A 287,020-nucleotide genomic window follows, 5' to 3' on the forward strand; every position below is an offset into this window, starting at 1 on the left:
CAGCTCCAGGCTAGCACTCTACCATTTGAGCCACTTCCCGCTTTTTGTGCGTAGGTGATGCTGAGGAATCAAACCCAGGGCCTCATGCATGCAAGGCAAGCACTCTACCACTGAGCTACTTCCCAGCCCCTCTTTTTTATTTTTTTTATTGTGAAAATACTGTACAAAGTGGTTACAATTACATGAGCCAGATAATGAGTACATTTCTTATCAAGCATTGTAGCTTCCTCCTTTGTTTCCCCTTCCCATCCCTTCCCATCCTCCCCCTCGGCCCCCCCACCAACGTTGTAAAGTTCCTTTTTTCCGACATAACGACTTGTACATCTCATTGTTGCAATGGGTCAACCTGTAACCTATTTAAACCATTTGTTTTTTCCCTTCCCCTCCACATTTTCTATAAAACCTTTTCTATAAAACCTCAAAGTGCTTGTTAGACCCTTGAAAATGGACGTTGGAGTCTCTCTGAACCCCTTTATCTGCTCTTCCCAAGAAGTTCTGAAATTAACTCTTTCTCTGTCCTGAGCCACTAATCAATTGCTTGCATTTAGGGGAAAGGTAGCCTTCTTCTGTTGGGACTCCTGGGGCCTGGTTTTTTTTTTTTTTTTGGGGGGGGGGGTCCGGTCGTGGGGCCTGAACTCGGCCTGGGCGCTGTCCTTCAGCTCTTCAGCTCAAGGCTAGTGCTCTACCACTTGAGCCACAGCGCCACTTCCGGCTTTTTTCTTTTTGCTTATGTGGTGCTGAGGAATCGAACCCAGGGCCTCATGCATGCAAGGCAAGCTCTCTACCACTGAGCCACCTTCCAGCCCAGCCTGTTTTTTTCCCCCCTAAAACTTGTCTGATAGCTTTATACCAAAATATTACCTCCATTGCCTTCAACTTTCTCTCTAGACACACATACCCAGTAGAAGACATTTCTCTACTTCATTAGTCTCCCCCTCTCCTTCCCCACCCCGTGCTTCGGCGAACCTTAAAGAAGTCACTGCTTTTCAGTAGAGAAAACTGTTCTCAGCAAGAGCTAGAGTGTACCCATGGTGGTGCAATTCATACACAATGAAAGGAATGGAAAAATGAAGGGGGCGTGGAACAGGGTAGAGCTATAGAGGCAAAGTGGTTGATACCCTGAATCCATGTGTGGAACCCTCAGGACTAAAGTATGCTAATAATACGTTCACTGCTTTGTAAAGTGGATGTGCTCGCAGACAAGCATGTCACCACTCATGTTCTAACCTAAAAAAAAAATCCCCGCCAACTCCCCAGTTCTAGAAGACTCACCAAAATCTTGCATTTCTTTTCGCATTTTGAGAGAAAGTCTGAATCAATAATTCCTGTTAATTCCACCAACACGTACTGCTCCTGGTGGAAGAAAGGAGGATTAACCTTCCCTCTGTGCTGCCAGCACCGAAGACCCGCTGCGTTACCCGCCCAGCCCCAGCCCCACTCGGGGAAACCGCGTCCAGCTTCAGCCGCAGGAAGCCAGCGGTGCGACCCACGCCTCCTCCCCCGACACCTCCATCCTCACCGCGGCGGGCCCCGGAGACTGAGCGCGCACGGCCCCGCGCGCGGGCCGCAGCCGTGCAGGCCCATCCTCCACTCCCTCCGCCCCCCGCACCGCACCACCCCGCCGCGACCCCTGCGCGGGCTCCACGCGATGCTACCTCCTCCTCTACGTCGTCGTCGTCGTCCTCTTCCTCCTCCTCCTCTTCGTCCTCCTCCTCCGCCTCCTCTTCTCCGATCTCCCAGCACAGATCCTCGTCCGCCGCCGCCGCCGCCGCCATGGCTCCGCGCGTCCTCCGAGCCGCCGCCACTGGCCACGCCCATAAGGAGACGCCATCCGGAGTAAGGGCAGCGGCGCCCGTGCCAGAATTCAAGATGGCGACCTCCTGCGGGTACAGCACGCTGAGGCCCAGAGCATCCCCGCGCACCTGGACATGTCTACTTGTCCCTTGAAGAGCTGTTTATGAAAACAGGAGCAGGGGACCCTGAAACCTCGGGACCGCGGGGCGCCCATCCTAGCTGGGAGGAGAGGACTAGAGAGGCAGAGGGAAGAGAGCAAGAAACCATAATGCATGCCAGGAACTGGAAAGCCAGAGCTTGAGCTAATCCCCTGTATACAATTCTTGGAAAGAAAGTCTTAATGAGGTGTGGGGGTTAATCCTCAATCCCCTGGAGCCAAGTTAAAATGGACTACTGCATAAAATGTACCACTCTAGGAGCTTTAAAAATATAAAAAGTGGATCTGACGCTGGTGGCTCACACCTATAATCCCTGAGGTTGAGACTGAAGGTTGCAGTGCAAAGCCACCTCTGGCAAGAAAGTCTTTGAGATTCTTATCTCCACCTAATCAGCAAAAATCCAGAAGTGAAGCTGCAGCTCAAGTGGCAGCCTTGGACAAAAACAAAACAAAACAATAACTAAAGTCACATAAATAATGGTAAATAGTGGGCTTAAACAGAATAAATGCATCAAGTTCTGTAAAACAAATTGTTGTGGAAATATAAAGAGAACCAAGCAAGAGATTTTCTTGAAGAACTTCACAGATTTTTCTGACATACAATAAATGATCTTCATGATAATGGATTAGAAAAAAAAAGCAGGCAGTCGGAGAATTTTGGTCTATACAACCTGCAGAAGACAGAATAAACTGCCTGATAACAAAACGTGAGCAGGGCCTTAGAAAAGAATGAGAAAGTAAAAAGGACCAAAAAAAACAAGGTCTTAAGGGTGAGAGAGTAAATCTTTGGCATCACAAGCTTACAGGAGCAGAAAGGCCAAGCTCTGCAACAAAGAAGATGTCACAAGAGTGCAGACATTCACTAAAGTACCATTTTCCCTGTGGTATATCTGAAAGACCCTAGCCCCCTAGGATACTTTCGTCAACGGGAGGGCACCCCAGAAAACTCAGACTCCAGGCCGAGAGATGCAATAAGCAAGAGGAGTTTATTTGACGTTTGCGCAAACGGACTCTCTGTCCCGAGCAGACAGGGAGCCCCAAGCAGCGGTTACAAGCCCTTTTTAAAGGCAAAAACCACAAGATTCATGCATAACACAAAGCATCCCATGATTGGTCCATTTAAAGGTCATCATATACGCCAACAATCACTTTGCCACGCGGGAAATTTTGTAACACTCTTTGTAAAATGACTGGCCCATGGTTGGTTTAAGGGGGGGTTTACATGGTTACAGGCCCATGATTGGTTGACACTTGGCTCAGCTTGTCGTCTTGCCAGGTGGTCGTTATCTCAAGGTCCTGTCTGGGGAATTTCTAAATGGGAACTGAGGAACACGTACTGTCTGTTCTTTATCTACGACCACTGACCTTGACCTTGTCCTGGGGCCGGCATCTGGTCCCTGAAACTTCTTAACTCATTTTTGGGAAGGAAGGGTCAGTGCCAGCGTAAGCAAGTTTACAGAAGCAGAATCAGCAGTTAGCAAGTTAGTAATGGTAATGGTCAATTTTTAATCTTTCAATATCTATGCCACATGATCTTTCTCTGCCACATTTTCTTTTCTAATAAAATTCCCTATCACCTTTACTGTGTTTGTTTTGCCTGAATTCTTCTCTTACCAGAAACAGAGACCAAGTTTATTTAGTTACCCTAAACTTTCTGGCAAATTATGTTGTGTGTTAGCATGGAACTTAAGAGATTAAGTATGTCTTTTTCTGACTTGGACTCATTGTACCTTATAAGAAACAGAATCCACCTCACCCCAGTTAGAATGGCTATAATCAAGAACTCTAATAACAACACATGCTGGAGGGGATGTGGCCAGAAGAGAACCCTACTGCATGGTTGGTGGGAGTGTAAACTTGTTCAACCACTTTGGAAAGCAGTCTGGAGGTTCCTCAAAAGACTCCACATAGAGCTCTCCTATGACCCAGAAATCCCACTTTTGGGCATTTACCCAAACGAACACAAACAAGGCCATACTAAGGCTACCAGCACAACAATATTTATCGCAGCATTATTTACTATAGCTAAGATATGGAACAACCCAGATGCCCCTCAGCAGATGAATGGATCAAGAAAATGTGGCATATATATACAATGGAATTCTATGCCTCCATCAGAAAGAATGACATTGCCCCATTTGTTAGGAATTGGAAAAACTTGGAAAAAATTATATTAAGTGAAGTAAGCCAGGCCCAAAGAATCATAGGTCCCATGGTTTCCCTTATTTGCAATAACTAGTACATGTGTCGGACAAGTAGAAAAGGTCAAAAGCTATGTACATGTCACCATATAAGATGATGTTAAGTGAAATGAACCCCAAGATAGGGACACAAATATTTTTTCTTGCTGTTGTTTCTAATGTATTTATAGGGGCTGGGAAGGTGGCTCAGTGGTAGAGCGCTTGCCTTGCATGCCAGAGGCCTTGGGTTCGATTCCTCAGCACCACATAAGCAGAAAAAAAAAGCCAGAAGTGGCGCTGTGGCTCAAGTTGTAGAGTGCTAGCCTTGAGCTGAAGAGCTGAGGGACAGCGCCCAGGCCCAGAGTTCAGGCCCCATGACCGGACCCAAAAAAAAAAAAGTATTTATAATGTACCATGTGATTTTTTTTTGTTTCTTTTTATGTTCCTCTCCCACAGTATAACCCCTGTTTTCACTGTATTTGATTCCCATGCCCTGCATCTTGTATATAAACTTCTCTAATTCAGTGTGGAGAAGGAAAAAACAAAATGTTTAAGTAGGGATACAGGTTGACCCATTGTAACAATGAGATGTTCAAGACACTATGTTGAAAACAAACTTTATAACTTTGGTTGGGAGGGGAGGTAATTGTTGAGGTGGGAGGGAAGGGATGGGGTAAAACAAAAGAGGAGGCAACAATGCTCCATAGGAAATGTACTCATTACCTTGTTCATGTATGTAACTGTAACCCCTTTGTACAGTATTTTTACAGTTTAAAAAAAAATACAAAAAAGAATACCAACCCAGGACAAAAAAAAAAAAAAAAAAAAAGAGAGAGAAAGAAACAGAAAGAGCCTCCATCTAGAAAGCCATCTTCAAAGACTTCAATCCTCCCCATTTTAACTTAAGGCCAAATTCTGTAATAAGGAAGACAATACAAGAGGGCCGAGATAGTCTGAAGTGCTATCTTCCAAAGGCTTGTCTACGCCACATAATTTATTTTTATTTTTATTTTTATTTTTTTGCCAATCCTGGGGCTTGAACACTTGCCTGCTCTTGCATAAGTCTCTACCCAGTACCTATGTTACCTAAGTAACTGGCAGTCACCTCCCTCTTCTCTGAGGTTACATCCTGGACTCCCATCAGGCCTCACACAGGACTGTGGGAGGGTGCCAGGCTCTGAGGTCACATCCACTTCCAGTGTGGCCACACCTTCCTTCCCCCACCTGGCCACACCTTCTCTCTGACCCTTCCCTAGATAAGCCCTAGCCTGACTGTTGCCCCAGCCCTTCTGCCAAGGGGGTCTCCATCGTGCATGAACAGCAGCAGTTGGGAATAAAGTTCTCTCTGCTGCCTAACTACTCTGTGGTGTTCTCTTCTCGACAACCCAAACAAAACCTAACAAAGAGTCTCATGGACTTTCCTGCCTGCATTGGCTTTGAATCACGATCCTCAGATCTCAGTCTCCTGAATAGCTAGGATTACAAGCATGAGCCACCAGAGCCCCACTGACACATTACTATTTTCATTGCCATACTTTCTCATAAGCTTTCCTAGTATGTCTACTATATTCAGGTCTTTTTTTTTTTTTTGCCAGTCCTAGAGCTTAAACTCAGGACTTGGGCACTGTCCTTGAGCTTCTTGTACTCAAGGCTAGCACTCTACCACTTGAGCCATAGCAACACTTCTGGCTTTATCTGTGTATGTGGTTCTGAGAAATCAAACCCAGTGCTTCATACATGCTAGGCAAGCATTCTACCACTAAGCCACATTCCCAGCCCTATGTTCAAGTCTTGACTGACTTCTTCCCTTGCTAGACACAAGGACCTAGATCAACTTAGTTGCTCTAAATTTCTGGTAACATTTATACTTGAGACAGGATAATCTAGTGTTTAAGATGACTTTTGAAGTCTGATACCTGTCATGTCCTGCTGATTTTTTTTTTTTTTTTTTGGTCAGTCATGGGAGCTGAACCATCTGGGCCTGGGCGCTCTACCACTTGAGCCACAGCACCACTTCTGGCTTTTTTTCTGCTTATGTGGTGCTGAGGAATCGAACCCAGGGCTTCATGCATGCAAGGCAAGCACTCTACCACTGAGCCAACTTCCCAGCCCATCCTGCTGAATTTTTTAACATAAGGGTCTTAGGCAAAGTGGCTTTTTTTTTTTTTTTTTTTGCCAGTCCTGGGACTTGAACTCAGCCTGGCACTGTCCCTGAGCCTCTTTGTGCTCAAGGCTAACGCTCTACCACTTGAGCCACAGCACCACTTCCAGCCTTTTCTGCTTAAGTGGTACTCAGGAATCAAACCCAGGGCTTAATGCATGCTAGGCAAGCACTCACTGTCACATTCCCAGCCCAACGTGGCTATTTTAAGGGTCAAATGAGATACTACATGTAAAATAAAATTAGCTCAATATTTAGCACATAATAAACATCCCATGTACCTTTAACCTATCACTGATATTTGAGTATTAGTAATTTTTTGTTTATTTTTGTATTTGGACTTGAACTTCAGGCCTTGGGCTCTTGCTTAGCTTTTTTTTCTTTTGGTTCTGGGGCTTGAACTTGTGGCCTGAGTGCTGTCCCTGAGCTCTTTCATTCAAGGCTAGTACGCAACCACTTTGAGCACAGTGCCAATTCTGGTTTTCTGGTGGTCTCACAGACTTTCCTGCCTGGGCTGGCTTTGAACCATGATCCTCAGACCTCAGCCTCCTGAATAACTAGGATTACAGGAATGAGTCTCAGGTGCCTGGCTTGCTTAGCTTTTCTGTTAACTACCTGAGCACACCGTTAGCATGTTGGTGGTTAATTGGAGAGAAGCGTCTCTCTTTGTCTACCCTGGCAGGCTTTGCCTGCTGAATAGCTAGGATTGTAGATGTGAGCCATCAGCACCTGGCAGCTGAAAAATAAATTTTTTTTTTTAAAACTCAGACGAGGTAAGAATGGCAAAAAAAAGGCAAAAAACATGAGGAAAGACTCATCATCCCTGGTCATAAAGGAATGCAAATCAAAACAATTCTGAGATTTATCTCACCCCAGTTAGATTAGCCAACATTATGAATTTGAACAACAAATGTTGCTGGGGGGTGGGGGGACTGGTGGCTCATGCCTGTAATCTTAGCTACTCAGGAGACTGAGATCTGAGGATTGAGGTTCAAAGCCAGCCTGGGCAGGAAAGACCGTGAGACGCCTATCTCCAATAAACCACTAGAAAACCAGAAGTGGTGCTGTGGCTCAAGTGGTAGAGCACTCGCCTTGAGCTGAAGAGCACAGGGACAGCGCCCAAGCACAGAGTTCAAGCCCCACAACCAACAAAACAAAAACAAAAACAAATGTTGGTGGGATGTGGAGAAAAAGGAATCCTATTGCACTATTGGTGGGAATGTAAAATAGTACAATCACAGATATCTGGAGGTTCTTCAAGAAACTAAACATAGATCTTCCCTACAACCCAGCCATACTACTCTTGGACTTCTACCCAGAAAATCACAAGCTAAGCTAGGCGCTGGTGGCTCATGCCTGTAATCCTAGCTACTGAGGAGGCTGAGATCTGAGGATCACGGTTCAAAGCCAACCCAGGCAGAAAACTCGGTGATTCTCTTATCTCTAATAAACCACTAGAAAACTGGAAGTGATACTGTGGCTCAAGAGGTAGACACTCATCTTGAGCTGAAGAGCTCAAGGACAGCACCCAAGCCCAGAGTTCAAGTCCCACGACCAACTAAAAAAAAAAATCACAAGCTAGGATACCATAAAGACATTCATGTTCATTGTTGCACTATTCAACAATAGCCAAGTTATGGAAACAGTCCAGATGCCCTACAATAGTTGAATGGATAAAAAGAAAATGTGGAACCTATACACAATGGAATTTTACACAGCCATTAGGAAGAAGAATATTGTGTTATTTGCAAGGAAATAGATGGACTTACAACAAATTATGTTAAGTGAGATAAGTCAAATTCAAAGAGACTAACGACACATGTACCCTCTCTTATCAGGAAGCTAGACCTGAAATATACCAGGACATAAGAAATTAACGGGCTGGAGGTGGGAAGGTGGCTCAGTGGTAGAGCGCTTGCCTTGCATGCATGAGGCCCTGGGTTCGATTCCTCAGCACCACATAAAGAAAAAAACCGGAAGCGGCGCTGTGGCTCAAGTGGTAGAGTGCTGGCCTTGCGCTGAAGAGCTGAGGGACAGCGCCCAGGCCCAGAGTTCAGGCCCCACTACCGGACCAAAAAAAAAAAAAAAAAAGAAATTAACGGACTGGGGCTGGGAAGGTGGCTCAGTGGTAGAGAACTTGCCTTGCATGCCTGAGGCCCTGGGTTCGATTCCTCAGCACCACATAAAGAAAAAAGCCAGAAGTGGCGCTTTGGCTCAAGTGGTAGAGTGCTCGCCTTGAGCTGAAGAGCTGAGGGATAGCACCCAGGCCCAGAGTTCAAGCCCCACGACCAAAAAAAAGAAAAAGAAAAAGAAAAAAAAGAAATGTGCTTATTATGAAACAGTAACTCTCTGTATATCACCTTTATAATAACAAAATTTTTTAAATTTTAAAAATTTTTATCCAACCTCAGATAAGATAGATGAGGAAATAAAAATTAACAAATATGAAAAAGGTCAGATTCAAACTGGGAGAAAGTTAGGGAAGGAGTGACTCTGTCCAACAAAAACGTACACTACTGTTTTGTTTTATTTTGCAGGTCCTGAGGCTTGAACTGTGGACCTGGGTACTGTCCATAAGCTCCTTTTGTTCAGGGCTAACCCTCTACCTTGAGCCACGGCACCACTTCTGAATTTTTCTGTGATTTAATTGGAGATAAGAGTCTCACAGACTTTCCTGCCTGGGCTGGCTTCAAACGATGATCCTCAGATCTTTGCTTCCTGAGTAGCTAAGATTACAGGTGTAAGCCACCAGTGCCCAGCTGTATATCACTTTTATAATAACAATAAAGTGATTTTTTGAAAAAGGTCAGTGGTTGAGTGCTTGCCTAGCATGCATAAAGTCCTGGGTTTGATTCCTCAGTTCTACATAAACAAAAAAAGCTGAAACTGGTGTTGCGGCTCAAGTGATAGAGTGCTAGCCTTGAACAAAAAAGAAGCTCAGAGGAGCTGGGAAGTTGGCTGAGTGGTAGAGTGCTTGCCTTGCATGCTTGAGGCACTGGGTCGGATTCCTCAGCACCACATATGCAGAAAAACGCCAGAAATGGAGCTATGGTTCAAGTGGTAGAGCGCTAGCCTTGAGCTGAAGAACTGAGAAAGAAAAAAGAGGAAGCTCAGAGACAGTGCCCAGGCACTGAGTTCAAGCCCCAGCACTGGCAAAAAAAAATATATATTATAATAATAATAAAATAAATAGGTCAGATTCAGACATTAAAACTAGGAAGGGCTGGGAAAGTGGCTCAGCGGTAAAGCGCTCGCCTTGCATGCTTGAGGCCCTGGGTTCGATTCCTCAGCACCACATAAGCAAAAAGAAAAAAGCCGGAAGTGGTGCTGTGGCTCAAGTGGTAGAATGCTAGCCTTGAGCTGAAGAGCTGAGGGACAGCGCCCAGGCCCAGAGTTCAGGTCCCACGACCGGACCCCCCCCCAAAAAAAAAAAAACACATTTTTGGGCTGGGAAGGTGGCTCAGTGGTACAGCGCTTGCCTTGCATGCCTGAGGCCCTGGGTTCGATTGCTCAGCACCACATAAGCAAAAAGAAAAAAGCCGGAAGTGGCGCTGTGGCTCAAGTGGTAGAGTGCTAGCCTTGAGCTGAAGAGCTGAGGGTCAGCGCCCAGGCCCAGAGTTCAGGCCCCACGACCGGACCCCCCCCCCCAAAAAAAAAAACAACAACAACAAAACTAGGAAGTAAAAACTGAAAAACCAAAACTGCCTCTCAGAAACTACATTTAGATGCTAATTTACAATAATAGGAAACAAAAAGGAACCATCTCAATCTACCTTTTCCTTTTAAAAATAAACAGCCAGGGACTGGTGGCTCACACCTATAATCTCTACCTACTCAGGATGCTGAGATCTGAGGATCTCAGTTCAAAGCCAGTCTGGGGCAGGAAAGTCCATGAGACTCTTTTTTTTTTGGTCCTGGGGCTTGAACTCTGGGCCTGTGCGCTGTCCCTCAGCTTTTCAGCTCAAGGCTAGCGCTCTACCACTTGAGCTACAGCGTCACTTCCACGTGAGACTCTTATCTCCAATTAACTACCAGAAAACTGGAAGTAGTACTGTGGCTCAAGTGGTAGAGCACTTGCCTTGAGCTGAAGAGTGCAGGGACAGAAGAGTACAGTGCCCTGGCCCAGGTTCAACCCCTTGATTGACTAAAATAAATAAATAATAAACAGCCAGAGCTGAGAATTTGGCTTAGAGGTTGAGTGCTTGCCTAGCATGCGTAATGCCCTGGGTTCCATTCCTCAGTACCATATAAACAGAAAAAGTCGGAAGTGGTGCTGAGGCTCAAGTGGTAGCCTTCAGCAAAAGAAGCTCAGGGACAGTGCCCAGGCCCTGAGTTCAAGCTCCAGAACTAGCAAAAAGTAGTAGTAGTAGTAGTAGTAGTAGTAATAATAATAATAATAATAATAAGGCATAAAATACAACAAGAGAGACTTAGAGGACACACACACACACACACACACACACACACACACACACACACAAGCCTGACTACTCCAGCAGTGTCCTAGTTAGCTAAACTAAAACTACAAAATAATATATCAACATTGCATTCCTTCTATGTATTCAGTGCTTATAACCCAGACCAAGCCACACTGGAGACAACATGCTGATAGTGTCTTCCTCTTCTCTCTGGAAGCTAAATATTGGTCAATTCTCACTCTCTGCCTTCAGAGTGAAGCCCTCTGATCTAATAGCTAGTGGGGAGGAAAACCCTGGTTGTGGTACGGGTGGTAATTAGTTCTAATTGTATATAATTGCTGAGAAATATTAAGTGGGTTTTAGTCTCCATATTAAAAAGTCTGCCACTAGGAGGAGACAAAAGAATTAAAAATAGTTTAATCTGTTCTTTTTTTCCATAATAGAAGTCTAAATTAAGAAAGAAAGAAGTGACATTGTCCAAAAAATATGTTCTCTTTACCTGACTTATGTAACTGTAACCTCTCTGTACATCATCTTTATAATAACAATAAGAAATAATTTTAAAGAAAAAAAAGAAGAGGTGACATTGTCCAAAAAGAAATGTATTCTTTTTTTTTTTTTTTTTTGGTCATGGGGCCTGAACTCTGGGCCTGGGCGCTGTCCCACTTGAGCCACAGCGCCACTTCCGGCTTTTTTCTTTTTGCTTATGTGGTGCTGAGGAATTGAACCCAGGGCCTTGAGCATGCAAGACGAGTGCTCTATCACTGAGCCACCTTCCCAGCCCAAAAGAAATGTATTCTTAGCTGGGCTCCGGTGGCTCACACCTGTAATCCTAGCTACTCAGGAGGCTGAGATCTGAGGATCGAGTTCAAAGCGAATCCTGGCAGGAAAAGCCGAGGGACTCTTTATCTCCAATAAGCCACCAGAAAACCAGAAATGGTGTTGTGGCTCAAGTGGTAGAGCACTAGTCTTGAGCTGAAGAGCTCAAGGATGCTCTAGAGCCCAGGTCCAGAGTTCAAGTTCTTTGCCTGACTTATATAACTGTAACCCCTCTGCACATCACCTTTATAATTACAATTTTTAAAAATATTTTAAGAAAGAAATTCTGCTGGGTGCCTTGCTTGCTGTCCGGTCAATTGCTACATTCTTCTCCATTTTTGACATTGTCAATATCATTTTACTGTAATTAATTAACTTATTTTTTAACATATTTATTTTTATTTATTTATTTTTTGGGGGTCTGGTCGTGGGCCACACGCCACTTCTGACTTTTTTCTTTTTGCTTATGTGTTCCTGAGGAATCGAACCCAGGGCCTTGAGCATGCAAGGCAAGCGTTCTACCACTGAGCCACCTTCCCAGCCCAACATCTTTATTTTTGAGGCAGGTTGGCCTTCCTCCTTCTTTTTTTTTTTTTTTTTTTTGCCGGTCATGGGGCCTGAACTCTGGGTCTGGGCACTATCCCTCAGCAATTCAGTTCAAGGCTAGCACTCTACCACTGGAGCCACAGTGCCACTTCCGGCTTTTTCTGTTAATGTGGTGCTGAGGAATTGAACCCAGGTTCTCATGCTTGCAAGGCAAGCACTCTACCATTGAGCTACCTTCCCAGCCCTGGCCTTCCTCCTTCTGCCTCAGCCTCCTACATGCCAGGATTACAAATACTACCACACCAAGCTTATTGTATCATCTTGATGGTGTAACCGTTAGTCTATTTTTTAAGTATACTTGATGCTGGTTAGCTCATGCCTGTAGTCCTAGCCACTCATGAGGCTGAGATTGAGGATCATGGTTTCAACCCAGCCCAAGTAGAAAAGTCTGAGAGACTCTTAATTCCAATTAACACCAAAAAAGCTAAAACTGACAATGTGGCTTAAGTGATAGAGTACCAGGTTTGAGCAGAAAATGACAAGCCAAAATGCAAGGCCAATTCAAGTGCAAGGGCAAGCTCAAGCCCTTGAACAAAAACAAATAAAAAATAAGCAAATAAATGAATAAAGTACAATATACTTAAGTTGCTTGTAGAATTAATGGTTTACTGTCAATATATTTCAAGAAAGGAAATAAAAGTTTTAAGAACAAAACTGCAAGACTCAGGTAGCTCAGGAGTAAATGCATGTCATACAACAAGGCCCTGTGTTCCATCCCTAGCACGAAGGGGAAAAAACTTAAATAAACTAAACATTTCTGTTCTAGTATGATACAAATATTTTCATTTCTTTTTTTGTTTGTTTGTTTGTTTGTTTTTGTCGGTTGTAGGGCTTGAAGTCTGGGCCTGGGCACTGTCCCTGAGCTCTTCAGCTCAAGGCGAGCTCTCTACCACTTGAGCTACAGCGCCACTTCCGATTTTCTAGTGGTTTGTTGTAGATAGGAGTCTCACAGTCTTTCCTGCCGGGGCTGGCTTTGAACCTCAATCCTCAGATCTCAGCCTCCTGAGTAGCTAGGATTACAAGCGTGAGCCACCGGCGCCCGGCTACAAATATTTTCATTTCTTATGATAGTTTGCCTTGTATCAGAACCTTCTATATCTTACCCAACTCACACCCTTCCTTTTCACCCACCAATGAACCCTTTTGTTCCAACCCAGTAGATCTCTTGAAACTCTACATTCTGCCTAATTTAATTTTTGCCACTGTCATTTACTTCCCAGGCTGACCTTTTCTCTTCACCCATTACTTCTCTTACCCCAAGCAACGTGTCCTGGCGAGACGCCTCTAATCTAACATTCATGCCCTGAGCCCAGGCTTGCAATCCTACTTTCCATTCTGCTTTGTATTTGTTAGTTCATGTATATACGTTTATTCTTGGCTTGTTTTTAAGTGTCTTAAGTGAATTTTTTTTTACTTATCTGTATAGTGCCATATGTTTATGAAAGTTATTGAATTCATGAATGGATGGATGTGCTCATTACATGATATGAAACTGGTTTAGCTCAGAATTCTTGAGAGAAGTGCTTAATTAGAGTTTAAGAGTCATTCTGAGTCCAAAAAGCTTTGGGGTTTATACTGCAGTGGCTTTAGTTGAGTACCCTCTCCTGTACTATGCTCTCCTTCCTCCTATGGTGGCATTTACCCATTCACTGTTTGCCTTTTTCGGCTCTGTAGAAGTTAACTACATGATAGTAAATGTCATTGAAGTATTAAGGAATTTATGTGTATTATGCTTAGCTTCTGTCTGCACTTAGCATAGAAATTCCTTTGGCACAGAGATGAAATGTTTGAATATTTTTACTCTTTTGATGCTGAGGGCTGAATTCAGTGCCTTATTAATCTAAACACATGCTCTTTCACTTTAAGCTTCAAATTCTTTTTAATCTACCTACACAGAAGTAACACAATTATGCCTTTACAGTGAGTACTTAATAAATGCTTCTTAAGTTGGTCAGTAAATTGCAAAGAAAAACTGTCTTTCCCTTAAAAGGAAGAACCTTTTTTCCTTAAGTCAGTATATCTCCACATAGTATTAGACTATCTGTCAAAGAAAAGCAACTGAGATGCTTGTTAAAAAGTCTGTGAAACTCTTATTTCCAATTAATTACCAAAAATTCAGAAGTGGTGATGTGACTCAAGTGGTGAAGCACCAGCCTTTAGTAAAAAAGCTTGAGGACAGTGCCTAGGTCCTTAGTTCAAGCCCCAGCACACACATTCTCTCTCTGTGTCTCTTTCTGTGTCTGTCTGTCTGTCTGTCTGTCTGTCTGTCTGTCTCTCTGTCTCTCTCTATTCTCCCGTCCCCCCCCCACGAGATAAAAACACAGATCCCAGCCAGGCGCGGGTGCCTCAAGTTTGAAATCCTAGTTACTCAGGAGGCTGAGATACTGGGGGTCATAGTTCAAGATCATCCCAGGCAGAAAAATCTGCTACAATTTCTCTCCAAAATAATCAGCAGGGCTGGGAAGGTGGCTCAGTGGTAGAGTGCTTGCCTTGCATGCATGAGGCCCTGGGTTTGATTCCTCAGCACCACATAAGCAAAAAGAAAAAAGCCGGAAGTGGCGCTGTGGCTCAAGTGGTAGAGTGCTAGCCTTGAGCTGAAGAGCTGAGGGACAGCGCCCAGGCCCAGAGTTCAGGCCCCATGACCGATCCCAAAAAAAACAAAACAAAACAAAATAATCAGCAATAAGCAAAGTTGGGGGTGTGACCAAAGCGAGAGAGCACCAGACAAACAAGCAAAGCTGTGTGAGGTTATCGGTTCAAGTCCAGGTACAGCAGGGAAAAAAAAAAAAAAGCCAAGCATCAGTGGCTCACACCTATCTTCCAGCTACTTAGGAGGCTGAGATCTGAGGATTGAGGTTCAAAGCCAGTCTGGGCAGGAAAGTCCGTGAGACTCTCATCTCCAATAAACCACCAGAAAACCGGAAGCAATGCTGTGGCTCAAGTGGTAGACTGCTAGCCTTGAGCTGAATTGCTCAGGGACAGCGCCCAGGCCCAAAGTTCAAGTCCCATGACCAACAAACAACAACAACAAAAAGAAACAGACTGTCACTCAGTGGTAATGTTTGTAGGTCCCTCAGTATGTGTAGATCCTGGATTTGATTCTCAACACCATAAAAAAAATCATAAAAGTATAGTTTCTATAAAGGGGTGGGCACAGAAATGGAGGGACAAAGGGTGAACAAATGCAGCAGCGGTACTCACTAGATACTATGTTAAAAATGAACTATCCATCGCAACCAAGCTAGAAAGACAACCAACTAATTGGGAAAAAATATTTACCAGCAATATATCAGACAAGGGGTTAACATCCTGTATATACAGGGAACTCAAGAAACTAATCCCTCCCAAACCTAACAAACCAATTACTAAATGGGCAAGGGAACTTGTAGAGCACATGGGCAGCAAAGATGGCGCTGAGAAGTGGTGCTATGGCTCAAGTGGTAGAGCACCCACCTTGAGCTGAAGAGCTGAGGGACAGCGCCCAAGCCCAGAGTTCAAGCCCCATGACCGACCAAAAAAAAAAATTGCTAAGATGGCGCTGAGAGGGGGTTGAGTGGGCAGAGCCCAATTGACCTTCTGATCAGTGCCTAATCAGCCCGTGAAGGCTTAGGTACATGATAGGGTGTGACCTTGACAGTGATTGGTTCCTCTTCCTCCCTTGCCATGCCACCCGCCCTTTTTGACTTTAAAAAGGGCTGCTCTCTGTTAATAAACGAGTTTTTCTACCTGCTGGATTTGGCTCCCCGCTGTGTCTGATTGTCTCCCGGGCTGAGGGAGGCTGGGGAATGGGTGAGCACCGCACTTAGCTTTCCTCGGACCCTTGTCCATCTTTCGTGGGATGACGAAGACCCAACAGGAACTAAAGAGGGACTTCTCAGATGAAGAAATAAAAATGGCAAAGAAACACATGAGGAAATGTTCATCATCCCTGGTGGTGAAGGAAATGCAAATAAAGACAACCCTGAGATACTACCTTACCCCAGTCAGAATGGCCCACATCCACAAATCAGCCAACGACAAATGCTGGAGGGGATGTGGAGAAAGAGGAACCCTATTACACTGCTGGTGGGAATGTACACTTATACAACCACTTTGGAAAGCAGTCTGGAGGGTCCTTAGAAAGCTAAAGATTGACCTCCCTTACGACCCAGTCATACCACTTCTAGGCATCTACCCTGAACAATAGGAACCAATATACAAGGACACATGCACCTCCATGTTTATTGCAGCACTGTTCACAATAGCTAGGCTATGGTAACAACCTAGATGCCCCACCACAGATGAATGGATCCAAAAATTGTGGTATCTATACACAATGGAATACTATGCAGCCATTAGAAATGACAAAATAATGGCATTTGCAGGGAAATGGATGGAGCTAGAAGGAATCATGTTGAGCGAGGTAAGCCAAGAGCAAAGAGATAAATGGTACATGGTCTCCCTGATAAGTGGATGCTAAATCCAAAATGTTAGGTGATACGACAAAACTAACAGGACTTAAGAAACAAAGAACTCCCACTCATCTGGTCAAACCACTACTAAATATCCCCATGCTGCTGATCACATATATGGTATATAACATGTGAACACCGTTATATGTTATAGACTGTGATAGACAATTTGCTCCAGGAAAGTTAGAATGAACTTGTGACTTTAAATGAGCATCATTATTCCACAATACTGTGAAATTTGGGAAATTATGTAATCACTTAATCACAATTAAAAAAAAAAAAAGAACCTCGGGGAAGGTATGGAGGGAAGGGATGGTAGGGGGAAAACAATGGAGGGGGTAATAATGTTCAATAGGAAGTGTACTCATTACCGTACTCATGTAACTGTAACCCTCTGTATAGTATCTTTACAATTAAAAAAAAAATGAACTATCCAACTTGTGGGTGAAGATTCCAGGGGAAAACTAGGAAAGAGTGAGGGAAGGGGTGACATTGTTTAAAAAGAAATGTACTTTTTTTCCTTTTTTTTTTTTTGGTCACTCATGTGGCTTGAACTCTGGGCCTGGGCTCTGTCCTTCAGCTCTTCAGCTCAAGGTTAGTACTCTACCACTTGAGCCACAGCACCACTTCTGGTTTTCTGGTGGTTTATTGGAGATAAGAGTCTCATAGAGTTTTCTGGCAGAGCTGGCTTTGAATAGTGATCCTCAGATCTCAGCCTCCTGAGTAGCTAGGACTATAGGCATGAGCCACAGCGCCAGGCAAGAAATGTTCTCTTTACCTGACTAATGTAACTGTAACTCCTCTGTCCATAACTTTAATAATAACAATTAAAAAAAATTTTAGAAGTGGCGCTGTAGCTCAAGTGGTAGAGCGCTCGCCTTGAGCTGAAGAGCTAAGGGACAACGCCCAGGCCCAGAGTTCAAGCCCCACGACCGACAAAAAAAAAAAAAAAAAAAAAATAAAAAAATAAATAAATAAATAAAATTTTAGCCAAGCATCCATGGCTCATGCCTGTAATCCTAGCTACTCAGGAGGCTGAGATATGAGGATTGCGGTTTGAAGTCAGCCAAGGCAAGAAAGTCTATGAGACTGTTATCTCCAATAAAACTATTCATGGGGCTGGGAAGGTGGCTCAGTGGTACAGCGCTTGCCTTGCATGCCTCAGGCCCTGGGTTCGATTCCTCAGCACCACATAAGCAAAAAGAAAAAAGCCAGAAGTGGCGCTGTGACTCAAGTGGTAGAGCGCTAGCCTTGAGCTGAAGAGCTGAGGGACAGCCCCCAGGTCCAGAGTTCAGGCCCCATGACTGGACCAAAATAAATAAATAAATAAATAAATAAATAAATAAATAAATAAATAAATAAAACTATTCAGAAAATGTTGGAAGTAGAGCTGTGGCTCAAGTGGTAAAGCACTAGCCTTGAGCAAAAATAGGTTCAAGGACAGTTCCCATGGCCTGAGTTCAAGCCCCAGAATTAGCAAAAAATAAATAAACATTTTAAAAAGCCAGGTGTGATGGCTCATGCCTGTAATCCTAGCTACTCAGGAGGCTGAGATCTAAGGATCATTGTTCAAAGCCCACCTGGGCAGGAAAGGCCATGAGACTCTTATCTCCAATAAACCACTCAGAAAACCAGAAGTGGCACTGTGGCTCAATTAGTAGAGGGCTAGCCTTGAACTGAAGAGCTGAGGAACAGTGCTCAGGCCGAGTTCAAGCCCCACGATCTGTACTTTCTTCAAGTGTCTCAGACGTTTCTGATGTTTTCTGTAGTATGGGAACTTGTGCTGCCCTAGGTATAAGTAGAACTCGTGAATAAGGCTCATAAAGTTGCTGCTCAGAAGTTAAGGCTTGGAACTGGAAGCCAGGTGCTGGTGGCGAAATCCCAGCTACTCAAGAGGATCTAAGTTTGAAGCCAAACCCAGCAGGAAAGTGTGAGACTCTTATTTCCAATTAAACAGCAAAAAGTTGGACAGGATGTGAGCACATCTGTGGAAGGGTGTGGAGGGCACAGAATCTGAGAAAAAAGGTTGAAAAAGTGCAGCAGTGGAGCTCAGTGGACATTGATGAAAGTGAACTATGCAACTTGTGGGTAGAGATGGGAAGAAGGAAATGGAAGAGAATGAGGGAACAGATGACACTGTTCAAAAGGAAATGGACTTACTACCTGGCATGTAAATGTAACCCCCCTGTAGATCACCTCTAAAAAAACAATTCAAAAAAAAATAAAATACATCCTCCCCCCCCCCAAAAAAAAAAGTTGGACATGAAACAGTGGCTCAAGTGGTAGAATGCTATCCTTGAGAGAAAAAGCCAATGGACAGTGCTCATTCCCCAAGTTCAAGTACTGGTGCGCACACACACACACACACACACACACACACACACACACACACACACACACACACACACACACACACACACACACACACACACACACACACACACACACACACACACACACACACACACACACACACACACACACACACACACACCCCAAACAAAAAACCTGGACATTGGATCTAGACTTCCTGGAATCATCAAACTTCACCTCTTACCAAATGTATATTCTAGGTGTATTTTAGCCTCCTCCCTGTGCCTCGTGTACAAAATGGGAAGAACAGTTTAATTACCTTATCAGATTGTAAAAACTTCAAATGACCCCAAACATCAAAGTGGTTGGCACAGAGATGAAGAATGGAAATGCTATGTATATTTTTGCCATTATCAAAATTTTGGATGTTGGGCCAGAAGCATGGCTCAAGTGGTAAAGCATTTGCCAAACATGAGGCCAAGAGTTTAAATCCCTAAGTATCACCAGAAAAAGAATGGTTAAGTGTGCACTTTCTAACAAAATTATATATTTCGGTTTAACTCCTGGATCTTTGTAGAAAAGCCACCTATATAGAGTTTATCCTTTCTTGCTTTTTTTTTTTTTCTGTTTTAGAGAAGTAGAGGACTGGGACTGTGGCTTAGTGGTAAAGTGTTTGCCTAGCATGCATGAAGCCCTGCGTTCGATTCCTCAGTACACATACACAGAACAAGCCAGAAGTGCTGTGGCTCCAGTGATAGAGCCCTAGCATTAAGCAAAAGAAGCTTGGGAGCCGGGCATTGATGGCACACGCCAATAATCCTAGCTACACAGGAGGCTGAAATCTGAGGATCTCAGTTCAAAGTCAGCCAGGTCAGGAAAGTCTGTGAGACTCTTATCTCCAATAAACCACCAGAAAACCGGAAGTGGTGCTGTGGCTCAAGTGGTAAAGCGCTAGTCTTTTTTTTTTTTTGGGGGGGGGGGTCTGGTCGTGGGGCCTGAACTCTGGTCCTGGGCGCTGTCCCTCAGCTCTTCAGCTGAAGGCTAGCGCTCTACCTCTTGAGCCACAGTGCCACTTCCAGCTTTTTTCTTTTTGCTTATGTGGTACTGAGGAATCGAACCCAGGGCCTCAGGCATGCAAGGCAAGTGCTCTACCACCTTCCCAGCCCCTAGTCTTTTTTTTTTTAATTTTTATTTATTTTTTATTGTGAAAATACTGTATACAGAGGGGTTACAATTACATGGGCAAGTTAATGAGTACATTTCTTCTCAAGCATTGTAGCCTTCTCCTTTGTTTCCCCTTCCTATCCCTTCTCATCCTCCTCCCGCCCCCCCACCCAATCCTCCCCGCTCCCCCCACCAAAGTTGTAAAGGTCATTTTCAATGTAATGACTTATACGATAGAGTGCTAGTCTTGAGTTGAAGAGCTGAGGGACAGCGCCCAGGCCCAGAGTTCAAGCCTCATGAAAAAGAAAAAAAGAAAGGAAGAAAGAAAGAAAGAAAGAAAGAAAGAAAGGAAGGAAGGAAGGAAGGAAGGAAGGAAGAAAGGAAGGAAGGAAGGAAGGAAGGAAGGAAGGAAGGAAGGAAGGAAGGAAGGAAGGAGGGAGCTTGGGTACAGTGCCCAGGCCCTGAGTTCAAGTCAGGACTGGAAAAAAAAAAAGAGAGAGGCAGACACAGCACACCAGGGCATTACTTTATTGCAGAGAGATGCACAAAGAAAGCTAAGATCTTTACTACATGCTGATGAGCAAGAGGACCAGTATTCAGTTATTCCTACTGCTTCCCTATAATTAAAAATTATATAAAAAGGGTAGGGACTCAAATGAGTCTAACATGTTTCCTTACTCACTCAGAAAGTGGGTTGCTACAAAGGATTACAAACCACAAAACCTATCATAGCAAGAATTCTTCAGCCAAGTCATCTTCTGTCCCAAGTCACTATGGATATAATATACACTCTGGGACTCTTTTTCCTTCCTGCTCCTGTCTCCAAGAGGTTTGCTCGCCTCTGATAAATGGAAAACCATTCCCAAGTCCAAGCCAGGGAGTTTATAACTCTCAAACCTCCATCCTTGGTGTAAGGGCAAGCTTGGACGGCTCCCAGGAGGGGTCCTGGAGAGCAGATATGCCTAGAAAGTCTAAGACAAGCCAGGTGATAATGGCTCATGCTAGTAACCCTATCTGCTCAGGAGGCTAGATCTGAGGATGACTTGTGAATCAAGGCTGGGTAAAGATATGATGATCTGACTTTTCAAATTACACTTCTTTTTTATTGTGGGTCCTGAGACTTGAACTCAGGGCCTGAGTGCTGTCTATGAGTACTCGAGGCTACTACTCTACCACTTGAACCACAGCCCCACCCTGGCTTTTTTGTGACTAATTAAAGATAAGAGTCTCCAGGAGTTGGTGGCTCACGCCTGTAACCCCAGCTACTCAGGAGGCTGAGATCTTAGGATCACAGTTCAAAGCCAGCCAGAGCAGGAAACTCTGTGAGACTCTTATCTCCAACAAAGCACTCAGAAAACTGAAAGTGGCGCTGTGGCTCAAGTGGTAGAGTGCTTGCTTTGATCAGAAGAGCTCAGGGACAGTGCCCAGGCCCAGAGTTCAAGCCCCATGACCAACAACAACAACAAAAAAAGATAAGAGTCTCACAGACTTTTCCACCTTGGCTGGCTTCAAACGTAGATCATCAGCTCTCAACTTCCTAAGTATCTAGTAAAGGAATGAACAACCTGTGCCTGGCAAACCTTAATATATTTTTTAATTTTTAATTGTTTTTATAAAGGTGATGAACAAAGGGGCTACAGTTACAAGAGCTTTAACCACTGAGCCACCTTCCCAGCCCTACAGTTACATAAGTCAGGTAAAGAGTACATTTCTTTTTGGACAATGTCACCCAGGTTTTGCTTTCCATCCCTCACGCACAAGTTGTACAGTTAATTTTCAACATAGTGTCCATTGCTACATTGCTACATTTTCACCCTTGGTTCCATTTCTGTGCCTTCCCCTTACGCTCCCAAAGGTATATAAATGAAGAAACAGAACGAAAAGACAAGAAAACCATGACTGGACCCAAAAATAAAAAATAAAAAATAATAATAATAAGCCGGGCGCTGGTGGCTCACGCCTGTAATCCTAGCTACTCAGGAGGCTGAGATCTGAGGATCGCGGTTCAAAGCCAGCGCGGGCAGGAGAGACCGTGAGACTCCTATCTCCAATAAACCACCAGAAAACCGGAAGTGGCGCTGTAGCTCAAGTGGTAGAGCGCTCGCCTTGAGCTGAAGAGCTGAGGGACAATGCCCAGGCCCAGAGTTCAAGCCCCACGACCGACAAAAATAAATAAATAAATAAAATAAAATAATAATAATAAAAAAAGAAATAGCATTAGAGTTAGGAAGACTATGAAGAAAAGGCAATTGTGGATAATTACTTAAGCATATTGAAAGTCTGAGGACCTTGTGATCTTAATGAGATTATGATTTGAAAATTGTGCATCAAAAAAACAAATGTATTTGTTCAATTATTTTAGCAACAGCATTTTACAATGTTTCTTTCTTTTTCTTTTTTTTTTTTTGCCCATCATGGGGCCTAAACTCTGGGCCTGGGCGCTGTCCCTCAGCTCTTCAACTCAATGCTAGCGCTCTACCACTTGAGACACAGCGCCTCTTCTGGCTTTTTCTGCCCACATGGTGCTGAGGAATCAAACCCAGGGCCTCATGCATGCAAGGCAAGCACTCTACCATTGAGCTACCTTCCCACTCCTTTAGCAACAGCATTATATGACTCTAATACCCTGATTTTCAAGAAATAAATCCATTTAATATTTTTACTTTTAAAATAGGACTGTGTTTAGCTTCCACATATGAGAGAAACGTGCTGTTTATCTCTCTGAGCTTGGCTTACCTCACTTCATTCACATGATTTGTTCTAGGTCCATCCATTTCCTTGCAAATCATATTTCATTCTTTCTAATGGCTGTGTAATATTCCTCTGCGTATAGGTACCACATTTTTTGATCCAATCACTTACTGTAGGATATCTGACTGTTCCAATATCTTAGCTATTGTGAATATTGCAGCACTGAACATAGATGTGCAAAGTCTTGGTGGTATCCTGGTTTGTGATATTCTGGGTAGATGCCCAGGAGTGGTACGGCTGGGTCATAGGGAAGATCTATGTTTAGATTTTTTTTTTAATTTAATTTTATTTTACTGTACAGAGGAGTTACAATTACATGGGCAGGATAATGCGTACCAAGCATTGCAGCCTCCTCCTGTGTTTACCCTTCACATCCCTTCCCAGCCTCCCCCCTCCCCCCCAATCCCAATCCTTCTCCTTTCCCCCCCTTCCCCTCCCCCTATGTTTAGATTTTTGAGGAAACTCCAGACTGCTCTCCAGAGTGCTTGTACCAATTTATATTCCACCAACAATGCAGTAGGGTTCCTTTTCCCCACATCCCAGGAAACATTTCTTGTTCAAATTCACAATGTTGGCCAATCTAACTGGGGTGAGATGGAATCTCAGAATTGTTTGGATTTGCATTACCTTTATGGCCAGGGATGACACCCATTTCCTGGTGTGTTTCTTTGCCATTTTTACTTCTTTTTCTGAGAAGTCTCTTGTTAGTTCCCTTTCCCACTTAGTGATTCATTTATTAGGTTTGGGAGGGGTTAGTTTCTTGAGCTCCTTGTATATTTTGGATATTAGGTCTTTGTCTGGTAAAGATCTTCTCTCAGACTGTTGGCAAGCCTTACTCCTTAAGCCAAAAAAATAATGTATATACTATATCCAGTAACTGTTGAATAATCTAGTATTGGTGTTTTCAGCAACACCTGCTCAGACAGATAATAATCATTGCTGATAGCATCATTTTCAAATTGTAGCATGTTCTGGCTTGAACAATAGTAGATAAAAATCTAGCTGTGAGATTGGCAGAAAATGATGAAATTTGGAAGAAAGAAAAGAGACCGAGTGGATCATATCCTGGTACAGGAGCTCCATAAGAACGAGGCACAGTGGGTGAACTATGATGAGGATGAGCTGTGTGTGAAGATGCAGCTGGCTGATGGGATCTTTGAGAACTTGATCAAAGATACTATTGATATCTGACTAGATCAGTGAAAACAGGTGAGAATGCTACTTGTGTGACATCTTGCAAATAAACCAAACACTGAGTGCTAGAAAAAAAAAAAAAAAGAACCCTAGCTGTGAGAAAAATTACTATAATCTCTTACCCTGATAGATAATTACTAAAGAATACACTGGGGCTCCAGGGATGGAAGAAGAAAATAACTCCATAGTTTGTTCATTTAAGGGTTGCTGAGTTCAAGTTTATCTTCCTTCATAGCCTGAGGCATTTTCTGTCAGCAAGAGAAGTCAACTAAAGTGCATTCACTTAAAAGAAAAAGGACCAAAGGATGATTTATTTTTAAGACATCTATAATTGACTACTTCTGAACTCTCAAAGAATTCAGTTTCATCTCCTGCAGTCTCATTACCATTAGCCTTATTAGCTACTTCTGGTTTTGTTGAAGCTGGAATGAAATTGGAGGCAGCCATTAGATATTGAAGTCAGTAGACATTTCTCTGTCTCTTCTAGTGATGCTCACAATTCTTAACATCTAATCTGAAAATCAATGATTTTCCCCATGAAGTAAGGATACTGGGCCTAAGTAACATTGCCTTATTCTCACAGCCATCCCGTTGCTTTGCTGGGTAGAGGGGCCTTTTCATGCAGCTCTGAAAAGCCTAGAGGTGAGATAGGCCATTCTTTGAAGTGCAGATGTTATGCTGTTTAACCCCAGGAATGCTTTGCTATAGAGAATGCTTGTCCTTGATTATTTTCCTAAATGGATTGCTTTGCTCAACCCTTGAGTATTTTCCTTGGCTTAATACCTTTAAAGCTTGGTCTCCACCCCAAACATATGGTTTTTGTCTTTAAAAGCTTTATGTTCTGGGCTTCAGGTCTTTGAGACAGAAGTCTACCTGCAGTCCTTGGCTTTCTAATAAAAACTCCCAATTCAACCTCTCAAGATGTGGTTTTTGTTTCTTGAGATCAAGTTCCTGTATAACACCCATACCTGTCACCTTCAATCCATGCTATCCAAGTCTCCATATGATTCCTGAGTCCCCTGTCATGGAAAACCATAAGCTTAGTGAGATCATAGTAAGGGCATGTTGAACAACTAACAGAGGTGCCCTTAGGTTAAAATTGCCACAGCTCTGAGCTCTGAGTAGCAAATGAGGCAAGATGATGGAAAATAGCATTCACTTGGCATTTATTAAGAACATCTTATTTCCAGAGCTATACTTTGTGAACATAACACCCTGTGTAAGAAGTTAGTTTTCATCACCATACAGATCAGCATAATAAAACTAGAGAGCAAAAGTGCTTGTTGCAAAGCCAAGCCTGCTGCTATGAGCAAGAGTTTTATAGCAGCAATTTAATAGCAGCAATTAAACTTATTCCTGTTTCTAAGCATAAACCTTTGGAACACACCTCTTTCTCATATTTAAGAGGATGAATTCGTGAATACACCTAAACCTCCACTATCACCTCATCATTTAGTGCTTTTCAGTGGGAAAGTGGCTTCCTTCCAGATGAACAAAACATGACTTACTGTTTTAGCAATGTCTACTATTGTGAGGTTACTGCCATCTTTCTCATGCCAAAGCTTTCTCATGCCAAAGAAAAATATCTATAATGTGATATTATACAAAATACACCTCATTTTTATTGTGCTGATAGTCAAGAAATTATGGATTTTTAAAAGAAAATTTTTAGCTAACCTTACTTCTTGCCAGCTGTAGAAATGCAGTGTGAGAAGCCGGGCGCCGGTGGCTCAGGCCTATAACCCTAGCTACTGAGGAGGCTGAGATCTGAGGATCACGGTTCAAAGCCAGCCTGGGCAGGAACCTCCGTGAGACTCTTATCTCCAATAAATCACTAGAAAACCAGAAGTGGCTCTGTGGCTCAAGTGGTAGAGCGCTCACCTTCAGCTGAAGAGCACAGGGACAGCACCCAAGCCCAGAGTTCAAGTCCCATGACCGACAAAAAAAAAAAAAAAGCAGTGTTAGTTGATAGTTATTAAGCATGGCTGTATTTATGAATGGAAATAAATTAAAAATGGATAGGGTAGGCCAGGCACTGGTGGCTCACACCTGAATTCTTCTGTTAGGCACAAGGACAAAGTTGAGCTAATTGTGCTAACTTTTTGGTTAACACCAAAATCCCATTGCTTTCAAATAGTAGGCCTGAAACATGAATTAAAATTAAAGCTGTTTTGAGGCAAGATAGATGAGAAGTCAGGGAAATTATATGATTTTAACAAATATAAAAAGGGCCAGATTAGAAGTTTAATTCAGAAAGTAAACTAAAGAAAGCGATTAAGCTTTCTACCCACTGTAACTCCTTTTAGATACAAGTCATAAGAATCAGAAGACAGAGACAGGGCACTGGTGGCTCATACCTGTAATCCTAGCTACTCAGGAGGCTGAAATATGGAGATTGAAGTTTAAGCCAGCCTGGGCAGGAAAATCTGTGAGACTCTTATTTCCAGTTGACCACTAGAAAACCAGAAGTGGAGCTGGGGCTCAAAGTACAAAAAAGCTTAGGGACAGTGCCTAACCCCTGCGTTCAAGCTCCATGGCTACCAGAGACAGAATAGTAAAAAAGCTGCCAACTCGTCTGGGTGTCTTGTCTATGTGGGTGAGCCCTGGGGCTTGAACTCAGAGCCTAGGTGCTATCCTTAAGCCTTTTTGCTCAAGGCCTCTGTTCTACCCCTTGAGCCACAGATCCACTTCTGGTGTAAGCCACTGCTACCAGTCTGTGATGCTCTTTATTTAGAGAGCTATCCTATATCCTATGAAATACTTTCGGGTATGGACCTCCAGGATCTGCTATGTTGTGGGTTAACTGAGAAGCTGAGGGAAGCCTTCATCCATCTTCCAGTGACAGTCTGGTGTTCTTTAGCAATGCTTGATATGGCCTCTGTACATACAGCCTATCTCCTTATGAGAGATAGGTAATGTTGGGAAAATGGAGAATGGAAAATGGAATAGGCCAGACTAGATCGCCAACAGGCGAGGACTGTTCATTGAGGAACAGTGAGGGGAACAGAATTTCCTGCGGGTTTGGAGGTTGTGCCAGAGAGTTGGGCAGGAGCTGGTTTTTATATGAGGTCCAAGCAAGGAGGCAGGGGTTAATGAAAAAGCCACTAGGCCAAGGGAGGTGGGGGCCTTTCAGTTGGGCCCACAATGAAATGTTTACACTATGGTTAGGCAGATTGCCCTGCCAGCACATGGAACAAGTTTGTATACCAGGGATTCTGCCTGGTATCTGTATGGACCTGGGAGAATAGAGTGGAGTCAATCCTTCATATTCCATCTTTAGGTTTTTTTTTTTTTTTGGTCCAGTTGTGGAGTCTGAACTCTGGACCTGGGCGCTGTCCCTTGGCTCTTCAGCTCAAGGCTAGCGCTCTACCACTTGAGCCATAGCGCCACTTCCGGCTTTTTTCTTTTTGCTTTATGTGGTGCTGAGGAATCGAACCCAGGGCCTCATGCATGCAAGGCAAGTGCTCTACCACTGAGCCACCTTCCCAGCCCCTATATTCCATCTTTAGATACATAAAATGATGGGGCCAAGAGGGGAGAGGCAAGTCTTTCATATAGGATCTTTGGATACACCAAAAGATTTGGGCTGAAACTAATTAGGAAAAAATATTTACCAGCAATATATCAAACAAGGGGCTAAGATTCATTATATACAGGGAACTCAAGAAATTAACCCCTCACAAATCTAACAAACCAATCACAAAATGGGCAAGGGAGCTAAAGAGAGACTTCGCAGAAGAAGAGATAAAAATGGCAAAGAAACACATGAGGAAATGTTCATCATCCTTGGCTGTAAAGGAAATGCAAATAAAGACAACCCTGAGATACCATCTTACCCCAGTCAGAATGGCCCACATCCTAAATTCAGCCAATGACAAATGCTGGAGGGGATGCGGAGAAAGAGGAACCCTACTGCATTGTTGGTGGGAACAACCCAGATGTCCCACAAAATGGGCAAAGGAGCTAAAGAGAGACTTCTCAGAAGAGATAAAAATGGCAAAGAAACACATGAGGAAATGTCCACTGATAAGTGGGTCCTATATACAATGGAATATTTTGCAGCCATTAGGACAAAATAATGGCATTTGCAGGGAAATGGATGGAACTAGAGCAAAGCATTTTGAGTGAGGTATGCCAAGAGCAAAGAGACAAATGGCACATGGTCTCCTTGATATGTGAATGCTAAAGCCAAAATGCAAGGAAATGTGACAAAGTAAACAGGACTCGAGAAACAAAGGACTGCCACCCATTTTGTTGTATCATTGCTAAATGATTCCATATTATTGACCACATATATGATATATATATATATATATATATATATATATATGCATGCAATGGAGGGAAGCTAGGAGGAGGACATAGAATCAGTGGGAAATGGGAAAACATACAACAGAGGGGCCCATCAGCTACACTGGACATTGATGAAAATGAACTAAGCAGCCCAAAGACAGTGATGGGAGGGGAGGAATGAGAGGGAAAGAGGGAACAGCTTACACTAAGCAAAAGGAAAGAAATGTAAATATCACCTGATGTGAAAGAAATAATTGTATTGTCAAAGCTCATAGAATTCACATACTTTATAGACCATGATAATGACAATTTGCCTTGTAAAGGTTAAAATGTGTTTGTGACTTTAAGTATCACTATCCCACAATACTGTGAAATATGTGAAATTTATGTAATCACCTAATTAAAAAAAAGAAGAAGAAAAGAAAAGTGAGAGAAGGGGTGGGTTAGGAGCGATGGGTGACAATGTTATCAGACACTTTGTATTCATATACTGCTTTGTAGAATGGGAACTTCTTTGTACAACCACTTAAAGATAAAAAAAATTTTTTTTTAAAGAATTGGGCTGAGAAGGGAGTAACATGGGATTATGAGAGCAAAGCAGTCCCATTATTTGGAACCCTGGAGTATAAAAAGTTGAGGGATGTTGTGGTCTTTTCTGGCTACTTCCTGATGGCATGGGGCATCGAAGAGTCACTGGAGCTGGAGTCTTCAGCGTCCAGGTCTGTGCTGGGTAGGGAAGTATAAGCAAGGACTCTGGTTGTCTGCAGTGATAGGATGGCCTTCACTTGCTCCCAGGTCCTAAGTGAGGACTGTTATCCTGTAAAGAGAAGCTTGAAAAAGCTGACATCAGGCAAAAGGCTGACAAGGTGGCAGGACTGGTTGGTATGAATGACAGAAAAACACATCCTGGCACAAGCCAGAAGAGTTCCATTTGGAGTATGAGCCCATAACCAGTCAGAAGCTAGGACTGGAATGGAGTGGTTAAGGGCCTGGTGAGAGTCCTTGATCATTTCCTGTAATTAACAGGTAGCAACGGCAAGAATGTAAATTCCTGTCCAGTTAGAAGGTAGACAGGTATGGCCATTAGATGTACAAGTTTCTCAACTTATTTCTTTTCTTTTCTTTTGTCAGTTGTGGAGCTTAAACTCTGGACTTGGGCACTGTCCCTGCGCTCTTCAGCTCAAGGCAAGCACTCTACCAAGTGAGCCACAGCTCCACTTCCAGTTTTCTAGTGGTTTATTGGAGATAACAGTCTCACAGACTTTCCTGCCTGTGCTGGCTTTTTTTTTTTCTTTTTTGCTGGTCGTGGGGCCAGAACTCTGTGCCTGGGCGCTGTCCCTCAGCTCTTCAGCTCAAGGCTAGCACTCTACCAATTGAGCCACAGCGCCACCTCCGGCTTTTTTCTTTTTGCTTATGTGGTGCTGAGGAATCGAACCCAGGGCCTCATGCATGCAAGGCAAGCACTCTACCGCTGAGCCACCTTCCCAGCCCCTGGGCTTTGAACAGCAATCCTCAGATCTCAGCCTCCTGAGTAGCTAGCATTACAGGCATGAGCCACTGGTGCCTGGGTAACATTTCTTTTGACTTCTGGCTCTGGTTAATTTTGAAAGGGCAGGCACAAAGTGGCTGATGTGACATCGTCTCCTCTCACTCCGCGCCACCTTAGCCTGGGAATCTGGGTGCTCATTGTTGGGTTAACTTGTCCCAGTGGTATTGATGGGATTTGAACTCAAGACCTGGATACTGTCTCTGAACACTTCTGCTCAAGGGTAGCACTCTACCACTTTGAGTCACAGTGCCATTTCCAGCAGTTGACTAGTAATTTTTTTTGGGGGGGCGGGGGTCAGTTTGGGGGCTTGAACTCAGGGCCTGGGCGCTGTCCTGAGCTCTTCTGCTCAAGGCAAGCACTCTACCACTTGAGCCACAGCGCCACTTCCAGTTTTCTGAGTGGTTTATTGGAGATAAGAGTCTCATATACCCCCTCCCCTCCCCTCCCCTTCCCTCCCATCCCCCCCCCAAAAAAGAGCCTCATATACTTTCCTGCCCGGGCTGGCTTTGAACCGAGATCCTCAGATCTCAGCCTCCTGAGTAGCTAGGATTACAGGCATGAGCCACTGGCACCGGGCTGGCTGGTTAATTTTTGAGCCATGCTTCCAGCTTGCCTCTTTGCTGGTTAGTTGGGAGGTGGAGTTAAAAGGTATTAATTTGAAGAACCTTCACATAAACACTTTAAGTGAACTTTAAGTGAACTGTACCATCTGCTACAAACACAAACCTTTTGGGCTAAGACAATCTTTACTTTTTACCTTTTTTATTCAGAGGAAACTAATTTTTTTAATTTGTATTTTGGATTCTCTCTCTCTGTCATGGGGCTTGAAATTTGGGCCTGGGCACTGTCCCTTCGCTCTTCAGATTTTGAAGTGAGTGGACTCAGGAAATTGAAAAGGATTGGATTATTGTCTGAGTCCCAAAGACAAAAAGGACTGGTTTTATTATGGGATTTTTGTGTGGGAAAGGGAGAGAGCAGTAAGAGAGAGGGAAGGTGTTAGCCATAGAAGGGAGCTGAGACGTGTAAGTTTGAAGGGGCTGGTTTAAGCAGGGCCATTAGCTTGTTTTCTACACAGGTAGGCAGGCAGGCAGAGGGGCAGAAGTCAACAGAAGGAGATTGCTTGGAGCAGAACGTTTTAGCAGATTCTGGACCAATTACAGATGGCAAGAGTGTATTTAGAAGAGCAAAGAATAAAAGGATCTTTGGTCCCAGAGGTCATCAAAAAAAGAGAAAGGGAGGGAGGAGAGATTGAGCTGCTACAAGATAAGCAGTTACTCTTCTAGAGATGGATGGGAGGCTTACAGCAGAGAAAGTCTTGATGAGCAAGGCAGGAGAGTGAGGGAGCCTCTGGAGTACAGGTCAGGGGACTTAGGTTTGGGGTACCGCGGACCCCTTTGTTGGATTATTGTTCAAACCAGTAAAGGTGAAGGTTCTGAATTTAGGCCAAAGGTGGCCGTGGCTGAGGCCAGATTTTGGTAGACAAACTAGTCTGGTTTTTTAAAAATGTTTTTAAACTGTGAAAATACCGTACAGAGGGGTTACAGTTACTGAGCAAGGTAATGAGTACATTTCTTATCAAGCTTTGTTGCCTCCTCCTTTTTTTCCCTTAGTCAGGTTTTTTTTTCTTCTCTGTAAATCAGTCAGCCCAGAGTGTTAAGATTAGCCCGCAGGCATGGCAATGGGGGTGTCTCTGGGAGACACTTTGGAAAATTTGGTAGGACCAAGGGGCCTTCCCGCTACTCCAGGCGACCCTGATGCTTTGGGAAGGTGGACGGATGGATCCCAATAATTAGGAGAGGGCGTCCCCAAAGGTCCTAATTAAAGGGTGTCAGGGGGCCAGAAAGGGAGAAAGAGGGAGACAGACAGTGACAAAGAGAGACTGACTGCTGGAGTCTCTGGGAAGGGAGGAACTCCTGGAGTCCCGGGGCGCCTCCTCCATGGACTGGCTGGTTGCCTTATCCTGAAGGCTTTTAGGTGGTGGGTGGAGTCGATCAAACAGCTGGGCGTCCTGCCTGGAGATGGAGAGTCAAGGGACAGGTGTGGGGAGAGAAAAGGCCTTTTCCGGGCTGACCAAGAGGGCCAATAATAAACACCTCAAGTCACGGGGTGGCTGTCCACGAGCCACGTGCCGCTTACCGAGACAAAGGCCAAGAGGTCGTTTAGGGGCTGTTTAGCCCAAAGTAAGCTCGGAGGGCTCTGCGCTCCTGATGGAGAAAGGCCTCCAAGAGTAGGTAAAGGCCAGGAGACAGTGGAGGGGACCCAGTTACTCCTGGCGGTTTTCCTCTCCCCTCATGCTGGGAAACAGGGAGGGGTACAACCTCCAAACCCGCGGGGAGGTCTGTGCCTCTGGCTGTTCCCCAACCAACAGTCCTCGCCTGTTGGCGAAGCAGTCGGGCCTATTCCTTTTTCGCTCCCCTCCATTTTCCCAACAGGTCAAACAAGAAGTGGTAGTAGCCTAAGGTGTGCAGTGTTTACATTCTGAGCTTAGACTCTGAAAAAGGATGAAAGACTTTCTAGATGCATTTCAAAAATGGAGGTAAGAGAAACTAGAGCGATAAGGATAATATCCAAGCTTTTATTTCGTCCTCCCAAAATTTATGAAATACTATATTCCAAGAATTGTGTTAGATTTAGCAACAGTGGACCAGAGCAAAAAGTCCCAGAACAGCCCATCCAAGATGAGTCCAAGTCAGAAAAACTTCCTGGCCAGTGCACCAAATATGTTACTACAGTTTAGAACAGCCAGACATTTTCTCTCCTCCCAGAACTGAAGATTGAACTCAGGACCTTGTACTTGCCAGTCAAGTGTTCTTCCACTGAGCTAAATCCCCAACCCCACAATTTTTAGTCCCGTGTTTAGCAAAATAATTCAGGTAAGACAAGTAAACGTGATTTGAAAAACGTTATTTTATTAGAAGATAAATACAACAGAGTGCATGTGACATACACATGCCATGTGGAAAATGAGTTTATCTCACAACTTCTACATGCCTCCTCTCATCTTCCTTGTTCCATAGCTTGGTCTTGGGTTAGGGTTAAATAGTGGGAGCTGGGTGGCTAACTGGAGGGTCTCCTTCCTGTTTGCACCTGTCCTTATCCCCTTGCTCTTTTGTAGGCTCTTCCCTAGGCCACATTCCCAGACTGTTTGTAATCACTTTCCTATTCTTTTGCCTTTCTCCCCTTAAACCCTTGTCCCTTTTGTACTCCCACCTCCCCATAAATGTATGAGGCTGTGTAAGAACCCTTAAAGTTAAAATATCTTTTGCAGAACTAAAATTTCTAACTAGGTATCTTCACTCTACTGACTGAATTTCATCACCCAATGTTGTTGGGGACAGAGTCCATCAGTTCAGATTTAAATTGAAGTCCAAGTTGCCATTGGGTTAAATTCTATGGGAAAGCAAAAACCCCTTGAGCTTATTATCTGCAATGAAACTTAGGCAAGTTTTAAAAACACTTATCAAAAGAACTTTGATAGCCTCAGAGTTTTCCTTTAATAGCCCAAACCCCAAATACTTCCATTTTGTTTATAAATGCCAGTTATATTGGTTCTCTATTGTGTACTCAAGAGCAGATGCATGCATTTTGTTAATGTTGCAACCTAGGTTTACTTTTCTGTAAATTCATTCCCAAAAATCTTAACTTGTGGCTTGAACTCGGAGCCTAGGCACTATGCCTTGGCTTTCTCAGCTCAATAGCATGCTACCACTTGAGCCACAAGCTCCACTTAGAGCTTCTTCCTGGTTAACTGAAAAATCTTCTGTACTTCCTGTTAGGGCTAACTCTGGACCTCAATCCTTGGATCTGCTTCCTGAGTGGTTAAGATTACAGGTGTGAGCCATCATTAAACAGTTCCTATTTGCTTCCCTCTATATTCCTCCCTGATGCTTTATTTCCTTGAGTCTTGTAATTTTTACTCAACCATTCTGGACCATAATCCTTCTACTTGGCAGGCCAAGGTAGGATCACCAGCTATAGATCAGAATGTACTGCATTGAGGGCTGGGAAGGTGGCTCAGTGGTAGAGCGCTTGCCTTGCATGCCTGAGGCCCTGGGTTCCATTCCTCAGCACCACATAAGCAAAAAGAAAAAAGCCGGAAGTGGCGCTGTGGCTCAAGTGGTAGAGCGCTAGCCTTGAACTGAAGAGCTGAGGGACAGCACCCAGGCCCAGAATTCAGGCCCCATGACCGGACCAAACAAACAAACAAACAAAAAAAAAACAACCAGAATGTACTGCAGTGAAACTATTTCAAAAAACAAATAGCAACAAAACACTGGTGTTGGGAGTACAGGAGAAAAAGTGCTCAGACTGGACTAGAATGTCTAGGCTCAAGAAATCTTCTTGCCTCAACCTCGGGTAACTGGGTACATGGGTATACTCTTGAAAGTCTGTCAGACTTTTTTAAATGAAATTTTGCCAAATATATATTTTAGCTTACTTGGAGGGATGAAAACTTGCCAACTCAAGAAAATAACCAAGCCTGGGGTATAGCAAAATGGAAAATACACAAGGTCCTAGGCTTCAATTTCTAGCACCTCACATTCCACAAATCATGGTATGTATGGTACAGGCGTGGTGAAAGATACTTACAAGTTTGTTCTAGTTTAATAGAAACCATCATAAATGCAATTCTCCTCCCTTTATAAAGAGCCAGGTTGAGAGGCTAGAATCTTCCTCCAAACTTTTGATTTCTCTATGGTATTTGGTTAGACATACAAGACAGAACTTTCTCAATGTGTCTAGACAATTAATTAAGCAAACTTTTATTGAAGCTTACATTGTGGTACAGAAATACATTTCAACTGATTAAAGTCCAACACCAATGAAGAGAGAAATTATGGCACCAAAATTTTCCCTCCTCTACCATGCTAGGATAGATTTCTATTCAATCTACAGTTCTCATTTTCTAGGCTTTGTTCCACATAAACTTGTGCAAGTTTTCAACATTAGAACTCTTAATTATGTTAGGAAAAGAAAAACCTGACCTCAAGCCAAAAACGTCATCAAAATCTACTGGGATACTGTTCAAGAACAAAATCCTCCCAACAGAGCAAGTCTAAACATTAGGTGCTGTGCTCAGTAAGAATCAAACTGATAAAGCTAATTGAAAGCTTCAATTAAATGTTCAATCAACAGCATGCTTAAAATAAAAGTCAAAACAGTGTTCCAACCACTTGATCTCAAACCAAGTAGGTATTGTTTAGAAACACTAACAAAAGGTGTTTCATTTATAAATACAGAAGGAACAAAACATCACTGCATCAAACCAGAAATTATCAAGAAAATATTGTGAGGACAATAAGTATGAAATTTAGTTAAATTTTGCTCTTCTCTCAGTTGCTTGATTACCATAGTTTTTGCAAATATAGCTAAAAGATGCCAACTCTTGAAAGCCTACATTTCTGGTCATTTTCTGTTGAGTATTTGTGAAATTTGGTTATGTTTTTAATCCATTCAAAAATCCTGCCACGCAGTTGTCTGAGTTAACTTGACAGTTCTCATTCTGGACATTATTCGTCCTGTGACTGCCATGGTAAAAAGACCATACAGGAACAGGAAGAATCAACCTCTCATGTGCATCACAAAACCACAGAACTTTAAGCCACAAGATGAAAAAGCCACTGATTCTGCTCTGAACAAGTGGATAGTACAGATTATTAATGAAACTTAGTGGCAATAGCTGCTCAAAGTATAAGGTAAAATGATCCAAACTGAACAGATAACCTTTATGCTATGTACCCGCTTACATACTCAGTGATAAGTTCTTTTATACCACTACTTAGGACAAGTTAGTATATTCCATTAGAAGCTAATCCAATTTACTCAAGAGTAGAACATAGTTGGATTATTTACATCGTATTCTGAAAATCTGTAGTTCTCTATGGGTTCTTGCTGGAAATGATTCAAAAGATTTTGGATACATTCAACTTTGCTACTTTTTAAAAGAGACCATGCCAATAAAGGAGGCAAAATTCTGACACCCTTGAAAGAAAATTAAACTCAGGGATCATCTCCCTGCTTCCTCACCTAGGGTATGAGATTCGTATATAAACCCACAGTGTAACAGTGTATTGCTTTATTTGAGGGGCAGAGGGAGAAGACACCATGGTGAGGGAAGACACCAATTACAAGACTACAAATGCAAGAACAATGATTAAAATAGTAATACACACAAAAAGAGTTAACTAGAATCATTCTACGAGGATCCAACTTGTGGAAGAAAAATTTTAACTGCTGTTGCAAAAAACATCTGTATGAAGTAGAAACTGGTTTCAGTAACATTAGTAGAGAATACGTTCTAGAAAGTGGAGGTAACTGGATGTAAAATTCTGGCAGCAATTTAAAGAACAGTCCCAGATGGTTAGGCTGAGGCCAACACCTAATGAGGACGAAAGCCTTGTCTGTGGGGAATTTTGGATGATACCTGCAGAAATATTACACTGTGCATAAACCAAATTGAATTGTTTTCACAAGTGTTGTAAAGTTTCTTATAGTAAAAGTTATGTTCTACATGCACTTCAATTTCACAGCAAGAGTGGCATAGAATACCTAAACACAGAAGAGAGCATTCATGCAAGATATCTAACTCCTTGATATAATAATGCATACACTTCAAAATGATTACACTATCATTACATCTAGGGCTTTCTGCAACTACAAGGTGGTGGGTATGGAACGCATGACCCCCAGTATCAACATCTAGAAAGCAGCCACCACCATCTATGTGTTGTCTTTTTTTGCGTTTTTTCTTCATTTTTCTTAATCAACTCTGCTGTTGTTGCTGCTTCTTAGCAAAACTGGTAAAAACGAAATTATAATCATTGAACATAGCACTCTGGCAATCAAGACGTTTGAAGCCTTCAATCTTCTGAGGCGAAGAAAGCACTGTGCGACATTTAGAACTCTAAAAAAATGGGGGAAAAAATTAGTGCTTCCAATTTACAGAGTATTTTCAAACAAAACAGTTACAGAATAGCCTTCTTTTTAATGTGATTGAAGGACTATCATGTGTATAATCTTTCCATATATTTTGTGTTAGATAGGCTTCACTATCCTCACTTAGATTTACTTACTGTCAGTAAGAATCAAATGACCTGGGTTAAGAATATAGCTTAGCCGGGCGCTGGTGGCTCACGCCTGTAATCCTAGCTACTCAGGAGGCTGAGATCTGAGGATGGCAGTTCAAATCCAGTCCAGGCAGGAGAGACCGTGAGACTCCTATCTCCAATAAACCACCAGAAAAGTGGAAGTGGCGCTGTAGCTCAAGTGGTAGAGCCCTCGCCTTGAGCTGAAGAGCTGAGGGACAGCGCCCAGGCCCAGAGTTCAAGGCCCATGATCGACAAAAAAAAAAAAAAAAAGAATATAGCTTAAATGCAGGACACCTGCCTGCCTAATTACATATGAGCTTTTGAGGGATTAAATTACCTGATTAACAAACAAGGTGGTCACAAATTTTCCTGGCTTGAAGACTTCCACAACTTTCCTGATCAGGTCGTCATAGGAGGTCTGACTTAAGTTCGTTTCAAAGCTAACATAAGAAAATTCTGGTTCTGGAGTGATGTGAATAGTCCAATAAGTTCCCTTAAAGAAACAATGTTATGTTATCAATGGAAATTAAACACACACACACACACACACACACACTCTCTCTCTCTCTCTCTCTCTCTCTCTCTCTGAAACGAGGCTATAATTACTTTACTTACATCTGATTTCATTCCATTCATTGAATACCCACAAGGATTGAACAGTGTGGCATCAATGACAGAACCTGGTATCAGGTCACGAATTCCACTCTCCTGGGAAAAGAGAATAAACATGGAATTAAACATAAACTTAAAAAAAAAAACTAACTGGGGGCTGGGAAGGTGGCTCAGTGGTAGAGCGCTTGCCTTGCATGCTCAAGGCCCTGGGTTCGATTCCTCAGCACCACATAAGCAAAAAGAAAAAAGCCGGAAGTGGCGCTGTGGCTCAAGTGGTAGAGCGCTAGCCTTGAGCTGAAGAGCTGAGGGACAGCGCTCAGGCCCAGAGTTCAGGCCCCACAACCGGACCCCAAAAAAAAAAAAAAAAAAACTAACTGAAACAAAAATATAGTTCTAAGCTGGGTACTATATAATTCTAGCCATTCAGGAAGCTGAAAATCTGAAGATTTAGGTTTGAAGCCAGCCAGGCAAAAATATCTCATAGGTTTAATCTCCAATTTTTCTAAAACAATAGAACATTTTCTTGAACGGGCTTACACGAGTGACATCCTTTGCAGTAACACCATCTTTCATGTAGAACTGGTCCATAACTGCTGGGTCAAGCTCACTCATCAAAATTTCCAGGGTTTGATCTGGCTGACTGATTACCCGACTCTCTGGGAAATCCAAAGTATACAAGTACCTATATAAAAGTTAAGAGGTTTATATAAGTAATAATTGACAACTTAAAATAGATCTTAAATGGACAACAAAAATATCCACCAAATTTTAGCAAACATACCAACAGTCAGAATTCATCCGTCCCATACAATATGCTGCTCCATCTGTTGAGTGAACATAATGTAAAATAAATACAAAAAATTCATAATGAGATGGCTTGCTATCACCTACCCAATAAGCTTGAGTGTATTATACTATATGCTTGCTACTTATGATATCAATGAAGGAAAACTGAATTCTAAGATGGGTATGATCACCACCTTAGACTAAAAAGTTTTTTTCCTCTGAAGGCTGTCACTGAGACAGATTTTGTTTCCACTAATAGGCTGGCCTAAACAGTTGATAAATGAAGGTCTATTCTCTTCCATCTCCCACAGGAATTGGAAGTTCAACTTTAGGCTATTCACTTAAATAAGTCATTGTATGTCAACTTCCTTCCCATACTGTTGGAAGAATAGAGTAGGGGCTAGGAATGTGGCTTAGTGGTAGAGTGCTTGCCTAGCACACATGAAGCCCTGGATTTAATATAGCACCAAAGAGAAAAAGCCGGAAGTGGTATTGTGGCTCAAGTGGTAGAGTGCTAGCCTTGGGCAAAAGCAGCTCAGGGACATTGCCCAGGCCCTGAGTTGATTAAGCCCCAGGACTGTCAAAATAATAATAAAAATGCCAGGACCAGCGTTTAATAGCAGAGATTAATTATGAAGCCACTGGGCATACTTCTGGGAAGAAATGTATCCTTCTTTATACTGACTTTATACTGTTAAGAACCACTGACTTAGATATAAATGCCTTGGCACTTTTAAAAACAAAACAAAGCAAAAAAATGGCAGGCATTCAATTCTGACTTTGTCTTTTCCTGTTTTTAGGAACAAAGGTCTTGCTATGTTGCATGTGCCAGCCTTGAACTCTCAGGCTCAAGAAATCTTGTCTCAGCCTTCATGATATTCTCCTTCAGTCTATTTTCTACAGTACTAATATGAGATGCACCATTATTTTTACAAGGGCCATGGGCAGACACATGATTTGTAACAAACTATTTGCTCATTTTAAGTAAATCATCTAATATTTTCATTAAATCTTGCATATTTTGAATTCTATGAAATATTATAAAGATCAATTATTATATGGTAAACTCCAGGCAAATATAATCTGATAAATACAGAAGAGAGAATATTATGCTACATTTACATACAGATGATCTCATTATCTTAAAATCTTGTGAAGGTGGACCTTTAAAGAGGGAGAAAGTTATGTTTAAATTCTTTCTAAACTTACTTGGGAAAATTGCATTAAGAAACTCTATTTCTTCCTGGAAATTCCGGTGTGGGTATCCTTGGTGAGACGGCTTCATGAAATTCTTACGAGAATAAAAGAAGCTCTTTAAAAGGGGGAAGGAGGGAGAAAGAGAATTATAAGAATTGTTTCTAAATTAATCAGTAATTTTCCAAATATTAAGTCAGCAAAATTAAAACTCTACTAATACTTTTCCTGAAGCTCTTATTTGGCACTCACTTACACATGTCTAGTTTTAAAGTCATTGACTCAATTTAAAAAGTAAAAATAAAAACTGCATTGATAGTGCTGGGGTTGTAACTCAGTGGTGGAATACATCCCAGCATGCCCAGTAACCTGAGTTCAATCACCAGCAATGGAAACAATAAAATAGCAAACTGTATTAGTTCCTAATGTCTATTTAGGGCTTGAATAAGGTCTGGGTACTATCCTTAAGACTTTTGTTTTTTTGCTCAAGGCTAGTACTCTACCAACTTGAGGTACAGTTCTACTTCTTTTGGTGGTTAATTGGAGGTAAGAGTCTTATGGACTTCTTGCCTGGGCTGGCTTTGGTCTGAGAGCTTCAGTTACCAGTCTCCTAAGTAGCTAGGATTACAGCCGTAAGCCAACAGCTCCAGCTTACTTACTGTACTTAGGAGGTAGAGAAAAGTGGTACTCATGATTTAACACAGGACTTTCTGGAGGCACATCTAAGTTAAGTAATTTACCATTGAGTCATAGCTCCATCCTCCATTTCTTCACTATTTGTTTATTAATTCTTTTTTTTTTTTTTGGGGGGGGGTCCGGTCATAGAGCCTCAACACTGGGCCTGGGTGCTGTCCCTCAGCTCTTCAGCTCAAGGCTAGCGCTCTACCACTTGAGCCACAGAAGCACTTCCGGCTTTTTTCTTTTTGCTTATGTGGTGCTGAGGAATCGAACCTAGGGCTTCATGCATGCAAGGCAAGTGCTCTACCACTGAGCCACCTTCCCAGCCAGTTTATTTATTTTAGTTGGTGGTGGGGCTTGAATTCTGGGCCTTGGGCTGTCCCTGAGTTCTTTTTTTCTTTTCTTTTTTTTGTCTGGTCGTGGGGACTGAACTCTGGGCTTGGGCGCTATCCCTCAGCTCTTCAGCTCAAGGCTAGCGCTCTACCACTTGAGCCACAGCACCACTTCCGGCTTTTTCTTTTTGCTTATGTGGTGCTGAGGAATCAAACTCAGGGCCTCAGGCATGCAAGGCAAGCGCTCTACCACTGAGCCACCTTCCCAGCCCTGTCCCTGAGTTCTTCAGCTCAAGGCAAATGCTCTACAGCTTGAGCCACAGCACCACCTCTGGTTTTCTCCTGGGTTTGTATCGGAAATAAGAGTCTGTCTCATGGACTTTCTTGCTGGAACTGGCTTTGAACTGTATTTCTTCACTATAGTGACCATTTTCTTCATTCTCTACTCCCTCCATGTTTTCTGCTGTTCTTCACTAACAGACTGAATCTTTGTTCTTTCTCCTGTGGTGACCATATTGGGGGGAGGGGAGTGTGTGCACTTGCGTGTGCGTGTGCCAATACCAGGGCTTAAACTAAGAACCTTGAACTCTCATTCAGCTTTCTTGCTTAGGGCTGCTGTTCTACTGCTTGATCCACCCTTTATGCATTATAACCAAAGTACTAAGTCTATAAACTTATAGTACTACCAGTTTTGTCCCTTCAAGTAAGACTTAAATTAATGTCTTTGATTACTTACTTGAATTGAGTCGAACCCACTGTAATCCCTAGCAAGCTTCAACAGGGGAACCAGTGCTTTCAGCAAGAGGGTGGTACCACATGTCTTCAAAATGAAACGTCTCTTGGAGACAAACATGCTACTCTCACTGTAATTGAAAAATCACCAGATTATTGCAATATTTATGTAGTACTGAAGAAACTACTAACCTATGATTGGATTATTACTTATAATTTCTGGTTTGATCATTTATTAGGATCTTGCTATGCAATTAAAACCTATTAATCGATCATTTACAATTTTTTGGAGAAAGGCCTCAATGTATGGCTTAAGGTGGTTTGGATTTGTAATCATCCTGCTTCAGCTTCCTTTGTACTAGAATAACAGACACATGCCATCATGAGTTTTGGCTACCACTTTTTTTTTTTTTTTGTCGGTCATAGGGCTTGAACTCTGGGCTTGGGCGCTGTCCCTCAGCTCTTCAGCTCAAGGCGAGTGCTCTACCACTTGAACTACAATGCCACTTCCAGTTTTCTGGTGGTTTATTGGAGATAGGAGTCTCACAGTCTTTCCTGCCCAGGCTGGCTTTGAACCCGAGATCTTCAGATCTCAGCCTCCTGAGTAGCTAGCATTACAAGCATGAGCCACCAGCGCCCCGCTGTCTACCAATTAAATGTCATTTTCTTAGGCACAGGTGTAGAAAGTGGTAGAGCATTTGCCCAGTGAGGCCCCTGTTTTGTTTCTTTTTGTTGGCCATGGAGCCTGAACTCTGGGCATGGGCACTCTTCAGCTCAAGGCTAGCACTCTACCATGTGAGCCACAGCGCCATTTCTGGCTTTTTCTGCTTATGTAGTGCTGAGGAATCAAACTCAGGGCCTCATGTATCCAAGAACAACTCTACCACTGAGCTACTTTCCCAGCCTGGCTCTGGGGTTTTAAAACCTTAGAATCACCAGGGGCTGGGAAGGTGGCCCAGTGGTAGAGTGCTTGCCTTGCATGCATGAGGCCCTGGGTTCGATTCCTCAGCACCACATAAGCAAAAAGCCAGAAGTGGCGCTGTGGCTCAAGTGGTAGAGCGCTAGCCTTGAGCTGAAAAGCTGAGGGACAGCACCCAGGCCCAGAGTTCAGGCCCCACAACCGGACCCAAAAAAAAAAAACACCTTAGAATCACCAAAAAACAAAGCCAGCCCAGAAAGGAAAGTCTGTTAACCACCAGAAAACTGGAAGTGGTGCTGTGGTTCAAGTGGTAGAGTGTTTGCCTTGTGCTTAAGAGCTCAGAGTTCAAGCCCCAGGATTGGGGGGGGGGGGGGGGGGATTAAAAGTTCTAAGACTTGAATTAGGTATAAAGTATGTTAGGTCCTTCTACATAGCCTCTTTCCTCTTGTATTGTTCAAAATTCTAGGGATAGTAGCATTGGAGAATACAAGGAAAATCTTTTTTGGATCAGATAGTAGCATAAAAGTAGGCACCTACTTTTTCCCACCTACTCTCACACAATGTCATTAGGTCTTTCAGTAGTTAAGAAATGCTAGTTTTGGCCAGGTGTGGGTGGCTCATGCCTGTAATCCTAGCTACTCAGGAGGCTGAGATCTGAGGATCTCGGTTCAAAGGCCAGCCCAGGCAGGAAGCCCGTGGGACTCTTATCTCCAGTTAACCATCAGAAAACTGGAAGTGGTGCTGTGGCTCAAATAATAGAGCGTTCTCACTCACCTTGAGCTGAAGAGTTAAGGGACAGTGCCCAGGCAGCATTCAAGCCCCATGACTGACAACAACAACAAGAGTCTTATGGACTTCTTTCCTGCTGGATCCAAATGTGATCCTCAGATCTCAACCATTCCTGGGGCTAGTTTTTATTCACCACTCCAGAGCATGGCACATAGTAAGTAAACATTCTGACATTTGCCAAACACAAGCTTAATAAAAAGTAGAGACTTTAAGTTGTTTAATCCAAAGCAAGACCTGTCACAATAGACTAAACAAAGCATTCATTGAATAAACTAACTTTACACCTATAAAAACCTCCAAGCTATTAACATTTTATTTTATGTAACAATACTAAGATTGTGAGGAATGATTTGGTATTTTACACAGTTATGATTTAGGACAGAACTGGACAGCTAACATTTGCTTTATAGGACTTACCTGAGTACATAAGCTTCCTGCTTGTCAGTTTTTGTCACACTTATGATTGAACATTGCACATCCTTCAAAAGTACATCCCATTCAGATCTATTAACAAAAAAGTAAGATTAATAATAGCCCTTGTCTATATTCACAAAAATGACATTTTTCTAGGTTTTTTCTGATCACATTCTTCACATTGTTCCAGCTTCTCCTAGGAATGTTTACATTTAGTTTGTTTCAAAAGCCTGCATTAGCATAACAGAAAATGGATATATTGTTATGACAAAGGAAACTATATTTTGCATTTATAAATTACTAAAAAATAATAAAAACGTGAACAAGCCACTTATAGAGACAATTCAAAGGTCCACAAGTCAAGGAAAATCATTTCAAAGGTCCACAAGTCAAGGAAAATTATTAAGTCCCATTACTGATTAAAGAAATTACGGCCTAGGGATGTAATTCATTGGTAGAATGCTCAACTAGCATTTTGTCAAGAAATGGGTGATTCCTAGCACCACAAAACAAAAATTACACCACATACATTTGCCAAACCCAGATTCTTAAGCTCATTTTTTTTTTTTATAAAACCCATTGAAATGAACACCCGTAAGATTCTTGCTGGTTAATTAGAGGTATGGCTCATGGACCTTTCTGCCTTGGCTGTCTTTGAATTTCAAGGTCTCAGCCTCCCGAGTAGCTAGGTTCACAAGGCTGACTCACCAGTAACCATCTGGTGCCATGCTTTTGTTTTCCTAAATTAAAAACAAAAGAATAATTCTCTTAGGAGAAAAAAACTAAAAAGAAAATGAAAGCATATGCATCAATCTATAGCCCCAGCTACTTGGGAGATTGATGCAAATGGATTTTGACAGTCCTCTGAAGCCATCCTGGAGGTAAGGGGAGGAGTTGCAATTAAGAGACACAAAGTATAATAATCTTCCTTACCTCTCACCTGAAGTTTCCCCCTTAGCAGGGACCATGGGGCACACCACCATGCCCAGTGTATTGACTAATTAGGTCTTGGGTTTTTCTTTCCTCCCCTCCCAACTTCTGCTTCTAACACTAAGCTCCATGTATACGAAGATCCCAATTCCACAAATATTTTTAGCTTAGTTTTGTGCTAGTATTGTGGCTTGAATTCAGGGCCTGGGTACTGTCAGTTAGCTTTTTTTTATTCAAGGCTAAGGTCCTTCCACTTGAGCCACAGCTCTAGTGGAGAGCCACAGCTCTCTTGCTTTTTGGGGTGGGTTAATTGGAGCTAAGAGGCCTCAGATCCTAGCCTGAGTAGCTAGGATTACAGGCATGAGCCACCAATGCCCAGCAAATTATCCTTTAATGCAAAAAGTAACACATAAGGAAAACACAAGGATTGAATTCAAGGCCAGCATAGCTGGAGTACCTAAAACCTGCCTCAGAAAATCCCTATACCCTCCTCCTGAGAAATAAAGGAGAACAGTGTTCTCTTTACAGCTTATTTGACTGGAATCTACAATGCTTTGTTAATGTCATTCCACCTGACTTCTCATTGTAGCACACATTCTCTACCCACTGAGACGCTAACAAATCCTTCCCCATCACTCACTCCTTTTTTTAGCAGTAAGAAGGCTGAGATCTGAGGATCACGGTTCAAAGACAGCCGGGGCAGGAAAATCCATAAAACTATAATTACCTCCAACTAACCCCTCAAAAAACAAATGGAAATGTGGCTCAAAGGGGTAAAGCACTAGTTTTTTTGTTTCGGTTTTTATTTTGGGTCTGGTCGTGGGCCTGAACTCTGAACCTGGGCGCTGCCCCTCAGCTCTTCAGCTCAAGGCTAGCGCTCTACCACTTGAGACACAGGGCCATTTCCGGCTTTTTTTTTTGCTTATGGGTGCTTAGGAATCGAACCCAGGGCCTCAAGCATGCAAGGCAAGCGCTTTACCACTGAGCCACCATCCCAGCCCCTAAAGCACTAGTTTTGAGCAAAAGACCTGTTATTGGTGGTCAGCACCACCAATTATAAAAAAAGGCCGCAAGTGGCACTGTGGCTCAAGTGGTAGAGCACTAGCCTTGAGCAAAAGAAGTCCAGGAACAATGCCCAGGCCCAGAGTTCAAGCCTCAGGACTACCAAAAAAAAAAAAAAAAAAGAGAAAAAAGCGGGCTGAGAAGGTGGTTCAGTGGTAGAGCGCTTGCCTTGCATGCCAGAGGCCCTGGGTTCAATTCCTCAGCACCACATTAGCAAAAAGAAAAAAGCCGGAAGTGGTGCTGTGGCTCAAGTGGTAGAGTGCTAGCCTTGAGCTGAAGAGCTGAGGGACAGCGCCCAGGCCCAGAGTTCAGGCCCCACGACCGGACCAGAAAAAGAAAAAAGCAAAGTGTACTGTGCACCATGGCAAGAGCATGGCTGGAGGCCAGCCCAGGCAACTTGATAACATCTCAAAATAATAAAAGATAAAGTACACAGAAGGATATGCACAGGTACATGTAAATCCTATTTTACCTAAGTGGCAGAGTACTTACATTAAAAAAAAGTTGGTTATTTTTAGTAACTATAGATGATACAGATGCCTTTCCTATTAATTCTAATTTGGCCCTCATATGCATTACAAAATTCATTTCCTTTAGACCCCATATTTTTCCCCCAGGAATTAAAACAATATTTTTGTGGATAGAAAAGGTTGTGAAGTTGGTGAATATCAAAGCCTTCACACTCCAACCTGGGCCTGGGAAGAAGTGCTCCTTCGAAAGGGTAACACCATACATAGGCAGAAGCTTGCAAGGTCTTTAGGCCAGGATGAGGGAGGGGAGTCTGGCCTGCAAGATAATTGCAAAGCCCAGTGTCAGTAGCCTGTAATCCTAGCGACTCAGGAGGCTGAGATCCAAGGATCACTGTTCAAAGTCAGCCTGGGCAGGAAAGTTTGTGAGACTCTTACTGCCAATAAACCACTAGAAGTGCTGGCCTTGAGCTGAAGAGTTTAGAGACAGTGCTCAAGCCAAGAGTTCAAGCCCCATGACCAACCGGAAAAAAAAAAAAAAGGGAAAAAAAGGAAAAAAAAAAGATAATTGCAAAGAGCTTAGGATCATTCCTAAGAATATAATAGAAAGAATCTGGCTGTCTTCAGTTAAAGGCTTGTACTTGTCTCCAAATTTACTGTTCTGGCAAAATTAACTTTCTCTGTCATGGTCCAATCTTATTATCCCCTCAGCAGGGAAAAAAAAAGGTACCAAATTACTCTCGGACACTCAGGTCATTCCCATTTAAGTCTCTTGAGCCACAGTGCAGGTACTTCCAGCCTTGTGTGTATGTGTTACCGAAGACTGAACCCAGGGCTTCATGCGTGCAAGGAGAGCACTCTAGGATTTAAGTACTTGGCCTCAAGTTTTCCAGCTAGACACTCTACCTTGAAGCCACACCCCTAACTGTAGTTTCAGTGGTTTATTTGGAAATGGAGTCACAAAACCTTTTACATAGGCTGGCTTCAAATCACTATCCTTAGAATCTCAGTCTCCTGAGTAATGAAGATATGGGCCTGAGCCAATATCTTGCTGGTGGGCTCCTTACATGTAATCCTAGCTACTCAGGAGGCTGAGACCTGATGATTGCCCATTCAAAGCCAGCCCAGGCAGAAAAGTCCAAGAGACTTTTATCTTCAAATACCTTTCAAAAACTAGAAGTGAGCTATGGCTCAAAGTGGTAGAGTGCTTAAGCAAAAGAGCTGAGGGACAGTGCCCAGACCCTAAGTTCAAGGCCCAGGACTCCTCCCATTAAAGACATGGGCCACCAGTGTTTGTCTGATTTGCTTGTTCAGCTGGCACTCTACCACATGAACCATACCTCCAGGCTGTCTACTGGTTGTGTGTGTGGTGTGTGTGTGTGTGAGAGGGAGAGGGAGAGAGGGAGGGGGAGGGGGGGAAGAGAGAGAGAGAGAGAGAGAGAGAGAGAGAGAGAGAGAGAGAATGTGTGTGTATTTTAGGGCTTCAATTCAGGAGCGTCCCTGAGATATTTTGCTTAGGGCTAGTACTCTGACATTTGAGCCACAGCACTTCTGGCTTTTTGGTGTTTAATTCGAGGTTATGAGTATCAGGGCATTTCTGCTCAGGCTGGTTTGAAACTGTGATCTCAGATCTTCGTCCCTTTGGTAACTATGATTTCACATTTGAGCCACTGGCACCTGGCTTTCTGTCCAGGTAGGTGCGCCTGAACTGCAATCTGCCTATTTTAGGCTTCCTGTAGTTTGTTTGATGACAGATGTCCCACTGTGTCTTAGGTTCCAGCTTTGAGCTCATGGACTTTTCTTGTCCAGGCTAGCCTGGAACTGTAATCCTCCCAATTTCAGCCTTATCATGTAAGAAGACAGGTGCTCACCACTGCACAGTTGTGGGTTGAGAAGGAGTCTCATAAGCTTTAATGCCTGGGCTAGGCTCAAATTGATTTGATCCTCCCAAGTAGCTAAGATTACAGAAGTTAACTATCAGCAGCTGGCCGCCCAAGACAAGAATGACAGCAGTGTTGACATTCTAATCCAGGTAATTTTTTTGTACTGGGGTGACTGTTCTGCTCTTTGTATAGGTGTGGCATCATCCTTGGCCTCTATCCACTGCTACGTGTTGCTAGCAACAGCAGCATCTCAATTGTGACAATCAAAAATGCTTCTAAGCATTGCCAAATGATCTCAAAGTGACAAAATAATTCCACCATAATTTTGTAGACTGATATGACATTCTAATCAGATATTTGTGACCAGAGAACAGGGTAGTAAAACCTTTCCTCCAAAACAGGAGTCAGAAAACTTCTTGTAAAAGATTAAAACTTTCAGTTTTTCAAGACAGTTAACAATGGATACTATGTGTATAAGTTCCAATAAAATTTGTAAGTAGCTTTATTTCACCCCTCAGAAAAATGTGCTATTTGCGCTGAAATTTAACTGCTTCAGAATTTTCTACATCTTATACCCATGTACAGCAAAGTTATCTACTTACCCAGTTTTCTTTAATCTTTTTGGCCTTTTGAATTTTCTTGAATCTTACCTAACACCTCAGTACAACACTTCAATAATAAAATTATTTTTAAAAATGCATTACACAACATAATTTTTAAAAGCTTAAATCATACAGTATATTATATATATATATATTATATTATATTATGTACTGCTTTAGGCAAGAGCAATCAGTGCCCAATCCCAATGCCAAAAAAGAGAATAAGCATTTTTTGTCGGTTGTGGGGCCTGAACTCTGTCCCTCAGCTCTTCTTCATCTCAAGGATAGAGCTCTACCACTTGAGCCACAGCATGGCTTCCAGCTTTTTCTGCTAATGTGATGCTGAGGAATTGAGCCCTCTACCACTGAGCAGACCTGAGAATTAGCACTATTAAAGAACAAAGTAACAAACAACAATATGTAGCAGTTGATAAAAATGTAGATTCCCCATTGATCCTACTACTGCTAGATTCAGGTGAATCACACTTTTTGAGAGTGGTGCCTGGAAATGTGAATTTAAAAACTTTTCAGATGCCGGGCACTGGTGGCTCACGCCTGTAATCCTAGCTACTCAGGAGGCTGAGATCTGAGGATCACGGTTCAAAGCCAGCCCGGGCAGGAGAGACTGTGAGACTCCTATCTCCAATAAACCACCAGAAAACCGGAAGTGGCGCTGTAGCTCAAGTGGTAGAGCGCTCGCCTTGAGCTGAAGAGCTGAGGGACAGCGCCCAGGCCGAGTTCAAGTCCCACAACCAACAAAAAATAAATAAATAAAAAATAAAAACTTTTCAGATGACATTATACATCACTTCCCAAAGTGTGGTTCCATAGTTCAACTTGACCAGTCAATGTTAAAAGGAGGAAGTACCCAATTCTGATCTTGGCTCACAGCCTGAGAGGTCTGCTTCTGACTCATTACTGTACTCAGGTCACCACCAAATCTTAGCCAAGGTGGCAGCTATTTCTTTTCTTTTATTTTCTTTTTGGGTCTAGTCGTGTGCCTGAACTCTGGGCCTGGGCACTGACCCTCAGCTCTTCAGCTCAAGGCTAGTGCTCTACCACTTGAGCCACAGCCCCACTTCTGGCTTTTTTCTTTTTGCTTATGTGGTGCTGAGGAATCGAACCCAGGGCCTCAAGCATGCAAGGCAAGCGCTCTACCACTGAGCCACCTTCCCAGCCCCGGTGGCAGCTATTTCTAAAACATGTTACTCCTGAGCAAAAGCCTCGACTGTCCAGAAATTAGGTTGGTCTAAGTCTTCCAGTATAGTCACTACTATTGTCTCTAATTATAATTACTTCCAATCTTAATGTGTGTTTCTCAAGGGTAGATTGGTTTGGTTCAAATGTAGTGAGGAATGCAATGAAGCTTACTTCTTCAACTGGAAGCATTCTACTCCAAAACATTTATTCTAAAAGGGTTTTTGGCAATGACTGTAAATTCCTACACTTAAATGACTGTAACTGCAATATTTTGCAATGATGTAGCCAAATAAGGCAAGAGTTGAATGTTAATACTGAGGTGTGATCTTTGTAACTGCTATAATCTTTCACTAAAAATTGTATTTTTATTCAGAAAATTTGTAAAGCATAATAAGAACAACAATATCTAATAGGAATACTGAAAAGAACTCCAAAGATAAGGAAGCAAAGGATCTCTTCATTTAAATGTTCTATCATTTTGAGATGACGTCATATTCTTTACCTCATATATGGTGTATGCACATACACATCAAAGGGAAGGTAGGCGCAGAGCACAGAATCAGTGGAAAGCAGGTGAAAAGAGGCTCATCAGCTGCACTGGACATTGATGAAAGTGAACTAAGTAACTCCAGGGTGCTGATGGGAGGGAGGAATGAGAGAAAAGAGGGAGCAGCTGATACTAAGCAAAAGGAAAGAAATGTACAAATCACTGACTTGTAAAATAGTTTGTTAAAGGTCATAGATTTCATAAGCAATGTAGATTAAGATAATGAAGACTATCATTGTGAAGATTAAAAAGTGTTTGCAACTCTTAAAAATAAATTTATCCCACCAATGCAAGCTACATTACAGTAATTTTCTTTTTTTTTTTTTTTTTTTTTTTTTTTTTGTCAGTCGTGGGGCTTGAACTCTGGGCCTGGACGCTGTCCCTCAGCTCTTCAGCTCAAGGCGAGCGCTCTACCACTTGAGCTACAGCGCCACTTCCGGTTTTCTGGTGGTTTATTGGAGATAGGAGTCTCACGGTCTTTCCTGCCCGGGCTGGCTTTGAACCGCGATCCTCAGATCTCAGCCTCCTGAGTAGCTAGGATTACAGGCGTGAGCCACCAGCGCCCGGCTTACAGTAATTTTCTTATTTTCACAAAACTCAAGTCACTCTATTATTCCTAAAACATTTATCCTTTTTCATCTCCACTGGATTTTCCCAGATAAGCCCATTTCATTACTAAGAACAGCTCAAGGTCTGTTAAGAATTTTATGACCAAAAGCATTTTATGGTCAGATTAAGCCATCTATTTTCATCAAAATTTCTTATTTTCTCTACTGGCTAGTGTTTTTTGTTTTTTTGGTTTTTTTTGATCGGTCGTGGGGCTTGAACTCTGGGCTTGGGCGCTGTCCCTCAGCTCTTCAGCTCAAGAGCTAGCACTCTACCACTTGAGCTACAACACCACTTCCGGCTTTTTCTGCTTAAGTGTGGTGCTGAGGAATGGAACCCAGGGCCTCAAGCACTCTACCTTCCCAGCCTTGGCTACAGATCTTTATTCAACATACTTCCATGTGTGTTGCCCAGGATGAATCCAGAGCAAGCACCCTTCTGAGCTACATTCCCATCCCATCATCATACTTTCATTCCTTTATTAATCTTGAAATGCTTAGCATGCTGCTCTTCTCCAGCATACTGTTAAATATTCTAATCCAAGCCACTCCAGTCAAGACTTTCCCTTACAAGTTGGGCACTGATTGATGGCTCATACCTCTGAATCCATGAGACTCCTATCTCCAACTACTAGCTAGCTGCAAGTGGCGCTGTGGCTCATATAGTAGAGTGTCAGTCTTGATCAGAAAAGGCTAAAGGACAGTGTCCAGGCCCTGAGTTCAGCCTCAGTACCCTGGGGCGGGGGCGGGAGAGGAACCAAAGGAAAAAAGTCAATTATATTTTAACCTCTAATTACTTCAGTGTAGTATCATTACTACTTCCATTTCGGAGATGGAGTAAATTGAATCATAAAGTTGCTATTCAACAACGCCTTTTGAATTCTCAAGTTTTCTGTTTTGGTTTTTGGGTCTGGTTGTGGGGCCTGGGAGCTGTCCCTCAGCTCTTCAGCTCAAGGCTAGCGATCTACGACTTGGGCCACAGCGCCACTTCCAGCTTTTTTTTTCTTTTTGCTTATGTAGTGCTGAGGAATCGAACCCAGGGCCTCATGCATGCAAGTCAAGCACTGTACCACTGAGCCACCTTCCCAGCCCCTGAATTCTCAAGTTTTGCAGCACCAGAGGCCGCGACAGCCATTTCATTATGCATCACTGTCCTTTAAGAGTTATATGGTTTAATTCTTAGTACTGCCAAAAAATATCCCCCAAACCAATGTAGTGCCTCACAGGCCAGATTCCTGCAACTTATTCTCTCCTGCTAAACCACTAATTTTATATCTAGCACTTGTTTCTCAGTTGTTGTTTTTTTAACTGAGAAACTGCTGGGTACTAGCGACTCATGCTTGTAATCCTAGCTCTGCAGGAGGCTAGCCCAGTCAGGAAAGACCTTAAGACTCTTATCTCTAATAAACCACCAAAAAGTTGGAAATGGAGCTGTGGCTTAAGGAGCAGAGCAACAGTCTTGAGCAAAAAAGCTCAAGGAGTTCAGCACAAAACAAACTCAGTACCTAACCTAACCAGTGTATCTCTGCTTGACTGGTCACTGAAAAATGTTCCTATGGAGATTACCAATGGACTTCTTAAACTCATACTGTATGGCAACTTCAGCTATTAGTTGACTAACTTGCTTTTAAAGCAGCTCTATCTATGCTACATGGCACCAAAACATGGAAGTCTACAAGAGATTGATCTTAATAGATTTACTTCTGCCATCAAGAGCCACCCCAAAAGCAGTAAATACTTTAGATTATGTGCAAAGGAAAAGTGGTTCTTAAACATTTTAAGTAAAGCACCTGTCTTTTAAGCTTTTCTCCCATTTTTCTTCAGTGAACAGATAAATGTCTATGCCTAAACTCCAACATTTTTTTTGCCTGGGAAGCTGAAAACAAAATTCTCTTCCCTTTATTAAGGTGTTAAAAACGATTCAAGGTTTCAAATATTTGAAAAGTGACAGCAACATGAATTTTTGTTGGCTTTTTAAAACCAGGGTTTCATAAGATACATGGGTAACAATACCCATGGCAATGGTTTTTCCAAAAACATATCAACGATATACATCGGTTTTCCCAGTTATGAAAAAAAAAAAAAAAGGAGGAAACATTAACTCTCCCTACAGTTAGAGGAGAAAGCTAACCGTTCCTGGTAGGAACTGGTTTAAGAAAACTGGGCTTGACACCTAGGGAGGGCTTACGTGAGATATTTCAGTTGTCACAGGAAGCTTGAAAAGTGAGGCCTGGGTAATTTTTTTCTACAGTGGAAGCGTTCAAGACACTAATGGGACCTGAGTTTCCTAGTATGCCTTGAAGTCTCTCCAGCACGTGGCCGCCTGGATTCTGTTCTCCAGTTGCTTTTTGTCAGGGGACGGCTGCGAGCGCGAGCCCAACATTCCTCAAACGCCCATTGGCCCACACCCTGCGGCCAGGCTCTCGGTGGGGCCCACGAGCTCATTGGTCGCCGCTTCTCAATGAAGCGGGCGGCGGCGGTTCCTCCGCCACACCACCATGGTCGCCGCACCAAGTGCGCGAAAACCCGAGCAGGGCCTAAGAAGGCGGCCACAGGGTGCGATCACCGGCAGGCACGGGGCCTAGGCATCCCAGGGACCGCCTGTATTTTCATCTTGTGCCTTCCTTTCTACAGCAAGACCACGGAAAGCTCTCCCGCGTGACCGTCGGCGGGGCGAGTGGGGCCCCAGATTCCTTTGCTCAAGCTTAAGGCATTAAGTCCTGGGGCAGATAGGCCTCCACCCGGTCAGGCAAGGCAGGAAAGGCAAACATCCCTCTCCACCACCCCCCTGTGCGCTCTCCCGGATCCCATCGACTGGGTAACAGGTTACACAATCCAAGGTCAGGAGACAGAGGTGCAGCCTTCCGCGGTTCGCGAGGGCCCCGGCGGCCGACCCCGGGTTCTCGCCGTCCCCCTACCGCTCGGAGAACGCTTTGGTGCAGAGCACATTAGGGCGGCGGTGGGGCCCAGTCACTGCGACACGGGCTGCTCCCGCCCAATCCCGCCGCCCGAGCGCCACACGCGGCCGCCGAGCCCGCGGCGGGAGGCCTGCTCGCCAGCCCCTCCGCCGGGGCCCGGAGGGCCCCCCGCCGGCCAGCGCCCCCAAGCCGGCCAGCTCCGGGCTCGCCTCGCTTCCTCCCTCCTCCCCTTCGGCGGGCACGCCCGAATTAGTGCCTGTCCAAGCCACACCTGCCCCCAGGAAACCCGCGCGGTCCCCGAACCCTGCGCCTCACTTCAAGGCCCTGACCACCAACTACCCAGGGAAGAAAGTCGGGTGGCACCGGCCCCGCGAAGCCGGGCCGCCCGCCGCCCGCCGCCGCGCCGGCCGGGACGTTACCTGAGCACGCGGTCGCGCCGGCCTCCTCCCCTCCCCCAGGGCAGTGCCGAACCGGCAACGGCCGGAGCGGGTCCCCGCCCCGCACGGACACCGCCGCCCGCCCGCCCGCGAGACACGCCGCCTCTCACCGCCCGGGAACGCGGCCCCACCTGGAGGATGAGGGAAGCAGGAGCCAGCAGAGACGGGTGGCTGGCAAGCGGCGACGACCCGCAGGCCCACGTCGGTGTGCCCGAGTCCCCGGCACCTACCTTGGGATAGTGCGAAGATCCCCAGATCCTTGGTTAGCGTCGGGCTGCTGCCTGGAGAACCAAACCTCCAGCAGCTTCTCGGTCCCTTCGAAAAAATGTGCAGCTTCCATCACTGTGAGACTAGCGAACAACCAACAACCACAGAAAATCAACTAAATTAAATCTTCTCCCGCCGCCGCTGCGGATTGTTCCAGCTGTTAGTAAAGTTCAGGTTCCTTTTTTTTTTTTGCTATAATTTTATATTAACTTTTTTTAAAAAAAGGATTAATAAAATTTCCCCGGCTTCTGTGTGTGTGTGTGTGTGTGTGTGAGCGAAAGTTGAACGTGAGTCCGTTGGAAATAGAGGCAGATACTGTTCAGTCTCTTGTAGTCCGCTGCTTCCCCGTTAGAGAGAGTAGAGCGAGCGCTAGCTAATGTCGCCGGCCATACTGTGTAAGCGAGTGTGCTGCGTGAGCTCGGACCTTATATATCGCTTCGTTCCTCGTAAGCCAGGAAGTGACGTAATCGTCCCGCCCCCACGCATCATAGGCTCAAGAACCCGTCCATCTCTGGTCGGCGAGCGGCGGCTGGCTGGCGGTAGGCCCGCTGTGGGAGTGCTGGGAACTCCCCACTGCTCTGCAGATAGAGAGCTATCGCTGTCCCCCGAGCGGGAGACGGCGCTGTGCTGCCGGGCTGGGGACTGGGAACCCGGGGCTGAATGCTTGGTGGGTGGGGAGAGCGGGAACTGAGTAGGGGAAGGCTGCACGGGCGCTGCTTGAAAGAACTGGCTAGCAGCAGAGCACATGGGTGCGTCCTTAGGTGTTGGCCGAGCTCAGCGGGGGCTGGGGCCAGTGCTGGGGTGGCGTGATGGTTTGGGTTCGGTGCAGTTGTACCCCAGGACTGCTGAGACACTTGGGCCATTATCTGAAGTGTGTTTCACCCCGGAATAAAGAAACAAAACTCCACTTTTGTCCGTGAGGTTCGGGTAGCCTGGGGTCGAACTGGAAGGCGCTTTAATTCTTCTCAGGGCTTATCTGACTTGCGAGTGAATGCAGTTCTCCACCGTTTTACACAATAGCCAGAAGCGTTGTCTCCCTTATTTCAAAAGAGAAAAGCAACGTGGCGCCCAGCCTCGGAGCTCTCCTGCCCGATCTACCTCCCACCGTGTGGCTGGCCCGGCGTCCGAGCTGGCTGAGCCCTGCGGCCACCCAGCAACCGAACTAAACTGGGCTCCCTTAGGTCAACTGGTGGGTAGGCAATCATCTGCAAAACTAGATTAGTTAAATACAACCCCAGACTACTCGATCATATTTTTCGTGGAAATATCTTAAACTGATGGAACTAGTTGAATGGAGTTCTTACCAACACCACTCACGCCCCCCCCCCAGCCCCAACTTCCACCTCTCATCCCTGTCTCCCCCACCAGATTCATAGCATTATCATCTCTCCAACATAAGGATTTACAGACCCAGTGCCTAGCTATGCAAGAGGCTGAGATCTGAGGATTACAGTTCGAAGCTAGCCCAGGCAGAAAGGTTTCTTAGATTCACAGCTACATACAGACACAGACACAGACAGACAGACAGACACACACACACACACTCACACACATAAACACACAAGTGGAGTGGAGTTGTGGCTCAAATTGTAGAGTGTTAACCTTGAGCAGAAAAGCTGAGAGCCCCCAAACCCTTTATTCAAGCCCCAGTACCAAAATTACTAAAAATAGTCATGTAAAGAATCATCACGCAGGGCTGGGAAGGTGGCTCAGTGGTAGAGTGTTTGCCTTGCATGCATGAGGCCCTAAGTTCGATTCCTCAGCACCACATAAGCAAAAAGAAAAAAAAAAGCCGGAAGTGACTCTGTGGCTCAAGTGGTAGAGCTCTAGCCTCGAGCTGAAGAGCTGAGGGACAGCGCCCAGGCCCAGAGTTCAGGCCCCACGACCAGACCCCCCCCCCAAAAAAAAAAAAGAATCTCACGCAGCCGGGCGCTGGTGGCTCACGCCTGTAATCCTAGCTACTCAGTAGGCTGACATCAGAGGATCATGGTTCAAAGCCAGCCTGGGCAGGAAAGTCCATGAATCTCTTCAATTAAGCATCAGAAACAGGAAGTGGTGCTGTGGCTCAAGTGGTAGTGCTCTCCCCTTGAGCTGAAGAGCTCAGGGACAGTGCCCAGTCCCACAACGGACCAAAAAAAAAAAAAAAAAAAAAAAGAACTATCATGCTAACATTCCACTAATCAATGTAAAATATAAAATAGTAGTCCTCTCTTAGTTGATTTAATGGGAGATGAAAAAAAGAAGTAACGAAGGACTAGGGAAATACTGGAGAAAAAAATTAACATGAAAATAAAAAACTGCGGGAGGGTTAAGGGGTGACATTGTCCAAAAAGAAATGTATGCTTTACCTGACTTATGTAACTATAACCCCTCTGTACACCACCTTTATAATAACAAAACATTTAAAAAATGAAAATAAGAAAAACTGCCATTGTCACCAGATAAAATAATCTATCTTTGTTATTCTTAGAGAAAAGCTTTCCTTAAAATGAAATAAGATAATATCAGTATGAAAAAAATACATCTAAGACCTGATTGGAGTTTTGTACTGCAGATACCCTGCAGGGTAGTTCTTGCCTTACAAGAACATGGATTCACATATTTCTAGACAACCTGTTAAAAGAAACTGTACTGTGAGGTAGGTCCATAGACTAATTTTGCCATGTTTTTTTTAAAGCATCCAACTCAAATGGAGGATTGGTACAAAAGATAATGAACTCTTATTTTATTATAATAATTAAAGGAGGGTGTTATTGTTACACTTGGAATAAAGATAAAAGGCATATTTCTGTTTTACAAGCTATTCAATTATTTGATGACTGCTTATTGAAATGAAAATCTGCCTCCTAAACCACCTCAAACACTAATTGTGGTATAAACATAATTTGGCTTATAATTGCTTATAATTAGTTGCTTTTCAATTAGTATTATGCTTTTTTTCCAATGCAATTTAAGTTGCTATAAAAAAGCCAAGAATCTTGGCAAGAGAAATCCTTGTTAATTTGATATAGTATAACTTAAAGTCTGTGAACTGGATTGATTCCTTGTAAAATATGTCATTTTTTTTCCTTGTGCATTATGAAGTTCAACATCTTCTGTATTTAGTCTTTGTTTAAATATTTCACTGAATTCAATATATCCAAATAGTGCTTATCATCACTTCTCAACTGAGTTTCTTTCTCATCAGTGTGTAAGTGGCCATGTATTACTATTTACCAGACTGAAAAAATGGGGGGTGGGGAGAAGAGATGGAGGAAAACAATGAAAGAGATGTCATTGATCAAGATGCATTGTATTCACACAATTAGTTAAAGATCATTTAATTAACTAAATAAACTACAACCAAAAAAACACAAATTCTTTATGAACATAGTATTTTACACATATAAAACTTTTATCCCTTGGCCCAGTGTATGTTTCTCTCTCTCTCTCTCTCTCTCTCTCTCTCTCTCTCTCTCTCTCTCTCTCTCTCTCTCTCTCTTTTGGGGGGGGAGTCAGGTCCTGGGGCCTGAACTCTGGGCCTGGGCACTGTCCCTCAGCTCTTCAGCTCAAGGCTAGCACTCTACCACTTGAGTCACAGAACCACATCCGGCTTTTTTCTGTTTGCTTATGTGGTGCTGAGGAATCGAACCCAGGGCCTCATGCATGCAAGGCAAGCGTTCTACCACTGAGCCACCTTCCCAGCGCTTGCACGCACTCTCTCTCTCTCTCTCTCTCTCTCTCTCTCTCTCTCTCTCTCTCTCTCTCTCTCTCTCTCTCTCTCTCTCTCTCTCTCTCTCTCTCTTTATTTAAGACAGTCACCATATAAAGTTGAGTCTGATATTTTTTTTTCTTTTTCTTTTTGGTTGGTCATGAGGCTTGAACTCTGGGCTTGGGTGCTATCCCTCAGCTCTTCATCTCAAGGCGAGTGCTCTACCGCTTGAGCCACAGCGCCACTTCCAGTTTTCTGGTGGTTAGTAAGAGATAAGTCTCATGGACTTTCCTGCCTGGGCTGGCTTTGAACCACGATCCTCAGATCTCAAGCCTCCTGAGTAGCTAGGGTTACAGGTGTTACCTCAATCTCCAAGTCATAAAATAACAGACGTGTGCTACTATGTTCAACTCACTTATTCTCTTTAGGAGTCATTCACATTGGATTCTTACCCAATTTGGGGCTAGGTGTTCACTGAAAATTGAGCTGGGCACCTGTAATCCTAGCTATTCAGGAGGCTGAGATCTGAGGATCACTGTTCAAAGCCAGCCTGGGCAGGAAAGTCCATGAGACTTTTATCTCTAATAAACCATTCAGAAAACCAGAAATGGCTCTGTGGCTCAAGTGGTAGAGCACTCACTGTGAGCTGAAGAGCGCAGGGACAGGACCTAAGCCCAGAGTTCAAGCCCCATGCCCAACAAAAAAAGAAAGAAAGGGCTGGGAAGGTGGCTCAGTGGTAGAGCACTTGTCTTGCATGCTCCAGGCCCTGGGTTCAATTCCTCAGCACCCCATAAGCAAAAAGCCGGAAGTGGCGCTGTGGCTCAAGTGGCAGAGTGCTAGCCTTGAGCTGAAGAGCTGAAGGACAGCACCCAGGCCCAGAGTTCAGACCCCACGACCGGACCCAAAAAAAAAAAAAAAAAGAAAGAAAGAAACCAAGTCCTCACTCAAGTTAGTGCTACCTAGTCTCATATCTAACCCCCAAAATTTTAATTATTAATTTAGTTTATTGTTATTATAGAGGTGATATACTAGCGGATTACAATCACACGAGCCAGGTAACAAGTACATTTCCTTTTGTACAGTGTCTCCCGTTCCCTCACTTTCTTCCAGTCTCCACTCACAAGTTGTATAGTTTACTTTCATTGGTGTGCAGTGAGTTCCACTGCTGACTTTTCACCCTTTTTCCCTCCAGTTCTGTACCCTCCCCCCAACTCTTCCAAAGATGTGCACTTGAAAACCATATACATAAAGAAGACATTAAAAACTAGGGGCTGGGAAGGTGGCTCAGTGGTAGAGGGTTTGCCTTGCATGCATGAGGCTCTAGGTTTGATTCTACAACACCACAAAAGCAGAAAAAACTGGAAGTGGCTCTGTGGCTCAAGTGGTATAGCGCTAGCCTTGAGCTGAAAAGCTGAGGGACAGCACCCAGGCCCAGAGTTCAGATCCCACAACTGACCAAAAGACTAAAACAAAAACAAAAAAACTAAAAACTTAAAAAAAAAAAAAAGAGGTCTCTTGTTCCTGTATCTTAGTTCATTTCAGTAAGTGTATTATTTTATATAAATATGAAGACACACTTAGACACTGAAACCTTTGTGTTTCTCTCCTAAGGGTATCTTTTTTTGGCCTCACTGTGTGTGAGTATCTAGAATCCTGTATAATTTGTCATATTCTAGTGCATTTTAGTTCTGCCTATCAGAGAGAACATGGGTCTTTTGTCTCTGAGCTTGGCTTACCTCACTTAACATTTCCCTGCAAATGACATTTTTTTTTTTTTTTTTTTGGGTCCGGTCGTGGGGCCTGAACTCTGGGCCTGGGCGCTGTCCCTCAGCTCTTCAACTCAAGGCTAGCGCTCTACCACTTGAGCCACAGCGCCACTTCCAGCTTTTTTCTTTTTGCTTATGTGGTGCTGAGGAATCGAACCCAGGGCCTCAGGCATGCAAGGCAAGTGCTCTACCACTGAGCCACCTTACCAGCCCCGACATTATTTTTTCTAATGGCTGTGTATAGATAACACCTTTTTTTTTTTAGATCCACTCATCTATAGTGGGGCATCTGGGCTGTTTCCATATCTTGGTTATTGTGAATAGTGCAGCAATCAACATGGATGTGCAAGTGTCTTTATCATTCATCTATTGTGGGGCATCTGGGCTGTTTCCATATCTTGGTTATTGTGAATAGTGCAGCAATCAACATGGATGTGCAAGTGTCTTTATCATATCCTGACTCATGATGTTCAGGGTAGAAGCCTAGGAATGGTATGGCTGGATTATAAGGGAGATCTATGTTTAGTTTAAGTTTTTGTTTGCTTGGATTTTTTTTTTTTTTTTTGTCGATCATGAGGCTTGAACTCTGGGCCAGGATGCTGTCCCTCAGCTCTTCAGCTCAAGGTGAGTGCTCTACCACTTGAGCCACAGCACCACTTCTGGTTTTCTGAGTGGTTTATTGGAGATAAGAGTCTCACAGAGTTTCTGGCTTGGGCTGGCTTTGAACTAGGATCCTCAGATCTCAGCCTCCTGAGTAGCTAGGATTACAGACAAGAGTCACCAGTGCCAGGCTTTAGTTTAGTTTTGTTTTGTTTTTTCTAAATTGTTTTCTTGCCAGTTCTGGGGCAGGGCTTGCACACTGTCCCTGGGCTCTGTCTCTGAGCTTATTTCTGCTTGAGAATAGCACTCTGCCACTTGAGCCACAGCACCACTTCTGGCTTTTTTTTTGCTTATGTGGTACTGAGGAATCGAACCCCAGCTTCATGAATGCGAAGCAAGCACTCTACCACTAAGCCACATTCCCAGCCCCTATGTTTAGTTTTTTGGGAAACCTCTAGACTGTTGTCCAGAGTAGTTGTACTAGTTTACCTTCCCACCAACTGTGCAGTGAGGTTTCTTTTTCCACACATTCCCACCAATATTTGTTGTTGTTCGAATTCATAATGTTGGCCAATCTAACTGTGGTAAGATGGAATTTCATAGTTGTCTTGAATTGCATTTCCTTTATGGCCAGAAATGATGATCATTTCCTCATGTGTTTCTTTGCCATTTTTACTCTTCTTTAAGAAGAGGTTTCTCCTTAGCTCCCTTGCCCATTTAGTGATTGGTTTGTATAGGGTTGGGAGGGGTTAGTTTCTTGAGCTCCTTGCATATACTGGATATTAGGCCTTTGTGTGATATATTGCTGGTAAAGATCTCCCAGTCTGTTGTTGGCTGCCTTTCTAGTTTAGTAACCAGGTCCTTAGCTATGCAGAAATCTTTTCTTTTGATATAGTCCCACTTGTCAAGTCTCTTACCTGTTATGCCCCTGGGATTCTTTTCAAGAACTTTCTACCTATAGTCATAAGTTTTAATGTCTAACTCCAGTTGTTGTTGTTGTTTTCCCCATCTGGGGCTTGAACTCTGGGTCTGCACTGTCCCTCAGCTCTTCAGCATTCTACCACTTGAGCCACAGCACCACTTCTGGTTTTTCTGAATGGTTTATTAGAGACAGTTTCACAGACTCTCCTGCATGAGCTGGCATTGAACCGACATCCTCTGATCTCAGCCTCCTGAATAGCTAGGATTATAGGCATGAGCACCAGTGCTGGGCAAAAAAGGCTCTTTTTTTTTTTTTTTTTTTTTTGTTGTTGTTGGTCATGGGGGTTGAACTCTGGGCCTGGGCGCCTTCCCTCAGCTCTTCAGCTCAATAAGGCCCAGGTCTTGCTAATCCTGTGTGTAAGGTCCGCCCTGGAAAGGCGGGCAGAATCCTCCCTCCTCTTGGCTAAGTACCTGTGTCACCTAGGTAACTGGCACACCTGGAGGCAGTCTCCTCCCACCTCCTCTGAAGTCACTTCCTGGGCCGCCCGTGGTCACGCCTCCCAAGGGACTGAGGGAGGGTCACATCTGCATCCAATTCGACCACACCTTCCTTCATCTAGCCACACCCTCTCCTCGCCCCTTCCCTATTTAAACCCAGACTGGCCCTCAGCCTGACCTTTTTAGCCATGTGGTCTCCACCTTGCACGGCGAGGGCAGCAGTTCGGTAAACAATAAAATTCTCTTCCTGCCTGAATATCCTGTGGTGTTCTCCTATTGGCTACCTAATTAAACCTAACATATTTGATTTACCTTACTCTGTGGTTGAATGGATCATCTCAACTGTCACTTTATTCAATTTTTGAATAACTTGTAATACAGTTGTCTATACCTTCATCCCCCACCCCTCCCCGACTTAATTTGGGGCTTGAACCCAGGGCCTTGTATATACTGGGCAAACATTCTACCATTAAATTACATCCTAGTCCTTACACCTTCCATCTTGAAACATTTCTCCAGGCTCTTACACCTTTCCTCTTTGGTTTTTCCTTCCACATCTGGATTTCCTTTCCATGCTGAAGTACTCTTCGCTAGTTTGCTCTCTTTTCTCAGTACACTTTCATTTGGATGACCTGTCTCATCCCATCCATCCCATTATGATTCATCTCATGTGGTGAAGGAAGTGAGGATAAAATGTTTGAGTTATATAAAATAAATAATAATGTTAAGATATAACTAACCATGCTTTTTATGGATAAGACTAAGACTTCCTTGTTAGCTAACCAGCTGTTTCAGCCTCTGTAACTCTGCTTCTGCTGTTTTCTGAACAATGTGCCCTCACCACCGCCCTTTGTTCTACTCTCCAGTCTCCCGCCAATTCTGATAAAACCCCTAGGCCGGAAAGTTTAAGCTTAAGGCGTGACCTTTTGGAGCAGCGATTGGCTAAAGTGAACAAACAGCCTTACTGCCCATGTTTGTATCCTCCCCCTCTCCGTGCCCGAGCCAAAAAGGCTTAAAAGCCAAAGTGGATCCGCGTTCAGTGCTGTTTGCTGGGTTCCCGACCAGGTGTATTCCTGGTGCATCAGTGTTTTCTCACCCAATAAAATCCTTTATATTTTTGATCGTGGACTGCCTAGTCTTATTGCCCGTCAATTTCTGGAACCCCATCACACATCCAAACATTAATTTTCTGGCTTAGACATTTCCTTTGCATTCCAGGTCTTAAGGACATGACTACTTCAATACTGAATGAACATGTAGAAGCTAATATGATGAAAAGCGAATATGTCCCTCCTACATCAAGATCTGCCTCCTTCTCACAAAACAAAAAGAAATAGACTTGTCCTCAACTTAAGTTCCCTGCTTCTTCTCTTGCCTCTTTCTTATCTACCCTTCACATAGCAGTTGCACAAATCCAAAACATCTTGATCTTGAGCTCTCTTGGATTCTCTCACATGTAATCTATCATTAGACTTGCCCAAACTTCTATACTATACTATTTCTCTATCATCCTCTTTTCTCTATATACATTTCTATTCCCCTCCCCTGCTTTGAACACTAAAATTAGGTCTCGTGACACAGTAAAAATTTCCAGTTGTTTCCCATCACACTTATAGTTAAAAACCTAGTCATAAACAGGTGGCTCATGTTTGTAATCCTAGCTATTTAGGAGACTGACATCTGAGGATTGTGGTTTGAAGCAGACTGGGCAAGAAAGTCCATGAGAGAGCTGGGAAGGTGGCTCAGTGGTAGAGCACTTGCCTTGCATGCATGAGGCCCTGGGTTCGATTCCTCAGCACCACATAAGCAAATAGAAAAAAGCCGGAAGAGGCGCTGTGGCTCAAGTGGTAGAGTGCTAGCCTTGAGCTGAAGAGCTCAGGGACAGCGCCCAGACCCAGAGTTCAGGCCCACGACCGGACCAAAAAAAAAAAAAAAGAAAGTCCATGAGACTCTGATCTCCAATTAACCACCAAAAAGCTAGACTTGAGCAAAAAGGGTCAAGGAATCAAGGACAACAATACCTAGGCCCTGAGTTCAAGCCCCCAGAATCAGCACACACACAATAATAATAATATAGATCAATAAACCTATTAGACCCTTATGTGATCCCATCCTGATTTACCCTCCTCAGTCATTTCTAGCATTCACTTTGTGCTTCAGACCTTATCCCTTTAGGTCATTTTCTTTGATATGATATGCTCTTTCTCTTCCTCTTTTGATGACTCATCGTTAATTTTTTGTTATTTTAAAATTTTTTAGACACAATCTCACTGTGTAGCCCAAACTGGCTTAGACCCCATGAGCTTTCTTCCTCTATCTCCAAAATTCTGGTATTACAAGTCATCATGGTGCTATGTTCTCTTTTTTTTTTTTTGCCAGTATTGGGGCCTGAACTCTGGTCCTGGGCACTGTCCCTGAGCTTTTCAGTTCAAGGCTAGTGCTGTACCACTAGAGCCATTATGCCACTTCTGGCTTTTCTTGTTTACGTGGTGCTGAGGAATCAAACCCAGAGTCTCATGCATGCAAGGTAAACACTACCACTGAGCCACTTTCCCAGCCCTGCCATATTCATTCTTTTAATTTAGGTGTAGTTTAAATGTTTAGCTAAATGTTCTTTTAATTTTTAGTTTATATGTTGCTTCTTTTTTTTTTTTTTTTTTTTGGGTCCGGTCGTGGGGCCTGTACTCTGGGCCTGGGCTCTGTCCCTCAGTTCTTCAGCTCAAGGCTAGCGCTCTACCACTTGAGCCACAGCACCACTTCCAGCTTTTTTCTTTTTGCTTATGTGGTGCTGAGGAATCGAACCCAGGGCTTCAGGCATGCAAGGCAAGCACTCTACCACTGAGCCACCTTCCCAGACACATGTTGCTTCTTTTTGATACATCACTTCTTCTTCTTTTTTTTTTTTTTTTGGGTCCGGTCATGGGGCCTGAACTCTGGGCCTGGGCGCTGTCCCTCAGCTCTTCAGCTCAAGGCTAGCGCTCTACCACTTGAACCACAGCGCTACTTCCGGCTTTTTTTTCTTTTTTTTTGCTTATGTGGTGCTGAGGAACAGAACCCAGGGTCTCATGCATGCAAGGCAAGCGCTCTACCACTGAGCCACCTTCCCAGCCCTACATCACTTCTTATAGTGGGGCACAAAGTGATCCCTACATGTATCATATGATAATCTAGAGATAGGCAGGTAGTAGAGAGTGAGTGGGAAGATCTGATTCAAGAAATCATTCAGTTGCCCATGTAATTGTAACCCCTCTGTATGGTATTTTCACAATAAAAAAAATAAAAATAAAGAAATCATTCAGAACCAGGCACTGGTGGCTCATGCTGGGTAGCTAGGTAACCCTAGCTACTCAGGAGGTTGAGATCTGATTTGAAGCCAGCCTGAGCAGGAAAGTCTATGAGACTCTTATCTTCAATTAATCACTAAAAAGCTTTACAGACTTGAACAAAATTAGAGTTCTGGATCAGTGCTCAGGCCCTGAGTTTTTTGTGTTTTTTTTTTGGGGGGGGGTCCAGTCGTGAGGCCTGAACTATGGGGCCTGGGTGCTGTCCCTCAGCTCTTCAGCTCAAGGCTAGCACTCTACCACTTGAGTCACAGCGCCACTTCCGGCTTTTTTCTTTTTGCTTATATGGTTCTGAGGAATCAAACCCAGGGCCTCAGGCATGCAAGGCAAGCGCTCTACCACTGAGCCACCTTCCCAGCCCTCAGGCCCTGAGTTTAAGCCCCAGGGCTGACACAAAGGGAAAAAAAATCATTCAGCAATCCAGGTTTTTAATTTTTTTCTTTATTGGTTGAGAGGCTTGAACTTAGAGCCTGGGGTACTGTTCCTGAGATTTTCACTGTAGGCTAGCACTCTACTACTTTGAGCCACAGCTCAACTTCCAGTTTTCTTGTGAGATTCATTGACAATGAGAGTCTGACAGGGGCTGGGAAGGTGGCTCAGTGGTAGAGCGCTTGCCTTGCATGCCTGAGGCCCTGGGTTCGATTCCTCAGCACCACATAAGCAAAGAGAAAAAAGCCGGAAGTGGGGCTGTGGCTCAAGTGGTAGAGCGCTAGCCTTGAGCTGAAGAGCTGAGGGACAGCACCCAGGTCCAGAGTTCAGGCCCCGCAACCGGACCCAAAAAAAAAAAAAAAGAGTCTGACAGACTTTCCGGGCCATGGTAACTTTCAACCACAATTCTCAGATTTCAGCCTTCTAAATAACTAGGCTTATAAGCTTCCACCACGGGCTCCCAGCTCCAGGCTTTTTTTTTTTTTTGTCTAATCTGTTCTTACTATGAGATATGTTGAAGAACAAAAAAGTAACAATTCTTTTTTTTTAATTTAATTTAATTTTATTTGTGAACATACTGTACAGAGAGGTTACAATTACATGGGCAGGATAATGCGTACATTTCTTACAAAAAGTAACAATTCTGAAATAAGAGAGTGATTTATTCTGAGCCAACAGAAAAGTTTATACCCCAGGAACTCAAACTCAAGGTAACAAAAATTCAAGTTTATAGAAACTTCCAAAGGACAAGATTCCACCTGTAAAGAGATCACATAAACCTTTTGTAGTCCCCAAAAGTAAATTGGCAGTATTCTCAGGTAGGCAAACAACATGGAGGTGGGGAAAATAATTCAGAAAATTCAAGTACCTTTTCCTTCACAGCCTTATGATTTAATACAGGCCAAAAGGTTCTTGTGAGGCTCCAAACATACACTTCAAGACTTTAATCCAGGGCTGGGAAGTTGGCTCAGTGGTAGAGCGTTTGCCTTGCATGCATGAGGCCCTGAGTTCGATTCCTCAGCATCACATAAGCAGGAAAAAAAAGCCGGAAGAGGCGTTGTGGCTTACAAGCACTAGCCTTGAGCCTAGCTGAGGGACAGCGCCCAGGCCCAGAGTTCAGGCCCCACGACCAGAACCCCAACCCCCCCCCCCAAAAAAAGACTTTAATCCAAGCGGGCACGGTGGCTCAGTCCTGTAATCCTAGCTACTCAAAAGGCTAAGATCTAAGGATTGCTGTTCAAAGTCAGCTGGAGCAGTAAACCACTCAGAAGACCGGAAGTGGTGCTGTGGCTCAAGTGCTAGAGCGCTTGCCTTGCATGCCTGAGGCCATGGGTCTGATGCCTCAGCACCACATAAGCAAAAAGAAAAAAGCCGGAAGTGGCGCTGTGGCTCAAGTGGTAGAGCACTAGCCTTGAGCTAAAGAACTGAGGGACAGCTCCCAGGCCCAGAGTTCAGGCCCATGACCGGACCAAAAAAAAAAAAAAAAAAAGAAGATCACAATCCAGGCTAATCTAGTCCAAAAATGCTTCACTATATTTGAAATATAATTAAAGCAAAAAGGGTTGGAAGGCATGACACAAGTGGTAGAGTACCTGCTGCTTAGCAAGCATGAGGCCCTGTGTTCAAACCCTAGTTCCCTTTAATAAAAATTCTATTGTTCCATTTTTCTAGTAATGAGAATTGGAACTCCATTCTCACGTGTATCTGTACATATATAAGCATACATTTGAGGACAATGTTAAAGGGTTCAGTATTGCAAAATGCATCTCAGCCAGCGTTCAACAATTCCATATTTTAACCTAATTTATGAGTATCTGGTGTTCTATGAGAACCAAGACAATGGATACTTAACCTGAGGAAAAGATACTTCATTAGGCCAAAATCTATTGTATTCAGATTGAAAGGGAAAATTTGACAAGTTAATCTACTTTGTCTTTTATTTGATTATGCTATTCAACAACCTACCCACATTTCGAAATAAGATTTTTCCTTTACCACAACAATAGTGTATACATAAGTGGGTTTTTTTGAGTTTGTATTAGGTTGCTTTTTGTTTGAACCACACTGTAATAGGCGTGAAGTGTTTCTCTGGGGGTTAATTGGTGTGATTTGCAACACTGAATGTTACACTGTAAGTCACACTACACTAGGAAAACGACAGCTATTTCATTCTTTCTTTTCTTTTTCTTTTTGTCCATCTTGGGGCTTGAACTCTGGGCCTGGGCGCTGTACCTCAGTTCTTTAGCTCAAGGCTAGCACTCTGCCACTTAAGCCACAGCACCACTTCCGGTTTTCTAAGTGGTTTATTGGAGATAAGAGTCTCATGGACTGTTCTGTCCAGGCTGGCTTTGAACTGGGATCCTCAGATCTCAGCCTCCTGAATAGTTAAGATTATAGATGCGCGCCACCGGCACCGACAACTGTTTCTTTTAATTATTTTTGTATTTTAATTATTATTTTTTCCCTTTTCTTTCCTTCTTTCATTTCCTTTTTTCTTTTTCTTTTGTCTGTCACGGGGCTTGAGCTCTAGGCCTGGGTACTGTCCCTCAGCTCTTTGGCTCCACGTGAGCACTCTACCACTTGAGCCACAGCACCACTTCTGGTTCTGGTGGTTGATTGAAGATAAGAGTATCATGGGGGCTGGGAAGGTGGCTCAGTGGTAGAGTGCTTGCCTTGCATGCCAGAGGCCCTGGGTTCGATTCCTCAGCACCACATAAACAAAAAGAAAAAAGCCAGAAGTGGCGCTGTGGCTCAGGTGGTAGAGCACTAGCCTTGAGCTGAAGAGCTGAGGGACAGCGCCAAGGCCGGACCCCCCCCCCCAAAAAAAAAAAGTTTCATGGACTTCCCTGCCTGAGCTGGCTTTGAACCGTGATCCTCAGATCTCGGCCTTGCGAGTAACTAGGATTACAAGTGTGAGCCACCAGCACCTGGCTCTCACTCATTTCCTTTCTAAGAGGAGTTTTACTATGTAGCTTAGGCTGGCTTGGAACTCTTGATCTTCCTGCCACAGCCTCTTGAGTGCTGATATTATAACAGGTGTATGCTAACACATCTAGCTCTACCACTTTGTGTGTGTGTGTGTGTTTGTGTGTGTGTGTGTGTGTGTGTTGATACTGGACTTGACTGAATTCAAGGCCTTGTACTTTAGCTTTTCTACTCATAGCTGGAGCTTTACTTCTTCAGTCATACCCACCAATCTGGCACTTTGTTGGTTGATTGGAGACAGTCCCTCAGCCTTTTCTGACCAGGCTGGTTTTGAATTACTTTTCTCTAGATATTGGCCCCCTGGGTAGCTGGAATTATAGGCATGAGTTACTGGTACCCAACTAGAATATTTAATTTGTGAGCTACTTGGAGAAATTGGCTCTATTCTGTTCACCTCCCCAAAGCTTCATATCTAACATACGGAAGTAGAATCAGATTTACAGTTCCCATGGTTGGGAGGTTTTGACTCTGTAGAAAATAAGTAGTCAGAGGCTGGGAATGTGGCTTAGTGGTAGAGTACTTGCCTAGCATGCATGAAGCCCTGGGTCGATTCCTCTCTACTACATATACAGAAAAAGCCGGAAGTGGCATTGTGGCTCAAGAGGTAGAGTACTAGCCTTGAGCAAAAGAAGCTCAGGGACAGTACCCCAGGCCCTGAGTTCAATCCCCCGGACTGGCAAAAAAAAAAAAAAAAAAAAGAAAGAAAGAAAGAAAGAAAGAAAAGAAATTAAAAGTAACATAGCTAAAACTTTTTTTTAATTTGGAGAAAAAGAAGTTAGAGATAAGTTGGGGGGGGGGGGAAGGGTGTGAAAATAGGCCAAGTCAGAGATGAAAATAGGAGACAAATGATAAGAAAATGAGTCAAAATGTCAAGTAAAAAGAGTTCTAGAACAAAAAGAGAGAGGAGGTAATTTTCTTTTTTCTTTTTCTTTTCCTTTTTTCTTTTTGGTTGGTCGTGGGTCTTGAACGTGGGCTTTGGCTCTGTCCCTCAGCTCTTCAGCTTAAGGCTAGTGCTCTCTACCACTTGAGCCACAGCATCACTTCTAGTTTTCTGGTGGTTCATTGGAGATAAGAGTCTCACGGACTTTTCTGCCAGGGCTGGTTTTGAACTGGATCCTCAGATCTCAGCCTCCTCAGTTGCTAGGATTACAGGTGTGAACCACACCAGTGCCTGTTTTTGTTTTTTGGGTTTTTTTTTTTGGCGGGGGGTCAGGTCATGGAGAACTCTGGGCCTGGGCGCTGTCCCTCAGCTCTTCAGCTCAAGGCTAGCTCTCTACCACTTGAGCCATACACAGCACGACTTCCGGCTTTTTTCTTTTTGCTTATGTGGTGCTGAGGAATTGAACCCAGGGTCTCAGGCATGCAAGGCAAGTGGTCTACCACTGAGCCACCTTCCCAGCCCTGTTTTTTTGTTGTTGTTGTTGTTGTTTTGTCTTTTGGGGAGTTGGAACTCAGGGCCCAGACACTTTCCTGAGCTCTTTTGCTCAAAGCTAGCGCTCTACTGCTTTTCAGCCACAGCATCACTTCAAAGGAGGAAATTTGCAAAGAAATAATATTAAGTTTCAGAACAAAGGAGCATAAATTTATGTAGTGAAATGGCTCAATAATTTCCATACATAGTGAATGAGGAAAAAAAAAACACATAAAACTAAAAAACCCAAAATTAAAACCTAAAATACCCAAACAACTAAAAAGCCCATACCAAGACATGACATTTCAGAACACTAGGTAAATATAACGAGCGAAGAAAAAAGAATGAACGTATTTCACTTTTCAATAACAATGATGGAAAGTTGAAGACAATAGTGTAAAATGTTGTTGTTATTTTAAATTAGTTTTTGTACTGTTGAGATAAAATCTAGGGCCTGGCACACAGTAGGAAATGCTCTACCATTATGTGATTCTCTCAGACTTTATAACAAGTCTCAGGTTGCATCAAGGTTTCTGGATAGATACTATGATAAACTCAGTATATAATATTTCTTAAATTTTTTTTTTGGGTGCGGTCGTGGGCCTGAACTCTGGGCCTGGGCGCTGTCCCTCAGCTCTTCAGCTCAAGGCTAGCGCTCTATCGCTTGAGCCACAGTGCCACTTCTGGCTTTTTTCTTTTTGCTTATGTGGTGCTAAGGAATAGAACCCAGGGCCTCATGCATGTAAGGCAAGCGCTCTACCACTGAGCCACCTTCCTAGCCCTATTTCTAAAATTTTTTTTTTTTTTTTTTTTTTGGGCCCGGTCGTGGGGCCTGAACTCTGGGCCTGGGCGCTGTCCCTCAGCTCTTCAGCTCAAGGCTAGCGCTCTACCACTTGAGCCACAGCGCCACTTCCGGCTTTTTTCTTTTTGCTTATGTGGTGCTGAGGAATCGAACCCAGGGCCTCGAGCATGCAAGGCAAGCGCTCTACCACTGAGCCACCTTCCCAGCCCTCTAAATTTTTTTTTTTTTTTTTTTTTTTTTTTGGGTCCGGTCGTGAGGCCTGAACTCTGGGCCTGGGCGCTGTCCCTCAGCTCTTCAGCTCAAGGCTAGCGCTCTACCACTTGAGCCACAGAGCCACTTCCGGCTTTTTTCTTTTTGCTTATGTGGTGCTGAGAATCGAACCCAGGGCCTCAGCCATGCGAGGCAAGTGCTCAACCACTGAACCACCTTCCCAGCCCTAAAATTTTTATCTATACATTTTATATTATCTTTAGATAATTGTACAAAGGGATATCAATTCAACAGATCAGTTTATAAGTACAATGCAGCTTGACCAATGTCACCGTTTCCATCATTCTGTCCCATCTCTCCCCTCAAGTTACATGGTTCTAGTTTCACATATGTATATTGAATATAATGAAATACATAATGTTTTATGGGAAGTTTGCAAGAGCAAATTGTTATTGCAACAATAAAAACATGTAATCACTACAAACTTTAAAAATTAGAAAAAATGAACTCCAAGAAAAGGAAACAAATTTTTTTCTTTGTGGCTGGTTTTCTTTTATCTTTGTCTTGTTCGTTTATATGTCTTTAAAGTGTAAGAGAACGCACAAAACTTGAGGGAAAAGGGTGAAAAAGCACAGCAGTGGAACTCACTGGACATTGATGAAAGTGAACTATACAACTCATGGGTGGAGACGAACGGGAGGGACTGGGACAGAATGAGGGAACAGATGACACTGTACAAAAGGAAATGTACTCATTACCTGACTTATGTAACCGTAACCCCTCTGTATATCACCTTTATAATAACAATAAAAAATTAAAAAATTAGAAATATAAATAAAACGTTATGTGTGGGGGGGGGATACTGGGGCTTGAACTCAGGGCTTGGGTACTATCCCTTATCTTTTTCAGCTCAAGACTGGTGGTGCACTACCACTTGTACCACACCTCCAATTCTGGCTTTTTTTTTTTAAATTTAATTTTATTTTATTTGTGAACAGAGGAGTTACAATTACATGGGCAGGATAATGCGTACATTTCTTACCAAGCATTGCAGCCTCCTCCTGTGTTTACCCTTCACATCCCTTCCCAGCCTCCCCCCTCCCCCCAATCCCAATCCTTCTCCTTCCCCCCCTTCCCCCCACCCCCCCGACGTTGTAAAGCTTGTTTTGGACATGACAACTTGTACTTCTCATTGTTGCAAAGGTCCACCTGTATCCTTAAACAACTGGTTTTTCCCCATCTCCTCCACAAGTTATACTGACATCAAATATAGTGAAAGCAGGGGTTATACTGTGGGGGAGGGACATACAAAGCAACAAAGAGATAATCTTATAAATGCGTTAGAAACACATGCATGAAAGAAAAAAACCTTAAAATACACATCTAAGGGTTCATTTTCCTGACATCACATTATCTGACCTTTTGTGGTATATATACACAATGGAATTCTATGCCTCCATCAGAAAGAATGACATTGCCCCATTTGTTAGGAAATGGAAAGACTTGGAAAAAATTATATTAAGTGAAGTAAGCCAGGCCCAAAGAAACATAGGTCCCATGGTTTCCCTTATTTGTAATATCTAGTATATGTATGAGTCAAGCGGAAAAGGTCAGATAATGTGATGTCAATTCTGGCTTTTTATTAGCTAATTTGATAAGTCTCATGGGACTTTCCTGCCTGGGCTGGCTTCAAACCTACATCCTCAGATTTCAGCCTGTTGAGTAGCTATGTGAGCTAACAGCACCCTGTTTTAATATGCCTTTCATACCCTAAAATGCAACAGTGTTAACATGTAAATATTTTGAGTTCTTTGTGTACTTTCTCTGCCTTCTCTTTCTACAAGATAATCTTGCTATTCAAGGTCATTTCAAAGTTTTGTTATCTTTCCTAGCCCTAACTGGAATGCAAGGTTTTTTTTTTTTTTTTTGTTTTGTTTTGTTTTTGGGTCCGGTCGTGAGGCCTGAACTCAGGGCCTGGGCCCTGTCCCTCAGCTCTTCAGCTCAAGGCTAGCGTTCTACCACTTGAGCCACAGCGCCACTTCTGGCTTTTTTTTTTTCTTTTTGCTTATGTGGTGCTGAGGAATCGAACCCAGAGCCTCAGGCATGCAAGGCAAGCGCTCTACCACTGAGCCACCTTCCCAGCCCCGAATGCAAGGTTTTATAAGTCTTAGTTCCTATAAAACCAAAGGGGGAATGAGGGATTTGTACAGCTAACCTATCAAAATCCTAGTAGCAAAGTGTGCATGATATCTGCAGCACATGTGATCTTTATTTCATTTGCTCAAAAATAAAAAATTGAACTAAAAACTAAGGTAAAAAGAAAGCCAATACATTAGAATTGAGGAAATACAACAAAGTTACATCAAAAAGGGAGAGCAAAAAATAAAATTAAAATGGAAAGCATTTTTAGATTAAAAAAAAAAAGAATTTTATATGTGAACAAGTTTGTGCTGAGAAGCCAAGGATTGTTCCCAAAAGAAACTGGCAGAAAGCCGGGCTCAAGTGGCTCACGCCTGTAATCCTAGCTGCTCAGGAGGCTGAGATCTGAGGATCTAGGTTCAAAGCCAGCCTGGGCAGAAAAGTCCGTGAGACTCATCTCCAATAAACTACTGGAAAACTGAAGTGGCGCTGTGGCTCAAGAGGTAGAGCGCTTGCCTTGAGCGCTGAAGAGCGCAGGGACAGCGCCCAGGCCCAGAGTTCAAGGCCCATGACTGACAAAAAACAAAAAGAAAAACAAACTGGCAGATAATGACAAAACAGAACGCTAAAACCAAGTTGCAGAAGGCTAAAACCAAGTCACAGAAGGATTGTGTTATGGTGTATGTAGACATACAATTGGTGGCGTATAGTGTGGGGCATAAAAGATATAACAAAGTTATAAATAAGAGGACATTTGCTGGATAAAAGGTTTTCCATACTGCAAAATAAAGTTTTTTGTTTTGTTTTGTTTTTTGGGGGGGTCCGGTTGTGGGGCCTGAACTCTGGGCCTGGGCGCTGTCCCTCAGCTCTTCAGCTCAAGGCTAGCACTCTACCACTTGAGCCACAGCGCCACTTTCGGCTTTTTTCTTTTTGCTTATGTGGTGCTGAGGAATTGAACCCAGGGCCTCAGGCATGCAAGGCAAGTGCTCTACCTCTGAGCCACCTTCCCAGCCCAAAAATGTGTGTGTTTTTTTTTTTTGGGGGGGGGGTCCGGTTGTGGGGCCTGAACTCTGGGCCTGGGCACTGTCCCTCAGCTCCTCAGCTCAAGGCTAGCGCTCTACCACTTGAGCCACAGAACCACTTCCGGCTTTTTTTTCCTGCTTATGTGGTGCTGAGGAATCGAACCCAGGGCCTCATGCATGCAAGGCAAGCGCTTACCACTGAGCCACCTTCCCAGCCCCCAAATAAAGTTTTATCTTAAAGGATGATTCCAAAATAGGAATAAAGGCTGGGAAGGTGGCTCAGTGATAGAGTGTTTGCATGCATGAAGCCCTGGGTTCAATTCCTTAGTACCACATAAACAGAAAAAGCTGGAAGTGGTTTGTTGCTCAAGTAGTAACCTACTAGTCTTGAACAAAAGAAGCTCCAGGACAGTGCCCAGGCCCTGAGTTCAAGCCTGAGGACTGGCAAAAAGAGAAAAAATTAAGGATAAAACCAAGAGGGTAAAAACATATCACGGAACATTTGTAGGCTTTATAGTAAGATATAGTTTGAAAAATATACTGCCTTCAAAAATTTATGAAAGAGGGCAGGGAATGTGGCTTAGTGGTAGAGGGCACACTGATCATGCATGAAGCCCTGGGTTCGATTCCTCAGTACCACATAAACAGAAAAAGCCAGGAGTGACACTGTGGCTAAAGTGGTAGAGTGCTAGCTTTGAGCAAAAACAAACAAACAAACAGCTCAGGGACAGTGCCCAGGCCCTGAGTTCAAGCCCCAGGACTGCCCTCCCCCCCAAAAAAAGGGTCTTGTACTTCTACCTACCTTGTTTCAGAGTGGGCTCTTCCTCTTCCTCATATCTGAGTCCTCATAGCTGAGATTACAGGTGTACAGTAGCATGCCTGATTTAAAAGTATCTTCTTTTTAAATTTTAAATTTTAAATTTCTTTTTAAATTTTAAATTTTAAATTTTTTCGGGGGGTCGGTTGCGGGGCCTGAACTCTGGGCCTGGGAGCTGTCCCTCAGCTCTTCAGCTGAAGGCTAGCACTCTACCACTTGAGTGTCAGCCCCACTTCTGGCTTTTTCTGCTTATTCGGTGCTGAGGAATCGAACCCAGGGCCTCATACATGCAAGTCAAGCACTCTACCACTAAACCACCTTCCCAGCCCTCAATTTTCAATTTTATTCTTACATATTAGCTGTACTTCTATTTATGATGGTAATACTGGTTACAATTATTAAGTACTTATGAAAGAAAGGTATATCCAAAGTGAAAATCATAATTATGTATGATAGGAAATAAATTATTTGTTTGAGTAATTAAAAATTAGAATATTTTATGAGTTTTTCTCTGACTTATCTATTCTGAATAGTAAAGTCATAATATTGCTTACTTAGCTTCAACCCAGATGGAGACGTGAAAACATTTCATTCGTATTGATATTTCCACAATCTGTTTCATATTTATTACTTCCATGAATATAAACTTTACATGAATATAAACCTTTATAGATTTTATAATTTTGTATAAGTTTATATGAATATCTGACTTTTTAAGAATATAAACTTGCCCTGAAAAAAATAAAATTAATGGAGGAAATCAATTCATCTAGTTATTACTTTCATTAATTAGCCTGTAAATTTGTTTGTTTGGTTTTCTTCTTGAACCCAGGGCCCCAAGTTTATGAGGGCCCTAAGCTCTGCACTATTGAGCTGTACTCACTCAAATGATAATCATAGCTGGATATGAGTGCTTCATACCTGTAATTCTAGCTAGGATAACAGACAGAAGGCTGAGATCTGAGGATTGTGGTTTGAAGCCATCCCAGGCAGGAAACTCTGGAAGACCATCTCCAATTAACTACCAAAAAGTTGGAAGTGGAGTTGTGGCTCAAATAATACAACATCAATCTTGAGTGAAAAAGCTATGGGACATCTGGGTGCTGGTGGCTCACACCTGTAATCCTACCTACTCAGGAAGCTGAGATCTAAGGCTTATGGTTTGAAGCCAGCCCTGGATGGAAAGTCTGTGAGACTCTTATCTGAAGTGGTGCTGTGGCTCAAGTGGTAGAGCACTAGCCTTCAGCAAAAGAAGCTCAGGGACAGTGCCCAGGCTCTGAGTTGAAACCCCAGCAGCACCACCACCCCCCACAAGCTATGGGGCAATGCCTAGACCCTGAGTTCAAGCCCTGGTACCAGCACAAAAACAAAAGAGGAAAAGGAAGGAAGGAAAAGCAAAGAAGGAAAGAAAGAAAAGAGAATTCAGTTAAACTGAGTTATGTAGATCCTTCAGATCATCAAACGATCTGATGAAGTAAAGCTTAGAAAAAACTAAGGATCAATTCCCAGGCCCAGTACTGGAACACACACACACACACACACACACACACACACACACACACACACACACACACACGATAATCATATTGAAGGAGCACTATAGAAAGGAGGGATTTCTTTCTCTAGCTCTGAATTTTTGTCTTTGAGTGAACCTTGCTGACCTATATTAAAATTAATTATAACTCATGTAAATTCAGGTCTCCAATGTGAAGTTATGTATTGCTTAACTTGAAAAGGCTGTAACCTGAAGTGTGAGATGGGGAGTTGTCACTATTTCCCAGAAGCATTGTCTTTAGCAACTAAGGTGTGGTATCACCAGAGCCAAAAGGACACTATTCCGGTCTGACATGTTTCTGCTGTACATCTCCTATTATACATTTAAACTGTCTTTTTTTAAAAAGCAAGAAAGTAAAACAAAAACCACCATCCCAAGCCAAAAGTCATTTGTAGTCTTTGAAAATATCTGGACATCCAAGTATCCATCTCTGGATTTTCCTTTACCCTTGCTAAGACTCACCACCTCTGAACAGGCTTCTAGTCTGTGCTACCACAGCCAAGGTGAAAAATGCTCTTAAGTGTCAAGTTACAGCTGGAAGGTGGGTCTATCACTATCAATGATGCCTGATATTGAACCTGGTGCCTGTTCATATAATTCCTGATAAAACGGAAGAGCTGCCGAAAGACTCTGGAGGTTGAGATCTTAGAACTGCAGTTCAAAGCCAGCCTAGGCAGAAAAGTCTGTAAGACTCATCTCCCATTAACCAGAAAAAAGCTAGAAATGGAGCTTTGGCTCAAGTCAGATAGGGGAACAGACTAATTTAGATTTCAGACACGTAACAAGGAAACTCCTAGAGACATCTTTATCTGCTCTGAGTTGAATATTTAATTCTGGACTTTAAGACAGAGTCTCCCATGCTGATAAATTCTTACCAGTTCATTGTCTTTCTTGCTTTAACACTCTTAGAATCCATTCCCACAGGTTTACAGGTTCCTATTAATACAAACTTGCAAAACAAAAAATTTGCAGTTAGGTTAGTATGAAAAACCCTCCCTATCTTTTCAGAACACTGTGTAGTTTGTCCCCCAGGGTAAAAGGAGTTAGTATTGAATGGTGGAGGAGGGTGCACAGCAAAATAGTTATCTCCTTGAAAAATAGCTGTCTTGATAAAAGTTTTACAGTCTTTACAAAATAAAAATCTGTTCTTGAACAGTGAAGGAGTTTTTTTTTCCCCCCAGTCAGGGAGGATGGGGAAAGTGTGGGGATTCAAGATTTCCTGTTTTCTCTGAGTTGAAGTGAATAGCCCCAACCAGCATCTGCCTGGACATTGTCCCTGAGATCCTTACCTCAAGGCTAGCACTCTACTACTTTGAGCCACAGTTCCACTTCTGGTTTTGAAGATAATAATCAAAGATAAGAGTTTCATAGACTTTCCTGCTTAGGCTGGCTTTGAATCACGATCCTCAGATCTCAGCCTCTTGAGCAGCTAGGATTACAGGCATGACCCACTAATGCCTGGCCATATTACTCTTCATAAAAATACTTGATGAAGTTGTATGATCTATTATTGAACTATGGATACTGGGTCTAAGTAACACCAACTTGTCCTCACCTACATCTCGGCATCTTAATAAAGGATGAGGACTTCTCATTCAGTTCTAGAAACTCTAGAGGTGAACTAGGACATTCTTTGCAGATGTGTCATATTGTTTAGCTCCAGGAAAGTTTTGCTCCAATCCAAGAATTGCTGTTTGAAGCCAGCCTGGGCAGAAAGTTCCTGTGAGAGTCTTATGTCCAATTAATCACTAAGTAAAACCAGCAACCAAAACCAGAAATGGCACTGTGGCTGAAAGTGGCATACTGCTAGCCTTGAGCAAAAAGAGCTCAGGGACAGTGGCCAGGCCCTGAGTTCAAGCCTCAAGACCGGCATAATCCAGAGAACATGTTCCCTTGGTTGTCCTTGATTGCCTCTGATTGTTACCCTAGATTGTTTGTTTTGCTTATGTTAAGTTTAGTGACCTAGCCCAATCATGTGGTTTTTGCCTTTATAATCATTGTGCCACCTACATTCAGGGCTGTGAAGTTTTGGGATAAGTCTACTTGTCATCACTGGCTTTGTAATAAAGACTCCTGTTTCAACCTCTCAAAATAGGCCTTCTTTGTATCTTGCTGATCAAATTCCCCTATAACATTTGGGATCTATGAAGCCACTGGCTGTGGGGTTACTGGAGGATGGGAACTCCAGAGGGGAGGCAACTCTTAAGACATTCCAGGGCCCTGTGGTAGCCAGACCATGGATACCTGGCATGCCACTAAATCTTTTTGGAGTCACTCAGGAGACCTTGGGAGGAAAGCCAGTCTCTGTATCTTTCTTTCTCTTTTTCTTTTGGTCGTGGGGCTTGAACTCTGCACACTGTCCCTGAGCTTTTCGGCTCAAGGCAAGGACTCTACCACTTGAGCCACAGCGCCACTTCTGGTCTTCTGGTGGTTAATAAGAGCTTCATGGAGGGCTGGGAAGGTGGCTCAGTGGTAGAGTGCTTTCCTTGCATGCACAAGGCCCTGTGTTCGATTCCTTAGCACCACATAAACAGAAAAGGCTTCCTGAGTAGCTAGGATTACAGATGTGATCCACCAGCACTCAGCAAGTTTCTGTTTCTTTTTTTCTCTATTTTTGTTTTCTGGAGATCAGTATATCTGGACTGGGATCATATGCAACTTATACTCTCTCCTCCCTTCTCTTCCCCACAGGCTCTCAAGGCTAGAGAGGTCAGCAGAGGGATTTGGTTTGGCTTTGGTGAGTTAATTCATCTGGTCTTCTTGAATTTGGTTTTTGGGATTGTTCCTTGTCAGATGTCCTGACAAGGACATCTGGTCTCAGGAAGACCTTTGTTGTTATGTGGTCTGTCAAGCTGTGTCATTCTATGTAGTTCCTCTCTTTTTATGGCAGAAGTAGCTTTTGTTTGTCTCTCTCTGTTCTTTTGTCTTTTCTACTGCTGCCTTCTTACACAGTGCCTGAAAGTACTGCCACTTGTTTCTGTCTGTAGAAATATGGTTCTTCCTATAGTAAACCCACTGCCCCCCAATGTAGAGTAAGACCACATGGTGGGTTAAGGGTTCAGCTTTATGCATCCCCCACTCTTCCACTAAGCTTATCCCTCCTCCACCCATCTAGAAAATACTCAAAGGTGAATTCCTATGGTAATGTGCTGTGCTACAAAAGTTGTCTAAACATATTCTGTTCTAGGTTATCAGTAAGAGTAAGAGATTGTTTGTTTGTTGGTGAAACTATTTGTTATTAAGTTTTTGTTTTTCTAATGCTGATCAGGTGGTTCTATAGTGCTATGGGCAAAAATTTCTCTGGTTGCAGGGCGCCGGTGGCTCACGCCTGTAATCTTAGCTACTCAAGAGGCTGAGATTTGAGAATCCCGGTTCAAAGCCAGCCTGGGCAGCAAAGTCTGTGAGACTCTTATCGCCAATAAACCACTAGAAAACAGGAAGTGACACTGTAGCTCAAGCGGTAGAGCGCTCACCTTGAGCTGAAGAGCACAGGGACAGCACCCAGGCCCAGAGTTCAAGCCCTACGACTGACAAAAAAAAAAAAAAAAATTTTTTTTTTCTCTGATCACTGGAATTCCAAGAAACTTACTCATCGTGCTGTGAGAAAAAGTAGTCTTTTCTATCAAGCTAAAGTGCTTTGTTTTTGGCATTTTTAAATTTTTTAAATTTTATTTATTTTTGTAGGTGATGGGGCTTGAACTCTGGGCCTGGGCGTTGTCCCTCAGCGCTTCAGCTCAATGGAGTGCTCTACCACTTGTGCTACAGCGCCACTTCTGGCCTTTTCTGTTTATGTGGTGCTGAGGAATTGAACCCAGGGCCTCATGAATGAGAGGCAAGCACTCTACCACTGAGCCACCTTCCCAGCCCTTGGTATTTTTTGAAATTGGTATTTTTTGTATTTCTTGAAAATTATTTGCTTTTTTTTTGTATTTTATTATTGTAAAAATACTGCACAGAGGGATTACAGTTATGAACAAGGTAATGAGTACATTTCCTATTGAGCATTGTTGCCTCCTCCTTTGATTTTCCCCTACCATCCCTTCTCTCCCCACCTCCATAATTACCCCCCCCTTCGTCCCCAATTATTTGCTTTTTGACTTCAATTGTAACTTTTTCTTTGTATTTCTTGAATTATTTGCTTTTTATCTTCAATTGTAACTAGTTTCTGTGCTCTTTGTGACCAGCAGTCCTGTTAGGGAGGAGGGGCAACTTGTATTGAGATATAAACCTAGCTAACTGCTTTACCCCAGCATCCTGGCACTGGGTAGAGTAAATGTATTGCATCCTTTTGCATGAAATTACCTTGAGGAAACTTCCCTGTGTGTATTTTGTGCCTACTTATTAATATCTGACACCAGGAAGTCACTGTGCAGTTAAAAAAATTAGCAGTTTTAAACTCAATCTGCAAAGATGGTCATTACATTTGGATGTTAACAAATGCTTCAATATTACGTTGCATTAAAAATGAACTACATGCTGGGTGCCCGTGGCTCATGCCTGTAACCCTAGTACCTCAGGAGGCTGAGAGAGAGAGAAAAAAGTCTGTGAGACTCTTTTTGTTGTTGTTGTTTGTTTGTTTTTGGGTCCGGTCGTGGGGTCTGAACTCTGGGCCTGGGCACTGTCCCTCAGCTCTTTAGCTCAAGGCTAGCGCTCTACCACTTGAGTCACAGCGCCACTTCCGGCTTTTTTTCTTTTTGCTTATGTGGTGCTGAGGAATCGAACCCAGGGCCTCAGACATGCAAGGCAAGCGCTCTACCACTGAGCCACCTTCCCAGCCCATAACTGATTTGTGAGTTTGTTTGTTTTTTTTCTGTTTTGGTCAGTTGTGGGACTTGAACTTGGGGCCTGGGCGCTGTCCCTCAGCTCTTCAGCTCAAGGCTAGTACTTTACCACTTGAGTCACAGCGCCATTTCTGCCTTTTTCTGCTTATGTGGTGCTGAGGAATCGAACCCAGGGCCTCATGAATGAGAGGCAAGCACTCTACCACTGAGCCACCTTCCCAGCCTGTCTGTGAGACTCTTATCTCCAATAAGCCACCAGAAAACTGGAAGTGGCACTGTGGCTCAAGTGGTAGAGTGCTCACCATGAGCTGAAGAGCTCAGGGACAGCACCCAGGTCCAGAGTTTAAGACCCACAACTGAAAAAAAAAAAGTTAAAATAAGCCTTATAAAATCTTTTAACTCAAATAATGTAGTTGGATTTTTGTTTGTTTGTTTGCTTTTTTGTTGGTCATGGGGCTTAAACTCTCTGGGCCTGGGCACTGTCCCTGAGCTCTTCAGCTCAAGGCTAGCATTCTACCACTTGAGCCACAGTGCCACTTCTAGTTTTCTGGTGGTTGATTGGAGATCAAAGTCTCATGGATGTTTCTTTTTTTTTTTTTTTTTTTTTTTTGGGTCCGGTTGTGGGGCCTGAACTCTGGGCCTGGGCGCTGTCCCTCAGCTCTTCAGCTCAAGGCTAGCGCTCTACCACTTGAGCCACAGCACCACTTCCGGCTTTTTCTTTTTGCTTACGTGGTGCTGAGGAATCGAACCCAGGACCTTGAGCATGCAAGGCAAGCGCTCTACCACTGAGCCACCTTCCCAGCCCCTCTCACGGATGTTTCTGCCCCGGCCAGGTTTGAACCTTGATCCTCAGATCTCAGCCTCCTGAATGTAAGGTCCGCTCCTGGATGGCGAGCAGACTCCACCCTCCTCGCAGCAAAGTCTCCATCCAGTACCTGCGTTACCTAGGTAACTGGCACACTGATATAAAACTTGTATCTCATTTTTTATGTCCATCTATGAAAGTGATTGTGTTCTAAATGACATAAAACTAGGTAGTAACTAAACCAAAGTTCACGTAAGTGTTTACGTCAAGGTCTTTCAAATAAACATCCTTTACTTTTTTTTTCTTTTTTTTTTTTTTGTCGGTCGTGGGGCTTGAACTCTGGGCCTGGGTGCTGTTCCTCAGCTCTTCAGCTCAAGGTGAGCGCTCTACCACTTGAGCTACAGCGCCACTTCCGGTTTTCTGGTGGTTTATTGGAGATAGGAGTCTCATGATCTCTCCTTCCCCGGGCTGGCTTTGAACGGAGATCCTCAGATCTCAGCCTCCTGAGTAGCTAGGATTACAGGCGTGAGCCACCAGCGCCCGGCTTAATTTTTTTTTCTATCTAATATTTCTTTTTTTTTTTTTTTTTTTGTCGGTCATGGGGCTTGAACTCTGGGCCTGGGCACTGTCCTTGCACTCTTCAGCTCAAGGTGAGCGCTCTGCTGTTTGAGCCATAGCACCACTTTCAGTTTTCAAGTGGTTTATTGGAAATAAGAGTCTCACGGACTTTCCTACCTAGACTGGCTTTGAACCGCGATCCTCAGATCTCAGCCTCCTGAGAAGCTAGGATTACAGGCATGAGCCACCAGCGCCAGGCTTCTGTCTAATATTTCTATTTTCCAAGGATGTAAGCTGCTTTGGAAACAGTTAAAAGGACACCCAACAGGCCTTTGTTTCTGCATTTTTTCATTGTAAACACAAAGGCTTAGTGAGAATTGTTTCAATCTTAATTAGTATCCTAAAGTGCTTAACTCAGTTGTTTAATCAGTTTCTGCTTCAAAACTCTCATTATGACTCCTGTTAAGTTTTGCCTTTACAGGTTTGATCTTCAGTAACTTTGATTCTTAAGTTCCAGGTAAACCCTGTTTAAAAATTATTTCTATTCTCATGTAACTGTAACCCCTCTGTACAGTATCTTTACAATAAAAAATATATACTAAAAAAAAGATTTCTATTGATCTCCTTGTTGCTTCAATTAGAAATAAAAGGGTTTATTGGCACCAACTCTCACTCAATCTGTTAGTCATCACCATCACCAATGTGGGATTAAGCCAACTGGGACATGTCATCCCAGCAATGAGCAAAAATGCCATCGGGGACATTATCCCAGTAAGGAGAAGACAGGCACCAGGACAAAGTCTGTCCTGGTGATGAGTGATCCTGGAAATAAGGGATCATCCAGAGGCAGCTGGAAAAAAAACAACAACTGCTCAGGGGCTGGGAATGTGGCTTAGTAGGAGATTGCTTGCCTAGCATGCATGAAGCCCTGGGTTCAATTCCTAGTTCTACATACACAGAAAAAAGCCAGAAGTGGTGCTGTGGCTCAAGTGGTAAGATTGCTAGTCTTTTTTTTTTTTTTTGGGGGGGTGGGATCCAGTCGTGGGGCCTGAACTCTGGGCCTGGCCTGGGTACTGTCCCTCAGCTCTTCAGGTCAAGGCAAGCGCTCTACCACTTGAGCCACATTGCCACTTCCGGCTTTTTTCTTTTTGCTTATGTGGTGTTGAGAAATCAAACCCAGGGCCTCAGGCATGCAAGGCAGGTGCTTTACCACTGAGCCACCTTCCCAGCCCAAGAGTGCTTGTCTTAAGCAAAAAAGAAGCTCAGGGACAGCACCCAGGCCCTGAGTTCAAGCCCAGGACTGGTAAAACAACAACAGCAACAACAACAACAACAAATGAAAAAATAATCTGCTCAGTTAAGAGGAGATGGTGTCAGATCCTGAATGGAGTCACTTTGTGCTTGCACTTTCAAACCTAGAGCCAGAGCTGGGCACCAATGGCTCACACCTATAATCCTGGCTACTCAGGAGCTGAGATCTAAGAATCGTGGTTCAAAGTTAGCCCAGGCAGTAAAGTCCCTGTGAGAATCTTATCTCCAATTAATCACTCAAAAACTGGAAGTAGATCTCATTTCCTCCGGAGGGCCACTGAAGACTCTGGTGTCGCCATGGGTCGCCGCCCCGCACGGTGTTGCCGGTATTTGTAAGAACAAGCCGTACCCAAAGTCTCGCTTTTGTCGAGGTGTCCCTGATGCCAAGATCCGCATCTTTGACCTGGGGCAGAAGAAGGCAAAAGTGGATGAGTTCCCACTTTGTGGGCACATGGTGTCAGATGCATATGAGCAGCTCTCCTCTGAAGCCCTGGAGGGTGCCCGTATTTGTGCCAACAAGTATATGCTAAAAAGTTGTGGCAAAGATGGCTTTCATATTCGAGTACGACTGCATCCTTTCCACGTCATTCGCATCAACAAGATGTTGTCCTGCGCTGGGGCTGACAGGGTCCAGACAGGTATGCGGGGTGCCTTTGGGAAACCCCAGGGCACTGTGGCCAGGGTTCACATTGGCCGGGTAATCATGTCCATCGGCACCAAGCTGCGGAATAAAGAACATGTAATTGAGGCCTTACGCAGGGCCAAGTTCAAGTTCCCTGGTTGTCAGAAGATCCACATCTCCAAGAAGTAGGGCTTTACCAAGTTCAACGCGGATGAGTTTGAAGACATGGTAGCTGAGAAGCGCCTCATCCCTGATGGCTGTGGAGTCAAATACATCCCGAATCGTGGTCCTCTGGATAAGTGGAGAGCCCTGCACTCCTGAAGGCCTCCACCCACTGAGCTATATCACCCCCACTTTAATCATGTTCCCCAATAAAACTTGCATTATGTCTAAAAAAAAAAAAACCCAAAAACTGGAAGTAGAGGCTGGGAAAGTGGTCAGCGGTAGAGCGTTTGCCTTGCGTACATGAGGCCCTGGGTTCGATTCCTCAGCACCACATAAGCAGGCGGGGGGGGGGGGGGGGGAAGCCGGAAGTGGCGCTGTGGCTCAATTGGTAGAGCGCTAGCCCTGAGCTGAAGAGCTGAGGGACAGCGCCCAGGCTCACAACTGGACCCCCCCCCCCAAAACAAAACAAAACAAAACAAAAACAAAACACCTGGAAGTAGCACTGTGGCTCAAAGTGGCAGAGAGCTATCCTTGAGCAAAAGAGCTTAGAGACAGCGCCCAGGCCCTGAGTTTAGGTCCTATGACTGACAAAACAACAACAACAATACTCCAAACCCCCAAACCAAAAAACACCACCACCACCAAAAACGAGAGCCAAGAAGTCACCAGAAAATAGTTCCTAAGCATGCCTATCTAAAGCCCATACCTGTCTACTTTGTAACTGGGCAGGAACTTATACCCTTACTTATCAGTCACCTGTTATAGTGGGTAGTAAAATGCTAGGGTTCTCTAATGGAGGATAGTTCAAAATTAACAGAAATCCCAGTCCCCAGTATCTGCTCAAGGCACTAATTGGAAGTAATTTTTGTTCTGGCACCAGCCACATGAATTCATCTGATCAGAGAAAGAGGGTAAGGTTGGCATGTTAGTAAATTCAGCTACTCTTCTGGTTACCTGACCATTTTTACCTAATAGAACTCATACACTCATACAAAGTGGTCTTAATAAATATACAGTTTCTAAATACAGTATGCTTTCTTGGTATTACATGCCCATACAGACATTTTATGTTTTTTTTTTTTTTTTTTGTCGGTCGTGGGGCTTGAACTCTGGGCCTGGGCGCTGTCCCTCAGCTCTTCAGCTCAAGGCAAGCGCTCTACCACTTGAGCTACAGTGCCACTTCCGGTTTTCTGATGGTTTATTGGAGATAAGAGTCTCACAGTCTTTCCTCCCCAGGCTGGCTTTGAACCGTGATCCTCAGATCTCAGCCTCCTGAGTAGCTAGGATTACAGGCGTGAGCCACCAGCGCCCGACTCATACAGACATTTTAAAATAGAGGTTTATTAGGTAGTAATAACGTCCCAATAAAACATAGACCTGGGCTGGGATGGTGGCTCAGTGGTAGAGCACTTGCCTTACATGCATGAGGCCCTGGGTTCGATTCCTCAGCACCACATAAACAGAAAAAGTTGGAAGTGGTGTTGTGGCTCAATGGTAGAGCGCTAGCCTTGAGCTGAAAAGCTGAGAGACAGCATCCAGGCCCAGAGTTCAAGCCCCACAACCACCAAAAAAAAAAAAAAACCCAAACAAACAAAAACCATTTAATAATTCTATAATCTGCAAAATTTAATTTGTACCCTTTTCTGCCTCAAATCTTGGTGTTTTCTTTGCAGTGCTAGGGAAAAATTAATTTTAAAATTGTTTTCATCATTAATAATTTTTCACCTGAAGTTTAATATGAAATAAAGGTTTTTAGGGTTAGTCTGCAGTTCAGTGGTAGAATGCGTGATCAACTTGTACTAGACCATGGGTTGAATCTACAACAATTTAGCAAAGATGTTTATTTCTTCCTTCTTTCCTTCCTTCCTTTTCTGCCTTCCTTCCTTTCTTCTTTCATAAGGGACTAAAAAATTCTTATTTTTTGTCAAATGGGCAATCTTTTTTTTTCTTCTTATTCAACAATCTTTAAATTTAGGTTTTAACAAAAGTACAATGCTTATGTACCTCTAATCATATGAAATAATATTTATCAAATTAACTCTAGGAAATAAGAGGTTGTTCTTTGTTAAAAAAAAAAATCAGCCAGGCGCTGGTGGCTCACACCTGTAATCCTAGCTACTCAGGAGGCTGAGATCTGAGGATAGCGGTTCAAAGCCAGCCCGGGCAGGAGAGACCGTGAAACTCCTATCTCCAATAAACCACCAGAAAACCGGAAGTGGCGCTGTAGCTCAAGTGGCAGAGCGCTCGCCTTGAGCTGAAGAGCTGAGGGACAGCGCTCAGGCCCAGAGTTCAAGCCCACGACCGACAAAAAAAAAAAAAAAAAAAAAAATCAGGCCAGGTGCTGGTGGCTCATACCTGTAATCCTGACTACTTAGAAGCCTTATATCTGAGGGCAGTGGTTTGAAGCCAGTCTGGGCATGAGACTGCTATCTCCAACTAACCACCGAAAACTGGAAGTGGTGCTGTGGCTCAAGGTGGTAGCCTTGAGTGAAGAAATCTCCAGGACAGTGTCCAGGCCCTGAATTCAAGCTCCATGACTGGCAAAAAAAGAAAAAACAGAGAAAAAAATTCAGGTTTAAGCTGGGAGCTGGTGGCTCACTCCTGTAATCCTAACTACTCAGGAAGCTGGGATCTGATTCAAAGCCAGCCCAGCCAGGAATGTCTATGAGACTCTTATCTCCAATTAACCACCAGAAAACTGGAAGTAAAGCACTAGCCTTGAACAAAAAGATCACAGGATGTGCCCAGGCCCTGAGTTCAAACCCCCATGATAAACAATTAAAAAAAAAATTAGGTTTACATGTAAGCCTATGAAAATTTGCTGAAGCAGATTTTAAAACTGCAGAATCTAAACTCAATTAGGATTTTTTTGTTTGTGTGCCAGTACAAGAGCTAGGCCTTACAATATTCCTTAGCTTTTTATTTATTTAAGGCTGGCCGTTCCTTCTTCTGAGGTTCAAGGGACTATCATGATTTTTGAGGTTTCATAGAAAGAGGGTATGATGTGCACAGATGACAGAGCAGATGATATTGGTCAGGCCAGTGGCCTGCTTGATCATTATTTCAGTTCTAGTTCTGTAAGGGGTTTTGGAAGCATTGTGTGATGTAATATGGCCCCCAGGAGGTGACAATTCTTGCCCCAGAGTGCAGCATCACCATCCTGCTAATTGACCTCATTTGGGAGGTGGTCTGTTTTTTCCTGCTTCCTGTTGCTTGGGGATAGTTTGGTTCTTTGGTTATAAAGATGCTTATCCAACTCTCCTATCATTTAAGGAATTTAAGATACCCTGCTTCAGCTTCCCCACAGGTGAAAGTACAGGTATGTGGTACAACAGTCAATGAAAAGCAAAATAAATCCTTCATGTGCTCATTAGAGTAGCACTTTTAATTTCCTTCAAAACTTTTCCAAGGCTGGCAAGTGTGGTGGCTCAGTAGTAAAGCATGTCCTTTGGGTTCAATCCTCAGCAAAAACAAAGTAAAACAAAGCAAAATTAAACATTTCCTTTGTATTCACAACTTGACTAAGCAGTGAAAGTGGGCTAGTTTTTCACCTAGCTCACCTTCCAACATGCCTTACACACTAAGTTGAATTATTTGTAGCTTTTAATTTAAAATGAGAGTTCTGTGATCCTGCCTTTCCCTCAGAAACCTAGAGGCCATTATTGGGTTACCAGCTAGCTTAATTTTTTTTTTTTAATTGTCAAGGTGATGTACAGAGGAGTTTCAGTTATGTAAATAAGGTAAGGAGTACATTTCTTGTCCACCTTGTTACTCCTTTTCTCAATTTTCTACTTTCCTTCCTCCCACCCCTAAGTTGTACAGAATGTTTCCAATATATTGTCTTGTGTATATCATTGTTGCATTGGTTCCCCCCTTTCAACACTGTGCCCCAGGAAATACAGAACTCTTTGTGAAAGGAGAGGGAGGAGCTTTGAGCACAAAAGCTCAGGGACAGCTCTCAAGTACTGAGTTCAAGCCCCAAGAGACAGGGTCTGGGTACAAAAAAATTAGTATTGCCGGGCGCCGGTGGCTCATGCCTATAATCCTAGCTACTGAGGAGGCTGAGATCTGAGGATCGTGGTTCAAAGCCAGCCTGGGCAGGAAAGTCCGTGAGACTCTTATCTCGAATAAACCACTCAGAAAACTGGAAGTGATGTTGTGGCTCAAATGGTAGTGTCAGCCTTGAGCTGAAAAGCTGAGGGACAGCACCCAGGCCCAGAGTTCAAGCCCCACGACTCACCAAAAAAAAAAAAAAAAAAATTAGCATTTTGAAAACTTATATGTACAGATTTAGACATTGGGACTGGTAGCTCATGCTTATAATCCTAGCTATTCAAGTGGCTGAGATCTGAGAATTTTAGTTCAAAGCCAGGCTAACCAGTAACCAGACAGATTCTTTTTTTTTTTTGTCGGTGAAAAGGCCAAGCAAGAATGCAAGGCCCAAAGTTCAAGTTAATCAAATCAATTTTTACAAAATTTATGTACAAAGTGTTACTTATAAAACAATAATAATAAAGTCTAGGAGAGAAATTTATTTTTTATTTTTTATTTTTTTTTGCCAGTCATGGTGCCTGAACTCTGGGCCTGGGCACTGTCCCTCAGCTCTTCAGCTCAAGGCTAGTGCTCTACCACTTGAGCCACAGCACCACTTCCAGCTTTTTCTGCTTATGTGGTGCTGAGGAATCGAACCCAGGGCCTCATGAATGCAAGGCAAGCACTCTAACACGGAGCCACCTTCCCAGCCCCTAGGAGAGAAATATTAAATTGAACTATTCCTAAGAATATTTACTCAGAACATTGCAACTTTCCTCCAGTTTTACCAACAGTATCTTCCAGCTTGATTTTTAGTTGAACTGGCTCTTGAAATGAGGTTACAGGAAGCATTTTTTTCTTAGTATATAAAATTTTATACATTTCATTTCTCTATACGTATTTGCATAATTAAAACTAGTACAATATTCCAATTCTCTTGCTTCCCTTGGCCTCCTGCATACTAGACAAGTACTTATCACTGAGCTATTTTGGTCCTAAGCACTCCCTTTTTTTTTTTTTTTGGGTCCGATCATGGGGCCTGAACTCTGGGCCTGGGCACTGTCCCTCAGCTCTTCAGCTCAAGGCTAGTGCTCTACCACTTGAGCCACAGCGCCACTTCCAGCTTTTTTCTTTTTGCTTATGTGGTGCTGAGGAATCGAACCCAGGGGCTCATGCATGCAAGGCAAGCGCTCTACCACTGAGCCACCTTCCCAGCCCCAACACTCCCTTTTTTTTATTATTGGTTGTGGGGCTTGAACATAGGGTCTGGGCACTATCCCTGAGCTCTTTGTACATGGCTAGTACTCTGCCACTTTGAGCACAGCTCCATTTCTGGTTTTGGGGTAGTTGAGATAAGGATCTCACAGGGACTTTCTGCCCAGGCTGACTTTGAACTGTGATCCTCAGATTTCAGCCTCCTGAGTAGCTAGGATTATAGGTGTGAGCCCAACTGCCTAAACAGTTCTATAAAAAATAGAATGCTTGAAAAAGGATAAAACAGATTGTTAATATATCTGAATCACTGAGTATTTGAAAAATGGTGTAATGTCTTCAGGATTCTGAGGAATATTCATTTGTTAACATGGAATTGTATAGAATTTGGTCCCTTCCTGTCCCCCTAAAAGAGCTCATGTTAACAAATGAATATTTGTTAACATGAATATTCAGAGGAACATATGAACATGATATTATTTAACAACACACATATGTATATATATATGCGCATATATATATATATATATATATATATATATTTTTTTTTTTTTTTTTTTGGCTAGTCCTGGAGCTTGAACTCTGGGCCTGAGCACTATTCCTAACCTTCTTTTGCTCAAGTCTACAACTCTACCACTTGAGCCACAGCACCAGTTCTAGCATTTTCTGTTTATATGGTGCTGAGGAATTGAACCCTGGGCTTCATGAATGCTAGGCAAGCACTCCACCACTAAGCCACATTTCCAGCCCTCAATAGGGCAATTATAAAGAATACTTGCATGAATGACTGCCACCCCACCCAGTCTAGGGATGTCAAGAGACTTCCTGAAGATGACCTCAAGTCAAGCCTTAAAACAGCAGGAAAACAACTTGCTAAAGCTCTTGAATAAATTTTGCTGACCTACATTAGACTGGAGTAAGAGAAATTTTATCTCCGTATTCAAATTTGATTGTTTATAATTCATAATCTGGTCATGACTAAGAGCATAAGAATGAACAAATAGCCATAATTTGGCCTACTGTTTCCATCACATGCTGAGTGAACCTGACTTGCAAGATCATAGCTCAGTTGTGGTGACTAATCCATTATATGCTGGGCACATTCTCCTTGCCTTTTTTTCTTTTGGTGCCAGGACTGAGGCTTGAACTCAGGGCCTTTTGGTCAAAGCTGGCACTATTTGAACCATAGTCTTACTTCAGGCTTTTTGGTGAGATAAGAGTCTCTTGGACTTTTCTGCCCAGGCTGACTTTGAACCATGAACCTCAGATCTCAGCCTCCTGAGTTAAGGTTACAAGTGTGAGCCACTGGTACCTGGATGCTTCTTGCCTTTTAAATGTGAAAAAAAACCTGGTGAAACATCATATTTTTTTTCATTCTTTCATTGAAGGGTCTGTACCTAGGCATAGTGAACTTGTTAATGGACCCAAAGCCAGTTATACTCCAGCCAGAGTGGAGGCCTTGGTCTAACCTTTAAGTACCAAGTTCATGATGTTGCTAAAAAAGAATCTGAGGACTCATTATGTTTGGAATCAAGACAGTTTTATTAGTAAATCCAAGCAAAGCAAAGATGGAGAGATAATGCATGACCCAGACATAGGTGTGGGCACATCTGATAACAAGTGCTTCAATGTATACAGAAAAAGCAGGTTGAGGTTCAGCTCAAATTCATCATAAATACTCCCCTTGTTCTGACATCTGGTACATTCTGTCATTCTTGCTATTATGCCGTTTATCAACTGGACCTAGAGATTTCAAAGTTGGTCTGCTCATTAACTTTGGGTCATTGTGAATTATTTGGATATTCCTTCAAACAGAGAGAATGTGCTCTGCCAGCACAACACTCCCTTCAAGACAGATGTCTATCCTTCAGATAAATATTTTTCTTTGCAAACACTTTTTGTGTCCAGAGGTGTCATTTTCAGTGTTTCAACTCCCCCCCCTCCCCCCAGTGTAAATGTCTCTCTTTAGGACAACTTTGCTCAGTTCCCAGAACACACTATTTGAGCAAGCAAACAAGGCCAGAGGGAGAGAGCTATAATCCCCAACTCATTTTTCTCTGATCTATCCTGCTTCACACTGTACTTTGGATGTGTGCATGCCTGCACTGGGATTGGGATTTGAACCCAGAGCTTGGGTGCTTAAATTTTTCTACTTACCACTTGAGTCGCAGCTCTCCTTTAGCTTTTTGGTGGTTAATTGGAGATAAGAGTTTTATATTCTTTCCTGTTCAGGCTGGCCTTGAACCTTGATTCTTAGAACTCAGCCTTCCGAGTAGCTAGGATTGCAGAGATAAATTAAGTGTTAACTCGGCAGAAAGTAAGGACTGCCAAAGATTGCAGAAAACCAAAGTTGGAAGATGTAGTAAGCAGGGATTCTCTCCAAAGGCTTCAGAAAAACTAGCCCTTCAGACATCTTGTTTTTAGATTACTGCCTCCAGAACTGAGACAATCAATTCTTGCTGTTTCAAGTTACTCAGTGGTAATTTTTCACAGCAGCTCTAGGAAATGGCCATAGCTATCAATCAAGGTGTTTCTATCAGCAGCTTGCAGGCAGCTCTCCCTTTGTTTGGTCTGCATCTTCAGCAAATAGACAATCGTTTGATTATTTTTTCTCTTTGTTTCCTTTCCTTTTGTTTTCTTTCTTTAATTTTCCTTTTTCTTTTGAGATAGGATCTTGATATATGGTCATGGCTGGTCTTGACCTTTCAATCTTCCTATCTCAGCCTCCAGTATCAGATATCCTTCCCCATGCACGTTCTGGGTGAGATTTTATTTTATTTTATTTTTTATTGTTGGTTTTGGGGCTTGAACTCTGGGCCTGGGTGCTGTCCCTCAGCTCTTCAGCTCAAGGCTAGTGCTCTAGCACTTGAGACACAGTGCCACTTCTGGCTTTTTCTGTTTATGTGCTGAGGAATTGAACCCAGGGCCTCATGCATGTGAGACAAGCACTCTACCACTGAGCCATCTTTCCAGCCCTGAGATTTGATTCTTAACTCCATTCCTTCCTATTCCTCCTCATCGGCTGCCTTGACAACAACTTTGTACTTAGGAAATCTAGTGTCTGTTTCCCTAACAGCCTTCAAGCATAAATCATCTATACTAAAGGCAGCTTTGTTCTCAGACTTTAAATCAATGTTTATGTAGTAGGAATAGCTTTCTCAGAAGAGTAGCAAGATTTACATGGCAGTTAGTGGCTCCAAAATCTGATTTGCCACTCAGTATATTTCTGGTAGCAAAGGCAAGGACAGTTTCTTATATTAACCAAGAAAATGAGTGCCTTAGTGACAGTAGCAACTACACATTCTCTGTATATTATAAGCCTTGTGCCTCTTGCACATACCAAGAAGGGGAAATAACTGACAGCAACTAAATAAAGGAGCAGAAATAAAATGTGCCAAGGTCATCCTTGAACTTGAGATCAATCTGATTCTGTCTCCTGAGTAGCTGAGGTTACAGGTGTGCACCACCACACCCAGCTTAGAGGTAGTAATTTTAATATATACAAAGTAGGGTTTATGACAATGCTATGGTTAGTCATCTGGTGTTGAAATTTTAATCCTTATCTTGAAGTATTAAGAGGATGGAAACTAAATCTATGGTGTTTGCAGGTAAGGCCTTTGTGAGACAGTGAGGATTTGCTAAGGTCATTAGGTAGAGCTTCCATGATTGAATCTTGGTAGCTTTTTCTCCCCTAAAGGGCCATGTGTTTGGTTGTTAGTATGGCACTACTGAGAGACAATGAAACCTTTAGATAGTAAGCCTTAAGAGAAGCTAATGGGTGAAGCTCTCTCTTTTTTTTTTTTGTTTTTTTGGTTCCAGTTGTGGGGCCTGAACTCTGGGCCTGGGCGCTGTCCCTCAGCTCTTCAGCTCAAGGCTAGCGCTCTACCACTTGAGCCACAGCGCCACTTCCGGCTTTTTTCTTTTTGCTTATGTGGTGTTGAGGAATGGAACCCAGGGCCTCAGGCATGCAAGGCAAGAGCCACCTTCCCAGCCCCATGGGTGAAGCTCTCTAAGGAGATTGTGAGAGACAATTTCCTGGCCAAAGCATGAGTAGATTTTACTTTACCATACACTACTGTTATGATATGCTGCCTTGCACATAAAGCAAAAAATAAATGTCCTGTTTGTCTGTCACTGTCTCTGTCTCTCTCTTTTAGTGCAGGTCAAGTTTTTTTTTTTTTTTTTCCTGTGTTGAGGCTTGAACTCAGGGCCTGGGCGATATCCCTAAGTTTCTTTTGCTCAAGGCTAGTACTGTACCATTGAGCCCTAGTGCCACTTCCAGCTTTTTCTGAGAAGTTTATTGGCAATTAGAGTCTCACAGACTTTTCTGCTCCAACTGGCTTCAAACTGTGATCCTTAGGTCTCAGCCTCCTGAGTAGCTATGATTACAGTTATGAGCCACCAGTGCTGGCTTTGTCCCTGAGTCCTTTTGCTCAGCACTAGTGCTCTACCACTTAAGAAAAAACTCCATTTCTGGCATTTTTGGTGGTTAATTGGAGATAAGAGTTTCAGAGACTTTCCTGCCCAAGCTGGCTTAGAATCTCAATCCTCAGATCTCAGGCTCTGGAGTAGCTAAGATTATAGGCCTGAGCCATGGGCAATCAGCTAAGAATTCCTTCTTTCATAAGTACATAATCTATCCACTTTCAGAGAACTTTTCTCTTGTATGATCCTTGAGAAAATGAAGACATCAGATACCTTATTCCTGAGATGCCCTATTCCATTCCCAAAACACTAGGTAATCAAAGGGACAATAGTGGCAGGCCTGAAAGGCCAGGACTGGAATAATGTTATCTGAAGGACACTAGAAACTGGGCAAACTAGTGTTATCTAGAAGAAAACCTGCTTTCCTGCATGTACACACAAGATATGTTCCTTGGAATGCTGGTCAAAGGAACAAAGCAAGCTAAAGATGTCAGTGCTTATACAAACTAACCTGTAAAGCCCCTCTCTTTGTGATGACTGGTACATGGAAAGGACATTGCTCTTCCAGCCCACTGCCACTGGACTACTCAGCAGAGTGCTGTGCACAGGCTAAGTGCCTGCTATCAGAATTGCTCTGTTAGCAAGTTTCAATAACCCTTAAGTCTCACACATCATGTCTGGATACTTTCTTCAGTCTCCTGGCAACCTACCCACTTGCTAGCACAGCTGCTGGGAACTTAATTCTATCTTCCACATGACACTACATGTATCTGGATCCTGTCTTCTTTGTGTTGCATATTTTAGTCCTGTACTATACTATAAAGATTCACCTTTTATTTTTCTCTACCAACTCTTTTCTCTTAATATTGGAAAGTTATTTTATATATATATATATATATATTTAATTGTAAAGATACTGTACAGAGGGGTTACAGTTACATGAGCAAGGTAATGAGCCCATTTCCTATGTGTGCTTATTTGGTAGATTGTTTCCCAATATAAAAAGACTAATTTTCACTTTTTATCTACAACATTTACCACAGAGCCCGGCAATCAGAGCAGTTCAGGTTCTTAACTCTAATTTTTTTTGGAGGGTATACTTGAATTTGAACTCAGGACTCTGCTTGTTAGGCAGGTGCTCTACTACTTGTGTCAGGCCCCAGACCAAAACTGACACTTTTGAAATTTGAGCAAATTTCTCGAGGAGCTATTCTAACAAAAACAGCAGTTTTCTCTCACTCAGCTTTTTTTTTTTTTTCCTGCTCAAGGCTAGTGCTCTACCTCTTGAGCCACAGCTCTGCTTTCAGCTTTTTGGTAGTTAATTGGAGATAAAAGTCTCATAGACTTTGTTGCCCAGGCTGGCTTCAAACCACGATCCTGAGTAGCTAAGATTACGAACATGAGTAGATGTCTGGTTCTTATGTAGTCTCTTGATTGGACTTGGAATCCAAATGCGGGCAGTGGAGACAAATTAAGGTGAGGGAAGGAAGTGAAAGGTACATAAAAGCTGCCTCCCGTATGCAGTCTCCTGGATCATAAAAATTATCTAGAAATAGATGATACAGATAATTTTAATAGTGATGTGGCTTGGTAGAGAGCTTGTCTAGGATGCATGAAGTCCTGAGTTCGATTCCTCAGTAGTATATAAACAGAAAAGGCTGGAAGTGGTGCCGTGGCTCTCAAGTGGTTGAGTGCTTACCTTGAGCAAAAGAAGCTTAGCAACAGAGCTCAGGTGCTCAGTTCAAGCCCCAGACTGGCTAAATAAATAAATAAATGCAAAGTTCTCTTTACAAATTAATATTTAGTCAGTAGAAGAGAGCTGAAAAGTGTGCATCGTGTTGCTTACTAATTTAAGTACAAAGTTATTAAAATGCCAGAGGGGCACATTACAGTCTTCTAAATCATGTTTTTGTCCATGGTGTATCTAGAGCCCTAACCCATGATGATCATGTTCATTCTGATTAAAGAGAATTGCTTAAACATTCTGGGAGGACTTCACCATTATGCATAGGCTGTAAAAACTCTTTACAGTCCAACCCATATGATTGTTCTTAAAAGGCTGCATCTTCAGGCACTTCAATTGTCCTCAGACAGATGGCTCAAGCTTGGCTACTGCAATCACATATGCTAGGAGAAAACCAACTACAGAGCCAAGAATAAGATGATTGGCTGCCGTGGCTCAGAAGTTACAGTTCCCTTCTGCAAGAGCTAGGAAACCGCTGAGTGTTCAGGTTTTGAAATACAGTTTTTGCATCGTAAAGGAAAAAAGAGTAACCTATCAGGAAGAACCCAACATATCTAATCAAGAGCGGGAAAGAAGCCAAAGCCTGGGGATACCCACACACTAGTTAGAACGTCATTCTTCAGTCTCCACCAATGAGCTGCTGGATGGGGCGGGGCAACAGGCGGACCAACAGCCCTACAAAACAAACCGCAATCTGCAATACAACTGTCCTACCCAGTCCTTGTCCTCCAGCCTCAGGAGCAAGCTTCTGGGCCAGGTGCTTGATAAGTGCTTTTTTTTTTTTTTTCTGTCTTCCCAGCCCAGTGACTGATGGGGCAGAAACAGTTCCTTCTTAGCAGAGCAACTGCCTGCTTCCCTCCCGTTCATGCATGCTCAGAAAAACTCACTAAGTGCGTTTTCTGCCTCCACAGGAACTCAGTCGGACGCTACCTGGGTTGGGAGGGGTGAGTGAGGGCAGCCAGGAGGCGCCAATGCGCAGGCGTACGTGCCTAGAGGGAGCGGGGCTGAAGCTGTCCACAGCAGCCTGGGAACTGTATTTCGTGCTAGCCACACTTCCGTAGCTCTCGAAGACCTCGGGACTACATATCCCAGAAGCCACCGTGACACTGGGGGCCGGACCGGCTGGTTCATTAATGAGTTCGAGGAAGCCGCGGCTCGGCCCACCAGGTTCCAAAACAAGGAAATGAAGGGGGGAGGCGGGACTGGGGGTGTCTGCCGGAGCTGCCGCCGTCGCCGACGCCGCCGAGTAGGAGGCGGAGGAGGAGGAGGAGGTGGAGGAGGAGGCGGTGGCTGCCGCGGCGTCGCTTGCTGAAGGCGCCCGCGAAGCGGCGGGCGGCGCGCGCGCGTGCCTGAGAGGCGGCTGTTGGAGAAGTGGAGCGGCGGCCGCGGGGGGAGGAGGAGGAGGAGGAGGAGGAGGAGGTGGGACTGAGCAGCGGCGGCGGCCCCCGCGTCCCGGTGCCTCTATGGGGGAAGCAGACAATGGATTATGATTTCAAGGCGAAGCTGGCGGCGGAGCGGGAACGGGTGGAGGATTTGTTTGAGTACGAAGGGTGCAAAGTGGGACGCGGCACCTACGGGCACGTCTACAAGGCGAGGCGGAAAGATGGGTAAGAGCACGGGCGGGGGCAGTGGGCTCGCTCCGCTCCTCTACGGGGCGGGATGGGTGGGTCGGAGCCCTGCCGGACCGTGTCGGCGGGGTGAGGCGGAGGTGGTCGTGCGGCCGCGTCGAGGGGCCCACTCGGAAGGACGGAGTCTGCCCGTCCTCCCCCACCCCCCCGCCGCGCGGTGCCGTCGCGCCCCCTGGAACTCCCGCGGCGCTCCCCGGTCGGGGGCGTCGGTCCCGTCGGAGGGCGGCGGCGCTGGGGGGGGGGGGAGGGTGGCTTTGATCGAGCCTCGGGCTGGTGGCGGGACTCCAGTTGGGACCTCGGTTGGAGGTGGAGTTTGTAGGGTCTTGTCTTCCTGGGGAAGATGAGGGCTTGGTGGTGGTGGTGGGGGGACGGGGGGGGGGGTGGGGTTCGCTGCTGAGTTGCGGCTCCGGCCCTGGGCTAGTGACGGGCGTTGTGAAACTTCCAATCGGCTGAGCGCCTCCCCCGGGCGGCGGTTTGAAACCTCGCCCGGGAGCCCGTCGGGCGGGCGAGCGCTCGGGTCCTGGCTCTTAGGGCACCGCTGTCCAGAGACAGGCTTCTTTCCAGCCAGCCCGTGGTCTGGCTGGGTAGGACCTCGCGTCCCTGGGGTTTACCTGGACACTTCTCGGCCCCCTCCTTTTCTGCCCCAGATTTCACGGTCTTGAACAGTCATAATTCTTCACCTTTTTTTCTCCAAAGTAGAACCTCCAGACATACGCCTTCGTATTTTGCAAGCGCTAACTCGAGAGTTCGCTTGGTACCTATCTCCTCCAGCCATCGCCCTGGGTATCTTGAGTGTGCCTTAAAACAACAACAACCACAACAAAACAACCAGTCCTAGGGAGTGAACTCATGGCTGCCAATTCTCTACCCTTTGAGCCATAGCTGGTCATTTATTGGAGATAAGAGTCTCGTGGACCTTTCGGCTCAGGATGGCTTTGGACGGCGTTCTTCAAATCTCAACTTCCTGAGTAGCTAGGATTCCAAATGTGGGGCACCAGCGGCCTGCAAGGGTGTTCTTTTTTTTTTTTTTTATTTTCAATGAGTATTTATATATCTGCCCTTCACTTCATCCTTTATCCAGGGGCTATGTGCTAGAGTTTATCTGGAACCTGGAGTTACCAAAGAGTGAATATGGAATGACAACAGCTGGTCCTGAACCGTTGTTTCCCTGGGCGTTGAGGGTGAACCATAAGAACCCTTTACCAGTATTAGTAAAACGCAAGGTGGATAAGGTGTTGAGCACGTCTTTTGGTCTTGCAGTTCATACAGCAGGACAGGTGGGAACCACATCCCTTCCTGCGGAGGGTCGATTTTAATTAATCAATTTCTGTCCCAGCCTGGGCAGAATTCCCTTCCCCTAGGGTTCCCTCTTAGAATCTAAGAATGGTCAGAGTAGGCAATAGAGGTTTTAAGACTATAACGGACCACTATTGAATAAACACATTATAAGCCCCAATGACATAGTAAGATTTGTATTTGTCTGTGCACTAATAAGTGTAATTTGATATGGATAGATTAAAACCTCTAGGACCAAAGTGGACAGATGATATGCTGTGCTAATTTCATAAAAGGAGCAACAAAACGCAAATTTAAAATGTTTAAAATAAAAGCTTAATGAATATCACAACTATACAAGTTTAATGGATTATTATTATAGATACCTTTTTCTTGTAATAACTGTACAGACCAATGGTATTTCGTTATTTCTAGTAGTTCTTTCAGTTAATTGTCACATGTCTTTGAACAGAATTGTGGAATGTAAGGTACTGTAATTGATTTGTACTTTGTTTTTTGGAGTATCCATTTTCCTTGTTTTACTGGTATTCCTGTAGGGATCTTATCAGATATAGTTGGAGAAAGCACATTCAATATTACATTGTTGTGGCGCTGTGGCTCAAGCGGTAGAGCGCTTGCCTTGAGCTGAAGAGCTGAGGGACAGTGCCCAGGCCCAAAGTTCAAGCCTCACAATTGACCCAAAAAAAAAAAAAAAGAGTTCTCAATATTACATTGTTATAGAATATTGTGAGCTAGGTTTATTTTCCCATGCTACTCATCATAATTTCCTAACATATTTCATCTAAAGTATATTTTTTGGGGGGGGGTTAGTCATGGGGCTTATCCTCAGGGCCTGAGGCACTGTCCCTAAGCTCTTTTTGTTCAAGGTTCTATCCCTGAACCATAGCTCCACTTCCTGTTTGGAGTGGTTAATTGGAGATAAGAATCTCTCAGGGATTTTTCTGCCTGACCTGGCTTCCAACCTTGATCCTCAGGCTCAGCCTCCTGAGTAGGTAGGATTACAGGCATGAGCCATTGCTGTCAGCTTAAATACATCATTTTAATTTCTATTAAAGTAGCTTTCATTTAGCAGGAAAATTTTTACTAAAGTTAAAAAATAATCTGCTTTTGAATTGCAGTTTGAATAATTGGGCTTAACCAAAGATATAATTTAACTATTTCTATTTATTACTTTTGAATATTTCTCCTCTTAAGTGGAGCATACTTTTTTTTTTTTTTTTTTTTTGGTGGTGGGTCTTGAACTCAGGGCCTGGGAGCTGTCCCTCAGCTCTTCAGCTCAAGGCTAGCACTCTACCACTTGAGCCACAGTGCCACTTCCGGTTTTCTGGTGGTTTATTGGAGATAAGAATCTCACAGACTTTGCTGCCTGGGCTGGCTTTGAACCCTGATCTTTAGATCTCAGCCTCCTGAGTACTGGAGTATACTTTTTACTTTTTTTTTTTTGGTCGGTCATGGGACTTGAACTCTAGTCTTGGAGAGCTGTCCCTGTGCTCAAGGTGAGCGCTCTACCACTTGAGCCACAGCACCACTTCCATGGAGTATACTTTTTAAGTGGAATTTGTTAATTAGAATTTATATAGCTTCAGTACAAGATTAATTTGTACATCTTTAAAGTAAAATGCCTTATAATTTTTAAGAATCTGATTATTTCAAACCACTATGTTACATGTAAGAAAAACCATAATAAAGTTTTTTTTCCTCTTGGTTCAATTTGGTTGAGATTTGTAGCTTTCAGTAAACACCCAATGAGATTAGTTTTATGTTCATTGATAATCAGTCATTTGGAAGATCAGAGATTTTTAGTAATTTTGGGCTGTGATACAAATTTATGTAGTACAGGATTTTTTGTTTGTTTGTTAGTCGTGAGGCTTGAATTCTGGGCCTAGGCACTGTCCCTTGGCTCATCAGCTCCAGGCCAGCACTCTACCACTTGAGCTACAGCGCCACTTCTGGTTTTCTGGTGTTTCATTGGAATTAAGAGTTTCAAGGATTTTCCTGCCCAGGCTGGCTTTGAACTGCAATCCTCAGATCTCAGCCTCCTGAGTAGCTAGGATTACAAGTGTGAGCCACCAGTGCCCAGCTAGTAAAAGATTTTATACACTGATTAATTCAAAATTTATTTTGGTTAGCTAAGAAAAATGTATAGTGCTATTTTAGGGAGTAAGAGAAATTGCGGGGATGTTAAACAATTCTAGTGTATTTTTGTATATAACCAACAAATTCTTCAGGTCTTTAGAAGAAACACTGGGTAGAAATACTGAAGTATCAGCAAGAAAAGAAAACAAAAACATCTTTGTTTATGGTTTAACCCTGGCTTACAGAACCCTAGGATGATATTTCCTTTGCAATAAGATTTTAATTCAAGCTTTATTATGTTACATCAATTGACAATAGATTGGAGATGTAATATATTTTACTTTTTCACCTTTTAATTGAAGCATGAAAACTATACATATTTATGGGTCATTTTGACAGATGTATATATTGTATAATATTTAAATCAGGGGAAACATGTGTCCTAAAAACATTTATCATTTTTTGTGGTTAAAATACTCAACCCTTTTTTTTTTTTTTTTTTTTTTTTGGGTCCGGTTATGGGGCCTGAACTCTGGGCCTGGGCGCTGTCCCTCAGCTCTTCACCTCAAGGTGAATACTCTACCACTTGAGCCACAGCACCACTTCTGGCTTTTTTTTTTTTTGCTTATGTGGTGTTAAGGAATCAAACCTAGGGCCCAGGCATGCAAGGCAAGCACTCTACCACTGAGCCACCTTCCCAGCCCACCAAAATCCCTTCTTATAGCTTATTTAAAATGCATAGTATTGCTGCCATGTTCTGGTGACTAAGCCTGTATTATTGGATACTCAGGAGGCTGAGATCTGAAAATCCCAGTTCAAAGCCAGCCCCTGGCAAACAAATCCATAAGACTCTTAACCAACTAAGAGCTGGAAGTGGAGGTGTGGTTCAACCTTGAGAGGAAAAGGCTAAGGGGTAGTGCCCATGCCCTGAGTTCAAGCCCCAGTACTAGTACGCACCCCCCTCCCCCCCGCCAAATAATATACAATATTGCTATCTGTACTTAACCTACTGTGTTAGGCATGTACTCTACTACTGAACACAGCTCCAAAAGTTATTCTTGAAGAGAAGAGAACAGGTTCAGAATACTTGTAAACTTTCTAGTATGAGCAAGAATGAATAGTTTTTCCTCATTAGTAATAAGTTGCACATAATATTTAATATTTTATGGTTACAAATTTCAGGACCATATATCTTCAGTTAAAAACACTTTTCATTGATTAAGGATTATTCTTTAAAAGATGGTGGTGGTTGTTATTTTTGTGAAACATGGTTTCATAGCATAGTATTATGTCTGAAAACTGTTGTCCAGTAAAAGAATGTCCAGTATGGGAATGTAGCTCACTGATCCACTGCTTGCCTAGCATATGCATGACCCTGGGTTTCATCCTCAGCACCATAAATAAAAAAAGTTTATTTTGGGATGTTTTTGAAAGATACTCAGTAATTGAAAGTGAAATGGCTGGCAGATATCTTAGTTTCATTTTCATGTTAAGGTTTCAGATGATTGGTTGTGTGACTATATGCCATGAAATTCTTCACAAATGTAGTGAACGTATATAGAATACATATGGGTAAATTATAGGTACAATAGTAGTTTCCTGTTTTTTTCAGATTCTGCTATGTGTAGCTGCTGCTGTTCTTCTTGCTTTCCTTCATCCTTAAACTGTCCCTACTATAGGACCTTATCTGACTTGGATGGTAGTCAAATTGTTTAAGTCACTTCTGGTGTTGTTTTCATGCACAACAAAACCAGTCACAACTCTTTTTTGGAAAGCTACATTTCCTGTGGCTTTATATGACCACATCTAATTTTTTTGTGTGCTGATACTAGGCTTGAATTTAGTTTTTTTTTAAATTTTTATTTTATTTTTATTGCGAAAATACTGTACAGAGGGGTTATAATTACATAGGCAAGATAATGAGTACATTTCTTTTTTCTTTTTTTGGGTCTGGTCCTGGGGCCTGAACTCTGGGCCTGGGTGCTGTCTCTCAGCTCTTCAACTCAAGGCTAGCACTCTACCACTTGAGCCACAGCGTCACTTCTGGCTTTTTTCTTTTTACTTATGTGGTGCTGAGGAATCGAACCCAGGGCCTCATGCATGCAAGGCAAGCGCTGTACCACTGAGCCACCATCCCAGCCCAATGAGTACATTTCTTATCAAGCATTGTAGCTTCCTCCTTTGTTTCCCCTTCCCATCCCTTCCCATCCTCCCCCCCCCCCCCGGCCCCCTCCAATTTAGTTTTTTTCACTCAGGGATGGTGCTCTATTGAACCAAAACTCTACTTCTGTGTGTGTGTGTGTGTGTGTGTGTGTGTGTGTGCGTGTGCGTGTGCGTGTGCGTGTGTGTGTGTGTGTGTGCGTGCCGGCCCCCCCCAATTTAGTTTTTTTCACTCAGGGATGGTGCTCTATTGAACCAAAACTCTACTTCTGTGTGTGTGTGTGTGTTTAATTAGAGGTAAGAATCTCATGGACTTTTCTGCTCAGGCTGGCTTTGAACCACAAATCTCAGGCTTGGGGTAGCTAGGATTACAAGCATGAGCCACCAGTGTCCAGACGATCACATCTAATCTCAGTTCCTTAGTTTGGCATCAAAAGCATTTTCATTCACATACTGAGTCTGTAGCCGTTACACTTTATGCCCAATTCTGTTTCAGAAGTGTGTGTGTGTGTGTGTGTGTGTGTGTGTGTGTGTGTGTACACACATTTCTGTACCATTGAAATGTTCTTATTTTCTAGAACTTAACAAAATCTTTGTATCTCATTTTCTTTGTTCTGCATTCAAAATAGAAGGTGTTCCATACCATTTCTCAATTTCCATTTTCACTAACATTACCACACCTGGTAAACTTCTGTTCATTCATATAATTACATATCAATACCCAACTCAAATAACTTCTCTCAGAGGCCCTCTGTCATTTATTCAGTGTGCTTCTTAGCTAGGTTTCTATTCCTTCTTACTCTTGTTTCGATAATATCACTATAAGTGATATTAGTATCTCTCAACTATTTGTACTATAGTCACCATCATTCTTTCTCTAGTGTGTTGCACAGGGTTGAACATATAGTACACATTGAAAAATTATATTGAGCCAGGCATGTTGATTTGCATCTGTAATCTTAGAATTCAGAAGGCTGAAGGAGGAGAATAATGAGTTGAACGCCAGTCTGGCTGCACAGTAAGACTGTCAAAAACAAAATTAAGCTGGGAGCTGGTTCACACCTATAATCCTAGCTACTCAGGAGGCTGAGATCTGAGGATCTCAGTTCAAAACCAGTCCAAGAAGGACTCCAGTTAACCACTAGAAAACCGGAAGTGGTGCTGTGGCTCAAGTGGTAGAGTGCTAGCCTTGAGCTGAAGAGCTCAGGGACACCACTCAATCTCAGAGTTCAAACCCCATGACCAACAAACAATAAAACAAAATTAAGCCCCTATAAACAAAAAAAACCCTAAACCCCAAAGCTGTGTTGAATTTTTTAAAACATGCTCTAAATTGGTAAGGATACCTTAGGAGCAGATCAATATCATTCTTAAAAAATAGGTTTATTTACTTTGAAAAGCAATACCTTCAACAATTATTTATTTTATTTTATTTTTGTGGGGCCTGAACTCTGGGCTTGGGCGCTGTCCCTCAGCTCTTCAGCTTAAGGCTAGTGCTCTGCCACTTGAGCCACAGCGCCACTTCCAGCTTTTTTCTTTTTGCTTATGTGGTGCTGAGGAATCGAACCTAGGGCCTCAAGCATGCAAGGCAAGCACTCTACCACTGAGCCACCTTCCCAGCCCCTTCAGTAATTATTTTGAAATGATTGCATGAGATAGTTTTAAGAATTTCTACCTTGGGCTGGGAAGGTAGCTCAGAGGTAGAGTGCTTGCCTCGCATACATGAGGCCCTGGGTTCAATTCCTCAACACCACATAAGCAGAAAAAGCTGGAAGTGACACTGTGGCTCAAGTGGTAGAGCGCTCGCCTTGAGCTGAAGAGCTGAGGGACAGTGCCAGAGTTCAAGCCCCATGACTGACCAAAGAAAACAAACAAACCAATTTCTATAGCACTAGTGTTATTTTTTTTTCTAAGGAATTATATGCTCCCCATAGTATAACCCCTGTTTTCACTGTATTTGATGTTGGTGCCTGCATCTTGTATATACACTTCTCTAATTCAGGGAGGGGAAGGGAAAAAACAAAATGCTTAAATAAGAATACAGGTGGACCGATTGTAACAATGAGATGTACAAAGCACTATGTTGAAAATGATCTTTACAACTTGGGGTAGTGGGGGTAGTTGGGGAGGTGGGAGGGAAGGGATGGTAGGGGGAACAATGCTCAATAGGAAATGTACTCATTACCTTGCTCATGTAACTAACCCCTCTGTACAGCATTTTTACAATAAAAAACGTAAACAAAATTATATGCTGCTTTTTTGAGGCTTTTTATAGGGCCTACTAGGTTGGACATTGTGGCTCACAATTGTAATCCTAGATACTTGGGAAGTAAGGAAGATTGCAGTTTGCTGCCAGTCTGGACAAGAAGCAAGGCCCTATATCAGAAAACAAGGAATAGCTAGGTGTTGGTGGCTCACACCTGTAATCCTTGTTACTCGGAGGCTGAGATCTGAGAATTGATGTTCAAAGCCAGCTTGGGCAGGAATATTTATGAGACTCTATCTCCATTGAACTACCAAAAAGCCAAAAATGGTTCTGTGGGTTAAAGTGGTGAAGCATTAGCCTGGAACGCAAAAGCTCAGAGACAGTGCCCAGGCCTTGAATTCAAACCCCAGGATTGGCACACACACAGAAAAAGGTTATTCGGAAGGAATAGTCAGGAAGATTGTTGTGGGATGCCTACCCAGGCAAGGTGTCTGAGACCCAACTTGAAAAATAATGAAAGCAAAAAGGCCTAAGTATGTGGCTCACATGGTGGAGTAGCTGCCTAGCTATAAGGCCCTGAGTTTAAACTCCAGTACTACCTTTCTCATCCTACTAAACCCAAAGACATAATATGGTGGAAAGTAAGTAATTAAACAAAAAAACCCATATTTTCTCTTAGACTAATTTTATTTTAGGATTGCCAGACTGTAGTAATCTCTTATGTTTGTAATAGTTATTTATAGAGATGTTAGCTATTGTTAGCATTCAAATATATTTAGGACATTTTTGATAGAGATTTGTAGTAAAAAAGAAAAAAAAAAGAAGGAAAAAGCAGTACACTGGGTGCTGGTGGTTCATGACCTGTAATCCTAGTTGCTCAGGAGGTCGACATGTGTGGATCATAGTTTAAAGCCAGCCTGGGTAGGAAAGGACGTGACACTTTTATCTTTAGCCACCAGAAAACGGAAGTGGTGCTGTGGCTCAAAGTGGTAGAGTACTAACCTTGAACAGAAGAGCTCAGGGACAGTGCCCAGGTCTACGACTGAACAACAGCAAAAAAGTAGCTGAGATCTGAGGATTGCAGTTCAAAGCCAGTCTGGACAGGAAAGTCCATGAGACTGATCCAAAAAGATGGAAGCAGAGCAGTGATTCAAGTGGTAGAGTATTTACCTTGAGGGAAAAAGCTAAGGGACAGTGAAAGGTAAGAGTTAAAGCCTCAGGACTGGAAAAAAAAAACAAAAAACTAAAGCTCATTAAAAAATACATATATATGTAAAATATATATAATATATAATATATATTTATAAATTATATATACAATCATATAAATCATTTTTTTGTAGAAAGTACAGTTATTTCCTGTGCAAGTGTTTTAGTAGCACAGAAAAGCATGTCTTAAATTTTAGGTCTATGGAAGAAAAGGCTTTTTATTACAGTTGATGTCCACCTTGGTGAATTAAGTGTTTTTACATTGTGTCATATACTTTTGAACTTGATACGCTGTATAAATGTTAATATGTAATATTAAATTGTGACTTTGAAAAATAGTACAGTAGTATAGATGTCAGTATAGAAGGTTTAACAGTATAATTTGAAACTTTCTTGGTGATGATCAGAGTAAGAATACTTAGATCTTTAAAAACTAATATGTTTTGGGGCTGGGAAGCTCGCTCAGTGGTAGAGCGCTTGTCTTGCATGCATGAGGCTCTGGGTTCGATTCCTCAGCACCACATAAGCAGAAAAAAAAGTCGGAAGTGGCGCTGTGGCTCAAGTGGTAGAGCGCTAGCCTTGAGCTGAAGAGTTGAGGGACAGCGCCCAGGCCCAGAGTTCAGACCCCACGACCAGACCCAAAAAAAACCCCCCAAAAAAACGAATATAAATTTTAATTTTATAAAAATTAACTTGTTTGTTGTCTTTTAATATTGTCTATAATGTTAGTACTACCGTTGTATTCTAAACAAAGGAGAAACATTTATAGAGCATATTTTAATATTTTAAATAATATAACTATTTTAAAAAACAATGCTTTAGGTCTAGAATTGTCAAGAGCAGTCAAAATTATTTAAAGAATTTTTTTATCCATTTATAAATAGCTGATACTCCAGCACTTCCTGTAATAGCTGTTTTGAGCTTGTACTGTTGAGGGTAAAGGAGAGTCTCAAGAGAGATGACAGGATGTAATTCAGGATACAAGTGTACAGCCAGTTGTTTTTTTATTGAGGGTTTGACTTCTTATCCAGAAGTGAGTGATGGATCAAAGAGAAATAAACCTTTTATGTCCTGAAGTAATTGGTATCTGTGTAAAGTATTGTTAATTTCAAATATGAGGTTTTTTTGTAGTGGAGGGGATCAAACAAATACAATGTCTGGTTAAAGAGAAAATTTATACAAAACATTATTATACCAGCAGCAGTTTCAAATTTATTTTTTTTTTAATTTTTGTTTTTTTGGGTCCGGTTGTGGGGCCTGAACTCTGGGCATGGGCACTGTCCTCAGCTCTTCAGCTCAAGGCTAGCGCTCTACCACTTGAGCCACAGCGCCACTTCCGGCTTTTTCTTTTCGCTTATGTGGTGCTGAGGAATCGAACCCAGGGCCTAATGCATGCAAAGCAGGCGTTCTACCACTGAGCCACCTTCCCAGCCCTCAGATTTATTTTTATGGTTTCCCTTGATTATATGGAGAGGCAATGTGGAGTTTTTGACCTGCACTATGTAGGTTTGTTTTGCACATTTTGTGATAGTTGCATAATCTCGTTAAGTAGTATGTGACTATGCATAAAACTTACCTAAAGAAAGTAAAATTTTGGATGACATTGGATCAAGATGCACTGTACCCATAAATTAATATCTTGAATTGAAACCCCAAAGATAATTTTAAAAATAAAAATTAAAAAGTTATTTTAAAATGTCATCTAAAAGTAAAGGAATAAGTTTTTTTTTGTTTTTTTTTTTTGGGTCTGGTTGTGGGGCCTGAACTCTTAAGCCTGGGCATTGAGCCACAGCGCCACTTCTGGCTTTTTTTCTTTTTGCTTATGTGGTGCTGAGGAATCGAACCCAGGGCCTCATGCCTCATGCATGCAAGGCAAGCGCTCTACCACTGAACCACCTTCCCAGCCCCTAAAGCAATAAGTTTTATTCAGTATTTAAGCCTCTTTAAAAAATACAATTATAATTTTATAGAAGGTTGGTGATGTAGCTTGTCTAATAAGAAAGGGTGCTTGCCTAGCATGCATGAAGTATTAATCCTCAGCATGGTGAATAAGAAAAAAAAACTATTACACTGCAAATAGGGAAGGGAAAAAGGAAAATAACTTGCGTGAAAACTGCTAAGTACCTTGATGGGTGAACTTTAGATCTCAGCCCTGAGTAGCTAGCATACAGGTTGATTGGTGCCTAACTTGAACATCTTTTCATTGACTTATTGGCTGTGTCTGAATATGCTTTGGAGAGATGTCTACTGAGATTCTTTGTCTATTTTTTTTTCATTTTTTTCATTTTTTGGGGGTTTTGAACACAGGAATTGCACTTGTTAGGTAGATGTTCTCTCACTTGAACCATGCCTCTACCCCGGTTTTTTAAAAGTAGATTCTTTTTATTGCTGAGTAATAGAAGTTCTTTCTTTCTTTCTTTTTTTTTTTTTTGTTGGTCGTGGGGCTTGAACTCTGGGCCTGGGCACTGTCCCAGCGCTCTTCAGCTCAAGGCAAGCACTCTACCACTTGAACCACAGCGCCACTTCCAGTTTTCTAGTGGTATATTGGAGACAGAGTCTCACGGACTTTCATGCCTGGGCTGGCTTTGAACCACGATCCTCAGCTCTCAGCCTCCTGAGTAGCTAGGATTACAGGCATGAGCCACCAGCGCCAGGCTTTATAGAAGTTATTTTTTTTTCTTTTTTTCTTTTTTTTTTTTTGGGTCCAGTCGTGGGCCTGAACTCTGGGCCTGGGCGCTGTCCCTCAGCTCTTCAGCTCAAGGCTAGTGCTCTACCACTTGAGCCACAGCGCCGTTTCTGGCTTTTTTTTTTTCTGCTTATGTGGTGCTGAGGAATGGAACCAGGGCCTCATGCATGCAAGGAAAGCGCTCTACCACTGAGCCACCTTCCCAGCCAAGTATGTTCCCTTTTTTAAAGTTCAGTTATGCTTCAGAGTTCTTTTTTTTTTTTGGGTCTGGTCGTGGGGCCTGAACTCTGGGCCTGGGCACTGTCCGTCAGCTCTTCAGCTCAAGGCTAGCACTGTACCAGTTGAGCCACAGTGCCACTTCCGGCTTTTTTATTTTTTGCTTATGTGGTGCTGAGGAATCGAACCCAGGGCCTCAGGCATGCAAGGCAAGCGCTCTACCACTGAGCCACCTTCCCAGCCCATGCTTCAGAGTTCTAACCTTTCAGGTTTGTATAATTTCTTTGGCCCAAATTAAATATGTTTAGTGAAAAATAACTATAACTACTTTTTCCTTGACTAAATCGTATAAGAGGTATATTATGTGCTTTTAGAGAACAAATTCAATAACTTTTCAGTTTATTTCTTATGAAGTTTCTATTTATATTTAGGTATTTTTTACATTAGCATGTATTAATTGCACCAGGTAATGAGTTTCATTATGGCATGCATATAAGGTACTTTGAACATATTCACCCTCTTGCTATTTCTTATCCTTTCCCCTCCCTCCCACATTCCTAATAGTCCCCCTTTTCCTATTGTGTTTCTCCCTCCCCCGAATTTCACAGATGCAAGAAAATATGAGACACTTGTCTTTCTAGAGTGGCTTATTTTGCTTAATATGATGTTTTTCAGTTCTACACATTTTCCTGAAAATGGTAGAATTTAATTCTTCTTTATGACTAAATGTACTCATATTCATATGTAATGCAAGTACATATATTTACATATATATGCAGTCAGTCATTATCTGTTGGTGTGCACCTAGGCTGATTATATAACTTGGCTATTGTGGATAATTCTGAAACACAAATATCTTTATTATATACTGACTTAGCTTCCTTCGGATATATACTTAGAAGTGGTACTTGGATCATAAAGGAATTTTAATTTTAATTTTTTAAGGAGGCTCCATGCTGATTTCCATAATGACTAGACTATTTAACATTCCCAGGGTATAAAGGCTTCTTCCTCTATCTTGATCAGAATTTGCTTTTTGTTTTCTTAGTGATAGACATTCTGACTGGCCCCCAATGGCATCTCAGTGTAATTTTCATTTTCATTTCCTTGATGACTAAAAATATTTAGCATTTTTCATATACTTATTAGTCATTTATACTTCTTCATTTGAAAAGTGAGCTCACTTCAATCTACTAATATCTTTCACTCACTTGACACTACTGAATTACTGAATTAGTACTGAATTAGGGCTACAGAGGGAAAAGACATAGTTTGATTTATATGTATGCATGCATGTGTATATGAACAAATTAACATTTATATAATGTGAGGGTAAGTGGGAATGGCACTTAACTGACCTTGGAGGTCTTCCTTCTGAAGAAGGGTTCCAAGAGGAGAGGAGGTCATTGTTATCAAGATTTTGGAGGCTAAGACTAAGTCATACAGAGAAGTGGTTTTAAATTTAGTAAGAATAATATAGTGTGGGGCTGGGAAAGTGGCTCAGTGGTAGAGCGCTTGCCTTGTATGCATGAGGCCCTGGGTTTGATTGCTCAGCACCACATAAGCAAAAAGAAAAAAGCTGGAAGTTGGCACTGTGGTTCAAGTGGTAGAGCACTATCCTTGAGCTGAAGAGCTGAGGGACAGCGCCCAGGCCCAGAGTTCAGGTCTCACAACCGTACCCAAAAAAGAAAGAAAGAAAGAAAAAGAATAATATAGTGTGATCTGGTGGTGAAAGCAATCATAAACTCAGAGGTCTTGAAGAGATTTCAAGTCTTGATTGAGCCAGAGTAAATTTCTTAGAATTTTAATGGCCAGATCATGGGCTATGACATTTTTGTGTGTGTGTGTGTATGTGTGTACATATGTGTGCATGCTGTATTCTTTTTTTTTTTAGATTTTTTACTATGAAAATACCGTACAGAGGAGTTACAATTACATGGACAAGACAATGAGTACATTTTTTAATCAACATTCTGTATTCTTAACTGGGCTTGAACTCAGGGCCTCATGCTCTTGATTTGTTTTTTCACTCAAAACAGGTGCTCTACTACTTGAGCCATATCTCATTTTCAGCTTTCAGTTGCTTTATTTGTAAGAGTTTTAAGGGACTTTTCTGTTTGGGCCTGCTTTGAACCACACCCCTCAGATCTCAGCTTCCTGAGTAGCTAGGATTACAGGGGTAAGTAACCAGTGTCCAAGTTGGCTTTTGACTTTATAGCTAAACTAGTAGGTAGATGGATGATCTTTGCCTTTATTATTATTGCCTGGGGAAATTGAGTGTTCTCATTTGTATATTGACTATTGTTTTTTTGATGTTTGATAGTCATTTCCTTTGCCTTTTTTAGTAGGTGTAGTATGATGGTTAAGCTTGGGTTTCAAGGTGGATTTACAATCCCACCTGTATTCTTAGCTATGTAACTTGAGCAAATTAATTGTGTCTTAGTTCGCTTATTGGTAAAATGGACAATAAGAGCCTATAGTGTTATTGTGAGGCATGTTGTACGTATGAAGTACTTGTAACTGTGCCTGTCACATAACAAGTACTACCACTATTGTTAGTTTTTCCATACTTGTGTATTTTTCTTCCTAAAGAGGGTTAAAAATAGATATCACCAAATTGCTGTCTTAAAACATTGTTTCTAGGATGGGAAAGTGGCTCAGTGGTAGAGTGCTTGCCTTGCATGCATGAGGCCCTGGGTTCAATTCCTCAGCACCACATAAGCAGAAAAAGCTGGAAGTTGCGCTGTGGCTCAAGTGGTAGAGTGCTGAAGAGCTGAAAGACAGTGCCCAGGCCCAGAGTTCAGGCCCCACAACCAACAAAACAAAAAACATTATTTCTTTTTTTTTTTTTTGGGTCCGGTTGTGGGGCCTGAACTCTGGGCCTGGGTGCTGTCCCTCAGCTCTTCAGCTCAAGGCTAGCACTCTACCACTTGAGCCACAGCGCCTCTTCTGGCTTTTTTCTTTTTACTTATGTGGTGCTGAGGAATTGAACCCAGGGCCCCAGGCATGCAAGGCAAGCGCTCTACCACTGAGCCAACTTCCCAGCCCCAGTTATAAAGTTTTTTAATGTAAAAGAAACAATGTTTTGGGCTGGGAAGGTGGCTCAGTTTTTTCTTTTTGCTTACGTGGTGCTGAGGAATCGAACCCAGGGCCTCAGGCATGCAAGGCAAGCGCTCTACCACTGAGCCACCTTCCCAGCCCAAAACTGAGCCACCTTCCCAGCCCAAAACATTGTTTTTTTTACATTAAAAAACTTTATAACTCGGGCTGGGAAGTTGGCTCAGTGGTAGAACGCTTGCCTTGCATGCCTGAGGCCCTGGGTTCGATTCCTCAGCACCACATAAGCAAAAATAAAAAAGCCAGAAGTGGCGCTGTGGCTGAAGTGGTAGGGCACTAGCCTTGAGCTGAAGAGCTGAGGGACAGTGCTCAGGCCCAGAGTTCAGGCCCCACAACCGGACCAAAAAAAAACAAAAAACAAAAAAACTTTATAACTCATTGTAAGTCAGGTGTCATTCAGTATTGTGTACAATATCTTTGTTTCATTGTTTCTGTATTTATATATGTGTCTTAAGAAATCAAAGGATTCATGTAAAAATAATACATATTTTCTTTCTTCACTCCTTCCTTCCTTCCTTCCTTTCTTCCTTCCTTCCTTCCTTCCTTTCCCCCACTCTCTCTTTATCTCTCTTTCTTTGTCTCTCTTTCTTCTTTCGTCTTTCTTCTTTGTGTCTCTCTCTCTCTCTCTCTCTCTCTCTCTCTCTTCCTTTCTTTCTTTCTTTCTTGGTTGTGGGGTTGAATTGAACTCTGGGGACTGGGTTTTGTCCCTGAGCTCTTCCTTAAAGCTACTAGCTACCTCTTGAGCCACAGCGCCACTTCTGGCCTTTTCTGTTATATGGGTGCTGAGAAATCAAACCCAGGGCCTCATGCATGTGAGGCAAGCACTCTACCACTGAGCCATCTTCCTAGTCCCCAGATAATATATATTTTCTAACTTTAAAATAAAAACCATTTTTAAATTTTTGAGATAGTCTTGTTATGTAGCCCAAGCTAGCCCCAAACTTAGACTTCTTCTGCCTTAGTCTCCTGACTGCTAGAAATTCAGTACCCCACCGCACATTGCTCTTAATTTTTATTTTTTATTTTTATCTTTTGTCGGCCATGGGGCTTGAACTCCAGGCCTGGGCACTGTCCCTGAGCTCTTCAGCTTGAGGCTAGCGCTCTACCACTTGAGCCACAGTGTCACTTCCAGTTTTCTGGTGATTTATTGGAGATAAAAGTCTCATGGACTTTCCTGCCCAGGCTGGCTTTGAACCACGATCTTCAGATCTCAGCCTCCTAAGTAGCTAGGATTACAGGTGTTGGGCCACTGGCGCCTGGCAGCTCTAATTTTTTTATTAGAAAAATTTCAAGTATGGAGAAAAGTTTAAAATCTTAGTTCCATGATTACTTGTATATCCACTATAAGTTCTTCTCTTTGCAAAATATCAAGCATTAAAAAAAATCTTTCTACAAAGGGTCAGGGACTATTTTAGGTTTTGGAGGCCATATGGTCTCTGTTAAAATTACTGAAGTTCTGTAGTTGTAAGTAAGCAGCCATAGACAATACGTGAAAAAAATGGGAATAGCAGTATTCCAATAAAATTTTATTTGTAAAAACAAACAGCTGAATTTGTCTTGGATTATAGTTATCCATTTTCTGATACAGGTTAAATAGCAAATTGCTTCATTTGCTTTCTCTGTGAATATACTTGTATATAAACACACATTTTTTTTAAACCATTGGAAAATAAATTATAATCATCATGGTTACAACCTTTAATATCTCAGCATGTATTACCTAAAAATAATCATACCTTTTAATATCTCAGCATTCATTTCCTGAAAATAATCACATTCTTTTTAACCACAATACCATTATTACAGCTAAGAACATAATATATTTTGTACTATTACATAACACAGTCCAAAAGTGAAAAATCCTTAAATTTGCTCTTTAATAATTCTTTATCTAATTCTGTTTTTTAAAATTTCTTTTTGTCTTTTTATATTTTTGATTTACTTCTTTAGATAAAAATCTGAATGGAGAGCCTGGTGCTGTGGTGGCTCATGCCTATAATCCTAGCTTCTCAGAAGGCTGAGATCTGAGGATCATGGTTCATACATAGTGTAGGCGGGAAAGTCTGAGATTCTTTTTTTTTTTGTTTGTTTGATGTGGGGCTTGAACTTGGCCTGGGCACTGTCCCTCAGCTCTTCAACTCAAGGCAAGCTCTCTACCACTTGAGCTACAGTTCCACTTCCCGTTTTCTACTGGTTTATTGGAGATAGGAGTCTCACCGTCTTTCCTTCCTGGTCTTTCCTTCCCGGGCTGGCTTTGAACTGCGATCCTCAGATCTCAGCCTCCTGAGTAGCTAGGATTACAGGCGTGAGCCACCAGCTCCGGACTCTGTGGGATTCTTATCTTCAATTAACTTCCAGAAAACCAGAAGTAGAGCTGTGACTCAAAGTGGTAGAGTGCTAGCCATGAGCAAAATTGCTTAGGAACAGTGTCCAGGCCCTGAGTTCAAGCCCTACAATTGACAAAAACAAAACAAAACAAAAAAAACAAACATTGAGGAAAGCTGTGTGTTGATTTTGTTTTGTACATGTTCAACCACATGAAAGGAATATTTTTAAAAAATGTATTTGTTATTTATTAAAAACCTAGATTTTGCTTTTATTCAAGTTAGATAAAGCCAAACACATACTTCTAAAAAGTGGCCAATTTTGTTAAAATTTTCTTTTACTTGGTATGATAAGTATACTGTTTCAAATAAAGAAAGCCATTGTACTCTGTGAAAGTTGTGTCACAGAACTCAGTGGGTTCTTGTTTTTTCTACTGTTCCTTGTTCTATCCAAATTTAGCCCTCTGTATTGTGCCTCCTCCCCCTCTCATATCATCTCCTAGGCTATAGATACACAGACTCATTTCATTTTGTTCTGTTAAAAACATCAATTTCCCTGATTAGAATGGAAGACTGGTTTGTTGGTATAATGGTGAGATTGTAGGCTGTATTTAGGAATAGTGTCATTCAAAATGGGACAAACAAGACGTTATTCTCTTTAGATTAATGATGGTAAATAGTCTATTAGGAACATATTCAAGAGTCTTCATACCTCTTTGCAGTGTATGCAAAGGAAACAAACATACAGTTATGAAGGAAAGAAGTAGAACAGAAAGTTATTCAGGATGACTAGAGTAAGAACTCAGGGTGGAGGTTGGGAATGCATTGGGAGAGAAAGCAGAGTATGATCATGTGGGCTACGCCAAAGAATTTGGCCTTTAACCTGATGGAGACTGGGTGTAATAGATTCCAAGTAGAGTGGTTTTCATCAGTTCTTGAAAGGCAAATAGTAATTTTTTTTTTATTGTGAAAGGAATCCATATTATTACAAAAGCAAAACTGTTTAAAAAAGTGATGATGCTGGGTGCCAGTGGCTCATGCCTGTAATCCTAGCTACTCAGGAGGCTGAGATCTGAGGATTGTGGTTCAAAGCCAGCCCCGGCAAGAATGTCCTTGAGACTCTTACCTCCAGTAAACCACCAGCAAACTGGAAGTGGCACTGTGGCTCAAGTGGTAGAGCATTAGCCTTGAGCTGAAGAGCTGAGGGACAGCTCCCAAGCCCAGAGTTAAAGCCCCGTGGCCAACAACAACAACAACAAAAAGGTGATGAAAGGTTCTGTAATCCCACTTAGTAACAGGTAACCATAGTCCAAAGTAGCTGTATAGTTTCTAGAAAGGGATTACACAGTCAGATTTGTTATTTGCAATAGTGTGGGTGGTGATGATGACAAAAGTGATGGAAGTCAAGTTGGAGGCTACTAGAGAGATCCAGATGAGTAAAGATGAGAATTGTTCTTAGTAGCAACGGTGGAGGAAACAAGGTTCAATACTGGTGGAAAATGCAAGGGATATATAGGAGGTAGGATTCAGCGACCAGTTAGATGAGTCAAGTGAAGGACAGACAGTGGCCAGAATAACATTTGAATGTTCTTTCTAGAAGTGAGGATCAAACTAGCTTATTTGGGTATAAAAGGGAAATATATCAGTTTTTACCAACAACAGACATCTACTGGGAGAGTCTCTCTCTTTTTTTTTTTTTTTATGTCGGTCGTGGGGCTTGAACTCTGGGCTTGGACTGTCTCTGCACTCCTCAGCTCAAGGTGAGTGCTCAACCTCTTGAGCCACAGAGTCACTTCCGGTTTTCTAGTGGTTTATTGGAGATAAGAGTCTCACAGACTTTTCTGCTGGGGCTGGTTTTGAACTGTGATCCTCAGATCTCAGCCTCCTGAGTAGCAAGGATTACAGGTGTGAGCCACTGGCGCCCGGCCTGAGTCTATCCATTTGTTGCTTTTTCTTCATGTGTTTTTATGCTAATTTGGAAGGTAAGGGTCAAAGTAAGAAATCATTTCTGTTTTAATAGCGAAGAGCTATTATATCATGCTCTTTTAGCTCTTTTTAATTATGTTGAAGGCAAGGGCCTTCAAGAAGTTGCTTATGGGGCTGGGAAGGTGGCTCAGTGGTAGAGCGCTTGCCTTGCAATGCGTGAGGCCCTGGGTTCAATTCCCCAGCACCACATAAGCAAAAAAGAAAAAAAAGCTGGAAGTGGCGCTGTGGCTCAAGTGGTAGAGCGCTAGCCGTGAGCTGAAGAGCTGAGGGACAGTGCCCAGGCCCAGAGTTCAGGCCCCACAACCGGACCCAAAAAAAAAAAAAAAAAAGAAAAAAAAAAAAAAAAAAAAAAAAAAAAGAAGTTGCTTATGTTTTGGAGTGTAGCATTTTTCTTTTTTGGAACTACAGGGTTAAAATAGGGAGAAATGGAAAAGACAGAGAAGCATTTCCAGTTCCTTATGTAGAAAATGAAAGTTAAAGACTCAAATGATGGCTTTTATATGTAGTGTTTATACTTTTTGAGCTGGGTAAATAACATTGTTATATCAGTCTAATGACTCCTAATACTTAGACAATGGTTTAGGGGTAGATATGATAGGTGACACGCACCCCAAACCCTGGTAGGACTTTCTTTTGGCCAGACAAGCCTTTCATTCTTTCTATCTCTACCTATTCATGATGAGTTCCCAGATTTTTATCATTTCAAATGAGAAGGCAGATTTAGATTAAACATATTGAATATGTTCAATCCATATTCAACTGCCAGCCACAGAAACAGCAACTAGTAAGATGACAACCTATGTCCATCTATTTGTCTTATAATTTGTCTTCTATATTAGATATAATGGTTAGATCAGTTACTGTTAATGAACCATTCTTTACTTTAATATGAGTGCCTCCTGGAGGGAGGAAGTTGATTTTAAATAGATATTTTTTGAATGAAACTCCAATTCGAGCAGCCACCAATAGTTTTGAAAAACAACCCATAGGCTACTGAGTTTTTCCCACCTTTGAATGAGAACTTTTAATGACCTGACCTGCCTTATAGTCTCATACAGAATGAAAGGTTTACCTAAGCCTAGAGTTTCAGAGATAGAACAGTTATCTATGCTAGACCCTGAGAGGGCTTTTTATTTTCCCAGGTGTTTACAATCTGGGACTGGGTTGCTTCACAGGAGCTTCGTTGTCATCTAAATCCTAGTGGACAAAAACATTTCCAGATAGATTTTGAGCTGTTTCTTTGAGCTGGTCCTAATATTAAGAAAGCCTTTGTCTTTTTAGGGTCAAAAATCAATTCTCAGAGTTACAGTGTGACCTAAATAATTTTCCCTTTTATTGGGAGGTCTGTGCCTTTTATGGAGACCCAGTGTCCTATAGAACCGAAGAATTTGGAACAGGGCTCCACAGTTTAAATTTAAGGACCTTAATTTCCTTGTTAAGGTGTTTTTAGTTACAGTAGGATTTGATATACTACATTGAGCTAAATATGACAGAATTTTATTTGTTTCCTTGGCCATTTTTAGCAGAGCTAATGTTACCTACCTTCTGCAAAAATTATCTGTCTGTCTGTCTGTCTATCTATCTATCTATCTATCTATCTATCTATCTATCTATCTATCTATCTATCTATCTATCTATTGTCAGAGTTAGGGCTTGAATTTAAGTCCTTGGTCCTGTCTTTGAGCTCTTTTTGCTGAAGGCTAGTGCTCTGCCATTTGAGCCATAGCTCCACTGGTAAGAATCTCACAGACTTTTCCTGGCTAGGCTGGCTTCAAACTTCAGTCCTCAGATCTCAGCCTCCTGAATAGCTAGGATTATAGGCATGAGCCTCAGGCCCCTAGCTAGAACTAAGATTATAATAGTTGAAAAACAAGTACTTGCTAAAGTTGTTTTCCATGAGGTAGGACCTAAACTAGATGATAAAAACATAGAATAGCCATAGTTAAAATTTTGAAAAAAGGCTTATCAGGCTATAGAAGTTTCATTACTTCCTTTACATATGGTACTTTAGGATAATTCCACTTGGCAGCCCTATATCAGCACTATCAAGCTCATAGTTATAATTAGAAACACATGCATTGTAAGAACAATTTGGTACTGTGTTTTTCTTTTTTTGGTCTGGTCGTGGGGCCTGAACTCTGGGCCTGGGCGCTGTCCCTCAGCTCTTCAGCTCAAGGCTAGCGCTCTACCACTTGAGCTACAGCGCCGCTTCCAGCTTTTTTAATTTTGCTTATGTGGTGCTGAAGAATCGAACCCAAGGCCTCATGCATGCAAGGCAAGCGCTCTACTACTGGCTACCTTCCCAGCCCTGGTACTGTGTTTTTCTAAGGTTGGTATTGTAGAAGGCGTATATATTTGGAGAACACAACTACATTTAATATGTATATGAGCCAGTAACAATTAGCATCACAGTTACACAAATGTCACACATTTTACCTTTGGAGTAAAACTTAACATTGTTGACTGGGTATAATAGAGGTGCAGCAGCTTAGCTAAAACCAAAGATTTGAAGTCTTTAACTTAGGGATATTGGCAATGAACTCAAATAGACTTATTTTCTCTTGTACAAGTGTATTTCATATATGCAGTGTTTGCTTAGTATATATTGTGCAAGAAAAGAGTACTTTAGTCATTTTGCCTTTGTTAAACTTAAATATTCTGCAAGTTTTTACATAGTACTTAAATAAGTATAGGCATATATAGTTCACATATTTAATAGTTTGTTAAATTTTGAGATTTTTTTTTTTGGGTCTGGTTATGGGACCTGAACTCTGGGCCTGGGTGCTGTCCCTTAGCTCTTTAGCTCAAGGCTAGCATTCTACCACTTGAGCCACAGCGCCACTTCCGGCTTTTTTCTTTTTGTTTATGTGGTGCTGAAGAATTGAACCCAGGGCCTTATACGTGCAAGGCAAGCACTCTACCACTGAGCCACCTTCCCAGTCCTAGTTTGTTAAATTTTAATCACTTAATATAAGGCCTTTATAAAATAGATACTTAAATGAACTCTGATTTAATTAGTACTTAGAGACCTGATAAAATTAGCAGAAACAATATTTCCCTAAACTCAATTTTTTTTACGTATGTTACTAAGCAAATACATTTTTAAATTTAAAATTGTTTACTCTTATTATGAAGGTGATATACAAAGGGATTATGGTTACACAAGTCTTTTTGGACAAGGATCCCAGTTTTTCCCTCCAAAATATTTTAAGACCTAGAATTAGGTGGTATATACAATTTTGACCTTGACAAATCTTTGGTGATTCTTATATTATAGTCAAATTAGTTCTGAATATAGACCTTTCATAACCTCTATCTTTCTTTTTTTTTTTTTTTGGGTCCGGTCATGGGGCCTAACTCTGGGCCTGGGCGCTGTCCCTCAGCTCTTCAGCTCAAGGCTAGCACTCTACCAATTGAGCCACAGCGCCACTTCCGGCTTTTTTCTTTTTGCTTATGTGGTGCTGAGGAATCGAACCCAGGGCCTCAGGCATGCAAAGCAAGCACTCTACCACTGAGCCACCTTCCCAGCCCAACCTCTATCTTTTTATACTTCCTCATACTCTTTACAGTATTCTTTTAGCCTTCTGATTTCTTTGTCCTTGCTTGCTTTTTCTATTTTAGAACACTCTTTAGGACAAAGCTTGCCTTTAAAAAATCCTTTTTTAAATTCAAAAGCATGTTTTTCTTTCCTTTAACTTTCTTTCCTAAATACAAATCCTCATAACTTCCTGTGACTTTGCTACTTGAGGAAGGTCTCTTGTATGAAATCCTTCTGTTTCATTCCATTTTAATTTTAATTTTTGAATTTACAAAAAACTTCCAATAAAAATCAAACATTCTTAGTACAAGTTTAGAATGAAGGTTAAGAAAATAAACAATCTAAAATAACCTTCCTGCATAACAATTTCTAAAAGCAATACTGAAGATGAGATCTGAGTATCAAGGTTCGAAGCCAACCTGGGCAGGAAAGTCCATGAAACTCTTCTCTCCAGTTATATCTCTTATCTACCACAGGCTCAAATGGTAGACCCCCAACCCTGAGTAAAAAAGAAGCCTAGGGAGAGGTCTCTGAATTCAAATTCCAGAACTGTCACCAAAAGAATAGAAAAGGTATTATTTATTTAAAAAGTAATCAAAGTGTCTTTGTGAGAAAGAGTTGGATATTTTGTTGAAACAAAAAATATTTGAGAGAAAATTGTCATACCTATAATTCAGGAAAGCAGAAATTTTGATTTTTGTGGTTTTATCAACAATGTTGCTTTATTTAGAAATCCAAGGAGGTCAGTCAAGACAGCTAATATCTGCTATCCCTGTTAGAGATACCTGGAAACCCTCATAGGATATTGGGAGTTGACAGATTGAGACTCCCAATAATTGGGGCCCCATTTGGTAGTGAGTATCCCCTAGTTGGTATAGCGGGACAGTCCCCCATGTTTGTGCTCATAGCAGTAGCAGCGTGTTCCTGGATATCAGGGCCTCTTCTTTGGATATGGCAGCTTTCTCTAGTGCCTTTGTTCTGCACATTTGGAATGAGGTCTTGACGTTTGCCTGGGTTGGCATGGATCATAATCTTCCTACTTACACTTCTGACAAAGCTAGGCTAACAGGGGGTGTTTCTTTCCTTTCCTCTTCTTAGCTTTTACTGGTTAAGATGGGGTGGTTTCATGACCTTCTTTGCACAGATGGGCTTTGAATTGTGATCCATTTGATGTTAGCTTTCTGAGTAACTAGGATTTCAGGTGTGAGCCTTATTTCTGGCTACCTACTTTTGGGCAACTTTCTTTTTTTTTTTTTTTTTAGAAATGAAGTTTATTTTATATTTATTTTTTTGTTGGTTGTGGGGCTTGAATTCTGGGCCTAGGCACTGTTCCTCAGCTCTTTTGCTCAAGGCGAGTGCTCTACCACTTGAGCCACAGTGTCACTTCCTGGGCAACTTTCTTAACTTCCCTACATCTCATTTCTTCATCTAGAAAGAATATAATATGCACTCAATGTTATTTTAGGATTTCATACCTGTGGAATTCTTCGAAGTATATCTGTCATATTATCCTCTATAAGCCTTTGCTGCTTTTTTTCTCCTTTTGGAGAAATACATGCAATATGCAAATAGTTACCGTATTTCAAACACAGTTATGCTCTAAGCTCTTAGCTCAGAGTGTCAGAAGCACAGCTTTAGAGAAAAAAAGTTGTTTTGGGAATTAAGAGATTACATCTGATGCAGACAGTGTTGGTCATATTGCTGTTAGTAATACACAATTATCACTCAGAGTCTGTGTCCTGTTCTTGCCTTTTATCTTTGAGAACTGTTCTAGACTGTTCTGGCTAGATGAACTGTTCTAGATGTTCTGGTTCTGCTTCTTTGAGCCTCCTCACACAGTTCCTTAAACTCCTGATTGGGCACTATATTCTCTCAGGTTCTACATTCATGCTTCCTATTAAGTTGCTAATGTAAGTCAAATTCATGGACTTAAAAGTTTGAAAAATATAACATTCAATTTTTTTTTTTTTTTTTTTTTGGTTCCGGTCGTGGGGCCTGAACTCTGGGCCTGGGCGCTGTCCCTCAGCTCTTCAGCTCAAGGCTAGCACTCTATCACTTGAGCCACAGCACCACTTCCTGCTTTTTTCTTTTTGCTTATGTGGTGCTGAGGAATGGAACTCAGGGCCTCAGGCATGCAAGGCAAGCGCTCTACACTAAGCCACCTTCCCAGCTCCAACATTCATTTTTTTGTTGGTTGGGGGAGGGGTGCTTGAGCTCTGGGTCTGGGCACTGTCCCTCAGTTCTTCAGCTCAAGACTAGCACTCTACTACTTGAGTCACAGCGCCACTTCTGGTGTTCAGTGGTTTATTGGAGATAAGAGTCTCACGGCCTTTCCTTTCCTGCCCGGGCTGGCTTTGAACTGTGATCCTCAGATCTCAGCCTCCTGAGTAGCTAGGATGGCAGGTGCCCTGCATTGTTTATAGTATCTCAATACCATGTTTCATTAATTCTCAATATAAACGTGAGATAGGGAAGGAATCCTTAGTTTGATCAACTCTGGTTATACTGAGAGATCAATTACCTGGACTTTAGGGTCTGTGTGTGTGTTTTTTTTTTTTAACAGTATTATTACTGCATTTCTTTCTTCATGAATCATCATATATTAAGACAGTCTTTGTTCCTCCTTTAATTATTATTTGCTAATATGTTTATAAAGATTTGTAAATACTACTTAAACGTATTATGTCCTTCCCAGCCCCTGTCCTGCTATTTTAGATTGAATAGTTAAGGAAACATATATGACTACTTATTCTCACGGGCTATCTATAGTTTTTGAGTTTTTTTTTTTTTTTTTTTAAATTGTATTTTATTTTATTTGAGAACATACTGTACAGAGGGGCTACAATTACATGGGCAGGATAATGCATACATTTCTTACCAAGCATTGCAGCCTCCTCCTTTGTTTACCCTTCACTTCCCTTCCCCGCCTCCCCCCTCCCCCCGAGTTTTTGTTTTTGTTTTTTAGTCCAGGCTGGCCTTTTCTCATGATCCTCCTGGCTCAGCCTCCTGACTACAGGGATTAAAGACATGCACCATCATGTCTAACTCTTTTGGACTTTTTATTTTTTCATCACTTATACTAGAAAAGAATAGAATAAAATCTGAGATCTAAATATTTTACCTGATTAAATCCTTAATATTTTACAGAAACATTTTCTGAAAAGCCTGTCATATTTTGTCCTTATTCTGCTTCCTACTGTCCGGCATATATGGTAATCTACTTTTTCCAACCGTAATTTCAAAATTAAATCTTGCCATTGCAATAGCTTTATAGTCTACTTTTCAGTTTTTTTTTCCTCTGCATTTGTCATTTTCTTGGTGTGCTTTGAATTGTTGTCTTATATTGTCAGTAATTTGTGGTCATAAGAAGAGAATCCCTTGCTCTATAGAACTCTTCACACTCCCTTTTTTGAAGTATATTTTTCCATTGAATTTCTTTAATCTTTCATATGTAAATATGTATTGGTTCTCACATAATTAAAAATGATTGTTACTTTCAGTATAAATGAAATCATATTTTTTACTGTTCTTTCAGTTTTTATAGTATTACTTCTTTTGATAAGCATATACATTAGATAAGGCTTAACTTTTGATCTTTTTGTATAACCAGTGGCATAACAGTGAACTCTTAGCAGTACATTGTTAATTTGCCCACTTTCAAATCTAAAATCTTAATTTCCTTGGCAGATATATAGATTTATGATAGGCATTTGGCATTTTATGTTTTGGGCAGTGTAACTTTAAATCTACATAAACTTCTCTGCCTTTTGCCTCTGCTGTGTTCGTAGATTCCAGGAGTGCTTCGTGTATGGACCTCAAGCGTTGGAGGTAGCAGCTTTTCAGCAGAAGGTAAAGCAGAGTGTTGCCTTCTGGTGTCATTGTGTGTGTGTGCTGGGGTGGCTATATGGCTATTTTCACCACAAAATTATTTATAATTATGCATTAAATGATTGACTTTCACTGGATTGAAAAATCAGTAATACCTGCACAATTTTATTAGTAAAGTATATAAAATGTAGAAACCATTAAGTAGAAATCAAGACTGCCATTAACAGAGTAGGAGTGATTAAGAAAAGAGATCATTAGTAAAAATATATAAAATATACTGTATAATTTTCTCAGACTTAGATGCGCTATGATTTCTTCCTGGGAACTTGTCCAAGTCATTATTCATATGTTGTATTATTCTCTACTGCTCCTTTTACTGAAAGATTGCTTTACAATAAACAAGAGGCAGCCTAATCCATGACTCATGACTGGAGGATAGACATTCTTGCATTATATAATATTCCGTTGCCAAAAATGTTGGTTTCCAATATGCTAATTACCACTCTTGAACTTGTTAATATGCTCTTCTTTCAAGTTAGTTCTTGTTTCAGCAGAGCAGCAAACACATCCCACATACTTGTAAAATATGTTTTTTTTTTTTTTTTTTTGGTTGGTCGTGGGGCTTGAACTCTGGGCCTGGGTGCTGTCCCTCAGCTCTTCAGCTCAAGGCGAGCGCTCTACCACTTGAGCTACAGCGCCACTTCTGGTTTTCTTGTGGTTTATTGGAGATAGGAGTCTCACGGTCTCTCCTGCCCGGGCTGGCTTTGAACCACGATCCTCAGATCTCAGTCTCCTGAGTAGCTAGTATTACAGGCGTGAGCCACCAGCGCCCGGCCGTAAAATATGCTTTATAGAAACTTTAAAATTTTTTTTTTAATTTTTAATTTTTATTTTTTTGGGTCTGGTCGTGGGGCCTGATCGGCACTGTCCCTCAGCTCTTCAGCTCAAGGCTAGAGCTCTTCCACTTGAGCCACAACCCCACTTCTGGCTGTTTTTTTCTGCTTATGTTGTGCTGAGGAATCGAACCCAGGACATCATGTGTGCAAAGCAAGCGCTCTACCACTGAGCCACCTTCCCAGCCCAGAAACTTTTTTTTTAATGAGCTACTTTTTGAGGAAATCATGATTAGAGATGGGAAGTTATGACATACCTTTCCTAGGTAATGCTTCTTTGATGAAAAAAGAAACATTTTGCCATTTATTTACTAGATATTAAAACTACTTTTGTGAATTTATGCAACCATTTATGAATGTTCTTTTGGTGATACTTGATAGTTGTTTTTGTTGGTTTGTTTTTAAGATCCATAGCAGTTAATGTAATATTTTTTTTTTTGTCCTGGTCCTGGGCTTAAATTTAGGATAGGAACAGGGCACTCTTTCTTACCAGTATGTAACTCAAGGCTGGGACTCTACCATTTGAACCACAACTCAGCTTCTGGCTTTTTGCTGGTTAATTGGAGGTAAGAGTCTCCACTTCTGGTTGGCTTTTTTGTTGTTGTTGTTAGTTTATTGGAAATAAGAGTCTTTCATGGAATTTCTTACACCTTAGGGTTTCAAACTGCGATCTTCAGATCTCAGCCTTCTGAGAAGCTAGGATTATAGCCGTGAGCGACCAGCACCCAACTAAAAATACTTTTTAAATGTTATTTTTATTATTTTTAAGTAGTTGTTCAAAGGGGTTTTAATTTAATATGTCAGTTTGTTAGTACAATGCATCTTGATCAGTGCCATCCCTTTTATCATTCTCCCTCATCTCTCCAAACCCAGCCCCATCCCTTCAATTTACCTGGTTCCAGGTAAATTTTATTTTATTATTTATTTATCTATTTTTGTTGATCATGGGGCTTGAACTCTGGGCCTGGGCACTGTCCCTCAGCTCTTCAGCTCAAGGTGAGCGCTCTACCACTTGAGCCACAGCTCCACTTTTGGTTTTCTGGTGGTTTATTGTAGATAAGAGTCTCATGGCCTTTCCTGCCCAGGCTAGCTTTGAACTGTGATCCTCAGATCTCATCCTCCTGAGTAGCTAGGATTACAGGTGTGAGCCACCAGTGCCCAGCTGTAAATTTTTTTTTTTTTTGTCGGGCGTGGGGCTTGAACTCTGGGCCTAGGCACTGTCCCTGCGCTCTTCAGCTCAAGGCCAGCGCTCCACCTCTTAAGTCACAGAGCCACTTCTAGTTTTCTAGTGGTTTATTGGAGATCAGAGTCTTACGGACTTTTCTGCCTGGGCTGGCTTTGAATCGTGATCCTCAGATCTCAGCCTCTTTTTAAAATTTATTTATTTATTTAAAAAAAAATTTTTTTTTGGGGTGGGTCTGGTTGTGACGCCTGAACTCTGGGCCTGGGCGCTGACCCTCAGCTCTTCAGCTCAAGGTTAGCGCTCTACCACTTGAGCCACAGCGCTACTTCCGGCTTTTTTTGTTTATGTGGTGCTGAGGAATCGAACCCAGGGCCTCATGCATGCAAGGCAAGCACTCTACCACTGAGCCACCTTCCCAGCCCATGATCTCAGCCTCTTGAGTAGCTAGGATTACAGGCGTGAGCCAAGGGCGCCCGGCTTGTAAAAGTATTTTAAATAATGGTATTTAGGTAACTTTAAAATATACCTCATATTTAGTAATGTGCACACTATTTAGCTCCTGTGCTATCTTATGACTTCTGTAGGGCGAACCCATTACATTATGGCAAACTGTATTGCCTAGTATGCACCGCAGCACACATCTATTTATTGAATAAAGTCTTAAATTCCAGATGCTTACTTTAAATCTCCATCTTGCAAGAAAAAAATAAATGGTAATATTAGGCATCTAAGCGATTAATGAATACACTAAATATTTGATTGTTAGCTGCAGGGTATTAGGTTATCACCTTTCTGGAAACTTAACCATACAAGTAAGTGATGTTAATTTTGGGCTAATAATACCTGTCAGGAATGCTGTCCTGCAGCCTATACTATGCATTCTAGTTGACATACATTCATGATCTTCTTCCTTACTGTCTCTAAAAAAGCTTAGTTTATCCCTTCTTCATGTCTTAGCTAAGCACCCAGAAAGTACTAATATGCTAAAAACTATGGAGTTCAAAAAGGAAGCATTATTCCTTTTAATGAAGATACAGTAGACCTTTGGTATTTGTGGGTATGTGGTTCCTAGGACACTGCTGCTGAGGAACATGAAACGTGGCATTCAGTCCTGTATTTCCATAACACTACCGAGTGTCTGCTAAAGCCATGTCACCTCTCAAACAATCTCAGGTTTTCAGCAATTAACTTTTACCTTACTTTTGGTATATCCTTTACTTTTTGGAAGGCAGCTTTTCACAAAATTAAGGACTGGCAAACATTTAGCAGATCACAAGAGGATTTAACCACAACTGATTATAATGTGGAATGGACTGAGAGCTTCTCTGCATTAACTCAACTGTGTAATGTGTGGAAGGAATTAAATATTTTTTGTTTTTTATTTGTTTTTGACCATGCTTGGTCAAAAATAATATATCTGTGAATACAGTAAGGTGAGCATACTATATCTGAAATCACTTTAACAGTGTTAATAACCAAATAATGAGTCTGGTGTATGGTTCAAATGGTAAGGGCCTGTCTAACAAGTACAAAGATCTGAGTTCAAACTCCAGTACTATCACCCTACCCCTCAATAGTCAGTATATATTTTAGGTATTATGATTCTTTTTCTTTTTTTTTTTTTTTTTGTCGGTTATGGGGCTTGAACTGTGGGCTTGGGCGCTGTCCATGTGCTCTTCAGCTCAAGGCGAGCACTCTACCGCTTGAGCCACAGCACCACTCTCAGTTTTCTAGTGGTTTATTGGAGATAAGAGTCTCACCGAGTTTCCTGCCTGGGCTGGCTTTGAACCGTGATCCTCAGATCTCAGCCTTCTGAGTAGCTAGGATTACAGGCATGAGCCACTGGTGCCCGGTATGATTATTAAGTGATGTTCTTCAGGATCTGGTTTTGCCTCCTATTTTCATGACTTTATTCTTTTTTTTTTTTTTGTGCCAGTACTGTGGCTTGAACTCAGGACCCTAGGAACCGTCCCTTAGCTTTTTCTGCTCATATCTGGAGCTCTACCACTCAATCCACAGGTCCACTTTTGGCTTTTTGCTGGTTAATTAGAGATAAGAGTCTCATGGACTTTGCTGTTTGGGCTGTGTTCTAACTGCAATCCTTAGATCTGAGCCTCCTGAGTACTTAGGATTACCAGTGAGAGCCACTGGTGCCTGGATCATGACATTGGTTTCACATCTTTACCTCTAACATACATCTTCTTTTGAAGCTATAGGTTTGTCCAAATGCCTCTTGGACATCTCCATGTAGATATCACCACAATCTTTTGAACTTCAACTTTTCTAAAACTCAGTGAATAGTTCCATTGCCACCCATTGCATAAGCCAGAAACTGGGAATCATTCTTGTGTTTCTTTTTATTGTTTCTTCATCAGATGTTCTGTTCCTGCCGTTTCCTAATTATCTTTCCAATCCAGCCACTCATTTCCTGTGTCACCATCCTAATTTAGACCATAGGCACCACTAACTTAGGTTACTTCTATCTCTTCACTAGTCCATTTAGCCATCTTCATACCTCTAAACTATTCACAAAAACATAGATTGCTTAGTATTCTTACTTTGTTTCTTGGCATGAAGTTCAGTTTCCTTACCATGATTGCTTTATTTAGCTCTGCTGTTTTCTTCAGCTTTTATTTGCTTTCAGTATTTGAAACCAGCTTTTAGTGAACTTGCGATATATATGCCCTCTGTGTCTGAGCTTTGACACATCCTGTTTCTTTTTCAGAAGAGGAATATGAAGAAATGAAAATAATTGCTCTAGTGATTTAATAAGCATAGATGCTAGAGCTAGCTGCCACTTTACTATAGTGAGTTGCTTACTTTCTCTGCTTTCAGCATCCTCATCTGTACAACACAATGGTAATGTATGCTTCCTAGCATATAGTAGGGATTAAAAGTCAATATTTGAGGATCTTAGATTTTTTTCCTGCCATGTAGTAAATATCATATAAGTGAAATGATTCATTATAGCTTTCATTATAAGTGTATTATAACACTGGGTGATGATGGTGATGGTAAAATTGGTATTTGTAGACAGGGTCTTGCTTGGTAGCGTAGACTGGCTTGGACTTCACTATATAGACCAAATTGGCCTTACACTTGGAGTCGTCTATACTTTTCAAGAACTGGGATTGCAGTTATGCACATCATGCTCAGCATGTAAGAGCTTTATAGTACAGAAGTTAATAAATGCTTTTTTTTTTTTGTCGGTCGTGGGGCTTGAACTCTGGGCCTGGGTGCTGTCCCTCAGCTCTTCAGCTCAAGGCTAGCGCTCTACCACTTGAGCTATAGCGCCACTTCTGGTTTTCTGGTGGTTTATTGGAGATAGGAGTCTCACGGTCTCTCCTGCCTGGGCTGGCTTTGAGCCGCGATCCTCAGATCTCAGCCTCCTGAGTACCTAGGATTACAGGCATGAGCCACCAGCGCCCGGCAATAAATGCTTTTGTAATTTACGTTTAGGAATTTTATAAGGTGGGCACTGGTAGTACATGTCTGTAATCCTAGCTACTCAGGAGGCTGAGATTTGAGGATCAGGGTTTGAAACCATCCCAGGCAGGAGTCTTTGAAACTCTCTTCTCCATTTAACAAGCAAAAAGCTAGAAGTAGAGCTGTAGCTCAAGTGGTAGAGTGTCAGCCTTGAGTGAAAAAGCTAAGGGATAGCTCCTAGACCCTGAGTTAAAGTCCTAGTACTGGAGTGCGTGTGCGCATACATACGGTTTTTTTTAAAGTAAGTTTTTTATTGTGAGAATACCATACCGAAGGGTTACAATTACATAAGCAAGGTAATGAGTACATTTCTTATCAAGCATTGTTGCCTCCTCCTTTGTTTTTCCCCTACCATCCCTGCCCTCCCATCTCCATGTCTACAATCCCCCTTCTCCCCCCCTCCCCGCCACATACAGTTTTAAGAAAAGTTTTATAAAGAAATTCACTTATTTCTTTCAAATATATTCTAGAACTTGTGGATCATAAGGGCTTACTTAGATGGTTTATATCAGCTAGGAAAAACATACAAAACCTTTTTATCAACAGAAGGTGCCTCAATGGCTTAGGTTTGGTAGGACCTTCTATGGTTAAAAAATTAGCATATGTTAAAAAATTTAAAGTTTGTTTTGATTTTTTGCCTATTTTCTTTTCTTGTTTGTTTTTATTGATATTTAAAATATTAGATGATTTTATGGAGATTGAATTCTAAATATAAAGCTGAGAAAAGTGAGTTGGGCATAATTAAGTAGCAATAAAACCCAGAAACAATCTCCCCCAAATGCAAGTAAGTAAGCTGTTGATCCAGTCTTGTCTGATCTAAATGATCAAACTCTATCTGAACTGTCAGTCCAGACTTAAAAATGACAAAATATTTATAGTTTTGTCCTTCCTCCAGAAGGAAGTCATTGCCTTTCTGGTGAGTTTTTAAGATATGATTATCCTTTCAGTGAAAATATTGCTGTAAGAATATCACTGTTGTTTTGCTTTTATTTTTTAGAATATATTATTTCTAACTTTTGGAGTATTTTATCCCCACCCCTTTTTTTCAGCCCTAGAGATTAACCCAAAATCTTGTACATTTACTAGGCCTTCTACATTCATTGAGTTCTTTCTTTTCTTGCTGTGTTGCTTAGCCTAGTACTAAACTTATAAATACATGTGATTCTCCCACGTCAGATTTCTAAGTATCTGGGACTACAAGTGCATACCCTGTTGGAGTATATAGTAGTAAAAGAAACTTAGCCAGGCGCCGATGGCTCACGCCTGTAATCCTAGCTACTTAGGAGGCTGAGATCTGAGGATCATGGTTCAGAGCCAGCCCAGGCAGGAACATCCATGAAACTCTTATCTCCAGTAAACCACTAGAAAACCGGAAGTGGCACTGTGGCTGAAGTGGTAGAGTACTTGCCTTGAGCTGAAGAGCTGAGGGACAGCGCCCAAGCCCAGAGTTCAAGCCCCACGACCACCAAAAAATAAAAATAAAAAATAAAAGAAACTTGTTGTTTTCTTTTTTTTGGTTGGTCGTGGGGCCTGCACTCTGGGCCTGGGTGCTGTCCCTCAGCTCTTCAACTCAAGGCTAGCACTTTACCACTTGAGCCACAGCACCACTTCCACCTTTTCCTGCTTATGTGGTGCTGAGGAATCGAACCCAGGGCCTCATGCATGCAAGGCAAGCACTCTACCACTGAGCCACCTTCCCAGCCCCCTTGTTGTATTTTCTTACTGTTGTAAAAATATTTTTTTATGTTGATCAAGATAAGTTGTTTATTTCAGTGGAGTTTAAATAATAGCTCCTATTCATATAATTTTTTGTTAGCTCCTATAGAATATGCAGAAATGAGTAAGATAGTTTTATCTCTTATTTGGGGGGTAGGTTAAAAGGAATCAGCTTTAATTCCATGCAATTTTAATAAAACAGAGTATCTGAGGTCCTTTATAGAGGTTTTGTTTTTGTTTTGATGTGGTATTGGGGCTTGAACTTAAGGAACTTGCTCTCTTGCTTGGCTTTTCCCACCCAAGTCTAGCGCTAGAGCCTCATACCTCTACTTCTGGCTCTTTTCTGGTTTATTGGAGGTTAAGAGTCTCATGAACTTTTTCTGCTGGGGCTGGCTTTGAGTCATGTGCAGGCTGGCTTTGCCTTGATCCTCAGCAAAGAATCAAGGCTGATGTCTCAGCTTCCAGAGTAGATAGGATTATAGGCATGAGTCACTGTCACTTGGCTTCCTCAGTTGTTTCTGAAACATTGTTTTGAGGCGTTTCTGAGACATTGTTTCTGTCACTATTACTCTTCCTACATTTGCTTTTTAGCTTTCTAAATACATGTAATTTTCTTTGTCATTGAACCATAAGTTGCAGACATCGTAACATCACCTCCAAATATTTAAACCTACATCTCTTAAGAATGAAGACATTATTCTGTTGAACCATAATGACATTATACTACATTTAAGACAGTAAAATAAAAATAGCAGTACCCACCAGGTGCTGGTGGTTCACTCCTGTAATCCTAGTTATTCAGGAGGCTAAGGTCTGAGTATTGAAGTTTGAAGCCAGTGGGTCAGGAAAGTCTGTGACACTCTTATCTCTAATTAACCACCAAAAATGCTGGGTGGAACTGTGTGGTTCAGTTGCATGGAATTACAGCTGATTCCTTTTAACCTACCCCCCAAATAAGAGATAAAACTATCTTACTCATTTCTGCATATTCTATAGGAGCTAACAAAAAATTATATGAATAGGAGCTATTATTTAAACTCCACTGAAATAAACAACTTGAGCAAATAAAGCTCAGGGATTGCTCCCAGGCATTGAGTTCAAGCTCCAGGACTGGCACACAAAATAACATTAACTATGATAACATAATCATCATGTAAAATTTAGTCCATATTTAAATTTTCCTAGATGTCCTACAATTAAAGTTTTATAGCTATTTTTTTACTGGAACCACAGTTCATTCAAGATTTAAATTTTTTGTTTTGGTACTGGATCTTGAACTCAGGCCTCTTGCCCTTGCTCTGCTTGGCCTTAGCGTTTTTCATCTATAGGGGAGGAGGACAAGAGTTTCCTATGACAATGCGTTAGACTTCTATAACCTACCTAGGCTTTACCACTGTCTTGGAATGCTCTCCATGACTGGGCACGGTGCCTGGAGGACAGGCCTCTCAAATGAATAAAGTAACAGATCACAGTGGTTCTACTTTTTAGTTTATTATGCTTGGCAAAACTAAGGGGAAATATTTGTGTCCATAATTTCAAACTTAGAAACTTCAAGACAAATAAAAACAGAGGCCATGGTTAAATAACACCCCACTTCCTATTAACTGCCCATAACCAAGTAGCCAAAGCTTAAGTCAACATGATTTCTGTGATCTGTCATAAATTGTGGATGAAACATGCCTTCATTAGCATGACCTGGTGAAATTAAACCAATCAGCTATTCACACATAGTTTAAGCAGTTTAAATTAGCTTCAGCAATTTGCTTACTCAAAAGATTGCTAATGTATCATAGCCAGTTTTCAAAAATAGTTGAATTTCCTCCTTAATGCTGTATAAATTAAGCCATAGGCAGTTTATGACCACTTAGTTTGAGGTCTCCTGGTTTATAAACTGTTCCTACATATGCACAATAAACTTTAATCCTCCCTCTCGCCCTCCTCTACTTCTCTCCTTTCCTTTCCTATCTTTGTCAATATGCTGGCTTGAACTCGGGCTCTCGCTAGGGTTTTTCTACTCATGGCTGGTGCTCTACTATTTGATTTGTGCTGGTAATTGTGTGGATACATACAATATTACTGTCACATATTGATCTTTGAAATTTTCATGATAAGTTAAAACATTTTGTTACTAAACGGTGATATCAGAGAGGAGGTTACTTACTGTTACATAAATCAGGTAAGGAGTACATTTCCTTTTGGACAGTGTCACTTCTTCTCTTGCTCTCTCCATTTTCCCTCCCATCCCCACCTACAAGTTGTATAGTTCAGTTTCAACTTAATGTCAAGTGAGTATCACTGCTACATTTGTTCACCCTTTGTTCCTCCATTTCTGTGTCATAGTACAAATTTAAGTTGAGCAGGATGAAGTATGCCTGTAATCCTGCCACTCAGAGATAAAGGCAGGAGGATTGTGAGTTCAGCTCCAGCCAAGGCTACATAGCAACATCTTATCTCCAATACCAAGAGCTGGAGATGTAAATCAATGGTGGAATGCTTACCTAACATGTGCAAGCTCTTGTTTCAATCTATAGCACTTACATAATAAGGGGCAATGTTTCCAAATAAGGAATTATCACTGCTAAGCTGGGTTCATGATATATTGAATAATTCAGAATGATACTAATATAATAACTAAATTTAATTTTTGTAATGTCAGATCTTCCTTCCTTTTTTTTTTTTTTTTGCTGCTTATGGAGCTTGAACTGTGGGCCGGGGCACTGTTCTGAGCTCTTCAGCTCAAAGCTAGTGCTCTACCACTTGGGCCATAGTACCCACTTCCAGCTTTTTCTGTGTATGTGGTGCTGAGGAATTGAACCCAGGGCCTCATACATGCAAGGCAAGCACTCTACCACTGAGCTACCTTCCCAGCCCCTTCCCTTCCCTTCCCTTTCCTTCCTTCCCCTCCCCTCCCCTCTTCTTCTTTCTCTCTCTCTCTTCCTTCCTTCCTTCCTTCCTTCCTTCCTTCCTTCCTTCCTTCCTTCCTTCCTTCCTTCCTTCCTTCCTCCCTTTCTTTCTCCCTTTCTCTTTATCTGTCTATTTTTTTCATCTTTTCTTTCTGTGTGGGTATGGTGTAGAACCTTCCTAACCTGAAAAACTAGTTATCACATAATAAAGAAAAAGGCTTCATACTGATTATTTCTAGCAGATTCTTGGAGAAAAATATATTGGAAAGATTCAGGTTTCATACTGAAGAATGTATTATTGGTAACATCTAGTTATAAAAATTGTTAGCATTCTACTATCTTAAATGTTAAATTCTCATATAGTTAGGAAAAGCAAAGTTAAAGGTTAAAATTATTAGAACTTTTTGTCTTCTAAGGGATATGAAAGAGGATGGTCTTCAGAAATGCTTCTATATTTTGATATTACAGGTTTGGAAATAAGCAAGCTGTTGGACCACTTGCAGGCCCTCCTGGAGAGGAACACTCACTTAGGATAAAAAACACAAAGTTTTCTGCCCCATGTTCCTAGTCATTGAAATATTTCTGGACAATGTGGTCAAGGACACATTTTCAGTCTTTATACTCTGCTTAAATATCTGCACTGACGATATAGGTTAATGCCAGGGAGTCTCATAGGCTTTCTGGGATCTTGCCATTTCTTCATTGGGCAAATCTTAGTGGTACCTCAGTCACCATTTACCATCTGACAGACTACTAAGAAAGAATGATTGATTTATATACTTTCCTGTATTCTCATTTAAAAGCTAAAAATATTAAAATTACAGAGTTTTGAATATTTCATTAAACAGATGGAAGTTGTTGGGCGCTGGTGGCTCACTCTTGTAATCCACGCTACTCGGGAGGCTGAGATCTGAGGATCATACTTCAAACCCAGCCTGGGCAGGAAAGTCCATGAGACTCTTTTTTTTTTTGGGGGGGGGGGTCTGGTCGTGGGCCTGAACTCTGGGCCTGGGCGCTGTCTCTCAGCTCTTCAGCTCAAGGCTAGCGCTCTACCACTTGAGCCACAGCACCACTTCTGGCTTTTTTCTTTTTGCTTATGTGGTGCTGGGGAATCGAACCCAGGGCCTCATGCATGCAAGGCAAGCGCTCTACCACTGAGCCACCTTCCCAGCCCATCCATGAGACTCTTATCTCCAATTAACCAGTAGAAAACTGGAAGTGGTGCTATGGCTCAAGTGATAAAGTGCTAGCCTTGAGCTGAAGAGCTGAGGGACAGTGCCCAGGCCCAGAGTTCAAGCCCGATGGCTGACCAAAAAAAAAAAAAAAAAAAAGAACCATATGGAAGTTATATTTAAATTTATTAGGTTAAATAATTGCTAGGTTTGATACTTGTTCATAACCATATATAATTCATAGTAAAGTCCTATGTCTATGCTTCAGTTTATTCTGCTCAAGCTTCCAAATTCCTTTGGCAGCTGGGTGTGAAATTCAAAAGCCATTAATGTGATGTGTTAATTTTGCACTTTTTGACTTAACTGCAAAAAAAAATCATAGTTTCCATAGCAACGATAACCTATCCAGATTGTGTAATATTCTTTACAGTATTAAAAATAAAGCTATGCATTACATGAGCTTCTGGAGTACTTCACTTAGGAGAACTGGGAGTTGAAATATTTCTGTCGAAAAACAATTATAATTATATGTGAAAATTTTGTCAGAAGGCTTTTATAATGTTTCAAGAATTTATTAAGCTTAGATATTTAGTAACAGATACCTGATAGTTAATTTAATTATTAAATATGTAATATGTACATTGTAAGCATTGTTTCAGAGCAGCTAAGGCAGGTGGGCTCTATAACATACTTTGTACATAGATTGTAGTTAAAGGGGATATTGGTTTTAATTACATTCACCTAATGCTTCTGTTTTTTGGTGGTTTCTAAGAAGTCCATAAAAACAGGAAATGGGCCAGATGCCTGTGACTTATGCTTTTAATCCTAGCTACTCAGGAGGCTGTGAACAAGGTTCACAGACAACCCCAAGTAGGAAAGTTCCAGTAAAAGCCAGAATGTAAGTGGTATGAGTGCTAGCTAAGGAAACAAGCTTGAGGCTCTGAGTTCAGATCCTTGGTCTGGCAAAAAAAAACAAAACAAAAAACAACAGGAAACAAGATGGAGAAAAAGGTGCATAAAGATTGCTTAAGCTTCCCCCCCCCTTTTTTGGGGGGGGGGCAGCTTATGCTTGTTGGGCAGGCATTCTTCCACTTAACCTACCAGCCCATTTTGCTTTAATTATTGTTGGGATAGGATCTATTTTTTTTTTTTGGTCGGTCTTGTGACCTGAACTCTGGGCCTGGCTGCTGTCCCTTAGCTCTTCAACTCAAAGCTAGTGTTCTATCACTTGAGCCACAGCGCCACTTCCGGCTTTTTCTGTTTATGTGGTGCTGAGGAATTAAATCCAGGGCCTCATGCATACCAGGCAAGCACTCTACCACCGAGCCACCTTCCCAGCCCTGGGATAGGATCTTTACATTATTTTCCTGGGCCAGCCTGGACCATTTGTGCCTCCTGATGCTTTCTGAATAGCTGGGATGATACAGGCATGTTCCTCTGTGCCCAGCTTATAGGTTGGGATGGAGTCTTGCTAACATTTTGCTATAGGCTGATCTTAAATCTCAGTCTTCCCTATCTCTACCTCCTAAGTAGCTGAGATTACAGGTATGAGTCTGTCTTCTGCCTCCTCCCTTTAGAGACAGGGTCTCACTATTTAGCCTGACTGACCTCAGACTTACTATGTAGGCTAGGCTGGTCTTGAACTTTCTATATGCTTGCCTCAGACTCCTGAATGCTGGCATTAAAGGAATGTGTTACTGAGCCTGGCCAAACTTTTAGAAAATTTTGATTTTGTTCTTCAAAAGATTACTAAGTTCTTATTTTGAAAATGATAAAGATTACTTAAGTATTTCTAGAGTATCAAATTATTTTTGTCACTCCATTCTCATTTTAAAAACAGTACTATAGTACCACTAAAGTTAGCACATTTTTTTTTTGTACTGACCAATATATGTATATATTTTTGTTGTTGTTTTCGTTTTCTTTTTTTCTTTTTTTTTTGGGTCTGGTCGTGGGGCCTGAACTCTGGGCCTGGGTGCTGTCCCTCAGCTCTTCAGCTCAAGGCTAGCGCTCTACCACTTGAGCCACAGCGCCACTTCTGGCTTTTTTTCTTTTTGCTTATGTGAGGCTGAGGAATGGAACCCAGGGCCTCAGGCATGCAAGACAAGCACTCTACCACTGAGCCACCTTCCTAGCCCCTGTTGTTTTCTTTTGTTGGTTGTGGGGCTTGAACTCTGGGCCTGGGTGCTATCCCTGAGCTCTTTAGCTCAAGGCTAGTGTTCTACCACTAGAGCCACTGTACCACTTCAGGTTTTCTGGTGGTTAATTGGAGATAAGAGTCTCACGGAGCCAGGCGCTGGTGGCTCACGCCTGTAATCCTAGCTACTCAGGAGGCTGAGATCTGAGGATCGCGGTTCAAAGCCAGCCCGGGCAGGAGAGACCGTGAGACTCCTATCTCCAATAAACCACCAGAAAACCGGAAGTGGCGCTGTAGCTCAAGTGGTAGAGCGCTCGCCTTGAGCTGAAGAGCTGAGGGACAGCACCCAGGCCCAGAGTTCAAGCCCCACGACCGACCAAAAAAAAAAAAAAAAAAAAAAGAGTCTCACGGACTTTTCTGCCTGGCCTGTCTTTGAAACATGATCCTCAGATCTCAGCCTCCTGAGTAGATTGGATTACAGGCATGGGCCACTGGTGCCCAGCTATATAGTTATATTTTTATATATGATATAATTTGAGTGTTTTCTTAATATTAGATATTTTTCTAATGATCTTCATAGTCATATTCTGATAGTTACATCATAATCCATCTGGTGTATATTGTTAAAATACTGCTTATTTTTTATCATATAATGGAAGAAAAATTGTTGTAATTTTCAAACTGATAATGGGAGAAAACTGACCATAACTCAGTTATTTACCCAAAACATAGATGATTGAAGAAATCTTCAAAAGCATATAAAATGTTTTGAAGGGCACATTATGAATAATTTTTTTTTGCAGTACTGGGCCTTTTACTTTCTAAGCAGGTGCTCTACCACTTAAGTTGCACCTCCAGCTATGAAAACCTCTTAAACTGCTTTTTCTGCTGATAAATGGGTAATAGCTAAGTAAGAAAAATGTGACACTCTGTGATACCAGCATTTAACAAAACCATGACAACATTGTGAACCTTGCTGAGGCATTTTTTTTTTCACTGTCCCTAAGGTTGAAGCTCAGTATTTATTTATTTATTTTTTTAATTTAATTTAATTTTATTTGAGAACATACTGTACAGAGGGGTTACAATTACATGGGCAGGATAATGCATACATTTCTTACCAATCATTGCAGCCTCCTCCTTTGTTTACCCTTCACCTCCCTTCCCAGCCTCCCCCCTCCCCCCCACCCAATCATACCCCCCTCCCCCCCCACCCCGACATTGTAAAGCTGGTTTTGACATGACATTTTGTACTTCTCATTGTTCTTGCTGAGGCATTAATATAATCAGAAGACCAAAACTTGGAGGTTATAGATTATGCCCCATTGTAAGAACAACCCATGAGATGACCCATTGTTAAGGTCGTTGAGCTGATGCCTTCCTATGGCTGGTTCTGGTGCCAGTTTCTTGAGGATATAGGTGTTCTAGCCAGTCACTATTTTTTTCCCTGGTAGTTCACCATTATTGAAACAATGTCTTCTATTAGTTAAGCACTCTTATAAGTACTGGAGTTTCCCAGATTCCTGTTTTTTCCCTACTGGGGTTCATAGAAGAGTTTCCTAGGTGTATGATATTGGTGGCTTTAGGCTGGGATTTGGGAGTATATAAGCATCTTCTATCTTAGGAGGAAATCTGTGTGTTCAGTGGGTTCTCCATACTTCTTTTTTCTTCTTCTTCTTATGGTATGAGATTATTTTAAGTGAACCTAAGAGTTTATGTCTGTCAGTTATTTTTGTAGTATATGTTTATAACAGAATGCTTTCATAGACATCACATAATTACTGCAGGAGTGGAATCATTTTGCAATATGTTTGAGTTTGTATTTATGCTTGTTTATTTTTTGTAACCAGTGCTGTGTTTAATATACTACCCTGTTAAATTTTGAATTTTGTGTTTTGGCTCTGTCTGATGTTTTTATTGTTACATAAATTTCTTTTGGTATTTCATATTTCTGTAGTAGAAATATTATAAAAATAATAAGCAATACATGGCATAGTGAGAGTATTTACATACAACTGAGAGACTCAATACATTTCCATTATTTTTGTACTTATAATTTTGAATCTGGAAGTAATAAATGGAAAAGTAAAAAACATATTTTTTGTTCATGTGCAGAAAAGATGAAAAGGAATATGCACTGAAGCAAATTGAAGGCACAGGAATATCCATGTCGGCTTGTAGAGAGATTGCAGTAAGTGGCCATAAATAGTAACATATTATTATGTATATTTGGGGTGATTTATTTCAATAGAAAAGTTTGATTAATGTATACAATGCATGGTTATTTTATACACATTAGTTGGTTTAAAGAAATTTTATATAAGATAGAGACATTTCCATGGACTTTCAATTACATGTGAGTCGTATTTAGGATTTGTAATATTAGAAATAGTGAACTAAGGATGTGGAGCTGTGGTTCACAGTGGTGGAGCTATAGCCCTGAGCACAAAAGCTCAGGGACAGCACCTAGGCCCTGAGTTCAAGCCCCACTACTGGCCAAAAAAAAAAAAAAAGACTGAATTAAATAATTTAATTAAATAGTCATGTAATATAATTATTTTAATTAATAATTTATATCAGTTTTCCTATAATTTTGGGATTGATTGATTTTTTTCCCCTTCTTTTTTTTCCCCTTCAGTACTTGGGTTTGAACTCAGAGTCTTACGCTTGCTAAGCATATAATCTACCTCTTAAACAATGTTCCCAGTCCTTTTTGCTTTAATTTTTTACTGAAGTCTTACATTTATGCTCAGACCATCTTGACTTACTATTTGTGTTTCCCATGTGGCTGGGATGACAGATGTGTAGCACCATGCCACATTATTGGTTGAGATGGAGTCTTGCGTGAGATGGAGTCTTGTGAACTTTTACCCAAACTGGTCTTGAACTACAGTCCTCTGAACCTTTCTCTCCTGAGCAGCTAGGATTACTACTTCTGGCTTGTATTTCTTTATAAAGAAAGTGACCATATTATTAAATCATTTATTTTTTCATCCATCCATCTGTCTGTCTGTCTGTCTGTCTGTCTCTGTCTATCTATCTCTATCTAGATTTTATTAGTTGCCAGAAAAATAAGACCATTGTAATATGATAATCCTTTAAAGAAACATACTTTGTTCTTTTTCTTAATGTGACCTATACATGTAATTAAATGGTTGTGAATAAGAGTACCTATCATCGCTGTGTGCTGGTATCTCATGCCTATAATCCTAGCTACTCAGGAGGCTGAGATCTGAGGATTGTGATTCGAAGCCAGCCTATGTAGAAAACTCCCTGTGAGACTCTTTTCTTTCATTTTTCTTTTTTTGCTTTCACATCAACTTTATTCTCAGAGCATCCTCTGTGAGTTTTAAACAAACCCTCACATTGCCAACTGTTGTAGGAATCATATTCCTTCTTACACGTACCACATGTAAGAGGATTTACTGTTTGCACCTGTCTGTAAGGCTTTGTTACAAATTAAACAAAGACACACACACACACACCGTGAGACTATCATCTACAATAAACTACTCGAAAAAGCTGCAAGTGCTGGCACCTGTGGCTCACGCTTGTTATCCTAGCTGCTTAGGAGTCTGAGATCTGAGGATGGTGGTTCGAAGCCAACCCTGTCAGGAAAGGCCATGAAACTCTTTATCTCCAATAAAACACCAGAAAACTGGAAGTGGTGCTTAGGCTCAAGTGGTAGAGCTAGCCTTGAGCTGAGAGCTCAGAACAGTGCCGAGGCCCAGAGTTTAATAAGCCCCATAACAGAAAAAAAAAAAAAAAAAAAAAGCCAGAAGTGGCACTGTAGCCCAAGTGGTAGAGCGCTAGTTTTGAGCAGAAAGAGGCCCAGGGACAGCACTCAGGCCCTGTGTTTAGGCCCCAGGACCAGGTCCCCCCCCCAAAAAAAAAAAGTACTTTTTACTGTGGGTTTTGTAGACACTAAACTTACTAAAGTACTTTCAAGTATTCATTTAATTTTCACAACAGTCTTAGGAAATAAGTACTTTTAGTTATCCCCATTGAAGGTCAGAAAACAGTGAAAAACATAAATATTACTTCATTTTTAGTTCTCTAAGCAAGGTTGCTAATTAGGTCTTCATGGTGTTGTCACATTGATTAGGGGCAATTGTTACCTGTTATTTAATAATTGCTAAGCAATTGCTTTTTTTGTTGTTGTTTTTAAGAACAATTTTTTTAAAAAATGTGTATGTGTGTGCCAGTCCTGGGGCTTGAAAGCAGGGCCTAGGCTTCTTTGGCTCAAGGCTAGCAGCACTCTACCACTTGAGCCACAGTGCCACTTCTGGCCTTTTCTGTGTATGTGGTACCGAAGAATTGAACCTAGGGCTTCATGCATGCTTGGCAAGAACGCTACCACTAAGCCACATTCCCAGCCCCAAGAGCACTCTTAAAAAAAATTATTTATTTTTTGTTTATATGGTACCAAGGAATCAAGGCAGGGCCTCATGCATGCTAGGCAAGCACTCCACCCACTAAGCCACATTCCTTGCCCTAAGCAAGTGTTCTTTTTTTTTTTTTTTTTTGGTGATCTGATCACTTTTTTTATTTTATTTTATTTTGTGAACATACTGTACAGAGGGGTTACAATTACATGGGCAGGATAATGCGTACATTTCTTATCAAGCATTGCAGCCTCCTCCTTTGTTTACCCTTCACATCCCTTCCCAGCCTCCCCCCCAACCCCCCCCCCCCCGCAAGTGTTCTTATTATCCCTATCCATTAGAGATTTCTTTCTTTAATTTATTAACAGTTAACATGCATTACCCACATATCCACATTTCTGCTTCACTCACATAGAAATATTTCTTCAGCAAGATCTATTCTTTGTTCTTTGTGTTTGACTCAAAAATAAACAAAATTTTTACTTTTGAGTTTAAATAGTCAGCATAGATCCTTTCTTACTAAAATCTTCGTTTTCCTATATGATGGTTGTCAGTAGTTTTCTCAAATATGTAATCTTTTTAGCCTCCTTGGAAAAATAACATTCTGATGACTCCTGATGAATCTTTTAAGAATTTTGGGATGAAGTTTGTTGTGTTTGAGAGCTGATATAAGATCAGTACACAGGGATGAATCACACAGTAGCATTTCTCATTTTCTAAGAAACAAAAAGATACAAGAAACCAGTAGGATATTCTGCCTTACTAGATTAAGTCATGAATTTGTTGAATGTTATTTATTGGTGTGTGTGTACATGTCCATATGTGCACATTTTGTAGCATATGTTAACCTATATTTTCTGTTATATGAGTAACAACTAGATTTTGTTGTTATCAGTAGATGAATTAAACACATTTTGCCTAGTGGGAAAGAGGTAGGCCTTGTAGATTTTTGGTGTTTTGTATAAAGGTGATGAAAGTAAAAAAAGAACAATTTGAACAGAGTCATTGGCATTGTTCCTAGTTTTGTGTTTGTGTGTCTGCATGCATGCTCTCTGGTAAACAAAATGGGATGGGATGGTGACCCAGTTTAGTTGTAGCTGAGTATTTCCTCACTTCCCTCACACCAGAAGGGTGGGCTAGTTGGCTGTTAGTAGCACTTTGAGGGTACGTACATGTGGCTCCTGCAAACTCCTGCCCATTTTGTAAGTTATTGAAGAGTGGGCTTTCTATGTTAATATACCTCATACTAAGGAGATAAGTAGAGTTAGTTCTTCTAAACATAAAAATGATCAATTTCATGTTCTTGCTGCTAGCAATTACTGGATGTACTGTATTTTTAGTATTATTTTTCTTTTAAGTGATATTGAAGCAAAATTGCACTAGTGATATAAATACACTGTAAAGGATTGAAAATCAATCTGATACCAGTATGTGAACGGTTTAACAGTAATGGTCAGTAAGTGGTGATATTTGTTACTATTATTATTGGTAACCTTTTTCTATTTTAAACTCTAATCAAATATAACTTTTAGCTAAAAATGTTTCCACTGTGGATAAAATAAGTTTTAAGATTATAAATTTAATTTAAAAGTGTTACACATACACATAAGGATTGGTCTTAAGGCTTGAACTCAGGGCCTGGACACCGGCTCTGAACCTTTTTTTTTCCGCTCAAGGCTAGTGTTTTGTTTTGTTTATTGGGTCCGGTCATGGGGCCTGAACTCTGGGCCTGGGCGTTGTCCCTCAGCTCTTCAGCTCAAGGCTAGCGCTCTACCACTTGAGCCACAGAGCCACTTCCGGCTTTTTTCTTTTTCTGCTTATGTGGTGCTGAGGAATGGAACCCAGGGCCTCATGCATGCAAGGCAAGCACTCTACCACTGAGCCATCTTCCCAGCCCCGGCTAGTGTTCTTATTACTTGAACCACAGGTTTACTTCCAGGCTTTTGCTGCTTACTTAGAGATAAATCTGATTTATCTTCCTGGGCAGGCTTTGAAACAGGATCCTTAGATCCCAGCCTTCTGTGTAGCGAGGATTACAGGCATGAGCCACCACTGCTTAGCCTATTTTTAAAGTATACTATAGCAGAAAATATATTTGCCCCTTTCTTCAAATATACCAGTCTATTATATTATATTATTTTTGCTACTTTTTTTCCCTTGGCTGTACTGGGAATTAAACTCAGTCAGGGCTTACACTTGCTTGGCAATTGTTCTACCAATAGAGGCATAACCCAAGTTCTGTTAGTTATGTTAGATAGGGTTGTGCACTTTTGTCTGTGCTGGCTTTGGACCTGATCCTCCTATATGTGGCTCTTAAGTAGATAGCTGGCCAAGTACATGTTACTATTTTTTTAAATTTCTAGTTGTTATAAAGTTAATGTACACAGGGGTTACCATTTTATAAGCCAGGTAATGAGTTCTTTTCCTTTCTTCTTTTCCTTTCTTTCCTTTTCTTTCTTTCCTTCCCTATCCCTTCCCCTCCCCCCCTCCCCTTCCTCCCCCCCTCCCCTCTACAGTCATGGGGCTTGAACTCAGGGCCTGGGCTCTGTCCCTGAGCTCTTTTACTCAAGGCTAGAGCTCTACCACTTTGAGCTATAGCTTAACTTGTGGTTTTTGAGGGGTTAAGTAGTGTTAGGAGTCTCATGGGAACTTTTCTGCCCAGGCTAGCTTCTAACTGTGGTTCTTAGATCTCAGCCTCTTGAGTAGCTAGGATTTCAGGAATGAGCCACTAGTGTCTGGCTATGAGTACATTTCTTTTTGGGCAATGTCCATCCCTTTTTCCCTCTCTTCCAGTTTCCCCCTCCAGTCCCACCCACATATTGTGTAGTTCATTTTCAACATAGTATCTACTGTGTACTGCTGCTGCATTTGTTCACCCTTTGTCCCTTTGTGACCCCCCATTACCCTCCCAAAAGACAGATAAATGAACAAACAACCAAAAATCACCAAGAAACAAACAAAACTCCAAAAAACAACAAAGCCTTCTCCACCAACAGTTACTTCAGTTTATAGCTGTTGCTGAGAGGAATACAGAGAAAAATATTTCAGAAATGTATGTCTATTAAAATCAGTTTTTTGTTGTTGTTGTTGTTGTTTTTGCCTTTGGTACAGGTCCTGGGGCTTGAACTGTGTCTGAGCACTGTCCCTGAACTTGTTTTAATTTTTTTTTTTTTTTTTTATTGGTTGTGGGGCCTGACCTCTGGGCTAGGGCGCTGTCCCTCAGCTCTTCAGCTCAAGGCTAGAGCTCTACCACTTGAGCCACAGCGCCACTTCTGGCCTTTTCTGCTTATGTGGTGCTGAGGAATCGAACCCAGGGCCTCATGCATGCAAAGCAAGCACTCAACCACTGAGCCATCTTCCCAGCCCCCTGAACTTTTTTTTGCCCAAGGCTAGCACTCTACCACTTGAGTTACACCTCTGCTTCTGGCTTTTGGCAGTTAATTGGAGTTAAGAGTCACGTGTACTTTCTTGCCTAGTCTGGCTTTGATTAGCAATCCTCAGATCCTCCTGAGTAGCTAGGATTACAGGCTTGAGCCACTGGCACCAGCTTTAAAACAAATTACCCTTTCCTCAGGAAGCAGATATAAATGATGTCAGGTTACTAATCTACCCCACCAAAACCTGTTAAGTCAGTTATGTTAGTCTAATATTATAATATGGTAGGACTGCTTATAACTGACTTCTGTAGGGAAACTTGTTTGTTTGTTAGAAATTGAATTTAGGACTTTGCCCATCATTTGCCCTGCCACCCAACTACATATTCAATGAGGAAATGGATTGAGAATTAAAGTCTAATGATGCCAAGATGTATATTGTCCTAGTTTTAGAAATAGCAATAGATTCTTTCAAGTCTTTTAGGTATTGAAGTCATGAGCACTACAAAAGTAGAATACAAACTGGGAAAAATTAGCAAAAATGTCAGATGTTTAATGACAATCAGAAGTGAGAAATAAGGACTTGTTTTATCCAGCCAGTGAGGATTTGGAGCTAGTTCTTGGCCTTGAAGAAAGAGATGAAGAAAGGATTATAAAAGCTAAGATAGGGTACGCAACTGAGACCTTTCACCATTAGATAGATGAGGAATGGAGGAACTTGACTAGTTAGTAGCTAACTATGTTACAACAGTAGATAGTTACAGTGGCCAAAGTAATTGAAAATGAATAGCTCTTAAACCATAGAAAACTCATAATTAGGGTTTTGATACAAAGCACTCCATAGCAGAGACTTTAGCATGACAATCAGTGAATTATCATGAAGTACACATTTTACTTTAATACCTGCCATATGTGGAAAGCCTTTGTCCCTTTTCTGCTCTTGGCTGTAATCTGTGTGATAATTCATAGAGGGAGAGTTGGAGAACTCAGTTGTATTATACTGGCAGGCTCAGCAGAATTCCTACTCTGAAGTATGAGCCCTGACTGATAGGAGTACCATCCTTTTATAGCATTTGAGTTCTAGGTTTTAGTTCTGGGTATAGCACAGATGTTTTGAGTTTAAGTTTACCCTAATGGTTATAGTTTCTCTAGAATTACTTGAGGTCTAAAGGTCAAACAAGCTCTGGTAAAAGCAGGCTTTTCCTCACCAGGTCGAGCTAGTTCTGATAATGGTAGGTTTTCCTTTATCAGTAACATCTTTCATATTTGTTTGTCAGATTACTTGCATATTATCAAACATAGAAGCATCAGAAATACTTCATACTAAAGACTAGAAGTCTCACTAGAGATATCTTAAGAAATAGCCTAAGAAATTCATTTGTGTTGCAATAGAAATTTTATCTCATATCTATATCTATGTAAAAATGCCAGCTTTGCTTTAAGGAAATAAGAAAATAGTTTATTCTGAGCCAAATATGAGGGGCCATAGCCCAGCAAGCAGATTCAGTTTACCCTGAATGTCATGTTCCAGCATGGAAAATCTTGTCTCGTGTGTGTGTGTGTGTGTGTGTGTGTGTGTGTGTGTGTGTGTGTGTGTGTGTGTGTGTGTGTGTGTGTGTGTGTGTGTGTGTGTGTGTGTGTGTGTGTGTGTATTGATTTTTGTTGTTGTGGGTTGTGGGGCTTGAACTCCGGGCCTGAATGCTGTCTCTCAGATCTTCAGCTCAAGGCTAGTGCTCTACCACTTGAGCCACAGCACCACTCTCAGTTTTCTTAGTGGTTTATTAGAGATAAGAGTCTATCGGACTTTCCTGATTGGGCTGGCTTTGAACCGTGATCCTCAGATCTCAGCCTCCTGAGTAGCTAGGATTATAGGCTTGAGCCACCTGTGCCCGATGTATGTATGTATTGAGCTTGGGGCTTGAACTCAGGGCCTGGGCACTGTCTCTGAGCTTTTTGGCTTAAAGTCTAGCACTCTACCTCTTAAGCCACGGCTCCATTTCTGGCTTTTTGATGATTAATTGGAGATAAGAGATTCATAGACTGAACCTTGATCCCCAGATCTCAGCCACCTGAGAAGCTAGGATTATACATGTAAGCTACCAGCACATGACCTTGTCGAGATTTTTAAGTTAGAATTTGTTAAAATATTTGAACTCATAGGTAGCCCAGTGCATTAACTTATTTTTTATTACTATAAAAAATATCTAAGACTTGGTAACTTTATAAAGAAAAGAGATTTACTTGCTCTTAGTTTTAGAGGCTAGAAGTCTAGGGTCTGGTAGCTGATATTTAGCCTATGTTGAAGCTCTTAACAGGAGATGCCAGCAAGGTGGGAGCTCACGTGGGAGCATGAGATCACATTTCCAGGTTAGGAACCAGAGAGAAATTCAGGAATCAGGCTTGCTTAATAGATTTTTTTTTTTTTTGTCCATTGTGGGGCTTGAACTCTGGGCTTGGATGCTATCCTTGGCTGTTCAGCTCAGGGTGAGCACTCTGCCACTTGAGCCACAGCGCCACTTCCAGTTTTCTAGTGGTTTTTTATTAGAGATAAGAGTCTCATGGACTTTTCCTGCCTGGGCTGGCTTTGAACCGTGATCCTCAGCTCTCAGTATCCTGAGTAGCTAGGGTTACAGGTGTGAGCCACTGGCGCTGGCTAGATTTTTCTTAATAGGTACTAACTCAGAGTCCGAGGAGAACTGCCTAAATCCTTTTGAGGGCATGTTCCAATGACTTAATAACTGCCTACTAGGCCTCACCTCTGAAAGATTACATATCATTTTTCAATATTGCTGCAGTAAGGACCCGAGTCTCAGCAGATGAACTTGGGGTATGTGACTGGCATACACAGACCACATCCAAACAGTAGTGTCTAGTGCTAATATTTGTTTAATAGAAAATATGAATTTTATGGATTTAAAAATAACACAGAGGGCTGGGAAGGTGGCTTAGTGGTAGAGTGCTTGCCTTGCATACATGAGGCCCTGGGTTCGATTCCTCAGCACCACATAAGCAAAAAAGAAAAAAGCTGGAAGTGGTGCTGTGGCTCAAGTGGTAGAGCTCTAGCCTTGAGCTGAAGAGCTGAGGGACAGCACCCAGTTCCTAAGTTCAGGCCCCATGACCGGACCCCTAAAAAAAAAAAAAACACACAGAGTGCTAGAAATGTAGCTTAGTGGTAGAGTGCTTGCCTAGCATGCATGAAGCCCTAGGTTCAATTCCTCAGTACTACATAAACAGAAAAGGCCAGAAGTAGTGCTGTGGCTTACGTAGTAGAGTGTTAGCCTTGAGGAAAAGAAGCTCAGGGACAGTGCCCGGGCCCTGTTGCTAGGCAAGCAACTCTACCACTTTTTCTTTTATTCTTTTCTTTTTGCCAGTGCTGGAGCTTGAACTCAGGGCCTGGACACTGCCTCTGAGCTTCTTTTGCTCAAGACTAGCCTTGAGCCACAGTGCTGTTTCTGGCTTCTTCTGTTTATGTGGTACTGAGAAATAGAACCCAGGGCTTCATGCAAGCTAGGCAAGCACTTTAGCCACCTTACCAGCCCTTGATTTCTTTATACTTACGCACCTTTCAGTTTTAGAAGTGTGTTCCTGATAGTTAAATTTTGGTACTGTGTGTGTGTGTGTGTGTGTGTGTGTGTGTGTGTGTGTGTGTGTGTGTGTGTGTGTGTGTGTGTGTGTGTGTGTGTGTGTGTGTGTGTGTGTGTGTGTGTGTATAATTATGTTATACCCTATATATTCATGTAATTAAAATAATAATGCAAGTTATGTCACTGGGCACTTGTGGCTCAAACCTGTAATTCTAGCTATTCAGGAAGTTGGGAACTGAGGATCACAGTTCGAGGCCAGCCTGGGCAGGAAAGTCTGGAGACTTATATCTAATAAATTACCAAAAGCCAGAAGTGAAGCTATGACTCAAGCGCTAGATTGCTAGTCTTGAGTAAAAAATCTCAGGGACAGTTCCCAGGCCCTGAATTCAAGCCCCAAGACAAACATACACACATAAAAAATGTTTAAGTATGTGGAATGATGTTATTTCATTTAAAAATTTTATTATTCTACAATGAATTCATAGTAAAACATCACATTGTATCTAATAAACACTTCCAGTTATTCTTTGTTAATTAAAGTGAAAAAAGTGTTAGATGCAGAATAAGAAAATACCTCTTTAAATGAATTAACTTCTCCTCCATAATTTGTCTACCCCAGGCTCAGCAAAGAAATTAAAATTACGTAATTCATTTTATTGAGCCTCATGGATTGAAAACATAATTAGTATTGTTACATGTCCTTCTATAGAGAAAATGTATACTTTCTTAGTAAATGAAGAATTCCTTTGGCCACATACAAATGAACCTTCAAGAAAGGTGATGCTATAGACATCAAGGGAGTGGATACTGTTCTCACAAGTATTACTGTGTCACAATCAGAATGCTGTTGGCACTATAAATAATTTAAGGATAAGATTCATGCCAAGAGAATTAATACTTGTCTTAAGCATATTAAGCACTTTAAAAAAGCTAAACACATGAAGGAAAATGACCAGAATAAGAAGAGATAGGTACCTGAGTTTAACTGAACCCAGCCTGATCTGCTAAAAGAAGCACATTTTATGAGAACCAGTCAAAGTGAGTTGGTGGAAATTGTACCCTATGAATTCATGGCATAATGAATATTAAAAAAAAAGTTCTTCGGGCTGCAAAAAGCAAACAAAAAATCCCCACAAAATCCACAAATTACTGGATTGTTTTGAAGATGAAATAAAACAAGTGTCTTGTGTTTTATATGGTACATATACTATCTGGTGATCATATTGATTGTAATATGTAAATATGCATATGAAAAGCTATCAAATATTGACAAGTTGTCTTTGGTTAGATTACAGATAATTTTTATTTTCTTTGTATTTTTCTATGTTTCTGATTCTGCTTTTTTATTTGAGTATTGTTTTTATAATTTAAAATATTTAAGACTTTCTGTGTGCTTAAGTCATTAAACATAAGATATACCAAGTAAACAAAAAAAAATGACTCAGGGCAAGCAGATGAGATTTATTACCTCTAATATAAATTTCATCACTGTTTAGAATTGCACTACCATTTTTGTGGCTGTATGAAGTCTGTAAAATTGAGGCCAATGGAGATATAGTAGTGTAATTGAAATACATTCCTACATGTAGAACTATATTTTAATCATATTTACATCCGAGAAGACAACATAGTATTGAGTTATGAATTATGTTTTAACTTGCATTTTCATAATATGGACAGAGACAGTGAATTTATTGTTATTTGGAAATGCTTTCTCTTTTATGATTGCCTGTTTCTGTGACTCAAATTCAGTAGCTCTTAATAGTGAGTTCTGATAGTGATTTGAATTATTGGCAAAGCTGTAGACATCTAGTTAGAGTAATGCTTTGGTAGTTACAAGTTTTGTGTTCCTAAAATTCTTGGCAGCACTCTTTGGTATTTCACTTTGGTTTGAGTCCCTGTTGATGTGTTAAGTTCCATTTCAGGCTCTGGAGAATAATAAGATGAATCGAAAAAAGGGTTCCAGCTCTTACATTGTAGTCTAGTCGAGGAAACAACAAAACAACGAAAACTATGAAACGTTACAAATACGTGACAGCAGAAAGTGGAGGACAATGATGGTCAATTCATTATTGAGAAGAGGATATTTTGAGAGAGGGGAGGTAGTGGGCAGGAAGGGTGAATGGCTAGTAGAAAAAGCCTTCACAGAAGAATAGATGCTTAAGCAGACTTGAAGGCAGGTGCTTGCAGTTTGAGGTAAAAGCCTTTCTGGGAGGGAAGCAGTTGTGGTACTGTGAGAAAAAAAATGGTCTTTTCTTTAAGTGGATTGCTGAAAAGTTCCTGGAGGCTTGGCTCTTGTTGACTAATCTGCTAGGACAATATCTACCAGTTCTGCTAGGCAAAGAGGAACCGCTTTGGAATAAGGAAAGATTTTTGAAATGTTAGGTTTTATCTTTTATTTATTTATTTTTTTGCCTAGCCTGGGGCTTGAACTAGTGGCCTGGGCACTGTGGGTGAGACTTTTTGTGCTCAAGTCTAGTGTGCTACTACCACTTGAGCCAGAGCTCTACTTCTTGATTTTTCTGAGTAGTTTGTTGGAGATAAGAGTTTCACAGACTTTCTTGCCCAGGCTGACTTCGAACGTGATCCTCAGATCTCAACCTCCTGAGTAGCTAGGATTATAGGTTTGAGCCACTGGATCCTGGCCTAGGTTTTATCTTAAACTGATTTTTTCCAAGATGGAATTAAAACACACCTCAGAAGACATACCTCATATTGTTCTAGAAATAATAGAAGATATGGGTATGTTTTGAGATTACTAGTGTACTGTTAATCTTGTTTCAAAGTCTTTTAATTGTTACCTTATGTAAACACATCTTACCCTATTCAAGCCAGCCAATCTCCAGCAGATTGTAAACCTGAGCTCAACCAATCTGAGCAGAAGAGTAGGGCTTCCTCACAATAACCTCAAAAAATATTTAGGAATTAACCTAACCAAAGATGTAAAATAATGAAAACTATAAAAACTTAAAGAAATTATAGAGGACACCAGGAAATGGAAAGACTTTCCATGTTCTTGGATAGGCAGACAATATAGTGAAAATGGACATACAGCCAGAATTGATATATAAATTCAATGCAGTTCCTGTTAAAATCCCAATGATGCTCATTACTGAAATACAGAAAACAGTCCAAAAATGCATATGGAACAACAAAAGACCTAGAATAGCCAAAACAATTCTAGGCAAAAAAGACAACACGGGAAGAATCTGGATGCCAGACTTCAAACTTTACTATAGAGCCATAATAACAAAGACAGTTTGGTACTGGCATAAAAACCGGAAGACCAATGGAATAGATTAGAAAATCCAGAGATACAACTACATGCTTACAGTCAGCTGATATTTGACAAAGGAGCCAAAGACATACAGTGGAAGAAGCACAGCCTCTTCAACTATTGGTGCTGGGAAAACTGGGCGGCCACATGAAAAAAACTAAAAGTGGACCCTAGTATGTCACCGTGCACTAACATCAACTCAAAATAGATTAAAGACCTTACCATCAAATCTGAAACTTTGAAACTACCTCAGGACAGAGTAGAAGAGACACTTGAACTTACAGGCACAGGCAGGAACTTCCTGAACAGAGTTCCAGGGTCCAACAAATTGGAGAGAGACTGGACAGATGGTACTACCTTAAATAAAAAGTTTCTGCACAGCTAAAGACATAGCAACCAAACTAGAAAGACAGCCAACTAACTGGAAAAAATATTTACCAGCAATATATCAGACAAGGGGCTAATATGCAGTATATATAGGAAACTAATCCCTCCCAAATATAACAAACCAATTAGTAAATGGGCAATGGAACTAAAGAGACTTCTCAGAAGAAGAGATAAAAATGGCAAAGAAACACATGAGGAAATGTTCATCATCCCTGGTTGTAAAGGAAATGCAAATAAAGACAACCCTGAGATACCATCTTACCCCAGTCAGAATGGCCTGGATCCTAAATTCAGCCAATGACAAATGCTGGAGGGGATGCGGAGAAAGAGGAACCCTACTACTGCAGTGTTGGTGGGAATGTATACTAATACAACCACTTGAAAAGCAGTCTGGAGGGTCCTCAGTAAGCTAAATATAGACCTTCCGTATGACCAAGCCATACTACTCTTAGGCATCTATCCTGAACAGCAGGAACCAGTATACAAGGACACATGCAACTCCATGTTCATTGCAGCACTGTTTACAATAGCCAGGATATGGAAACAACCTAGATGTCCCACTACTGATGAATGGATCCAAAAATAGTGGTACCTATATACAATGGAATATTATGCAACCATTAGAAAGGACAAAATAATGGCATTCACAGGAATATGTATGGAACTAGAAAAAAACCTTGTTGAGTGAGGTAAGCCAAGAGCAAAGAGACAAACGGCACATGGTCTCCCTGATAAGTGGGTGTAAGTACTAAACGTAAGGAGATACAACAAAGTAAACAAGACTCGAGAAACAAAGGACCTTTACTCATCTGGTTGAATCATTACTAAATGACCCCATGCTGCTGACCACATATATGGTATATATGTACACATTGGAGGGAAACTAGGAGGAGGACACAGAAACAGGGAAACAGGGAAACATATAACAGCGGGACCCATTCATTAACTGTGCTGGTCATTGATCAAAATGAACTAAGCAACTCAATGGCAGTGATGGGAGGGAGGGAATGAACAGGAAAGACGAACAGCTGACACCAAGCAAAAGGAAAGACATGTATATATCACCCAATGTGGAAGAAATAACTATTTTCAAAGCTCATATAACTCATAAACTTTATAGACCATGATAAAAGCAATTTGCCCCATGGGGGGGAAAAAGTCAAGTCTGAGCTCTTCATAAAAGGATATACTCTAAAGTACATTTTTCAGAATTCATGGTTATAAATGCTAATTCATTTGATACTTCCTTTGTCACTAATAAAATGCATGCAAACAAACAAAAAAAAGAGTAGGGCCTCCTGTGTTAGGTATAAAGATGAGAGCAGCCTACCTGCTCTGTGTGCTTGCTTGCTTGTCAGATTTATAGCTGACGTTGCACCTTACTACAGAAGTAAGAAGTGCAGTGTTTATTGTTGTGACTCCAGTGGTTCTTGGAGAGCGTATTTATAACAGTATGAGGACAATGGGCAGCAAACATGAGGCCAGCCAGTAAGAATGTGGAAGAATTAGGTCAAAGAGTTTCAATGTCCATACTTTTGTGCACAGATGCGCTGGTCCTGGAGTTGAACTCTGGGCCTGGGCACTGTCCCTGAGCTTTATTACCCAAGGCTAGCACTCTACCATTTGAACCACAGCTCCATTTCTATCCTTATGGAGGTTAATTGGAGATAAGAGTTCAGGCTTCAAAGCTTAGTCCTCAGATCTTAGATCCTCTTGAGTAGGATTACAAGGGTAAGAGCACCTTGCCCAGTGTCCTTTCTTCTTAGAGCTTCTTTTGTTTCTATGTTTCAGAAGCGTTGACTATTGTCACAACAGAGAGAAATAATATAAAACCACTTCTCTGACCCCTTATTTCCCATCAGCATTAACCATTAATGGTAGTCTAATTTTGTTGTAGTCTTTGATCTGCTTTCAGTTTAGTTAAAAAACATATTTAAGACTAAACAAGATAGAGATGATACTTATAGTGGCAATAACTCTTCTTTTTAAGTTTCCTAGAATATCTCCAATAGAATTTGACAAATCTAATAGGCATTTCTCTTAACACTTAAAATCATCTATTCTTAGGCTGGAAATGCTGCTTAGTGGTAAAGTGCTTGCCTACACGCGTGAAGTCCTTGGTTCAATTCCTCAGTACCACATAAACAGAAAAAGTCAGAAGTGGCACTGTGGCTTAAATGGTAGAGTACTAGCTTTGAGCAAATGAAGCTCAGGGACAGTGCCCAGGCCCTGAGTTCAAGCCCCATGACTGACCAAAAAAGGAAAAAAAAAAATCTGTTCTGGCTGATTTGCATAACAATATCTTCTCCTGGAAAATATACATTATATTTCTCTGAGCAGACATTCTGTGTGGTTTTTTTGTTTTGTTTTGTTTTTTCAGTGCTGGTCCTGGAACTTGAACTTAGAGCCTGAGCTCTATCCCTGAGCTTTTTTGCTCAAGGAGAGCACTAGGATTATGAGGGTGAGCCACCACTGCCCAACCTGAACAATTTTTGACTTCTGAGTTGTATCAGGACTTAAAAAGATAACTGAAAACAAAAAACAAAACAAAACAAAAGATAACTGAAAGAATTTGTTATTGAAATAGTCAATATGAGTATATATTATCTATCTACCTATCTATGCATAATATGAGATTATTTATTAAATTCCAAATAACTGATACAGATAATCCACACTGGGATTTGGAAGAGTAAGGATCTTTATGAATGTAGGGCTTAATGAATGGAAAGGAACAAAGGAAGCAAAGTTAAAAAGAGACAAGCCTCTTATGGATGATTTAACTGCGTAATATGTATGATTTGGTTGCCACGTTATTAGAAACAAAAGCTTTTTTTTTTTTTTTTTTTTTGGTCATGGGTCTTGAACTCTGGGCTTGGACACTGTCCTTGTGCTCTTCAGCACAAGGCCAGTGCTCTGCCACTTGAGCTACAGTGCTACTTCCTTTTTTTTTTTTTTTTTTTTTTTGGTGGTTTATTGGAGATAAGAGTCTCACTGAGTTTCCTGCCCGGGCTGGCTTTGAACCATGATCCTCAGATCTTAGCCTCCTGAGTAGCTAGGATTACAGGCATGAGCCACCGGCGCCTGGCTAACAAAAGCTTTTTTAAACAGTTTTTTTTTTTAATTATTAGAAAGATGATATAAAGAGGGGTTACAGTTACATAAGTCAGGTTATGAGTATATTTCTTTTTGGACAATGTCACCACTTCCCTTGCTCTCTCCAAGTCTTTCCCTACAGTTCCACCCACAAGTTATATAGTTGTATATTTGTATATTTATACTATATTTTCAACATAGTATCTAGTGAGTACCACTGCTACATTTGACAAGTCTTTTGATTTCATTTCCCTGTAGTCTTTAATTTTGTTCATTTTATTTATTGATTGAACTATTTTTCTAATTCTGATTCATCACTTAGTAATTTGCCTTGATCAAAGAGATTATTGGACAATAGATAAGAAAACACATCCTTGATAAAATATATTCCTGGGTTGGGAAAGTGGCTTAGTGGTAGAGTGCTTGCTTAGCATGCATGAGGCCCTGGGTTTGATTCCTTAGTACCACATAAACAACAACAACAAAAAAACTTAAATATATATATTCCTATCAGGTATGGTGGTGCATACCTATTTCCCAGCTATTCTGGTTCAAAGCCATCCTGAGCAGGATAATTGGTGAGACTCTTATCTCCAATGAAAAGCTCAAGTAGTAGAGCACTATCCTTAAGCTTAAGAGCTCAGGAACAGTGCCTAGACCCAGAGTTCAAGCCCCATGACCAACCAAACAACAACAACAACAACAAAAAACAACCAACAATTTGGCTGATACCTGCTTTAATTTGTCAGGTATGTTCTTTATTCTCTGTCCCTATGTGTTATTTAGTATTTAAAAGCATTTTATTCACAACCCTTTTAGGATCCATAGCACTGCTTTGCTTTTCTGGTTATGTGCCTGGTTAAATATTTCATCCTAAGATATTCAGAGCTATATTTCTGCCTATTATATTAACCCAGCACTCTTATTTAGTAGAGTACGTGTTAATTAAAATAACAAAATCATTCATAGCACCTTTGGAAAAAGGATCATTTGTGAAAGAGTGGTAAATTTTTACAATGTCCATCTTTGGTATATTTTGTGAGTTAAGAGCCAGTAATCAGTAGAATTAATTCGTTTGACAAGTAATTATTGAGTGCTTATAATTTTTTATTTTTATTTTATGTTTTGGGGACTTGAACTCAAGACCTGGGCACTGTTCCTGAGCTTCTTTTGCTCGAGGGACACTTGAGCACTCTACCACTTGAGCCAGTGCACCACTTCCAGTTTTTTGTTTATGTGGTACCGAGGAATCAAACCCAGGGCTTCATGAATGCTAGGCAAGCACTCTACCACTAAGCCGCATTCCCAGCCCTGTACTATATACCATTTAAACACTGGTGACATAAAAGCAACAAAAAGCTTTGTCTCTATTGAGTTTATACATTAATATATAGAAAAAAGCCATTAAATAACAAAGAAACAGCATCATGTCTGTCCAAGTGAGATATTTCTGTACAGTGACTGTTAAAGTGTAAGTTTTGAGAAAGGTTAAAAAAAATGAACCGACCTGATATTAGAACCTTTGAATTCAAAGGTGAATCCTTAGACAAAACTTATGGACAAATCTTATATGTATTCAAATGCCTATGAAAATTGAGGGAAAATTAGCTTCCTCCATGGTGGGAGAAAGGAAGTTAATGAAACTCTATTGTACAGCCCAGAATTCATATGCCTATAGATAAGTGTTATTCTGCATCATCACATCACTGTGATGTAGCTTTAGAAACTAGCTTCTGTAGAATTAGAATTAGGTGACCAAAAGATCTTTTCTTAACAATGTGTTTTATTCTATTGAGGTAGAATTCTTTTTCCTGTATGAGTTGCTAGAAAGCTTTTGTTTTCCAAGCTCTTCAGACTTGTAGATAGGTGATACAAAACTGGATTTGACAGTGGTAGTACTTGGTATAAAATAATCATGCTGGGTGTCAGTGGCTCATGCCTGTAATCCTAGCTACTCAGGAGGCTGAGATCTGAGATCTGCCAGCCTGAGTAGGAAAGTCTGTGAGAGACTCTTATCTCCAGTTAGCCACTAGAAAACCAGAAATGGTCCTGTGGTTCAAATAGTAGAGTGCTCACCTTGAGCTGAAGAGCTGAGGGACAGTGCCCAGGCCCAGAATTCAAGTCCCATGACCAACAAAATAAATAAATAAAGAAACAAACATATAAATAATCACGAAGAACTTATAGCTGGTAGGTCATTTTCAGGCAAAGTTGCTGGGAGCATAGATGAACAGAAAAAGCTAACGTGCAAAATAAAACCAAAATGAGAGTTGAGAACTGGGAAAAATCTGTCATTGGAAATAGTTGGGTTTCTTGGGGGGGCATCTAGGATGTATTTGAAAATTTCAGAGATGGCATTCAGATAATTAAAAACAAAAACAAAAAACAGCATCTTCCTCATGTTACCAAGGCTTGCTTTGAACTCTTGGGCTTAAGTGGTCCTCCCACCTCAGTCTCTCCAATGACTTAGATGATAGACATGACGCACCACATACAACTCAAGTTCACATGAGTTTTATATCACAGTATAGGCACTCAAAGTATGCTTCACTTATTTAAGACTGTTAGGAGAGTAAGTAATTAATTTTTCTATGACTCATTGATTTCCTTAATATGTCTGTCTTTTCTGATGAATTGTGGGAATTGAAGACAAGTATTTTAGATGTAGTGGGAAAAATCAGATTTAGTATAGCCAAGAAGATCTATTTAAATCTGAACCCCTTTTTTTTCTAGCTGTTTGTCTTTCAGTCAAGTTATTTTTATCATTTAGAACTGAGTACTGGTATTTTTTTCTACTTCCTTGTGTTTTCTGAATTTTCAAAAATTTTATTTTGAAGTTTAAAAAAGACAATTTCTCCCACCCCACTTCTCACTAACAGAATGGTGATTCATCTGTTTCTCTTACATTCAGCTTTTGAGAGAATTGAAGCACCCTAATGTGATCGCATTGCAGAAGGTGTTCCTTTCTCACAGTGACAGGAAGGTGTGGCTGCTGTTTGATTATGCAGAACATGACTTGTGGGTAAGTCTAAAATCACTCACTAAGGATTATTTTATGTAAATGAGAAGCAAATACTTAAGTGATACATACTGCTAATATTCAGAAAGCAAGCGTTCTGTTAATCATAATTCAGAATAAGCGTGATAGATGGAAATGTTTATTTTAAATAAAGTAAAAGAATAATCGGAAATGTATTGAGAAGGGAGTACTTGTAATGTTCAGAAGCTTCACTTCAGAAAATTTTAATGAATGAGAAATTATATTTTATGCAAGTAATGATAGTTTACTATTATATATAGTGAAAAATAGGTTCTTTTGTGATTTTTTTGTCATATATGTACTTCAGTGTACAATGTGTAAAAATTCAACAGTGTAACTTCAGAGTAGGAATTGGAGGGAGGAACGTGGGAGATACAATCCAAAAGGGTGACTAATCAAGATGCATTGTACACCTAACCTGATTTGTGGAATTGTAATTTCTTTGAACAACTGCTTAATAATAAAATTTAAAAAGACAAACTTCTTGCATTATTTTGCCATGTAAAACTATGTCCACTGATTAGATTTTGCAGATTTTTAGGATGTTGTGTGAATATATGACCATAAGAAGAAAGAAAATCTAATTCCTAACTTTAAAAATGAGGATTTAGGCTGGGTGCTGGTGGCTCATACCTTAATCCTAGCTACTCAGGGGGCTGAGATCTGAGTATCACAGTTCAAAGCCAGCCAAGTCAGGAAAGTCCATGAGACTCTTATTTCCAATTAACTACCAGAAAACTGGAAGTGGCACCATGGCTCAAATAGTAGAATGCTTGTAGCTCAGGGACAGTACCTAGGCCCAGAGTTTAAGCCCCACAACCAATCCCCTTTCCCCTCAAAAATTAGGATTCAGGCATAGGAAACCATTTTGAGTGTTAAAAAAAAAGCCCACAAATTTGGTAGTAAATTCAAATTATAGATAATTAATTTAGATTTAATGTGGTATGAGTTTATATAAATTATAAATTTGTTTAGGAATAACTTTAACAGACTTAATAAAACCTGAAGAAACTTTCAGTTCAGACAAAGGTTTGAACAGGGTTTTTAATGACCCTCAGTGTCCATATTGACATTTTTTGGACCATGGGTGGAGTGGTTGGGGATGAAGGTGGAGAAGATAGAGGTTGAGTGACAAGTAGCATTTCTTCCCTTTTATTACAGTATTTCTTTTCTTTTTTTTTTTTGTCAGTCGTGGGGCTTGAACTCTGGGCCTGGGCGCTGTCCTTGCGTCCTTGAGCTCAAGGCAAGTGCTCTACCACTTGAACTACAGCACCACTTCTGGTTTTCTTGAGGTTTATTGGAGATAAGAGTCTCACGGACTTTCCTGCCTGGGTTGGCTTTGAACCGTGATCATCAGATCTCAGCCTCCTGAGTAGCTAGGATTACAGGTGTGAGCCACAGTGCCCGGCTTATTACAGTGTTTCTTTTCTTTCTTTTTTCTTTTTTTGGTGGTTGTGAGGCTTGAACTCAGTGCTTAGGCACTGTCCCTGAGCTTTTTTTGCTCAAGGCTGGCTCTCTCCTACTTTGAGCCATAGCTCCACTTCTGGTTTTTGAGTAGTTAATTGGAGATAAGAGTTTTGGGGACTTTCCTGCCTGGGCTGGCTTTGAACTATGATCCTCAGATCTCAGCCTCCTGAGTAACTAGAATCACAACCCTGAGCCACAGGTATCCAGCTTGTGTTTTGTTTTCAATTAGCGTAGATTAGTTATACAAGGAAGGGTTTCATTGTGACATTTTTCATGCATGTATACAATGTGTCTTGCCAACTTCATTATTGCAATGTTTTAGTAAGCCACAAGAGAAAGTGGGTATAAAAATTTGAATGTGGTCTTTTAAAACATTTATTTCAGGGCTGGGAAGGTGGCTCAGGGTAGAGTGCATGGCTTGTATGCATGAGGCCCTGGGTTCAATTCTTCAGCATCATATAAGCAGAAAAAAAACAGAAGTGGCACTGTGGCTCAAGTGGTAGTGCACTAGCCTTGAGTTGAAGAGCTGAGGGACAGTGCCCAGGCCCAGAGTTCAGGCCCCACGACCAACAAAAAGGAAAAAAAAATTCGTTTTTTTTTTTTCATTTTTTAAAAATTTTTATTTATTTTTTTATTGTGAAAATACTGTACTGAGGGGTTACAATTACATGGGCAAGGTAATGAGTACATTTCTTATCAAGCATTGTAGCCTCCTTTGTTTCCTTCCCATCTGTTCCCATCCCCCCCACCCCAATTCTCCCCACCCCCCCCATCCCCACCAAAGTTGTAAAGTTCGTTTTAGACATAACTTGTACTTCTCATTGTTGCAACGGGTCCACCTGTATCCTTATTTAAACGACTTGTTTTTCACCTTCCCCTCCACAAATTATACTGACATCAAATACAGTGAAAGCGGGAGTTATACTGTGGGGGAGGGAAAAAAATATTTCAGTGGGATTAAATTCTCTATTTTCTTCCTTCTTCTTTTTTCTCTGTTTTTTTTTTTTTTTTTTTTTTTTTTTTTTGTGGGGGGTCTGGTCATGGGGCCTGAACTCTGGGCTTGGGTGCTGTCCCTCAGCTCTTCAGCTCAAGGCTAGCGCTCTACCACTTGAGCCACAGCACCACTTCTGGCTCTTTTCTTTTTGCTTATGTGGTGCATGCAAGGCAAGCACTCTACCACTGGGCCACCTTCCCAGCCCCTTTCTCTGTTTTGATTTCTTGATTTTTCTGTTTTGATTTACTGATTCCTAGAAATAAACCTTAACTCATTTTGTGCCAAAGAAACATGGAACTTAATAATTTTAATGTCCAAATAGTGATGTTATCCAAATGCACTAAATACTATTTATAGAAAACACAGTTAAACAAAATTCTGACGATAAAAAATTCTGTCAGTAGCAGAAATGACTTTTATATATATATCTATATATGTTAAAAAAAACCCTATAACCTATAACCTATATATATCTGTATAGGTTAAAAAAATCTATATTTTTCAGTTGTGGGGCTTGAACTCTGGGCCTGGACTCTGTCTCTCAGCTCAAGGCTAGTACTCTACCACTTGAGTCACAGTGCCACTTCTGGTTTTCTGAGTGGTTTAAAAGGAGATAAGAGTCTCACAGACTTGGGCTGGGAAGGTGGCTCAGTGGTAGAGCGCTTGCCTTGCATGCCTGAAGCCCTGGGTTCGATTCCTCAGCACCACATAAGCAAAAAAGAAAAAAACCGGAAGTGGTGCTGTGGCTCAAGTGGTAGAGTGCTAGCCTTGAGCTGAAGAGCTGAGGGACAGCGCCCAGGCTCAGAGTTAAGGCCCCACGACCAGACCAAAAAAAAAAAGAGTCTCACAGACTTTCCTCCTTGGGCTGGCTTTGAACTGAGATTCTCAGATCTCAGCCTCCTGAGTAGCTAGGATTATAGGCATGAGCTACCACCAGCATGACTAATGTATTCCTTTTTTTTTTGTTGGTTGTGGGGCCTGAACTCTGGGCCTGGGCGCTGTCCTTCAGCTCTTCAGTGCTCTACCACTTGTGCCACAGAGCCACTTCCAGCTTTTTCTGCTTATGAGGTGCTGAGGAATCGAACCCAGGGCCTCATGAATGTGAGGCAAGCAACCTACCACTGAGCCACCTTCCCAGCCCATGACTAATATATTCTTAGGCAGGCATTTAAACCTGGACTCATTTTGTGTTTTACTTCTATTTAATAACAATATTGTTTTAATAATTCTGGCTATTATAACCCTATATTAATATTGGTCACATTCACCTCCAAAATAGATAATTTTGGTTGAACTTATTCAAGCTATTTTCTTTGTGTCATTATTGGTCTTTAAAAATAGTGGTTTGTTTTTTTTTTTATTTGTTTTTTGTCCATCATGGGGCTTGATATTCTGGGCTTGGGCACTGTCCCTGAACTTTTGTGCTCAAGGCTAGTGCTGTATCACTTTGAGCCACAGGTACACATCTGGTTTTCTGGTGGTTAAAGTCCAAGAGTCTCTTGGACTTTCCTGCCTGGGCTGGCTTTGAACTGTGATTCTCAGATCTTGACATTCTAAGTAGCTTAAAAATAGTTTTAAAATAGACCACTTACAGATTAGATTTTGTTCTATTGGCATTTTACAGAGATTATATTATTATAGTTTGCTTTATTTTTAATTTTTAGCATATTATTAAATTTCATCGTGCATCAAAAGCAAATAAAAAGCCCATGCAGTTGCCGAGATCTATGGTTAAATCCTTACTTTACCAGATTCTTGATGGTATCCATTACCTCCATGCAAATTGGGTGCTTCACAGAGACCTGGTAAGTGTGTTTCTTTATAATTCATCAGTGTTATTTGTTCTATTAAGAAAGTCTTTTCTTGGTACATTTGTTTAAGAAAAAAATAGAAAACTTGAAAATACACACAAGATGGGCTGGGAAGGTGGCTCAGTGGTAGAGTGCTTGCCTTGCATGCCTGAGGCCCTGGCGCTGTGGCTCAAGTGGTAGACCGCTAGCCTTGAGCTGAAGAGCTGAGGGACAGCGCCCAGGCCAGGCCCAGAGTTCAGGTCCCACGGCCAGACCACCCCCCCCCCCAAAAAAAAAAAAGAAAATACACACAAGCAAGAAGAAGGGGTAAAAATTCCCTTTAGACATACAATCAACATTTGCCAGTTAACATTTGGTCTGTTATTACTCGATTATATTTATGCGTAGCTGTAATATGTCCATATATATATATATATATATATATATATATATATATTTTTTTTTTCTGCTCTTGAGGCTTGAACTCTGGGCCTGGGCACTATCCCTGAGCTCCTTTGACTCAAGGCTAGCCACTTCTGATTTTTTGTGTGGAGATAAGAATCTCATGGACTTTCTTGCCTGGATTGGTTTTAAACCGCAGTCCTCAGATCTCAGCTCCTGAGTAGCTAGGATTACAAGTGTGAACCACCAGCACCTGGCCAGTATGATTTTTAATAAATGATTAATGTATAATTTTAGTGGAGTAGTTGCTATGTAAAGCAAGTCCATATAATTTTTGTTCTTTTTATTCTTTCTCATTTTTAGTAAAAATATTAAAAATTTAAAACTTAATAGCTGGGTACTGGTAGCTCATGCTTGTAATCCTAGCTTCTAAGGAGGCTGAGATCCGATGATAGTGCTTCAAAAACCTGCCCAGATAGGAAAGTCTGTGAAGCTCTTACCTACAATTACCAAGCAAGAAGCCAGAAGTGGAGGTATGAGTCAAGTGGTAGAGTTCTAGCCTTTAATGAAAAAACTAAGGTTCCATGCTCAGGCTCTGAGTTTAAGCCCCAGTACTGGCACAAAAAGGGAAAAAATAAAAGTAAAACCTGAGTATTTGTGTTTTTCTTGTTAAGACTTAGGCTGAAAGAATGCCATTATACCTGGTGGAAAGAATGTTGTCACCAGTGTTTCCTCTTTCTCCCTTTCCTTTCCTTTGGCTTAAAGTCAGGGCCTGGCTGTTTCTAAGGAGCTATAGCTTCACTTTCATCTTTTTAGTGCTTCATTAGAGATAGAAGTCACAATCATTCCTGCCTGGCTGGCTTTGGACTGCAATCCTCAGATCTCAGCCTCCTGAGTAGTTAGGATTATAGAAGTGAGTCACTGGTATGGTGTTCTGCTTGATTTTACTTGTTATTTATTAAACCTATAATAAATTTGTTAATATCAAATATTATGCTTGGTGTTCATCTTTACATTGTTGTCATTTTAGTTGATATTGATGAGAGCTTTTTGAGGAGACAAGACTATTTTTGTGAGTTGGATATTTTATCCTGCTACCACACAAGTGATTTCATGATCATGTATTGTTTAGGTTTTTGAGAAATTTTGGGATATGGTAGTATAAGTCTAGGTAGATTCTAGTCTTTCAAGAGAATTATTTATTACAGATAAGCTAAATACATAAAGATATCTGGTTAGTTGTGGCATTACATTGAGGGCAAATGATAGGGGCCACAAATAGTACAATTGTCATTTTAACAGAAACAATTTACTGTATCATTTTTAACTGTAAGGTTTTCAAGACTTTTATCTAACCACCTTCTAACCACCTTTCTTTCTTCTTTTTTTTTGTCGATCATGGGGCTTGAACTCTGGGCCTGGACGCTGTCCCTCAGCTCTTTAGCTCAAGATTAGCGCTCTACCACTTGAGCCACAGTGCCACTTCCAGCTTTTTTCTGCTTTTGTGGTGCTGAAGAATTGAACCCAGGGCCTTATGCATGCAAGGCAAGCACTACCACTGAGCCACCTTCCCAGCCCACTACCTTACTCTTGTGTTTTGTTTTGTTTTTGGGTCCAGTTGTGGGGCCTGACCTCTGGGCCTGGGCGCTGTCACTCAGCGCTTCAGCTCAAGGCTAGTACTCTACCACTTGAGCCACAGCACCACTTCCGGCTTTTTTCTTTTTGCTTATGTGGTGCTGAGGAATCGAACCCAGGGCTTCAGGCATGCAAGGCAAGCGCTCTACCACTGAGCCACTTTCCCAGCCCGACCACCTTACTCTTAAACATGCTTTAAAATTGTTTTTAGGAATCTGAGGTTATTTTTAATCAATATTAGAGATGGTGTTTAGATATTAATTTGCTGTACAATATGTGAGTTATATTTCTAAGGTTATAATCACGTTTGAATCATTAACAAGAATCTTTTGTTGAGGATTAAGGGCTCTTATTTCCCAGTGGTAAATTTTGTTCTAAACAGAATATTTTTAATATGTTTGTGAAATTGTCATCTGACTGTCCACTGATAAAATTCAGTAGGACCAGGACTCAGTTTTCTCCCATCTGAATTAGCTGCTGCTTTAGTGTCTTTTCTTTTGGTTCTGGTATTGTCTCTTCCTCTCACCTAGAAATTTCTTACCTATTTGCAGACCCTTCATTGCCCTCCAACTTCAAAGGTTACCACATTCTTTCAGTGCCATGTCTAAACTATTTTCTCTGAACATGTTCTCTATTTCCATGCCTATTGTTTCTTTATAGTTTATGCCATTTTTGCTTTTCTTGTATTATGTACTAGTCTGTTAATTTGTCTCCTTGCTGATAATCTCTTTTCTTTCATTCCACAGTAGATCTGCTATCTGTTTATTTACTTAGTCTTTTTTTTTCATCTCTGTATTTGATACTTTGTTCTGAACTCGGTCTTATCCTTCTAAGAAGGGAATCTACCATTTGTGCCACTTCATCAGCCATTTTTGCTTTATTTTTCAGGTAGGGTCTTGATTTTTTTTTGCTCCAGGCTAGCTTCAGAATGCTGTCTGCCTCCCTCCTATACCTTCTAGATTCCTGGGATCATGGTTGAAATGTGGTCTTGCTAAGTTTTTCCCTTGTGTGTCCTTGAACCATGATTCTCCTGATCTTTGTCTCCGAATACCTAGGATTATAGACATGAACCACCATACCAAGCCTGAAATAGGTTGTCATTGACAAACTAAAGCTCTAGTTTATTTGGCTTTCAGAGTCTTATCACATATAGCCCCAGCTGCTGAATTTGTCTCCATTACTGTCATCTTTCACCTACATTCTACTATCAAACTATTGAGTATTCCCCATATACTCATGAGATTTCATGCCTCCGGTGGCTTTTTTTTTTTTTTTTTTTTTTTTTTTTTGGGTCTGGTCGTGGGGCCTGAACTCTGGGCCTGGGCATAGTCCCTCAGCTCTTCAGCTCAAGGCTAGCACTCTACCACTTGAGCCACAGCGCCACTTCCAGCTTTTTTCTTTTTGCTTATGTGGTGCTGAGGAATTGAACCCAGGGCCTCATGCATGCAAGACAAGCACTCTACCACTGAGCCACCTTCCCGGCCCCTCCATTGGCTTTTATTTACCATTTTACAACTTCTTTGTTCTTGCCTCCATATATTCAAATGCTATCTGTCTTTCAGAGCCCAGCACAAATGTTAAAACTTATCCTCATATCCACCTCTACTTAGAAATAATCTCCCATTGTTACTGGATCCTGATATAGTTAATCTTTATTTGTTTATAATATTTATCTCTGAATATTGTAGTAATTGTTACAGGTGTCTAGAATATCTCCTATATTGTAAACTTCTTGAGGAAGGCAGGGTTGGTGTTAGACTTTTTGTATACCATTACTCCTGTACACTTGGGTGTGAGAAACTACCTCCTCAGTGAGAAGGCCTCAGTGAGAACACATTATGATGATGATGTTTTCAATTACTTAAACACAGTTATTAGTGGATATTATTTTTTTTGTGGACAGTACAAGTATGATTGCCTTAAAATTCTTTTTCAAGGAACTTATAGTCTGAGAGAAGAATATGACATAGACACAAGCAGTGATGTCATCAGATAGTGAGAGAGAAAGTGATTATAAACGATAAATGCTATTCAAAGTCAAAAAAGCTTCTGGGTGTGGGAGTTAATAAAGGAATGCTTTAGAGAACAGGTGGCATTTGAGATAGACTTTAATGAATGAGGAAAATGTTAGAGATTTAGGAGATGAAAGAAATTTGAAAGAGTATTGATATTAAAACTCTGAGGTAAGAAAGTACTTGGATAATCTCTGAAAATGTGAATTTTGCCTGGATCATCTATGGATAATTGGAGTACTGTGAGGTAAGACTAAAAAGATACAGATTGGAGCTTGACTGAGGCAGACTCTGTTAGTCTAGGGAATTTGGAAGGTCTGTTTGATTGCTTGTTTTAATGAATTGAAAATTTATGTGCAACAGCATAGACCCCATTCCCACAAACTAAAAAAAATCACTACAAGTTATATGAGCTATTACTTCCTTGTCCATGGCATAAATAGAGTATTGGTATTAAAATGTATTGAATGTACTTCTGACATGCCTAGTGCTAGTTTATATTTTACCTGTGCATTTATTGAATGTGTCTGCTGTTTAAGTAAGTAACTCTGGGATAACTTACCTAGTTCTTTTCACTAATCAGGGGTTTTGATAGCTGCATCTATTTTCATGCTTTGCCAAAGTATTTTCAGTAGTTATAAACTCTGTGCTTTGCAGATATATTCTGTAACAGATAAAGAAATATGTGTAAAAGATAAATATAGCATTAAAATACAATACAAATATTGAAAATGATTTTTAGTGAACTTATGAGTAAAAGTTGCTGCTTTAGTCAATGAATCAAAGGATATAGTGTTTTTTTTTGTTTTGTTTTGTTTTTGTCGGTCATGGGACTTGAACTCAAGGCCTGGGTGCTGACCCTGAGCTCTTTTCCTCCAGGCTAGTGCTCTACCACTTTGAGCCACGGTACCACTTCTGGTTATCTGAAGGTTAATTGAAGAGTCTCATGGACTTTCTTAACCTGGGTTGGCTTTGAGCCATGATCTTCAGATCTCAGTCTCCTAAGTAGCTAGGATTATAGGCATGAGCTTCCATTGCTCAGCTTTGGATATAGTTTTTTTTTGGTTGTTGTTGTTACTGTTGGTTGTGGAGCTTGAACTCAGGGCGTAGGCTTTGTCCCTGAGCTCTTTCCCTCAAGACTAGTGCTCTACCACATTGAGCCACAGTGCCACCAATGCATTTTGAGTTGTTAATTGGAGATAAGAGTCTCAGGGGAACTTTTTTGCCCTGGCTGGCTTTGAACCATAGTTCTTAGATCTCAGCCTTCTGAGTAGCTAGGATTACAGGTGTCAGTCACTGGTGGCTGGCTGAATATAATTTTTCATACTATATCTTTTACAGATATTTAAATATGTTCACTATCTCTAAATAAGCATTTGATATGAAAAACCTGAAAAAGCCACACAAGTAAAGTGTTAAATATAAATATACAATATAATAACATAACCAAGAAATTTCAAAAGTGAATAAAAACCAGAGTTTGGGCTGAGTGCTGGTGCTCATGCCCGTAATCCTAATTACCTCAGGAGGCTGAGATCTAATAATCATGGTTTGAAGTCAGCCTGGAACGGAAATTGGTGAGACTCTTATTTCTGATTACACACACCACACACACACACACACACACACACACATTGGTGAGACTCTTATTTCTGATTACACATACACACACACACACACACACACACACACACACACACACACACACACACACACACACACACACACACACACACACACACACACACACACACACACACACACACAGAAGTGGACCTGTGGCTCAAATGGTAGAGTGCTAGCATTGAGCAAAAAAAGCTAAGGGACAGCACCTAGGCATTGAGATCAAGCCCCAGCACTGGCACAAACAAACAAAAACAGTGTTTGGGGTTTTATCCACAAAAAATTTGTTGATTTTCATTATGATTGATATCATATCTAGAACGACATTTTAATTATGAGGTTAAGATCTAGAATTTAATACAACATCTAGAATTTACAGTTATCAAAAAGATTACTTAAATTGAGAAATCACTTTAAAAGAAAAGGAAAAAGAGCTAAATATATTCATCTTGGCTAGGAGTGAAGGAGAGACATAAGTCTATAAATATTTGGACCTTGTAAACACTAAGGTAGAAAAGATGTATTTGAATTTTACAGCAGGGTATAGCTAAGAGTAAGAAGATGAAATATACGATGACTCATTTTATGAGATTACTATTTCTGGTTTTGTTTTTTTTGGGGGGGGGTTTGGTTGTGGGGCCTGAACTCTGGGCTTGGGTGCTGTCCCTCAGTTCTTCAGCTCAAGGCTAGCGCTCTACCACCTGAGCCACAGCGCCACTTCCGGCTTTTTTCTTTTTGCTTATGTGGTGCTGAGCAATCCAACCCAGGGCCTCTTGCATGCAAGGCAAGCGCTCTACCACTGAGCCACCTTCCCAGCCCTGAGATTACTATTTCTGGTAGATTGGAAGAATGCCAAGGTACAATTCATCTTGTTTTTAAAATTAGGAGTTTTTTTTTTTTTTTTTTTTTTGGTTGTAGAGCTTGAACTCAGAGTTTGGGCACTGTCCCTAATATCTTATGTTCAAGGCTAGCATTCTACTACTTTGAACCACAGCACCACTTCTGGTTTTCTTGTGGTTAAAAAGTCTCAGAGACTTCTTAAACCCAGGCTGGCTTTGAACTGCAATTCTCAGATCTCAGCCCTCTGAGTAGTGAGGATTATAGGTGTGATCCACCAGCACCAGGCTTTTATAAGCTTCTTGAGGGTAAAGTTCATATCTCACAGATTGTATTGTCCTGGTGTTGCCATAGAATTTCAGGAAAGCATCTGGCACTTTCTCGTTCTTCAGCAAAGGCACAGAAATGCTTGTTGAATGTTAGTATTATTAAGTAGATCAATAATTCCTTAATTCTAAAATATTTCTACTGGATCAGTGACATAAGCTAAAATATCAAACAGTTTCGTCTGTTATATTCCAGAATCTTGCACATGATAAGCATTACTAGTTTTTTTTTTTAACTGAATGAAGAATTTAAATGAATGCTTCCCAACCTAGCTCTCTGTTTAAAAACAAAAACTTGTGTGAAGGTTCTATACCAAAACTTCACTTAGGTTTGAATAATAGTTTTTCACACTAAAAGGTATTTGTGTGTGTGTGTGTGTGTGTGTGTGTGTGTGTGTGTGTGTGTGTGTGTGTGTGTGTGTGTTCATGTGTTTGTGTGCATGTGCACACACAGGCATAAGCCAGTCCTGGGGCTTGAACTCAGGGTCTGGGCACTGTCCCTGAGATTGTTTGCTCAGGGCTAGCACTCTACCACTTGAGTCAGCTCCACTTTTGGCTTTTTGGTGGTTAAATATAGATGAAGAGTCTCATTGATTTGCCTTCTCAGTCTGGCTTTGAACCTTGGTCCTCATATCTAAAGTGTGAGCCACTGGCACCCAACACTCATGCCCTTTCATAATGAAATGCATTCATGAATGCATTCATAGTTTAATCACCTCTCAGGGGTCCCACGTATTAACACTGTTGGATTAAGTTTCTAATGCATGCTTTTTGGGAGAAATATTCAAACCATAGCAGGCACTAAGAGAGTATGATCAAGGCTTATTCATAATTTATAGCAATGGCAGTTATGGAACCAAATGCCATAGAGAGAAGTCCCAGTACTATGTGGGCTGTGGTTATTTCTTGGAAGAATTAATTTGAAGTATACTATTTTATTAATCCTATGTGGGTAAATTTTATATATAATAAGATACACTTTTTAGGGAGGAGTAGTACAGGGCTTTGAACTCAGGGCCTTGTGCTTGCCAGACAGGCACTTCTGAGTCATGCCCAAAGCCTTTTTTATATATTGGTTATTTTTGAAATATGTTTTTGTTTCCTGGCTTTGCACATACCTAGCCACAATCCTCCTGTTTTAGGCTTCCTCACATAGATGGGGTAACAAATACACACCACCACACCCAGCTCTCTGTTGAGAACTTTTCTTCCTAGCCTGCTTTCAAACTACAATCCTCTCAGGCTCAGCCTCCAAAGTAGCCAGGATCACATGCTTGAGCCCGTGCTTGTCCAGTTTCTATACTTATTTTAGTACAAATCAGTAAGTTTTAACAAATGATTAACCAAGTAATCACTAACACAAGTGTTCTATTTCACCAGCAACAAGATTCCTTATTGAGAATGAGGGGATTTTGTAGGCAAAGATTATTGACTTGTTTTACCAGATTAGAAATGATGTTTTTTGTTGTTGTTGTTGTTTGTTTCTTTTTGGCCAGTCCTGGGGCTTGAACTCAGGGCCTGGGCACTGTCCCCTGAGCTTCTTTTGCTCAAGGCTAGCACTCTATTACTTGAGCCACAGCACCACTTCTGGCTTTTTCTGTTCATGTGATACTGAAGAATCGAACCCAGGGCTTCATGGGTGCTAGGCAAGCACTCTACCACGAAGCTTCATTCCCAGCCTGAAATGATGGTTATTTTATGTGAATGTATTGACAACTAAGTTTATATCTGACTAGAAGACTTCTGGAAGTGAGGGCCCTAAGTCAGTTAAGTACTATTCATTTCTCCAATGTGCTTTTACTCTCACAATTCTGGCCTGGAGTGTATCACTGGGAAGTGGAATCTAATGTGTGTGCCAAGGGAGAGTATACTGGCTGAGGTTCTAGATCCTTTTCTCTGGAACTATTTCTTCATCAGTAAAACAAGGGGCTCATTTTGGAATTTCTCCAACATTCTTAATTTTTTATGATAATAAGAGTGAATTGTTCTATTTGCATATGAATAGCACAGATGTAAATAGAAAACTACTTTTTCTAAGTGGTGCTTCTGAGGATGGACTGCTGTGGTTAATGAAGAGCATAGACTCTAAATGCCTTTTTAGTATTATTCCTGCTACTATTGATATCAATGTGGAATATATCTTTTTATTAGCATAAATTAGTTGTGCAAGAGTTTCATTGTGGTATTTCTATACATACAAACAATGTATGCCAACCAACATCATTCCCCACCCCCATACAGATTCCTTTCTCCCTTTTTAAAACATGGAATATATGTTGATTATTTTCTTTTCCTGACCTTAAAGTTAGGTACAATAGCTTTCTAGATTCATATGTTTGTCTTACATTGAGCTTTTTATAATGATTGCTTTTTATTGATTCTTGTTAAAGAAAAGAAAAGCTTATCTCTGCTGCTCAGGCCCAAAACCACTTCTAAAAGGCAGACAAAGAAGTGCTTTGTTAACTCTTGGCAGTACTGGATTGCCAGGCAATGTTTATTGTTTAGTTTGACTAACATAAGTGTTATATTACAGATCTTGCCAACTTAGTTTAAGGTAAAATGAGATTAATCACAGCATTTAGTATTATAGGCTACTTCTGATTTACAGATAGCCTGGATCAGGCTGTAAATATGAAACTTACGACTAAGAAAATGTTTTCATTTAAACATTTTAAAAGATTCTGTGAATAGAAAGGTTTATCTAACCCTTTGACACTAATAGTATTACCAAATGTAACAGTTATTTAAATTAACTTATTTGTAACTGGATTTATTTGGAAGAAGTATTGGGTTATGGACTTAAAAATATTTGTGTCAGAAACAAATTTTGACTTCCTAACATACTTGACACTGGAAATACAGGGATTAGTAAAATACAATTCCTTCCTTGAATGGGTGGTACATTGCGGGGAAGATTCATAAGCAGATAATCATAAAACAAGTTTTGAAATAAATTACAGGGCAAGGGTGTAGCTCAGTGGTGGAATGCTTGTCTTGCATACACTTAAACTGTAGATTTGATCCCTAGCATGCATAGGTAGGTAGGTAGGTAGGTAGGTAGGTAGGTAGGTAGGTAGGTAGGTATGTAGGTAGATAGGAAGGTAGGTAGGTAGATAGATAGATAGATAGATAGATAGATAGATAGATAGATAGATAGATAGATAGATAGATAGATAGATATTACTTAAGGATTAGAGATAGATATTATTTAAGGATTGGCTAAGTATAAGTTACTAAATATATAGAAGAATACCTAATCAATTAGTATGAGGCTTTCTTGGAGAGGACTATACTAAGGATGAGTAGATATATTTATTCATTAATAAGGTAAAAAAGATAGGTCAGGGAGCATTACAGGCAGAAGAGACAACATAAAACATAGGGTAAGCAACTATAAGCAGCTGGGTACCTTAGGCTTACACTTGTAATCCTAGTTACTCAGGAGGCTGAGATCTCAGGATCATGATTCAAAGCCAGCCCAGGTAAGAAAGGCCATGAGTCTCTTACCTCCAATTAATCACTGAAAACTCAGAAGCAGCAGTGTAGCTGAAGTGGTAGAGCACCAGCCTGACAAGTGGGGGACCATGATGTCAAACTGCATGCAGTACCACCAAAACAAAGTAAAAAAAAATAAGTTTGCTGGGTGATAGTGGCTCACACCTATAATCCTAGCTACTTAATAGGCTGAGATCCCCAGGAGCACAATTTGAAGCCTTACCTGGTAGAAAAATCTCCCCAAGGCTGCATCTCCAAAATAATGAGCAAAAAGCAGGGCTGAAGGTGTGAGTCAAAGTGGTATTGGTAGAATGCCAGCTGAGCAACCAAACTGGGCTGAGGATTGATATGCTCTGAGGTATGAAGGGCAGAGTGGAATTTAAACTGCTTTTATTTGGCAATTTGGGCAGGGAAAAGTAAAAAATTAGGGTGGACAAGTTAAGTATGTGATAATTGTGGAGATGGCCCATATGTAGTTGACAGACATATCTCTTAAAATACATGAAAGTTAGAGTCCTAGAGGTTGTTAGCATATACCTGATTTTTTTTCAACTCTAGAACAAACTAAAATCAGAATTCTAAAAAGCCCATATTCAGAAATGAGCTTGACATATTTTCTGACAATTGTAAGACTGGGATGTTGCCTGTCACAGGACACTGATGCCCATGGATTTCAAGTCAATTCTTCAATTTAGTCATTTATTTGTTCCCTCATTTAACAAATGTCTATTAAATATTTATGTAGGATGGGAAGGGGAAACAAAGAGGAGGCAACAATGCTTGATAAGAAATGTACTCGTTATCTTGCCCATGTAATTATAACTCCTCTGTGAGGTATTCTCACAATAAAAATAAATAAATAAAAAAAACAAAAAAATATTTATAGTGGCAAGGTTTTAATAGCTACAGTGACAAAACTATGTATCTGTGCTTTGGGAGTTACAAGCACAAAGATCAGATTCTCTGTTTTACAGTTCTCTGTTATCGAATTAATGAGGTTATTTGAAGGGTAAACAGATACATTAGACTAACACTATTAGCAAACACCCACTGTCCTAGCTAAAGAGAAGAAAACATAGCTCTTACTCTTAGGTGATTATTTGGCCTATTTGCTACAATTCAAAATCTGACTTGTTTAGGATGAACAATAAAAAACAGTGTGTGGAAAGGAACATGAACAGAAGATCTTCTGGGAATATACTTCTGTATCAAATGAAAGGGGAATTGTGCCCACTATATTTAAATAAAGTATGGGAATAGCCATTATTATCTCTCCTGGACTGTGTTTCAGAAACTAGTCTAATTGATACTTTGTTTTTGTTCTGGTCAATTATGTTGTATTTTTTTCTGTTTTTTTTTTTTTAATTAGTACTGATAAAAGTCATAAGCTTTATATTTTTTATCCCAAATGTTCTGGAGTGGGGAATACAAAGCAAATAATTATGTATCTCTAAGGCTATTGTATTTGTGATGTGTTGATTATGGAAATAAATTTAACTCTGTAAAAAATTGTTCCTATAAAAAGAAAAGGCAATGGCTGGGAAGGTGGCTCAGTGGTAGAGTGCTTGCCTCACATGAACGAGGCCCTGGGTTCAATTCCTCAGCACCACATATGGAGAAAAAAGCTGGAAGTGGCGCTGTGGCTTAAGTGGTTAGGGTGCTAGCCTTGAGCTGAAGAGCTGAAGGGACAGAGCCCAGGCCCAGAGTTCAGCCCCCATGACCAACAAAAAAAACAAGTCTGGATTAAAAACGTCATGAATATAAATTTAAGATTTAATAAGATTTTATAAAAATATAGGGAGTTCAAGAATAGCTTTTGAGTAATTATATTATTTATCATACTTTCCCTCTGACTTTTGGCTTTAAAATACTATTTTAACTAAAATGAACTTAGTAGCAATGATTTGTCTCTCTGATTTTATTGCTGATAACCGTTAGGCATTTAACTCCTGCCATTTCTTCTGTTTCTATGGTAACTAAAGTGTGCAAACCCAGCAGTATCACTTTCTTTCACAGCTGGCATTTTGTGTGTTCACAGTAAAAAGAAGAGTTTTAGCAAAGCATAGTCTGTGTTAATTGGGATGTAACTAGGTCAGAACAATTTTGGTACCCTTTCATCATCCTTTTAGATTTGTGTGAGGGTAGGAGTGTGTCTGTATGCACTATAATTTCTTTTTTTTTTTTTAAACACATATGCTTTCAATGAGATTAATCACCCCTAAAGTTAGCCTTTTGAAAACTAAACATTTATAAAAAATTTCAGTGTAGAATCTTGAGGATGGGATTGAGTTGTTCTAAGACTTGCCCTATCGCCTTGTAGGACCTAGATTATGTTCATTAAGAGAAATGTAATGATTGATGTGAAAATTCTTTGAACAGTTAAACATATTTTAATGGTGACTAGATAATTAATTTTGTTGGAATTGCTATTTTTAAACATAAATGTCTTGTGGTCTTAACATTTATCTACTTGTTCTGAAGGGGGCAGATAATCTAAAATAAGGGATGAATATTTGAGATTTTTTTTTTTTGCCAAGTAAGGTGGCACATAGTAATCTAGCTACTCAGGAGGCAGAAGTAGGAGTATTGCAGTCCAAGAGCAGCTGGGCAAAGACCCTGCCTAGGAACAAATTATAACAAAAAAGGATAGAGGTGTGGCTCAAGAGATAGAGCACTTGACTAGCAGTAGGAGGCCCTGAGTTCAAACCTCGGTACTTTTCCTTCTTAAAAAATAAAAAGATGAAATAGGCTGGGACTGTTGACTCATACATCTAATCCTAGTTACTTAGAAGGCTGAGATCTGAAGATAGTAGTTTTGAGCCAGTCCAGGCTTTGAGACTTTTATTTGCAGTAAACTGGAACTGGGGGAAGCTTGGCTTAACTGGTAGAGTACAACCATAAGAAAAGAGCCCATCAAGAATGGGAAGTCTCAAGTTAAGTCCTTGGTGGTGGTGGTGGTGGTGGTGGTACCACGGTGGTGGGTGTGTGTAGAGAGAGAGGGAGTATAGGTGGTGGTAGAGATGACAGAATGGTGACATTGATCAAGGTGCATATATTGTACTCATAAATTGACAAGTCAAATTGAAACTCTTTTATACTACTACTTAAAGATAAAAAATAAGCTGGGCACCGGTGGCTCATGCCTGTAATCCTAGCTACTCAGGAGGCTGAGATCTGAGGATCGAGGTTCAAAGCCAGCCTGGGCAGGAAAGTCCGTGAAACTCTTATCTCCAATAAACCCAGAAAACCGGAAGTGGCGCTGTAGCTCAAGTGGTAGAGTGCTTGCCTTGAGCTGAAGAGCTGAGGGACAGCATCCAGGCCCAGAGTTCAAGCTCCACGACCCACCAAAAAAACAAAAAGATAAAAAATAGGTTTGGTGCCAGTGGCTCATGCCTGTAATCCTAGCTACTCAGGAGGCTGAGATCTGAGAGTTGAGGTTCAAAGTCAGCTAGTGCCAGAAAGATTGGGCGATTTAATCACCCAACCTTTAGCTACCAAAAAGCTGAAAGTGAAGTTGTGGCTCACGTGGTAGAGTGCTAGCTTTTCCCTCAAAAAGCTCAAGGACAATGCCCAGGACCTGAATTCAAGGCCCAGGATTGGCACAAAAAAAAAAAAAAAGGATAAATAGATATTTGCATGTGTTATAATTTAGAAATATATTGAAGAAATAAGTATGAATCCATATATTTTACATTTGTAGCCAAAAACAACAACAAAAGATTAAATAAATATATAACTCCTCTATGTGATCTAGGTTTTAATTTGGGTACAGGAGTTTTTTTGATATGGTTTAAACTCTGGATTCTTTTCTCAAATGGAACAAAAAATTCATGTGTCACTACCCTAGTAAACCATACCACTGCCCCATCCTCATCTCAGACTCTGCATGGAGACCTCACACTTACAGAGTTTCTATAGGCTTCAAGTATGTTATCTCAAAGGTGTTCTTCACCAACTTCCAAGAACTAGATCTTCCATTCTCTCTCCCTTCCTCCCTCTCCCTGTCTCTCCTTCTCTCTCACCACCCCCCAATTCTTACTTCTTTTTTTTGGGGGGGGTGGTTTGGTGTGGGGCCTGGGTGCTGTCCCTGAGCTCTTCAGCTCAAGGCCTAGCGCCTTACCACTTGAGCCACAGTGCCACTTCGGTTTTCTGGTGGTTAATTGGAGATAAGAGTATCACAGACTTTCTTGCCTGGGCTGGCAGTTTAGACTGTGTCTTCTAGAAATCTCATTTTTACTAAGGCCTTCAGAGTTATCCTCCACATTTGCCTTTGCCTCCTTTCCACTTATTTGGGGTGCATTTATTGAGTCACCAATGACCTTCCAATTGTCCATTTGGTTGCATCTTCTGACAGCCCCTCCCCTTTTTATACAAAGGAGTTGCCATTCAACAAAAATTTATGGATACAATATATCTTGATTAATGTCATCCCTTTCAACATATTTACCCATCCTTCCTGTTCCCACTCCCTCCCTCATCTTTTTAATTTGTAGGATATACACTGAATTCTTGACTGCATTCCCCCTCCCCCCCCCCCCCCCCCCCCCCCGCTTCTGTCTACCTTTTCCCCTATCCCTTTTGAGTACTTGCTTCCTGGTGTTTTATTTTACCTGACAGCTACTTATAAAATTTATTTCCCTTAGCTGTTAGAACCCTGTGCTACCTAGATTTTTGTCTTTTCCTCTTTTCTTTTCTCTCCAGACTGGGTCTTAATATGTAGCCTAAAGTAGATCAAACTCTAGATCTTCCTGCTCTGCCTCCAGAGTGCTTGAATTACATACCAATATCATGCCTGATTACGTATATATTTTTAGAATTCCATTTCTTTCATTGTAATATTAATACATGCAAAATTAAACCTTATGTAACTATTTAACATTGTAGAAATGAGTCTTTAAATCCTATCATTAGAAATTGAGTGGGTGTATGGGGCTGGGAATATAGCCTAATGGTAAAGTACTTGCCTAGTATGCATGAAGCCCTGGGTTTGATTCCTCAGTATCATATAAACAGAAGAAGCCAGAAGTGGCACCTGTGGCTCAAGTGGTAGAATGCTAGCCTAGAGCAAAAGAAGCTCAGGGACAGTACCTAGGCCCTGAGTTCAAGCCCAGGACTGGCAAAAAAAAAAAAGAGAGAGAGAGAAAGAAATTGGGTAGGGGGAATATTAAAATCTTCTCCCTTCCTCCCTTCATTCTTCCTTCCACCTATTTATTATAGAATTATTTAAAAGAAATGGGTAAGAGAGAAAGGTAATAAAACAATGCAAATTCTTGTCTTTGGTAATTTTATCCTTTAGGTAACCTATATATCTGTTAATACCTTTTCCTTTTGTGTTATGGTCCTTACATTTAGGTGGTCTCTTGTTAATAGCATATGAGTAGGTTTGGGGTTTGATGCAGTGTGGTGGTCATCTTTATAAAAATTATCCAGGGGGCTGGGAAGTTGGCTCAGTGGTAGCATGCTTGCCTCGCATGCATGAGGCCCTGGGTTCGATTCCTCAGCACCACATAAGCAGAAAAATCTGGAAGTGGCATTGTGGCTCAAGTGGTAGGGGCTAGCCTGAGCTGAAGAGCTGAGGAACAGTGCCCAAGTCCAGAGTTCAGCCCCAACAACCTACAAGGAAAAAAAAAATTATCCAGAAATGCACTCACACCTGTAACCATAGCTACCCAGGAGGCTGAGATCTGAGGATCTCAGTTCAAAACCAGCCCAGGCAGGAAAGTCTGTGAAACTCTTATCTTCAATTACCACCAGAAAACCGGAAGTGGCACTGTGGTTCAAGTGGTAGAGCCTACCCTTGAACCAAAGAGCTAAGAGATAGCGCCCAGGCCCATAGTTCAAGCCCCATGACTGACAAAAAGAAATTATCCAGAATTATCCTCCTGAAGACTATCCTCATATTCACTGAAAAGCATCATAGTCTCTTAGTAATTCTTGTTTTTTTTTTTTACTTTAGTACTTTTCATAATGTCTTCTATTCTAAAACAACTTAGATCTATTGTAGATTTAAGTTTTTTGAAGTCAAGGACTTCATTTTTCTCTTGAAAATCTTCAGTTCTGTGGTTTTTTTGGTTGTTGTTGTTTGGTTTGGTTTCATGCTAGAATTAGGGCTTTAATTCAAGTCCTCTTGGTCTTGTTCTGTTTTTTTGCTCACAACTGGCACCCTACCACTTGAGCCATACCTCCACTTTTTGATGATTATTTGGAGATAAGAATCTCATATATTTATGAGATTTATGGCTCTGAATTTGTGATTCTCAGATCTTAGCCTCCTTAGTAGCTAGAATTATAGACATGAGCCACTGGCTGCCATATAGCATTTTATATTAAATGAATCTTCGATAAGTAGTTGTCAAACTTGAATTTTGAAAATTCAGTTTTGTCTGATGCTATTTTACTTGTCCTGTTGCGACAGACTAGTCCTTTCCTGTGTTTTTAGTTTTCATAGTTTAGTGACAATAACTTTCAAATGCAGATCTCCTATTCCTATTCAGTGTCATCTCCTTCTTGTTTTCCTTAGTAGCTCTCATAACTCCTATTTCCATAAAAGGCATTATTCTTCAAGTTACATAAATTCAAGATCTTGATGAAAACTTTTTCACTCTATTTTCTTAATCTTTTGACTGGAACCAGTCACAACAGTAAATTTTTCATTCTAAAGTATTCTTAGCTTCAAATCCTCCAGTTCCCTTATCACCTCATACTCAGTTCTGCTACCAGTTTACTTCCTCTTTTTTAAAATATTTTTTTAATTGTAAAAATGCTGTAGAGAGGGGTTACAGTTACAGGAGCAAGGTAATGAGTACATTTCCTATCAAGCATTGTTGCCTCCTCCTTTGTTTTTCCCCTACCATCCCTTCCCTCCCACTTCCACAACTACACCTCCCCCCCCCAGCCTAAATTGTAAAGTTCATTTTTCAACCTAGTGTGTTGTACATCTCATTGTTGCAATGGGTCCACCTGTATCCCTATTTAAACAATTTGTTTTTTCCCTTCCCCTCCACAAATTAGACCGACATCAAATACAGTGAAAACGGATTATACCATTAGGGAGGAAGATACAAAGCAACAAAAAAAATCACATGGTACATTATAAATGCATTAGAAACAATAGCAAGAAAGAAAAAACCACTTGTGTCCCTATCTTGTGGTTCATTTCGCTTAACATCATCTTATCTGGTCATATCTGCTCGTCCCAGACATATACTAGTTATTGCAAATAAGGGAAACCATGGGACCTATGTTTCTTTGGGCTTGGCTTACTTCATTTAATGTAATTTTTCCATACTTCCTCTTTTGAGTAATCTCACTGACTATAATATAGGGTCAGATTATGTCATCCAGCATTTAAAGAATGTATCTACCACCCCCATTGTGAACCTTTTCCTTCCTGTCAAGTCAGACTTCTTAATTGTATTCTAAGCATACTTGTTCATTATCTTTTGGGGTGGAGAGGGGAATACTGAGGTCTGGACTCTGGGCCTTGTACTTGTTTGACTTTACTTGGTCAGTTTATGCCCTACTCCTTGAGTCATACCTACAACCTGACTTTTTGTTGGTTATTTTTGGAGATGAAATCTCACAAACTTTTTTACCTGGGCTGAATTTGGACCTTGTCCTACCAGATCTCAGACTCCTGAATAGCAGGCTATATCCTAGCTACTGGTTTGTGTAGCACCTGGCTTGTGTAGCACCTGGCTTGTTAACTTTTGCAATGCCCTGGTCCTTCCTCTACTCAGCTATGCTGGATTCTGCTCAGTATTACTGTTTTCAATTTAAAAAAAATCAGAGATAAAAAAGTAAAAGTACTCCAATTTAGTCTCTAATTGCATACCTCAGACCTTTGTATAACTAGCTTCTAATAGTATACAACCTTCTAAATAGTATCTGGAGATTAGAAGCTTTAGTTTACCACAATTTGTCCTTCTTTTAATGCTTTGTATTGATAACCTTATATCTAGGAAATACTAAAAACATGTTTACTGATTTAATGGATGAGCCCAATAAATTAAAAACACACGATTTTTCCTTCCAAAGTATTTACAAAGGTGACTTATTGGCTGGGAATGTGGCTTAGTGGTAGAGTGCATGCCTAGCATACTTGAAGCCCTGGGTTCAATTCCTTAGTATCACATAAACAGAAAAAACTGAAGTGGTTCTGTGGCTTAAGTGGTAGAACTCTAGCCTTTTGCTTAGAAAGGCTCAGGGACGGAGCCCAGGCCCCTGAGTTCAGCCCCAGGAAGGGGTGGGGAGGCGGGAGGGTTAGGTGATTTATTTCCTTCCCCATACACCTAATCCTGTCATCATTTGTTTACAAATATCTGCAGGTGGGGAAGAATTAAAAGATGACAGATAAGCTTAGAGTTGGTGGCTCTTGCCTTTTAATCCTACCTACTCGGGAGGCTGAGATCTGAGGATTAGTGTTTGAAGCCAGCCAGGGCAGGAAAGTTCTTGAGACTCTTATCACTAATAAGTTACTCACAAAATGCCAGAAGTGATGCTGTGGCTCAAGTGGTAGAGCTTTAGCCTTAAGCAAAAAAAGCTTAGGGATGCTCCTACGGCCAGAGTTCGAGCCCCAGGACCAGCAAGAGAGGAGAGAAAAAGTAGAGATAACAGATTTGCAGCATATACTTTTTCTTTATCAAATCTGTATCAATTTTGCTTTTGTTTCCCTACATCTTAAAATTATATTTGGAGTTTCTTACTTTTGCATGTATTATTGCTGATATGAATGTCAGTGGTGTCTGTTGAATGTTGATCATGTTTTCCAGTGGTAGTTTAAAAATATTTAGCAAGGAATATTCCATTTGATTTACATGTTTTTGTTTGTCATTTGACTTATTTAAGTGAACACAATTATTTTGTCTATGTTTGATTTTTAGCTCTACCAACTTTTCTTTCCCTCAATACATAAATTCTTTGTTGGGTCAATAAGCAATTTATATAGTTTGTGCAGGTTTTAAAATATCATTACTAGTTTTTATATATGGTGAATAGAAATGATAGGTTTAATCACTTCGTAAGTATTTGGGTGGTATAGTTTTGAAAACAAGGTATGTTTCCATGGCGAATGTATTTATATAAAATTAGTGCTAACTTTCAAGTGTATGTCAAGTGCTTCAACTATGTAAAGGGTACTTAATATTTGATTAGTTTAGTTTTGATGAAAATATAGAAATGATATTTTCAATTATAAGGTTTTCCATTTAGAGCATGTCAAAAGAATAAGCATAGTAATTTGAATGCTCTATTTTTATTTCTAGAAACCAGCAAATATCCTAGTAATGGGAGAAGGTCCTGAAAGGGGGAGAGTCAAAATAGGTAGGTAATTAATCCTAAAATAATTTATTAAGAACTGATTATAAAGATGTTTCCCTTCTTCACACTCTTATTTAAATAGTTAATTTAAAAATATTACAGTATTCTTAGCAAAAGCATTGGAAAATATAGGCAGATAATCTATAAAAACCCTTAGGGAAATGGGAGGGAGAAACTGGGGAAAAGTGAAGGAAGGAATGATACAGTCCAAAAAGAAATGTAGGGCTGGTAAGGTGGCTCAGTGATAGAGCACTTGCCTTGCATGCATGAGGCCCTGGGTTCGATTCCTCAGCACCACATAAGCAAAATGAAAAAAGCCAGAAGTGGTGCTGTGGTTCAAGTGGTAGAGCGCTAGCCTTGAGCTGAAGAGCTGAGGGACAGCGCCCAGGCCCAGAGTTCAGGCCCCACGACCAGACCCCCCCCCCCCCCAAAAAAAAAAGAAAAAAAAGAAAAAAAAAGAGAAATGTATGCATTACCTGAATTGTGAAATGGCTGTTTCTCTATAACATCTTAATAATAACAATAAAATTATATTTTTGAAAAAATACTAGGGCTTTTCCCAAAATAAGATAATTCTAAAGTTGAGACATCACTGGGAATTGACTAGCAAGCTCACAAAACACTAAATCCATATAATATCCCAGTCTTGTGTTAAATGTTACCACCATTGTTCTGCATAGTCATCCGAAGCAAATCTCCTAAATCTTAGTTCCTTCCTTCACCTCCTCCCTCCCTCCTTTCTCTCTTTCTTTCTCCCTTTCTCTCTTTCTCTCTTTTCTCTTTCTTTCCTTCCTTCCCTCTCTCCCTCCCTCCCATGATCCCTCCCTCCCCAACTTTTCTTTCCTTGAATAAGTCTCCCTGGCCCTGAGACAGTCTCACAATCTCTTCTTACTCTTCCACCCCAGCCTGTAATGTTCCATGCTAGGTACTATCATGTTTTTTTTCCAAATGAATATATATTTGTTTGTATGTGTGTATGTATGTGTACACATAGGTATATACACACATCTTCTTACACTTGCCTGTCTTAGATTAAAACATGGCCAGAAAGGATTTTAAAATAAAATTCGTTTCACCAGCTTGGTTTTTGTTTTTTTGTTTTTGTCGGTCTTGGGTCTTGAACTCTGGGCCTGGGCGCTGTCCCTCAGCTCTTCAGCTCAAGGCTAGCACTCTATCCCTTGAGCCATAGCGCCACTTCCAGCTTTTTCTACTTATGTGGTGCTGAGGAATCGAACCCAGGGCCTTGTGCGTGCAAGGCAAGCACTCTACCATCGAGTCACCTTCCCAGCCCCTGGTTTTTGGTTTTTGTTTTTCTGTTGGAATATACTATATTAGAGTTGTGCTTACGTGACTTCCTCCAAATTCATGGCTTCCTACTTCAACTGAGCCTGTCCCACTGCTTGATTTCCTACTTATGGCTCAATTCCTGAAGGTGTTCTAAGTTAGTTTTCCTTTCTTTAAATCTCTGTTCTGAGTTTGCTGAATACAAATTTATTTTAAAAATATTTATGTTAATTAAGCACCTGGTAGCCACTTCCTCTTTTCCCTTTCCAACACTCCTTATTGTTTCTATTATTTTATACCCACTGTCTTTCTTTTTTTTGGTGGTGGTGGGGGGGGTCCGGTCGTGGGTCCTGAACTCTGGGCCTGGGCGCTGTCCCTCAGCTCTTCAGCTCAAGGCTAGCACTCTACCACTTGAGCCACAGCGCCACTTCCGGCTTTTTTCTTTTTGCTTATGTGGTGCTGAGGAATCGAACTCAGGGCCTCATGCATGCAAGGCAAGCGCTCTACCACTGAGCCACCTTCCCAGCCCCCGCACTGTCTTTCTTACAGGCATTTGTTGTGTACCTGCTTTTTGCCAGATGCAAGTGGAAGGGAGATAAAGGATAGTCCCTCCTTATGAGAGATAGCCAGATAAACAACTTACTATAGTGTACTACTTGCTTCCATATGTTACCTTATTTGTTTTACACAACCCTCTTCTAAAAGATATCAAAGACAAGAAAGTCAGTCTTTCTTGTCTAAATACAGTCTTTCTTGTCTTTGATATCTTTTAGAAGTCATAGGTTGTCCTGAGATTTTTCTGCTACAAATGTGGGTACCTGGTGATATCAGAGCTATCTGGTATAATGTCACTGATTTTTGTTAGAACAACTGAGCTTTTGATCTAGCTTTAGGGAAATAGTGAATCTTCCCTTTCTAAGGTACTATCTTAGTCTTTTTTCTGACTTTTAAATATCTTCCCACTTGACTTAAATTCCCCATAACATAACTTTGCCATTTAAGCCCTTCTTGTTTCTCCTTTTTCAACATTTATAGTCCTCTTCCCAATTTAAAAATAAATCTTTATCTCCACATTGTTTTATTTAGCATTTCTGATATTCCCCCCTTCAAACACAAATTCAGACACTCTTTTTCCTCTATTGTTGGTGTTTACCCTTTGCTTTCACTTAATTGTTTACAAGTAAGCCTCTTAGTTGTATCCCTCTATCAAAACTTTCTCTAAAAGGTGACCTCTATCTTAATAAGTGTATCAGTCACTGTTCTCCTTTACTGCTGTAAATCATTTGTTCTTCTGACTAGCTGTCCTTGAGACCTTCTCCTTTGGCTTATATGGAATTATGAAATTCTGTTTTTATATCTACTGCTTTTGCTGTTAGTCTACATTTTATTCACTATTTCCTGTTATGTTTTATTAACCTATTTTAAGACATTGTAAACACTGGTTTGGGGAATGGTCTCCATCTCCCTCTAGAATATTTAAGGGATTTGATAAGTTATATCCTCAGTCTTAGAGTCTTTGGCACTTATTGTAAGATTTTAGATTTTAGATTCTGTTCTTCCCAACTAAAGGTGTTCTCCCCTCTATTTGGGTTTCCTCCTACAACATATACTCCATTGTCCCAAAGCAAATTCAGTATCATTTTAGATTCTCTGTTGTTTATGCCCTTCACTACATCCTTTTCCCCCAATCTAATGTCTTCTTACCATTCTTCAACATAAAATTCTATAATCTGTAATCTGGTCAGCGCAGTTACTTTATTGTTAAGAATGTCAGTATTATACTGCTGGGGGATGGGGGCTCACACCTTTAATCTTAGCCATTCTGGAAGCTGAGATTTGAGGATTATGATTAGATGCCAGTGGGCTGGAAAGTCTTTGAGACTTTTTTTTTGGGGGGGTCCGGTCGTGGGGCCTGAACTCTGGGCCTGGGCGCTGTCCCTCAGCTCTTCAGTTCAAGGCTAGCACTCTACCACTTGAACCACAGCGCCACTTCCGGCTTTTTTTTTTTTTTTGCTTATGTGGTGCTGAGGGATCGAACCCAGGGCCTCAGGCATGCAAGGCAAGCGCTCTACCACTGAGCCAACTTCCCAGCCCAGTCTTTGAGACTTTTATCTCCCATTAACCACCAAAGAGCCAAAAGTAGAGCTGTGTCCCAAATGGTAGAGAGGTAGCCTTGAGCAGAAAAAGCTCAGGAACAATGTCCAGGCCTGAGTTCAAGCCCCAGTATTGGCACAAAAGAAAAGAAAAAGAGAATTATAATTGTATACAAGATCAACCAGGATTTTAAGTAAACAGTAGCTGCTGGGGGGGGGGCAGTGACTCATGCCTGTAATCCTAGCTACTCAGGAGATTTGAGGACCATGGCAATAAACTCCATTAGTCTCTTCTGTCCAGTCAACTACTAAAAAAAAGCTGGAAGTCTAACTGTGGCTCAAGAGGTAGAGTGTTAGCCTTGAGTAAGCAAAGCTCAGGGACAGTGCCCAGGCCCTGAGTTCAAACTGAGGACTAGCATTTAAAAAAAAAGTAAGCAGTAATTAATAATAAAGTTCTAATGAAGAAACGATTGATTTAGTTGATTGAGCTTCTTGTTTTAATAGCACATTATTTTTTAATTTCACTAGTAATATTTTTATGGTGCTGGAGATTGAACCCAGAACCTCATACATACTAGCTAAGTATTCTACCACTGAGATACATATTCCCAACTTCATCATCACTGTTATAAAAAAATAACAATCATAGGGGAACTGAGAACATAGCTAGCTCAGTGGTAGGATTTTTTGCCTAGCATGAATTAGGTTCTGGGTTCCCAGACCTTATAAAAATGTCCCCCCCCCCTCTCCCTCTCTCTCCCCCCCCCCCCCCCAATATCTATCTAGTCTGTTGCTGGATCCTGGATCTTGCACTTGCTAGTCAGGCACTCTATCACTGAGCTACACCCTCCATCCCTTATAACTTACTTATTGCCTTTATGTTTTACTATAAAAATACTTGTCTTCCAGGATTCGGATCAAGTTCTACTTTCAATTTAGTCTATTAAACTATTTAGTCTATTAAACTATTTAGTCCATAAATGTCTATTAAACATTATTCTCGATAACACCTTGAAGGAGACATAATCCCTTCATAGATTTTGTACCTAGTAAAAACCAGCAACTTACTTTATTCTCATTATGTAATTAGCTTTTTACTTTTATATACTCCCTGTATTTTGTTATATAAGTTCTTTGTGTGGTAGAACTTGTGTGACTGCTTTTCTATCATTTGATATTGCCTGATTAGGATCCACACCAGAATTCTGCTACATCAGTCTTCTTAATTGAACAATTCCACTCAGTCTGATATTTAAAAATTCTTCTAGTAGTGTTTTGGCTAGTTAACTTTTGTCTAAATTAGTAATTATTTGAAAAGTGGTTTGAAGCGCTTTTAATGTTTATATAATAGGAATAATTTTTAAAACTATTTTCTTCTTTTTGGCCTTGATTTCATCTAGTCATTAAATAGATGTACTTACCTAAAACTAAAGAGATAAAGTGTAAGGGGAGAAATAAAAGCTATTGCCTCTGCTTTAAAGTGCTTTTTAATGAATTATATGGCATTTCATCATACTTTGCCATCAACTGTAATCCATATCTGGTTGTTTAATCTGATTAACCATATCATTTGCAGCCATTTTTATCTATTTGGTGACATACTTTGCTATCAACAACAATGATCATTTATTAAATGTATAAAGCATTGCTTTGAATATTGTGCAATATTATAGAATGATAGGTATAATATTAGTAAAATGGTTGAATATTTTTGTTTGCTACAGGGAAATTTAGTTTAAAAAGAATAGGCATCAGTGTAGTCTTCCTTGGGTTACTTTGCTTCTTAAGACCTAGATACTCCAAAGCATCCTCAAAAAGTCTTGTAAATTTTTTAAATGTAAAAATTTCAAACTCTAAAGCAACAAAATCACAGTAATCAAAATTTTAATGTATATTATGTCATAGCAGATTAGTTTTAGATTAAGTGATTTTCTATAGTTGAAATGCTTTTGTCTATTTGTGCATTTTATAGTATAGTGGGGCCCCTTATGTATTCAAATTACCTGCATATATTACATATTTCAAATTAAGAGGTTTATCATTCGTGTGACAGCGACTTTGTGACTTGTAATTGTCATATATATAATCTACTGGATGTATAATTAGTCAGATCCTAAATTGTAGCATGATTTTTTAAATACTGAGCTCTTTACTTACTATTGCTATCAATGTGGACAAGTCATTCAACTGCTTTGGCCTTAGATCTTTCATCTCAGGAGTGCTTATTAAACTATTATTTTTATGAAGATTAAATTAGGTAATACAGGTTATATGTGTGTTTGTGTGCCATTTGTAAACTTACAAAATCTAAAAAAATAGTTTCTATGACTTAACTGTAGTTTTGAATACTCTTTTTATTAGTTTTATGTAGCCCCTAAAATTTAAATCAATTAACTTTGGTTTAGACCTTTGTTAAATACTGCTTTATAACTAGTTATAACTTGTGTATTCTAGTCATATTTTTGGAAACGTGTGATATGTTGGTTACTCTTCAGCTGATTTTCTGGAGGACAAAAGCCACAGTTTGTGGAATTTTCTGTTTTTCATGTTATAAATACTTCTATCATAGCCAGTTCCAAGTCACCAATATGCTGTATGAAAGAGCTCCATACAAATCAGCTCTTGTGAGTTTGTAGGGAAGTTGGCCTTAGGACATACTGAACCTAGGTGTAATCAGTTCTTCTATACATAGGTAGGTATGCAGAAATAATAAGTAATTGTTTAGATTTTTAGACTGTTTTAGATTTGAAAAACATTTAAGAATATTTTAACTGTCCCTGCAGTCAGAGCTGGATTCTAATTCTGACTCTGAACCTACTTTATGGGGTCTTGGCCAAGTCAGAGGAAACTATTTTGCTCTTTTTTTTTTTTTTTTGAGCATACTCCCACAAGTATAACTATTTTGCTCTTAATCAACAAAACAGGCACAGTAGTAGTATCTTTTTGGGTGTGGGGGAGTACTAAACATAATCCCCACTGTGTGATATAGATTTCTGCTTTTATTTTTTTCAGAGGGAAAGCATTGTTCTATAAGGCCAGTAGCTATTGTTGTCAACCCTGAATGGTTTTAATAATGTGATACTAAATTTTATATGAATTTATTTTATTTTTTAGCTGATATGGGTTTTGCCAGATTGTTCAATTCTCCCCTAAAGCCACTAGCAGATTTGGATCCAGTAGTTGTGACATTTTGGTATCGGGCTCCAGAACTTTTGCTTGGTGCGAGGCATTATACAAAGGCCATTGGTAAGTTGATCTAAAATGATTTATCGTCTTGACATCAAATTCATTAATACCAAGTATCTATGAAATGTAAGTAAGTATAACTTTATTATAGCTTTATAATACTAAAGCTACTTGGTAAAACCTAGTATATAGCTCTTTGTAAGAGTTCTATTGACTTCTATATTTCTCGATTTCAAATTTTTTTTTTTTTTTAAGAGGTATTGGGCCCCGGGCATCAGTGGCTCATGCCTGTAATCGTGGCTACTCAGGAGGCTCAGATCTGAGGATCACGGTTTAAAGCAGCCCAGGCAGGAAAGTCTGTGAGACTCTTATCTCCAGTTAGCCACCAGAAAACCAGAAGTGGTGCCAGAGCTCAGGAACAGCCCAAGGCCCAGAATTCAAGCCCCACAACCCACAACTGACTAAAAAAAAAAAAAAAAGTACTAGGGTTTGAATTCAGGACCTCACACTTACTAGGCAATTATTCTGTCACTTGAGACATTTTGTCAGTCCCCTTATTCATTGGTTATTTTTATTTATTTATTTATTCTTTATGGTCATTTTTAAGCTGGGCGCCTTTGGCTCACCCTTGTAATGCCATCTGCTCAGGAGGCTGAGATCTGAGGATCATGGTTCAAAGCCAGCCTGGGGAGGGGATTTTTATCTCTACTTATATACGAAAAAGCCAGAAGTGAAGCTGTAGCTCAAGTAGTAGAATGCTAACCTTGAGCAAAAATCCCCAACAAACCCAGGTACAGCACGTAGGCTCTGAGTTCAAGCCCCAGGACTAACACCAAAAACAAAAACAAACAAAAAAAACCCTCAAAACCAAACTCTCAGCATTGTTATGTAGATCTTTTTCCATTTGGTATTATTTGTTTTGCAAAAGAATAAGTTACTCTAATTAATGAATATAATCAAACTCTTATCTGTAGAATATAGTAACACTGTGGTAAATACTGTACTTTTCTATAATACACCGTATTTGTAGCATTATTAACTTTTCTCTTTCTAATAAATCCTAAGTGGCATTTATTTAAACTTATAAATATGAATATACATGTCATAAAAATTAATTCACATTTGATAAAATGTTGTAGGTAGAGTATTATAGTACCAGAAGATAAATTATAGGTTTTTGTTTTGTTTTGTTTTGTTTGTTTTTGTCATCATGGGGCCCTAACCCTGAACTCTTCAGCTCTAGGCTAGCACTCTACCATTTGAGCCACAGTACCACTTCTGGTTTTCTGGTAGTTAATTGGAGATAAGAGTCTCAGGGACTTTCCTGCCCTGGCTGGCTTTGAACCATGATCCTCAGATCTCAGCCTCCTGAGTAGCTAGGATTATAGGTGGGAGCCACCAACGCCTGGCAAATTATAGTTGTTTGTTTGTTTTTTTGTTTGTTTTTTCATATATAAAACCCAAAAGCCGGGTGCTGGTGGCTCACACCTGTAATCCTAGCTACTCAGGAGGTTGAGATCTGAGGATCCCAGTTCAAAGCCAGCCTGGGCAGAAAAGTCTGTGAGACTCATCTCCAATTAACCACCAGAAAACCAGAAGTGGCGCTGTGGCTCAAGTGGAGAGCACTTGCCTTGAGCTGAAGAGCTCAGAGACAGCCCCCAGGACAGAGGTCAAGACCCAAGATTGACCAAAAATAAACAAACAAAAAACCCAACAGAATAATCTATGGTGGCTTTATTTTTTTTTTTTTTAATTTTTTTTATTGTAGAGATACTATACAGAGGGTTACAGTTACATGAGTGAGGTAATGAGTACACTCCTCTTGAACATTGTTACCCCCTCCATTGTTTTCCCCCTACTATGGTGGCTTTAAATAGACAATAATTTTATTGTGAGGTGCTGTGGATTAAAACAGAGTTTTGGGAATGCTAAACAGGTACTCTACCACTAAGCTACATTTGTAGACCCTGACAAAACTTTTAAAGATGCTAGACTTTGTCTTGGAAATGGAGTTAGCAGAAAGGCTATAAGTCAATGAATAGATAAATGTATTTTCTACTCTCTCATGTAAAGCCTGTGTGTACTCGTATTATTTATAAGCGTATACCTTATAATTTCTTCTAAAAGAACAGAGGCTGGTAGTCTTTCAGACAGAAGTTGAATTTTCCAGGTAGTTCAGTGGTAGAATGCTTGCCTTGCATGCATGATGCCCTGGGTTCGATTCCTCAGCTCCACATAAGCAGAAAAAGGCTGGAAGTTTCAGTGCTGTGGCTCAGTGGTAGAGCACTTAGCCTTGAGCTGAAGAGCTGAGGGACAGCGCCCAGGCGCAGAGTTTAGGCCCCACGACCAGGAAAAAAAAAAAAAAGTTGAATTTTCCAAACTCTTTCACATCTGTCTAGACTCAATATGCATTGTTGTATAATTATGCATTTAATTGCTTTAAAATAATTATAAGCCAGACTTGGGTTGCTCATGCCTGTTATTTTTAGCTACTCAGGAATCTAGGGTCTGAGGATTGTGGTTCAAAGCCAACCTGGGCAGGAAAGTCTGTGAGACTCAAATTTCCAGTTAACCACCAAAAAGCCAGTACAGCTATGGCTCTACTGTGGTAGAGTACTATACTAACCTAAAGCTTGGGGACAGCACCCAAACCCTGAGTTCAAGCCTTAGATCTCTCTCTCTCTCTCTCTTCTCTCTCTCTCTTCTCTCTCTCTCTCTCTCTCTCTCTCTCTCTCTCTCTCTCTTTCTCTCTCTCTCATACACACACTGAATTAATTTTTTTATCTGACTATAATCTTATTTCATTCTTTTATCTCCTATTTCAGATTAATAATTAGTGCTTCAACAGTTAAATGAGCTACACAAATTTTTTTCCCCAAATCGAATTCATTGTACCAGTTATAGTTGTGCACTGCTGTAAGTCTAATAGTTGGGAGGCTGAGGCAGTAAGATTAGGAGTTTGAGGCTAGCCTTAACTACATTGCAAGGTCTGGCTTCAAAAAACAAAACAAAAAGAAAATCATTGCTTGCCAAGTTGAGTTCTTCCTGAGTTTAACTTCATCAGGAAATTTAAAAGTAAATGTTTCTTATTTGGCTTCCAGTCTGTTACATGATGAAATAGCTATTCCATGTCACTTATACACTCTGTACATTTTCTCTTCTTTTCCTTCCTTCCCCTCCCTCCTTTCCTTTCCCATCTCTTTTGTGCCAGTACTGGAGCTTAAACTCAGGGCCTGGGCTCTGGCTCTGAGCTTTTGTGCTCAAGGCTAGTGATCTACCCACTTGAACCACAGCTTTTTGGTGGGCTGGGAGTGGGGCTTAGTGGTAGAGTGCTTGCCTAGCATGCATGAAACCCTGGGTTTGATTCCTCAGTACCACATAAACAGAAAAGGCTGGAAGTAGCTTTGTGACTCAAGTGGTAGAGTGCTAGCAGAAATAAGCTCAGAGACAGTGTCCAGGCCCTGGCCCAGGACTGCTCTCCCCCTTCCTTCCCCCTCCCCCCCCAAAAGGTCTCACAGACTTTCCTGCCTTAAGTGGCTTTGAATCATGATTCTCAGATCTTAGCCTTCTGAGTAGCTAGGATTACAGGCATAAGCCACCAGCACCTGGCTTATACATTTTCATAATATACTTACTGTATTTTGTGAATTGTTTTACTGAAAAGTATTCTTATATGCATGTTGGAATTATACTTAAGTAAATATAATGCATTTGTATAAAAATTTGTTTTTTTTTCATAGACATATGGGCAATAGGTTGTATATTTGCTGAATTGTTGACTTCAGAACCTATTTTTCATTGTCGTCAAGAAGATATAAAAACAAGCAATCCCTTTCATCATGATCAACTTGATCGGATATTTAGTGTCATGGGGTTTCCTGCAGGTAATTTATTTTCCTGTTCAGAAGCAATTTAAATTATATTTGATCTATATTTTAAAACTAAAAAACTGTACATCATCTTTATAATAACAGTAAAAAATTTTTTAAAGTGCCAGTGGCTCATGCCTGTCATCCTAGCTAATCAGAAGGCTGAAATCTGAGGATCAGGGTTTAAAGCCAGCCCAGCCAGGAAAGTCTATCAGACTCTTACCCTCAATTAATCACCAGAAAATCAAAAGTTGAGCTGTGGCTCAAAGTGGTAGAGTGCTAGCCTTGAGCAAAAAAAGAGCTCAAGGACAGCATCCAGGCCCTAAGTTCAAGCCTCATGACCATAAATAAATAAATAAATAAATAAATAAATAAATAAATAAATACATAAATACATAAATACATAAATAAATAAATAAATAAATGTTATTTTCTATAACAATATTCAATATTTTTTGTAAGATAAAGATTGGGAAGATATCAGAAAGATGCCAGAATACCCTACACTTCAGAAGGACTTTAGGAGAACAACGTAAGTTTTTCCATATTGTCTTAGTCCATGTGTACTGAAATTTTAAAATAAGTTTTAGATTGGGTAACTTATAAACAACAGAAATTTATTTTCTTACAGTTCTGGAGGCTGGAAAGTCCAAGATTAAGGTGCTAACTAGCAGGTTCAGTGTCTGCTTCCGAGATGGTGCCTTGTTGCTGGGTCCTCATGTTGTCAAGGAAAAAAAGGGGTGAACTCATTGTGAAGCTTCTATTGTAAGACATTAATGTCATTTATGAGAACCCTCCATGACCTAATCACCTTCATTTTCATTCTGGTACATTGGGGATTAGGTTTCAACATGAATTTTGTGAGGAACACATATATTCAAGCCATAGCTTATTAGTTATAGGTATATAGTAATGTTCAAGGGAAAAATATTACCCTTTAAAATTGTATGTAAAAAATTGAAATTTAGAGTTTAGTGTATTAATTATGTCTATGATTTAAAGAATACATTGCAGATAATGTATCTACCCAATTTAGGCTATAGGATTTTAAAACTTTTAAGAATTTCAGCATCAGTAGTCAGTTTAAATGTCTATTTCCTTCTAACATGAATGGTTTTATCTTTATCTGAATAATAATTGATAAAATGGAAATGGTGGTGTAGGAAACCATGAGGGATGGTGGGAAGAAAAACCTGTGGCGCAGGGTCTCACTAAAACAAGACCTTGTCAAAGGAAGAGAGGAGAGAAAGGAAAGTGAAGAGAGGGGAAAAGGAGAGGGAGAAGAGAGGAAATGGAGAGAGGAGCGGAGAAAAAGAGGAGGAAAGGAGTGGAGACAAGTATGAATAGAAATGAGAGAGAGCAAAGGCAATTGTATGAAAGGACTTTGTTATTGACCCACACCTATAGGAAACATTCTCTTAGGGAAACTTACCTGAAAAATTTCAGGACAGTATCACAGGAACAAAAGTGGACATTATAAAGAGAAGTAGATGGCATTAATCATTTCCAGATGTGTTTGCACAGTCCTTGGTAGGGTCCTTTGCCTCGTTCTCTTAAGATAGCATTGATAACCATGCTTCTGGACTGGGCTCTCTGCTTACTCTAGACATTTTTCCCAGGTAAACTTTAGTTTCAGTGGCCACAATTTATCAGCAGTTAAGATGATAACTCCTACTTTATATAGCTTTAAGTATCTCATATGAAATATTTGGGGTTAGAAATGTTTTTAGATCGGGAATTTTTTTCAGGCATCTGGATTTTGTTTTTTGTATAGGGATGTACAACTTGTATATCCTACTCAAATCTCTTTTCTAGTTTTAGAACCTGTTTAGCAAATTGCCTTATGGAACACCAACTTGAATATTCTATAAGTACTTTAAACATTTAAAATAGAATTCAGCATCTGTCTTCTTCAACCACTCCATGCTATATTTCCTATCCTAGGAAATGGCTTCATGATTCACATAATTATTTAAGCCAAAGACCTGGAAATTCCCCCTTATCTGTCATTCTTTCCTCCTCTCTCCTCTCCTCTCCTCTCCCTCTCCCTCTCCCTCTCCCTCTCCCTCTCCCTCTCCCTCTCCCTCTCCCTCTCCCTCTCCCTCTCCTCTCCTCTTCCTCCCTTCCCCTCTCCCTTTCTTCTTTTTCCCTTTCCTTTTCCTTTGCTCTCCCTCTCCTCTTCCCTTCTCCTCTCTTTCCTTCTTCTCCTCTCTTCCTTTTGATGAGGTCTTATTATGAAGCCCAGGCTGTGGCCTTAAAGTTTTGATTCTCCTGCTTCAGCCTCCCAGGGTGTGTACCACCATGCCTAGCTAAATAACTCTTTGCCGTGTGTGTGTGTGTGTGTGTGTGTGTGTGTGTGTGTGTGTGTGTGTGTGTGTGTGTGTGTGTGTGTGTGTGTGTGTGTGTGTGTGTGTGTGTGTGTGTGTGTGTGTGTGTGTGTGTGTGTGTGTGTGTGTGTGTGTGTGTGTGTGTGTGTGTGTGTGTGTGTGTGTATTTTTTTTTTCAGTCCTGGGGCTCTAACTCAGGGTTTGGGCACTGTCCCTAATCTGCTTTTGCTCAAGGGTAGCACTCCACCACTTGAGCCACAAAGCCACTTCCAGCTTTTTCTGTTAATGTGGTACTGAGGAATCACAGGGCTTCATGCATGCTAGGCAAGCACTGTACCATTAAGCCATATTCCCAGCCCAGCACTTGTTTTCTGATGAGAATGTGTGCTTTTCAAACTTTGATGTACCTATAAATCTGGAGACCTTGTTAAAATTGTAGATCCTATGCTGGATGTGGTAGGACACATCCATATTTTTAGCTACTCAGGAAGCTGATAGAAGAGAATTTTAAGCCTAGGAGTTTGAGGCAAGCTTGGGCAATGTAGTGAGACACCCTCATCTTAAAAAACAAAATTAAGAAAAAAAACATATTCTGAGGGTTGGAGATGTAGCTCCGTGGTAAATACTTGCCTAGCAGATAAGAGACCCTGGGTTTGATCCAGCACTGTGAAAGGGGAGGAAAGGCAGATTTTTGAGTTCGAATCTGGGAAGGGGGTCTGAGAATCTTCATTTCTAATGCTACTTTGCTATAGCATGATTCTAGAACATACCCTTTGATCTGATAACTTTAGGCATTTATTCTGCAAATGTAATCAGAGCTGCCTCTAGTAGCTAGTACTTCCTGTGTGCCCAGATAGTTTTTCCATAGATCCTCATAATAAACAAATCTATAGAGTAGATATAAATATAACCTTCACTTTTCAGATGAAGAACATAATGTTTCATAGAAGTTAAGTTGCCCAAGACCACACAATTGAGAGATGACTGAGTCAGGGCCTAGTAGAGGGAGGTTTCTGATTCTCATCTGCTATGAAATGTTGTTTCTTTGCCAAGTGTACCAGATTTACCTACAAATTATGTGTATTACATAGCTTTTATGAAACAGCTCCATATCAGTAGGACATACCACCATTCAGTAATTACAGAGCTTCTGACAAGAGGAAATGTTTATGAAACAATATTAAATAGCAAAAAGCCAACTTCAATATTGTGATCCCAGGTTTATAAACACAAAACAGAAACCCTCTGTTTGTATTCTGTGTATATATGGATTTTTAAAAAGCCAAAGGAAAATAACCAAAATGTTCAAATGATTATCACAGAGTGGTTTGATTATGCAGGATTTCAGTTTCCTTCCTTATAGTTTTCTTCATTCCCTATTTTCCCCTGCCCTCCTCTCCTCTTCCCCTCATCTTTTCCCTCTCCCCCCATCCATCCTTTGAAAAAAGGAGGAAACTCCTCTCCTCCGCTCCCCACTTCTCTCTACTCTCTCTCACTTTGCTAAATGACATTCTTCCCCTTCATGATGAACTGAAACCATAAGCCAAAACAAATCTTTACTCCTTTAAAGTTTTGGGTTCAGTTTATTTTGTCATAGTGATGAAAAACAGACATATATTGCTAAAAGTTATTGTTTTGCTCAGTACTGATGGCTTAGGCCTGTAATCCTAGCTACTGAGAAACTGAGATCTGAAGATTGCAGTTCAAAGCCAGTCTGGGCAGGAAAGTCCTTGAGACACTTATCTCCAATTAACTACCAAAAAACTGCAAGAGTTGCTGTACTCAAGTGGTAGAAAACCAGCCTTGGGGGAAAAAAGCTAAGGATGAGCACTCTGGTCATGATTTCAGGTTCCTAGTACTGGCACAAAAAAAGAAGTTACTATTTGCTTTGGTATATCTTTGAACTTTATATTTTCCTTCTAATGGATGAGTAAAATTCCATGTGTATACTATACATACCACATGTTTTATAAAACACTCATCTATTGTAGGGTTTCTGGGATGTTTCCCTAAACTTGTCTATCGTGAATAGTGCAGCAATAAACATGGATGTGCAAGTGTCTTTACTATATCCTGACTTGTAATATTCTAGATGTTCTGGGTAGATACCAAGAGTAGTATTGCTTGGGTTATAGGGGAGTTCTATGTTTAGTGCAACAGCTAAGATTCAAGTTTGTACCTAGAGTGGAATTTCTAGGTGGTAGAATATATTTATTTTCCACTCTAGTGGTTAACACATCATTTTCCCAAATGATTGGATCAATATAAACTCTCAAATGTAATGTTTAACAATTCCTGTTTCTTTTCTTGCTTGCCAGTATTTGGTAAGATACTTCTTTGTAATCAAAAAAGTCAATGGGTTACACATACCTTTTTAGAAAACTAGTTTTGGAGCTATTTATTAAGAAACACAAATTATTTATTAAGAAACGCAAATTAAGCCAGGCACCTGTAGTTACTCAGAAGACTGAAATCTGAGGGTTTATGTTGGAAGCCAGCCAAGGCAGGAAAGTGTGAGTTTTAGCTCCAATTAACCACCAAAAAGCTGGAAGTAGAGATTTGGCTCAAGTGGTAGAGCACTAACCTTGAGCACAAAAGTTTAGGGACAGCATCCAGGTCCTGAGTTCAAGCCCCAGGACCAGTACACAGAATAAGAAAGAAATGCACATTTGAATGCATGCTCCCATTGACTGGTGTTGATCTATATCTTTGCAGGTATGCAAACAGTAGCCTCATAAAGTACATGGAGAAACACAAAGTCAAGCCTGACAGCAAAGTGTTCCTCTTGGTAGGTACTTCTCTAACAGATTGAAGTCTGATCTTAGCACAACTCTAACTTCACTTTGTTTTCTATGGATTTGTCCAGTGGTTGTTCTTTTGAAATAAAAGACACTTGGCCAGGCACCGGTGGCTCACACCTGTAATCCTATTCAAGAGGCTGAGATATGAGGATCCTGGTTCAAAGTCAGCCCGGACAGGGCAGGAAAGTTTGTGAGACTCTTATTATCTCCAATAAAGGACCCAGAAAACTGGAAGTGGTACTGTGACTCAAGTGGTAGAGTGCTGGCCTTGAGCAGAAGAGCTGAGGGACAGCACCCAGGCCCAGAGTTCAAGCCCCATGACCAACCAAAAAAAAGAAAAAAGAAAAAGAAAAAAGAAATAAAAGATTCTAGAGGTTGGTTGTGAGGACAATATTAAGTATTTTTCTGTTGAGATATCATCCTTGACTTAAAATGTATGCTTAACAATGAGTTAGCAACCAAGGAATCATTTTAGAAGGCTTTAATAATGATAATTTCTACCCAACTTCACATAAATATGTGCATAATAAAGTAATTGTGCAGTGTACAATTCAACATGTACTTGATATTAGTCCTGTTAGACATTAATACAAAAGTCAGAACATTGACTCATAAACAACATTCTCATATGTTATCAAATTCTTCTGTGTTACTCTAGCTTCAGAAACTTCTTACTATGGATCCAACCAAAAGAATTACTTCAGAGCAGGCTCTGCAGGACCCCTATTTTCAGGAGGACCCCTTGCCAACATTAGAGTATGTATCCTTCTTCCCTCTTCTATTTACTTTGCTCTAGGTTGAAGATGTTTCATGGTGGCTGAAAACAAGGGAAGCACCTGTTACTAAAGTAGTTGACTTTCTTCAATAAAGCTTCCTCATAGAAAAAAAACCAAACTGCTAAAGAGAAGGGACCCAATTTTTGAAATAGGACAGTCTATGAACAAAAACAAAGAATGACCAGTAATCAGTTTTACAGATGCAAGTTAAAGCAAAAATAGATGAGACTCTTATAGATCAATCAACTAAATCAGAGGCTAAACCAAACCAGTAGGCAATGGTAAACTTAAAATTTACTGTTTCAGAACATTTCCACAGCACTGCAAAACCTCTCTGTTCTTGTATCCTTATTTCACTCATGTATGTACTTTGAGTTTATATTGATTAGAAGTACATTTTGCCTGGTACCAGTGGCTCAGACCTGTAATCCTAGCCACATCAGGAGGCTGATATCTCAGGATCTCAGTTTGAAGCCAGCCTGGGCAGAAAAGTCTATGAGACTCGTATCACCAACTAACCACAAAAAGCCAGAAGTAGAGCTGTGGCTTGAGTGGTAGAGTGCTAGCCTTGAGCAAAAAAGCTGAGGGATGGGGCTGGGAAGGTGGCTTAGTGGTAGAGTGGTTGCCTTGCATGCATGAGGCCCTGGGTTCGATTCCTCAGCACCACATAAGCAGAAAAAGCTGGAAGTGGTGCTGTGGCTCAAGTGGTAGAGCACTAGCCTTGAGCTGAAGAGCTGAGGGACAGTGTCTAGACCCAGAGTTCAGGCACCATGACTGGCAAAAAAAAAAAAAAAAAAAGCTGAGGGACAGCACCCAGGCCTTGACTTCAAGCCCTAGAACCACAGTAAGGAGGAAGTTGGGGGAGGATTGTCTACTTTATTCTTGTTGCTGTTGGTTTTTCATTCAGATCCTTGCCCTTGCTAAGCAGAAAAGCAGGCATTCTTATTGCAGAGCCATGCTTCCAGCCCTCATTTTTTTTGTTAGGTTTGAGATAAGGTCTCACTTTTTGTTGAAGCATGTGAAATCCACCTATTCTAGGTGTCCTGATAGCTAGGATAACTATTGAACACAACAGTCTCACAAACATGTTTTTGCCTCATAACCATGATTCTAGTAATCTCACCCTTCCAAGTAGCGAGGATTATAGGTATTTATCTTTTCTTGAGGGGATTTTCTTTTTCTTGTTGAAACAAATTCATGTTTATTTGGATACTGTGAAATTAGTATAAAGAAACTTCTGTCATATATGTTAGCTAGCAGCAGTTACACCTTGAACTTGAAAATGACAGCATAAAATTTAAAGTGTGATGAATTTTTATTGCTTACATTGTTTTGGAAGGCATCCAGCCACAGGTGAAGCCTAGGATGTAAGATCAGAAATAAAAAGTGACTATGCAATTTGTAGGCAGTGACAGGAGGAAGAAACTGGGGGAAAGCAAATGAAGGAATGACATTGTCTAAAAAGAATTGTATTCCATTACCTGATTTATGAAATGATAACTTCTGTATAACACCTAATTGATAACAATAAAGTTATATTTTTTAAAAATTATATTAATGGGGCTGGGAATGTGGCTTAGTGGTAGAGTGTTTGCCTAGCATGAAGCCCTGGGTTCGATTCCTCAGTGCCACATAAACTGAAAGAGCTGCAATTGGCACTGTGGCTCAAGTGGTAGAGTGCTAGCCTTGAGCAAAAGAAGCTCAGTAACAGTACCCAGGCCCTGAGTTCAAGCCCCAGGACTGGAAATTTTTTTTTTGCCTGGGCGCTATCCCTCAGCTCTTCAGCTCAAGGCTAGCGCTCTACCCCTTGAGCCACAGCGCCACTTCTGGCTTTTTTCTTTTTGCTTATGTGGTGCTAAGGAATCGAACCCAGGGTCTCAGGCATGCAAGGCAAGCGCTCTACCACTGAGCCACCTTCCCAGCCCTGGAAATTTTTTTTTTAAAGAGTAGAATTTTTAATAAGAAAGGTAATGATAGTATAGATTTTAAGGTCATGACATGTTTTTTTTTTTTAATGCTTTTTAGTGTGTTTGCTGGATGCCAGATTCCATACCCCAAAAGAGAATTCCTTAATGAAGATGAACCTGAAGAAAAAGGCGACAAGGTATAAACTTTATAACACTTTGACTTTCAGAGGGTAAGGGAGGCAGAAAGATAATTTGATAATTGCTATATATCTATCCCCTTTTATTTATATATTTCTTTTCCATGAAAGTTTGGGAATGTAAATGTATTTGAAAAAAAATTTACAGATAATTAAGCTTTCTGGTCTGTTTAATAGATCATTTCACTCCCTGATTCCTAATTCTTCTTTGTTTTATTTGTTAACATCATTACCATCATGTTTTGCAGATGCTTTTTTAAAAAAATTTTATTATGAAAATATACTGTAAAGAGGAGTTACAATTACGTGGGCAAGATAATGAGTACATTTCTTATCAAGCATTGTTGCTTCCTCCTTTGTTTCCCCTTCCTATCCCTTCCCACATCCTGCCTCCCCTTCCTTCACACCTCCCCCAGCCAAAGTTGTAAAGTTTTTTTTTTTGACATAACGACTTATACATCTCATTGTTGCAATGGGTCCACCTATGCAGGTACTTTTGCAAGCAGCACTCTACTATGGGACCATACCTCCAGACCTTTTTTGCATGGTTATTTTGAGATAGGGTCTCACTTTTTGCCAAGACTCATGCCTGAAGTAGAATCTAGTTGTATGCTTCCCACAGTATCTTGGATAATAGGGGCTTGCCACAATGTCTAGCTTCTTCCCTTGAAATGAAATCTCAGGAACTTTTTAACCTGGAACTGTCATCTTCCCAACTTCAGTCTTCTATATAGTGAGATTACAGGCATGCACTATTCCCAGCTATTGATTGAGAGGGGATGGTGTGAAGTTTTCTGTGCAGGCTGAAAATTGGGCGGCTGCCCTCCCAATTATAGACACAACTACCATGCCTGACTTGTTTTTTATTTTGTTGGTTGTTTTTTGTTTTGACCATTTTGGGGGTCTTGCTCTGTGGTCCACACTGACCTGAAGCTCACGATACAGCCTGGGTTGGCCATGAAAACTGTACCCTCCTGCCTTCACTTCCACAGTGCTGAGATCATAAGCTTGTGTCACCATACCTGTTCCATCTCACCCTGTTCTTTTATCTTAACTGCTTATATGACCTCCCTCATTATACTGCTCTGTTTTTCCTAACTCATGATTTGAAATGACTTCTTATAACCATTTTAATGAGTACAACACAATTCCCTATGTGCTTATGGCTATGACTAATTTTGAGGATACTGAAATAAACTTTTGGGAGTGCATTCTGTTCAGGATTCAGCATATTGACCCTTGGGGATGCTGTAGTCTGGCAGCTGCCCTTTCTCCAGTCATGCCAGTCACTTAATGAGTCATACAGCTTGTATCACAGGTGGATCAGAAGTCACATGTGCATATAAAATAATGAAGGAAATTTTCATTAATTTAGTTTTATATCAAACTTACTTTTTCTTTTCCTTTCATAAAAGAATCAGCAACAACAGCAGAACCAGCATCAGCAGCCCACAGCTCCTCCACAGCAGGCAGCAGCCCCTCCACAGGCACCTCCACCACAGCAGAACAGCACCCAAACCAATGGAACAACAGGGGCAACCACAGCTGGTGTTGGTGCTGGAGCAGGGCTACAGCACAGCCAGGACTCCAGCCTGAATCAGGTGCCCCCAAACAAGAAGCCACGTCTTGGGCCTTCAGGCACAAACTCAGGCGGACCTGTTATGCCATCTGATTATCAGGTACTCCCTGACTTTTCTCCTTTTTTGGCGGGGGGGGGGGGGGGGGGGAGTCCCGTCATAGGGCCTGAATTCTAGGCCTGGGTGCTGTCCCTCAGCTCTTCAGCTCAAGGCTAGTGCCCTACCACTTGAGCCACAACACCACTTCCGGTTTTTTTTTTTTTTTTTTTTTTGCTTATGTGGTGCTGAGGAATCGAACCCAGGGCCTCATGCATGCAAGGCAAGCGCTCTACCATGGAGCCACCTTCCCAGCCCCGAATTTTCTCCTTTCTAATGTGGATATGTTTCATTAAGTGGGAAATGGACTTAAATGGTTCTTAAATCTTAACATTTGTTGTTTGTTGTACAAACTGGGCAATTCTATTTCTAAGACATTACATGAAAAAGAAGGGCTTTTGGGGGTCATATTTACTGTAATTTAAATTATTTATATCCTAACTTGTTTATTGTAACATCTTAAGAGAAAAAGTAGAAAGGTAGGCTGCTCCCTTCTTAAAGAATTTCCCTATTCATCCTATATTGCTAGTTATAGCTTTGGGTCAGAAAATGATACCTAAATAGGCAATTGAAAAGGGAAGATAGTGGCAGCTTACTTAGAAAATAAATTAGTGAATTCCTCAGAAAGATTTGCTCTTATAAGGCAGAAATTATCGGTAAATAGCCACATGTACGCAGAAGAGAAGATGAAGAGTGAGACTCCTATATCCTAACTGCTGAGCAGGCAGAGATCTAAGGACTGAGGTTTGAAGCCAGCATGGTCAGAAAAGTCCCCATGAGATTCTTTCCTCCAATTAACCACTCAAAAACTGGAAGTAACACTATAGCTCAAAGTGGTAGAACATTAGCCTTGAACAGAAGAGCTAAGGGACAGCACCCAGCCCTGAGTTTAAGCCCTATGACTGGAAAAAAAAAATCATTGTGGCCAGGCACCAGTGGCTTGTGACTGTAATCCTAGCTACTCAGGAGGCTGAGAGTTGAGGATTGTGTTTGAAGCAAGCCCCAGCAGCAAAGTCCATTAGACTCTTACCTTGAATTAAGCACATAGTCCCTCCCTTCCCCAGTCAGAAATGGAGCCATGGCTCAAGTGGTGGTAGCCTTGCAGGGTATGGGGGTGGGGGGGTTGGGAAACTCAGGCCCTGAGTTCAAGTCTCAGGACCAGCACCAAAACAAAAAAAAACAAACAAAAAAAACCATGTGATAATTTTAGAAAGTCTTGCAAAAACAGTTTGTTTTTCAAGGTGGTAATAAACCAAGGAAAGAACAAGGAAGAAGGGAAAACTTAAGTGAAAGATTTCTTTTTCAGTAAAAGGTTTAGGACCAGTCTCTTGGAATTCACAGAATGGGAACATTTAGGACAAAAAGAATAGGAAACAAAAGCTCTGATGAGGGAGCCATAAACTCACTGATAAGAAACTGGAACAAAGAGACACATTAATGAGGAAGACATAACAAATAGTTGCCTCTTTGAGTGTCTCAGAATGCAATGTTTTCATATAACTGTTTCCCTAAAAACTTCTCTTTAAGAAGAGAATATAATACTTCCTTCTGGCTGTAATTAGACTAGTATTCCTGAACATAATTGGAAGTTTGTTAGAAATTGAGCTTTCCCTTAAGCTTTAACTTTATCTCTAATGTTTACTTACTATCTCATCTTTTTATCTCAGATTATGTTACCCTGTGTTAAAAAGAAATAAAAAGTTGGTTACCAGTGGCTCATGCCTGTAATTCTGGCTACTTAGGTGGCTGAGACCTGAAGATTGTAGTACAAAGCCATCCAGCACAGGAAAGCCCGTGAGACTCTTATCTCCAGTTAGCTGCCAAGAAAAGCTGAAAGTATAGATCTGACTCAATTGGTAGAGTGTTAGTTTTGAGAAAAAATGTTTAGGGACGGTTCTCCAAACCCTAAGTTCAAGCCAGAGAGCGAGAAAGAGAGAGAGTTGGGGGGGAGGGGAAGAGGGGGAGGGGGAGAGGGAGGAAGAGAGGAGACACACACGTTAAGGCAAAGCAGACTTTATTTCAGGGGGCAATAGATATGACAAGCACAGAGAACACAGTAACAGGGTGTTGCAATAGAGGAGACGGATTGTATTCTTCCCCAAATCTAAGAATGACACAGATTTTTAGCCAAGGAGCAGATCAGTGGATGGAAAATTGCTAAAAGGAAACATCAAGGATGAAGCATTTCTGATTTGATAGGACTATTGCTGAAGGCAGGTTATGGAGACAAGATTTCTGTGTATATTGTTAGGTTTTTTAAAAAGAGGTAGCTGAGTAAGAACAGCACCACGCATGTGGTATTCAGGTAAGGGGTAGGTTTATTCATCATTCTGGCTGGCACCAGGCCATGTTGGCACTCCATGCGGCTGGGAAAAGCCTGGGAAAGAGCACAGAAAGATAGCTGGGAAAGAGAGCTGGGAAAAAGAGAGAGCTGGGAAAGAGAGCTTCTGGGCCTGGGCTAGGCATTTTCTAGTGTATGGGTGGAGAAAGATGTGGCCACATCAAATTCAGATGTGACCTCTTCCAGGTGTGCCAGTTGCCTAGGTAATGCAGGTACTGGGTGGAGACTTTGCTGCAAGGAGGGTGGAGTCTGCTCACCATCCAGGGGCGGATCTTACATGCATGTGTAGAAATTTGTTATGCAAGGAGTTAGACTGCACCCCAAAAGTAGTCATTGTGAAGAACAGTAGGTCTTCATGCTGACTGATTTATAAGTTTATAGCATAAATTTCTACACTGCATGTCTTTGCCAATATAGCTTATCTCCCAAAGAAATTAAGCCAAACTTCATGCATGCCAGAATATGTAGCTATTGTAGGGCTAGGCTGTTAATTTCAGATCTGCAATATGTATTAACAAGCTAAGTTAACTGTTAGCTGCTGCTGAGACCTGGTCCCATGACTAAATGGTTTATATCTCCATCCTACTTTGATTGACAACTTGTGCCTTACTCTTCTGTCAATAATACCCTTTTCCTGTTTCCTTCTAGCACTCCAGTTCTCGCCTGAATTACCAAAGCAGCGTTCAGGGATCCTCTCAGTCCCAGAGTACACTAGGCTACTCCTCTTCATCTCAACAGAGTGCACAGTACCACCCATCACACCAGGCCCACCGGTACTGATCAGCCACCTCCACCTGGCCCAGGCCAGAGCACAGACTTCAGCAATAGGAGGTTTTCATTGCAAAGAACCCCCAAATGCAAACTATGATGACATTCAGAACTCACACACTCAGGAGAAAAACTTTCTACACTGAGTGTTTTGCAGAACTCCTATCTCTTCTTTATTGACTTAAAGAAGATTCTTGTGAAGTTTCCCCTACCCCTTACCCCGCATGAGTTCCGTGTGACTTCTCTGATAAAGTGTCTAATCCCAGCACTTCTGTAACCCTCGGCATTTTTTGAAGGATTTCCAGGTGCACCTTTCTCATGCTGTAGCAATCATTATGATTTACTTTTTCAAAGCTCTTTTAATAAGGATTTTAATGTTTTAGAAACAGGATCCAGTGGTGTGTATAGTTTTATACTTTGTGAACTGATATAGCAACACAGGTAAAAATGGACCTTTTAAAGCACTACAATTTTCTCAGACTACAAATATTGCTCATGGAAGTCTTAAACTGAAACTTACTGTCCCAAAGTACTTTGCTATTATGTTTTTATTTATCTAGTTTCAGGGAAGTTCTAGTAAAAAGACAACTGGTGGGACAGAGAGAACCTACACCAAAAAAAAAAAACAAAAAAAACAGTCTAGATCTTTGCAGTTACTATGCTTTATGCTATAAATAACTGAAGTATGTGGTGATTTTTATATAATTATTCATATGGAACTTAGTTCCTTAGAATCATTGTTTTCTGAGTAGTATTCAGTAATTAAAAATAGAGTTTTAACCTTCATGTAGCTAAGTCTACCTTAAAAAGGGTTTCAAGAGCTTTGATGGAATACAGTCCTATGGTGATCCACACCAGAAAGCTGAAGAGAATATTAACTGCACTAATAAATTTAAGGAGTAATGTTGATCAAGGATGTGTTACTTCTCCTTGAAAAGGCTCTCTTAAGGAGCTGTTTCTTCACATGTGGATCTGCATGAGTAACTTTCTTACATAATCATGGGTACTCAAGTAGAAGCCTGCAAATTCGTCTGCTTTTAAAATAAAGGAACAGTGTTTTCTATTTGTATTGGCAATAGATATAGGAAGAGTGACTATTTTTAAAGCATGTTGAAAATTTAGGTTTTATTCATGTTTAAAGTATGTATGATGTATATATAATTTTGCTGTTGTTACTGAATCTTAATTCTACCAAGAATCTTTTCATTGCACTGAATGCTTTCTTTTGCCCCTAGGAGAAAACTTAATACTTGTGCCTGAAAACTATGGTGTAAGACTATACAAGATAGGGTGAATATTTGCATTTGTGTAATCTATGAATTACAGACTGAGTTCTTTCTTAGCCATTTTAAAGAGCCCCTGAATCCCCAGACTCAAAAAGAAATGTCAAGATGTATAGAGCTCCCATTTTAGTATAAGGGGCAAAAAAAATTGTGTTCTTCTGAATGCTACTAGCAGCACCAGCCTTGTTTAAATGTTTTCTTGAGCTAGAAGAAATAACTGATTGTTGTATATGCAAACTATATGCATTTTTAAGCTATTCTTTGTGAACTTATCTACCTGGTTATGATACTCTGGGTCCATGTACAAGTAAAATTAAGATTTTTAGAAGCCAGTATACATTTTGCACTATTGATGTGATACTGTAGCCAGCCAGGACCTTACTGATCTCAGCAGAATAATGCTTATAAATAGTAATAAAGGCTGTACAGTGACACTCATCAAGACTGAGATGAAACAGTTGACATGCTCCATTGGAAGGAATTTGTGATTGTTTGTCTACATAGTATTTCATCCCTTCCATTTTTTTTAAACAAGAAGTTGACAGCCTCCTGCATAATGTAGCTACCTATATAAAGCTCTTTCCAGAGCTGCTGTTCATCGTCTGCTTACTGCACACTTAACACATGCCAAGTTCTCCAGTGGGTGAGAAACATATGGAGCAATGCAAACTTGCTGTCCTTAAGAGCTTGTGATCGATTGAGTGACAGTAAGCTGTCCTGAGATATCTATGCCATGTGATAGACTTATAAGCGAAACCATTGTATAATATGAAGGTTTTTTTAACTTCTAAATATACTTGGATAATTACTCTTTCAACTTTTATATAGACAGTGTTATGGAAGGGCTTCTCTCTGTCCACCTTAGGAGAAAGCCAGTGATTAAATATCACAAAGGCATTCATATATATTTGAAATGTTCACAGGAGCCTTCAATAACTGAGTGATCCTCATAGGCAGAACTTGCTCTACTAAGTAGTTGTAGTAAATTATAATGAAAACAGAAACTCTGTTCCTGCCCTCAAAGGAGCTTAGATTTAATTTTTAAAAAGACATCCACAAATGTGGACATAACCCAAAATACCATGCCCCTTAATAATTTATAAGCAACTTTGAAATACTGTTCTTAATAGTGCTTATACACTCACAGGACTACCCTGCTTTTCTTGTACATACATATTTCACTGGTAGAACTGACATAGACTTAAGGGGATTTTTGTCAGTTGCTTCCGGTATACAGTGTTTTCTAGGACATAGCCAGAAATCCCCATTACGTGTACGACTGGGTTTCTTATCACTGCACTGGTTCTGGCCCCTTTCTCCTCTTCTTGCCTCAGGGTTGGTGATGCCCAGTTGTGCCCATCACCCTTTGATGTAATTTTGGTTTGTAATTTCCTTTGTCTATAAAGGGAGCAAAGCCTTTCTCACACACAAGGGCCCTAGACCATGGGACCTCTTAAGGAGACCTGTGAAGCTTTCAGATGGTAAAATTTGTCCTTGTGATCCCCAAATCACTGCATTTCTGGTTTGAAAGCTTATTACTGTTACGTCTATTGGGCGTGTATGAAGACCTCCCATAGCCTGCCGGAATACCCAAAACAAGGAGGTATTGTAGGAATGAATCTCACATAACAGATCAGTTTAAGAATTAGCTTTCTGGTGAGGTGGGTGTTTGGGAAAAAGGATCTAAATTTCAGGACAGACTAGCCTAAGGTAGCTTGGTAGCAAGGCTGATACTATGCGGCTGAAGCAATCCTGGTAATAAAGTAGATCAGGCAGTGAGATGCAAAAACCAAGGCCATGTATATTTTTATATCTCTGTGGTTTTGAAACTTTAGTATGTGGAATTTTGGCCTTCTGCACTACTTTTTTGCTCTTACAAAAATAATTTACTCTCAAGAATGGGAAGGAATGACATTTATGTATGTGTGCACTGCCTCATTCCTATTGAAGCAATTGCCTCTAAAATGATGCTGTTTTCTCCACTGAAGGTAGACGGAAAGAAAAAGTTTTGGATATAAGACTTGCAGCTTGATTTGCTTTTAAGTACATTTATGTAGCAGAAATTATACAATGAAGGGATAATTCTATGAAAATTGCAAGTCTTAAACTCCATAGTAATGTCTTCCTAGGAAATAAATAGAGACAGTAAAAAGGCCACTAGATGAACAGAGGCTTGAAGGGGTCACGTACAAGTCATATTTTATACAAAACATAGTGGTTTAGGTCCCTATATCTTCAAGAATAGTCACAAGTATCAGAGCAAAGATCATTGTTTTAGGATTTTTAAAAAATGTGTTGTACTTAAGGCCATACTTACTCTTCTATCACTGCAAGGGAAGTGATATGTATGTATTATATGAAAAAAATACTTAATGCACTGTTATCTCCTAAATATTTAGTAAATTAATACTATTTAATTTTTTTTAAATTTGTCTGTGTAGACACTAAAAGTATTACACAAAATCTGGACTGAGATAGTCCTTTTTAACAACAATGGAAAGTACTTTTATATATGTTACGTAGACTATCCTTTCTAAACTGCCTAGTTTGTATTTCTGATAATGCCTCTTTGTGAAGTGTACCTGTTCTTGTCTATTTTTCAGTCATTTTCTGCACGCAGCCCTCTTTGTATGATTAGAGATATGACTGTAGCTTTCCACACTCCGCTGCAATTTGTGTGCGTGGAGCTGCCTGCACCCCAGCAGGTCCCGCTCTGGGGGGCTGCAGGTCGTGCTGTCACTTCAGAGTGTTTTTGCTTTTGAGTTGTCCTAACATCCTTCTTGAAATGACTGTTAAAGCTAAGATAAATTACATTGCATTTATTTTATATTCTTTGTTGAAATAAAATCTAATTGACTTTGCTTATGTATGGATTTTTGTTAAGTGTAGACAACCATTTGTAGTAAGCTTTATTGTTAAATTTTTATCTGCATGCATAGAAGTGTCTATTGTTACATTGATCTTGCAGAGATAATCTCCCTGTGAATTTTAGTATGTTATTTTGTTCCAGATAATATGATGCCACAAAACCAAAGAAGCAAGCCAGACTTGCAAATAACTCAGAAGTAAAATTACAATTTTCTAAGTACCTCCAAGGGAAGCATCTCTTTTAGATGAATGAAAATTAGAATGATGTTATAAAAAGAACAAACATTTTGAGGATGGGTTGGGTTCAGAGATTCTCTTTTCATAAGAGCATGCTGTTGGACCTACATCTGTGCCCTCTACCTGATAAAGCCTCAGTGGTACCTCTACAGAGCTTTTACTCCAGTAGCCAAAGACATAATGGAGTGAATTGAAGTGTGTAACAGAAATATAAAACTTATACTTGTATTTAAAATAGATACTGCACATGTCCAACTTGTCTGCTTCGCTTTTGGCATGGATTGTGTATTCAGTCCTGTGCTATTTGTAGGCGAGATCTTCTCTTGGAAAACTGTTCTTTGGCCTCATTTACCCTTCTAACAGCCATCTGAGTAAGAGAAAGTGGATGAGTGGACAAACCCCTTACCATTACCATGAAACAACTGGGAAGTATGTATGCCCGTAGTAGACTCAGTTCTTTGGAAGACTGGATCTGGGTTGTTTTTTTTTGTTCTTTTTTTTTTTTTTTCTGTACTTTCAGCAGCTGACATGATGCAGTGCAGAGCAGATGCTGAATATGGCAAATCATTAGCATCAATTTTGTACACTTGCATAGAGTTCCAGGATCACATAGTGTGCTGTATTTTGTATATGGACAGGGATGAAAATACTTTTATTTTTGTTGGTTGTGGGACTTGAACTCTGGGCCTCGGCGCTTGTCCCTGAGCTCTTCAGTTCAAGGCTAGCACTCTACCACTTGAGCCACAGTACTATTTGCGGTTTTCTCAGTGGTTTATTGGAGATAAGAGTCACGGTCTTTCCTGCCCAGGCTGGCTTTGAATCACAATCTTCAGACCTCAGCCTCCTGAGTATCTAGTATTACAGGCGTGAGCCACTAGTACTTAGCCGGGATGAACATACTTTAATGAATAATGAAAACGCTAGAAAAAGCTATCTCTCCCTTCCCTCCCTCCCTTTCTCTCTCCCTCCCTTCTTCCTCCATTCTTGTGCTGATACTGGGGCTTGAACTCAGAGCTTGGACACTGTCCCTTGGCTTTTTTTTTCTCAAGGCTGGCACTCTATCACCTGAGCCATACAGTTCCATTTACATCATTTTGGTAATTAGTTGGAGATAAGAGTCTCATGGAGCCGGGTGCCAGTAGCTCTTGCCTATAATCCTAGCTGCGCAGAAGGCTGAGATCTGAGGACCATCGTTCAAAGCCAGCCCGGGCAGGAAAGTCTGTGAGACTCCAATTAACCACCAGAAAACCAGAAGTGGTGCTCTAGCTCAAGTGGTAGAGCGCTAGCCTTGAGCTGAAGAGTTTAGGGACAGTGCCCAGGCCCAGAGTTCAAGCCCAATGACCAACCAATAAAAAAAGAAAGAAAGAAAGAAAGTCTCTAACTTTCCTCCTAGGCTGGATTCCAAATGTGATTCTCAGATCTCAACCATTCCTGGGGCTTGAACTCAGCGTGTAGGCCCTGTCCCTGAGCTTCTTTTGCTCAAGGCTAGCACTCAACACTTGAGCCACAGTGCCACTCCGGGCTTTTTCTGTGTTGTGGTACTGAGGAATCAAACCCAGGGCTTCATGCATGCTAGGCAAGCATTCTACCACTGAGCCACCTTCCCAGCCCAACATCACTTGTTTATGCACTTATTTTTTATACTTTTGGCTGCAAAGTTATAATAAAGCATCACTTCAAAGGGACAAACAATTCAAATTATGTTTGAATAAAAAACACCAGTAGTATGTTTGTCAATCTTCTCAAGAAGCCATTTTTCTTGTGGCTGCCTAGAAGCAGACATTTTAAAACCTTGTATAGTTTCATTTTATGTAATAGGCTGGGGAAAACTGGCTTGTCCAAGTAATACAAACCTTATGGGAAATTTGTGCATTTTATCTAGAGAATAAAACATAGAGAAAAGACATTAAAATGTTGACTGAAAACATCAAAGTGCTTCTATTGAGTACTTTTCTTCTGCTGCTGGAACTTTCCCCCAAAGTGTTGCTATTTTTTTTTTCACATAGAGATACTACTACAGACTGAACATGTTTCTCTCAGATTCACTGACCATGTGACTATATTTAGAGGCAGGGCCTTTACAGAAGTAATTAAGAGTAAATGAAGTTATAAGAACAGGGCCTTCATCCAGTAGAAGTGGGTCTATAAGTACCAGGAAGCTTACTCCCTTTTCTTTCTCTCTCTGAGGACAAAAAAACAGACACGTGCAAGATGGGAGGAGAACCTTCATCAGAAACCCAACATGCCAGACCTTTACCTTGGAGTTCCTGCCTCTAGAACTGTGAGAAAATGCATTTCTGGGTGTCCATACCAACCCAGTCTATTTTAAATCTAGCAAAACTAGTCATTCTTACTTGATGGTTGACTTCCTTCCTTCTTTGGAGATAAGAGTTGCAGGTTAGTCTAGGTCCAGACTTCTGGGATTCTCTATGTTGGGTCTGATCCCTTCCCTATACGCCAAATAAAGAGAAAATAATGGTGAAGGGCAGAGAAATACCTATTGCTTAGTATGGGCAACTATGCCAAGAGGAAAAATAAGCACTTCAGCCTTCCTCAAGATATAAAAGTAAGTTAAAATAGAACTAGTTTAACTAGAACTAAGGTTTAAAAAGAACTAAGGCTTACGGGAGGCAAAAGGTATGATAGATAAACAGTCCCAGGTACAGCTGTGGCCTGGTTGATTACATCTCAGTTCTTCTAGGATCCAGAGAACTGGCTATCCCTGTCATCACTTGAAGCTAGCGTCTGGTTTCCATAGATGATTACTCTTACTCCAGGCTGTAGCCTCATCATTATAGGTAATGGTCTTCATTTGGGAGGTGGCCTGTCTTACAAGACTACTTTTCCTTAGGGGTAGTTTTTGTCCTTTGTCATAAAGATGTTATCAGTCCTATCTTTCCTGGATTCCATGGTGACTGCAAAGTGAAAAGCTTAGAACCAAGATAGATAGGAAGTGGAAGCTGGAGTGACAAGCTTTTCTTCTGTTTTGTTTTGTTTTTTTAAATTTGTGGGTCCAAGAAAGTAGTCCTTGCTTATAAGCAAAAGCAGCCTTTAAGCACCTGTTGCAGAAAGATAGTCTTTACTTTCCTGTTGTTGTTGTTTTTTTTTTTCACTTTTTGTGCCAGTCCTGATGCTTGAGTTCAGTGATTCAAGTGGTAGAGTGCTAGCCCTGAGCTTTTTTTGCTTAAAGCTAGAACTCTACCGTTTGAACCACTTCTCTACTATGGCTTTTGGTGCTAAATTGAAGATAGAAGTCTCATGTACATTCCTGTCTGGGCTGGCTTTGAACTGCAATCCTCAGCTCTCAGCCTCCTGAGTAGCTAAGATTACAGGCATTTCCTACTATCTCCTAACTTATCTAACTTTTAGCCCTGTATCTCCACATACTAAATCATGTCTGTTGCCAGAAAACAATGCAGACATCCAGGTACAGAGAACAAAGAATGGTTTATTTATACTAAATCATGTCTGTTAGATTATTGACTTTACCAGAAAACAATGCAAACATCCAGGTACAGAGAACAAAGAAAGGTTTATGGCCGGGAAAGGGGCTGGCAAGACCCATTCTCACAAGGGAGAAATGAGAAGTGCTGGCTATTATCTGAAGTGATCTATATAACCTAGGAGGTCTAGGAAGGGATAGAAGGGGCTAGGAGGTAGAGACCCTGGTGTGGATATGAGGGCCAGGGCCTTCATTGTGGTGGAAAAGGATTTATGGCTACTGTCCAAATAGTAGATAAGGGGCCCTGCAGCTGCCCAGATCTAAAAGTCACTCTAAGAGGCTCTTGTTTGACGTCCTTATATGGTGGTAGCTGCCCCAGAGAAGGGTATTGGCAGCTGATTATTTACTGGTTGATTATTTACTGCCTTTACTACATGGGCTTAGCTTTTGCCTAAGAAGGAAGAATGCTAAGCTATGGAGAGGGAAAGGAGCATACCAAGCTATGGGAAGGGAGCTCTTTGGACTAACATTGTCCCTGTTAAGACCAGGACCATATTTCTGGTTTTGTTATTTTGAATATCCACAGGGCTTTGTATAAATGATAAATCTTCAGTTTTATCAATTAAGTATAGGAGATTAAGATTGGATAGATGGTAAAACTTCCTAAGTTGAAAATTTATGGCCGGCTACTGACCTAAGCAAGATCATTGTTGAAAACCATTGTCCATTATGTGGAGTTTGAGGTGGCTTATGTACCTTGTGGCTTTGGATAATACAGTTTCTTTGGTTTTTCTTGTCCCTGTGGAAAAACCAGATAATAGAAAGGCCACACATCTGTAACTCAATCAGCCAACAGAATTAACTTGTTTGCAGACTAAAGAACAAAAACAATGCATCTAGAATCCACATAGACTTTTTTTTTTTATCCCATCTTCTTTCAGCAAACAAGTTAGTCTCTAGTCCATGGAACTAGCATGGAACTACCATGGGGAAATAAATGAGTTTGGCAGCATTTTATTTTATTAGTTTATTTAATTACTTCTGTAACATTTTTAGTTATTTTATTATTTTTTTTATGCTGGTGCCAGGGCTTGGACTCATAGCCTGGGTGCTGTCTTTAGCTTTTTGGCTCAAGGCTGCCATCTGAATCTTCCTTTGCCATTGAACCTAACATATCCATAGGTTCTGGGATTAAGGTAAAAATATTGTTATGTTTGGGGGCCTTACTTGTCCTACCACAAAAAGGTTCTACTCATTAAATGTACATGTGAATATATACCAAATACACAACAGGATAATTTGGGGACAACTCAAATTTTGTCAGTCATTTTCCTCAATCTATAGAATTTATTCCCCTCCTGCAACCATTCACTTTTCCTTTCCAAATGTTTTGCTATACATTATCATTAATCAGTCTTTTACTATCAAACTTAAATAGCCAACTGAGATGAACAGTTTTGAAGGGTGTGTGTGTGTGTATGTGTGTGTGTGTGTGTGCGTGCATGCGTGTGCACATGGGTACTTGTACTTAAATCGGGCTCTTACTCATTTTTCACTCAAGGCTGGTACTGTACTATTGAACGATACCTCAAGTTACAGTTTTTTGCTAGTAAACTGGAGATAAGAGTTTCACAAACTTTTCTGCCTGGGCTGGTTTTAAACTGTGATCCTTAGATCTCAGCCTTCTCAGTAGCTGGGATTGCAGGTGTAAGATGCTGGCTCCTAGCTCTGAGAGCTTGTTCTGTCTCTGAAACCTTATTCTACCTCTGATTAAAGCTGATGGGTCCTGGGCACCGGAGGCGCCCACCTTAATCTTAGCTACCCAGGAGGCTGAGATCTGAGGATTACAGTGAGAAAAATAAGCCCAGGCAACTATGTTCATGAGTCTCTTATTTCTGATAAGCTACCAAAAAAAAGCCAAAAATGGAGCAATGGCTCAAGTAGTAGAGTGCCAATCTTGAGCAAAAAAAGAAAAAAAAAAGGCTCAGAGATAACACCTAGCCTCTGAGTTTGAGCCCTAGGTTGAACAACAAAAAATAAATAAATAAAACCAAAAAATCCTAGTAGGTGTTAGGGATAAGAAGAATTTATCCTTCTATGTTTTCTATGCAGATCTGATGAACTGTCCAGCTCCCACAGCCATCTTGTCCATCGATTGGCTGACACACCCATAGCAACAGTCTGATAATTGTGACAGAAAAGCAGTCTAGAGAAGGGGCAGTCTGAGAAGCACTTGCCACTCATGGGCTTGCCAGGAACCACATAAATAGTGGCAGCTGTACTGGTTTTCAAGAATTTAGGCCATCTTCCAGCTTCTTACCAGGAAAGGTGATCGATCTTTGCCTTCATCTCAACCAACTTGCAAGCCTACTGAGCTGTGTGAAATTCCTTGCATTGGCTTATATGGTTCTGCATAATTACCTCAACAGTGAAACTAGCTGTTGGGTGGATTCGTTTTGCTGTCACTAGAAAGGTTGCCAGAATGAGGGTTTCTCCCGCCCCAAGAGGAGGGTTTTTTTTAATTCACACAGTTGTACAAGTGGCATTTCATTGTGACCTTTCCATTCACTTACACAATGTGTCCCAATCAACCTCACTCCCATCATGCTTTTCCACCTCGCTCCTCTTTCCACATTTGACCATATTTATCCACATTCAACATCTTTGCTGGACTGGGAATGTGGCTTAGTAGTAGAGTGCTTGCCTAGCAGGCATGGAGCCTTGGATTCAGTTCTTTAGTACCACATAAACAGAAAAAGCCAGAAGTGGCACTAGGGCTCAAGTGGTAGAGTGCTAGCAAAAGAAGTTAGACGCTACGGTTCAAGTCCCAGGACTGGAAAAAACCCAAAACACACACATACACACACACAACCACAATCTTCTCCCCTCAGATTTTATTTTGGTATCTAAATATAAAATCAAATTAAAAGTTGGCTAGAACAGGGCTGGGAAGGTAGCTCAGTGGTAGGTTGCTTGCCTCACATGCATGAGGCCCTGGGTTCAATTCCTCAGCACCGCATAAGCAGAAAAAGCTGGAAGTGGCACTGTGGCTCAAGTGTAGAGTACTACCCATGATCGACAAAAAAAAAAAAGAAAAGAAAAGGTTGGCTAGATCCAACAGCAACAGCAACCAAAACAATGTAGATATGAAATGAACTGTAAGCCGGGCACTGGTGGCTCATGCCTGTAATCCTAGCTACTGAGGAGGCTGATATCTGAGGATTGTGGTTTGAAGCCACTGGGCAGTCCCTAAGACTCTTGTCTCCAATTAAGTCATAGAAAAAGCTGGAAGTTGTGCTGTGGCTCAAGTGGTAGAGCACTAGCCTTGAGCAAAAGGAGCTCAGGGATAGCACCTAGGCCTAGAGTTCAAGTCTGAGGACCACCAGAAGCAAAAGCAAAACCAACAACTAGTATAATACATAGTAGTAGCTGTATATATGACTGTGCATATAAAAAAAGTATACATTTATTTATTTATTTATTGGTCATGGGGCTTGAACTCTGGGCCTGGGCACTATCTCTCAGCTCTTCAGCTCAAGGCAAGTGCTCTACTGCTTGAGCCTCAGCACCACTTCCAAAAAATGTATATATTTCTACAAACAGAATTGTGGGTTTTTTTTGTTTTTTTGTTTTTGCCAATTCCGGGTCTCCAACTCAGGGCCTGGGCACTGTCCTGAGCTTCTTTGGCTCATGGCTAGCACTCTACGATTTGAGCCACAGTACCATTTCCAGCTTTTTCTGTGCATGTGGTATTGAGGAATCGAACCCAGGGATTCATGCATGCTAGACAAGCACTCTGCCATGGAGCCACAGTTCCAGCCCCAAGTTCATATTTTTTTAAAAAAGAAGATATAGCATTTTGTTTATTAATTTAATTTTTAACAAAGAAACAGGTTTTAGATCAGCCTTTCTATAATAAAATGTATAATTTTAGTTTAATGTGATACACTGTACCTATGAATAATTATAAAATAAAACAGGCAAAAGTAGAACTGTTCCCTTCTTTGACAGACTTGGAATGTTATGACCTTGACATGTTTAATTGTGGGACATCAAGACTACAATTATTATGCAATTTACTGAGCCTATGAAACAAACATAAAGGGGCTGGGAAGGTGGCTCAGTGGTAGAGCACTTGCCTTGCATGCTCAAGGCCCTGGGTTCGATTCCTCAGCACCACATAAGAAAAAAGCCGGAAGTGGCGCTGTGGCGCAAGTGGTAGAGTGCTAGCCTTGAGCTGAAGAGCTGAGGGACAGTGCCCAGGCCCAGAGTTCAAGCCCCACAACCGGACCCAAAAAAAAAAAAAAAAAAGAAACAAACATAAAGGCAAGATTTGAAGAAAGGTTTCATTTTAACTGATAAGGAATATTCAATTAGAATCATACCTATGCACGCATAATAAATTATGCACATATGTGCAGGTAGTTTATAAGCTAGCTCAAGGTTCATATTTTTTAATTTTTTTTTTTTTGTCATTTGTGGGTCTTGAACTCTGGGCCTGGGCTGTCCCTAAGCTCTTCAGCTCAAGACCAGCGTTCTACCACTTGAGCTACTGTGCCACTTCTGGTTTTCTGGTGGCTATTTGGAGATAAGAGTCTCACAGACTTTCCTGCCTTTCCTGGCTTTGAACCTCGATCCTCAAATCTCAGCCTCCTGAGATGTTAGGATTACAGGTGTGAACTACCGGCTCCCAGCAAGGTTCATAAATTTTATTTTTTTTAATTTTATTTTGCCGATTGTGGGGCCTGAACTTTGGGCCTGGGCGCTGTCCCTCAGCTCTTCAGCTCAAGGCTAGCGCTCTACCACTTGAGCCACAGCACCACTTCTGGCTTTTTCTGCTTATGTGGTGCTGAGGAATTGAACCCAGGGCCTCATGTATACAAAGCAAGCGCTCTACCACTGAGCTACTTTCCCGGCCCCAGTTCATATTTTTTGAACAACAAAAATTATGGGGAAGGGGCTGGGAAGGTGGCTCAGTGGTAGAGCGCTTGCCTTGCAAGCCTGAGGCCCTGGGTTCGATTCCTCAGCACCACATAAGCAAAAAGAAAAAAGCTGGAAGTGGCGCTGTGGCTCAAGTGGTAGAGCACTAGCCTTGAGCTGAAGAGCTGAGGGACAGTGCCCAGGCCCAGAGTTCAGGCCCCACGACCAGAAACAATAAAAAAAAAAAAAATTATGGGGAAGAAGCCAGGTGTCAGTGGCTCACACCTATAATCCTAGCTACTAAGAAGGCTGAGATCTGAGAATCATGAATCAAAGCCAGCATGGGCAGAAAAGATCGTGAGACTCTTCTCCAATTAACCACTAGAAAACTGGATGTGGTGCTGTGGCTCAAAGTACCAGAGCAGGGCTGGGAATGTGGCTTAGTGGTAGAGTGCTTGCCTAGCATGCATGAAGCCCTGGGTTCGATTCCTCAGTAGTGGTACTGAGAAAGAAAAAGCCAGAAGTGGCTCTGTGGCTCAAGTGCTAGCCTTGAGCACAGAGAGGCTCAGGGACGGTGCCCAGACCCTAAATTTTAGCCCCAGGGCTGGCAAAACCAAAGCAAAAACAAACAAACAAACAAACAAACAAACAAAAAAAAGAAGTGGTAGTGTACTAGCCTTGATGGAAAAGCTCAGGGATATCTCGCAGGCCCTGAGTTCAAGCCCCACAACCGAGAGGGAAAAAAAAAATCTTGGCCAAACACCACTTGAGTCAGAGCTCCATTTAGATGGTTAACTGAAGATCACTCTCGTGGACTTTTCTATCCCAGCTGGCTTTAAACCATGATCCTCAGATCTTAGCCTCCTTGACTACCTAGGATTATAGGAGTGAGCCACCAGCATCCTGCCTTCTCAGAGCCTTTAATATGCTCACGATATTGTGAGTTTCCAGGAAGCTGATAAAGTAGACTCTTTCTAAACTTCTTTGAGTAATTCCTTTTCCTGAACTTCCAAGGAATGAATAGTGGAAACAATTTAGCAATCTCATACAATGGCAGACTCTTTTGTCATCATCATCCCTCACTTCCTCTCTACTCTCAGAAGCCTAATTTGTTCACTCTGCCCAGAGTATCCAGGTTCTTCCTGGAGTCTGTCTCTCTTCAGCTTAGCATAAATGTTGCTGGGAAGAACCCAAAACATTGCTATGTTGCCTTTGCCAAATTTCTGGCTTAAGCTTGGGCATGTAATGCAATTCTAGCTAACACAATCTAAGGCAAAATATTCGGGGGCGGGGGAGGGTGCAGGCAGGTGGGGAGGGATGGTAGAAGGATTTATTTTGAACTTGAAAACAAAGACACCCACATTTCCTTTGTTACCTCTGGCATCTGTACATGAGTGAGACCCTGTGTCAGCCAGATGAGGACCAGTACGTGGATAGTTGGGGGGCAGTCTCAGAGGCCCCATGCTGAGGAGCAATAGGAAGACAGAGCTGGAACTCTAAAAATAACATCAAATCAGCATGATAACCAGCCCTGGAACTGCCTTGTCTTTGGGTTTATTTTCTGGAAGATGAGAAAAAGCTCTCTTCCACTGGTATTAGCACTGAAATCATGCCACACTGGGCCTTTACCAGAGTCTTATTTAATGCTATTGGCATGGGCATCGAATGCACAAAGCTTTGTGTTTAGAAATGTGTATTGTTAGCAAGCAGTGGCTGATTACAAACTTGTCTCTTACCATTATTGCCAGATCTGCAATCTCTATGTTGAAATGAATGACTCTAATATTACCATTTTTAGTGTCTCTAAATTAGAAAATTAAATATTTATGCCTTAGCTGGGGCATCAAGCTATGATGGTAAACAATCATCAGAGCTTTGTAACAATGAAATACATAACTGACTCCCGAGTCCCTCAGTGCCTCTCTCTAAGCAGACCCGGGCACCGCAGCCCTGCGCCTCTCTGTGAATCTGTGTGTGCTGCACAATGTCTGAGATCCTTGGCAATCAACCAAGTTTTATCCAGTCCTTCCTGTCTGCAAGGCTCTAGAAAAGGTTCTCATCCTCTTCCTCCAAGCTTTGGGCCCTATTCCAAGTCCTACCAAAGCCTACCAAATTACTCAGCCTCTAACATTTGTGAAGAATTAATCCAAGATGACCAGTCTGGCCATGTAGTCTGGCACTTAATCATGTATACTCTACATTTCCCCCTTACTAGTTTATATTTTATCAAAGCCCTTAACCCCTAATTGAATGAAAATATGAAGAGGAGGTGTCTGTGGTAGGAATACTGTCCCACACCTCTTATACCTGTCATAAAAATGATAAATGTAAAGCCGGCGCTGGTGGCTTATGCCTGTAATCCTAGCTACTCAGGAGGCTGAGATATGAGGATCCCAGTTCAAAGCCAGCCCATCCAGGAAAGTCTGTGAGACTCTTCTCTCCAATAAACTCCTGAAAAAAGCCTGAAGTATCCCTGTGGCTCAAGTGGTAGAGCATTAACTTTGAGGAAAAGAAGCTCAGGGGTAACACCTTGGCCCAGACTTCAAGCCCTAGGGCCAGAAAATAAAAAGATGGATGAAGCAAGTACTAGTGTAATTTTAGCTACTTGGAAGGTTAAGATCTGGAAATTGTGGTTCAAAGCCAGCCAAGATAGGAAAGTCTGAGAGATTCTTATCTCTAATTAACATTGCCCCCCCCCCCCCAAATGGCTGCAAGTGGAGCTTTGTAGCTCAAGTGATAGAGGCCAGCCTTGAGTAAAAAAGCTAAGGGCAGTGCTTGGACCCTAAGTTCAAGCCCCAGTACCAGCACACACACACAAAACAAAAACAAAAATAAAGGTGATATACCCAACCTACACAGGTTATTTCAAATACACCAGATTGATATCCAAGCTGTACCACACAGGAGCACCAAATGAGAGTGATTTACAATAAAGTATACATACTTCATTAAGTTGGTCCTTGCCATAATTGTTTTATAGGCCATTAACAGTTAAGTGAGAAAGTGCAGAATGATGTGAGCTGCTGTATGAGCAACTCTAGTGGCATAAGCCAGGTTTGCTATTAGTTATGCAATTTTAACTTTCTAAAACTATGTACAATGTTTGGTTAAGTTAAAAACCAAAAGAGCCAAAATATGGCTTTCTTTTATGTGGCAATCTAGTTCCTATAGGTTCAGTGTTTAATAAAACTATGCATTGAGGGAGGGCATGATTCAAGTGGTAGAATACTGACCTAGCAAAGATAAGGTTCTGAGTTCAAATCCCAACACTGCTGAAAAATTATAAACCAATGCCCAAAGTACTTTTTGTTTCAATAAAGTTTAATTCTAGGTGTAGATAATTGTAAGCAGCTTTTTCACCTAATAATTTACTTTGTAAGTCACAAAGTGTAGGAGGCTGAAGCAGGATGATTGAGGTTCACTTAGGCTACATAGTGAGGGCCTGATTACCCTCCAAAATGAAAGAAAAAAATATAGGTGCTGATGGCTCATGCCTGAACTTTCAGCCACTCAAGAGGCTGAGAGCTGAGCATCATGTTTGAAGCCAGCCAGGATAAGAAAGTTCTAGTAGTTTGTGTAGGCAGCTTAGTTTGACAGGAGCTCCCCCAAACGGGCAAGTTACAAGGTATGCAAGACAATTCTTCCTTTTGAGGCATAGTCTTATATAATTTAACACGCCCGACATCACTGGCCTTTACTCACCATAGGCCAGCAAAACCCACCAATTATTAGTCAACCCCGAAGTCTCCATACATTTTTAGTTCTAGTGATATGTACCAAAACTAAGGCCTACATGAGATAGTATTATCACTGGACAGTCTAGGACTTGGTCTTCCAGCTTAGCAGGCTCTGAAAGTTCAAATGCCAGTTTAATGGTAGTCTGCCTTGGTTCTCCAGGGTGTGGTATAGTCTAAAGGAGACAGCAAGTCAAACCTAAGGGCAGGACAGCCTGCTCCAGTGTATCCATTTGTTCCCTTAGCTGTTGAGTTCTCACACTTACCTGCGTGTGAACAAAAGGATTCCTCACTTTATTATTTTTTCATGGATTGTGGGTCTTGAACTCTAGGACTGGGCACTGTCCCTTGAGCTCTTCAGCTCAAGGCTAGTGCTCTACCACTTGAGCCACAGCATCACTTCTGGTTTTCTGGTGGTTAATTGGACTTTCTTGCCCGGGCTGGCTTTGAACTAGGATCCTCAGATCTCAGCCTTCTGAGTAGCTAGGATTACAGGCATGAGCCACCAGCATCGGGCTGGATTCCTCACTTTTAAGAGCTACATATGCTTGATGTTAGGAAACTGGAGGAGAAAGGAACAGCCTAGACTCAATCTCAACAGGTGAGGACTGTTTATTGAGGCACAGCAGCAAGGGGCAATCAATCTTCCCACAGGTTGTGCAAGGAGGTGGGGTTGGAGTTGGGCTTTTATGGGGTCTGAGCAAGGAGACAGAGGTTATTGAAAAGGCTATAAGGGCTGGGGGAGATGGGGACTTTCGGTTAGTGTTGCTGCCTGCAACCTGGAACAGCACGACTGGATACTGGAGCTGAAGAACTGAGCGGCTAGAAAAGGGGCACCAGAGGGTCCAGCGCTCACTGGCTTCTGAATCCTTAGCAAGCTTATTTATTTAGCTCAGTACAGTGGAGGTGACTATAGGTATGGACAGAAAATAGGGTATCAATGTACCTTGTGGTTATAACCATTAACATGAGGTAATAGTTTGTATATATGGTGGTAATTGACTCCCTTATTATTAGGGAACAGAGAAGAGTGGTCTTATTTCCAAGGTCTCAAATTTTAGTGTCCAAACAGCTCAAACTTAAACACATTTATACATCTGTTTTGCTTTGATGTTGACTTTCAGGGTCCAGATCTCAGCCTTCTGAGTAGTGAGGTGATGGCATTCCAATCTTATAACCCTATCCTGGTCCCACAGCTCAGCCTCAAGAGTTCCCTACAGGCTAGGCTCACAGTGGAATGTTTACAGCTAGACTTAGGTCAGATTGCCCTGCTGTGTTAAGCACATCCGTGCATACCTGCAGTTTTGCCTTAAGTCCATGTGCACTTGGGATAATAGGGTGGGGGTCAATTCTTCCCTTGACAATTGTTTTGTTGTTTTTTGTTTTTTTGTGCCAGTACTGGAGCTTGAACTGAGGGTTTCAGGCTCTGGCTTAGCTTTTTTGCACAAGGCTGGTGCTCTACCACATGAACCATATCTCCACTTCTTGTGTTTTGCTGGTTAGTTGGAGATGAGAGTTTCTTGGATTTTTCTGTCCAGTCTGGCTCCAAACTAAGATCCCCAGATCTCAGCCACTTGAGTAGCTAGGATGACAGGCTTATGCCACCAGGGCCTGGCCCATTTGAATAGCTTTGTTTTGACTTTAATTGCCTTTCTGGGAAAAACTGTTTACGTCCTTTCCATGATCTTAGAACTGAATGTCCCATTGTTTGTTTTATTAGTTTCTACTTCTCTTCTGAGATTCTCTATATATTGAATCATTGTCATCATAGTTATTTTTTTAGACTATTTGAGTACATTTATTATAGGGGCTTTTATGTCTTTGCTGAATGTAACTGCTGGGCCCATGCAGAGTCATTGGGCTGTACTGGCGACTCATACCTAAGTCTCACATCTGTGAAACTAAAAGGAAAAATCACCATAAAAGCAGTTGAAAGAGCTTTTTGGGTGTGGGATATAGTTCAGTGGAAATGGCTTATGCGTGATTCCGGTCTGGAATTGAATGGTGATCACTTTTCCCCTTTGACCCCAAGCATCAGAAACACTGGAAATTTACAAAGGCTAAGAGGTTACCAGAGAGTATTCAATTTATATATTATTTTTCTTATTTAGCCGGGTGCAAATGGCTCACATCTATAATCCTAGCTACTCAGGAGGCTGAGATCTGAGGATCCCAGTTCAAAGCCAGCCCAGACAGGAAAGTCTGTGAGACTCTTGTCTCCAATAAATCACCACAAAACAAGAAGTGGCATTATGGCTCAAGTGGTAGAGTGCTAGCCTTGAGCTAAAGAGCTGCGGAACAGCACCCAGGCCCTGAGTTCAAGCCCCATGACTGACAAAAAAATCCATTATTTTTCTTATCCTCTGTTGATCACCTGGCCCCTATTCTTTCCAAGCTTTCTGTCTTCCTCAGAATACTCAGAGCTGTAGAACATTAGTATTTCGTATAAGCTGCTAGTTAGACTGGAGCAGGAATGAGGAATGTCATGCGTTACCAGATTCCATTCCCATTTTTCTTCTTTTTTTTCTTTCTCTTTTCTTTTTTGGCCAGTCCTAGGGCTTGAAGTCAAGGCCTGGGCACTGTCCCTGAGCTTCTTTTGCTCAAGGTTAACACTCTACCACTTGAGCCACAGTGCCACTTCTGGCTTTTTTTTCTCCTGTTTATGGGGTACTGCGGAATTGAACCCTGCATGCTAAGCAAGCACTCTGCCACTAAGCCATATCCCATCCCAGTACATCCATTACCATTTTTTTTTTTTTTGGTTCAGTCATGGGGCCCTAAACTCGGCCTGGGCACTGTCCCTCAGCTCTTCAGCTCAAGGCTAGTGCTCTACCACTTGAGCCACAGTACCACTTATGGCTTTTTCTGCTCATGTGGTACTGAGGAATCGAACCCAGGGCCTCATGCATGCAAGGCAAACGCTCTACCACTGAGCCACCTTCCCAGCCTTCCATTCCCATTATTGAAGGTAGAATCACAAAACTTTAGATGGCCCACACCCTAGACTAATACTTTGGATAATGACTCCACATTCTCTTTATAGAATGCCTTCCCTTCATCAAAGTCAGAATGCACTTTACTATATGACCTTCCATTGGCATTCAACCTGGAAAGCCATAGAGGTTGAAATGAACTGATGCTACCCACTTCTCAAAAGTGCAGGCACAGGACTTCTCACTGTACTTCCTCAAACCTTTGCAGGGGGGTGGGAGGGATGGACTGTAAGGAAAAGGTCTCTATTTCACACCACCTAGGAACCCCACCCCATTGGATTATACAACTCTAAGCTCCAACTACTTTGACTCCATCAGCCCTGACCCAAACTGCCTGCCTCCCAACTCCAGGTAGACTTGCTAGCTTCCTGCTTTTTATCCTCCGCCTGTTTCATGTTGCACAGCATCCTGACCCTAGATAATATAGCTAGGAGCCAAGGAACAGATGGAAGATCCCAACTGCCAGTCACAATGTCTCTAGAATTCCCAGTTCCTTAGACTCCCTAATAAATCCCTTTTACTGGGTTTGAATGGGACAACACATTTCAATGTCTATCAGCACATTCTCTGTGACAAATCTCTGTGGTCAAAAGTCACGTGTGGGGTGTGTGTGTGTGTGTGTGTGTGTGTGTGTGTGTGTGTGTGTGTGTGTGTGTGTGTGTGTGTGTGTGTGTGTGAGACAGTCTTGAGGCTTGCACTCAAGGCCTGGGCACTGTTTCTGAGCTTTTTTTTTTAAAACCACTTGAGCCACAGCTCCAGTAGCATCTTTTTTTTTTTTGTAGTTAATTGGACTTTCCTGCCCCAGGCTAGCTTTGAACCTTGATCCTCAGATCTCAGCCTCCTGAATAGTTAGGCATGAGCCACTGGCACTAGGTAAAAACTACTGGTGCCCAGCTTGCCAGTAACGACTTTAAAAATTTGCCATGAGAAATCCCAAATTCCAGTACTATGGAACAGCTAAGGAGAAAAGGGTTCCAGGATGAGAAAGAAGTATTAACTAAAGCTGGGTTTTGGCTTGGCCCAGGAAAAAACCAAGGAGAAAAAGGCCATCTAGATGTCATGTCCCCCTCTTACGGGTCAACTTGGGAGAGAGCACTCAATGAGACTGGACTATGGATACCAACACAAGATATCCTAACTCCAAGCTTAAAAGGCCCATGGACTTGTCTCATAGTCAGGATGTTACTGGAGCCCAGGACTGAGTTAGAAATACGTGGCCTCTTCTCCAATTTCAAATCCTGTGACTGTGCTTATGCGTGCCTCATCTGGCTTTGGTTCTCATGACTGATCCATCTTAACTCCTACCTAACAGCTTTAAGCTGAGGCAGAAGGATTGTTTGTGCCCAAGAGTTTGGGCTCAAGCTAGTAAAACCTAGTAAAAACCTCATCACATTCGTCATAATTCAAATACCCCTAAGCCACATGTTGGTAGGGACTGCCATTATGGGTAGCACAGATCTGAATATTGCCATTCAGTTATGTATTTTGCATTGTTTAAATCACAGGACTTGCTTGACAGTCAGTGGCTGTATTCTCTGTGTGCCAATTTGTAGGCTTAGATTATGAGCTGAGCTGCCCGCAGACAGAAGTTTTAGTTCTATTATTATCTCACCATGTGGTCAACCTGAGTGGGTTCACGTTCTCTCCATTGTACCAGGGAAATCTTGAGTCAAATCAGAGGTTTCCTTGTATTTTATTGCCAAGGATCCTTTTGTTACTTGGTTTTCTAGGGCCCACACCCATGCATAAAATGAGCTGCTTTATTAGGTAATAATTGGCCTACCTTCCCACTTTTGTTAACCAGGGCTATTTATAATTACCAACAGAAACTTCTGATCAGCATAAGATAATCAGAATTTCATATTGAATTGAAATACTTCCAGTTCAAACTAAAAAAAAAAAACCCAAACAAACCAAGACATTGTGCTTAGCTAAGCACTCTTACGTTCAATAACTGTATTATTTCCATGCACTGTCTGAGATACTGAAAACAACATACTCATTTCTCCTCCCTGTCTCTCACTGTCTACCCCTGTCCACACACATAAAGCTCCCAGGCTGGGAGTCTTCAAACTAAGGTTCAATTAAGATTTCTTTAGATTTAGACAAAATAAATGGAACAAAGTTTAATTGGTCAAAAAATGATTTCTAAATCAGGTAGCACTTAGAATGAGTAGAGATTCACAAAGCCCAATCTGTAAGGAAGGATATAAATATTTTTAGACAAGAAAAGGCTGAATAAAGCAAAAACAAGACCAAAAAGCAGATTTATCAGTTCAAAGGTTTTCTTACAAGCTTTAAAGCAGAAGAAAAGCCTTATAGTTTATTCTATTAATGATGTTTTCTCCCAGTTTCTTGGAAGGTCAGATATTTATTTGATTAGATAATAGCAAACTCGACCCAGTGATTTCATTTTGGTCTTCTGCCTTGGGGGACACAGGAACTCAGTTCAAATCAATAGTGTCCCATAACCATCAATGAACAAGTCCCCCGTCAGGCACTAGTGGCTCATGCCTGTACTCGTAGCTACTCAGCAGGCTGAGATTTGAAGACTGGAGTTCAAAGCCAGTCTGAAGAGAAAAATTTCTTGAGGTTTTTGTTTCTAATTAGCCAGCAGAATTCCAGAAGTGGCTCAAGTGGTATAGTGTTAGCTCTGAGCGAGAAAAGCCAAAGAAGAACATGAAGCTCTGAGTTCAAGTCCCAGTAATGACATATTCTGCGCCCTCTCTCTGACACACACATACAAATCCCCCAACTTTGGTCAAGCTGCCTCCTAGGTAAGAATGTGACCAAAATTTAATACTACGCTGTCACCTTTATGTCATTCCTAACATGTCATTCCTAGGTTAGAGTGTCCCCCTTGTGCTTTGTGTTGAATTTTTGTCATTCTAACCAGAGAAAGACCATTTGGTGCCAGCAGATGGCTGCATACACACTTTCAGACCTTTGCAAAGGAGACTACGCTAGCAATGATGACCCAGATCATACAAAAAGCTCGGAGTATGCTTCTGAGCCAGAGCTTCTGTAGCAGAACTTAGGAACTGCTCTTGCTGAAAAGTACTGATTCTTCACTTGGGCCTTGCAATCATTTTATATCTGCCTCTTTTCTTCTAGAGTTTAGGGTTAGAGGCCTGCTTCACGCTGCATGTGGACATGTTAGTCGATCAAGGAGTATCTATCTAAAAACTAGTGACATCTAATCCATGTCACACATCCTTACTCACAGCCACACACCAATAAGGCACAGGAAACAATTATCCTGTCAAGAGTTTTAATTCCAAGAGTCTGGCAGCAAAAAGTAGTGGCTAAGGAAAGTGACCTTTGGCTTTTAGGTAGATCTTCATAGAAATGAAATGATGACAATGGGGATTTAAAGGACGTCACCTGTTACTGGCCTCATTGGCCCTCTTTGGCTCTGCTTTTGCCTCCTGACTCTCTCTCTATTCCCACCTTCAGTTACCCTTGTAGTCTGAGAATGACAGGACTGGTTGAGAAACAGTTTGTGCTACATGTTGTTGTTGTTGGTGGTGGGTTTTTTGTTTTTTTGTTTTTTTTTTTTTGTTTTTTTTTTTTTTGTTGGTCATGGGGCTTGAACTCTGGGCCTGGTGCTGTCTCTGACTCTGGGCCTGGTGCTGTCTCTGAGCTCTTCAGCTCAAGGCTTGTGCTCTATCACTTGAGCCACAGCATCACAGTTAGGTAAATTAAATTGGCAGCCGAGTAAAAAGAGCAGCATGTGGTATTCAGACAAGGAAAGGTTTATTTGCAGCCCCTACTGTGGTCAAGTTGGAAGCCCACGCAGCAGGAATAGAAAAAGGTCCAGCCACAGCCTGGCCACGACTTACCAAATCCATGGGCAGGAGAAGGTGTGGCCACACCAGAGGGGGAAGGTGGCTGCCTCCAAGTGTGCGGGTTACCTAGGTGACGCAGGTGGAGACAACCAAGAGGTTGGAGGAGTCCGCTCCGCCTTCCCTGGGTGGACCTTACAGCCACTTCCGGCTTTCTGGTGGTTTACTGGAGATAAGAGTCTCACTGACTTTGCTGCCCAGGCTGGCTTTGAACTGCGATCCTCAGATCTCAGCCTCCTGAGTGGCCAGGATTACAGGCCTGAGCCACCGGCGCCTGGTCCTTGTGCTAAATGTTGAACCCACTCCTCCCACTCTCCCATCCCACCCCACATAGTAATGACCTTTGTTGTTGTTGTTGTTTTGGTGAGAGTACTGAGACATGCACCTTAGGGTCTGGGTGTTATGTGTACGATCTGCCCAGTGAAGATACCTCCCTGACTCTTGGCTAACTTTCCCACCCAATACCCGCATTACCTGGCACACCTGGAAGCAGTCACCTCCCCTTCTTGCTAGGTCACATCCTGGACCACCCCTGGTCATGCCTCCCATCTGACCATAGGAGAGATCCAGGCCCTGAGGTAACATACAGATCCAATGTGGCTATACCTTTTCCCCATCTGGCCACACCTCTTCCTGTCCCTGGCCTAGGTAAGTCCTGGCCCAGAGGTGGATCAGCCCTTCAGCTGTGTGCTCTCCACCATGCATGGCGGGTAGCAGTTCAGTAAATAAACTTCTTTTCCTGACTGAATACTGTGATGTTCTCTTCATTGGCTACCTAATTAAACCTACCTACTTAGTATGCTTTAGCCTTTTCTATTCAAGGCTGGTGCTCTGCTACTTGAGCTATAGCTCCACTAATTCCTTATTAGTGGTTAACTGAAAAAAGTCTCATGGACTCTCCTCCCTGGCTAACTTCAAATGAAGATCACGAGAGCTTAGAGTCCTGAGTATCTAGGATTATAGACATGTGCCACCAGAGTCTGGCCAACATATTTTATTTTGGGGGGCGTCCAGTAGTGGGGCCTGAACTCTGGGCCTGGGCACTGTCCCTCAGCTCTTCAGCTCAAGGCTAGCACTCTACCACTTGAGCTACAGCGCCACTTCCAGCTTTTTTCTTTTTGCTTATGTGGTGCTGAGGAATCGAACCCAGGGCCTCATGCTTGCAAGGCAGCGCTCTACCACTGAGCCACCTTCCCAGCCCAACATTTTGGTTTTATAAGGGGAGAGAACAAATTTTTGTGAGATCTTGTGAGACCTTCCAAAGGGCCTCTAGAATATTTTAAATTTGAGGTAAAATTTTATTTATTTATTTATTTACTTATTTTTGCCAGTCCTGGGCTTGAACTCAGTACCTGAGCACTGTCCTTGAGCTTCTTTTTGCTCAAGGTTAGCACTCTACCACTTGAGCCACAGTGCCACTTCTGGCTTTTTCGGTTTATGTGGTACTGAGGAAGCCAACCCAGGGCTTCATGCATGCTAGACAAGCACTCTACCACTAAATGACATTCCCAGCCCCTTGAGGTAAAAAAAATTAAAAAGGTTGGGTACCATTGACTCACATCTGTAATCTTAGCTATTCTAGAGGCTAAGATCTGAACATCTCAGTTCAAAGCCAGCCCCTGGAGGAATGTACAGGAGACTCTTATCTCCAATTAACCCCCAAAAGCTAGAAGTGAAGCTGTGGCTCAAGTGGTAGAGTGCCTTTGAGCAAAAAAACCCAAAAGCTTAGATACAGTGTCCGGGTCTTGAGTTCAAGCCCCAGTTCTCCCCTACAAAAAAAGGGGGGGGGGGGCTGAGAAGTTGGCTCAGTGGTAGAGTGCTTGCCTTTCATGCATGAAGCCCTGGGTTCAATTCCTCAACACCACATAAGCAGAAAAAAGCTGGAAGTGGCGCTGTGGCTCAAGTGGTAGAGCACTAGCCTTGAGCTGAAGAGCTGAGGGACATCGCCCAGGCCCAGAGTTCAGGCCCCAAGACCAAAAAAATAAATAAAATAAAAGAGGACAATTTAGAATTTGACTTAGGGAAGTTTGTCAAACATACCAAAAGACTTAGAACACTTGATTAAACAGGATCTCAGGGCCTTGGAGAAGAAGCACTGGCTGAGAAACAGGTCCTTAGAAGGTACAGTTCGGTGGCAAATCACTGAATAATGAATAAAACCTGTTGGGAAATGTACAATTTAGATGGGCATGGCCACAATTATACAGTTGTGGTGACAGAGCATGGAGAGATTGATCTTGTTACAGAGCTGGCTATGAGTCTGACCTCATAAAATATGCGGAGGTAGCAATCATGTAACTCTTGGCTCTAACAATCTTATCTGTAGCTAGATGTTCCTATCCTGGCAGAGAGAAAATATCACAGCATGCCCCTCAGAAGAACCTTCAGGGAATTTCTTCTGGTGGCAGTACTTTATAAAGTGTACAAAACTGATGATAGTATAGTCTGTGAAGGAGACAGCTCTTAGTTGGCATTGTAGAAAGACTAATTGCTTTCCATATTTGGAGAAGATCTTTAGCCCTTGGGAATGTTAAGAAGTCATTAGATCGTTGTTACACTGGCACATTGTGTTCTTAAGTGCCTGGCAGATGGAAATCATGTAAGGTCTATTACAAACTCAAATCTTACTTTATTATATATATTTTTGTGGGGGTACTAGGCTTGAATTCAGAGTCTGAAGCTATTAACTTTTTTGCTCAAGACTGGTGCTCTCAAGGGCAGCAGTGGGAGGGAGGGAATGAGAGGGATAGAGGGAACAGCTTTCACTAAGCAAAAGGTCAGAAATGTACATATCACCCGATGTGGAAGAAATAGCTGTATTGTCAAAGCTCATAGAATTCACAAACATTATAGACCATGATAATGACAATTTGCCTTATGAAGATTTAACTGTGTTTGTGACTTTAAGTATTACTATCTCACAATACTGTGAAATTTGTGAAATTTATATAATCGCTTAATCTCAATAAAAAATTAAATTAAAAAAAGACTGGCACTTCCCCTCACCTCTCCCTCCGCCCCGAGCTATATTATACCTCCACTTCTGGCTTTTTTGGAGATAAGAGTCTCAGGGATTTTTCTGCCTGGGCTGACTTTGTTCTGAATGGGGATCCTCAGATCTCAGCTTCCTGAGTAGCTAGGATTACAGGTGTAAGCCACTGGTATCCAGCTGCAAATCTTATTTTGAAGCCAAATATGTATCTTGAATATTTTGTAGAGATGCTTAAAGACTCTTACATATTAAAAGTAGAATTTTTAGATTACAAAGAAACCTTATTTTCACTATACTTCCTCCCCCAAAACCAGATAACAGAGCATTAAGAAACAATACAAAGTAAAAAATGATTTCAGACAACATTGGGTGTGTTCAGGGTGGTATGGCCATAAACAACAAATGATTTCAAAGGCAAATACAGTCAGACTTCTGTACTCACAGTTCCCTGTGTACAGAATGAATTAATTGTAGATAAAAAAAATATTCAGGGGGGCTGGGAATGTAGCCTTGTGGTAGAGTGCTTGCCTAACATGCATGAAGCCCTGGGTCGATTCCTCAGTACCACATAAACAGAAAAAGCTGGAAGCGTCCGCTGTGGCTTAAGTGGTAGAGTGCTAGCCTTGAGCAAAAGAAGCTCAGGGATATTGCCCAGGCCCTGAGTTCAAGCCCCAGGACTGGCAAAAAATAAAAATAAAAATAAAAATAAAAATAAATAAATAAATAAACAGAAAGAAAATTTGAGTCTTTACTGAACACTTGATTCTTTTTTTGTTACTCCCTAAGCCATATAACATAATGACTATATAGATTTACATTGTAATAATAAGATAGGATACATAGATGAGGAGACAGGAAAATTACATTTTTTTAAATCAAAAGGGACAGAGTCAGAAGTTAAAACTGGGAAGTAAATTGAAAAAAGAGACAAGCTCCTTTCTCACCATGCCTCTTTTTCAGTGTTAACTTACAAGAGTAGGAGATAGGGGAGGGACTTTCTATATCTGTATTATCCTTTGAAGTGGTAAAAACCAGGTTATTCTTCTTGGTGTATGGCAGAGAGAATAAAAAAGACTAGGTTGTGAAAAGGAGGTCCTGAAGATCACCCATATTTGAGGTAGAGCTCACCTATTTTATCCACCTAAAACCTTGGTATAAGGATTAGTAATTACTAGATGACAAGACCACTTGTATTCTGCCAGGTGAGAATGTATAAAAGATGAGGAACTTCCATTTGGAGTGAGGAGCAGGATATGTTTTTCTTTTTCTACTTCTCCCTACTTTATCCTGTTACAGCAAAATGAATCTTTGCTAAAATTTTCACTTGGTAAAACTTTCCTTTTAGTGAGACGCCCTGTAATGCTTTACATGAATGAACCTTAAGGATCTGTAATTTTGCATGAAAACTGGGAAACTGAGGGAAGCCTTCATCCACCCTCAGACGACAAAAAGAGAACTAGCGATGGTTGACAGTATGCCAGAGCAGGTGGGTGGTATTAGAAATGGCTTGGGATGTTGGGGTGTCACATAGGGATAAAGAAGCTATCTTGAAAGGAACTTAGCAAAATTTACTTCTGCAGAAGGGTAGACCATGAAACAAAACCTGGCAAGCTAGCACACAGAGCAGACAGGCTGCTCCTTTTTTATCCCTAACCCAGCAGGCCCAGCCCCTTTGCTCTAATTGGCTGAGCTAAGGTTCACAATCTGCTCATGATTGGCTAGTTTAAAGAGGGCAAGATGTAGTTACATAAAATAACCATTAAAAGACTTTGAGATATGATTAACAGTACACACTTAAAACATACTCATCTCTGAGGCTGAGAAGGTGGCTCAGTGGTAGAGTGCTTGCCTCCCATGCATGAAGCCCTGGGTTTGATTCCTCAGCATCACATAAACAGAAAAGGGCAGAAGTGGCACTGTGGCTGAAGTGGTAGAGCACTAGCCTTGAGCTGAAGAGCTGAGGGACAGTGCCCAGGCCCAGAGTTCTAGCCCAACGACTGACCAACACAAACAAACAAAGAAAACCCCCTAAAACCCACACTCATCCTTTATTATTTTCTTGAACAATCTGAGATGTGCCTTAATTCCATCTTGGAACATAGGACAAAAGAACCTTATAGTTCAAAAATCCTTCCATACCAAAACATTTCCTCTTACTTTTTCTTTACTTAGCAAAATAATCAATAAGAGCTAAGCCACTAAGCCAAAGCAGGAACTCAATTTTTTAAAAATTGTTATTATATAGGTGATATACAGAGGGGTTACTGTTACATAAGTCAGGTAAAGAGTACATTTACTGGTGGTGTTTAATTACAAAATATTCAAATGTTAAAAACTTTTGTCACTATGGTTTCTTAATTTTTTATTTTCTTTTTTTTGGGGGGGTCCAGTCGTGAGGCCTGAACTCTGGGCCTGGGCGCTATCCCCTCAGCTCATCAGCTCAAGGCTAGCGCTCTACCACTTGAGCCACAGCGCCACTTCTGGCTTTTTCCTTTTTTCTTATGTGGTGCTGAGGAATCGAACCCAGGACCTCATGCATGCAAGGCAAGCCCTACCACTGAGCCACCTTCCCAGCCCCGGTTTCTTAATTCTTAAAAATGAAGCCTGAGATACTAGAATATGGCCCCAGGTGCAGTACAAGTTCTCCAAGAGTAAGAAAATAGTGAAGCCATCCCAGGAATACAAATCTGAGAGATTTTTTTTTCTTTTTTTTCGGTCATGGGGCTTGAACTCTGGGCCTGGACACTGTACCTCAGTTCTTCAGCTCAAAGCCAGCACTCTACCACTTGAGCCACAGCGCCACTTCTGGTTTTCTGCTGCTTAATTGGAGATTAGAGTCTCACGGACTTTCCCGCCCAGGCTGGCTTTGAACAGTGATCCTCAGATCTCAGCCTTCTGAGAGACTATGATTACAGGCATAAGCCACTAGCTCCGGCCTGAGAGAGTCTTATCTCCAATTAACCAATAAAAGTCCAAAAATAGAAGTGTGGCTCAGGTACTAGAGTGCCAATCATGAGGTCCTGGTCTGAATTTAAGTTCAATAATGGTACCCTATATACACAAAAATGATTTATTAGAAAAGTAGAAATATGGGGCTGGGAATATGGCTTAGTGGTAGAGTGCTTGCCTAGCATCCATGAAGCCCTGGGTTTGATTCCTCAGTACCACATAAACAGAAAATGCCAGAAATGGCGCAGTGGCTCAAGTGGTAGAGTGCTAGCCTTGAACAAAAGAAGCTCAGGGACAGTGCTCAGGCTCTGAGTTTGAGTCCCCGGACAGGCCCCCCAAAAGTCATTATAAAAGCAGAAATATATCTTGAAGAGTGATGTAGGCCCTTGAGGTAGAAATTGGTGGGACTTGGGGTTTTATCTAATAGGTGGGATGAATGGATGGCATGAAACAGAAGGCGCTCCTCTCTTGGTCCTCTACAAATAGTTTGGCGACAAGTGCAGCAGCTGCTGGGATATGGAAAGGCACATGCTGCTATCTGATCTTTTTTTTTTTTTTAATTTGACAGTCCTGGGGCTTGAACTCAGGGCCTGGGCACTATCCCTGAGCTTCTTTTGCTCACTCTACCACTTGATCCACTGTGCCACTTGTGTTGGTGTGGAACTGAGGAATTGAATCAGGGGTTTTATGCATGCTAGGCAAGCACTCTACCACTAAGCTATTTTCCCAGCCCCCATTAACTTAATTGTCAGACCAGAGTGTGGGCTGAGGGGAGAGAGGAGGTTAGACTGTAGTCTAATACCCCAGGACATTTCTCATTCCTGCCCTAACCTGCCTATCTGCCTACTCTACTTTCACTGCGTATTCATTTGCTTCCTAAAACAGCTCCTGGGGGAACTAAGAAACTTTAGTTTAGATTTATTGTGATTTCTGCTGTAGCACTACACTTATAGTGGAAATTCTTGTCACATTAGTGCACATGTTGTGTGTGTGTGTGTGTGTGTATGTGTGTGTTAGTACTAGAGCTTAAACTCAGGGCTTGGGTGTGGCCCTGAGCTTTTGTGCTCAAGGCTAGTGATCTTTCACTCGAGTCACACTTCACATCTGGCTTTTTGGTGGTTAATTGGGAGTAAGAGTGTCATGGACTTTCCTTCCCTGAACTCTGATCCTCAGATCTCAGTCTCCTGAGCTAGGACTAGAGGTATGAGCCACGGGCATCTGGCTTTAGCTACTGCTTTCTTATATGCATGTAGCTTGTCCTATACTTTCCTCTTTCCCTTCGTGAAACAGTCTCTTTACATTAGGACAAAAGTCAGTCTCCTTTAACAAATGAAATAAGGGAAACATCTTTGGGAGTGGGCTCAAGTGAAGTGGGCTCAAGTGAGAGCACTTGCCAAGCATGTGGGAGGCCCTGTGTTCAAGCCCTGTTACTACTACTACTACTACTACTAACTACTACTACTACTACTAACTACTACTACTAACTACTACTACTACTACTAACTACTACTACTAACTACTACTACTAACTACTACTACTACTAACTACTACTACTACTACTAACTACTACTACTACTATTACTACTACTAACTACTACTACTACTACTAACTACTACTACTTCCACCATTACCACCACACACTCACACACCTGAGAAAACAAACAAAAAACCTGAAAAACACCACATCCTTATATTTTACTACTTTCCTTACCAAGACTATGGCTTATTTTTTTTGTTTACTGATTTTGCCTTATTATTTCTAATTACATGTAGTAAGTAGAACTTTTAACTGTTAGTAACTTTAATTTCTAGAAACTTATGCTCTATGATTCTCATGTTTATTAATTAGTCTTATTTACCAGGCTTAGGGCTGAGCCACCAGTGCCAGAAATGCTGTCATTTATATAATTTGTACAATTATCTGGTATATAAGACTAATTTAATATTGTAGGTTTAATAGTAATAATAATAATAATGTGTTATCAGCAAAAAAAAGTACATATTTGACTTTAGGTTCTAGCTCTTTTTGGCCTGTCCTGGGGCTTGAACTTAGAACCTGGGTTCTATCTGACCCTGAGCTTTTGTGATCAAGTCTAGCACTCTACCACTTGAGCCACAACCCTACATCAAGCTTTTTGGTGGTTAATTGGACTAAGAGTCTCAAAGAACTTTCCTGCCTGGGCTGGCTTTGAGCCACAATCCTCAGATCTCAACCTTCTGATTAGCCAGGATTACAGGTATGAGCCGCTGGTACCTGGCTAGGTTCTGACTCTCAGGACAACTTAACTAACATGCATGCATATGCACTGTAAAAATAGTTAACAATGAAATAACATGAGATGATCACTTTACTCTTAAGGTCTCATGATTTTTTTTGGTGCTGGTGTTAGAGCTTGAACTCAGAGCCCGGGCTCTGTCCCTGACCTTCTTTTGCAGAAGGCTTGTGTTCTACCACTTGAGCCACAGCTCCACTTCTGTCTTTTTGGTGATTAATTGAAAATAAGAGTTTCATAGACCTTCTTGCCTGGGTTGGCTTGAATCGCCCTCCTCAGATCTCAGCCTCCTGAGTAGCATGACAGTGTTTCATGAACAAGTCAAGAATCATTGTTAAGAACAAGTAAATCAGGAAGTGGCGCTGTGGCTCAAGCGGTAGAGTGCTCGCCTTGAGCTGAAGAGCTGAGGGACAGCGCCTAAGCACAGAGTTCAAGCCCCACGACCGACCAAAAAAAGGAAGAACAAGTAAGTCTAGAGCATCCAGGACTGTAGGCATACATTATGCCAGCTAAAGTAATCTCTTCATTTTAAGTTTTTACTTTTTATTGTTATTGTGGAAGGTGACATCTAGAGAGGGGTTACAGTTACATAAATCAGGTAATGAGTACATTTTTTTTTTGGAGGGGGACAATGTCATCCCTTCCCTCACTCTCCCAGTTATTTTTCTTTCTTCCTCCCCCGCCCCCCCCCCCATGGTACAGGATTTGAACTCTACCACTCCAGCCATGTCTACATCCTAAAAATATCCTCTTTTTAATTATAGGTGTGGTGAGTTGCTGCTTGGCATATGCGCAGATTCCTCAGGTGTTTTCCCACAGTCCTGATTCAGGTTGCCTCGCTGGCCGTCCTCCCACCCAGCCAAGCATCAAGAAGCTAGTCAGCCCTGGCCGTGCAGGCGTGGAGTCGCAGCTTGACAACTAGCACAAAGAATCAATTCAACAGCCACAAGGCTCATCCCCCATATTAATCCTAATTAGAAACATTGTATACAAGGAGAAACAATTTCCACAGACTCCAGCATGAGCTCATGGTAATAGAGTTGTTTGTTTTCCCACCTCCAGGCTATGGAAACAACCTCTTAAATATAACACATAGGGATCTTAGAGCAGGGTATTTTCAGACACTCTAAAAAAGCTTGTCAGCAGCCGTAGGCTGAGCCGCGCAGCCTCCATCACGGCTCTCTCCAGTGTCTTATCTCTCCTGTTGTCTGTCTTGGAGAGTGTTAGGCATCTGTTTTGATTCCTCTGTGCTGACATAACCTTGAAATTTAAACATCTTTCCATCTGCCTTTTGTCCTTTTCCACTAGGCAGACTGTAATGGCGTTTCCCTTGCTCAATGGAGCAGAGATTAATGCACATCTCTGTTTATTGGGCAGGTTACCTGGCAGAACAGGCCTGTCAAAGCATCACCCCACACTAACATTAATATCATGTAACTCTTGCTACGGCCACCAGAGAAGAATGTGAGAGCAGGCAGCCCAACGCCTCACTGGTATTTTACCATCAGCACTGCTCTGAATCTCTTTCCCTCCCTCCCTCCCTCCATTCCACCCCTCCCCCCTCCCCCCCACCCCCGCATCTCCCATTTCTTCTTCTGATTTAGTAGACAGGATGTTTCTATCCTGCCTTTGGAGATTCATAGAGGATGTTGACTGAACCCCACATCTTCATTATATAACCTGCTGGCCTCTCTTCCTCTTCTGTTCCTTTCCTCCTTTTATCAACAGTTGCTGTTGAATGAACTATGGTTTGGACTTGGGTTGAAATCCTGGGCCAGTCCATAGCTTCTCTGAGCCTGTTCACTCTTCTGGAAAATGGATAATATACTACTGCTATGGTCTTGAGATTGTTAGCAACACTAAATGAGATACCACATATTTTGAAAAGCTTAGTATACAATGAGAATTCCACAACCAAGATCTATTCTTGCAGTGTTTTATATGTCCTTGGTAGGGGTGCATAATGGAGTGATAATCAGGGAGAATAGTAATCCATGTAGTAGACATAGTAGATGTTCAATAAATTCCATGTGGTCAGTTCCCCTTTTGTTGTTGTTGTTGTTGAGGGCTTGAACTCAGGGCTTGAGTGCCGTCTCTGAGTTCTTTTTGTTCAAAGCTATCACTCTACCATTTTGAGCCACAGCTCTACTTCCTGTTTTCTGATGGTTATTTGGAGTTCAAGAGTCTCATGGACTTTCCTGAACAGGGTGGCTTCAAACCATGGTCCTCAGATCTCAGCATCCCGAGTAGCTAGTATCAGCTACTACCATTTTTGATTGATTCCCAAACTGCTGACAATAGGAATTCATGATGCTTTAGAAAACACTTCAGGACCTCCAGTGTTTGGGAGTTTCTGGGCATCAGTGATTCATGCCACTGATACTCAGGAGAGTGAGATCTGAGAATTTAGGATTGAAACCAGACTAGGCAGGCAAGTCTATGCGACTCTTATTTCCAATCTACTACTCAAAGCTGGGTGTGGTGCTGTGGCTCAAGTGGTAGAGAGGTAGCCTTAAGCAAAAGAAGCTCAGGGACAATGCCCAGGCCCTGAGTTCAAGTCCTAGTACCAACACTCGCATACACAAAAAGACCCCAATCTGATTACTCACAGGAAGAAAGAAAGACTAATTAATGGACAGAACACCAGCCAAGCCAGCTGTACCCTGCTCCCTCCATCTTACCCTAGCTGGAGCCTTTCACTTTTTATTTTCTTTTGTTTTCCCCAGTGGTACAGGTGTTTGAACTCAGGGCCTCATATTTGCTTGGCTGATGCTCTATCACCTGAGCCACAGGTGGAACCTTGGAGTCTTATCTGCTCTGGCTGGCTTCAAACCAGAATCCTCTAGATCTCAACCTCCTGAGCAGCTAGGATTACAGGCTTGAGTCACCCATGCCTGGCTCCTGATGACCTGATTTTCTTGTCCTTACTCTTTCAGACTTTGCCTGATAAACTCTGAAAATGTTCAAATTCATAGAAATCAACACAGAGGGGCAAGTCCTGTAAATGCTGTTCTATACTGTGCATATTACATTTTTCTCCAAGTGGATCCCTGATCCCCATTCCCACACTTCCTTCTAACCAGGTGCCCAGCCTGGTTGAGTTGCAGCCAGGTAGGAAGGGGGTGTGGAGACAGAGTGGCTGCCTGAGCTCTGAACACAGGAGCAATGGAGCAATCCCAAACATTGTCCATGCGTCTGTGCACTCATTCCCAGCACAAAGACAAGTTCCGTTCCTTTGTGCTGTCTGGGAATGTTTGCCAGCTCCCAGGTCACGTTGCAAGCAATCCTGTGGTCCTGCAGTGAAAGGCCCAATTGTGAGGGCAGTCAACAAGGCAGAGCAAAGGCTGCCAGCCCCAACCTCCTGACTCTACGTGCTCAGAAGTGCGCACTTGGTATTGTGTTTGAGTAAGCCGGGCGGGGGACCGTTCTTTTAAAAACATCCAGAGCAAAGAAAAATAGATACTTATCTCCTCATTGTCTCCAATAGAGGCTTTTAAAAATGCCAGAGAAATCGGTTTATTGCTTTTGCTGTTTCTTTCTTCTTCCTCCTCCTCCTTTTGTGATATTTTGTCTCCCCCCCCCCAAAAAAAAGTCTTATAGTGGCCTGGAGCTTAAGTTGGGAATTGTCACTCCATCAGAGAAGATTGTTCCAAGTACTCAGATTACATGGACAAAGAGATAAGGAAATGCTCCTGATTCAGACAGAGCTCTAGCTGGTGTGGAGCAAACAGTGTGATGAGTTGAAAATACAAATCACATGTTAAAAATACAAATCACAAAATATACAAGTATTAAGTGTTGACTGGTGAGATCTAGACCTAAAAGATATACACATAAATACATATGCTTACACATGTATATAGATATACATATATATAGATATATATATGAATATAGAATTGTATATGTCTATGTACATATGTATGTATATATACATACCTATCTGTGTAGATAGATAATATACATACATCTATATAGGGAGAATATGATTACACACACACACACACACACACACACACACACACACACACAGAACATGTGGTACTTTTGGAGGTGAGAATGATGGAGGGTGAATGATACCAAAATGTATTGTGTCTATGTATGAAGATGACATAAGGAGCCAGGTGCTGGCGGCTCATGTCTGTAATCCTAGCTACTCAGGAGGCTGAGATCTGAGGATTGAAGCCAACCCAGGCAGAAAAGTCCTGTGAGACTCTTATCTTCAATACACTACTCAAAAAAGCCAGAAGTGGTTCTGTGGCTCAAGTGGTTGAGCACTAGCCTTGAACACAAAGAGGCTCAGGGACAGTGCCCAGGCCCTGAGTTCAAGCCCCAGTACCAAAAAAAAAAAGATGGCATAAGGAAATTCACTGAAAGCTGTTGAATCACAAGGGGTGTGTGTGTGGCGGGGCATAGAAAGAGAGTAATAGGAGGGATAATCTGATTAAAGTACAATATATGCATGTGTGAAATACCACAAGGACACCTCTTTGTACAATTAATATACACTAGAAGAAATGAATGGCAGGAATGTAAAACAGGCTGTGTGAGTTGGTGAGGAGCAGGTGTGCTGGAGATGGAGAGAGTGAAATAACCAACCCTCGTGGGGTTGGAGGTATGGCTCAGTGCCAGTCAATGAGTGAAAGTGTCAGATACTGACTTTGAGTTCCAGTCTCAGGCCACAAAAGACAACAGACTTACTCCCTGATGCACCAGAGTCCTGATCTGAATTTCCTTTAAGCTCCTTTGCTGGCCCAAATACCTTCCATCTGAACTTAGGGACTTGCTCCAGTTCCCCTAACAAAGAAAGGACCCTTGTTTTGCCTCAGTTTCTTCAGTGGTAAACAGAAGGTAAGGACTTAGATAATTTCTAAAGCCTAACTAAGAGCTAACATCCATGATTCTGGGAATCAAGAAGTGACTAACATTTTGAAACAAATGAAACACCATTGTGTGTGTGTGTGTGTGTGTGTGTGTGTGTGTGTGTGTGTGTGTGTGTGTGTGTGTGCCTGGGGTTTGAATTTAAGGTTTGGGTGCTGTCTCTGAGATTCTTTTTCCTAAGGCTAGCACTCTATCCCTTGAACCACAGCACCACTTTCAGCTTTTTCTGAGTAGTTTATTGGAGGTAAGAGTCTCATGAACTTTCCTGCCCAGTCTGGCTTTGAACTGTGATCTTAAGACCTCCTGAGTAGCTAGGATTATAGGTGAGAAATACCAGCACCCGACTAACTTTTTTGTTTTTGAGAATTGTTTTGCTGTCCAGGCTGGCTTTGACCTTGTGAGCTGAAGCAATCCCCCTCCAAAGCAGCTGAAACTACAGATGCCACCACCATACCTGACTTCACATGATTTAGCAATGGTTTTCAGACATGAGACTTACTGGCAGCTCAGAGCAGTAATTTCTGAATTGAATGCAAACAAATGAAGGGAGTCCTATGACTACCTATAGCTTAATGCCTGGAGAGACTCTATGGGTGAGAGAGACCAATGCAGTCACCTTCATAGCTGATGATGAGGGTCATGATTTGAACCCACAGCTTCTCTTGCCATTGTTCAGGGAAAGAGGAAGTAAGGAGAACAAACAGTATCTCTCAGTAGAAAAGCTGGGACTGGGATCCCAGGGGAAATATACCTAAAATGTACAGTGCAGAATATTGTCTCTCTGCCCACAGAGAGACCCCTGAAGTACCAGAGTTGAGGCTCAAGTGGTAGGGCATCAACCAGAGAGACTTGAGTTCAAAAACTGGTATTGGCACACACATACAACATACACACATACACATAGACACACACACACACACACACACACACACACACACACACACAGATCTCAAAAGCATTATAGTATTTTGAAGTAACGACTATGTCCCAGAAAAACATTCAAGAATATATAACATACATATACATGTATATTAAAGACTATCTGGCACTTGACTCTTCAAGGAAGAGAAACATGAATAAAATTATACCAAGGCATATCATAATCCAGTTGCTCAAAACCAGTGGTAGTCTTGAAATTAGTCACAGGAGAAAAAAGTATTCTATAGAAAAAAGCATGTCAGGGCTGGGAAGGTGGCTCAGTGGTAGAGTGCTTGCCTCATATGCATGAGGCCCTGGGTTCGATTCCTCAGCACCACATAAGCAAAAAGAAAAAAGCCGGAAGTGGCACTGTGGCTCAAGTGGTAGAGCTCTAGCCTTGAGCGAGGAGCTGAGGGACAGCACCCAGGCCCAGAGTTCAGGTCATGGACCCAAAACAAAAACAAAAACAAAAACAAAAGAAGAAAGTATGTCAAGACAGGTCTTATCAGAAACAAAACAGTGAGAAAACAGAACAGTAATCTTTAAACCTAAATTCTATACTAAGCAGTAATGCCTTTTTTAAAAAGTGCAGAAAAAGCCATTTTTCAAAATTTTGAAATCCAAAAGCTGAAAAATGGATCCTCAGCATTCCTGAATGATAAGAATTTATAAAAAAAAGTCCTTCAGGCAAAAGGAAAATATCACCAGATGAAAATTCTGCTCCACAGAAGGGAACAATGAGCGTTGGGAACAGAATATCAACTATGTTAAAGACATCACAAGGTCTGGAGTGGGATCTTTCGTGTTGCCCCTGGGGGAAGGATAGTGAAGCAACTCTGTCACCAAGCCAACATCCCAGGTGCTATCCCAGGGGCCAGAGCACCAAGGATTCCTGAGTGATGAAGTCTATGAGCAGATCACCAGCAGCACCACTTTCAACCCAGCAAGCTTACGAAGGGGAGAGGGAAGTCAGTCTGAGTCATGGGTCATGCCTTGGGTGTGAGAGGCGATCTCCTTCTGGAGGTGATGGAAAATAGAGATGGAAGCTGTATCTTTCTCCTTAGTGAAGGGATTCTACGAAAACCATCTACAAAGAGCAGGATGTGAATAGGTTTCCCACTTGACCATTTGGGTGGGCAATGACGTGTGGGCCTACTAGTACATGATTAGGAGCAGAGAAGAGTCTTGAAAATAAGAGGGGGACAGAAAGAAGGTAGCACAGGTAGTCTGAATCCATCCAGTTTGTCAAACCAGGACGTTTGTGCCCTCTAGACCATGTAGCTGGATTTATTCTATCTGGTGAAAGCTCTTCCCATTATTTCCCCATAAACTTGAGCTCAAAGAATCTGAAGACATGAAAAGGGCTGAGACTGGAGTTACTAAATGCCTTCCCAGTACATCCTTTTAAGGAGCTCACACAAACCTCCATAGAGAGCCAGCATGTCAGTCTCCACAAGTTGGTACTGCCTGTCCAAGCTGGCCACCACCAAGGAGAAGGCTACAATGATGTCCTGTGAGTGAGGGACCTTTTGCTTCCATCTTTGCCTCCCTCTAGAAAGAACACAGAGGTTGGAGGTATCCCAGAAATGGACCTCTTTCCATTCAGCCAGACCAAGTCCCAGCTTTTGCTAGATTGAGGTCCAGATAAGGCAATCAGAGGAGATGGAAATAGCATCATAGCCAGGTAGTGGTGGCTCTCGCCTATATAATTCTAGCTACTCAGAAGGCTAAGATCTGAGGTTTACAGTCGGAAGCCAGCCTGGGCAGAAAAGTCTGTGAGACTCTTATCTCCAATTAATCAAAGAAAAATCTGTAAGTGATGCTGTGGCTCAAGTGGTAGAGTGGTAGCCATAAGCAAAAAGGAGTTCAAGGACAATACCCAGGCCCTGAGTTCAAGCCTCAGGATGGGCACGCACACACACACACAATTGGTGTTATTTGTTTGAGGGTTTTTTTTTTTTTCTGTCTTAAGGCTTAAACTGTCCTTGAGCTTTTACACTCTTTTGAGCCACAGCTCCACTTCTGGCTTTTTTTGGTGGTTAATTCAAGATAAAGAGTCTCATGAACTTTCCTGCTTGGGCTGGTTTTGAACCTTGATCCTCAGATCTAGGATTACAGGCATAAACCACTAGCACCTAGCTGCAATTGGTGTTTGTTTGTTTGTTTGTTTTGGTTGCTCATGGGCCTGAACTCTGGGCCTGGGCACTGTCCCTCAGCTCTTCAGCTCAAGGCTAGTGCTCTACCACTTGAGCCACAGCACCACTTCTGGCCTTTTCTGTTTATGTGGTGCTGAGGAATCAAACCCAGGGCCTCATGCATGTGAGGCAAGCACTCTACCACTGAGCCACCTTCCCAGCCCTGCAACTGGTGTTTTAAAGGTAGCCTGCCATTTAATATTTTTAAATGATTGGAAAATTATGCATCAGCCTAAGATGTCATTGTAAAAAATATCTACTACTGATTGGAGAAGGAAGACTTGCTATGGCTTATTTGTGAAGAACCTTCAATAAAAACAACAAGATTTTATGTCTATAAACAACTCAGAAACCATTTTTTTCTCCATAGGCCCAATGACATTTAGTGAGATGCTTTCTACCTTGGGGCTCTTGTTCCCAGCTGTGATCGGGGATAATGAGGCCAGGGAGAGGCTCAGGAGACCAATTCACCTTCCCTACCTGCTCCTGGTAAGCTCTCCAGACACCTGGTGCTTAGGTAAGGGGACTTTTCTGTCTGGAAGAAAACTGGACAGAGTGGCTTTGTCCAACCAGCAAAGCCTTGCTATTATTATTGTTGTTGTTATTGTTATTTTTACTATCTAGTGATGGGGAGACTTTCTGGACCCATCCTCTGGCCTGAGGCCATCGCTCGGCTCTGCCAGCTTCAGCCGCTGGTCCCACAGTATGGCCACAGGCAATGCCTCTGTCAGAACTTGAAAACAAGTCAGCAGCAATTGAATTCTGCCTCAATTGACATCTTGACAGTTATTTTGATTTTTACTTTGTAAGTAATACATGTTTTTTCTATACTAAACTAGAATACAAGGACACAAATAAGTGTGCTTTCTGTAATTTTACTAGTGTTTATAACATTTTTGTAGATTTCTTTTCAGATTGGGTGAGTATATGATACTAAATGTATTTTTTTTGCTGGTCCTGAGCCTTGAACTCAGGGCCTGGGCTCTGTCCCTGAGCCTCTCTATGCTCAAAGCCAGAGCTCTACCACTTGAACCACAGTGCCGCTTCCAGCTTTTTCTGTGTATGTGGTACTGGGGAATTGAACCCAGGGTTTCATGCATTCTAAGCAAGCACTCTACCACTGAGCCACATTTCCAGCCCACTAAATATAATTAATATCATGTCCACTGCCGTTGTCTATAGCATTTGTTCCCTTTAGCTTATATAAGGCACAATGAACACCCTTGCACTTTTTATGTGTGCTGGTATTGGGATGTGAACTCAGGGCTTGTCTGCTGGCCCCTAGCTTTTTGACTCATGACTTGATCACAGCTTCACTTCCAGTTTTTTGGTGCATAATTGGAGATAAGAGTCTCATGGACTTTCCTGACCAGGCTGGCTTGAAATCAAGATCCTCAGACCCAAATTCTTGTATGGCTCTAGGAGTACACGTGTGAGCCGTAATTTCTTTATAATTTCCTTTGCAGTACCAGGTCTTGAGCTATTGTCTTCCTCTAATGTTCACAGTAATCTTAGAACTCTTGTTTTTACAGATGAGGAAATGGAGGCTGAGATGTTACAACTGTCCTGGACTGATATCCCTACTGATACCCCGACTGTTGCTAGGTATTCCCAGGAGGGCTTTCTCTAAGAACTGAGCAGAACACTGCTGACACTTATGTGGGGCTGCCTTTCAGAGTGCATTTAGTGTTCACAGGCTCCTCTGGCTGCTTCCCAAGCAATCTGGGGGCATTTTGGATGCCTGGAGTTGTCTTGGTGCATCTCCATGGCTGCAGGGACTAGACATACCAAATGGAATCGGAAACCAAAATGAGTGTGAAACTTCAGAAAGCTAGCCTACTTAGGTCTTTCAGATGGATTACATGATACCACGCCTAGATTTTCCCAAGGAATTCTTCCTTTGGTGTGGTTCCAGAAGGGAGAGGTGAATGCTTTCCTTAAAGCATTCTGATGCCATCTCCTGGTGAGGCAGAGGACTTGGAAAGTGAAACAAAACACAAGCACCTCCACAAAGCACCTACAGTCTATACTGTTTGTGCCTCCATTCTTTCTGCAGGATGAAGTCCATGAGCAGAAACAAAGCTCTGTTTGTAACCCTGTCAGATAAGAATAATCTGGGCTTGTGTTTTCTGTTTGAGTTAGGAAATAAAAGGCAAGTGATTATAATTTATGGAATTTGGCAGACTTTACTCAGTTTCTCTTCTTTTAAGCTTTTTTTTTGTTGGTCTTGGGGCTTGAACTCTGGGCCTGGGCGCTGTCCCTCAGCAATGCAGCTCAAGGCAAGTTCTCTACCACCTGAGCCACAGCGCCACTTCTGGTTTTCTGGTGGTTAATTGGAGATAAGAGTCTCATGGACCTTCTTCCCTGGGCTGGCTTTGAACCACGATCCTCAGATCTCAGCCTCCCGAGTAGCTAGGATTATGGGTGTGAGCCACCGACACCTGGCTTTCTTACACACGTTTTATCAGAAGGGATAAAGGTTCTTTAGAAGATCATGAAACTGAAGGTGGCTCAGTGGTAGAACGCTTGCCTTGCATGCATGAGGCCCTGGGTTTGATTCCTCAGCACCACATAAACAGAAAAAGCCAGAAGTGGTGCTGTGGCTCAAGTGGTAGAGCACTAGCCTTGAGCTGAAGAGCTGAGGGACAGTGCCCAGGCCCAGAGTTCAGGCCCATGACCGACAAAAGAAAAAATAGATCATGAAACCCATATATTGAATGGAGACAGTAGGAAGGAAGTACAGGTAGGTAGAGGGAGTGAATCCTGCTTAGATCTGTTTGTTTGGAGCAAAGTTAGAGGTCTGGGCCCAGCAGGGTAGGTCTGGGCACTGGAGACTCAGGGACAGATCTGAAGTTTATTCTCAAAATAGTGGGCATTAGGAAAAGATGTATAGTGGGCATTAGGAAAAGATGTGTGTGTGTGTGTGTGTGTGTGTGTGTGTGTGTGTGTGTGTGTGTGTGTGTGTGTGTCCATGTCCTTGCATGCACTGGTACTAGAGCTTGAACCTCAGGGCCTCATGCTCATGCTTGGCTTTACCACTTGAGCCATGCCTCCATTTCCAGCTTTTTGTTGGTTAATTAGAGGTAAGAGTCTCAGCTTTTCTTCCTGGACTGGCTTTGAACTACAATCTTCAGTTCTCAGCCTCCTGAGTAGCTAGGATTATAGGTGTAAGACACTTCCCCTAACCTGGTTGAGTTAGGGAACATTTTTTTTTTTTTTTGGGTCCGGTCGTGGGGCCTGAACTCTGGGCCTGGGCGCTGTCCCTCAGCTCTTCAGCTCAAGGCTAGCGCTCTACCACTTGAGCCACAACGCCACTTCTGGCTTTTTCCTTTTTGCTTATGTGGTGCTGAGGAATCGAACCCAGGGCCTTAGGCATGCAAGGCAAGCGCTCTACCACTGAGCCACCTTCCCAGCCCAAAGGAACACTTTTGTTGTTGTTTTGTTGGTTATGGGACTTGAACTGAGAGCCTGGGTTCTGTCTCTGAGTTCTTTTGTTCCAGGCTAGTGTTTTACCACTTTGAGCCCCAAGCACCAATTTTGATTTTTGAGTGGTTAGAGATAAGAGTCTCATGGGGACTTTTCTCCTTAGGATGGCTTTGAACCGTAATTCTCAGATCTTAGCCTCCTGAGTTGCTAGGAGATATCCTTTAAAATATAATTTTATTGTTATTATTACAGTTTTGTACAATGAGTTTATCAGTTTAGAAGTCAGGTAATGAGTACGTTTCTTTTTTTGGACAGTCACCCCTTTCTTTGCTTTCCTCCAGTTTTCCTCTCTCATTCCTGCCTACAAATTGTATAGTTCATTTTCCACATAGTTTATAATGAGTACCATGATTGCATTTGTTCACCCTTCCTTCCTCCCCTTTTTTACTCCCTCTTTCTCTAGAAAGACAAAAAATAGACTATCAAGAGCAAAACACAAATACCATCACCACCACCACCACCACCATGTAGTTTTTTTTTGTTTTGTTTTTTTTTAATTTCCCAAGCCATGTAGTTATTTTTTTGAGACAGGGTCTTACTATGTAACTCAGGCTGGCCTTAACTCAAGATCTTCCTTTCCTTTGCAAACCCAATGCTGGGATTACAAATATTCATTTCCATGTCTGACTTACTACAAGTCTTTTTTACCAAGTGGATCAAGACTGTTTTAGGCAGAGCATCTCACTAATCTGTGAAGTAGAATAAACAGAGAGTAGAGACAGGCAACTTGTGGTAAGTCTCCCATGGTGTGTATCCTAGGCTGAGGTGGGCAGCAGATATTAGTTAGCATCAGGATAGTGTCAGGGTTGAAAAGACACCAGGAGGGAGAAGCCACTGGACAGATGAAGGTAGAGTGTCATAGGAGATATTGAAGGCTAAGATGGTGCCAAGATCCCACGCGGGGCTGGTGTGGTACCATATCCAGGTTAGGGAGAATGTGACAGAAGGACTGTTTGATGTTTGTTGTAATGTTTCCTTTGGCATCTCTCATTTTGTTGAGAAGGACTGTTTGAAAGGAGAAATCCTACTTCTCCTTTTGGACATTCCATGTTTGGAGTTTCCATGGGACACCTACATGGAGAAGGTCAGAAGTCAACTGGAAATATGTGCCTAGGACAGAGGCAAGTGCAGGCTTCCTGGTCAACTGTGAGACAATCTATGCTGAGGAGTTAGGTGAAGCCATCACACTGAGTTATACTAGATGAGCCTTCCATGGAAGCAATAAAAGCTAAGGGAGGATGGAGCATGGTGACACATTCTTATAATCCCAGCTACTTGGGACGTGGAGGATATTGGTCTATGGACACCCAGGTAAAAGCATGAGATTTTATTTGAAAAATAACTAAAACAATAAGGCTTGGGGAAATGGCTCAAATACTTAGAATGCTTGTCTAGCAGGCCTGATGCCCGAGTTCAAGCTCCATGTTTCCTACAGTAGAAGAAGCAACTTGCACATGCTCCTTAGGTGTGAACTAACAGAAAGGAAAAAAATAAAGATGAGGGGCAGGCAGTAGCGGGTAGAGTGATAGCCCCAGGAAGATATTCCAGGTCCATCATACTGGGAAGATGGCCTTCTTTAGAAAGAGGATTTTGTAGAATTTACTAATTAAAGATCTTGAACTCATCTAAGATTATCCAGGTGGGCCCTGAATCCAATGCTAAGGGTACTTATAAGAGATAGAAGGCCAGGCACCAGTGGCTCATGCCTGTAATCCTAGCTACTCAGAAGGCTGAGATCTGAGGATCTTGGTTCTAAGCCAGCCCGGGCAGGAAAGTCCATGAGAGCATTATCTCTAATTAGCCACTACAAAGTTGCAAATGGAGCTATGGCTCAAGTGGTAGAATGCAAAACTCAAGAACAGTACCCAGGTCCTGAATTCAAGTTCCAGGACTGTCCCAAAGAAAAAAGAGAAATGGGACAGGAGAGGGCACAGGAGATGGGGGTGAATATAATGGAACAAAAGCTGGAAAGGACAAGAACTCTTGCCGGGGCTCATGGGAGGAACATGTGCCAGTGGGGTTTGATTCCAAACTTCTACCCTCCAGAACAGCGCATTAATAATAACTTCCTGTTGTCTTAAGTTGTGTTTGTTGTGGATTGTCTCCCTCTTTCCTCTCTTCCTTTTTTTGCAATACCATGGATTAAACCCAGACCTTCCCACATGCCGGGCAAGCACCCTACCACTTAAATTATTCCGCCAGTCCTGTTCTGTTCTATTTTTTTTCCCCTACAGCATCCTAGGAACTTATGTGCAGCCTGAGGTATTAGATCCCAGTTGGAGGCTGGAAAGCATCAAGAATGTTATCTCCCATCGCAGGCCTCCATACCCGCCCTGCCCCAGTGCCCATTTACTATGACTTTAGATATATCAGATTCCAGTAATCCAGACAGCAGCTTGCTCAGAGAAATAGTTGTCAGCTGTGGGGCTTGAACTCCGGGCTTGGGCGCTGTCCCTGGGCTCTTCAGCTCAAGGCAAATGCTCTTGGGCCACAGCGCCACTTCCAGTTTTCTAGTGGTTAATTGGAGATAAGAGTCTCATGGGGGCTGGGAAGGTGGCTTGGTGGTAGAGTGCTTGCCTTGCATGCATGAGGCCCTGGGTTTGATTCCTCAGCACCACATAAGCAGAAAAGGCCAGAAGTGGTGTTGTGGCTGAAGAGCTGAGGGACAGTGCCCAGGCCCACAGTTCAGGCCCCACAACTGACAAAAAAATAAAAAATAAAATAAAATAAAATAAAAAGTCTCATGGGCTGGCTTTGAACCACAATTCCCAGATCTCAGCCTTCTGAGTAGCTAGGATTACCGGAGCCCAGCCTAATTTTTTAAAATACAATTTATTGTCATTGTTAAGGTGTTATGTAGAGGGATTATCATTCCATAAGTTAGATAATAAGTACAAACTTTTTTTGCGGGGGAGAGTCGGTAGTGGGGCTTGAGCTCAGAGCCTGGGCACCGTCCTTGAGCCTCTTTGTGCTCAAGGCTAGCACTCTACCACTTGAGCCATAGCAAACTTGTAGTTTTTGAGTGGTTAATTGGAGACAGGAGTCTCATGGGGACTTTTCTGCCTGGGTTGGCGTCGAACGGTGATCCTCAGATTTCAGCCTCATGAGTAACTAGGATTACAAGTATGAGCCACATGTGCCTGGCTACAATTTTTTTTTTTTTTGACAATGTCACCCTTTCCTTTTTTTCCCCTCAGTTTTTTGTTGTTTTTATTTTGTGGATTTTTTTTTTTTTGGTGCCAGTCCTGGGCTTGAACTCAAGGCGTGGGCACTGTCCTTGAGTTCTTTTGCTCAAGACTAGCAATCTACCACTTGAGCCATAGCTCTACTTCCAGTGTTTTGGATAGTTAATTGGAGATAGGAGTATCACAGACTTTCCTGCCCTGGCTGGCTTCAAAGCATTCAGCTTCCTAAGTAGCTAAGATTACAGAGGTGATCCATCAGCACCTGGCATATGTCTTATTTATTTATTATTGTTGTTATAAAGATGATGTGAACAGGGGTTATAGTTACCTGTCAGGTAAAGAACACATTTCTTGTTGGACAATGTCACCCCCTTTATTTTCCCCTTGCTCTAAGTTTTTCCCTCCCTTCTTTACTTACAAGTTGTATAGTTTATTTTTCAATATAGTGTCTAGTGAGTTTGAATCCTTATTTACTTATTTATTTTGCTGGCTTGAACTCAGGGCCTGGGCACATTCCCTGAGCTCTTTAGCTCAAAGCTAGGTTTGTAGCACTTTGAGGTATAATGCCACTTCTGGTTTTCTGATGGTTAATTGGAGATAATAGTCCCACAGACTTTACTGCCTGGGCTGGCTTTGAACCATTATTATCAGATCTCAGCCTCCTAAGTTGCTAGGATTACAGTTGTGAGCCACTGATGCCCAGCTTGCGTCCTTATTTTAAGTGTCTTGTTCCCACTGGATTTTAGGCAATCAACTGTGATTTCAGAATAGAGCTTCTGTCTTTCTCCTTTACCACTCATCCTTCAAGCAGTGGAAATGGAGCAATGTGCTTTCCTAGGGCACTTACCCACTACATGGGAGCCCTATCCACTACAGGCCAGGTGACAAGGGGGTCTGTGACCAAGCTGTGCAGCATGTAGCAAAGGGGACATTATCTTAGAGATGGATGATCCTTCCCACCTGCTAGGCATAGGAGCTGCCATATCTGGTGACAGAGAAGGCTCATTTCTCTCTGAGGTCATGAGGCTGAGCTGAGCAAGGATCTCAATACTCAGTTCCTCCAACACTGGAGACTCATCTTTTCACCCTGCCCTGTGGAGATGGGGGACTCAAGTCAGGACCCCTGAAGCCAGCCAGGGCTGAGGTTCTGTTTGTGTAACACAAGGAGGCTGGTGTGTGGGGGGGTGTTGGAGTGAGGAAGGGTGACATGGCTGCCCTTCCCCTCTGCACTAAGGACAGTTTTTTGGGGGGTTGGCGGAGCTGCCCAGTCCTCCTGTGGTGCTTAGCCCCATGGGTAGATCTCAGGGCAGATGGGCCTTGAGCCAGGCCACAGGCCTCACTCAGAAGGATTCAATGCACCAACCACTGTAATTTTCCAGTGTGACACTTGGCCTGTCAGTGACAGTGACTGAAACAGGCCTGCCTTTCTCTCTTGTCTTCCCCCGCCAGTAAGGTGTGGTGTCCTCGTCTCTCACAGCACACACCTGGATCTTTCCTTCTGGTGCCCACTGGTCCAGGCATTCTTATCTGAATCCTCTGGTCTTTGTTCTTCCTGGACTGTCCACTGCTGCAGTCATCTGGGTACTAGTCCTGCCCACCGCTCGCAGGTACATCCCAGACTTCTGGGCCACTACTCAGTGTCCTCTCTGAGAGGATCCCCAAAACCCCCTACCTTGTTAGGTGCAGTTATCTGTCACCTGCTGCTGGTAAATTGTCATGTGTATATGAACAAATGCACTCATTTCTTCTTTCTTACACCTGCTCAGAAAAAAAGTACTGTGTACTTATGATGTGCCAGCTCCTGTCTTCAAGAAACTTCTAGGTATCAGTATGGGCTTGCTGCCTGGCATTGGCCATAGCAGGTCCACCTTCTGCCCTCCTTAGGCCCCCAAAGGTTAACCTTGTGGCTTCAACTTCGGGTTTCATCCCCCCCTCAGTTCCTGTGGTCTTTTCCTTGGGAACCTGGCATTTGGGCAGATGTTCAGGAGTTGTAGGCCTGGGTTTCCCTGCTCCTTATGGTGAGGTTGCCCTGGTGGCAGCATCACAGACCTGGTTAGGAGGGACTTTCTTCTCAGGAGGAAGGACCTGTTCCTTCTGCACACTCAGGCTGGGGTGGGAACCGTGTCCTACGATCCCTAGCAGCACACCACTCCAGCATCCTGCAGTGTACCCATACTCTGCCCACACTTTTGCACATAGTCATGTTACCAAGCTCGGCCTTGTATCAACACGTGATATTTATTTCCCACCACCCTGACTGCGGCTTCTTCCTTAGCGGGTCCAAATACACCAAGGCCCTTGAGGGACTATCACACACTTTGAGTTTCCCCATAGCCAGAGTCTTGGACATGGAGTAGATACTCGAGAACCTATTTGGTGTTTTACTTTTTGTTTGACTCTCCAAGCCATCTTACTGCTTTTAATTGAACCACTGGACATCCATCCCATCTGGGAGTATTTCATTATTGCAAGACTACCAAAGCAATTAAAAAAAAAGACCAACCTTTTTTAAAAAGCCTACTTTATAGAAGAACTTCTGGGAAGACTTTGAATCTGTGGCCCTGAGGGCTTCAGGCAGGATTCCAGGAGGTTGGTGCACAGCCTGCTATTTTGCCCTGGGTAGCAGGGATGAGAACAGGGACTGCTTCATTTTATTAACGGTGAAGCCCGAGGTCAGCAGGCAGAGAGAGTCACGGGACAAATCTGATTCCACAACAGCCTGTCCAGACCACAGCCCAGCTCTCCCCCTTCTTTTTTTTGGGGGGGGGAACCTCTGGGTGAGCTATGTTAATGAGACAAGGGAGCCCTCTTGAACAGGAATTATGCTGATGTCAAGCTGAAGTGTTCTGAAATGTAGCTGCCCTCAAACTGCCCCAAATGTTCTTTGGTACAAAGCCGAATTCAGTATCCTGAGGGGTCGTCTTGGAGCCTGCCCAGGAGACTGGGTTTTAAAGCGCCTAGTGGATTCCCAGAATCGCTCTTCAAAGGATTATATTGTCCAGGGAGGCTTTCGTACCCTGCTTAACTGGAATTTCACAGAAATAAAAGATTGCTCAGCTGGAGTAGACATATCTGAGGGGTGAGCCTTTCTTAAACCCCATTAATGGACAGCCTCGATCCACAACTGGATTCAATTACTGTGTGGACAGAAAGGCATTTTCTCATAAAGCTGCTCTGTTCCCGTGCCTGGCTTTGAGCAGGGTCAGTTATGACAAAGACAAGCCTGTGTGTTGTTTGAGTTGTTTTTCTTTTTCAAGCTCTTGCATTGGCACTGCCAAGCCCCAAGTTGTTTGGATCAGTTTTGGGGGGTGAGGAAGGGGGAGTATTTTTTTTTTTTTTTTGGTCAGGGCCTGGGTGCTGTCCCTGAACTTTTGTGCTCAAGGCTAATGTTCTATGACTTTGAATCACATCTCTATCATATCTCTATTTCCAGCTTTTTGATGGTTAGTTAGAGATAAGAGTCTCATGAACTTTCCTGGGCTAGCTTTGAACTTTGATCCTCAGATCTCAGCCTCCTGAGTAGCTAGAGTTAGAAGTATGAGCCATCAGTGCCCAGCACAGTCTATGTTCTCCATTACTTCTTTTTTTTTTTTTTTTTTTGTGGGTCGTGGGGCCTGAATTCTGGGCCTTGGCACTGTCTCTGAGCTCTTCAGCTCAAGGCTAGTGCTTTAGCACTTGAGCCACAGCACCACTTCTGGCTTTTTCTGCTTATGTGGTGCTGAGGAATTGTGAACCCAGGGCCTCATTCATGCAAGGCAAGCACTCTACCACTGAGCCACCTTCCCAGCCCCCTCTCCACCTGAGAGGGGCAGGTGAATAAAAAAGTATGTGAGAGAAACTTTAAGTGACATTTAATTACCGATAAATATTTTTGCAGTGTTCTTAATTCATTATTTTCCTTATATGCCCTAAAGACATAATTGTCTCTGGTCCAGTTTCCTGGGGGCAGACCAAAAGAAATATGTTTCTCAACTCTCTATCTCTCCCTTCCTCCCTCCCTCCCTACCACTCCCCCACCGGCTTGTGCATGAACCTTGTGCATGTTAAGTCAGCGTACTCCCACTGAGCTACACCCCAGCCCAATCAATATATATTCTATGGCCTGGTACATAAGAGTTACAACTAATATGGAAAGCTGGTGAGTTTTCATAAAAGGTATTGCACATAAGGGGCTGGGATGTAACTCGGATAAGTGTGCTTGCCTAGTCTGTGTGAGAACATGGGTTCAGTCACCAACATTGCAATAAAGCAAATCAAAAGCAAAAACTAACAGAAAAAATATTGCACACAATCAAAGTCTAGCTCACTTGGCTACCTGGTTATCAGCTCAGGCTTCCTGTGTGAGCTTGGCTTTCCCATAGGAAAATGCAGGGCTCCACAGAAACCTTTGCGTGGCCCAAATGTCAGTCATCAGATTACTTCACTGTGACCCTTATCAGTCTGGTGCTTCTCATCTCCAGTTTCACCCTGCATGTCCTGTGATAGAATGGAGCCCTTGAAACAGGGTTTTTTTTGTTTTTTGTTTTTGTTTTTTTTTTTGTGGCCAGCCACTAATGGCAGTAGAGGGGCCTGGAGAGGCATGGGTAGTAGAGGGCTTTTCTTCCTTGTTCCAGTGGGCTGACTTCCTCAGGCTCCAGCAGGGTACCTAACTTTTCTGCAGTGCAATGTGCCAGACGCATGTGGTACCTTCCTGAGAGCGGCTGCTCTTGATGCATTCTGGTGAACAACCCCTGGAAATCGCCTCTCCTTTCTTGCTTTCTTGCCTTCTCCTCTTCCTCCCTGCTCCTCCTCTTCCCCACTCTCCCTCCTGCCCACTCTTCCTTCTTCCCCCTCCCCTCTCCTCCTCAATCCCCCTCCTCCCCAATTCCCTCCTCCCCATTCATCATCCTCCCCCCTTCCCCCTTCCTCCTCCTCCCCCCTTCCTCCTCCTCCCCCCTTCCTCCTCCTCCCCCCTTCCTCCTCTTCCCCCTTCCTCCCCCTCCCCCTTTCTCCTCCTCCTCCTCCTTCTTCTCCTTCCTCAGTCCTGGGGCTTGAATTCAGGGCCTGGGCACTGTCCTGAGCTTCTTTTGCTCAAGGCTAGCACTTTACCACTTGAGCCACAGATCTATTTCTGGTTTTTTGGTAATTAATTGGAGATAAGAATTTCACAGACTTTGCTGCCTGGGTTGGCTTCGAGATCCTCAGGTCTCAACTTCCTAAGTAGGTAAGATTATAGGCATGAGTCATCAGTGCTTGGCTGGTAATAATTTTTTTGTCAGTTGTGGGGCTTGTATTCAGGGCCTGGGTACTGTCCCTGAGCCTCTTTTTGTTCAAGGCTAGCACTCTACCAATTGAGCCACAGCTCCACTTCTAGTTTTTGAATGGTTAATTGGAGATAAGAGTCTCACAGGGAATTTTCTGCCCATGCTGGTTTTGAACTGTGATCCTCAGATCTCAGCCTCCTGAGTAAGATTACAGGCATGAACTACTGGTGCCTGGTGGTAATAAATTTTTATAGCTAATTTTCCTTGTAGAAATTACCATGTGGGGGCTAGGAACGTGGCTTAGTGGAAGAGTGCTTGCCTAGTATGTATGAAGCCCTGGGTTCGATTCCTCAGCACCACATAAGCAGAAAAAGCTGGAAGTAGTGCTGTGGCTCAAGAGATAGAGTACTAGCCTAGAGGAAAAGACATGCAGAGCTGGACTCCAGTGGCTCATGCCTATAATCCTAGCTACTCAGGAGGCTGAGATCTGAGGATCACGGTTCAAAAACAGCCTACGCAGGAAAATCTGGGAGACTCCAATAAACCTCTAGAAAACCAGAAGTGGTGCTGTGGCTCAAGCGGTAGAGTGCTTGCCTTGAGCTGAAGAGCACAGGGATAGCACCCTAGCCCAGAGTTCAAGCTCCATGACCGACAAAACAAAAAAAACAAAAAACAAAACAAGCAACCAAAAAAATCCACGCAGGCACAGTGCCAGGCCTTGAGTTCAAGCCCCAGGGCTGCCTGCCCACCCCCCAAAGAAATTACCATGTGGTTTCTGTCTCATTTTATCACCCAAATATGGTCTGTGTGTGTGTGTGTGTGTGTGTGTGTGTGTGTGTGTGTGTGTATGTGTGTGTGTGTATGTGTGTGTGTCCTGTTTTATTATATTACAGTACAGTACCTAACATAGGACTTGACTACAAAAAGTCTTTAAATAAATATTTAAACACAAGCTGGGTATGGGGAGTCTGAGACAGGAAGATTACTTGAGGCTAGGCATTTGAAGCTACTCTGGCCAACATAGTTAAGATCTTGACTCAAAACAAATACAAATAAAACAAAACAGAAGAAGAAAATCCTAAATATAAACAGGGCCCTGTAGGTGTCTGGAACTACAGGTCTGCAGAGGGGAACCTGAGCACCTGCTATGAGGCCCCTCTCATTCAGAGATCAATGTGTGGAATCAGGGTAAGCATGGATGAATGTGATCACAACCCCCTTTTCCAAAGCCTTATTAGGTCTCTGTAGATATATCTGACCAGAATAAACACAGTTGGGATCCCCCAAAGGATAGTAGCTTACAATAGGCAAATGTTTCACATGATTCCCTTGAATCTCATCCTACTATATTGTGTGTGTGTGTGTGTGTGTGTATACAGGGGCTTGAACTTAGGACCTCTTTCTTTCTCACTTGGTTCTTTTGCTCAAGGCTAGTGCTTTATCACTGTGTATACCTCTTCTTCTGACTTTTTGTTGGTTAAAGAGACTTTCAGATTTGTCTGCCTGGGCTGGCTTTGAACTGTGATCCTCAGATCTCAGCCCCTATAGTAGCTAGGATTACATCAGTGCCCTGTCTGGCTCATCATTTTTTTTTCCTAGTCTGCTATGTTAAATAAAAATATAGCCCCCTTTGTGTGGAAAAACACAAGAATCACAGAAGCAGCAAAAATAGTGTAAAAGAACTTTAAAAAAGAACTTTCAGTACACATGTACTAGTAAGTTAGAAGATTCTATATTCTTTTTCAGTTTTTAGTTCTATATGTCTTATTATCACATAGTTGAGACTATTCTCTATGTTTGTCAGTTGACATATCAAGAGTTGGTTAGTTCTAGAAGCCACATAGTCCTCCAATTTTTCCCATCACCCATGGCAATACAATGTTCTATTTTTTTCATCTGCCCAAGTTTGCTAATCCAGTTCACCCTTTCCCATGTTACAAAAAGCAGAGCTAAAAATATCTTTGTTTAGGCCCATCCACTTCACCTGCTTTTCTCCTCTTATGTCCCCTGGTCTCTGTTTCCTATGGATAGACATGAAGTTATAGGAAAAGAGGTGAGAAATCCACAGAGAATGTCTCTCCAAGAAGCAGAGCTGAAGCTTCAAGCAGCAGCAAGTCTCTAGTCAATAAATATCTCCTGCCAGGAAGAGGACCAGCAGAGCCGAGGCTGGGAGGGTCATCTGTGGGAGTGGAGGAAGGGAGTTGGGAAGCAAGGTTGTTCCAGGGATTAAGACTGTCTTTTCTTGAACCTCTCATGTTGTAACCTGTGACTAATGCATTAGTCAAGCTGAGCACGTGGAAACAACATGATATATCCTAGAAAAACATTTTAGTTCTTAAGATTACCCTCAAAATCAGACACTGCTTGAAGCAATTGAGAGTGGGAATACATGGTGATTACCCTCTCTGACATTTTAAATTACCAGTAACTCAATTGTTTTCTGAATTCTCAGAGTCAGGGAACACACACACATACACACACACACACACACACACACACACACACACACACACACACACACACACACACACATACACACACCCCTCTTTGTCACTCAGCTCAGCAAGTGTTAATCTCATATTAAATTTGTCTTTCACTTGAAAAGATTCCTGGTATGCACTCAGAAAGAAGCTTAAGTATAACACTCTCATTTTGCTCATTTTCTTCTCGAGACATAATCATTCAACCTTTTTTTGTCAGTCATGGGGCTTGTACTCAGGGCGTGGGCCTGTCCATAATTATTTTTGCTCAAGGCTAGTGCTCTACCACTTTGAGCCATAGCTCCACTTCTGGTTTTTGAGTGGTTAATTGGAGATAGAGTCTCTGGGGAACTTAACTGCCCAGGCTGGCTTTGAACCACAATCCTCAGATCTCAGCCTCCTGAGTAGCTAGGATTATAGGTGTGAGCCACCAGCACCCGGCTATCTCTTGGCTTTTTAAATCACAACTGGCACTGTACCATTTGAGCCATGCATATACTTCTGGCTTTTTGCTGGCTAATTGAAGATGAGAATCTTGTGAATTTGAACCTCAATGTTCAGATCTCAGCCTCCTGAGTAACTAGGGACATAGCTGTGAGCAATTTAGTATTCTACAATTTTACTATATAGTGTCTGTGTAAATTTATAAGACTATATTTGCACATGTGGGTTGTGCTTACTATAAAAGCAGACTCAGACTGGGCATGGGCTCATACCTGTACCCCTGTCTACTCGGGGGATTGAGATCTGAGGTTTGAAGTTCAAAGTCAGCCAGGACAGCAAAGGCTGTGAGACTTTCTTTTTTTTTTTTTTTTGGTCTGGTCGTGGGGCCTGAACTCTGGGCCTGGGCGCTGTCCCTCAGCTCTTCAGCTCAAAGCTAGCACTCTACCACTTGAGCCACAGCGCCACTTCCGGCTTTTTTCTTTTTGCTTATGTGGTGCTGAGGAATCGAACCCAGGGCCTCAGGCATGCAAGGCAAGCGCTCTACCACTGAGCCATCTTCTCAGCCCAGGCTGTGAGACTTTCAAGTAGCACCAACAAAGCAGAAAAGTGGAGCTGTGGCTCAAGTGGTTGAGCACCAGCCTTGAGCAAATAAGTTCAGAATCAGCACACAGGCCCTGAATTCAAGCCTGGGACTGCCACAATAAATAAATAAATACATAAATAAATAAATACATAAATACATAAAAAAACAAAAGCAGAGTCAGTGCTCTCAACAGTGCTGGATGTCCTAATTAATTATTCTTATTCATTGCCATTCATCTCTTCTCTCTTGTGGGTCTCCTAGTGTAAGTGTATTAAATTTTCTCATGCTTTTTCTAATGCCTAAACCCTTCTCGTATATACATATATATGTATTTTTTAATTAAATTAAATTAAATTTATATTTTAGGTCATGGGGCCTGAACTCTGGGCCTGGGCGCTGTCCCTCAGCTCTTCAGCTCATGGCCAGTTAGCGCTCTATCACTTGAGCCACAGCACCACTTCTGGCTTTTTCTGCTTATGTGGTGCTGAGGAACTGAACCCAGGGCCTCATGCATACAAAGCAAGCACTCTACCACTGAGCTACCTTCCTAGCCCTCCTCTCATATTTTTTATTTTCCTGTCTATGTTGTATTCTGAATAATTCCTTCAAAATTAAAACTATTAAATCTCTATACAACTGTGTCTTTTTTCTTTTTTTTTTTAATTTGAGGTAATGTGGATTAAACCTAAGTCTTCACACAATTTCTACCACTGAGCTACACCAGTCTTCAGAGTCTCCTTTAGTTTTCAACCTCACCACTGAGTTTTGTTGTTGTTGTTTTTGTTGGTTGTTGGTTTTGTACTCTGGGCCAGGGCACTGTCCCTGAGTTCTTCAGCTCAAGGTGAGTGCTCTACCACTTGAGCCACAGTGCCATTTCTGGTTTTCTGGTGGTTAATTGGAGATAAGAGTTTCATGGACATTCCTTCCTGGGCTGGCTTTGAACAAGGATCCTGAGGTCTCAGCCTCCGGAGTATGTAGGATTATAGGTATGAGCCATTGGCACCAAGCTACCATTGAATTTTTAATTTTTACCAATTTATTTCATTTATAAATAGTTTTCTGGGGTTTTTTCAAATCTGTCTGCATATATTTCATAGACTCCCAGTATTGCTTCTACAAAAATACGATTCCATCTCCAATATTTTTAGGTATTTTATATTTTTTACATTTTTCATTTGTTAATTCCAGTACCAAAGTCATGCGCATATAACCTTGTTTCTGCTTTATTTTGCTGTCTGGTGCTCTTTGACTATGAACTTATTTTGCTTGATCTGTGAGAGTTCTGAGGATCTAAATTGAAGAGGTTTTCATTTGTTTCTTCCAGAATTCAGAAGGCTGATGGAAGTATGGCTCAGTGGAAGTGCACCTGACTACCAAGTGCAAGGCTCTGAGCTTGCCTAATAGACAGACAGAGGCGCGCGCACACACACACACACACACACACACACACACACACACACACACACAGAAATAACAAAGAGACAGAGAGACCAAGAGAGAGACAGACACAGACCCATAGGCAAAGGGAGAGAGAGAGAGAGAGAGAGAGAGAGAGAGAGAGAGAGAGAGAGAGAGAGAGAGAGAGAGAGAGAGAGAGAGAGAGAGAGATTCCAGAAAATCTAGAAGGCTAGTTTAGACTCTTGATATCTAGGAGCCTAGCAGTACATTAAAAATCATATTGCATATAAGATCTTTTAAAAAATTGTGCCAGTACTGGAGCTTGAACTCAAGGTCTGAGTTCTGAGTGTTGTCCCTTCACGTTTCCCCTCAAGGCTAGGATTCTACCACTCCTTCCTTCCTTCCTTCCTTCCTTCCTTCCTGCCTTCCTGCCTTCCTGCCTTCCTGCCTTCCTGCCTTCTTGCCTCCCTGCCTCCCTCCCTCCCTCCCTCCCTCTCTCCCTCCCTCCCTTCCTCTCTCCCTCCTTCCTTCCTTCCTTCCTTCTTGCCTCTCTCCATCCCTCCCTTTCTCCATCCCTCCCTTTCTCCCTCCCTCCCTCCCTCCCTCCCTCCCTCCCTCCTTCCTTCCTTCCTTCTTTCCTTCCTTCCTTCCTTTCTGCTTTCTTTCTTTCTTTCTTTCTTTCTTTCTTTCTTTCTTTCTTTCTTTCTTTCTTTCTTTCTTTCTTTCTTTCTTTCTTTCTTTCTTTCTCTTCCTTTCTTCCTTTCTTCCTCTCTTTCTCTCATTTTTGCTTTTTAAGTCTATTATTTCTGGCTTTTTTTTGGGGGGGGGGTCAGTCCTGGGGCTTGAACTCAGGGCTTGGGCTCTGTCTATGAGCTTCTTTTGCTCAAGGCTAGCACTCTACCACTTCATTTCACTCTACCACAGTGCCACTTCCAGCTTTTTCTGTTTATGTGGTACTGAGGAATTGAACACAGGGCTCGTGCATGATAGGCAAGCACTCTACCACTAAGCCATATTCCCAGCTCTGTTCTGGCTTTTTGGTGGTTAATTGGAGAAAAGAATCTCATGGACTTTTCTGTCCAGGTTGGCTTCAAACTACAATCCTCACATCTTAGCCTCCTGAGTAGCTAGGATTAAAGCATGAGCCACAGTGCCCAACTTGCAGCTAAGGTCTTAAAGCATTATAACAAAATGGTCCTGAGGGGGTTAGCTCTGCTGTTATTGTTGGAATGATGACACGTGTTCAAATGGTCAGTGCATACGGTCATAACAGCAAGATATTCATGGGCATGAAGGGGAACAGGTCTTATGTTCAAATTTTAAGTAGAATAATGATATAGGAAATGAAACAGTTCAAAGCTCTCTGTCTATATCTACTATATCTATGTATAATATATATATACACACACCTAATCACACACATAAAAAATAGTAAAAATGTTAGATAAAGAGCTGCTAGCTTAAGTATCAGACTCCTTTAAGTGACAAAACTGGTTTTCAGGGGACAGAAGACAACATCAATAAAGGCTCAGAAAGGGAAGAAGCAAGGGCTCAGCCTAAAGTCTCTGTTTGTTGAAATAAAAAGACTCTCCTCATTGCTAATTTACCCCTCTGGCTTCATAATTACAGGACTTCACTAGTACTGTTTCATATAAATATCCCTTTGAGAAGCCTCTATAATCTCCTTCTTTATAAGAGGAGTGCTTATTAAAATCTTCTTCTTACTAGGTAGGTTTGATTGCATGGTCAAAGCCTGGTCTGTTACTCCTTGTTTTGTTTTGCTTTTTTTTGTGCTGGTCCTGAGGCTTGAACTCAGAGGCTGGCTGCTGTCCCTGAGTTTTTTTGCTCAAGGATAGTGCTCTACCACTTGAGCCACAGCTCCATTTCTAGATTTTTGATGCTTAATTGGAGATTAGAGTCTCATGGACTTTCTTGCCTGGGCTGGCTTCAAACCATCATCTTCAGATTTCAGCCTCTGGAGTAGCTGGGATTATAAGTGTGAGCCAGTGACACTTGGCTTGTTACTCTTTTTATTTTTAGTTTTTGAGAGTTAAGGAGCTGAAAAGGAGCAACAGGATCTCAAAAAGCTGTACTTTGTTTCCTATTTTTGCAAGGTAATGCTTTAAATACCCACTGGTGCCTTGGGAGTACTGCTTTGTGTTCAATACTAAACGGCTGCAGGAGCATACAGCCTGCTCTCTGCACAGTGACGTCTGCCTGGCCCAGCCTCCCTCCCGATCTGGGCAGTCCTCAGCTCTATCATTTTCTCTAGTTTTCAAAATAGAGCTGTCTGAAACAGGGCCTAGTTCTGGGTTAGACATTAGTTGTAGAAAATCTGGGCTCTGTACAAAAACCACATTTAAAAGACTGCCTTTCCTTTTATTGGCTTTCTCTAAAAGCAAAGACCAAAAAACAGCTGTTAGCTGTTTATACAGTATTTTTATATGTAAGTGTTAGACAATAGCTGTTTTCTTCTCCACTTAGAATGGCACATTTTTCCTTGGGCCATTTAAATGCCCTGTCCTGTGGGTTTCTGGAGGAGATAAAGGTTTTGTGCTTTTCTTTCTTTTTTTCCCTTTCCTTTTTTCCTTTCTTGCTTGCTTGCTTCCTTTTTTTTTCTTTTTCTTTTTTTGGTTAGTTGTGTGGCTTGAACTCTGGGTCTGAGCACTGTCCCTGAGCCTCTTCACCACAAGCTAGTGCTCTACCCCTTGAGCCACAGTACCACTTCTGGTTTTCTGATATTTATTGGAGATAAGAGTCTCATGGGCTTTCCTGCCTGGGCTGGCTTTGAACCACAATCCTCAGATCTCAGCCTCCTGAGTAGCTAGGATTACAGACATGAGCCACCAGTGCCTGGCTCTCTCGTTCTATTTTTTTTCTTTTCTTCCTTCCTTCCTTCCTTTCTTCCTTCCTTCCTTCCTTCCCTCCCTCCCTTCCTTCCTTCCCTCCCTCCCTCCCTCCCTCCCTATCTCTCTCTCTCTTTCTCTTTCTTTCTTTCCTTCCTTCCTTCCTTTCTTTCTTTCTTTCTTTCTTTCTTCCTTCCTTTCTTTCTTTCTTTCTTCCTTTCTTTCTTTCTTTCTTCCTTTCTTTCTTTCTTTCTTTCTTTCTTTCTTTCTTCCTTTCTTCCTTTCTTTCTTTCTTTCTTTCTTTCTTTCTTTCTTTCTTTCTTTCTTTCTTTCTTTCTTTCTTTCTTTCTTTCTTTCTTTCTTTCTTTCTTTCTGTTTTTAAGTCAGAACTTGGTTTCTCAGATTAGATAGCTGAGTTTGGTCCTAAGTCAGAACCCTGGTAGTCACTCTCAACCCACTGGTCAATTCAACATAGGTGTTCACACAGATACCATATCTCCCTCCCCTCCCCTTCCTTTCTCTTTTTCACTCAAGGCCGGCACTATACTATTTGAGCCATACCTCTACTTCTGGCTTTTTGGTGATTAGTTGGAGATAAGAGTCTCACAGACTCTCCTGCCTGGGGCTGTCTTTGAACTTCAATTCTCAGATATCAGACTCCAGAGTAGCTAGGATTATAGGTATGAGTTACTAGCACCTAGCTGGAAGGTTTTTATGGGCACAGTAGTTTATAGGTTTTTGAAGTTGGGCTAGATTACATGAACAGGATTAGACATGGATTTAGTCATTGCTGTCTCTTGTTGAGCCCTGAATATCAATGGCTTGCTTTCTTCAGTTTGGCATTCTGGAGACAATTCTTGTGAATCTCCACCTCCATGGAGGATACTTGCAGGGAGCACTCAGTGCTTTCATAGCCCAGAGGTGATGACTACCTTTCTTTCATTCTCTCACGTAACCTCTGACTAATACATTAGTCAGACTAAGCTAGTGGAAACTACACAATAGATGCTAGGGAAAAAAACAAACATTTTATTTTGTGGCAAGAGCAGTCTTGAAGTCGTCCAGATGAGTGAAAAGCCCTCCCTCACCTGCCGCTGAACGGTCCAAGCAGCTTCCAGCTCCCCATACCATGTGTTGCCAGAGCAGTGCTCTCTACAGGAGACAAAGGAAGCCACAACAAAGGCTGCGGTATTTCTGGCCTCTGGGGGCTCCTGGTGGCCCCCATCTGCCTCCTCGTAATCAGTTACCTTCTTTTGGGACACTGACTTGTTCCGTTGTTCGGTTGTTTACTTACTGGTTTATTTGTTTTTGGTGCTGGTCTTGAGGCTTGAACTCAGAGCCAGGGCACTCTCTTTTAGCTTTATCATGTCGAGGCTGACACTCTATCACTTGAGCTACACCTCCACTTGTAGCATTTTGCTGGTTAATTGGAGATAAGAATCTCATGGACTTTTCTACCTGGGCTGACTTTGGACCAGCTCTCAAATCTCCTGAGAGGTTAGGGTTATAGGTGTGAGCCACTGGTGTCACTGGTATTGTTTCTTAATGGTGCTGCAGATCAAACCCAGGGCCTCATGCCTTTGAGGCAAATGCTCTACCCCAGCCCAAATCATCAATGTGTATTGATTCCTTTATGTGTGGGGAAATAGTCTAGACCATGACTTTGGACAGCTTCTTGAGATACCAGACATTCTGAGCCCACTTCATGAATAACGCACCCTATTACTTATTCATGCATCACACCCTGTGTGAAGCCACCTCTCAACGAATCTCTAGAACATGAGAATCATTACACAGTGGCATCTGAGAAGCACCCAAGCTTGTTGAAATATGCACTTGGATGAAAGACGACCTAGTACTTTTCCCTGGGACCCTACACTATTTCTAATATTCCTTGATAAGGATACATCGTATCAGTAATGGCATTTCCAGTCCCCTAATAATTAACTCCCAGTGGTACTTCTTAGTCTTATTCTTTTGTCACGTATGATTAAACTAATTTTATTCTTATTTAATAAGAGAACAACACATTATGATTTTTTCCTTTGGAACACTTGACCTAAATGAGATCATTAGAAAAATAGTTCTCATGTGTGTAACCCAAAACAGTAGGCTTGTATGACACTATTTCAAAAACAGATTTATAGTAAAATAATCTCTCACTTTGAGAGATAAGAAATTTGGCCTATTAAGGGCTCCAAGTAGTCTTTTGGAAAGAAAGGATAGAATTTTCACAGGGTACCTATTTATCTCTCTCATACAACCACTGAGAATGACTACTCTGAAATCTGTCTTACAGTTCAGATTGGTAATATCCTGTGGCACATTTTTCCTGGCTGCACAGGCCTGGGAACCACTGGGGAATCTGGATGCAGCTGTCCCATCCTGATGCTGCTATTTCTCTATTGGTCCCTTCCCTGTGATTATAGCTGTCACCTAAAGCCATTGCCCAGGAATAGTGCCAGTCAGCCCCCATTCACTTCCCCAGAGCCTTGAAGGTCTGAGGCGGAGAAAGCAACTTACCTCTTCTCCATGGATGCCCCTCTGGCCTGCAGGAGGCTGTTTCTCTGTGCTAAGCCTGCTTCTGTTATAAACCGTGTAGTTCCTTTGCTACCCTGTTCTACTAGCTGGAATGAGCAGGGCCATGCTTGGGTGAGCAGGATGCTGACCACAGCTGGTTTTCCAGAAGGGAGTAGACATGCCTTAAATATGAGGGCAAGGTGTCGGCTAAGACTGCATGAGAAGTCTAAACTGAAATGAATGTGACAACCAGAAAGAAAAAGCATGTGATTCTGCAAGGGAAACACGTGTGTAGCAGGGCGAGTGAGGTCTGAGGAAGGCCTGTTTAATACTGGTGCTAGGGCTTGAGCTCTAGGCCTTGTACTCTGCTGGGCTTTTTGTTGTTGTTGTTGCCAGTTGGCACTCTATCACTGAAGCCAATACCTCCACTTCTAGCTTTTTTCCTGATTAATTAGAGATAAAAATCTCATGGATTTGTCTGTCAAGGATGGCTTTGAACATTGATTCTCAGATCTCAGCCTCCTGAGTAGCTAGGATTACAGGCATGAGCCACCAGCATCCAGCTAAGAGTACATTCCAGGCATGAGGGACCATACTAGGCACAGAGATTCTTTTGAGTAGGAGCTGATATTGCTGCCCACAGGACTGCTCAAAGCAATATCTTAGTGAGGAAGCAAAACAAAATACCATAAACTGATGACTTCTGAACAACAACAACAGAAAAGTATTCCTCATGGTTTTGGAAGTTAGGAAATCCAAGATCAAGGTACTGACAGCTCAGCATGTGTTCAGCTCCATTTCATCACCGACAGCAAGCTTCAGACTATAAACTCCACAGCAGAAGAGGCCTATGGTTTGTTTCTCTGGGACCTCTTTCAGAAGAACACTAAAGTGCTTCAACTCTTATAATCGAATCACCTCTCCAAGCCCCCACCTTCTAACACTATCAGTTCAGTCTACCAACTTCTAGGGACACAAACACCGAGACCACAGCAGAGGGTGACTTCTAGTTGCCGCTGGCAGCAGATGGTGCAAGGACCACTGGACCCTGCACACCACAGGCTGCACAGGATGTTGAGCAACAGGATGATTTGACCGCATTCACCAGCGTGCTTCCGTGAGCGTGCACATTCTTCAACAGAGAGCAGGGAAAGCCAGCAACGGGTTGCATAACAATCATTAGTTTTATAGCTGAGTGAGTTATGAATAATATTGCTTTCAGCATTTCATTACCAATCTGCCCCCAGGAGCAAGATGAAGCTGATAAAATGTTTATAGGCTAGTAACTTTTTTTCTACTAATTTGCAAAGCTATAATAAAACCCACAAACTTGATGGCCTACAGGAAACATAACATGAACTAGGAATGTAGAATAATTTGGAGCTACAAGGCCTGTTTAGGCACTACAGGAAAGACTCCCAGAAAACAGATGAATCATAGTATTTTAAACAGAAAATAATGATGCTAAGTCAATCAGTTATAGCCTGAGGGGGGAAAAATTCCAGAAGTGTGCTTTTCTGCTTTCAATTATTCTGACCTCAAGAAATACAATTAAAAGCAGGTATAGCAATGAAGGTCTGTTCTATGGGAAGGAGGCTAGCACAGGAGGACCACAGTTCTAAGCCAGCTAGGAAAATAATAGTTAAATAAGAACAGTGATTGTGATACAATAGATCCTGTGATATGAACTTTTGTTCTCACATAGAATATATAATCAGATTATGCCCTCTTGTGGCAGAAATATTACAATTAGAAGATGCCCTGTTGTATTTTATTTAGAAATGGATCAGAAGTATTATTGGAGTGAATCTCATTCTTCCTGAATTCTATCTACCCTTTAGTAGTTAAGAATAACTTACAGGCATGCACCACCATGCCCAGTTACAGATAACTATTTTATATCCCATACGTGATTCTACAGATCTTTTCTTGTTTTATTTGTATAAAATAAACCTGCATGCTTAGTAGTTTTCTTTCCAGGAGAATTTTTCTGTCCCTTCTTCCTACTCAATGCCATATGCTCTTGTAAGATGGAGAATAAACAAATATCCCATCTCATGTTAGGAATAGTGTTATATACCTATCACCACAGCTATGCAGGAAGCATAAATAGGAGAGTCAAGACTTGGGACAAAACATGAGACCTTATGCAACCCCCCCCCTCAAACAGCCAGTTAAAGCAAAAAGGAGTGGAGGTATGGCTCAAGTGGTAGAGGCTGCCTGTCCAGCAAGTGTACACCTTGAGTTTGAAATTGCAGTAAGCCAAACATATAAATAAATAAATAAATAAATAAATAAAGCGATCTATATGCTTTACATATAGGCATTCTACTATATTGGCTAGGGAATAAAGACAAGACAAGAAAAGAAATCTCTGTGTGTCTAATAGAAAGTTTTTCTCTTTTTGAAATCAGTCTGCATCTATCTGAATCCTTGGATGTGGAGGCTACAGCTGTGGGTGGCGGAGGAGATGGGTGGTGGGGCTTGTGTTTTGACAAGTGGAAAAGAGGTACCAGATTCTGTGTGATTCCATGACCATGTGACACAGGACAATAGCACCATCCTGCTGGAGGCTTTCTTGCTCTGGCTTCCAGGAAGCTAGTCATCTTGTTAGGAAATCTTATTGTGCCAAGGAACAATGGGTGACATCTGAGTATGGAGAGCAAAGCAGTGAAATCCTCCATCCCACCACTTCAAGAAATAAACATTTGTGAATAGCGGTCCCAGCTGAGCCTTGGATAAGATTACAGTCATGATTGCATCCTCACAAGACCCTAAGTGCACGGGAACCGAACTCTTCACACCTGAACTCTTATGTAATAGAGATCATGAAATAGTAAATGTATGCATTTTGGCTAGGTGCAGTGGCTAGTGCTTACAGCCCCACCTACTTTCTCCAGGCAGAGATCAGAAGAATCATGATTTGAAGGCAGTCTAGGCAAAGAGATAGCTAGAACCCATCTCAATAACAAGCTAGATGCAGTTAATGTGGAGGTATAGATAGGAGATCATAGCCTAACTATAGCCCCAGGTAAAAATGAAAGACCTGAAAAATATGTGAGAATTGACTAAAGGCAAAATATGGCTGGGGACATGGCTGAAGTGGTGGAGTGCCTGCCCACCAAGTGGAAGATCTTGAGGTCAAACCTGTGTGTGTGTGTGTGTGTGTGTGTGTGTGTGTGTGTGTGTGTGTATGGAATAAGCTTCTGTGTTGTGTTGGTGATAATGTTACTCACCAATAAAGAGGTAGAACATGTACCTTTAAAGATTTTTCGTAATTTAACTTGTGCACTTATGTCTTTGGTGCATTTCCAGTGAGTTTTTTTTTACAGAGATGGTATGTGGTAGGAGCTCAGATTCCCTCTTTCTTTCTTATCCTCCCTCCCCGACCCCCCACTGCAGTGTTTGGCTATCCACTTTTTTCAGTACCATTAAATTGCCTTGGGATTTTTGTTAAAAGAAAACTGAAAAATTAAATAGAAGGCAAAGACAACTGACACAAGGACAATTCACATGGACATGGACACACATAAATGACATCTCAATGTCTCCTTCTAGGCTTTCTGCTTAGCTGGTTGGATCCCCCTACAGGCCACCAGTGAAGGATCCCACACATCCATCCCAGCGGACCACGCAGAGACAGGCAGGCACAGGAGAAAGATTATTATAAGGTTTATTAGAGGAGCCATATTTCCCCCAAAAGGGAGCGCATGGCACCTGCCCTATCCAGGTAGCAGGAGGGTCTGGGGGATAGAAAGGGAGGTAGATGGGAGTTCAGGGTCTGGATGGAGAGAGGGAGGGGCCAGCTGTATGGAGGGAACTCCAGGAATGGGAAGGGGCCCAGGTCTGGGTGGAGGACCAAAGGTGAGCATAATACTAACATTAGGCATGTAGCCTCATAATAATATGTGTGTATGTGTGGGGGGGTGTCGGTACTGGGCCTTGAACTCAGGCCCTTGTGCTATCCCTTAGCTTTCTCAGTTCAAGTCTGGTACTCTATGCCTTGAGACACAGGTTCACTTCTCCCTAACTTTTTACTGGTTAATTGAAGATAAGAGTCACATGAATTTGTCTGCCCAGGTGGTTTTGAACTGAAATCCTCAGATCTCAACCTCTTGAATAGCTAGTATTATAATGCACAATAATATTTATCAAAGTGGATACCCAGAAATGGAAACAAGAGGTCTTTTTCTTTGTTGCTGTCTTTATTTTCATTTGTTTTTATCTTATTTGTTCATTAATCTGTCTTTAAGACAGCAAGGGGAAACATAGAAATGGAGGGACAAAGGGTAAACAAATCCAACAAACAGTACTCACTAGACACTACGGTGAAAATGAACTATAAAACTTGTGGGTGGGATGGGAGAGAAAAACTAGGAGACAACTAGGGAAGGAGTGACATTAGCCAAAAAGAAATGTACCTTTGCTGGGTGCCGGTGGCTCATGCCTGTAATCCAAGCCATTCAGGAGTCTGAGATCTGAGGATCCTGGTTCAAAGCCAGCTGAGCAGGAAAGTCCGTGAAAACTGTTATCTCCAATAAACCACCAGAAAACCAGAAGTGGCTCTGTAGCTCAAGTGGTAGAGTGCTAGCCTTGAGCTGAAGAGCTGAGGGACAGCGCTCAGGCCTAGAGTTCAAACCCCATGACCGACAAAAAAAAATAAAAAAAAAGAAATGTACCCTTTATCTGACTTATGTAACTATAATCCCTCTATACATTACCTTTATAATAAAAATAAATAAGCTATACACCAGTGGTGTAATCCTAGCTATTCAGGAGGCTAAGATCTGAGGATTGCTATTTGAAGCCGGCCTGGGCAGGAAAGTCCAGGAGACTTTCTTTTTCTTTCTAGTCCTGGGGCTTGAACTCAGGGCCTGAGCACTGTTCTTGAGCTTCTTTTTTGATCAAGGCTAGCACTCTACCACTTGAGCCACAGTGCCACTTCCGGCTTTTTCTATTTATGTAGTGTTGAGGAATTGAACCTCGGGCTTTGTACATGCTAGGTAAGCAAGCACTCCACAGCTAAGCCACATTCCCAGCCCTTCAACAAACTACCAGAAAAGGCAGGAAGTGGCTCCTTGGCTTAAGTGGTAGAACACTAGCCTTGAGCACAAAGAAATTCAGGGACAGCACCGAGGCCCTGAGTTCAAGCAAAACAAATTAAAACCAAAAAAGTATTTCAGAACACAGAAAGAACATGCCCTATTTTCTGCCCTATTGTCCTCAGCCAGGAGCTGTAGAATCTCCCACCTTTAACTCACTCAGGCGGGGGCTGTCTGCCGTGGTTCTGGTTCGGGGGGTACATTCTTCCTTTTGGAGAAGTTCCTTGAAGCTCCTCTTTAGACTTGAGGTGAGAAGCTGCCATCCCCCTTTGCAGGGTGGTCCAAGCTCTCCCAGGGAATTCTTCCAACAATTCTCCCAGTGGAGTTCTGGAGCAGTCTCTGGCCTGTCTTCAGGGTGGCTTGTATTCGTGTTACCTGCATGGAACACAATCATCTTGGATGTCTCAAACTTAGCTTATATGTGATATTTATCATATCTTGCTAATCACACTCAAAACATCAAGTGTTTATGTTTGATTGCACATCTCAATCTAAATGCTTCTCTGGCATGTTTAGTTGCATTGTGGGGGCAGGAGTATTAGGGAACACATCTGAAATAACCACCAGAACAGATGTTGTCCATTATTTTCTTCCCACTATTGTTGCCATCTTCTTCCTGTAAACATTAGGTAGTTATCAATTAATTCTCTGTAGGGATGTCTGCAGAACACAGAACTGTCATATTTGGAGAGACAGAAAACAGTTGAGCAATACTGAGCAGACAGGTACTCAGCAACCAGGATAGCCTGAGAATTTCCAAATCATTCCAGCACTTAAGCATAGCTCCTCTGTGGGCAGTGAGCCCAAGTTCCAGCTGGAGAGGGTAGACAACAGCAGGTAGAGCCCCTCAGGGAGTTTATTATATTCCACAGCGGCTCTAGCAGATTGTACATGGATGTGTTGCATATGTAATTATGTTGAAGAAAGGTTAAACAGGGTGTTGTGGTGAGGGACTAGAGTGACAAAGACTAACTACGTACAAGCAATCTCTGGAGAGGCAACATTTGGACAGGGAAGTGCCTGAAGTAAGGAAAAGAGCAATGAGGCTCTTGGGAGACAGTCACTTCAGGCAGTGGAAAAAGCAAGTGGAAAAGTTGCGACTGGGAAGTGTTAGCTGTGTTGGAGGATGGAGTGGTATAATGGGGAGGAAGAGTGGTAGAATGTGAGGCAAAAGATCCAGAACCACGAATTTTATTTTAAACATGATGGGAAGCTTGTGAACAAGGTGTGGCTCTGTATTATTATTGTTATTGTTACTATCATCATCATCGTGTGTGTGTGCATGCGCACGTGCACATGTATGCACGCATGCTAGTATTGCCATTTGAACTCCGGTCCTTGCGCTGTTGCTTGGCTTATTCTGCTCAAGACTGAGGCTCTATCACTTGAGCCACATCTCCACTTCCACCTTTTTGGTGGCTAATTGTAGATAAAAGTCTCAATGGGTTTTTTTTTTTTTCCTGAGCTGGCTAAGATTACTGGCCGAACAACCAACGTCCAGCTGATCCATCTGTCTGTCTGTCTATCATCTATCTACCTACCTATCTATATTTTGTGCTAATTCTAGGGCTTGAGGTCAAGGCCTGGGTACTGTCTCTAAGCTTTCATTCAAGGCTACCATTTGAGCTACAACTCCACTTCTGGCTTTTTGGTGGTTAATCTCATGTACTTTCCTGCCTGGGCTGACTTTGAACTATGATCCTTAGATCTACCTTCTGAGTAGCTAGGATTACAGATATGAGCTACCAGTGTGCCCAGAGGCTTTTTTTTTTCTTTATAAAACTTACCGTGAGCCCTCAGATATGGAAAAATTCCATGGTGATTCTAATTCTGAATCTGAGGCATGTGATTTTTGTATAGGATATTTTTGGAATATTGAACTGCTCATCAAGTGGTGTTCCCATTTTTAGGAGTCTATTATTTGCTTTGTGTTACAAGTGTGAAGGCAAGAGACTTTCTGCAGAGATAAGCACATATAACACAGCCCAGAGGTGTTTCTCCTTGTCTTTACAAGCAAGAGGACTGTAGGATCTGGAATACCCATTAGTCAAGAGACTACTCCTTCCCTAGGAACTGACCACAGACACACCTTTCTGGACAGAGAACACCTGGGCATTGGGGATGGGTAAATACACCACTTGAGCTGGCCAGTTGGCTGGCAGGATGGATAGGTAAACAGAGCAGGTAGGCAAATTGATCAGATTACTGTGTGACCAGGGAAGTAGACCAGCAAAAGACTAGTTCCCCATGTAATAGTCAGTTCGCCCACTTGTCTGAGGGTAAAGTGGATTTTTCTTTTCTACTTACTTCCTCTCAAGGATACCCAGAGTACTTGTGGGGGGTGAGGAAGGAATCTAATAATAAATACAACTTCCTCAATCTTCAAAACAGTTCTGTTGAGGTTGATCTCATGGCTTCTATTGACTGATTATAGAGCTGAGATACAGGAAAGATTAGGTTCTTTACTAAAGACACGTGGCTAGTGAGTGACCAGTTTAGACCCCAGATGGACATATTTGGATCCTTTCTGTCATCCAATAAAAATCCATGAGAATTTTCATGGGAGACTGTGTTTAGCTTTACTGGTCATCTAGCTTTTGAGGGGAAGAGTAGAAGGTACTTAGCATAAGGGCTTTTTGAATTCCCCTCAGATCTTTCTACCACAGTGGCAGCCCAGTATCGGACAGGAAGAACACATGACTTTCTAGCACTTAAAGGGTGATAATTAGGCAACTAGTTCACCACCACAGAATAGGAAGTTATATATTTGCCAAGTTGGGCTATTGTTTCACAGGGAGGAGAATGCTGTATATATAAAACAGGACACAAAATACTTTGCCATGCCCTTGGACTCTTCTAGACTTTTAGGCAGATTTCTGCCCAGTTGGGAAAAATCTGCAGATTTTCCAAGTTCAAACAGATTGAATAAAGGCCACCCAATGCAGCACATGTGTGCTGACTGAATGTAAATTATATGAAAAAAGTTACCCCATCCAGATAATGTCAGTGTACCTTGTGACTACAGATATGATGGTATTAAGTCCTCTTTGTTATTAGTCTGTAGCTACAGCTACATGTCCTCAAAAAAAATCTAATGTATGAATATTTAATGCATGGGAGCCTTAAATTCTATAGATTTTCTGACATCCTAATATTGCACATGTGTACAATAATTTGCTAATGTGTAACTTCTTTCTTAGGGGAATGCCACAATTTTCAAGAGGTGCTTATAAATGTGTATGACCCAGAAAAGATGAAGCACCATGACTTACAAAGCTAGGTGCCTATAATTCTAACTACTCACAAGGCTGAGTTTTGAAGATCATGGTTTGAGCCCAGTCCAGGCAGGAAAGTCCATGAGATTTTTTTTTTTTTTTTGAGTCCGGTCGTGGGGCCTGAACTCTGGGCCTGGGCGCTGTCCCTCAGCTCTTCAGCTCAAGGCTAGCGCTCTACCACTTGTGCCACAGCGCCACTTCCAGCTTTTTTCTTTTTGCTTATGTGGTGCTGAGGAATTGAACCCAGGGCCTCATGCATGCAAGGCAAGCGCTCTACCACTGAGCTACCTTCCCAGCCCTAAACTTTATTTTATATGATCAGAGAGGCACATAGGCATTGTGCCTTTGGGTTCCTCCCCTAAGATTATCCTCCTTTGGTCTCTCTGTGTGTAAATGGCTAGAGTCCTGGATAATTTGTCACTGCTGGATTTTAATTGCAGGATTTCATATTTGCTAGGCAGGTGCTCTGCCATTTCCTAATGTATACTAGAAATTCTCTTTAGCCATTAGAAAACAGTATATTAAAATACTGTTCAACGTTTAAAATTTGAGATACAATAATTCATAAGTAGACAAACATGTTGTGCTCTTTAAAATTCCAATTTCCTACCTGAAAAAATTCCTGTTCTAGAAAACTTAGTCTAGCCTCAGTATTAAGCTGGATCAGTTATACATACAAGCCTCAGCTATGTGTAGATTAAAAAAAATGTGCTTTTCTCTTTCATCTTGAATTGTCTGCATATATAAGTATTATGTAGGTGTGTATATATATGTATGCATATACACACACTGCCATTTCACAGAAAGTAGGGGTGAGTCATGGGTAATTCTTGAAAAATTTAGATTATTATTTTTTTTTTTTGTCGGTTGTGGGGCTTGAACTCTGGGCCTGGGCACTGTCCCTCAGCTCTTCAGCTCAAGGTGAGCACTCTACCACTTGAGCTACAGTGCCACTTCCGCTTTTCTGGTGGTTTATTGGAGATAGGAGTCTCACGGTCTTTCCTGCCCGGGCTGGCTTTGAACTGCGATCCTCAGATCTCAGCCTCCTGAGTAGCTAGGATTACAGGCGTGAGCCACCAGTGCCCGGCTCAATTTAGATTATTTTTGAGCTAAAGTTTTGTTATTTATCCTCACTCTGGGAGGGCAGAAGATGAGCTCCAGGAAGTAGATTTGTCATGCTTTATGCCACTGGTGCTTTTCCTGTCTCTTGTTCTTGCTGCTGATTGAGGCCTCCCATCTGGCTATGTGGAGCGAATGGTGCAGCAGGTGTCTCAGATGGCAAGAGCCATGCTCCCGTTTCCCAGTGAGCTCATCAAAATATGGATCTTCCTACTACAGATCCTCATTACTTTATAGAAACTTACTGGAATAGCAGAAAGGGAGAGTCACCAATTGCCTTCTGTATTGTTGTGTGCCAGTACTGGGGCTTGAACTCAGATCCTGAGCACTGTCCCTGTGCTATTTTGCTCAAGGCTAGAACCCTACCACTTGAGCCACCTCTCTTCTTCCTCCTCTTCCTCTCCCCCTTCTCCTCCCCCTCCCACTCCCTCCACTTTTGGTTGGTTAACTGGAAATAAGAGTTTCATAGCTTTTCCTGTCAGATTGGCTTATGAACCATAATTCTCAGGTCTCAGCATCCTCAGTAGCTAGGATTATGGATGCGAACCACAACCTGGTTGTGCCTGGTTGTCTTCTGTGTTTCTACTTATTGGAAGCCAAGTTAGCATTTCATAATGGAGGTTTGTTGAAACACAATGGGTAGCTCACAGGTTAGTTGGGTAATGGTGGCTGTTTGATTGCTGAATGCCTTCCAGCACTGAGGAGCTGTTGCATGACCTCTATCTGCCAGAAGAGGGCTCCCTCCACCATCAGCCTGAGGCCAGAAAAGCAGTAGAGAGCTCTCTTCTCTGTTCTCCCTCAAGCCTCTGCCTTGGACCACCTGACCCAACCCCTGGCCCTGCCTTCCTGCTGTGGGCCACTGTCTCCAGGAAAATTCTGGAGGCTGCTTGTTCCCCAAAAGATGCTGTGGTACCTGATGGAGGGGTTATAGGACATGTAATCTTCAGCTGAGCTGGTACCTGAGGGACTCAACATGGGAGATATTCAGGTCTTTCCAAATTACTACCACTCCATCTTGGTCTTCTGTTGGGTTTCCTCACACAGCTACATAGCATCCCTTCTTCAAATACTCACTTCCCACTGCTGGCCTAACTTCCTTCCTGTGTCTCCTGTAGTCTGCTCCCCTTCCACTCCTTTGTATGAACAGCCTCTCCAAAGAGAAATTCCTCTACTGCACCTCCCTCCCAAACTGTCACAAGTCACCTCTTTCCTGCCAGTCACTGGTGGCTCACACCTGTAATCCGAGCTAATCAGGAGGTTCTGTTCAGAGCCAGCCTGGGCAGGAAGGGGAGTAAAACTTTTATCTCCAACAAACTACTCAGAAAAAACCAGAAGTGGTGCTGGGGCTCAAGTGGTAGAACACTAGCCTTAAGCATCAGAGAAGCTAAGGGACAATGCCAAGGCCCTGAGTTCATTCCCCAGGACCAGCACAAAGAAAGAAAAAGAGTTTCAGAAAGGCCACCCAGATCTAATGACCCAATTTCTCTCTTCCTCATGCATGCCTGCATAGAATTTAGCACATGTGTCTTTCATAATCCACAGTGCAGTTGCCTAGTTTTATTGTTTGAAGGTGTCTTTGTGTCCCTTGTTAGACTGTTGAGCTTGAGCTCTTGTAGGAGAGGACATTTTGCATCCTCTAGAAGTGAATGGCAAAGTACTTCTTTTAGCTTGATACAATTCACACTATAATTTACTATATATACATTTATATGTAGAGTATATATATGGGGTGTATATATATTATGTATATATAATACATTATATACATATATAGGTATACACACATAGACACACATACATATATCTGGGTGTGTGTATGTGTATGTGTGTGTGTGTGTGTGTGTGTGTGTGTGTGTGTGTGTGTGTGTTTGTGTGTGTATTCCCAATTCTGGGGCTTGAACTCAGGGTCTGGCTACTATCCCTAAGACTCTTTTGCTCAAGGCTAGTACTCTACCACTTGAGCCACAGTGACACTTCCGTTTTTTTTTTCTGTTTATGTGGTACTGGGGAATTGAACCCAGAGCTTCATGCATGCTAGGCAAGCAATCTACCACTAAGTTACCTTCCCAGCCCAGTACGTATATTTTTGTTGGTCATGGGGCTTGAACTTAGGGCCTGAGAGCTGTCTCTGAGCTCTTTTGCTCAGTGCTAGCACTCTATCACTTTGAGCAACAGAACCACTTCTGGTTTTTGAATGGTTAATTGGAGATTAAGTTTCATGGGGACTTTTCTGCTTGGGCTGGCTTCAAGCTACAATCCTCAGATCTTAGACTCCTGAGTAGCTAGGATTACAGGCATGAGCCATTGGGACTGCCTGTAATATATGTGTGTGTGTGTGTATGTGTGTGTGTGTGTGTGTGTGTGTGTGTGTGTTGTGTTATATAAGATAATTTATAATATATTATACAGGCTGGCTTTGGATGACAATTGTCAGATTCTCTATAATCTTAGCCTCCTGAGATTGAAGACATGAGCCATTTGCACCTGGCTTCAAATTTTCTTCTTTAATAAGACTTGTCAGAGATTGGTAGTATGGCTAAAGTGGTCACTTACCTAGCAAAGTGCAAAGTAATTAGGACTGGGGTAAAAGGGAAAAAGAAGAAAAAGTTTTGAAAGTTATTTATTAAAAAGTTAATTTATAAATAATTAAATAAAAAAGTTATTTATAAAAAAAGAAAATATATGCTGCCTGGATGATACAAAGTGTTTGGGGAAAGCCCACCACCTTTTGTAGGACATGGAATTTTCTAGAAGCATTTTGTTTATGATAGCACTTTGTGTTCCTCACTTTAAAAAAGAAGACAAAAATAGAAGATGCTCTTTAAAATAAAAAGCTGAGATTCACAAAAAGAAATAAATAAGTCAATAAAAGCTAACTGCTATAAAGTGACAAAAACCAAATATAGAATTTTAAAAGAAAGGCCGGGCGCTGGTGGCTCATACCTGTCATCCTAGGTACTAAACAGGCTGAGATCTGAGGATAGCAGTTCAAAGCTAGCCAGAGCAGGAAAGTCCATGAGATTCTTATCTCCAGTTAACCACCAGAAAACTGAAAGTGTCACTGTGGCTCTAGTGGTAGAGCGCTCTCCTTGAGCTGAAGAGCTGAGGGACAGCTCCTAGGCCTAGAGTTCAAGCCCCATAACTGACCAAAAAAGAGAAAGGGTTCTGGGCCTAGGGGCATGGCTCAAGTGGTAGAGTACCTGACTACTAAGTGCAAAGCCCTGAGTTCAAATTCCAGCACTACCAAAACAAAACCTCAACCTGAAACCCCTAAACCAAAATAAAATAAAAAAAAAAACCACAAGGATATCTGGATGGGTCCATGAAATACTATGGCATTAGAAGGGATCATTTATTTTTATTTAACTGATAGGCTCAATTTTAAATGTTTTGCAAAAGTAGTTTTTATATAATGCAGATTGTATCTTGTTTTCCCCATTTACTAATGAGGAGACAGATGAACTGAAAATAATTAGTAGCTTATGGTCCCCCAACTTAAAAGGTGACAGAGAGTGGGACTCCAGTTCAAATGCTACATCTCTTTGTATAGAAGGTGACCCAGAGAAATGAGCACACAGTTCCAAGAACCATCAGATCTTCCTCCTCCTCCCTGATCGAGTGCCCAGGCCACTGTTCCAATACAGCCTTTCCTCACAGGGTCTTGGATATGTTTGTAGAAATAGTCTGTCAATGTACTTCTGTGGAATGTAACAAATGTTGCTTGTTGTTTTTAATGATCAAAAAAATTAAATGATTAATTTTCCTTTTTATCTCATGAGTTTCAGTCTGCCTGAGAGAGCCAGTGTTTTCATTTTGAGGGATGGTAATAGTAATCTAGTTTATATTTTTCCTTTTGGGAAAATGTCTATGCAAATCAGTCATTCTGATGGTTTTATTATGAACCATTACTTAATCTAAAACAAAGTAGAAAACAAACTCATTATTCTATATTCCTAGACTCATTTGGCAAATAAATTTTTTTTTTGTCAGACCTGGGGCCTGAACTCAGGGCCTTGGCACTGTCTCTCAGCTCTTCAGCTCAAGGCTAGCACTCTACCACTTGAGCCATAGTACCACTTCTGGCTTTTTCTGCTTATGTGGTGCTGAGGAATTGAACCCAGGACCTCATGCATGCAAGGCAAGCATTCTACCACTGAGCCACCTTCCCAGCCCAAATAACTTTTTTTCTTAAAGATTTTATACGAGGGCTTGAACTTAGGGCTTTGTGCTCACTTGGCTTATTTTTTGGCTGGGATCCTACTACTTGTGTCACAATTCCTGCCTGTCTTTTTGCTGGTTATTTTGGAGATAGTCTTGAGAAATTTTCTACTTGGGTTGGTTTCAAGTTGAGATCGTCCAGGTCTCATGTTTCTGACTAGCTAGGATGACAGATGTCAACCACTGGTACCTAGCTCAAAGAGTTTGTTTTTGTTTGTGTATGTGCCTGGACTTAAACTTGGGGCCTAGGTGCTGTCCCTTAACTTTATCATTCAAGGCTGGTACTGTACCGCTTGAACCACAACTCCACTTTTAGTTTTCTTACGTGTGTGTGTGTGTGTGTGTGTGTGTGTGTGTGAGAGAGAGAGAGAGAGAGAGAGAGAGAGAGAGAGAGAGAGAGAGAGAGAGAGAGAGAGAGAGAGAGAGAGAGAGAAAGAGAGAGAGAGTGAGTTTATTTGGAAATAGGGAGTCTCATGGACTTTCCTGCTCAGGTTGGCTTTGAACTGGATCCTCAGATGTCAGCCTCTTTAGTAGGGAGGATTACAGGCATGAAAAATTGGCAGCCCAGCTGATTTATTTTTAAGGGAGGAAAATTTTATTTTGTCTCATGGTGTCAGGTTTAAGCCATAGTTGTTTGGCCCCATGAAGAACATCAGTCCAGCAGGAACTTGTGGTGGAAGAATTTCTTTTCTCATGGCAGACAGGAAGTAGAGAGGATAGAACTACTCTTTTTTTTTGAGTGCTGATTTTGAACTACTCACTCTGCTTAATGCTAGGGAACAGAAATAAAAGAAACGGCCTCTGCCTTGAGATGTCCAGTTTTTTTGTGAGAAGATGAGGAGAGAGAAGCTGAGGATAGCAGGATCCAGAAAAGAGCAGGACTGAGCTCTGACTGGGGCAGCTGTGGGTTTGTGTCTGAGGTGAGCAGCTCCTCTTTAAGTGAGAGGGTGTCAGGCTGCAAAGAGCAGACCTCAAAGAGGAGAAAATAGCATAAGGAAGAATGTTGGGGACAGGGAAGGAAAGAAAGCTTGAGCACTCATCCTATTTTAAAGGCTATAACAGCACTAGCAATGGGACATTAAAAGCACCTTGATAATAAGAGAGCACAGCAATAATAATAGTTAGCATTTATGGGCTAGGTACTATTCTAGGCCTTAAATTCTTTTTCTTTTTCCCTTCATTTTTCTCTTCATCCCTTTTTATGTCCCTCCCTCCCTCTTTTCCTTCATTCCTTTCTTCTTTCTCCCTCCCTCCCTCCTCCTTTCTTCCTTCATATCTGCCTTCCTTCCTTCCTTCCTTCCTTCTTTCTTTCCTTCCTCTTTCTTCTTTCTTTCTTTTCTTTTTTCTCTTTCTTTCTCTTGTTGTATACTGGTCTCATGCTCTTCTTTTTTTTTTTTTTTTTGTCGGTTGTGGGCCTGAACTCTGGGCCTGAGCACTGTCCCTAGACCTCTATCACTTGAGCCCCAGTGCCACTTCCGGCTTTATCTGCTTATGTGGTGCTAAAGAATTGAACTCAGGGCCTCATGCATGCAAGGCAAGCACTCTACCACTGAGCCACCTTCCCAGCCCAATGGCCTCATGCTCTTGCTCAGCTTTTTCACTCAAGGCTGGTGCTCTGCCACTTGAGCTATGCCTCCATATCTGGCTTTTTTGCTGGTTAGAGATAAGTATCTGGAGGATTTGTCTGCTCAGGCTGACTTCCAACGGTGAGTCCCATATCTCAGCCTTCTGAGCAGCTAGGATAATAGGCATGAGTCAATGTCCTGGCCTTAGGTTAAATTCTTAATTGCATCCTCTCAGTAATCATTTTAGGTACCATTCTCTTTTTCCATTTTACAGCTATGGAAACTAAGGATCTAAAACATTAATATCTTGCCTAAAGTCATGTCATAAAGATAGCAAGTGGCTAGAACCCAGGCAAAAAAGTGGGTAAAGAGACTATAAGAGTTTGGAAAGTTTGGTTTTTCTCAGGGGAAGCAGACATAGAAAAAGAAAAGGCCAAGAATATGTGAGGAGCAGGGAGGGCTGGTGGAGGAAGGGGACCTTGGAGGAGGAGGCGAGGGATGATGGGGTTGGCTAGTGAAGGAATCAGCTTGGCCAGATAGATGCAGAGTTGGGGAGGTGGAAGCTAGTTGGGGTTTGGTTTGGGTTTTGTCGAGTGGAAAGAGTCAAGACAAGGGAGCAGGAGTATGAAGGAGTAGGGAAGTTATGCGCTCCTTTACTTCCTAGTCTTACTACTAAGCTAAGAAGAAAATTTGGTTCCATCTTAGACCTTGCCTTGGATTCTATTTTTCACTTAGATTTCCTCAGTGTTTTTCAGCCCCTGTCATATGGCTCTTCTGGGATTGCTAGATCTACAGATACACCTGATATGTTTTGAGAAACAGAAAACGCCTTTAAAAATCTCTTGAGATGCCATTTTAAACCCTGCTGTTTGCTTCTAGGTGGGGCTTTTGCATTGGTTTTTGCGATTAGGGCACAGCATTCTGCAAGACAAAATAAGAAACTGCCTTTCCAGGTCTCATTGCTGTGGATGAGCTCTCTTATCATTTTATGGAGGTGTGCTTCTGTGGATGAGCTCTCTTATCATTTTATGGAGGTGTGCTTGTTCCTAGAATTGTAAAAGTATTATGTTATGCAGGCTTCTCATAAAAAACATGTTTCAGTTTTTATTTGTGTGTGTGTGTGTGTGTGTGTGTGTGTGTGTGTGTTTGCAGGTGCTGGGGCTTGAACTCAGGGCTTGGGTGCTGCCCTTGAGCCTTATAACTCAAGGCTGGCACTCTTCCACTTGAGTCACAGCTCCACTTTTGGCTTTTTTTGCTGATTAATTGAAGATAAGAATTTCATGGACTTTTCTGTCCAGGCTGCTTGGAACCAAAATCCTTAGATCTCAGCCTTTGAGTAGCTAGCATTACAGGCATGAACCACTGATGCTTGGTTTGCAGTTTGGGGTGGTTTTTGTTTTTTGTTTTGCTAAAAGAGTTTGAATTATACAAGGAAGGCTTCCTTTGTACAGACTATGTAAAGATTTAGTTCTGAAAAGTTACTCACCATCTCCATAATGATTAACAGAGAATAGTCATGCAGACTTTAAGTTTTAATTTGGTTTGCATTTTAAAAGTGAGCAGCTTGCTGCTATACTGAAAGATTCCCTTTTACACATCAAAATCCTAAGGTAAAGAAATCATAGAAGTGGTGCTGTGGCTCAAGTGGTAGAGTGCTTGCCTTGAGCTGAAGAGCTGAGGGACAGCACCCAGGCCCAGAGTTCAAGCCCCATGACCGACCAAAAAAAATCATATTGACATTTTATAAGAAATTAGATGATCCTTCTATCAAATAACAATTAATTTCTATTGTTTTTGTTTCCCTTTAAGTTTTGTAGGTTCTGGTTCATCAAAGCATTTACTTATTTGCTTGTTCATTCATTCCTCATTATTTACTGGATGTTGGTAGCGACTCAATCATTGTAACAGGGACAGGATGGATTTAAGACAAATTTCTGAGTGTTAAATCAGAGCTCAGTTACTTGCAGATTCTGAGGTTCAGAAAGACGGCACAGTCTTTTTTCTCTGTGACCACAGTTCCCAAGCCAGAGTTGGAAATAGCTGCATTAGCAGCCTGGGTGCTGCTGCCTCACACTTAGAATTCTAGCTACTTAGGAGGCTGAAATCTGAGGATAATGGTTCGGAACATTCAGGCAGACAAATATGAGACTCTAATCTCCAAGTAGCCAGCAAAAATTCAGAAGTGGAATTATGGCTCAAAGGGTAGAACACCACTTTTGAGGGAAAAAAAAAAGGCCCAAGACTGAAGTAAAAAAAAAAAAAAAGAGTAATGCAGGAGCTGGTATTTACTAGCTAGATCCTCCATAGTAGGTCATGAATAAATACATTAATTAGTGTGTAAATTAAGTCTAGTTGATAAACTAAAGAACTCCAGCCTAGCACAAGTAATCCAAGATCTCACCAAGGAATAAAGGCAATGTTTAAGTCAAACTCACCTCCATTGCCCTCTGAAAAACATTTAGAAGTTATTCTCTGAGGGGGCACATTTCTTTTTTCTGATGTGTCACTTATTATTATTATTATTGTTGTTGTTGTTGTTTAATATTTCTTTCAGTCCTTTGTTGGGGTTATGCACTTTTCTGAGTGGACTGCTGACACTGAACCTTCCAGAAATGGTGTGGAAGCTGCTGGCAGCTTTAAGGACAGAAGCACAGCTTGAGCATGTTATTTCTCACAGCCAGTCATATTGGGTTGGAGAGCCTGGAAGTGATCGGCCTGGAGGATTCTGTGCTCTCTGTGCTGAGCTGTATTTGCCATGTTGTTTACATTAAGTCCCGTGTATCAGAGGAATATTCTTTTCATCTCTTACATGTTGTTTATGTGTCTTTCTAAAAAATGAAAACTTGTAAGAAAGTCTTAAGTCACTGTTTAATAAAAGTAAACATAATAAAAACCAAGATGAAATTTCTCCTTTTTCAGAAACTGCTTTCTTATTTCTGCAAACTGTTTTTCCCTATTCACTCCATCTAAGTTATAGATGTCCTTCCCCACCCTTCTAGGCCTGAAGGATACCATCTGCCCTCCTGCTACCTGAGCTGGGAAGATGGCACATGAGAGTGTTTCTTTTGACAAAACGCTTGAAAATTCTATTTCTGATATTCTCCTCTCCCCATTTGAGACCGTTATAGCTCTACGAACAGGTCTTTTTTCAGAAAAGCCCTGTCTGAGTAGAATTACAAAAAAGGTGGCTTGCTTTCTAACATGCTGGGCTACAAAGGCTTTGAAAGCACAGACCAGTGTGCTCATGTCTGGTGCAGTGAAGGAGCTCCTGCCAGAGTGCCAGGAGCATTTTAATCTGGTACTTTATTTCTTCTAAGTTTACTGATTTTTTTCTGTAAATCTTCACCAGCCAGGTGCTCATGGCTCATGGTTGTAATCCTAGCTATCCAGGAGGCTGAGATCATAGTTCACAGCTAGCCAGGGCAGAAAAATTTGCAAGACTATTATCTCCAACTAACCAGCACAAAGCCAAAATGGAGGTGTGGCACAAGTGGTAGAGCATTCTCCTTGAGCAAAAAAGCTAAGAGACAATGTTCAGGTCCTGAGTTCGTCCTAGTAGTGGCATGCATAAATAAAAAGTAAATAAACAAAGTCTCACAGTACAGAGAAGTCATGGCATTTTAGGGCACTGTAAGCTTTGTCGGTTAGCAGATCATCAAGAAAACTGATTTTAAGTTCCATTTGAATCTGTTACCAATGAAATAATTTTGTTTTTTGTTGGTTGTGGGGCTTGAACTCTGGGCCTGGGCACTTTCCCTGAGCTCTTCAGCTCAAGGCCAGCGCTCTACCACAGTGCCACTTCCCGTTTTCTGGTGGTTTATTGGAGGTAAGAGTTTCATGGACTTT

General features: G+C 41.6%; 3 protein-coding genes and 1 pseudogene across 11 annotated transcripts in view; 2 read left to right on the forward strand and 2 right to left on the reverse strand.

Annotated features, from left to right (window-relative positions):
• Positions 1–1,797, reverse strand: part of Gtf3c6 (general transcription factor IIIC subunit 6) — a 7,978-nt gene extending 6,181 nt beyond the window's left edge. The window contains exons 1-2 of the mRNA XM_070011085.1: positions 1,656–1,797; positions 1,273–1,353 (exon numbers count right to left, since the gene is read on the reverse strand). Coding sequence (XP_069867186.1) covers positions 1,273–1,353; positions 1,656–1,775 — 201 coding nt within the window. The 5' untranslated portion in view covers positions 1,776–1,797. The remainder of the gene's footprint in view (positions 1–1,272; positions 1,354–1,655) is intronic.
• Positions 1,798–34,586: 32,789 nt separating this feature from the next.
• Amd1 (adenosylmethionine decarboxylase 1) lies at positions 34,587–54,715 on the reverse strand. 3 transcript variants are annotated; one of them, XM_070010659.1, is made up of 9 exons: positions 54,276–54,715; positions 43,398–43,484; positions 41,277–41,403; positions 39,546–39,648; positions 38,332–38,374; positions 38,088–38,232; positions 37,554–37,646; positions 37,276–37,431; positions 34,587–36,754 (listed from the first exon to the last, which is right to left on the reverse strand). In XM_070010659.1, the coding sequence occupies exons 1-9, from the start codon at positions 54,383–54,385 to the stop codon at positions 36,614–36,616; spliced, it is 1,005 nt and encodes a 334-aa protein (XP_069866760.1). In that variant the 5' UTR covers positions 54,386–54,715; the 3' UTR covers positions 34,587–36,613. The 3 variants fall into 3 exon arrangements, with proteins under 3 accessions (XP_069866760.1, XP_069866762.1, XP_069866761.1); XM_070010661.1 differs by lacking the exon at positions 54,276–54,715 and adding an exon at positions 54,028–54,046; XM_070010660.1 differs by lacking the exon at positions 54,276–54,715 and adding an exon at positions 50,041–50,201.
• A 29,518-nt stretch (positions 54,716–84,233) lies between these two features.
• LOC138819405 (large ribosomal subunit protein uL16-like) lies at positions 84,234–84,980 on the forward strand (annotated as a pseudogene).
• Positions 84,981–97,562: 12,582 nt separating this feature from the next.
• On the forward strand, positions 97,563–239,715 carry Cdk19 (cyclin dependent kinase 19). Of its 7 annotated transcripts, none has more exons than XM_070010564.1 (14): positions 97,739–97,761; positions 124,385–124,445; positions 140,030–140,105; positions 158,929–159,039; positions 163,183–163,323; positions 182,902–182,959; positions 189,448–189,579; positions 193,260–193,403; positions 193,851–193,920; positions 198,431–198,503; positions 199,175–199,272; positions 201,318–201,396; positions 202,812–203,075; positions 206,059–212,443. In XM_070010564.1, exons 3-14 carry the CDS (start codon positions 140,082–140,084, stop codon positions 206,188–206,190), a joined length of 1,326 nt encoding a protein of 441 aa, XP_069866665.1. In that variant the 5' UTR covers positions 97,739–97,761; positions 124,385–124,445; positions 140,030–140,081; the 3' UTR covers positions 206,191–212,443. The 7 variants fall into 7 exon arrangements, with proteins under 7 accessions (XP_069866663.1, XP_069866662.1, XP_069866661.1 ...); XM_070010565.1 differs by lacking the exon at positions 97,739–97,761 and adding an exon at positions 123,790–123,808; XM_070010562.1 differs by lacking the exons at positions 124,385–124,445; positions 206,059–212,443 and adding an exon at positions 238,481–239,715 and having other exon boundaries at positions 97,563–97,761.
• Positions 239,716–287,020: the final 47,305 nt, after the last annotated feature.

Source organism: Dipodomys merriami, unplaced genomic scaffold (genome assembly GCF_024711535.1).
Source record: "Dipodomys merriami isolate MVZ:Mamm:240054 unplaced genomic scaffold, mDipMer1.0.p SCAF_8, whole genome shotgun sequence".
Taxonomy (NCBI): domain Eukaryota; kingdom Metazoa; phylum Chordata; class Mammalia; order Rodentia; family Heteromyidae; genus Dipodomys; species Dipodomys merriami.

Excerpts from the sequence above, each read along its gene's own strand:
- Amd1 (XM_070010659.1), bottom strand. The coding sequence starts at position 54,385 with ATGGAAGCTGCACATTTTTTCGAAGGGACCGAGAAGCTGCTGGAGGTT. Across the intron at positions 38,375-39,545 it reads TCTTAATGCAATTTTCCCAA|ATGGAGCAGCATATTGTATG; the intron begins GTAAGTTTAGAA and ends TTCACTCAACAG. Across the intron at positions 37,647-38,087 it reads CTGCAAAGGATGTCACTCGT|GAGAGTGGAATTCGTGACCT; the intron begins GTAAGCCCGTTC and ends CTCTTTTCCCAG.
- Cdk19 (XM_070010560.1), top strand. The coding sequence starts at position 97,634 with ATGGATTATGATTTCAAGGCGAAGCTGGCGGCGGAGCGGGAACGGGTG. Across the intron at positions 182,960-189,447 it reads AAGGGGGAGAGTCAAAATAG|CTGATATGGGTTTTGCCAGA; the intron begins GTAGGTAATTAA and ends TTTATTTTTTAG. Across the intron at positions 201,397-202,811 it reads CTGAAGAAAAAGGCGACAAG|AATCAGCAACAACAGCAGAA; the intron begins GTATAAACTTTA and ends CTTTCATAAAAG.